At 45.4% G+C, this 263,970-nt stretch overlaps 7 protein-coding genes and 1 long non-coding RNA gene across 8 annotated transcripts; 5 read left to right on the top strand and 3 right to left on the bottom strand.

Moving 5' to 3' along the window:
• Positions 1-15,210: 15,210 nt before the first annotated feature.
• On the top strand, positions 15,211-17,410 carry CLDN5 (claudin 5). Its single transcript, XM_079957235.1, has one exon. It carries the CDS (start codon positions 15,373-15,375, stop codon positions 16,036-16,038), a length of 666 nt encoding a protein of 221 aa, XP_079813361.1. The 5' UTR covers positions 15,211-15,372; the 3' UTR covers positions 16,039-17,410.
• Positions 17,411-39,677: 22,267 nt separating this feature from the next.
• Positions 39,678-60,572, bottom strand: CDC45 (cell division cycle 45). The gene is made up of 18 exons (XM_079956810.1): positions 60,359-60,572; positions 57,981-58,040; positions 57,045-57,137; positions 56,284-56,421; positions 55,781-55,921; positions 55,390-55,445; positions 54,165-54,213; positions 52,205-52,266; positions 50,395-50,445; positions 49,449-49,568; positions 48,177-48,308; positions 46,920-47,018; positions 45,538-45,699; positions 45,179-45,317; positions 44,380-44,463; positions 42,593-42,711; positions 41,684-41,760; positions 39,678-40,051 (listed from the first exon to the last, which is right to left on the bottom strand). The coding sequence occupies exons 1-18, from the start codon at positions 60,407-60,409 to the stop codon at positions 39,987-39,989; spliced, it is 1,698 nt and encodes a 565-aa protein (XP_079812936.1). The 5' UTR covers positions 60,410-60,572; the 3' UTR covers positions 39,678-39,986.
• Positions 60,573-61,539: 967 nt separating this feature from the next.
• UFD1 (ubiquitin recognition factor in ER associated degradation 1) lies at positions 61,540-81,807 on the top strand. The gene is made up of 12 exons (XM_079957109.1): positions 61,540-61,875; positions 65,101-65,233; positions 66,607-66,639; positions 68,764-68,885; positions 69,475-69,605; positions 75,809-75,881; positions 76,415-76,483; positions 77,310-77,375; positions 77,783-77,830; positions 79,215-79,303; positions 80,722-80,803; positions 81,683-81,807. The coding sequence occupies exons 1-12, from the start codon at positions 61,873-61,875 to the stop codon at positions 81,755-81,757; spliced, it is 924 nt and encodes a 307-aa protein (XP_079813235.1). The 5' UTR covers positions 61,540-61,872; the 3' UTR covers positions 81,758-81,807.
• Positions 81,808-82,159: 352 nt separating this feature from the next.
• On the bottom strand, positions 82,160-83,876 carry LOC307205083. Its single transcript, XR_013833847.1, has 2 exons — positions 83,494-83,876; positions 82,160-83,121 (listed from the first exon to the last, which is right to left on the bottom strand). It is a non-coding gene; the product is annotated as an uncharacterized lncRNA (long non-coding RNA).
• Positions 83,877-83,986: 110 nt separating this feature from the next.
• Positions 83,987-89,373, top strand: LOC307205050 (synaptic plasticity regulator PANTS). Its single transcript, XM_079957327.1, has 3 exons — positions 83,987-84,123; positions 86,144-86,311; positions 89,128-89,373. The coding sequence occupies exons 1-3, from the start codon at positions 84,079-84,081 to the stop codon at positions 89,251-89,253; spliced, it is 339 nt and encodes a 112-aa protein (XP_079813453.1). The 5' UTR covers positions 83,987-84,078; the 3' UTR covers positions 89,254-89,373.
• Positions 89,374-91,196: 1,823 nt separating this feature from the next.
• Positions 91,197-97,951, bottom strand: MRPL40 (mitochondrial ribosomal protein L40). The gene is made up of 4 exons (XM_079957252.1): positions 97,792-97,951; positions 95,633-95,716; positions 94,515-94,670; positions 91,197-91,719 (listed from the first exon to the last, which is right to left on the bottom strand). The coding sequence occupies exons 1-4, from the start codon at positions 97,860-97,862 to the stop codon at positions 91,410-91,412; spliced, it is 621 nt and encodes a 206-aa protein (XP_079813378.1). The 5' UTR covers positions 97,863-97,951; the 3' UTR covers positions 91,197-91,409.
• A 5,148-nt stretch (positions 97,952-103,099) lies between these two features.
• Positions 103,100-172,846, top strand: HIRA (histone cell cycle regulator). Its single transcript, XM_079956521.1, has 25 exons — positions 103,100-103,323; positions 125,073-125,135; positions 129,686-129,796; positions 131,322-131,412; positions 132,174-132,268; positions 133,626-133,721; positions 134,253-134,413; positions 136,918-137,085; positions 139,699-139,812; positions 142,017-142,087; positions 145,630-145,735; positions 146,633-146,851; positions 148,491-148,576; positions 149,691-149,885; positions 152,693-152,863; positions 155,633-155,825; positions 157,138-157,239; positions 159,820-159,968; positions 160,862-161,023; positions 161,616-161,674; positions 162,064-162,169; positions 163,593-163,715; positions 164,786-164,949; positions 167,462-167,550; positions 170,731-172,846. Exons 1-25 carry the CDS (start codon positions 103,287-103,289, stop codon positions 170,845-170,847), a joined length of 3,048 nt encoding a protein of 1,015 aa, XP_079812647.1. The 5' UTR covers positions 103,100-103,286; the 3' UTR covers positions 170,848-172,846.
• Positions 172,847-176,243: 3,397 nt separating this feature from the next.
• On the top strand, positions 176,244-254,512 carry PPIL2 (peptidylprolyl isomerase like 2). The gene is made up of 20 exons (XM_079956830.1): positions 176,244-176,423; positions 178,919-178,968; positions 179,899-179,944; positions 181,098-181,160; positions 182,246-182,297; positions 197,745-197,796; positions 199,461-199,552; positions 201,785-201,874; positions 203,743-203,818; positions 204,770-204,930; positions 207,113-207,188; positions 208,557-208,666; positions 221,036-221,125; positions 222,624-222,657; positions 235,360-235,477; positions 236,386-236,442; positions 244,899-244,971; positions 245,140-245,202; positions 246,467-246,606; positions 252,374-254,512. The coding sequence occupies exons 1-20, from the start codon at positions 176,392-176,394 to the stop codon at positions 252,465-252,467; spliced, it is 1,569 nt and encodes a 522-aa protein (XP_079812956.1). The 5' UTR covers positions 176,244-176,391; the 3' UTR covers positions 252,468-254,512.
• The last annotated feature ends 9,458 nt before the right edge of the window (positions 254,513-263,970 follow it).

The raw sequence follows: 263,970 nt of genomic DNA, 5'->3' as shown, positions 1-263,970 counted from the left end.
CAAACCATATTCAGAGGCAGCCCTACCTATAATGCATTGCAGTAATCTAACCTTGAGGTTACCAGAGTGGTGTTATGTACTGAGTTGAATAGGATCCAAAATGCAGCAGTCTGATTGGCCCTAGAACAATCAGATTCAGAATGCAGCAGTCTGATTGGTCCTAGAACAATAGGATCCAGAATGCAGCAGTCTGATTGGTCCACAGGAGCCACCCAATCCAGCTCCAGGTGGAAGTGAATCCACAACCTGATTGGCCTACAGGAGAATCCCGGAATTAGCCAATCACGTGGGGCTCATTGTGTAAATAATGTATATAAAGCAGACATTCTGGGGGAACTTCCATTCCTCCTCACCACTATGAGCTGAATAAAGAGCGTGAAATCAACTCTTGACTCCGAGTATATTTCACAGAGCATAGGCAACAGTAGTTATGCTATCCCTGTCCAGATAGGGGCATAGCTAGGCAACCAGCCAAAGGTGATGGAAGGCACTCCGGGCCAATGAGACCACCTGAGCCTCGAGTGACAGCAAAGGATCCACCCCCAAGCTATGAACCTGCTCCTTCAGAGGAAGTGTAACCCCATCAAGAGCAGGCAACCTCGAAGCCATCCGATCTGGGGAACCACCCACTAACGGTGCCTCAGTCTTTTCTGGACTGAGTTTTAGTTTGTTGGCTCTCATCCAGTCCATTATTGAGGCAAGACACCGGTCCAGCACTTCCACTGCCTCACCTGCAGGTCTAAAGGAGAAGTAGAGCTGAGTGTCATCAGCATACTGCTGACAACGTTCTCCAAACCCCCAGATAACTCCACTCAGCAGTTTCATATAGATATTAAACAACATAGGGGATAGGATTGAGAATTTGTGGTATTAAAAGTCAGGAGATTTCAGCAGAAAATGATGAGATATGCACTAACTGTGAACAAAACACCGTGGCTACTCCAAACAATTTGCAGGAACAAGCAGTACTGAGAGCAGGATAATGAGCACAAATCATGGAGAGGGGTTATTTGTTCGGGGTTTTGTTGTAGTTGTTATCATGTATTTTGTGCTTTTATATTGCACTTTTATGTTGTGAGATCTGCAGATGAAGGGCAGTGTCCTTTTTCCTCCATTTTTCAAAGTTTTGTTTAATTATTATTATTATTATTCAGAGTTTCCATATATACGTACATATTCTACATATTTTCCTTCATTTATTCCCTTCCGACCTCCCACCCCACCCTGGCTTCCTATTTTTCCTTTTTATGCTGCATATCCTCAAACAAAAAATTACCACCTGTTATTATTCTATTCATTATTCCAGTTTGTAATTACTTTTGCTTATATATCGATTCCTACTTATAGACTTATTTGGTTGTTTTACCTCTTTAGGGGGTAGCATACGAATTTAATAAATATTACTGCTATACTACTCATAATGAAGCCACAATCAAAAGGCCATCTGGAGGGACCTTTAAGCATGTGATGTACTCATTTGTGCTGCGAAGACAATGAGAATGCTGGCTTACTTTATAATTGCCCTAAAGATTAAAGAACTAATGTATGTGATGCTGTGAAGACAAGGAAAATGCTGGCTTGCTTTATAGTGATCCTAAAAATTACAGACCTAGCGTGAATCTACACACAGGGGTGGGGGGGGGGAAGGAACTATAAATAAGTCAGAAATTAGGTCATTATACCAAAAGAAAAAAACCCTATGTAAAATCCCGTAGAAAAGTTTTCTGCTCTACAGCGCCATCTGGTGTTGCATGTTTATAATGCATTCAAACCGTGGTTTTTTGACTAATGTAGCTAATGGATGTGAAACACTTTGAACTCTTAAAACAGGTATGGGCGGACTGTATTATTATTATTATTATTATTATTATTATTATTATTATTAATTGAGTTTATATACCACCCTATACCCAAAGGTTTCAGGGTGGTTCACATAAAAGATCACAACATATATAATCAATATAAAAACAACAACCCAATAACACCCTCCCCCCAGAAAAGATCCACATTTTAAAAGGGTATAGGATGTAAAACAGATAAACCAAAGGCCTGGTTAAAAAGGAAGATTTTTGCCTGGCGCCTAAAGGTAGGTAATGAACTTCCCTGTGGAATACTCTCCCCAGGCATGGAGCCACTGCAGAGAAGGCCCTGTTCTCATGTTGCCACCCTCCGCACCTCTTGAGGAGAAGTCACAAAGGAGGACGGCCTCAGAAGGTGATCTCAGACTGTAACCCTCCAGGCAGCAGGAGAATCACCCCTGAATCATTGGTTCACCCTTCATGCATGTTGCTTTTCTTCAGATCCCTGTGTTCTCCTCCATCTCTTCCCTTCAGCCTTCCTGGCTGCGGTACCCTGGCACCACATTTTCCTTGCGCTGCTCTCTGAAGTTTCATTCCCAGCCAACTTGACGCGCCAAACATACATTCTGCCACTGGAAGCTTTGTTCTCCGAGCTGCGGGAACACCGGTGACATCACACACTTGTGCCTGCCGGAGACTTTCCTGCTGCTAGCCCAGAGCAGAACATCCCTCCCTAGTCCCGAAAATACTAAGCTCAGGTGGCGAGTGCCAGCTGGACCGGAGCCCAAAAGAGATGTGACGGGAAACAAAGAGGGCAGGATCAGAATGCACGGGGGAGAATCCCAGGTTGGTAGAAGTAGTTTTTAACAATCCTGCATGCGCCTCCCCCCCCCCCCCAAAAAAAAAAGAATTAGAACGGAGCGTTCTTAGTGTGACCACAGAACTTTTACTGTCATTGGAAAAGAAGAGAAGGAATGGAACAGAATGTCCTAGAGGAGGGCACGACTGGCTGACCAGCTGAAATCCTGAAGAGGTGGGTTGTAGCATTTTTTTAAGAAGTCTGGGTTTGGAAAGTGGCTGCAGACATTGAAAGCAACTTGAAATGACATTTACAATACACACACACCCCGCAAAAGAATTCCCGTGCATTGCAGTTTGCCCCATGCAAAGCTATATTTCCCAGCACCCATAGCAAACTACAGTTCCCAGTATTATTGAATACATATTGTTGTATATGTATGTTTTATACACAGCCAGCGTGGGTTTCACCATGTGTGTTGGTGAAATATATATATATAGGCCAAGATCCAAGTTTGGGGCAAGTACTCTTAGGTGAGAGAACCCCAGCAGAGATTTAAAATCACAAAATATGCAGCAAAGTAAAGCATGGAATTATAGATTCTTAGGACTTTGAAATATGCGACATATCATATTAAAGCCCATGAAGTTCTAAAGAGACTGGTGTTTTTAGTTTTGATGTGTCTCAATTCTGGGCTGAGCTTTTAAGGGTTTTGTGTAGGCCAAAATGGTCGATTTCTTGAAATTTCAAACCCTCATAACTCACAAACGGGAGGAGATAAAAAAAATAAAATTTTAGATTTAAACTTAGTTTTGATCATTCAACAAGTGTCAAATATATTAAGAAAAAAGTTGGATCACTTGATATGGAATGTCCCAGTAGTGAAATATTCTTGCAGTTTCAAGCACTTACCCAGGATTACCCTTTGGAAATGAGGCACTGCAGAGACCGTGGTGTCTTTATGATATATGGTTTATTTACACACATACCCAATCTTGGCCTACGATGGAGACTGGAGAGGTTCCCAGTGTTACAATCCAAGAGGATATTTTTGCTTTGTTCCATAGGCGCAGCAGCCTTGGCTCCAAAATAGAAACCAGCCATGCACTCTGTCTCCTTTTACAGCTTGTCACAGATTTTGCTAATTAAAGGACCACTGAATGGTTAAGTCCAGTCAAACTTGACTATGGGGTTGCGGCGCTCATCTCACTTTCAGGCCGAGGGAGCCGGTGTTTGTCCGCAGACAGCTTTCCGGGTCGTGTGGCCAGCAGGACTAAACCGCTTCTGGCGCAGCACAAGTAGTGTTTGCTAACACACCACTGCCAACTGCCATCCTAAAAACTCTCGCCTTTTGTTTCCTGCTAACTACCTCACTGGAGGAAGGAGGGACTTGCACCCCTCTCCTGCTTTGTTAATTGCCCATCTCCCTGCTCCTTTATTTGCATAACAACTCTGCCATTCATAAACCCAAATATTGATCAATTCTTTTCGTGGACCCAGGAATTTACGGTGTCTCACACCCCACCAAATCATAACAGCATTAGCCCCTTCTTTAGTGGTGTCCAAATTTTGTTCAAAGAGGGCCAGATTTGATGAAGTGAAGGGCCGTGAGGGCCGACCAAAGGCCGACCCAAGTTGTTAACCTTTTTTTTTAGGACTGATGTTGTTGAGCTATTTTTAGGATTTTACCCCAGGAAGTAAACTGCACAGAGGCCAGATTAAACCGACCGGCGGGCCGGATTAGGCCTCCCAAACAGACTTTGGACATGCCTAAGCATGTTCATTGGGACGCAGGTGGCGCTGTGGGTTAAAGCCTCAGCGCCTAGGACTTGCCGATCGAAAGGTCGGCGGTTCGAATCCCTGCGGCGGGGTGCGCTCCCGCTGCTCGGTCCCAGCGCCTGCCAACCTAGCAGTTCGAAAGCACCTCCGGGTGCAAGTAGATAAATAGGGACCGCTTACCAGCGGGAAGGTAAACGGCGTTTCCGTGTGCGGCTCTGGCTTGCCAGAGCAGCGATGTCACGCTGGCCACGTGACCCGGAAGTGTCTCCGGACAGCACTGGCCCCTGGATATCAGATCCAAACTCTTCTGCTTCTGCTTCTTCATGCTTTGGCGGGGGGGGGGGGGGCAAGCCTACATCTCTGACTAGCTGCTAGAATGTTTCCTCTGGAATTGGTTTCTGCCTGCTCAGAGCATCAGGACAGTTTCCTCTTTGTGTGGCTAATGCTCACTAGACCAGGCCATGAGACACTTTCACCACAAGCAAGTCAGGGGTTCGGATCAAAACAAGGAACCCAAAGCATTTGCAATAGAGGCAATTCAGTGACATAATCTCCAGCTGTCTTTTTTTTAAGGCAGCCACTGACGTTTTATCTACTTGTTTCATTCCATTTCTTACCCCATCCTTTACCATAGGATTCCAGAGAAAGTTACAATGAGAAGATCTGCAATTATAATGCAAATTAAACAAATACAGCCATAAAACAAAATTGTAGAAACAGGAAGAAAACCTATTCCATGCGTAAAAAAGCAATACAAAGGCTTTTAAAAACCAATCTGTTAGATAAACATACTTTAAAATAGGTCCAGTGTTTTTGGGTAAAGATCTCCACTTAAAAGTCTTGATGAAAAAGGGAGGTCTTCGCTATAAATATAAAATATAAAAAAATTATTTCCCCCCCTTTTTAAAGTTTTTATTTATACTTTTCAAGTTTATACATTTCATTAGTTTTACAAAGTCTGACTTCCTTCCCCTTCTTTGTGTGGTTCCTTAAATTTATTTTTAAATATCTTCTGCATATCCAAATTCATTTAATTTGCTCATTTAATTATCTACTTTAAATATATACTCTTATGAAACTGCATGTTCTTACAATAATCCTACTACAGTTTTCATCTGTTTGCAATTTATCTGTAAATATTCAATAAGCCATTTCCATGCTTTTATTAGGGACGCAGGTGGCGCTGTGGGTTAAAGCCTCAGCGCCTAGGACTTGCCGATCGAAAGGTCGGCGGTTCGAATCCCTGCGGCGGGGTGCGCTCCCGCTGCTCGGTCCCAGCGCCTGCCAACCTAGCAGTTCGAAAGCACCTCCGGGTGCAAGTAGATAAATAGGGACCGCTTACCAGCGGGAAGGTAAACGGCGTTTCCGTGTGCGGCTCTGGCTCTGGCCAGAGCAGCGATGTCACGCTGGCCACGTGACCCGGAAGTGTCTCCGGACAGCGCTGGCCCCTGGCCTCTTAAGTGAGATGGGCGCACAACCCCAGAGTCTGTCAAGACTGGCCCGTATGGGCAGGGGTACCTTTACCTTTACCTTTATGCTTTTATTAAAAGTTTGTTATCTTGATTTCTTATTCTTCCGGTAAGTTTCGCCATTTCTGCATATTCCATAAGTTTTTGTAATCATTCTTCCTTTGCTGCGACTTCTTCTTTCCACTTTGGGGCAAGTAACACTCTTGGCGCTGTAGTCGCACACATGAATAAGTTTCGATACAATTTAGGTAGTTGCCAAAACAACTTTGTGTCCGGATTCTCACTTTTTGAAATATGGCAAGCCTACTGAATACACACTAACCTACTTGTAGCACAAAAATGTAGCTTTTCTCCAACTGGAATCTTTCCTGCTCATCTTCAACACGCTGCTTTCAATCTAGATTGATTCTAGATCCTGCCACCCAGAAGGGTGGGTGTGGTTATTTGAGATGTATTTGAAAACCCTCAGAAGAAGTACCAACATTGAAAGATTGGCAACATAAATTTTTCGAAATGATTGAATTAGCAAAAATGACGGCAACAATTAGAATGCAATCTAATCAAAATCTCAAACAGGAATGGAAATGTGTAGAAGAATACATGACCAAAACATTTATTGATAAGTTAAGCAGATATATGACTGAATGTTTAATTATTAAGATCCAAAAATACAATCTCAATAATAAAGTTATAAAATAATAATAAGGAAGTCACGCACAGGTGGAGGGAAGACACAGGGCAAGAAATAAGAAATGGATAAATGTTGGTACATAACGAAATGTGAAAATGTGAATTTACGAATATAATGTATATTGTATCATTATGTAAAGATTTCATATATGTATTGCAACATTAATAATACCGGTAAATAAATTTAAAAAATAAGAATGAAAACCCTCCCCTGGAAGAGGTGATCCACACCTTTCCCTCCCTGCACATGGCCCAGGTCATGGGTAGGCAAACTAAGGCCCGTAGGCTGGATCAGGCCCAATTGCCTTCTGGATCCGGTCTCCAGACGGTCTGGGAATCGCTGCGTGGATCACCAGCGTGCACGTTCTTTCCCTCTCCCTCCCTCTCCCTCCCACGGCGGTGGTGGCGGAGCCTCCTCCCTCCCTCCTCCTGGCTTCTCCCCGCCCTGCCTAGAGGAGGAAGGGGTCTGTGCTTTGTTGGTGCCAGCAGCAGCAGCAGCGCCCCAGCGGCCGCCATTTTAAGCAACCTCTCTCCGGAGCCCTTCCACGTGCCACTCATTGTCCCGCTGCGGCTGCTCACAAGACACAGGTAAGCAGCCATTGGGGCTCATGGTGTTCTTGCATCATTCCCCCCCCCAATATAGTCTGACCCCCCCTCAAGGTCTGAGTGGATGGGCAGTGGACCGGCTTCCTGCTAAAAAAGTTTGCTGATCCCTGGTCCAGGTGAATGAAAAAGGGAGTGGTGATTGCAGTTGTGGGGAACACCCACCCGTAATGTCATTGGGCAGCTGTGGGTCCACAAAGACACCATTGCCAGGACTGTATTCAAAGGGATGTGCTGTGGGAGCAATGCAGAGTCGACCTGCAGCAAGCTTTGCTTTTTGGAACGAAACCAAATTCTCAGTAAGCCTTTTTCAGGGACACACACAGAAACACCAATGCATCCAATTTGTGTGTGTGTGTGTGTTATGTGTGTGTCATGCTCACACAGGCGAAGAAAAAAATATTCCTAAAAAGGAAATGAATGGTCAAAGAGGGTGCACATGTAACCACAGAGGCGTCTTTGTGGCAATCAGGAAATGACTACTGTATTGACCTCTAGCATGACATGTCAGGACTGATAGCAAGGAAGCGGAATGTGTGGAAAGAGCATCCTATGGTTGGGTCTATGTCCCCATGAGTCATGTGTGGATTTAGCCATTTTTTAAATAATAATTTTTATTAGTTTTCAATTACAATCTTGTCATCTGCAGATTTAAACATGGCAAAGAAATACAAAAAAAAAAAGAGACTTACATGTGGGCAAAATAACTTAGAAACATAGGGGTGATAATAACACTAACTTAGGAACATAGGGATTTCCCTTCTACAGAGTTTGCCCATTGGATCCACTTAGAATACAGGGACGCGGGTGGCGCTGTGGTCTAAACCACTGAGCCTTTTGGGCTTGCTGGCCGGAAGATTGGCGGTTTGAATCCCCATGACAGGGTGAGTCCCCGTTGCTCTGTCCCAGCTCCTGCCAACCTAGCAGCTTGAAAGCACACCAGTGCAAGTAGATAAATAGGTACCACTGCGACGGGAAGGTAAACGGCGTTTCCATGCATTTTGGCTTCTGTCACAGTGTCCTGTTGCACCAGAAGTGGTTTAGTCCTGCTGGCCACATGACCCGGAAAGCTGTCTGTGGACAAACACCAACTCCCTCGACCTGAAACGATATGAGCGCCGCAACCCAATAGTCGCCTTTGACTGGACTTAACCATCCAGCGGTCCTTGACCTTCTTTTTCACCACTTAGACTGGCTCAGTACATCCTACACTGACTGGCAGCAGCTCTCTAGGGCTTCAGGCAGCAGTCTCACCCATCCACACCTGGAGATACTGGGGCAGGCAAAGCAGATGCTCAACCACCTGAGCTACCAGGCTTTGCTGAGTTAATTAATACCTGTAGAGCAAGGATGGACAAGCTGGTGCTCTCGACAAGTTGCTGGAGTCATTTCCCACTTCCCACCAAAGAAACCATTGAGGTTACATGTACAGACACTTTGAGTTGTTGTTGTTGTTTAGTCGTGTCCAACTTTTCATGACCCCATGGACCAGAACATGCCAGGCACTCCTGTTTTCCACTGCCTCCCGCAATTTGGTCAGACTCATGCTGGTAGCTTCAAGAACACTGTCCAACCATCTCGTCCTCTGTCGTCCCCTTCTCCTTGTGCCCTCCATCTTTCTCAACATCAGGGTCTTTTCCAGGGAGTCTTCTCTTCTCATGAGGTAGCCAAAGTACTGGAGCCTCAGCTTCAGGATCTGTCCTTCCAGTGAGCACTTAGGGCTGATTTCCTTCAGAATGAAGAGGTTTGATCTTCTTGCAGTCCATGGGACTCTCAAGAGTCTCCTTCAGCACCATAATTCAAAAGCATCAATTCTTCGGTGATCAGCCTTCTTTATGGTCCAGCTCTCACTTCCATACATCACTACTGGGAAAACCATGGCTTTAACTATACGGACCTTTGTTGGCAAGGTGATGTCTCTGCTTTTTAAGACACTTTGAGTATTTCCTCTTTTTTTTAGGAATGGCAAATCAAGCACATTGCAAATGTTTTGCTGGGAAATTCAGGAGCATATTACTTCTGGTCAAAGTACTAATTGGGGCACTTTCCCCCATGCTTGCTTATTTATTGATTCATTGCTTTGTTTTGCTGAGATTATTATTGTTGTAAAAGTAAATCAAAACAAGAGAAAAAAGAAAAAAAAGGCTACATTAATTAAAAAATGGAAGCAGAGAAAACAGGAACCACAAAATGACCAACAAATATAATTAAGATTACAAAACAATATACAGCATATATGTTGATGGAGAAACTATTTGTTTCCCTCAAGCCAGGATAAATCAAGGTTCCTGGCTTCTATTGACATGTAAATGTGGCCAGTTCCTATTTTGCCTGAGTTTGCTGTTTTCCTCTTCCCTCCTTGTCCCTTTTGCCTTGTGTGTCATGCCTTATAGGTTGTAAGCCCAATGGCAGGGGCTGTCTTGTTTTAACATTACATTACATATAAGCCACTGTGGAATTCTTTTTGTTTGAAGAGTGGGGTACAAATGATCTAAATAAATATACATATTGTGTTGTTGTTTCAAATGAAGTTAATATGGAGGGGAGAGTTACTGTGCCGAGATCATTTTACTATCGCTCTTTTTCATACCGAGAAGGGGTGGATCGGACCGCTAAAGGATAACGCAAATCTCCTCGTCATCTTAGAAAAATGAGGTCCACGGAAATTAATTGGCTTTATTGTTCTTTTCACAGAGAGCAAACCAATGGCCACAATTGCATCGCCTCGTTTCAGGAAGCCTCTGGAAGCAACTGGACATGAACCTCTGCCTTGAGACTCACTAGAGAGTCAGATAATTAGTGCTAAGTGTATACTGTAATTCCTCCAACGCAGAGTGAAAATGCAGGTGTTTTATGGCAGACGGGGCATGTGTTTTGATGTCATAACGGGGGGGGGGAATACTTCTGATAATTAATTACGCATAGGAAAGTTGCATAGGGAAGGGTGGAACATTTGTCGTACGGCCACATGGATCAGAGGACTGGCTGAACGTCAGATGGAGACATCCTTGCGCAACTGCCAGGGCCCCAATTCCTGGGAGTGTCTGTTGCTGACAGTGCCAGATTTACATATAAGCTAAACAAGCTATAGCTTAGGGCCCCACTCTCTTAAAGGTAAAGGTTAAGGGACCCCTGACCATTAGGTCCAGTCGTGACTGACTCTGGGGTTGTGGCACTCATCTCGCTTTATTGGTCGAGGGAGCCAGTGTACAGCTTCTGGGTCGTATGGCCAGCATGACTAAGCCGCTTCTGGCGAACCAGAGCAGCGCATGGAAACACCGTTTACCTTCACGCCGGAGCGGTACCTATTTATCTACTTACACTTTGACGTGCTTTCGAACTGCTAGGTTGGCAGGAGCAGGGACCAAGCAACGTGAGCTCACCCCGTCACGGGGATTCGAACCACTGACCTTCTGATCTGCAAGTCCTAGGCTCTGTGGTTTAACCCACAGCGCCACCTGCGTCCCTTCCCCCACTCTCTTGGGGGCCCCCCAAAAAAAACTGAAGGAAAAAAACAACTAGATGTACATTTCCAAAATATAAGATAAAAAACAAATAAAATAAAACCTACATACAGCAAGTGTTTTGTGTTGTGCAGGCTCCTATGATGTAAGTAATGGGGCCCGCCTGCTAGCCTGCTCCCTAAAATATCACTGATTTGTTCATTTCTACATACAGTGGGGTACCTTGGTTCTCATATATTCAACACAAAAAACAGCGACAATTTGTCGTTGACAAAGGACAGCTGGACATATAAAGGGCCCCATTACCTTCAGTAGCTGAGGGCCTCATCGAACCTAATTCTAGCCCTGACTGCTGACCCCTGCCCTGGACTCCTCTTCCTCCTCTTCACTTTCTTTTGCCATACTCCTTGTTCAGTGTAATTATTTATTTCTTAAGAGCTGCCTCCAACTAAATTCCATTCAGAGTAAACCCCTTGAAAGAAATGTCTCTTAAGTTAGCTGTGCCCTCAGTTTCAGTGGGTCTGTTCTGAGTGGGGCTAACAATGGAGACCACCCCCAAATTTATACGCCACCCTTCTTCCCAAAGGCACCCAGGACAGCAAACACCAGGCTATAAAAACAATGCAATTAAAAATAAAATAAACATTTGACACATTTACAAACCATTAAAAACAAAAGACTTCTCTGAAGCATATACAGTGGTACCTTGGGTTGCATACGCTTCAGGTTACATACACTTCAGGGTACAGAATCCACTAACCCAGAAATAGTGCTTCAGGTTAAGAACTTTGCTTCAGGATAAGAACAGAAATTGTGCTCCTGCAGCGTGGCGGCAGCAGGAGGCCCCATTAGATAAAGTGGTGCTTCAGGTTAAGAACAGTTTCAGGTTAAGAATGGACCTCCGGAACGAATTAGGTACTTAAACCGAGGTACCACTGTACATAGCATTAAAAATAAAATAAGAGACATATTTACAAACCATTAAAAATATTTTTAAACTATCACATATGCACACACCTGATAACCTCACTATTGACAGACCCTTTTGCCAGGGTGAACAGGAATTTTAAGTTCCTCTTGAGCATTAATAATGAGGAAGAAAGACGCATCTCACCAAGGAGTACATGCCACAATGGGTTAAAATATTATTATTATTATTATTATTATTAAATGTATTTATATCCTGCCCTTTCTCCTAAGCCAGGGAGAAATACATTGGGCAATCAATATAGCTTATAACATTGACATGGCAGTGTGGGAAAGATCTTGGAAAAGAGATGTTATATTTACAGCATGCTATGCATTAAAAGGGACGCGGGTGGCGCTGTGGGTAAAACCTCAGTGCCTAGGATTTGCCAATCGTATGGTTGGCGGTTCGAATCCCCGCGGCAGGGTGAGCTCCCGTCTTTCGGTCCCAGCTCCTGCCCACCTAGCGGTTCGAAAGCACCCTTAAGTGCAAGTAGATAAATAGGTACCGCTTTATAGCGGGAAGGTAAACGGTGTTTCGGTGTGCTGCGCTGGTGCTGGATCGCCAGAGCAGCTTCGTCACGCTGGCCACGTGACCCGGAAGTGTCTCCAGACAGCGCTGGCCCCCGGCCTCTTAAGTGAGATGGGCGCACAACCCTAGAGTCGGACACGACTGGCCCGTACGGGCAGGGGTACCTTTACCTATGCATTAAAAGAAAACTGCATGAAGATGATGTATAGATGGTATTTGATGACTAGCAAGCTGGAAAAAAATGTATGTCTAAATCCAATATATGCTGGAAGTGTAAAAAGAAAGAGGGTACTTTTTTCACATGTGGTGGTCCTGTAAAGTTGCAAAAGCCTTATGGGAAATGATTTATAATGAATTGGGGGAGGGGTTAAAATAACTTTTGTTTGAAAACAGAAGCTTTCCTTTTAGGTATACTTGGAGAAGGGGTGCTGAAAGATAAGGGAAAAAACCATTTATGTATGCTACCACAACTGCCCGGATGATATATGCACAAAACTGGAAAAAGGAACCGACACCAAAATGAGGCAATTGGCAACTAAAATGGATGGAATACGCAGAGAGGTTAAGAGATACCAGAGAATACCAGAAGGTTAAAAGATCAGGATGATAAACACTTTGTAGCAGAATGGAGAAAATTTATTGAATACATATGAAAACAAACTGTTACCAATTAGAAACATTAGCAGGATTGATATAAACACAAGCAGTAACGATGCTAAGGGAATTAAAAAGGACAAATGGGTAAAAAGGATAAATTAACATATGCAGTAAGAATTTGATAGAAAAATAAGAAACCCAGAAGATGAGTGAGGGAAGCAGCAGAAAACATTATTGGATTTGTGTGTGATTTATAGTTATTGTTGAATATTGTAAAATGGAAAAATATATTTAGAAAAACCACAAAGTACGTAACTTACTTCTCAGTAGATGTGTATAGAGAATTATAATATCACCACTTGATTCTGCTTGATGAGTTGCCGTGGGATTAAATCGGTTTAGGGCTGAGTAACAAAACTTCACTTGGGCTGTATATTTTTCATCTTCCAAAGTGATACATCTCGAAAGATCTAAGAGTTTGTCCTAACAAGCAATGGGAGGGAGATGCTTACTAAATGCAATATTTGCCTTTCATGATCCCCCGCCTTCCTTGATAGTCAGTGGGGATTAGGTGTTCTTAAAACAATTTTGCCTTCTGTTCCTCTGCTGCAGTAACTCTTAAGTACCGTCTGGCAAAAGATAAAGGCTAACAGAAGAGTAACATTTGGTTGAACAACCAATAATTAGTTGTTGTTGTTGTTTAGTCGTGTCCGACTCTTCGTGACCCCCTGGACCAGAGAACGCCAGGCAGTCCTGTCTTCCACTGCCTCCCGCAGTTTGGTCAAACTCATGCTGGTAGCTTCGAGAACACTGTCCAACCATCTCGTCCTCTGTCGTCCCCTTCTCCTTGTGCCCTCCATCTTTCCCAACATCAGGGTCTTTTCCAGGGAGTCTTCTCTTCTCATGAGGTGGCCCAAAGTATTGGAGCCTCAGCTTCAGGATCTGTCCTTCCAGTGACGACTCAGGGCTGATTTCCTTAAGAAGGGATAGGTTTGATCTTCTTGCAGTCCATGGGACTCTCAAGAGTCTCCTCCAGCGCCATAATGCAAAAGCATAAATTCTTTGGCGATCAGCCTTCTTTATGGTCCAGCTCTCACTTCCATACATCACTACTGGGAAAACCATAGCTTTAACTATATGGACCTTTGTCGGCAAGGTGATGTCTCTGCTTTTTAAGATGCTGTCTAGGTTTGCCATCGCCTTTCTCCCAAGGAGCAGGAGTCTTTTAATTTCATGACTGCTGTCACCATCTGCAGTGATCATGGAGCCCAAGAAAGTAAAATCTCTCACTGCCTCCATTTCTTCCCCTTCTATTTGCCAGGAGGTGATGGGACCAGTGGCCATGATCTTCGTTTTTTTGATGTTGAGCTTCAGACCATATTTTGCACTCTCCTCTTTCACCCTCATTAAAAGGTTCCAATAATTAGTACTTATTTACTAACTAGGGATGGACAGATCTGTCAATTTCAGTTTCTATGCATTTCTCCAACCCTAAATTTTGTTCTCCACATTTCCACATCAGTTTTTGTTGTTTCATGGGTGCAGGTGGCACTGAGGTCTAAACCACAGAGCGTCTTGGGCTTGCCGATCGGAAGGTCGGCGGTTCGAATCCCAACCCTAAATTTTGTTCTACACACTTCCACATCAGTTTTTTGTTATAATGCTATTGTTTGTCATCTGCTTTGAATGGAAAGCAGTCTAGAAATACAGTGGACGCTCGGGTTGTGAACGTGATCCGTGCGGGAGGCACGTTCACAACCCGCACCGCCGTGTCTGCGCACATGTGGGTCGCGATTCAGTGCTTCTGCGCATGTGCAAAGCACAATTTTGCGCTTCTGCGCATGCACCAAAACCCAGAAGTAACCGGTTCCGGTACTTCTGGGTTCGGCACGGTGCGCAACCCGAAAACGCATAACCTGAAGCATCAGTAACTGGAAGTATGACTGTACAAAAAATTAAACCAAATGTTTAAAAGCAGTAAGTTCTTCCTCAGAGGGAAAGATTTCTCCCCACTGGTGCAAGCAGGTAATTTTGGACTCTAGTCTTCGCAAGAACAGACAAACTGCCTTATACGGAGTCAGACCACTGGTGCATTTCCAACACTGACTGGCAGAATTTCAAACGGGAGCTTCTCTATCTCCCTGTCTGGCGCACGTCTCACACGGGACGCAAGCGACCTCCCTGGCACAGACGGAGCCTCCCCCCTTCTTTTCTAAACCTTGGGAAGTACCTTTGCCCCATCGCACCCTTTCCCCACCGAAGTCACAAGGGGATGAGGAGCGGGCGGCGAGCGGCTTCCGTTCCCTCCCGCCCCGTCAAACCGTGAGTCACTCGCACGCGTCTTTGTGTTGCCCTGTTTCAACCGCTGCCTCGCAGCCCCCTCATTGGCTGCGAGGGGCCGCTGCCCTCTCCCGATTGGCTACGGCGCGCCTGGGCGGGGGAGGCCCTCCGGCGGGGGCAGCCAGGGTCCGCCTGCCCGGGCATCGCGGCCGCCTCTATAAAGAGGCACGTCGGGGCGGCTTCTCCAGGAGACTTAGGCGGCAGAGCGGGCTTGCAGGAGCACCGGGAGACACAAGGAGAAGCGAGGCTGAAAGAGGCGATCCGGAGGAGAGGAGATCCAGAGGTCAGATCCCACCCCGTCTTTGGAGAAGCGCCGTCGAGGCCAGACGCCGGGATGGCGTCCGCCGCGCTGCAGATCCTGGGCTTGTCGCTGTCGCTGCTGGGCTGGCTGGGGGCCATCGTGGTGGCCGGCTTGCCCATGTGGCAAGTGTCGGCCTTCATCGAGAACAACATCGTGGTGGCGCAGAGCACCTGGGAGGGCCTGTGGATGAACTGCGTGGTGCAGAGCACGGGGCAGATGCAGTGCAAGGTGCACGACTCCATCCTGGCGCTCAGCCCCGAGACCCAGGCCGGCCGGGCGCTGATGGTCATCGGGGCGCTGCTGGGGCTGGTGGCGCTGCTGGTGACGGTGGTGGGCGCGCAGTGCACCAACTGCGTGCGCCCCGGCAAAGCCAAGGACCTGATCGCGGCGGTGGGCGGCGGCCTCTTCGTGGCCTGCGGCCTGCTGGTGCTCATCCCGCCCTGCTGGTACGCCAACATCGTCATCGGCAACTTCTACGACCCCTCGGTGCCGTCGTCGCGCAAGCGGGAGATGGGCGCGGCGCTGTACCTGGGCTGGGCCGCCGCCGCGCTCTTGATGGTGGGCGGCTCGCTCATCTGCTGCTCCTGCGCCCGCAAGGGAGACCCCTCGGCTTTCCCCGTCAAGTACTCGGCTCCCAGGAGGCCCGCCACCAACGCCGCCACTTCCAACGGGGAGTACGACAAGAAGAACTACGTCTGAAGGCGAGCCCGGCAGGGGAACTTCGACGGCGGCCGTCGGAGCCAGCGCAGCGGGGACTTCGCGGGGAGGAGCGGCGGCGGCGTTGGCGCGTCGAGTTTCCGAGGGGCGATCGCCTTGGCAGAAGACCAGCGCGCCCTCCCTCCCCTCTCCCTTTTAAACTGCTTTTGTCTCTTCTTCCCAAGAAAACTCTCTTTTGCGAAGAAAAGGAATCGCGCCCAGGAACTCTCCGTTGCATTTAGGACTCCTCTGGGTTTTGGGGTTGTTGTTTTTTTGGATCCCCAAATTGTACCGATTTCGTGCCGTCGCTTCTGAACTGGAAGCTTCGGGTGGGAACACACACACACACACGGTCTGCTTCTTTTAAATTATATGTAAATGGGAGAATTTGCACTCTAAATCAAGCCGGGCAAAAAGAAAAAAGAAAACATGTGTTTGGTTAGCCTTGGGAAAGTCATCCTGATTGTAAATATTCCGGGTTGGGGAGGGGGGGTTGCCTCGTTTTGTACTGTTTCAAATGATCCAAAGGGATTCGCCGGGTATTAAACGCTGAGCAAGCATTGCAGGAGTAATAGATCGTTTTAGAATTGGTTTTTTTTAATGGCTCCTCGAATTTGCATCTTTGGAGTAAAACTGGAGTATGGCTGTGATCCCAAGTGGTCTCAGTTCGGCCAGATGTGAAGTCAGTGGGATTGTGCAAAGGCTGGCTTGAGGGTCAGAGCTTCCCTGCAGTGGCGTAGCGTGGGGGGTGAAGGGGGGGCCGACGGCACCGGGCGCAACATCTGGGGGGGCGCTCGCACACGCAGCTCTCTGCCCCTACCTGGTTCACTCGGGGTTAGGGGGCGCAAATTACATGCCTTGCCCCGGGTGCTGACAACCCACGCTACGCCACTGCTTCCCTGTGTTCAAAGGGCAGGGCACTCATAGGGTAAGATTTCCTCCCTACACACCTGCCTTAAAAGTGTTGGGTTTTGTTTTTTAAAAAAACTTTTCAGTGTATGTTGTTAACTATTAAGCTGTGTGATAAGGAGGAGAATTTCACACTTGGATTTATTTTTTATTAATGACCGTGTCAGTATTTTTGCCTCTAAATAAAAATCCATCCCGGTTCCAAAAGTCTGGTCAAGTAATCAGTTTTTCAAGGTTTCAATTCCCAATTTTTCTTTTTTTCGTTTACATTGCACTCTTAATTTACAGCCTTGCTTTTGCATAAGCTTCGATCATTTCGGTGGGGTTGACACAGGAGTCAAGACTGGTACTGGATTCTACCGTTTTGTAACCTAAACTTAATCTGTTGTTCTGAGCAGTGTTTTCGAATCCAAGATCGTCAACTGTTTTATATATTGTGTATATTTATATAAATATTACAACTGCATGGTGGTTTTTTGGTCATTTTAAAGGAGGGAAACCGTATCTGCTCATGTTTACCAAGTGTCCCTGAAGCCGAATTGGGTTCCTTTTGTCTTTCTTGCTGCTTCCTTTAGTTCTGTAGGAACAACCCAGATGGGGTAAAAGCACTTTCAGACTGTGGCTATTTTGGGGTGGGATCCAGTCATGCCCAGGCAGGTTCAGGTCGCGCAGTGATAATCAAATGGGAGGTCTCCTTGTGCAACAAACCTACTTCCCTAGAGGATCAGGCCAATAACCCATGTAGTCTAGTCTTCTGTCCTCACAGTGGCCAACCAGATGTCCCAACGGGAAACTTGCAAGCTAGACGAAAGTGCAAAAAGCGCAGGAAACTGACAGGAAAATGCACTGGAAACTCTGGGATGGTACTATCCCATTGACGCAAAGTCCTCTACCCTCCTTGCAAACAAATGGGGATGAATGTTCAAGTAAAAGAGGTTGCCTGTCAATGTCCTAACAGGTTTAAGACATAATTTTGAGAGTAGGCTAGCAGGAGAGAGACCAACGCTTTCCCTCTGCAACCTTTGTGTGTGTTTGTGGCTGCTGTCCGACTCTTTTGAAACTTAGCCCAGCCTTCCTCAGCCTCAAGTTGTTTTTCATTCTGGGTGCTGAGTATTTGTTTAGTTTCAAAGCCCTGCTTGGCGGTGCAAGGAGATTAGTTCAAATCCGGCAGGGGTGGGGGCGGGTGGGCTGCAAGCTCAACGCTCCGATTTTAATAGCCGCCAACCGACCTCTGTGCGTCTGATTCTTCAGGGCATGAAACTGGCATCTCTTTTGTTGTTCACATGCCTTTCTCTGTGGGCCGGGGCACAATTCCTCCAGGAAAAGGTGGGTTTTCTTTCGTATGATTCAAATGCCAGAAGGGAAACTATTGTTAAAACTCCAGGTTTGAATGCATGTTACAAGAAAACAAGTTGCGTAGAACGTAACAAATGTTTCCGCTGAGTAAAATTGCTACAGCTCTTTGCTGGAACAGCTACAAATCTATCCAAAAGAATAGATGTGGCAGCAGGTCGTGACTTCAGGACAGTATAGATGTCTTATCCCTTAATACAGTCTTTGCCAACCTGGTACAGTCACACTTTGCTTACTGAACGCCTTGGAACTCGTACGTTTCCGCTCCAGAATGATGGAAAACCAGAAGTGAGGGTTGTGGTTTTCGAACTATTTTCGGAAGCCAAACATCCAGCACAGCTTCCTTGGCTTCCGATTGGCTGTAGGACGCTCCTGCAGCCAATCAGAAGCCACGTCTTGGTTTTCAAATGGTTCTGGGAGTCAAATGGACTGCTGGAACGCATTCTGTTCGAGAACCAAGGTACGACTGTACCCTCCAGCTGTTTTGGACTACAACTCTCATCAGGCTGTGTTGGATGGGGTTGATGAACATTGTAGCCCTGCAAAAGACAGATGGAACCAAAGGTTGCCTTAGGCTGAAAAGGATGGTGCCAGAAGTAGAAAATATACAGAAAAGAGCGACCAGTATGACAAAAGCGTTGGAGCACCTGTCCGATAAAGAAAGTCAAGCATTTGGGGTTTTTCAGTTTAGGGGAGAGACCACTGGTGGGGATGATAAGATTTTAGGCATGCAGAAAAGTGGGGGAAGGACTGTAGCTCAGTGGTAGGGCATCTGCCTTGCATACAGAAGGTCCCAGGTTCAATCCCTGGCATCTCCAGGGATTGAACTCCTACAATTCTGATTCTATGAAGAGTCTGTCCGAAACCCTAGAGAGCCACTGCCAGTCAATATAGACAATACTGGGCTGGGTGGACCAATGGTCTGAGTCTGTACAAGGCAGCTGCCCGTGTTTCTAAGTGGCTAGAAATTTCGGCATCTTTCTCTCCCTTCATTGTCAAAGTCTGGGTCATCCAGTGAAATGGATAGGCAGTAAATTTGAGGCACTGGCTTCTTATGAGTTAGTAGATTTGGATCCTCCTCTATCACCTGCCACAAGCTCAGACATCACTGTCAATTTCCAAGACGGTCTTCCAGAGAGGCATCATTTTTCATGGTGTAGGGTCCATGAAAGGTTGCTCTTGTTGGTTACACACACAGGTGTTTGCTGAGATTCTGAGCCAAGTCATACCATTATTTGTCACTCTTTTTACACTACACTACACACACACATTATTGGCAACCCAGTCCAGAAAAAGAGATTGGCATGAACAGGGGCATCTTGGAAGTGGTTTGCTGAAAAGTGAGCTGTAAATTTTTGAGGTTAAAAACTAATAACCAGGACTGTATTCAACATTCTCTGTCTGTTAACAGAAGGGTAGATTTAATGCTGCTCCCTGGAGGAATCTAATGCAATAGTTGCACTCGTGGAAACTCATGCTTAGAGGATTTCACAAGTAGGGTTGCCATATAAATTCGATTTCCTGCACTGGCAGACGGTTGGGCTAAATGGCCTTTGTGATCCCTTCCAACAATTCTATACCCTTCATTGCTGGTAGGCCTGTGCAATGATTTAAAATGTCCTTTTAATGATCTCTTCCTGTTGTTTTAAAATGTTTTTATTGTCTCTGTGCACTACCCCGATGTTCTGCGAAAGAGCGGTGAAGAAACACTTTGATAAATGAATAAAACAAAATAATATTAATGCAAGCTAGAAATCCTTTGCAAAAATGTCAGTTTCCTGTTTCGAACGTCGTCACTCCATGCCTCTCCACTTCATGCCAGACGAGATAAAGACATATTCCTGTTTGGTATTTCTAAGAATATAAGAAGAGCCTTGAAAGATCAGGCCAGTGGACCATCTAGTCCAGCATTCTGTTCTCACAGTGGCCAACCAGATGCCTGTGGGGAGCTCAAAAGCAGGACCTGAGAACAAGAGGACTTTCTCCCTCCTGTGGGTTCCAACGACTGGTATTCAGAAGCATCGCTGCCTCTGAGAGCCAGTGTGGTGTAGTGGTTAAGAGCGGTAGAATCGTAATCTAGGGAAACGGGTTCGCGTCTCCACTCCTCCACATGCAGCTGCTGGGTGACCTTGGGCCAGTCACACTTCTCTGAAGTCTCTCAGCCCCGCTCACCTCACAGAGTGTTTGTTGTGGGGGAGGAAGGGAAAGGAGAATGTTTGCTGCTTTGAGACTCCTTCAGGTAGTGATAAAGCGGGATATCAAATCCAAACTACTACTACTCTTCTTCTTCTCCTCCTCCTCCTCCTCCTCCTCCTCCTCCTCCTCCTTCTTCTGACTGTGGAGGCAGAGAGCTTAGTCCTTGTGGCTAGCCACAAGTAGCCACAAATTTGTCTAGTTGTCTTTCAAAGCCATTGAATTCTCCTGAACATCCTGGAGGTCCTGGGCCACAGAGAGGTTAGGCTGGCCTCAACCAGAGCCAGGGCTTTTTCGGCTGTGGCTCCGATCTGGTGGAACGCTCTGTCACAAGAGACTAGGGCCCTGCGGGATTTGACATCTTTCCGCAGGGCCTGCAAGACAGAGCTGTTCCACCAGGCCTTTGGCCAAGGCACAACCTGACCCTCTCCTTCTGTAATCCTCATAGAACTCTAGCCCAATGGTTGCCATCAATTTGATTTGAACTGATTTTAGAATGAATTGATTTTAGAATGCTGTATTATTTTATTGTTGTTAGCAGCTCTGAGCCCGGCTTCAGCTGGGGAGGGCGGGATATAAATATATTTTTTTAAAATTTTATTATTATTATTATTATTATTATTATTATTATTATTATTAAAGTGATGGATTTTGACCAGACCCTCGAGATGAAACCCCACAGCAAATCTACTTCAAACCTGGCTGGGTCAACAAAGCGGAAATTACCCAGTCAGCAGGCAAAGAGGAAAAGGAAACGCTCAGTCACAGGATGTTTAAGGCAGCATTTCCCCTTCCTGTCCACAGATGTATTTGCCTTGCATCTGCTCTTTGGAGAATACTCCAGGCTCCTCCACCCCATTCTAAGCTAACAATTGCATTGCATGTTTTTTTTATATAGCATAACACAATCAAAGTAGCTTACAATGATACCATAAACACACACAATGCCTTGCGGCACCTTGAAGACTAAAGGCATGTGCACATTAGCAGCTCGAAGCACAATGAGGTCATTTCCCCCCAACCCACCCCGGCTGTGTTTCAACCTAGGTTTCACATTGCTGTTCACAACATTACCTGATTTGTTTTCCCGCGCAAAACCTGATTTCCTCCCCATCCTGTGCCTGCAACCTGCAAAACTCTTATGTAGGGGTCAGCAAACTTTTTCAGCAGGGGCCAGTCCACTGTCCCTCAGACCTTGTGGGGGGGCCAGACTATATTTTTTGGGGGAGGGAAGAATGAATTCCTATGCCACACAAATAACCCCAAGATGCATTTTAAATAAAAGCACACATTCTACTCATGTAAAAACGCCAGGCAGGCCCCACAAATAACCCAGAGATGCATTTTAAATAAAAGCACACATTCTACTACAGTGGTACCTCAGGTTAAGAACTTAATTCGTTCCGGAGGTCCGTTCTTAACCTGAAACTGTTCTTAACCTGAAGCACCACTTTAGCTAATGGGGCCTCCTGCTGCTGCCGTGCTTCCGGAGCACAATTTCTGTTCTCATCCTGAAGCAAAGTTCTTAACCTGAAGCACTATTTCTGGGTTAGCGGGGTCTGTAACCTGAAGTGTCTGTAACCTGAGGTACCACTGTACTCATGTAAAAAAAACGCTGATTCCCAGACCGTCCGCGTGCCGGATTTAGAAGGCGACTGGGCCAGAGGCATTGACTGGCTTCACGGTTTTCCCCACATTGTGATTTCTGCATAACACACACACACACACACACACACACGATTTGGAATATATTGCCAGGTCAAAAAGTATGAAACCGCTATCACAATATGGACTTGGAACTGGTTTTGGACAATATATCAACATATTGCCCAACTGTACTCCTAAGTTTACTTATTGTTTGTAAAAGTATTGCTATATTGCCATATCACAACATATAAAGGAAGTGTGCAACCCTAAAACGCCATTCAAAACAATAGGAGGAATTCAACACAGTGCTAAGCAGATTGCTCCGTCAGCTTGCCTGATGGACCAACCTGCCCTCTTTCCCCCCTGCAGACCCCTCTCCAAGAGCCAATGGGGTGCACAGAGGGGAAAGCCCCATTGCACCAGTTTAAGTCCTTGCACGGGCTTCTGTCGGTGGGAAATCCCAGAGGATTGCTTCCAACAAAATTCTACTCCCGAGTAGACCCACTGAAATTCCATCCAAACGTTAAAAACATCCACAATTAAAATATACAAGACAACAAGGTAGTAAAAAAGCACATCAATTTAAACATTTAAAAGAGCAATTAAAACAACTTGGTCAAGAAGTTCAAGTTCAGGAGAATGTTGGTCTAAACAGGTGTATCTACAAGAGCCAGGAGCTTCTTCTTCTTCTTTGACGATCACTTGTAGCCAGGTAAGATTGTCTTCCATAAACACGGTTTTAACAGTGAGTCCATAAGTGACTGTGGAGGCCAATTCTGGATCCACAAGTCCTTCCACAGTGGGGACATACGTTTCTGGGTGGGACTTGATCATGGTGAAGGTTTGCCAAGCGTGCCTTCCTCTTAGCACTTTTCTGCCTTTCATCCTGAGTTTGAGCACCTTCAAAGCCCATGACACCTTTGGTAAAGGCTGTTCTCCAATTGGAGCACTTGCAGGCCAGTGTTTCCCAGTTGTCAGTGTTTATACTACATTTTTAAAGATTTGCCTTGAGACAGTCTTTAAACCTCTTCTGTTGACCCACCAGCATTATGCTTTCCATTTCTAAGTTCTGAATAGAGTAGTTGCTTTGGAAGACAATAATCAGGCATCCACACAACATGACCAGTCCAATGAAGTTGATGTCGAAGAATCATTGCTTTGACACTGCTGATCTTTGCTTCTTCCAGTACACTGGCATTAGTTGCCTGTCTTCCCAAGTGATGTGTAAAAAATTTTGGAGACACCGTTGAGGGAATCTTTTGAGGAGTTGGAGATGGCGTTTATAAGTGGTCTGTGTTTCACAAGCATACAGTAAGGTTGGTAGTACAATAGCTTTGTAAACAAGCATTTTGGTTTCCCTGAGAATGTCCTGGTCCTCAAACACTCTGCACTTCAATCGGGAGAAAGCTGCACTTGCAGAGCTCAGGAGATGCTGGATTTCGACATCAGTGTTGGCCCTTGTGGAAAGATAACTGCCAGGAGTTTGCCAATTCCAATAGATTTTCTCTTATTTCAGCAGGGGAGGGCATTCCACAGCACTGGTACCACTGGTGGAAGAAGCCCATCTCTGTGTTACCACAAGATCATGGGTCCATGGCAAAACTACATAAATTGTATGTTTCTGGTCAAAAGGCCATCGAACCCCAACAAACCTTTGCATGTTCTTGATGGAAGTTTGTTCATTTAGATTCCTCTGCAGGAGGGGTCTGTCTGTCTGACCTCTTCCCCTCCTTACTACAGTCTTCAGTTACAAGGGAAGGACAATTTCAGCCAGTACGTCATGGATAAAAGTCCCCATGGCAACTGGGAAGGCTATGAAGTTGCTTGGCTACCGGAGCTTGTTATACCATTTTGCCCCTTAAACACGGAGCAAGGCTTTCTGCAATGAATCAGTCCCAACAGTTTGCATTGTCTTGTGGCATTTTAGGATCTTGTTTACAACGTACAGTTTTCCTGTCTCCCCGCTTCCCCGGATCCTTTGTGCACATTAAGCAGCTTTTGGCCTGGCGTTCTTGCAGAGGAGGAATGCAAGGTTTGAGGTGCTATGAATTCAGTCCGGTACAGGGAAAGAAGTCGCGTTCACTCAAAGACCTGTGCATCCCGTTCCGTTTTTCAAAGCTTCAAAAAGTCTGCTTTGTTTGTTGCATTTATTGTTTCCTTTTGTGAGTCAGAAGGCTTCTTCTTTTGCTGCCTCAAACAGAATCACAAAAGAAGCGAGAGGCTGTAAAACAGCGGCTTCCAAACGTTTTGAGGGAGTGCAAGTAGATAAATAGGTCCTGGTGCCTGGGTCCTGCTTCCAGTAGACATCTGGTTGGCCCCAGGGAGAAGAGGGGGCTGGATTAGATGAGCCACTGGCCTGGTCTAGGAAGACTCTTCTTAAATTCTAAAGGGTATTAGACAGAGTCAGGAAAGGTAAGGCTATCAGTGACTCCTAGACACAAGGACCATGTTTTAGCTCCACTGTTTATCTCCACTCTTCTGCTCATGTCCTCCTTGCATAAAGGTAAAGGTAAAGGACCCCTGGTTTTTAATTATGGTGCTGGAGGAGACTCTTGAGAGTCACATGGACTTCAAGAAAGTCAAACCTCTCCATTCTTAAGGAAATCAGCCCTGAGTGCTCACTGGAAGGACAGATCCTGAAGCTGAGACTCCAATACTTTGGCCACCTCATGAGAAGAGAAGACTCCCTGGAAAAGACCCTGATGTTGGGAAAGATGGAGGGCACAAGGAGAAGGGGACGACAGAGGATGAGATGGTTGGACAGTGTTCTCGAAGCTACCAGCATGAGTTTGACCAAACTGCGGGAGGCAGTGGAAGACAGGAGTGCCTGGCGTGCTCTGGTCCATAAGGTCACGAAGATTCGGACACGACTAAATGACTAAACAACAAAGGACCCCTGGACGGTTAAGTCGAGTCAAAGGTGACTATGGGGTTACAGCGCTCATCTTGCTTTCAGGCCAAGGGAGCAGGCATTTGTCCACAGACAGCTTTCTGGGTCATGTGGCCAGTAGGACTAAACCGCTTCTGGCACAACGGAACACCATGACGGAAACCAGAGCGCACAGAAACGCCGTTTACCTTCCCGCTGGAGCGGTACCTATTTATCTACTTGCACTGGCGTGCTTTCGAACTGCTAGGTTAGCAGGAGCTGGGACAGAGCAATGGGAGCTCACTCCGTTGTGGGGATTCGAACCTCCGACCTTCTGATTGGCAAGCCCAAGAGACTCAATGGTTTAGACCACAGAGCCACCCACGCTCCTCCTCCTGGTGTGCTTCTCATTGGCATCAGGTGTGCCGCTGTGAGAACAGGATCCTGGACTAGATGGGTCATTGGACTGCCCCAGCAGGGCTCTTATGAGATCACGGAATCATAGGATTGTAAAGTATTTAAGAGGTCATCTGCTCCATGCAACCACAGTACCTATCTCCTATAAATAAATTCAAATGTGTATCCCATTTAGCGTAATTCAGTGTGGCTAGAAGTTCAGACACACATGCTGCACATCCCCACTTCCTGAACCAGGGAGGGGGAAACAAATGCTGGCTGCCTTCTTGAGCTGACCTGCTGAACTTCCTGCCATGTGAACCTTATACTGTACTCTTAGGGGTGCTGACTTCACTTCCTCTTCCTTCTTTTCTATGCCTCTCTTGTGAGACATCTCTCTTTTGAATCTCTCTCCATCTGAGATGCAAGAGCAGGGAAGGATCAGTGCATCATCATCACCTTAGTTAGAACGAAGATCTTTCCTCTATCAAGTTATGTATTTCCTACAATAAATGTAGCTGTATTATTTTCCAAACTCAAGAGTCTCAGTGTGCTTCTCCAGCAGGAATTCAATTTTCCATTCAGCTCCTGTCAGCATTTTAACTCCAAACAGCAAACATGAAAACCCAAGATCTCCTTACTGGGTGTAGGGCAGCAATTTGTGGAACTACCTCTTTTTAAAGAATTGTTGGAATTGCAGCTTTTGAGAATATGGGAAGTTCTTTGAAACTTTGGGGATTCCCAAGAGTTCTTGACTGCGAAACCCCTTCCCCCTCTGATTTTCTTTAGATTTTTAGTATAAAGACATCATGTCAGGTCTCTTGACTCCTGCTGAAAATGAGTAAATGAAAGCCACTTCTCTGGAAGCCGTTTCTGTATCTGTTTCAGCAGCATCTTTCATATGGCAAAGGACTTTTCTGAAGGTCTTTTCATAGCGTTCTCCTGCTGGATATCCTGTCTGCATCACTTTTATTAGAAGTAGGATATCTGTTGCATTAGCCAGGATAACCTTTACTCTAATCTACCCATTATAGACCTTTAACGGTGACAATAGCAATCTTTCATTTCGCAGTATAAATAAACCCAGCTGCTATCTCGAAACAGAAGGCAGAAATGAACAAGCAAGACTTGTCAAAAGATTAGAGCAATTTATACTTGCCATATTTCCTGCTATTATTTCTCTGGAAGCGGCTGCCAAGATACAGCCCACTGTTAGCATGTTGCCTGTTTTGCTTACATCTTCCTTCTCTTGTCCCCCCTCCCCTTTTAAATATAACACCCAAATGCAGCTGTGGTGAGTACTCTATCCAGTTAGCACAGCAGCCCCCGTGGGAGTTAATACTTAGGGAAGAGCAGCAACCCAGAGATAAGAGCATGTGCTTTGCATGCAGCGGATTCCAGGTTCAATCTCTGGCATTTCTAGGTAGAGATGGGAGCATCCCATCTGAAGTCCTGCAGAGCCATTGCCAGTCAGTGTACTGAGCTAAATGGACCAGTGGTCTGACTTGGTGTAAGCTATATCCATGGTGGCGCTGTGGTCTAAACCACTAAGCCTCTTGGGGTTGCCGATCAGAAGGTTGGCAGTTCAAATTCCCACGACGGGGCTGTAGCGATCACACAGGGTCCCCGGACGTTTCACCGTCTATTGATCCCTGTACCACCACTTTATTTCTCGCTGCCGCCACCCAGGCCCTACCTGGTACAATAGTGAGTCCAGTCAGGGTTAAATTGGAACATAAACTTATGTTTATTTATTGCAGTTTAACAAGCGTGTGGTTTCATAAACGGCATCGGTCAATTACAATCATAGAGTGCCTATCCAGACCTATAACTTTCGCTACCTGCTCTCACTCACTAAACCACCTCTCAGATGTTTACTTGTCTTCCTAGCTCCTAACTGTTCCTGACTCAGCTTATTTCGCTACACTAACTCAACCTACCCACAGACTCTATCCCAATTCACTCCCACTCCAACCAACCACCCAACTCCCAACGAACTTCCCCCCTTCGGCCCTCCCATAGCTGGTTTTATAGTCCCTCTGACTCCACTCCCTGGGTTCTGATTGAGTAACCTGTTTAACTAGTTCACCTCCAGCACTCTCATATGTTAACGTCACAGGGGTGAGCTCCCGTTGCTCTGTCCCAGCTCCTGCCAACCTAGCAGTTCAAAAGCACGCCAGTGCAAGTAGATAAATAGGTACCGCTGCAATGGGAAGGTAAATGGTGTTTCTGTGCTCTCTGGTTTCCGTCACGGTGTCCCGTTGCACCAGAAGCGGTTTACTCCTGCTGGCCACATGACCCGGAAAGCTGTCTGTGGACAAATGCTGGCTCCCTTGGTCTGAAAGCAAGACGAGTGCCGCAACTCCATAGTCACCTTTGACTGGACTTAACTGTCCAGGGGTCCTTTACCTTTTATTTCCCCCTACCTTTTTATATATTCCTATACATAGGCACCTACTCCCTGGGTGCCCAAGCACCCACAAAATTCCCCATGAAGGGGCCGGGCACCCACAAATTTCAGTGCCAGGGCCATGCACGCTGCACGGCACCCATGGCACTCCTGTTCCAATGCCACCTCTTTTGGTAGACTGATTTTACTACCCCGGATAAAGCTAGTGATTGATTCAAATACATGAAACTATCTTGTATGCAGGCCTGGTTCTCACAGATTAAAAGTGTCTAGGATGAACTATGTTATGAACCTGGGGGTGGGGCTCACATGGCTGAATGGTCCTCCCTAGAAGAACTAAGGCTGCACACTGAAAGCTAGCAGTTCAGGAGACTAGGCTGAAAGGATCCTATAAAGTGCTTAGCAAAGTTGTCATTGGAGCATTGATTCTGATGTAACCAAAAGGGCACCATTCACACACAAGAGGTTGAGATAACCTCAGGGGTTATAGAAGTGATATAAAAATTTGCAGGGTGGAAACTTAGTTGATGCTGAGTGTCTGTTGTGGGGAGGAAGGGATGGGAGAGCAAATGAAAAAGCAATGACTGCTGGCTGGCACATTGAAAAGGAGAACTCCACAAGTACAAGTCTCACTTAAGGCTCCCAAATTTATGATCCCTGTTTAATCACCCATTCCTATTTTTGCCTTTTTGGTTCTTCTTCAACATTTTGTTAGTGTCACGCTTCAAATTTCAGTTCCTGTTCAGAGTTCTTAGAAGTTAAATCTTAGAGAGATTTACAGGAATCCAGGAATGGCCTCGTAAGGGATTTTTAAAAAAACAACCCATGATGGTGATGATTTATTTCATTTACGAATTGCTTCCCGCCAGACACCCCGAAGCAATTTACAATAACATATGTAAAAACAGTTAGAACAAAACAATTATAAGTATAAAAACAGTTTCAAGCAATAACGGCCCATACATAAAATCGATTCAAGTCCAGCAGACAGCAGCTGGGATAAAGATTTTTAGAAGGATTGCATTTGGACCATTGTTTTTTTAAGTGTAGAATGAAGGTCTGGTGGTGGAGGGAAGCAAATAAGCAGGGATGTGGCAACAGACATTTATAAAATTACGTGGTGGAAAGAAAGTGGAAAAAGTGGAAAGTGGTTTTCTCTCTCCCCCATAATACTAGATCAGGGTTTCCCAAACTTGGGTCTGCAGCAATGTTTGGACTACAATTCCCATCATCCCCGACCACTGCTAGCTAGGGATGATGGGAGTTGTAGTCCAACAACAGCTGGAGAGCCAGGTTTGGGAAACCCTGTACTAGATCATCCAATGAAACTGACCAGCAGGAGGTTCAGGACAAACAAAAGCACTTCTTCACACATCACAGTTAAACTATGGAACTCACTCCTAACAGGAGGCAGTGGTGATCCCCAGCTAGGATGGCTTGAAAAAGATTGGACACATTCATGGAGGACTAGGCTGTCAATGGCTAGTAGCCATGATGGCTGTTGCTCTGCAGCCATTATCAGAGGCAGGAATGCTTCTGAATCGTAGTTGCTGGAAACCACAGGAGTGGGGAGTGGGGGCTCTTGTGCTCAGGCCCTGCTTCCACCTGGTTAAAGGTACAGTGGTGCCTCGCAAGACGAAATTAATCCGTTCCATGAGGCTCTTCGTATAGCGGTTTTTTTGTCTTGCGAAGCAAGCCCATTGACAGCTTAGCGGATTAGCGCTATTAGCGGTTTAGCGGCTTTTAGGGATCAGCTGTTAAGCGGCTTAGCGGCTTAGGAAAAGGGGGGGAAAAGGGAAAAAACCCCGCAGGAACTCGCAAGACATTTTCGTCTTGCGAAGCAAGCCCATAGGGAAATTCGTTTTGCGAAGCGCCTCCAAAACGGAAAACCCTTTCGTCTAGCGGGTTTTCCGTCTTGCGAGGCGTTCGTCTTGCGGGGCACCACTGTAAAGAGACCCCTGACCATTAGGTCCAGTCGTGGCCGACTCTGAGGTTGCGGCGCTCATCTCGCTTTATTGGCCGAGGGAGCCGGCGTACAGCTTCCAAGTCATGTGGCCAGCATGACTAAGCCGCTTCTGGCAAACCAGAGCAGTGCACGGAAAAGCCGTTTACCTTCCCGCCGGAAGGTACTTGCACTTTGAGGTGCTTTTGAAATGCCAGGTTGGCAGGAGCAGGGACCGAGCAACGGGAGCTCGCCCTGTCGCAGGGATTCGAACCGCTGACCTTCTGATCGGCAAGCCCTAGGCTCTGTGGTTTAACCCACAGCGCCACCTGCGTCCCCCACAGCGCCACCTGCGTCCCTCCATCTGGTTAGCCACCGTGAAAATAAGAGGTTGGGCTAGATGGGCCATTGGCCTGATCTAGAAAGCTCTTATGTTCTTATCTTATGTGTGATTTTTATGGAAGCCACCATCACAAGTTGTGGGGGCAGCTACTGTGGCTTAGATAGCATTGAAAGAGAACTGGGCAAACTCCTGTAAGGAAAAGGGTGTCAGTGACTCAGATAAAGCTCCCAGACAAAGAGGCGTTGTGCTGCTAAGCTCCAGTTGCTGAGAACAAGGCCAGGGGGGCAGTTGCCTTCATGTCCCGACTGTGAGCTTCCCAGGAACATCTCATGGGCTCTTCTGCCCCACAGGAAGCTAGACTAGATGAATCACTGGGCTGATGCAGCAGGTCTCTTGGTAGGTTTCCTTGGCATCAGGAACTGGTTGTAAATGATTGTTTAAGGCACAGCAGGAGTACACAGAATCATCGTATATTTCCACTTAAAAGGAGACTTTTTAAAAAAGGTAGGGGAGCTGCATCATCCATCACGAAAAGCATCAAAGGGAATGTCCAACGGGGACCAGTGATAACACTGGTTCACATTTTGTGCATCGGTCACAACAGCAGGTGATGTGCTATTTGGAGAGAGCATCACTTAATTCTTACTTAGCAAAGGTTCCACCTTTTAATGCCAAATCCGTTCGACAGAAGCGGTTCCTTGCAAGACTGTGTATTGCGAGCAACGAAGGAGCATCTATTGTGCATTTATGTTTCACAAACATAATTATGTAGAACACCTTCCATTTTCTCTTCTTTTGCAAGACTTTTCAGGGAATCTTCTACCTCCAGTCTTCAGGGTGAAACCTATCACTTGGTCTTCTTACAATGCAGGACTGCTGCCCTTTCAGGAAATGCCTAGCTGCTTACACTGCCTGAAGAAGTAGGTGCCTTGCTAAACAAATTTAGGATGTGGGGAGGCAATGGGCCCAGAGCCATTGTTCTCTATTTCACTTCACATGCTAGGAAGAAGTCCATTGACTATATACTATACACAGATACTGAGATTCCCTCCTGATCTCAGAAAATCAAGCCAGATTTGCTTCTGTTACATCCCCCATTAGCTCTTTTTCTGTATACAGTGGTACCTCATTTTAAGAACAGCCCTGTTTATGAACTATTCGGTTTAAAAACTCCACAAAACCGGAAGTAGTGTCCCGGTTTGCAAACTTTACCTCGGTCTAATAACAGAATCTGAATGGTGGAAGGGCACCGGAGGTGGGAAGCCTCATTAGGGAAAGTGCGCCTCAGTTTAAGAACAGTTTTGGTTTAAGAATGGACTTCTGGAAAAGATTAAGTTCATAAACCAAGGTACCACTGTATTTTGATTGCTCATGTTGTTGCTTTGGGGGGCGGGCTTTCTTCACCGCTGTGTATCAGCTGGAAACTGGATTCCCACATACAGTGGTACCTCGGGTTACATACGTTTCAGGTTACAGCCTCTGCTAACCCAGAAATAGTACCACGGGTTAAGAACTTTGCTTCAGGATGAGAACAGAAATTGTGCTCTGGTGGCACGGCGGCAGCAGGAGGCCCCATTAGCTAAAGTGGTGCTTCAGGTTAAGAACAGTTTCAGGTTAAGAACGGACCTCCGGAACGAATTAAGTACTTAACTCGAGGTACCACTGTACTGTGTAGTATACTGTGGAAGCAGAGGAATAGTTTGGCACCCAGTTACCAACAATCACACAGGATGCAGAGTAGAAAGTGGAAGGCAGGCCTCATAGTGCCCCACTTCCTGCCCCACCCATGCAGACAGAGGCTCCTATGTGCAAATAATAAACAGATCTCTATTCAGGTCAGTTACAGTACAGGCTTGGCAGCAGACAGAGTTCAGTAGTCACGATTTAGGAGTTCAAGATGCTCAGAACTGGATGGAAGCAACAAAAGCGTCCTGACGGTTTCCACGCCCTGCCATGCTTTTAATGATGAGGCATGACCTGCTCTTCAGTGAGACTTTGCAGGAAGCTTGGGATTGCGAACCACACTCCTCCAGGATGGGAAAGTCGGCTGCTCCCACCTGATGGTTTCAGGGTTCCTAAGCCTTTAAAAAGGCCAGCCCTAGACTGCCATGTGCTGGTTCAAAAATTACAGCCGGTGCAGAATGCAGTGAGTCGCACTGCTGGTGGAAAGTAGGCGGTCAGGACTTATGGCGCCAGTATGAGCATAACTGTACTGGCTGTTTATACATTTCTCTGCCCAATTCAAGGTCTTGCTTTTCACTTTTAAAGGCTTCTGTCTCAGAACCACAATAGCTGACTGACCACCTTTTCCAACAATGGTGTAGTGATTATTGTTTGATTAGGACCTGGAATAGGGACATGGGTGGCGCTGTGGGTTAAACCACAGAGCCTAGGGCTTGCCGATCAGAAGGTTGGCGGTTCGAATCCCCACAACGGGGTGAGCTCCCGTTGCTCTATCCCAGCTCCTGCCAACCTAGCAGTTCGAAAGCACTTCCAAGTGCAAGTAGATAAATAGGTACCACTCTGGCGGGAAGGTAAACAGCGTTTCCGCGCACTGCTCTGGTTCGCCAGAAGCGGCTTAGTCATGCAGGCCACATGACTCGGAAGCTGTACGCCAGCTCCCTCGGCCAGTAAAGCGAGAGGAGTGTCACAACTCCAGAGTCGGCCACGACTGGACCTAATAGTCAGGGGTCCCTTTACCCTTTAGGACCTGAAATACCAGGGTTCAAATCTTCTCAGCCATGAAACTCACTGGGCAACTTTGGGTCCACCGTTGTCTCTCAGCAAAACCTGCCTCACGGGTTGTTCAGAGTATGAAGCACATACACCACGTCAATGGGACCTAAGATAGTCTGGATCCAACTCCATCGCAGAGAGGGGAGATCCAAATACCTCTGCCCATTAAAAACAAAAAGCCTCTTTCCACCATTTAACTCCGGGGAATTTACTTTCATTTAATCAGTCACTCGAGCTTGTCAGGCGAAGAGCGGAGACACCTGCCATTGAGTTGGAAGGAATTCAGGGAGACAGGCAGTGCTTGGTTTGTTTTCATTTGATTTAAAGCTAAAAAAGAAAAAAGAAAAAGTACCAGCAAAGGAACAGGAGCAATTATGCCACATAAAGGTATCTCGTCTGCTCTGGAAACCTGGGTATACTACTGCCTTTAGCAGATGATGGCTAAAGTATGTTGTTGCACAGGGCCACTGTGTTCATTCTAGCATACTCTCCAATACTCTCAGGGATATGCTTTTAACATTTATATTTTTCATTCCTGGGATCACTTTGCAAGTTGCATTCCCTCTACTATTCATACATTCGTGAAGGCTCTTTGCCTTGTGTGTGCTGCATTAATTTACTCTCCATCCATCCACTAATATAAAAGCTGGAAGAAAGTTTGTTTGCTTAAATAAATACCAGATAAATCATAACTGCTGTATCTCACCAATGGTTTGGAACAGACATCAGTTGGGTTGGGATGTGGCTCAGCATCCAGCCCCTTTGCTCCTCTTCTTGATGCAAGTGAGCAAACAAACCAGAAAGCCTTCCACTAACTTCAGCTTCCCATCTGAGCTCAGATTTTCACTTCTTGAAATATGGCAGCCCTAGGTCAACAGTCTCAGAAAAAGCCAAGACATTAAGCCAACGGCCACGGCTTCCTTCTTTCCACCCTATTTGTGGGCTGAGAAATGGAAAGGGCAGGGCGAACTGTTTTAATGAACTTCTCCACAGAGGAGAATAAATTCTCCAACAAATTCTCAGTGGCAGTAACTACCTCTTTTCCCCCTGAAGGATTTTAATTTTTTTGCTGCTGCTATAAAGGTGCCTATGTTGGCAGCCTGGGCTCCATTTCACATCCTCCGAAATGTACCGGACTAAGCATCATTGTGAGGGACGGTGGCAAGGGAAATGAAAATTGCAACAAGACTGGTGGCGCATAGTTGAGAAAATTCTGCAGAAAGTAGCCTTTTTCCAAGAATGGGTTGACAAAATTAAATATCTCAAAAGTTTCACAGAAACCTCCAATGGAAAGCTTTCTTCTTATTAAACACATCAGTCATTCACTCTAGAGTCACAGCCAAGAAAACTCCTAAAAGGCAGCAGAGGTGCAATTAAAAAGGGGTGTCTGTAGAAGCAGAGCATTTACTTAGAGAGGTTCCGGAAGGCCTGGTTAAGTTACTATCGATGTTCTTGGGAATCAGAAGCCGTGTGCTTCCCCAAAACAGCCAGGATAATTAATATTTGGTCTTTGACTCACTTCTTTCACTGTGCCAAATTACAAGTGGTAGTTATGGAACTGAAATACTTGCAATGACTGGAGCTCAGCCTGCAATCAAGGAAAGGGCTCCCCCCACTGAATTCACATTGTCCTTCTAGTACTTAACACTTATTAATGTTTCCTGTTGGCAAAATTTATATTTCTAGAATGCCAGAAGTTTTTAAGGACGCACTGTATTTTAAGGCTTCTGTCCAGAATCAGTGTTGGTCTCCAAGTGTGATTTTTTTATTTTATTTTTTGCAAGATAGAAAACTGTGGCCAATGAAGTAATTTTCCATCCAGACTTTTAATGCACAACTGTCAAAACCGGTTGGCCTAGAGGCAAGCAAAGCACAATTTTAAATGCTTCCTTACCCTATGCCCAAGGGCTAAAAAATGTGACTACTTTTGCTGGTGTAGAATCTACACTCTAGATTATGGGTCGGATCAGGCCCAATTGCCTTCTAAATCCGACCCGCGGACAGTCCGGGAATCACAGCGTGGATCGCCAGCGCAAGAGTTCTTTCCCTCTCACGGTGGAGCCTCCTCCTCCTCCCTCCTCCTGGCTTCTCCCCGCCCTGCCTAGAGGAGGAAGGGGGCTGGGCTTTGTTGCTGCCAGTCCCTCTCCGGAGCCCTTTCGCACACCGCTCATCATTGTCCCACTGCCACCACCATTTGCAAGACACAGGAGCCGCAGTTAGCTAAGCACCCCTCTCGAGCGGCCACCATCTAAAGCAGCCCCTCTCCAGAGCCCTTTTGCACGTCGCTCATCGTCCCTCCGCTGCCATTCACCCCCCCCCAAAAAAAATATAGTCTGGCTCCCCACAAGGTCTGAGGGACAGTGGACTGACCCCCTGCTGAAAAACTTTCGGGACTCCTGCTGTAGATGCTATTGGAGTCCACTGAACACTGGGGCTTCTCATGCACTTGTCACATGATAGCATGCCACAGTATGCGAATAGCATTCAGTTATGAGAACTCTCACCAATGGATGAGGTTCACCACCTCAACTACAGTTTGCACAGACTACACCTAAGGCTGTGGATCCATGCACTGGCTCCCTGCTAAGCTGTTAGGAAACTTGGGAGCCATGCTTGCATGTTCCGTACTCAAATGCTCTCTGCTTCCCAGAACAATTTCTTTAACTGTGGCTATGAATTCTGTCCGCTTAGTGCCAACCATTTTTTGTTTGTTTCTAAAGCAGGGTATTTAACCATACAGTGGTACCTCGGGTTACAGACACTTCAGGTTACAGATGCTTCAGGTTGCAGACTCCGCTAACCCAGAAGTAGTACCTCAGGTTAAGAACTTTGCTTCAGGATGAGAATAGAAATTGTGTGGCGGCAGCAGGAGGTCCCATTAGCTAAAGTGGTACCTCAGGTTAAGAACAGTTTCAGGTTAAGAACAGACCTCCAGAACGAATTAAGTTCTTAACCCGAGGTACCACTGTAGTTTGAAACAGGTTCTAGGTCCTGGGTTAAGGTTGGGGAAATTATTTATCTATATTTCTTGCTCTCCTGGCTTTCCTCAAAAGAACTAAGGATGGTACTTCTTTCCCTTGCCTAAGACCAAAAGACTGTGGCTGACCCAAAGTCACCCAGTGAATATCACAGCTGAGTGGGGATTTGAATGTGGGGCTCCCCATCGTCTGATGCTTTAGCCACAGTTCTACAACAGAATTGCTCCTGGGAGGCCGCATTCCCAAGGTGCATGTTTGCTTACACCTGAACCAGCATTATACCCGAACCAGCTCAATGTGCATCCTTCTCAGGTTATCAGGTATCCTTATCCTATTGGAAAGTCTAGAAATAACAACAATACACACGTTCAGGTGAAGGCACCTAGTTCACACCTCACACAATGCATCTCTGCCCATTCCCCATACATGAGCCACTGTTCCCATTAATGAGTCAACTGGCCAGCTCGCAACATGAAACAGAATGGAGAATTTCTTAGCTTTTTTCACCCCCCTTTAAATCTCAACATACCTAATAAGTACAGCAAATAATTAAGAATTGTCTATCACAGCAAACAAGTATTGTGTGCAGGGGGAAAATATTTGGCAGCTCCTACATAATCCTTTGGGAATGTCTCTTTTTGCATTCAGACACCGCAAAATGGAATGCAGATGCATAATAGGGCATAAGCTGATTTGTTAGTGCCTTAACTATTTTGTTTTTTAAACTTCCAGCCGAAGCCAAAAACATCAACATGAACATACAACTATAAAGAATACTATAATTTTTCCACAAAAGAAAGTTCAGTGCTCTCAAACCTGCCTCCTCTGAACGATAAAGAGTTGAGTCTGAAGAAATAAAGGTAATTCTTTTTCATATTGGATGGAAGAATGTAGGAGGAAAATGCACACTGGCACCTCAAAGCATCCATTTTCCAACATTCACTAGGAGAGCTACATCATTCTGGTAATTTCCTAGTAATGTCACTTTCCCAGAAGGAATGTTATGAAAATAATAATAATAATAATAATAATAATAATAATAATAATAATAAATTATTTATACCCCGCCCATCTGGCTGTGCTTCCCCAGTAATGTTATAAAAGGTTTATAACCTATTGCATCAAACACATGTAGTTGGGCGAGGCATGGAATAATTGCCTGAGATTCAGTCTCTCTCTCCCACTATAAGAGCTGCTGCCACCAACGGAAAGCTTTTGATCCTGTGGAGAAATCTTACTGGCGCAATCAGGAGACAATTATAATCAATTCATGCCTCCCCTCTAAAGCCCTGTGTACCCTAAAAATCTGCTGGGGCAGCTTGATATTCTATTGAATAGTATGGAAGGTGACATGGGGGAAAGGAAAAGGGGTGGAAACTCCTCCCTTCTTCTGATGGCAGAGTACCCTTTAGTAGATCTTTGCTCAGGGGATGTTCCTGTTGCCAGAGCAACATCTGGATTGCTGCTATTAAAAGTTTTCAAAATGATTGTTTCGGTGCTAGCCAGGCAAATTGTTTGCCCAGAAGTGCCTGGGTGGGCAAACATGCCTGCAGCTAAAATTGAGACCTGGAGTAGATTCTTTAAAGCCCTAAACCAAGTTAGTTTAGGGCCCCCTTCCATATACTGGGACTTGAACAAGCCTTGAGATTGCCATTAGAGGCTTTGATGTCTGACCCATCATTCGTAAAAGAGATAACTGGCGAACAACTCATCCATAGCAGCACTGAAGTTGTAGAATTCTCTCTTAAAAGAGGTTCACCAAGGTCCCTCTTTCTCTTTTTAAGAGGTTGCTGAAAACCCTTTAAGTGCATCAGGATTCTTATGATTGATTTTTACTGTTTTTATGTTGTTTCCTTTGCTTTTAATGTTGCTTGGTTTGTGTTTATTTGAAATCTCGTGGGGGGAACTATTTCTAAAAGTAGTATATAAATATATTTTCAGATGCAAAATGTGGTGTTAAAACATGGCATATATACAATAACGGTAAAATAAGCCATGGATAACTGGAAGATTAATAGAGTAATAAAATTGTGGAAGAGACCCTGAGGGTCATCTAGCCAACTCTCAGCAATGCAGGAATCTCAACTAAAGCATTAAAAAAAATGGAAGGAAGAGAACCAATCAACTGTTTTAAAAAAATGGTCATGAACTCTACTGGCGGCAGCAGCCTAAGAACCAGAAACCCCCAGAGACCAAGCCCCTTTCCACAGAGGGGCTTGCATCCTCCAAGGGACTCACATTCTACCAAGCTGGCTTTTCACATACAGACAGTGGGCTCAGTATGAGATCCTGGCAGGGGTGTTGCGTCCCATTTCGCCACTTGAGGAGAAACAGGAAGTGCCGCCCAGCTCCGCCTCTAATTTTCAGCAAGTTCTCATGAGATCTTGCAGAAATCCCCCGAGATCATCTTGCACTCTGCGAGATCTCTCGAGATTTCGGTGAGATGCTGCCGGAAAGCAGTGCCAATGGTGCAGCTGCTGCTTCTCTGCCAGGGCAGGCACCCGCGGGAATACTGCCTTGGGGGCTTTGGCCGTCTGAGGCAGCTGCTTCACCCTGTTTCATGGGCAGGCTGGCCTTGGATCCTGGAGAGGCACTGGAGCGCCAGGCTCTAAGCCAAGGGATGTGCACTAACCAGCAAGAGGGTGGAGCCTTGAGAGGGACAGCCAGGGGCTCAGCTGAGATGGTTCTTCTCAGAATAAGCTGCCTGCTCCCTGGGCTCTGTCCGGAGTCCTGAAAGATTTGCCTTCAGCTGTCATCATTGTTCAGATTTATGATCCTTACTGAACCCTACCTTTCTGTTTTCCGCATCTGCACCCTCTAGACCAGCTTTGTCCGACTCCCAAGAGACTGTGATCTTCTCCCAGTATAAAAAAACGACAGTGATCTACCCATTGTCATTGGAGGTAGGAGGAGCGTGTGTGGGGTGGGTGGATTGCCCAGTGAAGTGCCCAGAGTTGTTGAGCTTTTTTGGGAGGATTGGACAGAGTTTTTTTACTTCCCCACCCCATAACTTTTTGTACACAATAAGGATCTCATGATCTACCAGGATCAGCCAGGGATCTACCGGTAGATCATGATCTACTGGTTGGAAATCCCTGCTCTAGACCACGGGTAGGCAAACTAAGGGCTGGGGACCGGATCTGGCTCAATTGCCTTCTAAATCCAGCCTGCGGATGGTCCAGGAATCAGCGTGTTTTTACATGAGCAGAATGTGTCCTTTCATTTAAAATGTATCTCTGGGTTATTTGTGGGGCCTGCCTGGTGTCTTTACATGAGTAGAATGCATGCTTTTATTTAAAATGCATCTCTGGGTTATTTGTGGGGCATAGGAATTTGTTCATTATTTTCTCTCTCCAAAATATAGTCCGGCCCCCCACAAGGTCTGAAGGACAGTGGACCGGCCCCCTGCTGAAAAAGCTTGCTGACCCCTGCTCTAGACACACCCATAGGCTTCATCATAGAGGGGGATGGAGATAGGGAAAGAAACTGAAGACTGGATGGACAAAAACAAACAAACCAAAGCACGCAATGTTACTGTCATAGACGTAGCCAATATCCACAACTTGGAAAGTAGCAATAATTCATGTGGCCAATAAAACACAATCGAGTAGAGATATTTTTTGATTAAGAGGTATACAAACATTGTGAAATAAAAATAAATAGAAGCAAAACACACTGAAGCATTAAAAAGCACATTACAAATTCTGAATACTGGTGGACCAGTTCATGCTAAGTGAAACCCATGGCACACCGTAAGTATAAAATGAAATGGTCTGTATTCCCATTTTTTGTAATATGTAGATCAGCAAAATATTGATGTTCACGGCATCATCAGATAGCACAGAGATTTTACATCAACCAAGACATAAAATGAAAAATTTATTTGATTAAATTTTTCAAGAACAAACCTGCATTGGCTACATCTAAACACCCAATGCTTTAAAATAGGTTCACATCAAAGCTATACAAACCAAACATGGTAGATACAAGATAATTGCTATTTACAAATTCCATATACATAAGGTAAAACTCACAGATAAAACGGTATCAAGACCTTACAAAAGGAGAAAGACAAAACTTTAAAAATGGAACACATTCAGATGCATTTTAATGAGTTCTAAAATTGTTCAAGATTCAATGATTTAAAAAAATTATCCTTCAGCGCCATCTTACCACTAGGACAAAAGAGAAATAAGTGCATCCAGAAATTTGCTCCGATCTTCCATTTTCAATTCAATAACTAAAACAATAAAAGAAATGTCTGTAACGGCACAAATACTGGAGAGATAGCATATCACAGCATGATGGACCTGTTCTATATTACAGTGACAACTTGATTTAAACATTTTCTGGTGGTAATAATAATAATAATTTATTACTTATACCCCACCCATCTTGCTGGATTTCCCCAGTCACTCTACATTGCTAAGAGTCAGTTTAGAAGCCACCGCTACCAGTATTAACTGGTAACCGTTGCACATGCAGAATTCATTTTAGGACTAGTTAACCTAAGGGATGTGGGTGGCGCTGTGGGTTAAACCACAGAGCCTAGGACTTGTCGATCGGAAGGTCGGCGGTTCGAATCCCCGCGACGGGGTGAGCTCCTGTTGCTCGGTCCCAGCTCCTGCCCATCTAGCAGTTCGAAAGCACGTCAAAGTGCAAGTGGATAAATAGGTACCACTTTGGCGGGAAGGTAAATGGCATTTCCGTGCACTGCTCTGGTTCGACAGAAGTGGCTTAGTCATGCTGGCAACATCACCCAGAAGCTGTACGCCGGCTCCCTCGGCCAATAAAGCGAGATGAGCACCGCAACCCCAGAGTCAGTCACGACCGGACCAAATGGTCAGGGGTCCCTTAACCTTTACCTAACCTAAGAAAAGCCATTTTTTCCACAGTGGTCAGCCATGTCTGCGGGAAGGCCGCAAGTTGGACATGAGGACAGCAATTCTCTCTTAACAGTTGTTCTCCAGCAACTGCTCCTCAGAGCCACCCTGATGCTACTTCACAGCCATCATGATTAGTAGCTACTGAGAGCGTTATCCTCCATTAACTTGTCCGATCCCATTTTAAATATGTCCATGTTGGCGGCCATCACCACTTCTTGTGGTAGAGAATTTCACAGTTAAACTATGCCCTGTGTGACATTCTTCCTCTTCCACTAAGTTGGATGGCTCTAAAACTATGAGAGGAAGAAACTGCTTCTTTCTATCCACTTTATCTACACCATACATAATTTAATGTGCCTCTATTATCTCCCTACTCGTACTATTTTCCCTAGAGCAAAAAGCTCCCAACATTGTAATATTTCCTCATAGTTCATTCATTCATTCATTCATTCATACATACATACATGATCATCAATCAAATCACTCGGTGACTCACACTCAAAGATAAATGTTCCCATCAAAAAGCACTTTAGTTGAAAGAATATCAGGTCATTAGTCTGTGATGTGGGGTTATTTTTTTTTTCATACATGCCAGTCATCAGTTGGTCTTGTGTTCATCAACTGATGAGTGGGCACGCTTGAAACTTTAAAACTAGAAGCTGCACTACTTCAGTGCCAAGAAGTAAATACTTGGAGCTGATAAGCCTTTTCCCTCTTTGATCCATCATCCATGCAAAGCAACAGCAGCTACTTGGTTTTAGGGCACATCAGTAGGTGAAGCACATTGTTGGCTCCTGGTGCACATTCCAAGTCTCAGTGATGTTTGACTGCCACAACTCTTTTACAAGCTTACAAATACTCAGTAAAGTACTCAGACTTGCACAATTTTCTCTGAAATGTGCCTCATTAAAAAACAAAGGCATGCATGGAAAAGCCTAAAAATTGCTGATGCTCTCGCTTATATAAGATATGCAGCATTTACTTACTAGACATGTCAAAATGGTTGTGTAAAGTCCGAGAACTGGTGTTTTCTGCAGCTTTTTCAAATGCTCTTCCAAAAAAGCTAGAGAGGGAGAGAAAAACAAGCATTTTGCATTTCCCCAGAAAGGAAAAGTCAACAAGCATTTAGCCTTTCTCTAAAAAGTACCCCAAGCATCCATTAAATAAGCACACGCACCAAAAATACAACCATCTAAGGCAGGCATAGGCAAACTCCGGCCCTCCAGATGTTTGGGACTACACTTCCCATCATTCCTGACCACTGGTGCTGTTAGCTAGGGATGATGGGAATTGTAGTCCCAACCATCTGGAGGGCCAGAGTTTGCCTATGCCTGGTATTTGGTCCTAGAGTAAAGCACTGATCTTCCCCCGGTTACAGCCCCCTATACTGCTCTAGAAAGTCCTCCAACCCCCAGGAGCAGTTTTTCAGGGAATGTGGGAGGCTGTAGGGGATTGGCAAAATCCAGGTGCCCCACGTTATACAAGTGCAAAATCGTTTGATACAACAGCTTAAATTTAACAAGCTGCAAAAATGGCAACTGTGCAAACTATTCCCATACTTCCTTTCCTCCAAAGAGTTTAGGACCCCACCAACACCTCATTTCATCTTTGCAACAAAGAGTGACTGGCTCAAGACCACCCAGCGGATTTCATGGCTAAGCAAGGTTTTGAACTTGAGTCTCCTTGGTTCAAGTGCAAAATGCAAGCCACTACACCAGGCTAGTTCTCAGCATGCACCCAAACAACCATACAGAGTTGGCCTGTTTCATTGCAAATGCGTATCTGTTGTTTCTCCTCCCTCCCCACACATACTCCAGAACAATGATCAGACTTGGAACAGCCAGCTCAGTTTATGGAGCATCTTATCTAAAAGGTTCAGCAAATAAAACTCTTACTTCTTTTTGTCTGAGCTTTCCAGATGAGGTGGAATCCCCACCATGATCACTGTGCCTTGTTCAATGTCCATTGGTGCGGCCATAACCATTGGCAGCAGCTTACAGCGTTTGTTTTTTGTCTGGAAACCAGAAACCACATTGATTACATAAACTTCAAAGACAGAATCAGAAAACTTCAGCTCTGCTTTTTAAAGTACTGATGAGGAGTTAATTTGAGGGTTAAAGTTATCTAAAAAGGATTATAGATCAAACGTTTGCTAGACGTTTTGAGGTTCCTTAGGCAGCAGTAACCAGACAGACGTTGTTTCCAGCAATCACACACACAGATATTTATTTATACTTACTGCTCTGCTAGGTTTATGAGATTTTATCTTACCCATATTTAAAAGGAACTCACGTGTGCCTTACAATAAAAATACTTTAAATGCTATGCTAAGTTGCTTAAAATGCAATTTAATAAAATTTAAAAACAGAAATTGTTACAGCACTATGGTGGATGAAATGCATAATTCTTTTTTGAATGTGCTTTTCTTTGGAAAACCTGGTCCTTTTGTAGATTTGCAATGTTCTGCCTTACCAAATGAATAAAAAAAAATCATCCAACACATGATGCTCAGAAATAAAACTGTCCTGTAATATTACTCTTACAATACAATGCCTTGTTTAAGTCAGTTATTGAGTTAATTTAGAGTACACATAAGAAAGCCTGGGGAAAAACAGAAAGATTGGGGGGAATGTGGGCTCCCTGCATCGTTCCTTTCTCCCCGCCCAGGCCTTCACATCTAACTCTAGAGCCAAAGGAAGGAGCTATATTAAATTGCAGCAAATGGGGAGGGGAGAATTTAACCCTTTCACCCCTTGCCCCTAACCTAAGAAAAATTGCTTGCCCGAAAGTGCCATTTGTACTGTGAGTAAATTTCCCAGTAGCATCACTGGCGCTATTTGTTTTTTTTTTTAATCTGCACATTAAATTCAACTACAGTAAACCCACAACGTGCACACACTTAACTTGTGTGCATTCAGCTTTATGCTCTTGGAAAAACAAAAAATTAAAAAGGAAAGAAAAAGGGGGCAGACCCCCAGGAAAAATGATTTTGCCAATCCCACCCACCATTGCAACTAATGTTTTTTGACTATACAGTGGTACCTCTGGTTACATACTTAATTCATTCCGGAGGTCCGTTCTTAACCTGAAACTGTTCTTAACCTGAGGCACCACTTTAGCTAATGGGGCCTCCTGCTGCTGCCGTGCCGCCGGAGCACGATTTCTGTTCTCATCCTGAAGCAAAGTTATTAATCCGAAGTATTATTTCTGGGTTAGCGGAGTCTGTAACCTGAAGCATATGTAACCCGAGGTACCACTGTACACGGTTTTGGCTTTAGGTGTGATCCCCGAAATACAACCAGGAAATACAATACAGGCTTACTATATGCATTTCAAGCCATGTCCTTTGTAATTTGGTCCTTATGAGTACAATTCTATATCACTTCGGCACACCTCTCTTTAAGAGTGCATTTTAAAAGAAAATTGTGCTGTTCAACATCATGGAGATGATGAGTTGTATCCAGCAGGGCCACTCAACACTCCCCTCTTTTAAATGTGTTCAAGAGGTGTAAGGGAGCTCCTGAAGCAGATTATGTGGGTGTGGGGACTGCAGGACATCTCTGAAAATTGCTCCCCCGCCCCATTCTGCTGTGGGGAAAGGTCTTGTCTGAGCAATGCTGCTAGATGCAGAACATCAGCGTAACTTAAGCAAACCCAGAAGGGGAAAAAGAAAATGACTTACAGAACAAACAAATGACTTGAGTAAGTATTTACTAAGCAAGCATAACGATACTGGTCTGGAGAACAATTTCACATCTGGTGTGCCCTGGGAAGGAAAAAAGAGATATAATTACTAAACCCGCCCCCAAAGGCAGTAATTTCCATATACAGGTTATAGGGCAGATGGTCCTTTTAGATGTGTGCCAGAGCTTGTACATGTATACCAGGCCACTGGGTCTTTTTTCTCCCCAACAGATTCTCTTGCTGAGATTCAAAAGGTTCTTGTCAAGCAGTATGCAGGGCTATTATTAAGATAAATAAAAGTTCAGCTGAGCAGCTGCTTTCCTGAAGGTGATTACTGAACCTCCTGGATCACAAATCTACCACCATCAACGTATAGTATTTCTTACCTGCCCTTCACCACAAACTCCCTGGGGCAGGTTGCAACAATTTTAAAAAAATACAATACTAAAATCAGTTAAAATGAAGTGTACAGTGACTGGTATCCTTGCAAGTTTCACTCAAAGCCCTGTTTTCATGCAGAGTGAAATCTTAAGATGTTAAAGGAAAAAACACTGCACTCTTCTGGGCTCCATAATGCAGGGCCAAACATTGCAGATTTGCAATCAGATCTCTTTACATTTCTTTTAAAAGCACTTCCACCATCTAATCTAAATTTGGCTCTGAAAAGCTGTAGATACAGCATGTGTCAAGTGTGTGAAGCTAAAACCATTCAGTTTAGAACTTCAAGCTTGTTAACGTAAATGAAGTGTTTTAAAAGTACAGCACAGAACTGAGAAACAAGTCCAGGCAAATTTTACCTCCATGAGATAACAGTAAAGGAACGGTCCCTGATTGATTACAAGATTGGTGCAGATACAGCTGGCTATGGTCTGCTGAATTGCACGAAGTTGCTTTTTGGCTAGTTCCAGCCCTTGATGCAACTTGTCCAGGTTACTCCTGAAAAAAAGGAAAACAGAAAGAAGCTTACTTTACCAGAGAAGAGAAAAACCTGTACTGAAGACTTCTTAATTTATTATCAGTAACCACTTGCTTGGTGCATTCTTATTGACCTTGAATTTTTTATGTAACAGTTTAGAATGCCTTACTGCCAATCAGTTGTGGGTAAAAAAAAATTAAAAAGCAGATTTGAATGAGCTTGAAAAACTATGTGTGTTACCTGGAAAGACTATCCAAAGCTTTGATGAAATTGTCAGTTCCACTTTCGTCCTTCTCCATGTTCTCCATTAAAGAAGCAGCTGCATACACTACATCACTTGCTAAAAACTTATTTTTAAAACCAAACTGGATGCTGAAGGTTTGAACTCTTAAATTCTTCATTCTGCAGAACCAAATTAAGCCAACAGAGAGATGTTAAAAGCTTTTTTAAAATCCCTGCTGTCTTAGCACTGAACATACTATACACACACACCATGAAAGTAGCTAAAGAAATCATGAATTTAATGTTCTAAAGGCCATTTCTGGAAGACTACCTAATAACAAAACTCTGTCCACCTGAATCCCTTCCCTATGTAGCTCATAGCAATATGTAGGAGCTTGTCTTTCTCTCAGTTTTCCTTATACTTTTCCTCTTCCTCTCATTTTTCTAGGCATTACCCTGCTCCAATCCTCATTTCCTTGGCCTAGCACTTAACACTTTCTGCTTGCCTTGACCCTCTCTAGGATTAGATCAACTCAGTTCAGCTGGTGGCAGCTGAAGAACTCTGCCTGCCCTGCCATTTCTGTGATATCAGGGCAGCTAGTCCAATCAACAGTCAAACAGTTCCTTTCAGAGCATTACTATTTATAAATAGTACTTTTTCCGCTAGGCTCACACCAAAAAAATCATGTTTTTAAAAAATCATGTTACTTTAAAGGTAAAGGGACCCCTGACCATTAGGTCCAGTCGTGACCAACTCTGGAGTTGTGTGCTCATCTTGCTCTAGAGGCCGAGGGAGCCGGTGTTTGTCCACAGACAGCTTCCGGGTCATGTGGCCAGCATGACTAAGCCGCTTCTGGCGAACCAGAGCAGCACACAGAAATGCCGTTTACCTTCCCGCCGGAGTGGTACCTATTTATCTACTTGCACTTTGACGTGCTTTCGAACTGCTAGGTTGGCAGGAGCAGGGACGGAGCAACGGGAGCTCACCCCGTTGCGGGGATTCGAACCGCCAACCTTCTGATCGGCAAGTCCTAGGCTCTGTGGTTTAACCCACAACGCCACCAGCGTCCCTCATGTTACTTTAGAAATCACTAAAACAACCCTGCAAATTAGGTTTGTGTTATAATCTCCATATACCACCCTAAGACCCTGAGCTCCTTGGAAGGTGTAATAAATAAAAATATTTGTGAAATAGTAAGCAGCAAGGGCAGACCTGATAGCAGTGCTTTAGTTTAGTTTAAAAAAAATTGATGAACTGTTCAATGGTTTAGTAGAAATGTAAGGGCAAGGGTGGGTTTCTGCTTCTGCTCAGTCCAGACAGGCTACAATACCCATTTAGGCCATCACATAGAGATGAAAAGGTTTACTAAGATTTCCAAATATATAAAAAAGTGTTTTACCCAAACTTATTTGCAGATTCTTCAATCATCTCCTGTAGATTCTCTTTCAAGGAAATGTCCATAGAGTGGAATTTCTGTTTTACTTGCTTCAAAGGTAAGCTGAGGGAGGAGTGGGGGTGGGGAAGAGATCACATTTTCAGTGATGAAGCATGTCTGCCAAGTCACAATATCTTCATGTTCATTATTCAAAAACTATTAATAATAATAATAATAAATTTTTATTTATACCCCGCCCTTCCTAGTTCAGAAAACTGGGCTCAGGGTGGCTAACAACAAATTTAAAACACTTAATTGATGCAACAAAAAACAGCATAAAACGTGAATAACAATAAATTCAGAATTCAAAAATCAATTTAGGGGGGAAATCCATCCAATAAACATTAGATGACCACCAGGGCTGGTTAATGGCTGTTTTCTAGACGACTGCCTTAAACTGAATCAAGCTATAAGGCCATATAGCTCAGTAATTGTCTACACTGAATGGCAGGATTTCAGACCAGTTGTACCTGGAGATGCTAGAGTTTAAACATGGAACTTTCTGGAGACGTTCCCAGTAGTCTAGGTGAAAGCACATCAAACTTCGCCTGGCTTGGCAGCCTTGCTCATGACCTTTACTCGAGCTCCACTACCTTCAACCATACAAATGACTCTCCTAATTCTCCTTCTGCCCCTTATGCAAAGGCCTGCATGCAACATTATCCATGCAATCCTCCTCTTGCTTCCTTCAAAATCCACCTTCAAAATCCATTCCTGCAAATCCTTTGTCTCAATCCCCTAGTCCAGGACCAGTGAACTGGATCCAGCTAGTGCTCCGGATCCTGATCTCTCCAAGATCTACAGCGTACTCCTGTCAATCACCTAACATCATGATGACAGCAGATGAAGTATTTCATTCCCGGCACAACTGGAAATCAAACTGCAAGGGCAAAGGCAGAGGGCTTTGCAGACACTGCCAATCAGCAGATTGGGAATGCCTACAAACCATGTTGTGGGCAGGGAATCAGTCGGGCATAGGGATTCCCCATCACTGCCCTAGTCCTCATGCCCTACTGTGAATAAGCCTGTTAACTGAAATAAATGCAAATCCCCCCATTATCCTTTTCTCCATTTTGCTCCCCTTTCTATGTTGTATCCCCTCTGCTTTCTATTGTAACAAGGACCCATTCTCCTGAACTTTGTACAAGAGCCACACACATTGATGCTGCTATATATTATATACAAACTCCTTATTTATTTAAAACTTCCTTGTTTACTCACCCCATATCAGCAAGGAATTCCTGAAGTCTCTTCTGACCTTGCACAGACCAAAGCTTGAAGCTGGCTGAAGTGTAGCAGGTATTACAGAGGCTTTCATACAGAGACCAATGTTGATAGAGCGCAAGGCACAAGCTAAGACCATCGATAAGAATTAGGAAAAGTAATTACAGCAGGTTGGATCAAAAAAGCCTATTGCATTCTAGTTCAAAATGACTTGTCTGGATCACAATGACCTGCAGATATGGCAGGGCTGCTTCAATAAACCATAGTTTGTTGGAGCATGACCAAATGGCAACCCCAAGTCCTCCCTCTCCTGTTGAGGGACTTTCCTGGTTTCAGAGACCAGCTTCCAGAGGGGAAAGGAAAGGTAAGGGCACTTGAATTCATCGCTCACTTGTGCTCCAATAAACAGGTTGCTTTGAAATAGTGCCATTATGTCTGAACTGAACCACTCACAGACTGAGGGCCCAAACTGCAAACCAAAACCCACTTATTTATTGCAAAGTGCCCAAAGTTTTTGAGCTTTTTTGGGGAGGCTCCCCAAAGTTGCTGAGCTTTTTTTGGGGGGGAGACAACAGAAAAATCCCTGCGGGTCTTGCCATCTCCTTCACTCTTCCTCCCCACCCTGTGCGCCATGGCGCGCTCCCCAGCTGGCTCGCTCTTGGGCTACTACGATGGGGAGGACAGAGCAGCCCTTAGGCCAGGTGAGCGGCTGCCAGGAGGAGGAGGAGAGCCCCCACCCCAGCCAGCCAGCACAACAGCCGTGGCTGCCTGCCTGTTCCCTACCCACGATTCCAGCATGGTCTTCCCCATCTTCCTCCCTTCCTCTCTCCAGCAACATCACCGCAGCAAAGGGGTGAGGCTGGGTTGGGCCAGGCACACAGGGAGGCGACGGGCACAAGTGCCCTCCTAGCCCAGGCAGGTCGGGCCCGCGGGAGGCGAGGGGCCTGCGGAGGATTGGAGCTGGGGGAGCGGTGGAAGGGAATGGGTGAGGCCTGGGTTGGAGGGGGGAGCTGGGAACTACCACACAGCACCAAAAAAAAGCGCAGAAAAAAAAATCACAAGGAGGGTCAAATAACGAATGCTGTTGCACCCAATCAGAAACAGCCACTGCCATTTGAAAAACAGACCAATTGCTGGCTACCAACAAAAAAAAAACCCTATGCGTGCCATAGGTTCACCACCACTGGCATAGGCAATGCAACAACTGGTACTACAAACCACTTCACCCAAGTCTTAGAAATATTTCCGCAAAGTTATTTAGAAGGATACTCATATTCAAATGCTATTCTCATGCAGTCAATAGAAAGAGAATTTTCTTCATCCCCGTTGCGATGGTTATGCCGAGATACATGCCGCTGTAGAGACCCAATGTCTGTTACGTATTTCATTCTTTTTACAGAGAAAACAGATAAGAAATAGTTAGTTCAATCTCTTTTCCCGGCAGCTCTATTATCTGCCTTTTAAATATTAAATGTCTTTTGGAGAAAGGATGAGCAAAAAAATATATACTAATATCTACCAGTAGATCTCTTTGGGATGAGCAGATTTGCAAGGGTTTATGTTTGACAGCAGTGAAGGCATTTTCTAAGTTAGGTTGGTGAAATTAAGAAAACTATGGGAGAAGCCAGAAGTGGAACTTAGGAAGGGCTGCAAGATTAGTTCTGGTACTAAACACAAATTACTGAGCTCAGCATGTGCTTTGTTGATGCCCTACTCCTTAATGGTATGAAAGTATATGTCTGCCACCCTCACCCACTGTTTTGCAACTAGCTCTGATTGGTGTTCAGGGTTCTATAGAAAAGGAGATAAAGTTTCACCATTCCTGCTTTCAGGATATTCAATGTGGAAAGAAGTCAATTCATTAGAAACAGCTTGCCAGTAAAATGCATGCTGTAAAATTCCTTTGACATTATAAAGGAATGAAGTCTATTGTCTCTCAAATACAATGCAGCCTTAGCAAACGCTATAAATACTGTGCTTCTCAGAAAAAACAAGTTTCCCAGTTCTTTGCAGATTTGGGGATCGCCCCTAACACATGAAACAGGCATGCCGTTTTAAAAAGTAATTTCTGTCCTCACCATAATTTGTGTAAATTAAAGGATTCAATTTGTTATAACATTATTTAATTCCCTCTTTCTGTCCAGTCACAAGGACACCCAAAGCAGCCAACAATTTTAAAATACCTATTTGAATAGAATATTTACTGCTCACTTACTGAGTGATTTTGTCTTGAATCCACTGGTCTGTTAGTCCAACAATAGCCCACCTAAAAAGCAAATCAAAACAACTGAATCAAGAATTTGTAGATATTCTCTGTCTGTCCCTGCTGAGACTGAAAAGTGAACAAATATTTAAAAGGTTCCCTGAAGTCTTTAAGGTGCTATTCTATACCTTAGCCTACCTCCATCGTACAACTCCCAGTAAGCATGGCCAATAATCAGGGATGGGATTTATATTTCAAAACATCTGGGGGGCAGCACGATACAAAGCTGCTATACATACTTACCTGGGAGTAAGTACCATTGAACTTAACTGTATTTCTATGGGTCTTTGGACCTCAATAAAGGGGATGGATATATATATATATATATATATATATATATATATATATGTATCTCTCTCTCTCTCTCTATCTCGGAGCAGACATATCTAGGACTTCACTTGAAGTATTTCAGATAAGCTTTCAGGTACTCACAGGTATGCCTAAATAGCAAGTATAAAATATTTCCCCACACTTTCCAATGGAACATTTGAAGCTGCTTCATACCACCTCAGACTACTGGTATAACTACCCAGTTCTGCCTATTTCAATTGGCAGAAGCCTTTACAGACCTTTTCCAATTCTGCTCTCTGGGTTCCTTTTAACTGCAAATATCAGGAACTGAGCATGGATGATTCTGGATATATTTCTACTGGATTTGAAATTGTTTTGATGTATGAATTTTTTTATTGTTAAATCATCTTGTTTTAAAGGAAGAAATTATTAAATGGAAATAAAGAATAGAATGTATGAAAATACATATAGCTATGAATGACATTTAATGCATGTGCCTCAAGGACATTTCCTTTTATATCTGCCTTATTAATAGCATACAACCAGTGTTAGAAACTCAGATATATAAGCTAGGTGCCAAATGGCTCCTTAAACCAGGGTTACCAAAACAGAATGCCTAGTTGCCATTTGGGGGCCAGACAGCTCAAAAGTTGTATTTTCCAATATGACTTTCTGGTTCCTGAAATTCATTCTGATTGTGCAGATAAGATATCACAGACAGAATTCTACAGGATGTGTTGCTAGTGTGTGAAAACAGTCAAGATGCAAGGGCAGCCCAGGCATGCACCTCCAGATGGTGGAGACGACAGGTGCCATCCTGGCACCCGGGCATCTTCACTTGGTCGCAAGTGGTCGATAAAGGTAAAGGGACCCCTGACCATTAGGTCCAGTCGCGGATGACTTTGGGGTTGCGGCGCTCATCTCGCTTTATTGGCCAAGGGAGCTGGCCAGCATGACTAAGCCGCTTGTGGCGAACCAGAGCAGCGCACGGAAATGCCATTTACCTTCCCGCCAGAGTGGTACCTATTTATCTACTTGCACTTTGACATGCTTTTGAACTGCTAGGCTGGCAGGAGCAGCAACCGAGCAACAGGAGCTCACCCCGTTGCTGGGATTCGAACTGCCGACCTTCTGATCGGCAAGTCCTAGGCTCTGTGGTTTAACCCACAATGCCACCCACAATAGTCAGGTGCAAAATGTGCCTGGCGAATTTCAAATGCTGCATTGAATGGAGGGCCTCATTTGTAGAATTCCACCATTAAAAAACATGTTTAGTAAAGCATCAGGGATTATGATCTCACCCTAAAAAACTTGAAATAGTATTTTATATGACATCCGTAAGAGCATAATGAGAAATGCTTTCAATGGATTTTCCTCTTTGGTAGAGCAATTGGCAGGGGCATTTCTATACAGGTTGGAACACATCTAGAAGCAAGTCAGCAATACTACTATTACAAACTAAATTACGTACCACAACATATCATTTAAGTCTTTAGACATTATCCATGCCAAGTCAAACATCATCATGGCAGACTACAAGAGGGGAAAAAACAACAATTAATAGCTGAGTGTGATTGGGGAAGGACAGATTTTTCCAGACAAGCAAATGTTTTCAGCATCTAGCAGCACCAATGTTACGACTCTTATCAAAAGTAAGGGGCAGCCATGGCTTGTTACAGTCTCTTCAGAAACTGAACTAATTACAACATCTGTTATTTACTGTTGTTGTTTATTTCTGAAAGCAGCAGCAGACAAGAGCTCAGCCTCAAAGTGTACAGGAGTGACCTGAGCTTTCGGCTCCCTCCCCACACCTGCACATGCAGAATATAGCACCACCACTCAGAAGTCTGTCAGGGGCAGCTGAATATGTAACTCATATCATCACCAAGGTTTGGGGGATAACAAGACAACCAACATGCTTATGTGTAATTAACACATGAAGGGGTTAATATCATAGAGTAAGCTGTCCTGCTATGTTAGCTTCCTCTCACCTTGGGAGGAACTAGGTAATCATGCCTTTCTTTACCCCTAGTCTGCCTATGAAGCTCAACGTGTGAGGAGGTCTGAGCTGGTTGCTCCAACTCAGACTGCATGCCTCTCACTAGTCAATGCTGAGTTCCTATACCAATATTTAAGAACTTTCACCACTTTGTAACTAACTCAAGTTTTACCGCCTGTGCAATTTTCTGAAGTACAGTGGTACCTCGGGTTAAGTACTAATTCGTTCCGGAGGTCCGTACTTAACCTGAAACTGTTCTTAACCTGAAGCACCACTTTAGCTAATGGGGCCCCCCACTGCTGCTGGAGCATGATTTCTGTTCTCATTCTGAAGCAAAGTTCTTAACCTGAAGCACTATTTCTGGGTTAGCGGAGTCTGTAATGAAGCGTATGTAACCTGAAGCGTATGTAACCCGAGGTACCACTGTACAGTAATCGGTCCTTTGAAAAGTTTGTAAGTAAACCAATTTTTAACCTACCAAGTGTGCAGTTTTGGAATTCACAAGGGCATGTTTTAAAGGTCTAGCAGCCTGTATTTCCACGCTTTACTTTGCTGCATATTTTGTGATTTTAAATCTCTGCTGGGGTTCTCTCACCAAATAGTACTTGCCCCAAATTGGATCTTGGCATTCAGGAATTTGTGTGTGTATGTGTTCCCAATATAGTATTTCCCTGAAGTGAAGATGCACTCCCATTAGAAATCACTCTCTTATTGTTTGTGTATAAGTAACACTAATTGCTAGGGACGCAGGTGGCGCTGTGGGTTAAAGCCTCAGCGCCTAGGGCTTGCCGATTGAAAGGTCGGCGGTTCGAATCCCTGCGGCGGGGTGCGCTCCCGCTGCTCGGTCCCAGCGCCTGCCAACCTAGCAGTTCGAAAGCACCTCCGGGTGCAAGTAGATAAATAGGGACCGCTTACCAGCGGGAAGGTAAACGGCGTTTCCGTGTGCGGCTCTGGCTCGCCAGAGCAGCGATGTCACGCTGGCCACGTGACCCGGAAGTGTCTCCGGACAGCGCTGGCCCCTGGCCTCTTAAGTGAGATGGGCGCACAACCCCAGAGTCTGTCAAGACTGGCCCGTATGGGCAGGGGTACCTTTACCTTTACCTTTACTTAACACTAATTGCTAAACTTATTTATCCCTGAAAAGCAGCATGGTTCAAACGTTTCCCCATTCTCATAGAAAGGTTAAAAGCTACTGCAAAAATGTATACCCAAGAAGAGGGTCAGGGGCTTTTCTAAAGATGTGGCATGCCAAAAGAGCCAGAAACACAGAATTAATTTATAAATAATATACTATGGCACTACTAGCTGAGCTTCCTTTTCTCAAAGTAAAGCATCCTGAACTAACTGCTATTAATTTTGCAAAGTAATAACATCTTCACTTGAAAAAATGGTTCTCCTTCAAGGTCTACTGACATTGATATTTGATACTCACTGAAGTACCGTGATATTCATACTGCTCATAGTCAAACAGAATTTCTTGCCTGAAGAACAGAAAGAAGTCATGGGGTTTATTCAACGCAGCACTAAGTTAAAGGCACCTAGCAATAGAGTTGTGCTGAAGGACTGTCGTTGTGCAAGGGAAAACACAAGTACATAACTGAAGATTTATTTATTTCATAAAATTTATACAGCGCTTGACTGTAGAAAAAACTGCACAACAAGAATCATCTGTTGAAAAACAAGCTTCTGCTAGTATAATTGTTGCCTAGGGTTCTTTTGCTCTTTAGCTTTAAATGTTGTCCTCCACTAGCACAAGGGCTCTTCCACTAGTGGACAAAGAACGCTGTACTCCAACAATTGTTATGTACAAAAGGTTAAACTTGTAAAAAAATATTTCCACTATGTAATGTGGAAAAAGAGAGCCAACCCAATCAAAAGCACTCCATTGTGTATGCAGACCTCTTACATGCAAAGGTTGCCCTGTTTATTTTCATGCAAGGAAACACGAGATCTAGATATATTATAACTGCTGCCTCCACTGAAGCAACTGGGGAGTCTTTAGAGGCCGAAAAAAATTGTGTGCAGGAGAGATCCTGTACCCACAAGAAATACAGGGAACCTCAGTTTTCGAGGGTCTTGGAAGTCGAATGTTTCAGCTTTGAAACGCCGAAAACCCGGGAAGTAACTGCTTCGATTTTTGAACGTTTTTCGGAAGCTGAACATGCCATGGTGGCTTCTGTTTTGAGTTTCCCTATTGTATTGAGGCTTCCACTTTCAGTTTTCGAACATTTCGGAAGCTGAAGGGTCTTCTGGAACGGATTACGATCGAAAACCGAGGTTCCACTGTATTTGGATTTGGGGAGGAAACACAAAGAGGTAATCAATAAAGCCTTTCCTACTAAACGGGACCAATTTCTATCCTTGATAATATCCTTTCATCCAATTAATGCCACATCATAGAATCATAGGCTTGGGAGGAACCCCAAAGGGTCATCTAGTCCAACCCCCTGCAGTGAAGGAAACTCAACTAAAGCACCCATGACTGATAGCCAACCTTTGTCTTCAAGATATATAAGCTAAGCAATTTTTTTTAAAAAAAGGAATATAGATACACTTTCTATGATGCACTAACCACGTCAATATTTCAGAGCTTGCAATCTCAATTTTACCATTAGACAGAACAACAGAAGTATAATGTGTACAATCTGAAGACATACCTGCGTGCCTCCCACTCTCTTCTTTGCCGTCTTTTCATTGTTCTTTCCACTATTTCCTGCAGAGATGAGAATAGCAAATTACATTTCCCTTCTCTGTCCTTGTCACAACTGATTATAAAGTAATCCTGCAAGTAATGCCTGAAAGAACAGTCGCCTACTGAATTCTAACTCCCTGAACTTGTAGTTTTTATGTTTATATAGAACGAAGCTCTCAGAAAAAAAAACAATAACCCATTTGCTTGCTTAGTGCATCTTCCTTCACTTCCTTATAGCAAAGTGGCTAGTAAATTATGAACGCCTATTTACAAACTTTGCCCTGTGATAGAAACAATTATTTCCCTTTAACACATGGGTATATTTTATTTAAGCTTCCGTGATTTAAGGAACTAACCTCTTCAAATCGCCTCCGCTTTCCTGAAGGCTCTGAACCATCACTCTCATTACCAGAATCTTCCTCCTCCTCATCGTCCCTAAAGATATCATCATAGGCAGGAATTTCAAGGTCATCATCTTGCTTTACCAATAGTTTGATCTAGTAAAAGAAAATGCTTAATTAAATAAAACATTTTAATGAAATAACGATTCAAGTGAAAGATAATTAACAATCATTAAAAAGTCAATAAAACAATTACAATCTATAAAACACTATTAGCTAAACAGCAATAAAAAAATTAACTAAACTAAGCATCACAACTACAGCAAAAGTCATATTACATGATTAACAAATCAGTACAGAATTTATGATCTATAAAACAAGACAAGCTAATAGAATTTCACCCATGACAGTTTAAGGAGCCAGAGTATGTCTAGAACCAAAGGATGCACCTATAAACTCCTATCTATCACAATGTGAATGGATTCCGACCAACCATTTTCTCAAGAAGCAGAATTTACCTGTGACTCGTTGTAAACATTCACTATATTGATGGGCCTGTGTGTGTCACAGACAAAGAAAACACAGTCTTCTTCAGGTTGAAGGACATCAAGTAGATCAACATTGGCACCACAATTTATGAGAACAAAATACTGGAACTGCAAATAAGGAAGTCATATTAATATGCAAGCAAGACTGTTGTTGTTTATGAAATGCTGGCCCATATCCAAAAGATTAATGCTTCCTTTAGTCTCATATCCTCAGGGCTATTATGAAATATTAGCTCTTTACATTTCCTGAGAGAAAATATAGCTGATTCCCTGGGACTACAGAAAGCAATTAGTCTTCCTCTAAGTTGTCCACAACAGAATCTAACATGACACTGTTTAATCTAAGAACTCAGGCCACCCACAGCAATAAAAAGTAATTAACTCCCGTGCAGAATCAGTCACATGTGGAGAAGGGATATAACTCAGTGATACTGCATCTATGTTGCATACAAAAGCCCTCAGGTTCATTCCTTAGCATCTCCAAATAGGGCTAAAAAAGGAAATTCTGGAGAGCCATTGAATATTACATTATGGGGATCAATGATCTGGCTTAGCTTCATATGCTAACTCTCCATAAGAGTGGGCTAGACTACTGTAATAAGATGTAGAATTATTTGGGAGGAAGCACCAATGGAATTAATAGGATTTCTTCTTATCAAATACACATTGCGCTATAACCCGAGATACTAGAAAGGAAATTGATTTTTAAAAAATCCTAATTATGTTTTTACCTGATCTTTATGTTCAAGAAATGCAGTTTCAAGTTCTTGCCATCCAGATACTGGGACTAAAGTATACTGCACATGATCACACTGGAATAAAGCCTCAAAAGAAATGAAAGTGACATTTTAGAGGAAGAGGTAGGCAAGCCATCACCATTAGTTTAATAATGAAATTTATGGCTTTTGCTCAACAGCAGTTTGAGCAAGGCCAAACATGTATCACACTGTCATATAAAAATAAATAAGATTTACTTGAAGACAAGTACAAGAATCCAAGCAATCAAAAATTCACAGAGTTCTGTAAATAAAACATTGTTTAATCATAAATTTCTTAGTGCCTGTTTTGCACTCTAAATATGGTAAAGTGTCCCAAATAATATAAGTGTGAAAAGGATTTCACTGCTTATTAGCCTTTGGCTAATTAAAAAATCTATGGCCTTTTAAACTGGTGTGTGTGATTATTTTTGTTTGTTGCTATGGCGTGTATTTTTGTGTTTTTATATTGTGAAGCCTGTGATTCTCAGAGGAAGGGCAGTATAGAAATTTAATAATAATAATAATAATAATAATAATAAATCTACTTATATATACTCCATCTTTTTCCTTGACAGGAACTCAAGGCAGTTTAAAGATAAAACACTGCTTAATTTAGATATAGTTTTGCTTATCAGGTGACAGTATTTTAACTGCACAAAAAAAGGCTGCAGATTCCCATCTCTCCATCAACCAACAAAAACTTTCATGCTGGGTTACATCCAATGGAGTAGATCCATTGAAATAAATGGAAACGACAAAGTTGGACCCATTAATTTCACTTTGTCTACTCTCAGTAGAGATTAGCTGGATATAATATTAGAAAAGTAGAGCCCCCACATCTTTGCACACAGGTCAGTTTACACCCATTTTGACTTCTGCACATTAACAGGACATAAAAAGGAGACTTACTTGGAGTATTTTACAAGCGCATAACGCATCTACATCTGAAGCGACAAGAAGTAGCACCCGCTACCAAAAAAGAAAAGAAGAGAGAGAACATATTAATTAGTGTCTATGACAATAGCACACTACAAAATAACAATCTGTAACCACTTCATTCATCACAATTCTGGATACAGAAAGAACTTGAAAGAAACTTCACTTGAAGGTGTATAAAAAGTATCCTAGTATATGAGAAAGGACTCAGTCTAGCTGCCTCTCCAGCATGCTATATTGCTTGGTCAATGTTGCTTTTGCACACTGCAGTACAGCGGTACCTTGGGTTAAGTACTTAATTCATTCCGGAGGTCCGTTCTTAACCTGAAACTGTTCTTAACCTGAAGCACCACTTTGGCTAATGGGGCCTCCTGCTGCCGGAGCACGATTTCTGTTCTCATCCTGAAGTGAAGTTCTTAACCCGAGGTACTATTTCTGGGTTAGCGGAGTCTGTAACCTGAAGCGTATGTAACCCGAGATACCACTGTACTGAAATGCAAATGCCAACCTGGAGCATGAATTGGGCTTTCCTTTTGGGGGTGCAGTTGCTTGTCCATTTATTTTATTGTGTTATGTTTTTGTTCATGTTTGGTAACAACAGAGGAGCAGCTGTATTAGCCTGCTGTAGCAGAAACAAAGCGGAAACTTTGGGCATCTAAAAGCCAAGCAGATTTAGAAAGCCATCCCATTTGAACAGCTACTAAGGATGGACTAAGCCCAGTTGAGTTCAGTGAACCTCTGAAGTAGTAGACAATGTGCAGGTTAGCACACATGCCTAACTGGAGAAAAGCCCCACTGAACCTACTGGCTGTCCCAGTTTCTGATTAAATCCTGGAATGTCCTGTTGTTCCTTAAAGGTAAAGGTACCCCTGCCCGTACGGGCCAGTCTTGACAGACTCTGGGGTTGTGCGCCCATCTCACTTAAGAGGCCAGGGGCCAGCGCTATCCGGAGACACTTCCGGGTCACGTGGCCAGCGTGACATCGCTGCTCTGGCGAGCCAGAGCCGCACACGGAAACGCCGTTTACCTTCCCGCTGGTAAGCGGTCCCTATTTATCTACTTGCACCCAGAGGTGCTTTCGAACTGCTAGGTTGGCAGGCGCTGGGACCAAGCAGCGGGAGCGCACCCTGCCGCAGGGATTCGAACCGCCGACCTTTCGATCGGCAAGCCCTAGGCGCTGAGGCTTTAACCCACAGCGCCACCTGCGTTGTTCCTTAGGACATCCCTATTTTCAGTGGAGAAATGTTGGAGGGTATGCAGTTATGCAACCCCCGAGCCAAGGTGATAAGTAACTATACAACCTTTAGAAGACATCTGAAGGCAACCCTAATTAGGGAAGGTTTTTAAAAAACGTTTAACGGTTTTATTATGTTTTTCTATATGTTGGAAGCTGCCCAGAGTGGGTGGGGCAACCTAGGAAGATGTGTGGGGTAATAACAGCAACAACAAAATGTTATAATTATACATAGTTCCGTATAATTATACAAAGGTCTGTATAGTTAAAGCTATGGTTTTCCCAGTAGTGATGTATGGAAGTGAGAGCTGGACCATAAAGAAGGCTGATCGCCGAAGAATTGATGCTTTTGAATTGTGGTGTTGGAGGAGACTCTTGAGAGTCCCATGGACTGCGAGAAGATCAAGCCTATCCATTCTGAAGGAAATCAGCCCTGAGTGCTCACTGGAAGGACAGATCCTGAAGCTGAGGCTCCAATACTTTGGCCACCTGATGAGAAGAGAAGACTCCCTGGAAAAGACCCTGATGTTGGGAAAGATGGAGGGCACAAGGAGAATGGGAGGACAGAGGACGAGATGGTTGGACAGTGTTCTCGAAGCTACCAGCATGAGTTTGACCAAACTGGGGGAGGCAGTGGAAGACAGGAGTGCCTGGCGTGCTCTGGTCCAGGGGGTCATGAAGAGTCGGACACGACTAAACAACTAAACAGCAACATGGTCATAAGAACAAGAACGTGCTCGCTTCGGCAGCACAGATACGAAATACAGTGGTATCTCGGGTTACAAATGCTTCAGGTTACAGACGCTTCAGGTTACAGACTCTGCTAACCCAGAAATAGTACCTCGGGTTAAGAACTTTACCTCAGGATGAGAACAGAAATCGTGTGGCGGTAGCCGGAGGCCCCATTAGCTAAAGTGGTGCCTCGGGTTAAGAACAGTTTCAGGTTAAGAACGGACCTCCGGAACGAATTGAGTACTTAACCCGAGGTACCACTGTAATAATAACCACATCGACCGAGGCCACCCAACGGGCTTCGGGGCTGAGTGAGGCCTTCTCCGTCGGGGCTCTCTTGGCCCCGCCGGGACCTGCTACCACACACCGGAGGAGCCCCGCTCACCTGGTTCACGACCACCTCATAGAAATCTCTGCGAAAGTCCGTCAGGAACATGGCCGGGAAGGCCGGGCTTTCAACCCCCTGAGAGGAACCCGACGGCGGCAAAGGCGAACTGAGGCGGCGATTGGGGCTCCGCTCAAAGGAAGGCGCCAAACCCCTTCGGCTTCGCCCATTGGTCGCCGCGCTCCGAATCTCGCCCAATAGGCTCCCCGACCCGCCCACCGTTCGGCCTCTTTGGCGCTTTGATTGGACGCGTGCTCCGCCCTCCTTCGCCCGTCGCTTAAACGGGCAGTTCTGAGACGGACAGGCAGAGGCCTTTTTGCACAGTAAGATTGGGCGGCAAGGGGAAAGGAGGTGCAGTCTTGTTCAGTAAGACGCGACGTCCGGTTCCCGGGTGCATGTTGGTAGTGGCAGCCTCCATTTGCGAGAAAGAGTAGCTGAAATATTGCAGGGAATGGATGTAAAATTGCATAGGCGTGGGTTAGAGGCTGTCTTTCCTACCATGGCTTGAAATAATCATTCCTGTATTAAAAAAAAGGTTGGATCAAGGTTATCACTAATCTCTGGGGCTGCGCTTGCGGGGTGAACCCTGCTAATCTTATGTACATGCTTACGTTGGTTGCTGTGTATAAAATGTATAAAATATAGGATTACACCGACAATAAGGTTTTTCACCAGGGTGCTGCTTAAAGCTCAAAAAGGGAGGCATAGCCGCTTTCTGCCAACCTTGCCCCGCAAGAGGTCGAATCAGAACCGGAAGAGAGGATTGTGAAGAACACTTCCGTGTCGACTCTAACAACTCTTTGGTCACAGGAGAGGGCGTGTCCATCCACCATTTTGTTCGTTTTAGAAGAGGGCAAAAAAAACACACACCCCCGAAGGAGGGAGCCGAAGTTTTCCATTAAAGGGGCAAGCAACGCCGTGGTCGCCATGTTTGATTCGGGCAGTGCCTTTCCTTTTAATGTCCTCCTACACTGTGGGCTGATAAATACACCAAAAAGCACCCACAAAACCCCAAACCGATGCACAACGCTGTGATTTTAAAAAAAGAGTTGAAATTAAAAAACGAGACGTTAAAAAGAAGGAGAAACACGAGAGCCTTCCCCGCCCCCCCCTTCATTTGAACTTCACACGGAACAAAACCTTGGGCGGACCGAGCCTTCGAATGGCATTCTGGGAAATGTGGTTTTTGTTGCGGTTGTTGTTCAAGCCCGAACGAACGTGAGGGGCGCGATCCTGTTGAGGTTTTCAACCCACGGAAATGCCGGCTTACCGGGCGTCGAGTGCAAAGGCGGCTTTTGAGTAAAGGTCGCTGATTTCCAGCCCCTGGGAAAGAAGTCCCCACCCGCTACCGCCCTTCGCTCCGTTTCCCTCGGCGCCTCACGAGGCTTCCTGTCGGCCTCGAAAGAGGCAAGTTGGCCGGAGCTCCCCGGCACTTGAGGAGGCCTCTGCGGGAGGCCTGTCAATAGCGAAGGGGACGAGGAGGAGGAGGAGGAGGAGGAGGAGACGCCACCATCATGGTAGGAGGCCTTTGGGGGGTCTTTCTTTGGATGGGGGGGGGACTGATGGTGGTGCTGGGAAATGCAGAGTCATCCTGGCTGTAAGGAATTGCAAAAGGACACACACACACACACATCATCATCATGGAAAAACCATCTTCCGCAGAAACTGCTGCTTGCCTTCTATCACTGTGCCATTGAGAGTGTGCTCATTTATGGCTTATGTGTGGGGTACGGAAGCTGTACTACCCAGGACAGGATGGGGTTGTGCAGAGTTGTGAAGGCAGCAGAGAGCATTGTTGGCTGCCCACTCTCCACCTTAGAGCAGATTTATGCCACAAGGTGCCAGAGGAAGGCACTGGACATAGTAAAAGATCCATCGCATCCTGGTCACTGTCTCTTCGAGCTCCTGCCGTCGGGACGGAGATACAGGACGATGAAGACAAGAACGAGCCCTCTCAAGAACAGCTTCTTCTCCAGAGCGATCTTGGCCCTGAATGGGAAACCTGGACTTTGAAAGTCATCTAATCTCCCTTGCTGTATTATACTGTATTTTTAATTAGCGTTTTTATAGTTGTTCTGATTTTGTGTGGAGTGCCCTACCTGGGTGGATGGAGCAGCCAAGTAATTTTCATTGTCCCCGAGAGGGGGCAATGACAATAAAGATATTATTATTATTATACTATTATTATCATCATTTATTATTTGTATACCGCCTTTGCACAGTTAAAAAACAATGCTCAAGGCGGCTTACAGCAAACAAGATTTACATCATTGCAAAAGTCATAAACAATAAATAAACCACATCAAAAAAAATACACAACAAAATGGGAAGCAGTTTCCACACAAATCAAGATCTAAAGCTAAGTGTACAGCATTCATATCACACTTTAAAATGACATAGGTAAAAAATAACAGCAATTTGAACAAAATCAAAACAAAACTGAGCCCTCACACACATACACACCCCATTGTAGTTCTGTGGTACCTCGAAGAAAAGTTATTAGGATGGGGGACGGGGACGATGACTATTCGCATTTTTCCACTCAAGTAATAATATACAGCCCAGAAAACCTTGCAAATCTTTTAGCAAGGATACTAAGAATAAGATCTGTTGTTTGATTGACTTTCTGACATTGCTCAGTTGTTGTTGTTGTTGTTTGTTTATGATTAAAACAAAAATCAAAAGGAAGCCTATCGGTTCACCTGTCTTATCTGCGGATGAAGGATGATGTGTCATTCGCGTCCACGTGAGCCTCTAGAACGTATTTGGTATAGCTAAGCATTTAGCTCTGTCCTCAATATATTGTACAGTGGTGCCTCGCAAGACGAAAAGAATCCGTTCTGCAAGTCTCTTCGTCTAGCAGTTTTTTCGTCTTGCGAAGCAAGCCCATTAGCGGATTAGCGCTTTTAGCGGATTAGCGGATAAGCGGCTATGCGGCTTAGAAATAGGGGGGGAAGGGGGGGAAAGTCGGAAAAACTCGCAAGACATGTCTTGTGAAGCAAGCCCATAGGGAAATTCGTCTTGCGAAGCACCTCCAAAACGGAAAACCCTTTCATCTAGCGGGTTTCTCGTCTTGCGAGGCATTTGTCTTGCGGGGCACCACTGTATTTTACAGTGGTGCCTCGCAAGACGAAAAGAATCCGTTCTGCGAGTCTCTTCGTCTAGCGGTTTTTTCGTCTTGCGAAGCAAGCCCATTAGTGGATTAGCGCTATTAGCGGCTTAGCGGATAAGCGGCTTAGCGGCTTAGAAAAAGGGGGGGAAGGGGGGGAAAGTCGGAAAAACTCGCAAGACATTTTCGTCTTGCGAAGCAAGCCCATAGGGAAATTTGTCTTGCGAAGCACCTCCAAAACGGAAAACCCTTTCGTCTAGCGGGTTTTTCGTCTTGTGAGGCATTTGTCTTGCGGGGCACCACTGTATTTTATTGCTACGGCCAGTGGCAAATGTAAATAGGGTTTCTATGCACTTATGCCTTGCAAAGTAAAAGTAAAGCGACAACATGGGTGAAAACCACAATGAGCGAAAGCTGAAGTGCACACCTCGGCAGTATATTTAAATGGAACAAGTCATGCCCAACCCACTTAAAGGTTTAGATTTGCAGCAGCACAGTCCCCATTTTACTTTTGTGTGCGTACAGCACCGTAACAGCGCGACGGACAGTAGATTCAAACAGGCAAGATCCAGAGAAGGCTGGAAAAAACAAAAACCCTATTAAAAATTAAATGGCAAAAGAGAGTTTTGACTAAAAATTGCCCCCAGGTCAAGTAGGAATCTTAACCAGTCAGTCGTCAGACTGGTTTCCTGGGTTCAGGGTAAATTATATGCAGATTGCAGTCTTACCACGAGAGCAGCTTTTGTGGGCTGTTGTTTATGTATTTATTCACATTTATACAGCTGCCGCTTATCAGAAATTCTGTGAAATGAAATAATAAAGACAACAACTTTAAAGCATAGTGTACCATTCTTGGCCTGGGAAAGCCCAGATTCAGTCAGCCATGCTCTAAGAACCTCACTGTTGGAGACTACTGCAATGCGTTCTGTGTGGGGCTGCCCTTGAAGATGGTCTGGAGGCTGCCACAGGTACAGGATACTGCTGTCAAGTGGGACAGCGAGATAGAATTGTATGTGGTTGAGCCTTAAAGCACTGTGCTGGCTCCACGTGAGCAACAGAGCTCAATTCAAGGTCTTGGTTCTCGTGTACAAAAGGTTGGAACAACTTGAGGCCCCAGGACTGGGCATATTGCTTTGAGGCGTACTTGTCTCATCAGTGAGTATGTGCTCCATGCTCTGGAAACTTCCAGACTAAATCATTGTAATGTGCTCTATGTGGGACTGCCAGTCATGATGGAGGAGGAGGAGTTTGGATTTGATATCCCGCTTTATCACTACCCGAAGGACTCTCAAAGCGGCTAGCATTCTCCTTTCCCTTCCTCCCCCACAACAACACTCAGTGAGGTGAGTGGGGCTGAGAGACTTCAGAGAAGTGTGACTAGCCCAAGGTCACGCATGTGGAGGAGCGGAGACTCGAACCCAGTTCACCAGATTACGCGTCTACCGCTCTTAACCACTACACCACACTGGCTCTCATGATGGATGTTGTAGTCCAAGAACACCAGGAGACCTAAGGTTGAAGAACACAAAAGTTGACAGTACTAAGCTAGATAGACAAATGGTCTGATTCAGTATGGCAGCATATTATATATAACTTGCCTCTTCTAATGCATTCTCTTGCTTTTCCTCCCCAGTTTTCTTTCAATATGTTCGATCACCCAATTCCCAGAGTGTTCCAGAACCGCTTCTCGACTCAGTACCGCTGTTTCTCAGTGTCCATGCTTGCTGGGCCTAATGACAGATCAGATGTGGAAAAAGGCGGGAAGAGTATGTGCACATTTTTCTTTTTGAATATTCTCTTGAGGGCTAGATGGTTTTGTGTTTTGCAGGGGGTGGTACTTCAAAGAGCGTTAAGCAACACGTGCTGGCTAAGCTCCCCCAAATAGCATAAGAGGAGCCTACTGGATCAGGCCAATGGCCCATCTAGTCCAGCATCCTGTTCTCACAGTGGCCAATCAGATGCCTGTGGAAAGCCCACAAACAGGATCTGAGCACACCAGCAGTCTCCCTTCCTGCGGTTTCCAGAAAATGGGATTCAGGAGCATTATCTGGCTTATGGAAGTCCAAGAGCCACATTCTCTTCTGGACCACCTTCCAGGGCTCGCATGCCAGTTCTGGGTGAGGCCAGAGGCACAAGTGGATGGAACAATGAATGTAACATTTTGCCTTTGTATGGTAGGATAGTTTCTACACACATGCACGTGATGACCCTCTCTGTTATCTTTCCAGATAAGCAAGAGGTATTTTCTGTGGTGAAGGACCCATTCCATCCAGTAAGAGGGGTATGTTTATACCCCGCCCATCTGGCTGGGCCTCCCCAGCCACTCTGGGTGGCTTCCATGGAAACCAAAAATACAGTAAAATATCACACGTTAAAAACTTCCCTGAACAGGGCTGCCTTAAGATGTCTTCTGAATGTCAGGTAGTTGTTTATCGCTTTGACATCTGGTGGGAGGGCGTTCCACAGGGCGGGTGCCACTACCGAGAAGGCCCTCTGCCTGGTTCCCTGTAGCTTTGCTTCTCGCAATGAGGGAACTGTCAGAAGGCCCTCGGCACTGGACCTCAGCGTCCGGGCAGAACGATGGGGGTGGAGACGCTCCTTCAGGTATACTGGACCGAGGCCGTTTGGTAGCCTGGGGAGAGGGCTAAGGGCTCAACCTAAGGGCCAGGTTGAGAGGCCTAGCACTGAGGTGGGGAACCTGTGACTCTCTAGATGTTGATGAACTGCAATTACCAACAACCCCAGCAAGCTCAGCAAAGATGAGGGGAGATTTAGTTCATCAACGTCTGGAGGGCCACAGGTTTCCCACACCTGACCTAGAGGGTCACATTTGGGCCACAGGCCTGGGGTTCTCCATCCCTGTGGTGGCCTCGTGTTGAGTCTCCCTCCCCACTGAAATGTGTAGTATATAGGATACTTACTCTCTTGATTTTCACACCCCCTGCTCTGAATCAGGAGAAGGAAATCTAGGTGTTATGACATAGGACATTGGATAAACTTCTCTTTGTGTTAATGTCTGCAGGCAGGAATTCAATGAAGGAATATATTCTCGTATTAAAGTACACGCCTTGATTTTCCTGTGCTTGTTTTCCATTGCCATGCCATACCTAATCTTACTGTTAATTTCCTTTTTTCGCAGTAATTATGCCACCCTCTGCTTTGGATCAACTCAGTGAGTATCTTCTATTCAGCCTACTTATGAAGATGTAAAGTATATTCTCTCACTGCAAGTGTTTTCAGTGTTTTCCGACCCACCTTTAATCGAGACAGGGGTTTAGAGACCCTCATCTTAATTGTTTTAATCTTGTATTTGTATGACAGCAATGTCATCATCGCGCCCCACTTTGGTTCAGGACACAATCCAGTTGTGGGTCCTGACCTACCAGTTAAATATTAAGGTTGTAGCTGGTTAAATCAGTAAGAAGCCAATAAGCATTTTGCATTGGCAACGTATGTGAAATTGCTGCTACGGTAACGCTACAATTATTTCCTCTTGACATTCCATCCCATAGGATGTGGAAGGGCACAATGATGGTCACCTCTTGTCCCAACTTCTTCTTGCTCCAGAGTCACACAGTGCTCAGACAAAACTATTTTTCTGGGTTTTTTGCCACCACATTACACTGCTACTGAATTAATTGCACTGGCTGTCAATAAGTACTAGCCTTCATTCAAGAGGCTGCTGCTGGTGTTCAAAGCCCTATACAGCTAGGGACCAGGATGCCTAAAAGGTTGTCTCACCCCCTTATATACCCAACTGTTATAGGAATTCTAAGGTCTCACATATATATATAAATTATGTGTTCATAAATCTACAAGGCAAATATAAGTATATAAACCACATCTGAAATAGTAAAGGTAAAGGTAAAGGTACCCCTGCCCGTACGGGCCAGTCTTGACAGACTCTGGGGTTGTGCGCCCATCTCACTTAAGAGGCCAGGGGCCAGCGCTGTCCTGAGACACTTCCGGGTCACGTGGCCAGCATGACATCGCTGCTCTGGCGAGCCAGAGCCGCACACGGAAACGCCGTTTACCTTCCCGCTGGTAAGCGGTCCCTATTTATCTACTTGCACCCGGAGGTGCTTTCGAACTGCTAGGTTGGCAGGCGCTGGGACCGAGCAGCGGGAGCGCACCCCGCCGCAGGGATTCGAACCGCCGACCTTTCGATCGGCAAGTCCTAGGCGCTGGGGCTTTAACCTACAGCGCCACCTGCGTCCCATCTGAAATAGTACAGGAGAGCAATCCTAAAGCCATTTTGACTTTTCCAGTGATTGACCTCAAATATTCTCTGCAGTGAGGAAGGAAATGGAAAAAGCCTCCCCATGGTCTCTTTGCTCACAAATCAAGAGAGGATGTATTTGTGCGTGAATAGGGTGAGCCTGTGACCTGGTTTCAGGAACTAAGTATTTAACATCACAGAAGGAATGGCTAGGCTGCCCTGGTAAAGCAATCAAGTGACCAGTATCCTGCCAGACAGGATTTCTGTTGTAGACCGCCCCACTGTGATGTATTTCTGCTGTAGCCCACCTCTCTGTAGGAGAGGGCCTCCTGCAGATATCCTATTAGGAGGTCAGCTCTGTATGATTTTAGGTATTTAGGTCCCAAGCCAATTAGGGCTTTATATTTTGCTACTAACACCTTGAATTTGCAACGCTTTCAAGGCTGAAGTCACATGGTCCTATCAAGATTCCTCACTTACCATCCTAGCAGCCATATTCTGCACTAACTGAAGCTGTCTTCAAGGGCAGCCCCATGTAGAGTACATTACAGTAGTCCATGCAGAAGGAATAGGAATACTGTGTTTAGTGTTGCAGTGCCTACTCCTTGGAGCTTGGAAACCCTGAATTAGATCAATGGTATTTTCCTATATTCAATCCAGTCCTACACAAGTCAAATCAAATCAAATCCGTTTATTGTGAGGACCGTGCCTGTGCACAAAAATCAACACTAAAATCAGTAGTTAAAAATATTAAAATTCATTACATACTATGCCAACAAAACCTTCTTCCCACAAAGTAGAAAAGGAGGGAAAACGAACAGCGAGTTAAGCAGACGATGAAGGGGTCTTTACATTGTCGTTCATAAATCTTTCCCTGGCTTTCATGGCCTTCATCACAAGTATTTCATGGCCTTCATACACAAGTATTGTTGGACGCAAATCATACTGAGTTCAGTGAGGTTTACTCCCAAGTAAGCAAGTGTAGGCTCACAGTCCAAGATGCTTTATGCGAGCTTCCAAGAAAATTCTATTTGATATAATGCAGTGCTTCTCCCCCCCCACCCCCATTTTTTCTAGGCCGTCTTAATATCACCTATCCTATGTTGTTTAAACTGACAAATAAAAATTCTGACCGGATGACGCACTGTGGCGTGCTTGAGTTTGTGGCCGATGAAGGCATTTGTTACCTTCCACACTGGGTAAGTAGACACCTTGATTCTCTTCTCAATTTAAAACTTCTACAAGGGTTATTTGAAATGAGTTATCCTTTTTTAAAAAAAAAAAAATCATTTCACTATAGCACAGGCTTGTGATGATGTCTCATACAGACTCCGGATAGACTGTACATTCCCATCACGGAGCTACAATTCTCAGAGTAGTTTATACTGTTGGTCCCTCTTCCCAGGGAACTTTGGGAATTACAGTTCTGTGAGAGTGAATAAGGGTCTCCTGACAACTCTCAGCACCTTAACAAACTACAGTGGTACCTCGGGTTAAGTACTTAATTCGTTCCGGAGGTCCGTTCTTAACCTGAAACTGTTCTTAACCTGAAGCACCACTTTAGCTAATGGGGCCTCCAGCTATCGCTGCGCCGCCGGAGTACGATTTCTGTTCTCATCCTGAAGCAAAGTTCTTAACCCGAGGTACTATTTCTGGGTTAGCGGAGTCTGTAACCTGAGGCGTCTGTAACCCGAGGTGCCACTGTACAGGCCACAGGATTCTTTGCGGGAAGCTCTGAGTAGCTCCCAAGACATCATTTGAGCACCTGTCTTTGTTTCCTTTTGACAGATGATGCAGAACCTTCTCTTGGAGGAAGGGGGCCTGGTGCAGGTAGAGAGTGTCAACTTGCAGGTGGCGACGTACTCCAAATTTCAGCCACAGAGCCCTGATTTCCTTGATATCACCAACCCCAAAGCAGTGTATCCTTTTCGTTAAACCTCAGGGGAAGCCACAGAGGGTGGTTTGAGCTGTGGCCCCAGGGAAGGAAGATCATAGAATCATAGAGTTGGAAGAGACCACAAGGGCCATCGAGTCCAACCCCCTGCCAAGCAGGAAACACCATCAGAGCACTCCTGACATATGGTTGTCAAGCCTCTGCTTAAAGACCTCCAAAGAAGGAGACTCCACCACACACCTTGGCAGCAAATTCCACTGTCGAACAGCTCTTACTGTCAGGAAGTTCTTCCTAATGTTTAGGTGGAATCTTTTTTCTTGTAGTTTGGAACCATTGCTCCGTGTCTGCTTCTCTGGAGCAGCAGAAAACAACCTTTCTCCCTCCTCTATGTGACATCCTTTTATATATTTGAACATGGCTATCATATCACCCCTTAACCTCCTCTTCTCCAGGCTAAACATGCCCAGCTCCCTTAGCCGTTCTTCATAAGGCATCGTTTCCAGGCCTTTGACCATTTTGGTTGCCCTCCTCTGGACACGTTCCAGTTTGTCAGTGTCCTTCTTGAACTGTGGTGCCCAGAACTGGACACAATACTCCAGGTGAGGTCTGACCAGAGCAGAATACAGTGGCACTATTACTTCCCTTGATCTAGATGCAATACTCCTATTGATGCAGCCCAGAATTGCATCGTCTTTTTTAGCTGCCGTGTCACACTGTTGGCTCATGTCAAGTTTGTGGTCAACCAAGACTCCTAGATCCTTTTCACATGTACTGCTCTCAAGCCAGGTGTCACCCATCTTGTATTTGTGCCTCTCATTTTTTTTGCCCAAGTGCAATACTTTACATTTCTCCCTATTAAAATTCATCTTGTTTGTTTTGGCCCAGTTCTCTAATCTGTCAAGGTCGTTTTGAAGTGTGATCCTGTCCTCTGGGGTGTTAGCCACCCCTCCCAGTTTGGTGTCATCTGCAAATTTGATCAGGATGCCCTTGAGTCCATCATCCAAGTCGTTGATAAAGATGTTGAATAAGACCGGGCCCAAGACAGAACCCTGTGGCACCCCACTAGTCACTCTTCTCCAGGATGAAGAGGAACCATTGATGAGCACCCTTTGGGTTCGGTCAGTCAGCCAGTTACAAATCCACTGAGTGGTAGCATAGTCAAGACCGCATTTTACCAGCTTCTTTACAAGAATATCATGGGGCACCTTGTCAAATGCCTTGCTGAAATCAAGGTAGGCTACATCCACTGCGTTCCCTTCATCTACCAGGCTTGTAATTCTGTCAAAAAACGAGATCAGGTTAGTCTGACACGACTTATTTTTCAGAAATCCATGCTGACTATTGGTGATCACAGTATTCCTTTCTAGGTGCTCACAAACTGTTTGCTTAATGATCTGCTCCAGAATCTTCCCTGGTATTGATGTCAGACTGACTGGGCGGTAATTATTTGGGTCCTCTCTTTTCCCCTTTTTGAAAATAGGGACAACATTTGCCCTCCTCCAGTCTGCCGGGACTTCGCCTGTTCTCCAGGAATTCTCAAAGATGACTGCCAGTGGTTCTGAGATCGCATCTGCCAGTTCTTTTAATACTCTTGGATGCAGTTCATCTGGCCCTGGAGACTTGAATACATCTAAACTAGCCAAGTATTCTTGTACTATCTCCTTAGTTATTCTGGGCTGTGTTTCCTCTGCTGAATCATTTGCTCCAAATTCTTCAGGTCGGGCATTGTTTTCTTTATCGGAGAAGACTGAGGCAAAGAAGGCATTGAGGAGTTCAGCCCTTTCTGTGTCCCCTGTTTGCATTTCACCATCTTCTCCTCTGAGTGACCCCACTGTTTCTTTGTTCTTCCTTTTGCTACGAACATACCTATAAAAGCCTTTTTTGTTGCTTTTAACCTCTCTAGCAAGCCTGAGTTCATTCTGTGCTTTAGCTTTTCCGACTTTGTGTCTACACGTGCTGGCTATTTGTTTGAATTCCTCTTTGGTGGTTTCCCCCCTTTTATTTTTTGTACACATCCTTTTTTAATCTTAACTCAGTTAAAAGTTCTTTAGATAGCCACCCTGACTTCTTTAGGCACCTTCCATGTTTCCGTCTCATTGGTATTGCCTGAAGTTGTGCTTTTACTATCTCCCTCTTAACAAACTCCCAGCCATCATGAACTCCCTTTCCTTTTAGTATTACTGTCCATGGGATCTCACCCAGCACTTCCCTAAGTTTTATGAAGTCGGCTTTCTTAAAGTCAAGAAATTGAGTCCTAGTATGCTTGGCTGCTCCTTTCCACTGTATAGTAAACTTCAGAAGAGCATGATCACTCGCGCCTAATGATCCTTCCACTTCTACCCCACTAACCAGGTCATCAACATTGGTTAGGACCAGATCTAAAATGGCTGTTCCTCTTGTGGCTTCTCCCACTTTCTGGACAATGAAGTTGTCTGCAAGGCCAGTGAGGAATCTGTTTGACCTTATGCTCTTGGCTGAGTTTGACATCCAGCAAATATCCGGGTAATTGAAGTCCCCCATTACTACTATCTCCCTTCCTTTTGCATGCTTGGCCATCTGTTCCAGGAAGGCATCATCTATGTCCTCCGTTTGGCTTGGGGATCTATAGTAAACTCCCACAATGAGGTCCCTGTTGTTCATCTCTCCCTTAATTTTGACCCAAATGCTCTCACTTTGGCTTTGAGGTTCTAAATCTTGGATCTCTTCACAGGTATACACATCCCTGACATATAACGCCACTCCTCCTCCTTTCTTGTCTGGTCTGTTTCTCTGAAATAGATTGTAACCCTCCATTATTACATTCCAGTCGTGGGACTTATCCCACCAGGTTTCAGTGATGCCTATTATGTCATATTTAGTTTATGTACCAAGAGCTCAAGCTCATCTTGTTTATTACCCATGCTTTGCGCATTAGTGTACAGACATTGAAGTCCATTAATCATCCCCCCGTGTCTCTTATTTAAGGATTTTTTCCTCCCACCACTAGGTCTGCGTGCTGTTTGCTCCATTTGGTCTATGACATTTGGATGATCATGTTCATCAATTGATAGACTCCTACCTTCAGGAGCACTGTCTTCCTCCCCCACATTAGTCAGTTTAAAGCCCTCCTGATGAGGTTTCTGAGATTTTTGGCAAAAACATTCCTCCCAACCGTTGTGAGGTGCAGCCCATCGCTTGCCAGAAGTCTATCTTCAAGAAACTGCAGTCCGTGATCTAAGAATCCAAACCGTTCCTGTTTACACCATTTGCGAAGCCAGCTGTTCACTTCCACTATTTTTCTCTCTCTCCCTGGGCCACGTCGTTCAACTGGGAGGACAGATGAGATGACAATTTGTGCATTTAATTGCTTCAATTTCCTGCCCAGAGCCTCATAGTCTCTTTTGATCTTCTGGAGGCTATTGCTTGCAGTGTCATTGGTTCCCACATGAACCAAGAGGAAGGGGTATTTGTCAGTGGGTTTTATGATTCCTTGTAGTCGTTCAGTTACATCTTGGATCTTAGCCCCGGGGAGACAGCACACTTCCCGAGACATCTTGTCATGCCCACAGATCACTGCTTCTGTTCCCCTCAGTAGGGAATCCCCTATCACCACTACACGCCTCCTCTTAGGTTTGGTCGGGGTTCTTCCGTGATCTGTCCATTCCAAGGTCGCCTGCACATTCCCTGAGGACTGACTTTGCTGCTCGTCTTCATATACCTGATCGACTGTAACGAGGGAGAGATCCTCAAATGGAGTCTGCTCTTCGTCTTCCATTCTAGGGGAGAGGACCTCAAAGCGATTGTGTATTTCTAAACAATCAGAGCGAACCCTGGGCCTCCTACTTCTTTGAGTCACGTTTCTCCATATATCTGGCTCCTGTGTTGGTGAACTAGCCTCCTTCTCAGGGGAGTCCCCTGTCTCCTCCTTGGTGGAGACGGTGTGCTCTGTTGCTTCCAAGAAGAGCTCCAGCTCTCTAATTCTTTGGAGCGTAGCCACGCGTTCCTCCAGTTGCTGGACTTTGTCTTTTAAGAGGGCAATCAACATGCAATTGCTGCAGGTAAAGCTGCCTGCAACCTTTGGCAAGATGGCAAACATTGTGCAGGAACCGCAGGCGACTGCAGCTGTTCTCTCACTCTCCATCTTGAGAACGTGTCGTTGGGGCTGGCTACAGTGGTCCTCCATCATAAGAAGCGTGCAGACAGGACAAGTAACTCCCCCCAAAAAAACCCTAGGTCTCCCCCAACAAACGTTTGAGACTAGCTCCCCTAAATCTAAAGATAGATTAAATTGCGCGTGCCGCTAGGCGCGCGCCGCTGCCCTACAAGCTCTGATAAGCTCCTCCCACAGCTAATCACCTACCTCAACAGAAACCCTGCCCCCTCTGACTTTTGCACAGGGAGAACAGCTAATCAGCCACAAGAAACACACACAGGAGAAAACCCTTTTTGCTCCTTCTTCAGCCGCTGCCCTACAAGCTCTGATAAGCTCCTCCCACAGCTAATCACCTACCTCAACAGAAACCCTGCCCCCTCTGACCTTTGCACAGGGAGAACAGCTAATCAGCCACAAGAAACACACACAGGAGAAAACCCTTTTTGCTCCTTCCTCAGCCGCTGCCCTACAAGCTCTGAATTGCCTTTTTCCAACAAGGATTGCCTTTTTCCAACAAATTGCCTTTGCCTTTTTCCAACAAATTTCCAACAAATTTCCAACAAATTGCCTTTTTCCAACAAGATGAATTGCCTTTTTCCAACAAGGGAGTAAGGAACCTCAGGACCAAATGTGGTTCTCCAGGGCTGTCCATCTGGACCTTGGAGCTCTTATTGGTGTTTGGCAACTTTGACCTGTTGCAGGACCTTAGCCAGACCTTAGCAGAGCATACGCAGAGTTCTTGAAAGCAATCAGCTGCAGGCAGGATGGATGAAGCAGGAACCAGTAACTTGTTTCTTATAGCTGTGTTTCTTGTTTACAGCAGACTTCAAGTTACTATGTACAAGAAAAGAACAGATACACAGATCTTAACGAACTCTCTCTCACTCCAAACAACTCTTAGATTCCACACTGACCAACAACACATTCCAGTCATTTAGGCCATAAATCATTATGCCTGTGTGAGACTTTAGCCAGTGGTAAAGCTGTTTCCAGGCTTCTTATCTCTAGGCAGATAACTCCTCTTTACTCAGTTGTCCTTGGCTGTTGGCCAACTCTTAATTGCTTTGTGTGAAGCTGCACAGAATTGCACATAGTCAAAAAACCCAACAGCTCTGCCCAGCATGCACTTCCTCCCCAGGCCACACCCCTTCCTGTCTCTTCTTTGGCCTGGCTGACCCTGAGGGTCACGTAGTCAACCCCATGCAATGCAGGAATATGCAGGTGACCCATGTGGGGTTTGAACCCAGGCCCTTGGCATTATCAGCACCACGTGCTAACCAGTTCAGCTGGCAGAGCCTCTTGAGTGTACAGAGTTGCATTGTCTTCCCTCTGGCCTTGCCTGCCATTGGCCTGCAGCCCCAGAAGGTTACTTAGGAGGGAAGGTGGCCCCTGGGCTCCAAAAACAGGTGCTATCTGAAAATGAACAAGGGCCAGTTCAGAGACAGCTTCCTCTGATGTAGCCTCATTGACTTCAGTTTGCAGTGGATGCCAGTGACACCGATCTGTGTGTCTCCTTTTCAAAATCTGGTAACATGCCATGAGCTGGTGACTGAGGAGGGAAGAGTTTATCTTATGAGAATAAGATGTAGGAGACAGTCGACAGACCATGTTATTCTAAAGCAGTATTTCTGCACCATGGAAGTTGGGTGTCTATTTATTTTCAAGTATCTTTACCCGGCTTTGCAGTCAGAAAGGCTCCCAGGGTGGCTAACATAAGATCAATAAAGAGTAAGTCCCCCCCCCCCCCCCCGCCAATAGGCATAGCACAAAAGGAAAACAAGTGAGGAGGGAAGATGGAAAAAAACCCACACCAAGCAAACACAGGACTGGTTCATATAATGACCAGCTAGAACAGAAAGCTGCTCAGGGAGAAGAGGAGCCTGAAAGAGCCAGACCCAGTGAAGTGTTCCTGCTTCACCTCTCTTCCTCTGCTCTAGCCCAGTGGAATGGCGGCCTGCCAGGTGACAGTTGAAGGAGAGAGGGAGCCTCAAGGAGATGGGGAGGGTTAAAAGCAGCTGGTGATGTATCTGCAGTTGTGAAATGTAACCTTCTATGCTACCAGCATGGTTTGTTTTTCAATTTAACATCCTGTAAAGATTGGAAAACGCTCTGAGAAATTTTGCTTGCCTGACCACCGGAGATGTTATAGCCATCAATTACAATGAAAAGGTAATACATTGCCATTTAAAGCGGAATAAGCTATACCCGAGGAGCCCTGGAGGGAATGATTACCGTATTTTTTGCTCTATAAGACTCACTTTTCCCCTCCTAAAAAGTAAGGGGAAATGTGTGTGCGTCTTATGGAGTGAATGCAGGCTGCACAGCTATCCCAGAAGCCAGAACAGCAAGAGGGATCGCTGCTTTCGCTGCACAGCAATCCCTCTTGTTGTTCTGGCTTCTGAGATTCAGAATATTTTTTTTTTCTTGTTTTCCTCCTCCAAAAACTAGGTGCGTCTTATAGAGCAAAAAATGTGGTAGGCATCATAATCCAGAAACTTGTGCGTGCATCTATCTGTGCAGTTGCTAATGCATCCAGGGCTGTCTCCTGGGTTTTAAGTGGATTTTTAGGTGACTTCTAGGTATTAGATTGAATTTGAGAGCTGGCATGGGGCAGAGCAGTGTGCGAGTAAAAGAGTTATAAGAATGGTAAGGCAACTTGATAAGAGATTATATTGATGATGAGATCGGCTGTCTTTTTTTAGATCTATGAGCTTCGAGTGATGGAGACGAAACCCGACAAAGCTGTGTCCATCATAGAGTGTGACATGAATGTAAGTGGGAGATGGGCGTCTTCAGTCTCACTGACTGCTTAAAACAGGGGTTGGGAACCTTTTTTAATTCAAGGGCCACATTACTCCAGTGGAAAGCTGTCAGGAGCCTGTCTTCCAGTATAGCCCCCTCCCCCCCCAGCTATTTCCCACAGGTTCACATTCCCATTAAAATATATTTAGTTTTTAGTAGCTCCGTCCATGTTTCACTTTAATTTTTTTATAGGCTTTTAAAAACAGCAACCAAGTTTGTAAGCCCATTATCTCTCCTGGCTGTCCGAAAGTGAAAAAGCATCCGGTGTTTCCAGCAGAATGATTCAAAAACCGTCAATGCACACATTGGACTCCAAGTCCTGCCTTGCAGCTTTTAAAGGCCTCAAAATTCAAAATGCAATTGCAGAGGCAAAATTTAGGATGCAATTGCAAATGCAGATTGCACGGGCTGCTTTTTGCATTTTTTCCCCAAGTAACACAAACCCACCAAATTCCCCTCCTCTGTTTTGATCTTCTTGCAGAGAAAGGAGCTACAATTTTGCACATCATCAAAACCCTTCTCCCTTCCCATTGTACAACTGATGGTCTTAAGGGGGGACCCAGAGGATCCCGTGAAATCTGGCTGCAGGAATAATTGCTTTAATTCTACTTCTGGGGAAGGACTAAATCACTTTGGTAGATTAAGGGAGGAAGCCATTTCTTAGGAATGTTGTTCTTGATTCTTACCCTGATTGTGAATTTGATATTGACTCTATACCCAGCCAGATGGGCGGGGGCATAAATAATAAATAATAAATTATTATTATTATTATTATTATTATTATTATTTATACAGGTGGATTTTGATGCACCCTTGGGTTACAAAGAACCAGAAAGACAGACACACCACGAGGAGTCCACAGTAAGTGGCCTTGTATATTCTTCTCTCTTTTTACTTGCTTTTTCCTCCCCCCCCCCAAAAAAAAAACCCACTCAGAAGAAGCGGTGAATGCGACAAATAAATTGATAAAGCTGGTTGTCAAGTTGATTTACTCCTTGCTTTTCATTTTCTTGATTGTGTTGGTCGACAGAGCGGTCCTTTTGTTGGAAGATTCAGGATTTCTTAACAAAGTGCATGATTAAACTGTGGAACTCACTCCTACAAGAGACAGTGGTAGGCACCAATTTGGATAGTTTTTAGAAAAGGATTAGACCAGTTCACTGTGGATATATTCCACCTCCACGGTTTCTGAGCATCAGAATTGAGCGGAAGGAATGCTGTGGAGCCATTGTAAATCAAGTCAACTTGTTTCCCCGCTTGCTTTCCAGGATGTGGAGGCAGACCATAGCGGCTATGTGGGTGACCTGGGATTCCGTGTAAGTCTCTTTGATTAATTAAACTATATTTATTAGCTGCTTTTTAAGAAATAACAAGAACAACAGTTTTATTTATACCCCGCCCATCTGACTGGGTTTCCCCAGCTACTCTGGGCGGCTTCGAGCACGTACAAAAACATTTTAAAAAAGAACTCAAAGCTACTCACAAACACAGAGATTAAAAATAGGGATATCAAACATCCCACAAAGGGGGACTCAACACCCTCTGCATCACCCCATATGAAGGAAGCTGCTTAGATATTCCAGTGAACCCACTGAAATGTTTCACTTATGATAAGACTTGCAGCATGTTGAGAATCCAAATTCAGAATATACTGTACTTTTCCGTGTGTAACACTCCCCCATGTATATGATGCCCCCTATTTTGGGGGACTAAAAATTAAGAAAATGGGGGGAGATTGCACAGAGTTGCTGTGATGGTTTGTGTATGCTCTTCGCAATAAGCACCCTCTGCTCACTCAGAGAGGTATTTACAGTTCTTTATTTTACATATGTACAAGCAGCACAGTACAACGTATGCATCCGAATCGTCCAGTTCAGATTCGGGGAGTGGTTTTCTCCTGCTTCTCCTCCAGCAGAAGAGGCGGGGTAGCTTCATGGGACGTCTCTGATCCCTGCGCTTTAACGCTTTCCTTTCCTGTGCTGAAGGTACAGGCATAGGCTCTCTGACTGTCCCTGAGCTCCCTGTGCGGTGCTGGGGCTCTACTTCAGCATCGGAGAGCCTTGCCACCTCATGGCTCTCCCCCTCTTCCCCTTCCGTCATGTCCTGACCGTTTCCTTCTGACTGTTCCTGCTCTGACTCTTCTCCTCCCCCCGACTCAAAAGGCATTCCTTGGCAGTCCTGTGACAGTTGTTCAGCTTTGGCGGGGGGGGGGGTGTTGCCGAAAATCACTCACCCACCTAGGCAACACTAACACACCTAATGTCTGTCCCCTTGCCGGAAGAAGCAGCCTATTGCCCAACCAATTGCCACAGCAACACCCAATCAACACCACCCCAATCCTACGTCACCCCTAATCCCTACCCAAGTATAAGATGACCCCCGATTTTAAACATAATACTTCAGTAAAAAAAAAACTAGTCTTCTACACGGAAAAGTACGGTAGATATAATTCCTTTCCAAACTGTAGAACAGTTGCAGTCTAATAGGCAGCCTTTCGAAGACAATCCTTAGTAGAGTTGTTGTTGTTGTTTTTCTGCTTAGTTTCCTTGGGTGATTGCCTCTGGGGATTTCTTGGATAAATTGGATCAGGACTGTTCAGGTGGATATAGGCGTCATCCTACGCGGGCCATGACTTGAGATGCTCCATTTTACAAGGATGATGATTTCACGATGATGACTCTACCTTTCTTATCCCTGCAGGCCTTTTCAGGATCTGGGAACAGGCTGGACGGGAAAAAGAAAGGCGTCGAGCCAAATCCTTCTCCAATTAAACCAGAAGACATTAGAAGGTTGGTTTGCCTTGATGCAATTCTGTGTGTCCGCCAAGTAAAATGACTTGGGCCGTTTCCATCTCTGTCTGCAGCATTGCCATGGCTTCAGTATTTGTGGGAGTTGGATATTCTCGCTTGGAGTGTCGTAACATGGCTTGGAAAGGAAGAAAAGAAACAGCAGCTATGTCGGAAGCAGGAAATCTCAGGTCCAGGAGGCAAATGTGGCCCCCAAGCGCCTCTATCCGGCCCTTAGAACTCTTCCCCAGGCCACACCCCATTATGGGTCCCTGCTTCACCTCCTGAGCATTTTTGCCTGGTTAGAAGTGTGCATTCATCCCTTTTGCTTGTCTGTATGGAGGACAGAGAAGAGTGTGTAGAAGCAGGTCTTTAGTGGTTAGCCAAAGAATGAGCAACTAGCTCAAGGTCACCCTGTTTGAACCCAGGTCCTCTCTGATCACTGTCCAGCAGGCTAAAGAAGCTCCACGTCACAACACTTCTCACTGTGGATAATATGGTGACTTTACCTTCCCCAAACCTGGTGCCCTCCAGATATTGTGGACTAAAACTTTCATTCATCCCTCACCCTCGGCTGTGCTGGTTTGGGAGTGATGAGATGCGCAGTCCAAAACATCTGCAAGGCACCAAACAGGGAAAGGCTGGCTCATTTGTTTACAGCAGCAAGTCTCGCACAAGCTAGGATAATGCGTTTCGACAACTCCAGCTGAGATCAACCTGCGACTTAAAGAAGCCTTGTGAAGCCACGTGTTTAAAATTGCTCATCCACCAGGAACCAGTGAGGGGGATAATTACTCTTTCAGTAGAAGCCAAGCAAAAGGAGACAGCTGGATCTTGCTTCCGAAACGCACTATCTATATCTCTCTGTCTATGTATATACAGTCAAACCCTGGCTCTCAAATGGCTCCATTTTCGAACGATTCGGCTCCCGAGCACTGAAAATCTGGAAGTAAAAGCTCCAGTTTTCAAACGTTTTTCAGAAGCTGAACATCCAATGCGGCTTCCACTGAGTGTAGGAAGCTGTTGCAACCAATTGGAAGCTGTGATTCAGTTGTCAAACATTTCAGAAGCCGAATGGCTGGCCATGCCTACCTTTAGGAGACCCCATCCTCTTCCCGGCCTCCAGCTTTTCCATTCTCCTTCACCCGCCCAACCATTAGTCAACATTCTGAGCATGCTTAGTCTTCATTGAATTGTTTTTGGGTCCTCTCATCACCCCAGCTTAAAAAATATTAAACCCAAATAAAAAAAAACATGCCAAGTTTTTCCTTCTTTCTAAGCAGGAGCAAACCCTTAACTTCATGCTTTCTTCTCAATTTGATTTGGATGTTAATCTTTTTCTGTAAATTGTGAGCTGGCTCCATAAGGCAGAAGGGAAACGAATATATGAAGCACATGTACCTCATTTGTCTCTTCTGCAGAGGAATTCCCAACTATGACTTCAAAATTGGCAAGATCACATTCATCAGAAATTCTCGGCCGCTGGTCAAGAAAGTAGAAGAAGTGAGTAAAACTGTAGCTTTTTCACTTGGGGTTGTCTCCAGTGAAGGGACACGGGTGGCGCTGTAGGTTAAACCACTCTGCCGCTTGGGCTTCCCAATCAAAAGGTCGGTGATTCAAATTCCTGCAATGGGGTGAGCTCCCGTTGTTCGGTCCAGCTCCTACCAACCTAGCAGTTCGAAAGCATGCAGTGCAAGTAGATAAATAGGTACCGCTCCAGCGGGAAGGTAAACAGCATTTCTGTGCACTGCTGTGGTTTCGCCAGAAGCAGCTTAGTCATGCTGGCCACATGACCCAGAAAAACTGTCTGCAGAAGCGGACAAACGCCGGCTCCCTTGGCCTGTAAAGCAAGATGAGTGCCGCAACCCCAGAGTTGTTCGCGACTGGACTTAATTGTCAGGGGTCCCTTTACCTTTGCCTTTTCTGTCCCCAGTGAAGTATCCCGTTTGCAGAAGGCCTTCCACCTTTGTAGTGGAATGTTTTCTCTCCTGCCCTGCTCTGCCCCACTCAGCCCTGTTCATGCAGTGCTGGTTAAGACCAGCACCTAAAAACAACAACCACCCAAAGAATCTGACAAGAGAGCTCAGGAAGAGATATTGGTCAGTCACAATAAATCTGTTATTTGCACTTCACCCAAGACAGACCCTAAAACTTGTTTACCTCGTGTATTTTGGCATTTCTAAGCATTTTCAATAAATAAGTGAATAAGCAGAAGTCAGCTCAGCTGAAATCACAGGATCAATGCAAAACTGGAACTACTCATGGTGCCTGAACAGGTCACTGCCTGAAAAGCCGAGGTTTTCACTTCTTGCGTGTGTAATAATGAATAATAATGTGAGTTTATAAAGTAATGTTTCCCATTACCCACCCCTCTGTTTTCAGGATGACTCTGGAAGCCGCTTCATTGCCTTTTCTGGAGAAGGCCAGTCACTCCGCAAGAAAGGAAGAAAACCGTAACTCCCGGAACCAGGAGTTGGTCAGGAAGAATAAAATAACACTGCAGCGTTTCTGACTTATTTTAGCTTTTCTTTTGTAAAAGGACGTTGTATTGGGGGGGTGGCGGCACTCTTGTTCATAAGCAACATAAGGACATTCTAATCTGGTTCTGCACTTTCAAGTGAAGTGTGGTTCAGTGGGTTTTACTTAGTAGAAGATTGTAAGTTGCATGTTGATGAAGACAACTCTGGTAACACTGAGCAGCAGAGACACGAAAAGAATGTGGATTTCTGATGGTCCCCCTGGAAGGCTGTTTTTGATTTATGGCAGCAAAGGGTTCTTGAATAAGTTGCTTTCTTGTATGTTAACTTCCCACACTTGGAAAATAGGCATGGTTTCCTTACAGTTTAGGGCAGGGCTGTGGAAGCCTTGTGGGCAACCTTCCAGGGCCCGCATGCCAGCGTTGGGCAGGGCCAGAAGCAAAAGCAACATGTATGAATGACTGTTTTCTGTACTCTTACCTTTGAATGCCTTTGTATGCCAGAACATTCAGCCATTTGATACCTGACCTGTACTGTGAAGTGTTACAGCTCAGGTGCAGGTTTCTTAGCTAGAACTAGATGGAATAAAATTAGTAGTTTACATGCATGTGGAATGGATGGTAAAGATACAGTTTCTTAATAGTCGTCCTGGTTAAATAAGAAAAGCCCTGCTTAAACGAAAGGCCTATCTAGTCTGGCCTCCTGCCCTCACAGTGGCCAGCCAGATGCGCATGGGAAGTTTGTAAGCAGGACCTGAACGCAATGACACTCTCCGCTCCTGTGATTTCCAACAACTGATAATTCAGAAGACAGTGGAGCTAGAACCATAACCACCAGGGTTGGTAGCCATTGATCGTCTCATCCTCCATGAATGTTTCAGCATAAATAAGCCAAGCAAAGTTTCTACCTTCCGATGGCTGAAGAAATGGCCACACTGTACTGTTGTGCTTTCACATTGTGTGGTTAAATTGGGTCAGCAACCTTTTCCAGCCATCCCACCGTCCCTCAGACCATGTGGTGGGCCGGACTATATTTTGGAAAAAAAAAAAAGAATGAATTCCTATACCCCACAAATAACCTAGAGATGCATTTTAAATGTTGTTAGCCGCTCTGAGCCCGGCTTTGGCTGGGGAGGGCGGGATATAAAAATTTTTTTATTTATTATTACTATTAAATAAAAGGATATATTCTACTCATATAAAAACATGCTGATTCCCGGATCTTCCGCAGGCCGGATTGAGAAGGCGATTGGGCCACATCTGGTCCCCAGGCCTTAAAATTACCCCTGAGTTAAATTAAGTGCTTAGGCAATTACACCATTATGCCTAAGTTGCCATGTGGGGCCTTAAGGTAAAGTAAAGGTACCCCTGCCCGTACGGGCCAGTCTTGACAGACTCTAGGGTTGTCCGCCCATCTCACTTAAGAGGCCAGGGGCCAGCGCTGTCCGGAGACACTTCCGGGTCACGTGGCCAGTGTGACATCGCTGATCTGGCCAGAGCCAGAGCCAGAGCCGCACACGGAAACGCCGTTTACCTTCCCGCTGGTAAGCGGTCCCTATTTATCTACTTGCACCCAGAGGTGCTTTCGAACTGCTAGGTTGGCAGGCGCTGGGACCGAGCAGCGGGAGCGCACCCCGCCGCAGGGATTCGAACCGCCGATCCGATCGGCAAGTCCTAGGCGCTGAGGCTTTAACCCACAGCGCCACCTGTGTGGGGCCTTAGTGACACACTAAATTTGGTAGTACAGTGGGAAACCAGTGAATCCAAAAAAAGGACTCATTTAGGCTGCAATCCTGTCCTCAGCCACCTGAAAGTTCCATTCAACTCAATATTTACTTCTTAGTAGACTGTTAGGATAATATTTCATTGCGTTTTTCTAGGCAACGACCAAAAGAAGCCACTCTAACCAACTGAGCTCTCCAGACTGAGTTGGTATTGCTGAATAATAATATCGCTACTAAATAAGGAACAGGAGTCAAGCCTTTTTTTAATTAAAAAAAAAGTGGTTTTGTTCTTCTCTGTTTTGCACAGGCGACAATTATTTCAAAAGCACTGGGTGGGTAGGGAAAGTGTTTTCACCCCTTGCCCAATTATCCCCTAATCAGCCTTTCCCCGCCACTCTTAACCCCCCCAATGGCGGAGCCTCAGCCAAACTGCCGCAAACGGGAGTCGGAAGTCGTCTCTAAGCGAACCGCTGGAACTTTTACCTCTTTGACTTCGACTGCGTCTGGGCTCGCGGACGGTGGCGCGGCTGGGTCAATCCGTCACAAAGCCCCGCCTCTTTACGGAGAGGGAGGGAGGGATGGACGGAGCAGGGAGCAGCATGGCTGACAGCGATACCTGGAGGGTAAGCGGGGGGGGGGGCGGGGGGGATAATGGGCTCAGAATAGGAAAGCTGCTTTAAAAAGCCTTCGAGAGAGACAGTTGTGTGTAAGCCTTTTATAAAGGCCCCTCAAAAGGCTGGTCTGTTGTGGCAGAAGGTGTGCAGGCTGCAGAATTCCTTGTGCCTAATGCAGGTATGAGTCGAATAGGTCCCTTATAGCGCCATCCAGGTGTTTTGGGACTACAACTCCCATCATCCCTTGCTAGCTGGGAGGATGGGAGTTGTAGTTCAACAACAACAACTCGGGCTGAAAAGAGCTGGGTTAGAGCAGTGCTTCTCCAGCTGCTTTTGGACTACAATTCCGTTTATTATTATTATTATTATACCCCACCCATCTGGCTGGATTTCCCCAGCCACTCTGGACGGCTTACAACATACAGTGGTACCTCAGGTTACAGACGCTTCAGGTTACACACTCCGCTAACCCAGAAATAGTACCTCAGGTTAAGAACTTTGCTTCAGGATGAGAACAGAAATCGCATGGCGGCAGCATGGTGGCAGCGCGAGGCCCCATTAGCTAAAGTGGTACCTCAGGTTAAGAACAGTTTCAGGTTAAGTATGGACCTCCAGAACAAATTAAGCTCTTAACCCGAGTTACCACTGTATTTGAAAACAATAAAAACAGCAATCCTTAAAAACTTAAAACTTAAAAACCACCAGAAGACCCTTGGCAGAGGACCTTAGTGTCTTGGCTGAACGATGGGGGTGGAGACGCTCCTTCAGGTATACTGGGCCGAGGCCATTTTGGGCTTTAAATGTCAGCACCAACACTTTGAATTGTGCCCAGAAATGTATTGGGAGTCAATGAAGATCCTTTAGGACCGGTGTTATATGGTCTCAGCAGCCACTCCCAGTCACCAGTCTAGCTGCCGTATTCTGGATTAATTGTTGTTTCCGAGTCACCTTCAAAGGTAGCCCCACATAGAGCGCATTGCAGTAGTCCAAGCGGGAGAAAACCAGAGTATGCATCACTCTGGTGAAACAGTCTGTGCGCAGGTAGGGTCTCAGCCTGCATACCAGATGGTGCGGGTAAACAGCTGCTGTGGACACAGAATTGACCTGCGCCTCCATGAACAACTGTGAGTCCAAAATGACTCCCAGGCTGCACACCTGGGCCTTCAGGGGCACAGTTCAGGACTAGGGTTCCACCCCTTGTCCCCAAGAACAGTATTTCTGTCTTGTCAGGAATCAGCCTCGGTCTGTTAGCTGCCATCCACCCACCAACTGCCTCCAGACACTCACACAGGACCTTCACTGCCTCCACTGGTTCTGATTTGAAGGAGAAGTAGAGCTGGGTATCATCCGCATACTGATGAACACCCAGCCCAAACCCCCTGTTTATCTCTCCCAGCAGCTTCATGTAGATGTTAAAAAGCATGGGGGAGAGGACAGAACCCTGAGGCACTTAGAGCCCAGGGGTCTAAGCACTCACCACCCCCCCCAACACCACTTTCTGGACACAGCCCAGGAGGAAGGAGCGGGACCACTGTATAACAGTGCCCCCAGCTCCCAACTCCTTCAGACTATCCATAAGGATGTTGTGATCAATGGTGTCAAAAGCCACTGAGAGATCCAGCAGGACCAGGGAACAGCTTTCACCTCAGTCTCTGGCCTGCCGGAGATCATCGACCATCGTGACCAAGGCAGTTTCAGTCCCATGATGAGTCCTGAATCCCGATTGGAAGGGATCCAAATGGTCCGCATCCTCCAGGCGTGTCTGGAGTTGTTCAACAACCACGTGCTCAATCACCTTGCCCAAGAATGGAAGATTTGAGACTGGGTGATAGTTGGCCATGATGGCTAGGTCCAAAGTTGTTTTTTTAAGAAGCGGTTTAATAACTGCCTCTTTCAGCAGGTCTGGGAAGGCACCTGGAACAGAAGAGCACTTTTCACTGCAACATTTTGATGCAGTTTCTATGGTCCTCTCTGTCCTGTAGACGAGTGTTGATTCCTTGCTTATACATTTTGTGTGTATGTTTGGCAGCCCCCACGAGCCTGCAATGATTACTGGTCTGAATGGAAACATTGCAAGAGCATCCCAAATCTGTTCCATTACTACTATACCTACGGAGAGGCGCCATCCTGTAAGCAGTGGAAGAGAGATTATGAGAACTGCAAAGCATGGGAGATGACGAAAAGTTCAGAGGCTAAGGTATGCCAAGGGACAAAGAGCGGGTTTGCAGCAATGGAAAAATCCATTCATAGGAAGCTGCCTTTTACTGTGTCACCCATCAATGTACAGTGGTACCTCAGGTTACATACGCTTCAGGTTACATACGCTTCAGGTTACATACTCCGCTAACCCAGAAATAGTGCTTCAGGTTAAGAACTTTGCTTCAGGTTGAGAACAGAAATCGTGCTCTGGCGGCGCGGCAGCAGCAGGAGGCCCCATTAGCTAAAGTGGTGCTTCAGGTTAAGAACAGTTTCAGGTTAAGTACGGACCTCCGGAATGAATTAAGTACTTAACCCGAGGTACCACTGTATCTAGCTCAGACTAGTCTTCCGTAGGGTGGGCAGATTTCAGATGTGTCAGATCTATGTTGCTTTTGTTTACTGTAACCTCAGGATTGACCAACTAGAGCCAGGTGCAAATAACACACCATCAAAACTAAATAACAGAGTAGCTCAAAACAGTGGTTTGCCTGCTGCTCTCAAACAATGGTTCAACTCAATCCCACACAGAGTAAGCAAAGAGAAATTGATGAGCATAGAGTGGGCATACTTCTTAATGCCATTGGGTCTATTCTGAGTAGGACTGGCATTGGATGAAACCTATCGTGTGGTTCGTAACGATGGGGAGTACAAACTGGTTTTGCAATACAGGCAACCCCCAATTTGTGCTGGGGTTGCATTTTGGGTCATTGCATGCGGCAGTGTAGTGCAAACCCACCCCGTCCGGTTACGTCCTTTTCCGGGTCTGACCAGGCGTACGCATGCCTGGAATGCGTGCAAAATGGCCGTTGTCTGTATGTCCTAACCTAAGCACAACAGAAATGCTAAATATATTTGGTTCACTGTATCCCGTGTTATCCATCCTCAGCATAGACTCATTGAAGTTTAACAGACATAATGAACTTGGATTAATTTCTGTGGTTGTACTAAAGTGAGTAGAACAGGTGCGATGAACTGTTGGTTCCCCAATGTTGCTGAACAACTCCCATCAGCCCCAGCAAGCATGGGCAATGCCCAGGGATGATGGGAGTTGTAGTTCAACAAGATCTGGAGGGCCAAAGCTCACCCACACCTGCAGAACTAGCTGGATACAGTGGTGCCCCGCAAGACGAACGCCTTGCAAGACGGAAAACCCGCTAGACGAAAGGGTTTTCCGTTTTGGAGGCGCTTCGCAAAACAAATTTCCCTATGGGCTTGCTTCGCAAGACGAAAATGTCTTGCGAGTTCCTGCGGGTTTCCCCCCCTTTTCCTAAGCCGCTAAGCCGCTTATCAGCTGATCCGCTGATAAGCCGCTTAACAGCTGATCGCTAAAAGCCGCTAAACCGCTAATAGCGCTAATCTGCTAAGCTGTCAATGGGCTTGCTTCGCAAGACGAAAAAACCGCTATACAAAGAGCCTCACGGAACAGATTAATTTCGTCTTGCGAAGCACCACTGTACAACCTTTATTTTCAATACCAGAACTACTTTTGCACACAATCTCACGTCTTGTTGCCCCCAATTTTGCTTTATTGTAGCAGTATAATTTTTTTATCAACTATTACAGTGGTACCTCGGGTAATAATAATAATAACAATAATAATTTATTATTTATACCCCGCCCATCTGGCTGAGTTTCCCCAGCCACTCTAGGCGGCTTCCAATCAAGTGTTAAAAACAATACAGCATTAAATATTAAAAACTTCCCTAAACAGGGCTGCCTTCAGGGTTAAGTACTTAATTCGTTCCGGAGGTCTGTTCTTAACCTGAAACTGTTCTTAACCTGAAGCACCACTTTAGCTAATGGGGCCTCCTGCTGCTGCTGCTGCACCGCCGCTGTACAATTTTTGTTCTAAACCTGAAGCAAAGTTCTTAAACCGAGGTAATATTTCTGGGTTAGTGGAGTCTGTAACCTGAAGCGTATGTGACCTGAAGAGTATGTAACCCGAGGTACCACTGTATTGTTGTTTATTAGTTCCTTTATATACCACGAAATCGCCAAGGCAGCTTCTAAGCGGTTTACAAGTATAAAACCACTAACCAAAATTGTGTTTTTGTTGTTACTATGGGGAGTCGGAACCCCTTACTGATAACCTACCGATAACCTAGATATTTAACCAGTAGATTCCCCCATCCCATCGACCATAAGCCCACCCTTGATGTACATCAACACTGATTGGCAGCTGCTCCCCACCGTTTCGCACAGGTGCTTTCCCCAAACCTTTACCTGGAGGTGCTAGGGATTGAACCTGGGACATTTTGCAGACACAGCTCCATCCTTCCCTTAATACTGAGGGACATAGAAAGCTGCCTTACACTGAGTCAGACCATGGGTCCATCAGTCTACTGTCTACACTGGCAGCAGCTCCAGTATTCCAGTCTTTCTCAGTCCTATATGGAGGTTGAAGATGGGACCTTCTGCACCCAAAGCAGGTGTTCTACCAGTGAGCCATGACCTACAAGATAGCTCAGCTGGTAGAGCATGAGACTCTTGATCTCAATGTTATGGATTCAAGTCCCATTTTGGGCAAAGGTTTCCAGGGGGCTGGAGTAGATGACGCTTGTGGCCCCTTCAACTCTACGATTCTAAGATTGCAGACAAAGCTTTCTTTTACCAGCTGAGACCACTGGCCTGCCTGGGTCAGGAACGCCTACCCTGAGATGCCTATCCAGCTCTCCAGGATTTCACAGTTGTTTCAAGCCCTACCTGGAGACCCCAGTTTGCACCTGAGATCTTCTGTTCTGCATAGCATCTATGCTCATTGAGGGCATTGTATGAATAATAGTTATTATTATTGACGATTCTGTCTTTTTCCAGGACTCCCTATGCAAGAGCGAAAGAGAGCGCGTTATGGAGAAACAGAAGTATGCTCCGGTGTGGAACTTGAGGAAAGGTCCTCCCGTAAGCTGGTATCTGCCTCTGGATGAAGACAAACCCAAATGATGAGGCCCTGGAATACCAGGTGTTGGACTTCTGGGCGATGCCATCTATGGAATCCCAACACTGTGCTGTATAGAAGAGTTCTCAGCCATAAACCCATGCTCACAGCAACCATATACTTCACTATAGTGGTGCTCGATATTTTTTAAAAAGTACAATCTGTTCTGAACTATTTAGTAAACAGTGTGTTAAAGAGATAATTTCGGGGAGATAACCCTGTTACAAGTCCCCATACTTGCTAGTTAAGAGGTATATTGTCTCCGAATGTGAAAGTATAATTTAACTGTCATGGCTAACGGGCTTTATTTAATGTTGTGAGCTGTCCTCTGGCACCCTGTTTTCCCTCGCTCAACAATGTTCTAAACAGTACTGTCAGAATACCACTGACTTTCAGGACAGGGCTACAATGGACACAATCCTGTAGATTTGTACGCGACGAGTGGAGGTGGTTTAGAAGTTCTTGTGTACAGTCAAACCTCAGCTCCCAAACACCTTCGTTTTGGAACATTTGGGCTCCTGAATGCCAAAAACCCGGAAGTAACTGCTCCGGTTTTTGAACAGTTTTGGGAAGCTGAACGGCTTTTGGGGAATTCTTTTCTTTTCTCTCCATTGACTTTGCCAACTGCTCTTTGATCCTTGGTTGTCGAACGTTTCGGAAGTTGAACGGTCTTCCGGAACGGATTATGTTCGACAACCAAGGTTTGACTGTACTACAAATGCAGCACGTACGTTCTGAATATGTGATACAGCAGGGGCTGCTAACCTGGTGCTATGGGACCTGGGGAAGACCTTCATTTGGCACCCTGACATGAGCCGCAGACTCGTGAGTTTTCATTTTTTAAAAGGTCTCTAGCCTTCCCATGGGACGCGGGTGGTGCTGTGGGTTAAACCACAGAGCCTAGGACTTGCCGATCAGAAGGTTGGCAGTTCGAATCCTCACAACAAGGTGAGCTCCCATTGCTCGGTCCCTGCTCCTGCCAACCTAGCAGTTCAAAAGCATGTCAAAGTGCAAGTAGATAAATAGGTACCACCCCGGCGGGAAGGTAAACAGTGTTTCCATGCGCTGCTTTGGTTCGCCAGAAGCGGCTTAGTCATACTGGCCACATGACCCGCAAGCTGTACGCCGGCTCCCTCGGCCAATAAAGTGAGATGAGCGCCGCAACCCCAGAGTTGGCCACGACTGGACCTAATGGTCAGGGATCCCTTTACCTTTACCTAGCCTTCCCATGAAGCAAAATGTGCAGAAATCCTTCCAAGGGATTTTTTTGAAATGAGGGAGCCTGGTTGTTCCTTCCTGTCTGTGTTTTTAGACAATGAGTGGTCAGAGCTGTGATTGGTGCGTGAGTTGTTTGGACCCCAAGTGATAGGAATCCCAAGGCCCTAAGGAGCTGCTTTTTCCCTCTCGCCCTTAATGTGCTGTTGCAGCTTATTTTCTACATAACATACAAGAGGTTGGTTAAGCCTCTTCTCATAGGAAATATGATTATGGTGAAAGCTTCACCAATATATGCCGACCATGTGTTATGCCACCCTCCCGTGGCAGCTGTTTGGGGACTGGTGTCCCCAGAACACACTCAAAATTCAAAAAGGTTGGTAACCCCATGGGATGTACAATCTTCCGACCTCTCCATCTTAACAATTCCCAGAGTCCTTGTTGTGGGGTGCGGCTCTATCCACTAGGGCTCGAGAGGGGTTGCTATGAGAAGCAGGAAAGAACCCTTCCCTCCCCCTCCTAACATAGCTTTACTTAGAATGTAGACCCAATAACATATCCTAGCTGAACACATTCTGTCCAAGCTGGTGCACAGAGGAAAGGTGGCTAAGCAATCAATTTCCATCAGCCCCAAACAGCATAACAAACAGTGAGGAACGATGAGAGTCGTATTCCACACAACAGCTGGCAGACCAGTGGTTGGCTACTAATCAGGAAAAAATGGCGAAAAAAATCATCATAAAAATGTTGTTTATGTCACATATTCTTTGCACAAAGAGAGAAGGATAGTGGATGTCTAGAATGTACCCTATTCTAAAAGGGAGGCTTGCTCTTGTGTTCTGTTCATTTCTGATAATTCAGAAGTAATGAATGACCACACATTGTTCATGCTACTGTGTTTTGCATTTGCTGAATCTTCCAGTAGTTCCTTGGCAATGTTTCCGAATCACTGTGTATATACTTTGGTGACGTCGACACATTTTCCGTCGGGAGCCTCATACTTAGGCAGCGGCGGTGAGTGCATAAGCTCCTGCCTCTCAAAAGGGAACAGACCATCGTCTCGCTGAATTGCTGCCTCGTACAGTTCCTCCGATTCAAGGCGCAGTTCTTTTAACGCTGCCTCCTGGGCATCCACAAGGGATTTGATTATACCTTTCTCTGCCTCATGCTGCTTTTGCTTGTAAAATGACCACTTCTTCATAAGCAGAGCTCGCCTTTCGCTTTCCTCGGGGGAGAGCGGAGGGGTGTCTCGCACCCTAAAAGAGAAAAACAAAACACAATTTCCAATTAAACTTTTAATTGCACTAGCCATAGGCCACGGCATCATTCAGAAGGAGAACAAAAGAAAAAAGAAAAAGAAAAAACAACAATAACCATAAAAATCGTCGGGCACAGACATACAATTAAACCACGGTCACAGCTACTAAAATTATTTGTTGCATTAAATAGAATAGAATAGCAGAAGATTCTCAGGTAAGATGTCCCAAATTAAATATCAAAATCTCCTTTGCAGTTGACCGCTATTTTGTCTAGTTCCTTCCTAAAAAACAAAACACAGTTACATACTTGGGGCCAACCAGTTGGAAGATTATTTTTACAAGACCTGCACAAGTTCCTGAGCTGTTAATCCTTGTTTCAGAAGGTGAAACTACGAGAGCTAAAATTTCTTAAGCCAAACTGACATTGAATCTTTGGAAAAGAAGCAATTTTAGAAGTGTGCCTCTGTGGTTACAAGGTCCATTGTGCCGCATTGCAGCACTGGGTTCTTGACTTTATTGTGAAATATTTCTGTTACATTAAAGCTGAGCAACATCAGCGTCTAATAATTCCTTTGCCTTAACAAATACCCTTTGGCTGATCAGTGTAATTTGGGGGCATCAACTATCTTTAAGTTACTTAAACCACACAGAACTGTAATCCTGAAGCAAGGGAACCCATATCACGAACAAGGAATTTGTATGAAACAGTACTTGCTTTGCATACAAATGTTTCCCATTTCAATCCCAGACATCTCCATGTAGGGCAGGGAAAGATGCGAAGTGAGCTGTTACCAGTAAGCAGAGACAATTCTCAGCTAGATGGACCAAGGGACAGGCAGCATGCTATATTCATTGTATTTTGTCTTCACATGAAAATAGCTACTGATTGCTGAAACTTCGAGTGCTATTTAATATCCAATCCACTCCTTGAACATGTCAGTGAATCAGAAGTTGAACTTAACTCGGATACAATAGTCTCAGGCTAGCACTGGCTTCCTTTGGACAACCATATCCCATATTATGAAGTACAGTAGTACCTTGGTTTACGAACTTAATCTGTTCTGGAAGTCCGTTCTTAAACCAAAACCGTTCTTAAACCAAGGAGCGCTTTCCCTAATGAGGCCTCCCGCCGCCGGTGCCCTTCCACCATTCGGATTCCATTCTTGGACCAAGGTGATGTTCTCAAACCAAGACACTATTTCCAGTTTTGCAAAGTTTGTAAACCAAATCGTTCTTAAACCGGACTGTTCTTAAACCGAGGTACCACTGTACAAGTCTTTTACTTATGCATACAACCCCTTCTTCTCCTTCCTGGGCAACAGAGCTCAATGAAATAAAGAAATTTCCAATTACTCGTGGTTTCCTTTTTTGTCTGAACTAGGAAAATAGGTTTACCAGCTTCAGAACAAGCCACGATCTTAAACCTCCTTCAAACTGTGATTTAAAATTCTGGCTTGGTCCAAGGCTAATAACCACCTATGTCCCTGGTCTGGATGAAATGGGAATCACAGAGTTGTAGAGTTGGAAGGGACCCCAAGGGTCATCTAGTCCAACCCCCTGCAAGGCAGGAATCTCAACTACAGTGGTGCCCCGCAAGACAAATGCCTCGCAAGACAGAAAACCCGCTAGACGAAAGGGTTTTCCGTTTTGGAGGCGCTTCGCAAAACGAATTTCCTATGGGCTTGCTTCGCAAGACGAAAATGTCTTGCGAGTTCCTGCGGGGTTTTTTTCCCTCCCCCCCCTTTTTCTAAGCCGCTAAGCCGCTTATCAGCTGATCCGCTAAGCCGCTAATCAGCTGATCCGCTAAGCCGCTAATCAGCTGATTCGCTAAGCCGCTTATCAGCTGATCCGCTAAGCCGCTTATCAACTGATCCGCTAAGACGCTTATCAGCTGATCCGCTAAGCCGCTTATCAGCTGATCCGCTAAGCCGCTTATCAGCTGATCCGCTAAGCCGCTAATAGTGCTAATCCGCTAATGGGCTTGTTTCGCAAGACGAAAAAACCGCAAGACAAAGAGACTCGCGGAATGGATTCTTTTCGTCTTGCGAGGCACCACTGTAATGCATCCATGAAGGATGGCCAGCCATCCTTTCCTTAAAACCTCCAAGGAAGGAAAGTTCACCAGTTCTCATGAGAATCTGTTCCACTATAGAACAGCTCTTATCGTCAGAAAGTTCCTCCTGATGTTTAGTCAGAATCTCCTTTCTTGTCACTTGAAGTCATTGTTTTGGGTCCTACCCAGGAGAAAATAAGCTTGCTCCATCTTCTATGTGACAGCTCTTCAGATATTTAAAGACAGCTATCATATCTTCTCTCAGTCGATATTCCAGGCTAAACATATCTAATTGCCTCAACTGTTAAAGGCTTGATTTCCAGACCCTTGATAATCTTGGTTGCCGCCCCCTGCACATATTTCAGCTTGTCAATGTCCTTCTTAAATTGTGACGCCCAGAACTGGACACAGAAACAATGGTTAGTCGGATACCACTGCCTTTCACTGAGACATACCCCATAAAGGGTGTATCATGCAAACGGATGAGAGAAGGGTTTGTATACACTAGGATAATACTTCGCTTATTAAATTGAAATATGATTGCACAAATGCAGAAAAAGTATAAACTATCCCCTCTCTCAAACATGCACACAACTGAATTTTTTCACACAACTAAATCAGATTAATACTGCTACTCCAGAATCACTTCCCTTAGAACAAAATACTGAAAAATCTGCTTTGCAAACCATGCAAAATATATTGTGGCCACACTGTATGCATGGGAATGCCTGATAATTACCTTTTTTCATCTAGAAATCTGAACGGTGTTATAAAGTCTTCAATAGGAATTAGTTCTTGAGGGGCTTTTTGTAATTTTTTTATTTTCTTCCTCAACCGGTCTCTTATGGCTATATCTCTCTTTTGATCCACCTTCTTCTTCTTCCTTGGTTCTGCTCTAATGGAGACAGAGAAACACTTTAAAAAGAGTTCTTATCAGCAATTATAGACATGCAATATTATCACTCAGGCCAACTATATGCTACATTCCAATAATGCCTCTGAAGGATTACCTTGATGGTATCAAAAACAGGCTGGACAGAAAACATTTCAAACTATACGTTATATTAAAGGATTGGTGAGCTTGTATCCTTCCAGACATTGGACTACAAATCCCATCATCTCTGCCCGCTGGCCATGTTGGATGGTAGTCGGAGTCCAGCTACATCTGGAGAGGCAACAGGTTCCCCTTCTCTGTTTTATTGGATCATCCATGAAATACACAGAACTCTTCTTAAATGAACAATGCTACACATGTTTATTTGAAAATAAGTCTTGCCTTATTCAGCTGGGTTGACTCCCAGGTAAATGTGACTACAGTGGTGCCCCGCAAGACGAACGCCTTGCAAGACGGAAAACCCGCTAGACGAAAGGGTTTTCCATTTTGGAGGCGCTTCGCAAAATGAATTTCCCTATGGGCTTGCTTCGCAAGACGAAAATGTCTTGCGAGTTCCTGCGGGGTTTTTTCCCTCCCCCCCCTTTTCCTAAGCCCTAAGCCACTTATCAGCTGATCCGCTAAAAGCCGCTAATCCGCTAATAGCGCTAATCCGCTAAGCTGTCGATGGGCTTGCTTCGCAAGACGAAAAAACCGCTATACGAAGAGCCTCACGGAACGGATTAATTTCGTCTTGTGAGGCACCACTGTGAAATTTTTGCCTTAGAAACCCCCTGCAATGTAGGAATCTATTTGCCCAACATGGAGCTCAAACCCACAACCCTGAGATTGTCTGACTAGGACCAGGGAGACCTGGATTCAGTTCCCCACTCAGCTACAAAGTTCACTGGTGACCTTGGGCCAGTCACACTCACTCTCACAGGCTTGTTGTGTACCTATAAGATCGAAGCTGATTTGGGTTTTACCTCATAGGTAATGCTGCCCTCAGTCCAAGAAGTGAAGACTGCCAGTGGTTCGCTCGACCTTGGACATTCCAGATTAGCTGAGAACTAAGAAATAAGCAATATTTCATTCATTCCAATATTTATATAGCACGCAATAGCAAAGATTACAGGCATCACCCAACACCTCATTTAAATCTAGCTCAACGTCCTCTATGCCATCTTTGTGCCCCTGGCGCCCCAATCGTGGGCAACTTCCAGTGACAAACCCAACTGCAAACCCTTCTTCACTTCTGTGATGGTTATTTCTTCTACTCCTGTTTGCAAATGTTTCAAACCAACTTACTGAAGCTAAGGCATAAAGGATTGTGGATTGGGCCCATGTTTTTTTCCCATCTTTTGTGTGGCATAGCCACTGCGGGCTGGACCAAGCAGTGGTGTCTCACCATTTGCCCAGTGCACAGCAATGTCACAGGAGCAACCTGAGTATTTGAAATTGCCAATAGGTAGCAACTTGGGGCCACAAGGGTCATCAAGTCCAAGCCCCTGCAATACAGAAAATAGGGACGCAGATGGTGCTGTAGTCTAAATCACTGAGGCTCTTGGGCTTGCCGATCAGAAGGTTGGTGGTTCAAATCCCAGTGACGGGGTGAGCTCTCATTGGTCTGTTGCAGCTCCTGCCAACCTAGAAGTTCGAAAGCACACCAGTGCAAGTAGATAAATAGGTACCACTGCGGCGGGAAGGTAAACAGCGTTTCCATTCCCGTTGCGCCAAAAGCGGTTTAGTCATGCAGGGCACATGACCCAGAAAAGCTGACTACGGACAAACGCTGGCTCCCTCGGCCTGAAGCGTGATGAGCGCTGCAACCCCACAGTCGCCTTTGACCAGACCTAACCATCCAGGGGTCCTTTACCTTTACCTTAATGCAGAAATATTTAGCCTAACATGGGGCTTGAACCCTCAACCCTGAGATCAAGAGCCTCATGCTCTACTGACTGTACTATCCCAGCCTGAATGATTCAGACAAAAATCTAAATCTTTTTTTAAAAAACACCACCCTGTTTTAAAAATGCACTTCCATGCCCCAGTGCAGTCTACCCTGCTTGAATGGCAAACCGCAGGCCATGGCTACTAATTTTCTTGCAAGGTCAATTTTGGAAAGAGGACGCTGGTCTACACGGATTCTTGGCCTGATATTAGCAGGCACGCCTTTTATGTATCTGGATACACATGAGGAAACGTTTTCCTTTTGATGGGTGATGGATGGATCAGCCCTCCCACCCTGCCTCCCATCCAGTGCCGGATTTATGTATAAGCTAAACAAACTATAGCTTACAGCCCCCCTCTCTTGGGGGCCCCAAAAAAAATTAAAGGGAAAAACCTGGATGAACATTTTCAAAACATAACATAAAAAACAAATAAAATAAAACCTACATACAGCAACAGTGTTTTGTGTTATGTAGGCTTCTATGATGTAAGTCAGGCTTCCTCAAACTCGGCCCTCCAGATGTTTTTGGCCTACAACTCCCATGATCCCTAGCTAGCAGGACCAATGGTCAGGGATGATGGGAACTGTAGTCTCAAAACATTTGGAGGGCTGAGTCTGAGGAAGCCTGATGTAAGTAATGGGCCCCAATCATTTTAAGTTAGAGCTTAATAATTATTTCACTATTCATATACTTCTTCTTAATTGTATTTCACTATTAATATACTAGGGACGCGGGTGGCGCTGTGGGTTAAACCACAGAGCCTAGGACTTGCTGATCAGAAGGTCGGCGCTACGGGGTGAGCTCCTGTTGCTCGGTCCCTGCTCCTGCCAACTTAGCAGTTCAAAAGGACGTCAAAGTGCAAGTAGATAAATAGGTACCACTCTGGCGGGAAGGTAAACGGCGTTCGCCAGAAGTGGCTTAGTCATGCTGGCCACATGACCTGGAAGCTGTACGCCGGCTCCCTCGGCCAATAAAGCGAGATGAGCGCCGCAACCCCAGAATCAGTCACGACTGGACCTAATGGTCGCTTTACCTTTACCTATTAATATACTTCTTCTTAGTTGTATTTCAGTTCAACAATTACTTTGATAATATACATATTTTGTTATGTGCAAATGGCTTTAGACACCTAATAGGTCTATCAATTACCATATAGCATATATTCAACACAAAAAAACTACCCTGCCCCCTACCTAAGTAAAGAGCTTCCTGCCCCGCTGCGAAGGAGGCTCAGCGCCCCAGAAGCGACAACCTGGCCCAACATGCCTCTCCTCCGCTCTTCAGCTCAGCGAACCTTCCCAAGTGCAGCAGCGCACCAGGTCTCTCCGTTCCGGAAGGGGGACACTTCCGGCGTTGCACAACGGTCCTGCCGCCATTGAGGTCCTTCCTACTCAGGAGCCCTTGCACAAAGGTTCCGGGGGGGGGAACCGACTCGGTTGGGAGTTGTTTTCCCGTTAATAAAAGAGTTTTATCTCTACAGGTTGTCTTCCATTCTTTTATTGGCTGTCCCAGAGTTTTGGGGAATTCAGGTTACTGTATATTAATCTAGGGAACAGTAGAAACCCAATGCTCCAATTCTTTAGCTGTTGTTATTGTATATATTTATTTACTTTGAAGAATCATAACTAGGTACAGATTAATTAAAAAACGTCTTCAGCAGTACAGATATTTGCCATTTTTAAAAAGGCGGTTGCAAAGGTTGGTGAGTGCAATGGAATGGAAAAGTAACAATGGAACGGAAAAGGCTGTTTACCACTGACCCCCTGCCAAAATAATAATTTTAAAATGTTAGCAAGCGGCGCACAGGGCCTCCTCCATAATAACACTTCAGCAAAACTCAATTACAGTAGGAGACAAGATAAAATAAGACCAGGAAAACTGCTTACATGGCAAGATATAAGAGGATAAAATCATCACAAGTAAGCACAATGTACGTGTTGGGAATGCATGAGTAATACAGATGTTAAGTATTCCTGATTTTTACATAGTATGAGGAAGGATGTTGTGGATTGTCTTCCTTAGAATTAATATATTAAAAAAAAGCTCCAATTTAAAGTTAATTTGTCTGTCTTCGATGTATCATGTAAAACGCGTGATTTGGGGGTTAGTGACTAGTTTCTCTATAAATGCAATATGCCACACTTTGTGGTACCAGTTCTAAGCACAGTAACTGTCTGTTGGTGAAGTCCTATCCATATCCACACAGAAGTTAAAACCCCACTGACTTGGTGGGACTTACTCCTGTGCAGTCTAAATCAATTCCCTTTAAATACTTTTAAGAAAGGTCTGTAATCCTATTTTTAATAGGACAATTTCATGTAACGTAAACCAAAAAAAATGCAATCTACAGTTTTCAATGGGATTAGCTGCCTGGAAAGTCTATATAAGGATTGTAGTCAGTTCATTATATGTTGTAGTCGACTTAGTAAATCTGCATTCATTTGCATATGAGGGGGAACAATATTTGTTGCACATGGGAAAGTAACAGTTCTAGAGTAGAGAGGAGGAACCAACGTGACTGGATTACGACTTTCATCAGGCACAGTCAGCATGCCCAATGGTCAGGGATGATGGGAGTTTGGAGTCCAATAACAGCTGGAGGAAGTCACATAGCTGTGTTGGCCTGGAAGGGTAACATTTCTTGTTATATTCAATGCAACACTGTTGAAGTCACTTATACTGGTATTCTTGTTCCGCTCAAGAATGTCTTGTGCTGGAATAACATTGTTGCACAAGAGAACACATAAGGTCGCTGGTAACTTCGTTGCACAATAGATTTGGCAATCTCTTGCATGAGATTCCTCTGTTGCGCAACATTTTGAATCTCTTTGATAAGGAGATGGGCCAGGCTCAGACCAGTGTTTAACAATGTGTTCATAATGTATGATATCTGGAAGTATGCTGTACTGTACTGTGTATGAAAAGTGAGGCATGCTTTTTCACTGTGCACTAGTATATGAGAGATTTGTTATAGCATAGCAGGTGCTATAAATTTAGGCCAGAGATGCAAAAAATGTGAATCTAATACTGAAAGTTTGTTTATTTTATTTATGGTAGAAATGCACCAAGGCAAATAAATGTTGGATACCATAAGAGGTAATGGAAATAAAAATGCAAGTACAAAAAGAAAACCAATTTTATGTTATTATTTAAAAAAAAAACCCATACCTGAACATTTCTGAGAGTTAATGTTGTATATTGGGGTGGGGAACCTTTGCCCTGCAGGCCAATCTTGGCTGACTAGAGTGTCCAATTTGGCCTGTGATGCCATTTCTCCCAAATCGTTTCCACCTGCCAATCAACCAACATCATTTGTGTATATGACAATCTATATGAATGTTGGCATCAAGCTTTGTTATGCAAATATTAAATTTTGACAATGGTTGAATGGAAATAAAAGTTACAATGATATGTTGCAATGATGAAGTTTAAGGTGGTCAACAGAAACATATACAGAATTGGGAATCCTTTATTATATTTTTCCACACAGCAGCGTATTCTTCAGAAGGTGTTAGATACTTTATGAGATGTTGTAAAGTATATAAATAAAGTTTATGCAATTCTATGGATTATGAGTTGGGATATATGAGATTCAAAGACTTTATTAGACAGTTTTTAGGATGATTAAAATAGAATTAATGCAGAGCTACCTGAACATTCTTGGTCTCAGGTGTGGTTAAGTTTAATTGAAATTAAAACAACTTACTTCTAAGTAAACATGCACAAAATTGTACAAGTCAATAATTAGTCAATAAAGCCCTTCATAAAATCATAGAATTATAGAGGAGAAAAAAATGATAAAAGGTTTATTTATTTATTATTTGCTTCCGGTGGGGTGTATCTGTGCTGCCTCCTTTCCCTGCCCTCTCAGCCTAAAGTCTCCATCTAGACTATGGGGAATAATACCGACTGGGATTGTTGTGAGGAAGTCAACAGTATGTATACAGCAGAGATCGAGAGCCTGTGGTGTTCTTCAGTCACTCTTGGACTCCAACTTCCACCAGCCCCAGCCAGCATAATCAACAGCCAGGGATGATGGAAGCTGTAGCCCTGCAACAACTGGAGGTCCACACCTGATATATGAAGGCATTTCAACACTTGCTATATCCAGGATGTTGCTGGGCTCCCATCTCCCAATGCTGAGGTTCCTGCAGCATTTAGAGGAGCGCAGGCAGGTCTTGAAGCAACTTCATACACCTGTGGCCTTCTAGCTGTTGTTGGACTCCCAATGCACTCGGTCACAGATAGCAAGTCCAATAGTTGGAGATGATGAGAGAGCTGAGTGTGGGGTGCGTCCTCCTGTAGCAACTGGAGGACCACAGGTTTCCCAATATGGCAGGTCTTGAAGCAACTTCATGCCCCAGGAGTGAGGATTTGTGTTGGACTCCCAGCTCCCACCATCCGGATTTGTGTCGGACTCTAACTTCTATCCCCTCTGACTGTTTCCCCTGCTGGCTGGGACCTACAGGTGTTGGCAGCCCTGGCAACAATGGCAATATCCAAATGGACCATTTCAGGAACTACTGCTAGGGTGGGGTAGTTGGAGGGGTGTGTGTCATGTCATTGATTTTATTTTGCCTCTGGTCCTGAAGTCACTTCAAAGCAATCCATTCCAATCTGTTGCAGCCTGACAGGATGACCGCTCTGGAATTTGTCACACACACATACACACGTGTGAGAAAAATTGCCAATCTGTCTATGCTTGGCTACCCAGAGCTAAACCACATGACCTTTCTTTCCTCCTCCTCCTCGTTTTATTTTGACAAAGTAATTATCATAAATAAGAATAAAGATGTGCACCCCACCACCGAGACCATTCTATTGTAACTACCCAACCTCCCAAAATTTCAACCCCTTTCCGTTTTAACAGTACAAATTATACAAACACCCTCCATATCTCCTCGAAATCATTTCTCCTGCATATCTCCAGTCTTACCTCAATGGCACTTGTCAATTTATCATTAATAGTTATATCCCACACCTCTTTATGCCATTCTTCCATTTTATATTCTTCTTGCCCCTTCCACTTCCTGGCTATAATAATTCGTGCAGCTGTCAATAAATTTGTGAGCAGGTCCTTCATAGTCTGTGAACCTTCCCACCCCATGGTAAATTGATAATAATAATGCTACCTCTGGACTTTTCACACACCCTTCCAAACATGCGGAGAGGACACACGACTTGACAGAGAGAGAGAAAAAGAGAGAGAGAGAAAGGGAGAGAGAGAGAGAGAGAGAGAAATAGGAGACAGCCTTTTCCAATTGGAATAAAGGACAATCTTGTATCATACAGCACAGGAGCAGTGCCGGATTTATGTATAAGCTAAACAAGCTATAGCTTAGGGCCCCACTCTCTTGGGGACCCCCAAAAAATTTTAAGGGGAAAAAACCTCAATGTACATTTCCAAAATATAAGATAAAAAACAAATTAAACCTACATACAGCAACAGTGTTTTGTGTTGTGTAGGCGCCCGCTTGCTGGCCTGCTCCCTAAAATATCACTGGTTTGCTCATTTCTATATATAGGGTGCCTACATTCTGCATGTGCAAATAGCTTTAGATACCTATTAGGTCCGTAAATTACCATATAGCATATATTCAACACAAAAAAGAGCGACAATTTGTTGTTGGCAAAGGACAGCTGGACATATAAAGGCCCCCATTACCTTCAGTAGCTTAGGGCCTTATCAAACCTAAATCCGGCCCTGCTTCCGCCCCATGGTAAATTGATAATAATAATGCTACCTCTGGACCTTTCACACACCCTTCCAGACACGTGGAGAAGACCCACGACTTGACTGAGAAAGAGAGAGAGAGAGAGAGAGATAAATAGATAGATAGATAGATAGATAGATGATAGATAGATAGATAGATAGATAGATAGATAGATAGAATGATGATAGATAGATAGATGATAGATAGATAGATAGATAGATGATAGATAGATAGATAGATAGATGATAGATAGATAGATAGATAGATAGATAGATAGATAGATAGATAGATAGGAGACAGCATTTCCCAATTGGAGTAAGGGACAATCCTGTATCCTGCAGCACAGGAGGGACCCCTAGCTGCCCCCCAGCAGCCCACCCCCCTCTCGGGAAAGGGGAGCCCAGGGAGCTAGCTGGCTGCAGCTGCTCTCCCCCCCCTTCCTCCTCTTCCCCACGCTGCATATCGCCCCGTCCCCTCGAGCGAGCGAGCCAGCCCAGCCGCCCTTTCCCTCCCCGGCCTCCTCCCTGGGCGTCGCCTCTTGTTTCCCGCCGGGCCGCTTAGGTCGTCGCCCTCCGCTGACTTCCGGCGTTGCCGGGGAGCCGCCGGGAGCGGGGGATGCTGCCGGGCGGAGGCAGAAGGGGCGGCTGGCGGGACGGGCGGCCGGGATGGAGCTCCCGTGAGGCGGCGGCGGCGGCGGCCGGTGGTGGGAGCGGGGCGAGCGCAGGAGGAGGGTGGCAGCCCATGGCGGCGGGGCGCCGGCTGTGAGGCCAGCGGCGGCGGCGGCGGCGGCGGCGGCAGCGACTCCCCAGCCCTCGCCTGCCTTCCGCCGCCCCCAGCACCCGCAGCTCCCTCGCCAGCCTCGCGGAGCCTGCCCCGACCTGCAGCCGCCCTCAACACGGAGGCCCAGGCACCCGAGCGGCGGCAGGAGGCGGAGGAGGAGGAGGAGGAGGAGGAAGAAGAGGAGGAGGAGGAAAATGAAGCTCCTGAAGCCGACCTGGGTCAACCACAGCGGTGAGCCAGAGGGGGACGGGGGGCTTCTCGGGCAAGGTGTGCGAGAGCATGTGCAGAGAGCCGACCCACGCACCCCACCCCACGCCCAAGGCGCTGGCCAGGTGCTCTCGGATTCTGTGCATGTGCCCTGCCTCTCCGGCAGGCCCCGGAGAAGCAGGGGGAGGGCTGAGCATGTGCAGAGTTCCACACACACCTGTTCTCCTGCTAAAGGGGTAGGGCTGGCTCCAAGCATGTGCAGCTGGAGGGATCTCGGAGCATGTGCAGAGTTCCACACACACCTGTTCTCCTGCTAAAGGGGTAGGGCTGGCTCCAAGCATGTGCAGCTGGAGGGATCTCGGAGCATGTGCAGAGTTCTACCCCCACCCACCTGTTCTCCTCCTAAAGAATTAGGCTTGGCTTGGAGCATGTGCAGCTCAAGGGATCTCTGAGCATGTGCAGAGCTTCTCTCTCTCTCTCTCAAACACACACACCTGTTCTCCTTTTAAAGAATTAGGGTTGGCTTGGAGCATGTGTAGCCTTCTACGGTAGGGCTCCAGAGAAGCTGAGAGATCTCTAGGCATGTGCAGAGTTTCACACCCACCCACACCTGTTCTCCCCCTAAAGGAGTTGGGTTGGGCTCCGGAGAAGTCAAGGGATATCTGGGCATGTGTGGAGTTTCACATACAAACACACCTCTCCTCCTCCTAAAGAATTAGGCTTGACTCAGAGCATGTGCAGAATCCTCAGTTGGGCTCCGGAGCAGCCGAGAGGTCTCTGGGCATGTGTAGAGTCACTCCTTTCTTCGTTGCTGAGGAAGCCCTGATGCAGTTGACGGGTGTTCCACAGCACACACCTAGGAACCTGCTTTGCATTGAATCAGGTTGTCAATCTGTCTCCGAAGGGTCTTTGAGCATCTGCAGAGTGGTGGCCCCTTCTCTTTATTACTGAGGTATCCTTTGGGTGTACCCCACGCACTTGGTGTGAAACAGATAGGGGTTTCCAGGGTGCAGTTCAGTGAACGTGACTTTCTCTGAGTAAGATTTTTACTTACTTTATTTCCTTGCATTTACATTCCATCTTACTTCCATCATGAAACCCAGAGTGGCTTAGCTTTAGAAAAATAGTTGCCCTGCATTCCTTCTGGCTGTGCTCTGAGATCAGACCATATTTTGGGACACACAGGGCAATCTCTGAAAGTTTCTGAGCACATGCAGTGTTGGAAACTCATATATACATATAAATATAAAGGTAAAGGGACCCCTGACCATTAGGTCCAGTCGTGGCCGACTCTGGGGTTGCAGCACTCATCTCGCTTTATTGGCCGAGGGAGCGGGCGTACAGCTTCCGGTCATGGGGCCAGCATGACTAAGCCGCTTCTGGCGAACCAGAGCAGCGCACGGAAACACCGTTTACCTTCCCACCGGAGCGGTACCTATTTATCTACTTGCACTTTGACATGCTTTCGAACTGCTAGGTTGGCAGGAGGAGGGACCAAGCAACGGGAGCTCACCCCGTCGCAGGGATTCGAACTGCCAACCTTCTGTGGTTTAACCCACAGTCCTAGGCTCTGTGGTTTAACCCACAGCGCCACCCGTGTCACTGCATATACATATACATATACATATACATATATAAAATACAAAGCTGGGTGCCAAATGGCTCCCTAAACCAAGGTTACAGTTGCCAAAATGGGATGTCTAGTTGCCATTTTGGGGTAAGACGGCTCTAAAGAACTGCTGGTGCAAGTCTTTACTGCACTTGTGCAGCTTGGAAAGCAAAGCAGCCCCATAGAGCTCTTTGCATTAAGCTAAGTAAGTTTTACAAGATGTCAACTGCAAGCCCTTAATCTGACAGTTTGCAAAAGGAGCAGAGCAAGGAAAGAGCTTTTCTGTGCTACTTTAAGTAGGTGTTAATAGCATACTGCTACAGTATAATCATAACCCATGACAGCTGTGGGAAACTGGGCCTGTGAGGATGGAGAGGGGTCATCATGTTGTTTGAGCCTTGAGGCCATTTTGATCAAGTCATACCTACCTCCCATACATCTGATCAGGTGTGTTGCAGGTAAAGATGTGGCTGAGCAGAAACAGGGTTTACAGGCACTACAAAGCACTGTGCCCTTGACTTTATAAACCCTGATGATCAGTTGGCCGTTATGTATGTATGTATAGTCGTGACCGACTCCGGGGTTGCGGCGCTCATCTCGTTTTAGTGGCCGAGGGAGCCGGCGTACAGCTTCCGGGTCATGTGGCCAGCATGACAAAGCCGCTTCTGGCGAACCAGAGCAGTGCACGGAAACACCGTTTACCTTCCCGCTGGAGTGGTACCTATTTGGCATGCTTTCAAACTGCTAGGTTGGCAGGAACTGGGACCGAACAACGGGAGCTCACCCCGTCGCGGGGGTTCGAACCGCCGACCTTCTGATCAGCAAGCCCTAGGCTCTGTGGTTTAACCCACAGTGCCACCCGCGTCTCTAGCAGGGCTCTAAAGCACCCCTAAACAACAGCAAGCTATCCTAACACTAAACCACCCTAAACACCAAAAGGAAGTTGCACCAGCCTGTCTCTGCAGACCATCAGGTAAGGGGATATTTCTGAGACAAGGTAAATGATACGGTATCCAGCTGAACTTCTGCAGCATGTGGTAGGTGGGGTGGATTACTTCGCCCCTCTCTCCTCAAACACACAGACTTCCAATTTCCTGTCCTTCCAGATTAAAGCTCAGCTCTCTGATGCACTTGTCTCCCATGCTGAATAAATGGACAGAGCAATGGTGACCCACTTTAGATGTTATTTAATCCAAGAAAACACACACCCCCACTGAAAAAACCACTTATTTATACTGATGCTGTATGCAAAGAACAAAGTTTAAGGCTGCAATCCTAACCCCACTTACCTGGGAGTAAGACCTGATGAATTCAACAGAACTTACTTCTGAGTAGACATGGTCAAGACTGTGCTGTAAGCACTGCACAATGTGCATGTAGCAGCAGCTCAGAAATCTGGGTGATGCACACCTGGTAAGGGGCTTTTAAAAAGTTAAGCTCCGCATCCTCAGACTATGTGCTTTCTTGTGTTCTGTGCATTGGGTAAATAATATTTAAATTAGGCCTGGTCTGATGCAGTAAGGAGGTTTGCTATGCAACCCAATCAGCCTGTCTGGTCCAGTGGAACCATTTATTCACATCCTATAACCTAATTCTCTCTGAATGACAAAGCAACGAGCCTTGGGAACCTCTCTGGTCAATCTCCACCCCAAAAGGAACAACAGCATTTTAAAAACTGTAGATCCTTTCTTTAGCCTGATACACATTCCCACTGTCACCATACAATCAGGTGTTACATATCAGAGCAAAGGTAGAGAACTGTATGTGACCCACAGTCCAAATCATTATCTCCCTTATCACCTCCCCGCTTGCCCCAGGCCACATTTGACAGGAAGATGGGGCTGCCCCACCTGTTAATCACCAGACATCACAGTGGAAAGTGTCAAGGATCAACTGTTGGTCTCCGGTCCTGTGAACTTAGTACTGTGAACAGCATTCTGCAAGTGCCAAGGATCAGCTGATTGCTGGAGCTTGCCAAGTCAGGTCACTGTCACACAGCCATTTGGGAATATAAGCGACATATACATGCATACAGGGACGCGGGTGGCGCTGTGGGTTAAACCACTGAAGCTAGGGCTTGCCGATCAGAAGGTTGGCGGTTCGAATCCCCGCAACGGGGTGAGCTCCTGTTGCTCGGTCCCTGCTCCTGCCAACCTAGCAGTTCAAAAGCATGTCAAAGTGCATGTAGATAAATAGGTACCGCTCCTGCGGGAAGGTAAACGGTGTTTCCATGCGCTGTTCTGGTTCGCCAGAAGCGGCTTAGTCATGCTGACCACATGTACGCCGGCTCCCTCGGCCAATAAAGCGAGATGAGCGCCACAACCCCAGAGTCGGTCATGACTGGACCTAATAGTCAGGGGTCCCTTTACCTTTTTACTTAGAGCCCTGCTAGAGCAGGTTGGAAGGAATTTCCAGTGTGCATATATCCTCAATTTATTCTGGATAGGTACATAGTTCTGTCACTGCCCATTCTACTATTTAACACTGAGCAGCATTCATTGTCTTACCCTTTTCAAATCACTCTTTGTCAATAGCCTAGAATAGTTGGTCTATGAAGCAAGCTTACTTAACCGGAAGCCCCATGCTTTGTGGAAGAGGTTTCATGCTCTAACGTTGCATCTCTGTGTGATTTCATACCGTATATAGTGCTGCAGTTGAGAGCTCCTTTAGAAATTTGTTGTAAAAGCTGATCCGGTCCCACTCTGAAACACTCATACACAGCAATGAAAAGGTTGGGTCATGTGGCAAAGACCTCCCTGCAAGAATGCAGGGGTTAGCATCCCTTGGCTAGGACTTTCATGCCCTGCTGGCCTCTGGGAAGCTCACATCTATGATCTATTCAGACACTGTAGGAAGCAGAACGCCAGATTAGACCTTTAGTCTGATCCAGCAGGGCTGCCCTTTTTGAGTTAAGCCTGCTTTAGAGGTCTGTTGCTTGTGGATTTCGAAAAAAGACTCCAGCAAAGTTGCTGATATTGAAAATCACTATTAACCACGCTAAGAATTCCGACTGAAAATGCTCAGAGGCATTGGTTTATGCCATGGTCCTCTTCAGTGTCTGAGTAATATCTTGTGTTGGGCCTTCAAAAAGTGGCAAGTTTTCATGGTTCACAAAGTGCAGAAAAAAAGGTACCACTTCCGAAGAGGATAGGTGAACACAGATGTTTTAGCAAGTGAAAGGAAAATGATTAAGTTTTTAATGTATCAGATGCAGTCTGTGTTCTTAATATCGTCTATCCTTGGGGCGCAGGGAGAGGATGCCTTAAACAAAATTAGTGTGACTTTTGATGAGAATGCTTTCAAAGTGTCAAGGTATACTTATTTACTATACTTACCCGTATTTTTCGCTCTATAGGACGCACCCGACCATAAGATGCACCTGGTTTTAGAGGGGGAGAACAAGTAAAAAAATTCTCTCCCTCTCTGCACAGCGCCCCTTCAGCGAAGCGGCAGGAGAAACGGAGCCCCTTCCATTTCTCCTCCTGCTTTGCTGAAGGGGTGCTGTGCAGAGAGGGAAAGCTGTGCAGCGCCTCTCCAGCAAAGCGAAGCCAGGAGAGCAAGAGGGATCGGTGCGCACTGACCCCTCTCGCTCTCCAGGCTTCAGCGTAAGCAACGCGAAGCCTCCGGAGCGCAGCATAGCTTTCGCTGAAGCCATGGAGCCTGCATTCGCCCCATAAGACGCACACACATTCCCCCTTAATTTTTGGAGGGGAAAAAGTGCGTCTTATAGAGCGAAAAATACAGTATCTATCTTCTTTCTTCTGTCATGGAACTGGATAGGGTTTGCCAGGCATTGCCCAAACCTAGACAGTGCCCTCAGTCCAGTGTAAGAAATTAGCCAGGCTCGTTTGTTATCAGCACGGGTCCAATTGTGACCATGTGGAGATCTCTAGATGCCAGGCTGGCAACTGACATCTCCATCTGGCTGGCCCCTGTAGCAGGTAAGCAGGAAGAGCTCATTTATTGCATTTATATCCTGCCCTTTTTCTCCAAGGAGTCCATGGTTCACAGACCACCCCACCATCTCACTTAATCCCTACAGTGACCTTGTGAGGTAGGTTGAGAAGGTTTGACTTGGCCAAGGTGACCCAGTTAGCTTCATGACTGAGTGGGGATTTGAACCCTGGTCTCTCAGGTCCTACACTGGCTTCCTAGAGTACTCCTCTTTGGGTCAGCTATATAAATTAAGTAGGTAAACAAATATGGGGAAAGCCGAATGCCAGTTGTAGAAGGATCTGAAATATTTTACTTGAAGTTAGAATTGGTTTTATTCTGGATTGTTTTATTTTATATTTTAATGCGTTGTAAACCACTTTGAGGGTTTCCCCCAAATATTCTTTAAAATACAAAGTGGTATAGAAATGAAATGAAAAATCATAATAATACCTCTCATTATAATTTTTTTAAAAAAGGCGCCTAGACATTCTAATGTGGCAAGTGCAACCCAGGTTTAAGGTGCCATTTGGCGATTAACTTATATTTCTGAGTTTTTAACACTCTTTATGTTCCTCTTGTTGTGACTGTATAGGCTTGGCAGGTACAATTTGTTAGCTAGGCCAAAAGCTATACAGTGGTGCCTCGCAAGACGAAAAGAATCCGTTCCGCGATTCTCTTCGTCTAGCGGTTTTTTCATCTTGCGAAGCAAGCCCATTGACGGCTTAGCGGATTAGCGCTATTAGCGCCTTAGCGGCTTTTAGCGGCTTAGCGGATCAGCTGATAAGCGGCTTAGCGGCTTAGAAAAAGGGGGGGGGGAAGGAAAAAACCCCCGCAGGAACTCGCAAGACATTTTCGTCTTGCGAAGCAAGCCCATAGGGAAATTCGTTTTGCGAAGCGCCTCCAAAACGGAAAACCCTTTCGTCTAGCGGGTTTTCCGTCTTGCGAGGCGTTCGTCTTGCGGGGCACCACTGTACCTACTGAAATTTTGTTTTCTGCACCAGTGTCAAAGGTAGAAAGAGTTCCTTCCACCTTCTGTTGCTTCTGTGCTTTTTCTTCCTCGTTTATTTCCTCTTTTAAAAACCTAACTAAAACCTAAATATACAAGCAGAAAGAGATTGTGGTAGAACCGCTGTTGTGGCTAGGGCTGGGTTATGGTATATCAGTATAGCATCCAAAATGGGGTTGAAGTCCAAATTGTGATATTGGTTTCATAGTTTTTGACCTGGCCAATATATTGCAAATCATGGGGTGTGGGTGTGTGCTATGCAAAAATTGCAATGTGGGAAAAAGCTTGAAGCCAGCCAATGCCTTTACATAGCTCCATCCTTATTTCTGACATTGTGATATATCAGTATATTGCGATGCTTTGTTGTTGTTGTTTAGTTGTTTAGTTGTGTCCTCCGACTCTTCGTGACCCCATGGACCAGAACACGCCAGGCACTCCTGTCTTCCACTGCCTCCTGCAGTTTGGTCAAACTCATGCTGGTAGCTTCGAGAACACTATCCTTGTGCCCTCCATCTTTCCCAACATCAGGATCTTTTCCAGGGAGTCTTCTCTTCTCATGAGGTGGCCAAAGTATTGGAGTCTCAGCTTCAGGATCTGTCCTTCCAGTGAGCACTCAGGGCTGATTTCCGAAAGAATGGATAGGTTTGATCTTCTTGCAGTCCATGGGACTCTCAAGAGTCTCCTCCAGCACCATAATTCAAAAGCATCAATTCTCCGGCGATCAGCCTTCTTTATGGTCCAGTTCTCACTTCCATACATGACTACTGGGAAAACCATAGCTTTAACTATACGGACCTTTGTTGGCAAGGTGATGTCTCTGCTTTTTAACATGCTGCCTACGTTTATCATTGTTTTCTCCCAAGAAGCAGGCGTCTCTTAATTTCGTGGCTTGTATCACCATCTATTGATCATGGAGCCCAAGAAAGTAAAATCTCTCACTGCCTCCATTTCTTCCCCTTCTATTTGCCAGGATGCTTAACTGGTGATATATCACGAAGCTGAAAACCAGATATTGCCCAGCCTTAGTTGTGACCTACCTTAGATCAGATCTTGTCGTCCATGAATGCTAGTGCACACTTCCAAACGCTAATAGCAGAAGGCTTAGTTGGAGCCTGGTTATGACCCCTTCAAAGGTGGGAAACCCCGTAACTGTGAAAATAACGAGACAGAAAGCAACCTGGGCCATACCATTTTAGAATGTGTACCTTAGGGCAGTTGATATTGACTTCAGGGGGAAACGGAAGAGTAAATGCTAGTTCCTACAGCATAATGTACTGTTGTGGTTGGTGCTTGTGTGCGGCGTGCCTTTGGGCTGGAACGCTGTAGCTTGGATAGTTGCGGAAGAAAATTTTGTCCCAAACTACACAAGCATTCCAAACCAAGGCAAGCTGTCATTAGGGAAATTACTATAACTAGGCAACTTGTTCATAAGAATGCTGATTGTAGGGTATTTGGCTAGCAAAGCTGGTTGTAAAGTGATGCCCGTAGAAAATAACGGCATTGATCTGTCCCCATCCAGCCATCATAGCTCTGAACTGCTGTAGTAAGAAAGGAAAGAATCGGAAACCCTCTAAATTAAGTAGTATTAAGAGGCATATTGGGATGCGGGTGGCGCTGTGGGTTAAGCCACAGAGCTTAGGACTTGCCGATCAGAAGGTCGGTGGTTCAAATCCCCGCGATGGGGTGAGCTCCCGTTGCTCGGTGCCCTGCTCCTGCCAACCTAGCAGTTCGAAAGCACGTCAAAGTGCAATTAGATAAATAGGTACCTGTTCCGGCGGGAAGGTAAACGGCGTTTCCGTGCGCTGCTCTGGTTTGCCAGAAGCGGGTTAGTCATGCTGGCCACATGACCCAGAAGCTGTATGCCGGGTCCCTCGGCCAGTAAAGCGAGATGAGCACCGCAATCCCAGAGTCAGCCACGACTGGACCTAATGGTCAGGGGTCCCTTTACCTTTACCTTAAGAGGCATATCACACTCCTTCCTAAGTAATAAAACACTAGGTTCACTGTGGAGATACTTGCAACAGAGGGAGAAATGCTTGAAGCATGTAGATGTTCTGCGACAAGGGTCGGCAAATTTTTTTAGCGGCGGACTGGTCCACTGTCCCTCAGACCTTGTGGCAGGCTGGGGGGGGAGGGGAGCTGGAAGAAGAGGTGAGGGGGTCAAGTACCGTATTTTTCCATGTATAGACTAGGTTTTTCCCCTTTAAAATAACGTCAAAAATAGGGGGCGTCTTATACACGGGGGCATCTTATAGATGAAAAAATATGGTATTCCTTCTCCCTAGCCCCAGCTGCTGTGCTGCTGCCACTGCCACCACAACTGCCACCGCCACCGTCGCGTCTTCTCGTGGGTAGGCAGAGTGAGCTCCTCCACTCTGCTGTCTGGCCCACAGGAGCACCAGGGCTGTGGCATAGCTCAGTTGGTTAGAGTGTGATGCTGATAACACCAAGGTTGTAGGTTCAATCCCTGTGTGGGACAGCTGCATATTCCTTCATTGCAGGAATATGATTCTAGCATATTTTAACTCTGAGATCCTAGCATGTTCAGGCTTTTAAGATCTTTGGAATAAGTTTGTCCTCAGGAAAAACAGAATATACTCAAGCATATTGATTTAAATATTTTAGGGAGGAATGGGACCTCAATGGTTTATCAAGTGCAATCTCCTGCATGAAGCTAAAATCCTTCCCAAAACTATCAGTTTTGGTAGGTTTGCAAATAGTGCTATGAAAACATAGCTGTGGACGCAGGTGGCGCTGTGGGTTAAAGCCTCAGCGCCTAGGGCTTGCCGATCGAAAGGTCGGCGGTTCGAATCCCTGCGGCGGGGTGCGCTCCTGCCGCTCGGTCCCAGCGCCTGCCAACCTAGCAGTTCGAAAGCACCTCCGGGTGCAAGTAGATAAATAGGGACCGCTTACCAGCGGGAAGGTAAACGGCGTTTCTGTGTGCGGCTCTGGCTCTGGCTCTGGCTCTGGCCAGAGCAGCGATATCACGCTGGCCACGTGACCCGGAAGTGTCTCCGGACAGCGCTGGCCCCTGGCCTCTTAAGTGAGATGGGCACACAACCCCAGAGTCTGTCAAGACTGGCCCGTACGGGCAGGGGTACCTTTACCTTTTACCGTTCCTTATCTTGCTGTTTCCAGACAGCTAATCCCTGTAATCCCAGTGATTCATCCTTTGCTCATCTGTTACCAGATGCTCAGTCCTTGGTGGAAGAAGGTGTTCAGTAAAGTAGCCGAAGCTTCATTCAGACCTCCGATGGCTGGCAGTGGGCAGTAATATCACCAATCCAAAAGATTTCAGAAAACGTTATCATTCAAAATGCACATTTGGATAAACTTTTACTTAGCTTTGAGTCTTTATTCTTTTCTCCCACCCCCCCATAAAATAACAACCCGGAAGGTTTTGAAGGGTTTTTACGATGTCTGCTTCAGTACAGTGGTACCTTGGTTCTCAGACTTAATCCGTTCTGGAAGTCCATTCCAAAACCAAAGCGTTCTAAAACCAAGGTGTGCTTTGCCATAGAAAGTAATGCAAAATGGATTAATCCGTTCCAGACTTTTAAAAACAACCCAAAAACAGCAATTTAACATGAATTTTATTATCTAACGAGACCATTGATCCATAAAATGAAAGCAATAAATTATGTACTGCAGTCACACAATCAATCAGTAGCTGAACTGGGTCCACACAGTCACAAAAACAAAAACAAAGAGCCGCAAAAACAAAAACAGACCTCAAAATAAATAGCAAAAACAGACAGACCTTGGCGTAAAACTCAAAACAGAAGTGTGGCACTCAAAACGGAAGTGTGACAATCAAATCAGAAGCGTAACACTCCAAACGGAGCACGTTCGACTTCCGAAAAAAGTTCGCAAGCCAGAACACTTACTTCCGGGTTTGCAGTGTTTGAGTTCCAAGTTGTTTGAGTACCAAGGCGTTTGAGAACCAAGGTACCACTGTATAAGGTCAACCTGTGTGCCAGACTGTCACCTAACAGCAGCTATTCTAGTAGCAAGCTGCAGAGCAAAGGGGGAGAAGGGAAGCAGGACTCTTCCATCAGTTTTGCTGAAATACCAGCTTCCCAGACTGAGCTGCCTGAACATTTTCCTTTTTTTAAAAATAAATTTTTATTAAACTCTTTTTCGTAAGCACGAAAAAAAAAGACACAAGAAAAAAGCAAAAAAGAACAAACAAAGAGTAACATAAAACAAGAGTACAAAGAATAACATAAAACAAAAGTACAAACCCATCCACACTTATACACCCACCCATCACCCATCACATAACAGTGCTTGACTTCCCTTCAAAACGGCTTGAGTTGCATTCCCACGTTAACTTCCTGCGGGGTATTTTTGTCACCTTTGTTTACACCTCTCAAACTTTATATATCACCTACTGTAATTTTAATGTTTCCTAAATTTGTTTCCATGTATGTAAGGAATTTGCTCCAATCATTAATAAATTTTACATTTTTCTGATGCCTGATCTTCTGTGTCATCCTTGCTAGCTCTATATACTCAAGTAACTTAGATTGCCAGTCTCTGATGGTTGGGATATTGGGGGTTTTCCAGCTTTGCGCTAACAATATCCTGGCAGCTACCGTTGCGTATTGGAACATGGTTTGATCCTCTTGTTTAATCTCTTTCCTGACCATTCCTAAAAGGTAGGCTTCCGGTTTTTTAGGGAAGGTGTATCTCAAAATTTTTTTTAGTTCGTCATAAATAAGTCCCCAAAACCTTTTTACTTTTTCACAGGCCCACCACATATGATGGAAGTCTCCTTCCTTCACCTTGCATTTCCAGCAAGTTTTGTCCCCCGTCTTGTACATTTTTCCTAGTTTCACAGGGGTAAGATACCACCTGTACATCATTTTTTGTAAGTTTTCTCATAGGTCGACACATGCCGTGAATTTCATGTCCTTATTCCAGAGTTTCGCCCATCTATCATAGTCTAGGTTATAACCAAGATCTATGGCCCATTTAGTCATAACCTCCTTTACCTCCTCGTCCTTCGTGTCCCAATCTAATAGTTGGTTATACGTTTTAGATAGGAGTTTGGAGTTTCCTTCTATTATTTCCACCTGGAATTTAGACTTCTTCTCACTCATTCCTATTTTTTTATGCTCGTTCCATAAGGAGTTAATTTGGTAAAATTGCAACCAGGTTGTTAATTTATCCTTCAGTTCTTCATAAGGTCTAAGCTTCCACCCTTTGTCTGATTTTACCAATAGATCCTCATAGGTCCATCTTTGACCTTCCATATTAGATTTTTTAATTGTCAAAATGTCAACTGGTGATAACCACCATGGGGTATCTTTTTCTAAAAGTTTCTTATTTCTATTCCATACCTCCAGTAGCGCACCTCTGATTATGTGGTTGGAGAATCCTTTGTGTGCCCTCTCCTTATCTTGCCATAGATACGCATGCCAGCCAAATCTGGCGTCAAACCCCTCCAAGTCCAGCAAATCTACATTTTTCAAAACAATCCAGTCCTTGATCCAGCACAGACACGCGGCCTCATAGTATAGTTTCAGGTTAGGAACGGCAAACCCTCCCCTGTCACTGCGGTCTGTGAGTAGTTTAAATTTAATTCTTGCTCTCTTGCCCTGCCAAATAAATCTGGACAGGGTTCTCTGCCAATCTTTGAATGATGTCGTACCCCTGATTACCGGAATGTTCTGAAATAGGAACAGCAACCTTGGGAGAATACTCATTTTAACTGCGGCCATTCTGCCCAACCAAGAAAGTCTTAACCTACTCCAGGTGTCCAGGTCTTTTTTTATCTCTTTCCAGGTCCTTGTATAGTTATCTTCTACTAGATTTATATTTTTCGCGGATATCCAAATGCCCAGATATTTTACCTTTTTCACCACCTTAATTCCCGTTTTCAACTCTAGCTGGTTTCTCAGCTCTTCAGTTAAATTCTTTGTCAGCATTTTAGTTTTAACTTTGTTTAGTCTAAAGCCGGACAGATTTCCGAACTCCTCAAGCAACTCTATAACTTTACCGATGCCCACTACTGGGTCTCCTAGCGATATCACCAAATCGTCGGCATAAGCTTTTAGTTTATACTCTTTGGCTCCTAATCTGATTCCCTTTATTTCGGAGGTTTCCCTAATCTTGTTTGTAATCACTTCTAGTACCATAATAAATAGAAGGGGGGATATAGGGCAACCCTGTCTTGTGCCCTTCGCGATCTCAAAAGAGTTGGTTAAATTATTATTAATAATCGAGACAAAGAACTTTTGAATCAGCGGATAAATGTGGGAAACTTCTGTCATGGCAACTGAAAAAAAGGCAGAAAATGAACACTGTGACAAGTCTAGAAATGGATGGGAAAATTATCCAAAAACCCAATGAGATAAACAATTGTTTTCAAAGTTTTTTTAAGAAATTGTATGCACAAGGGCCAATCAACGAACAAGAAATAGAAGAATTCATCAGAAAATACGGTCTACCAAAAATTCCAGAACAAAGTAAAAGGATCTTAAATGAGGAAATAACAGAACAAGAAATAGAGGGTGCCATCCAAGACATGAAATTGGGAAAATCACCAGGACCAGACGGCCTGACGGCCAAATACTACAAAATGCTGAAAGAATGGCTGATACAACCATTGAAGGAAGTTTGCAATGAAATTTTGAAGGGGAAAAAGGCACCTGAATCGTGGAAAGAGGCTTTCATCTCACTTATACCGAAAACAGAGACTGAGAAGAACCAGGTCAAAAACTACCGCCCTATATCTTTACTCAATGTGGATTACAAAATTTTTGCAGACATTTTGGCAAAAAGATTGAAAAGAGTGTTGATAGAAGAGATTCATAAGGACCAAACAGGCTTTCTCCCAGGTAGACATATGTCAGACAATGTGAGGAACATTATAGATATTTTGGAGTTGCTAGATGTTGACATTAACAGGAAAGCAGTTCTGATTTTTGTGAACGCGGAGAAAGCCTTTGACAATATCTGTTGGACTTTTATGAAAAAGAATCTCCAAGGGATGGGGGTAGGCCAAGGTTTTGAAAACGGTATAGGTGCAATATATTTCCAACAAAAGGCCAAGTTAATTGTAAACAATGTGGTAACAGAAGAAATACCCATAGAAAAAGGTACACGGCAGGGATGCCCAATATCCCCTTTGCTTTTTATATCAGTCCTGGAGGTTTTGTTAAACATGATTAGAAAGGACCAGTTGGTTAAAGGAGTTCAGGTCGGAGTTAGACATTACAAATTAAGAGCATTTGAAGACGACCTAGTATTGACCTTGCAACAGCCAGACACTAGTACTAAAAGAGTATTAGAACTAATTGAAATATTTGGTCGAGTAGCAGGTTTTAAATTGAATAAACAAAAAACGAAAGTGTTGGAAAAAAATTTAACAATGGAAGAAAGAGAGAGTTTTCAGAATGAAACAGGCTTGGAAATAACAAAAAGGGTAAAATACCTGGGGGTAAACTTAACATCCAAGAATGTGAACTTATTTAAGGATAACTATGAAAAATGTTGGTCAGAAGTTAAAAAGGATCTGGAAATATGGTCAAGGTTGAAACTTTCCTTGTTAGGCCGAATTGCTACTATTAAGATGAATGTATTGCCTAGAATGCTGTTTTTATTCCAGACGTTGCAGATTGTGGACAAGATGGACTGTTTCAAGAAGTGGCAGAAAGACATATCAAAGTTTGTCTGGCAGGGCAAAAAGCCCAGAATTAAATTTAAGATTTTAACTGATGCAAAGGATAGAGGGGGGTTTGCCCTGCCGGACTTAAGACTTTATTATGAATCAGCAGCTTTCTGCTGGTTGAAACACTGGCTACTCCTTGAGAACACTGACATTTTGGATCTGGAAGGGTATGACAATAGTTTTGGTTGGCATGCATACTTATGGTATGACAAGGTAAAGGTGTATAAAAGCTTTAAAAACCATATTGTAAGGAAAGCATTGTATAACGTTTGGATTAGATACAAAGATTTGTTGGAAAGTAAAACCCCTAGGTGGGTGTCACCAATGGAAGCTAGGGAAGTAAAAAAGCTTAATATGGATTCTAAATGGCCAAAATATCATGAGATTTTAGAATACGATGACGAAAGGGTGAAACTTCAGAGTTATGAGAAACAAAAGCCTAAGGTTCGAGATTGGTTGCATTACCACCAGATAAATGAGACGTTTAAACAGGACAGGAAAATAGGATTTCAGAAAGAGAAGTCAAAACTAGAAACAGAATTGTTGGAACCCAATACTAAGAACTTATCAAAAATGTATAACTTGCTGTTAAAATGGAATACACAGGATGAAACGGTGAAATCAGCTATGATTAAATGGGCACAAGATATCGGTCATGATATTATGTTTGCTGACTGGGAACAGTTATGGACCACCGGTATTAAATTTACTGCATGTAATGCTTTAAAAGAAAATATTATGAAAATGATCTACCGGTGGTACATGACCCCAGTCAAGCTTGCAAAAATTTATCATTTGCCTAATAATAAGTGTTGGAAATGTAATGAGACTGAAGGCACTTTCTACCACCTTTGGTGGACCTGCCCAAAGGTTAAAGCTTTCTGGGAAATGATCTATAATGAAATTAAGAAGGTCCTTAAGTGGACTTTTCCTAAGAAACCAGAGGCTTTCCTCTTGGGCATGGTGGGCCAAGTGGTGTCAAGGAAGGATAGGATTTTCTTTATGTATGCCACTACAGCAGCAAGAATTCTACTGGCAAAGTATTGGAAGACGCAAGAACTACCTACTCTGGAAGAATGGCAAACAAAGGTGATTGACTTTATGGGACTGGCCGAGATGACGGGCAGAATCCGGGACCAGGGGAAAGAGACAGTGGAAGAGGACTGGAAGAAATTCAAAATATATCTTAAAAATAATTGTAAAATTGAGGAATGTTAAGATGTCAGGGGGGAAGAAGTAAAGAATTGTAGCAGTAAACAAAAAAACTTAAGAAATTTTTATGAAAGGGAATTAAGACAATGGACCTAAGGGTTGCTAAAGAATTATTAAACAAGGATGCAGGGATGGGGAGGTATGGGGAAGTCAAAGAAAGAAGGGTATGAACTGATGAGCTTGAAGCTATACTGTTCTATACTGTTTTTATTATTTGTTTGGAAAATTAATAAAAATTATTATAAAAAAATAAAAATAAATTATTATTAATAATCAATTTGGCCTTTTTTTCTGAGTACATCGCTCTTATACCTTCCAAGAAGGGCCCCTCTATACCTATCCTCTCCATGCCTTTTAGTAGAAACCTCCATGATACGTTGTCGAATGCCTTTTCAGCATCGATGAAAATTAAAGCTGCGGGAATATCAATCTTAAGTTCCAAATACTCAATAATATTTATTATATGTCTTACGTTGTCCTTTAAGTACCTATTAGGTAGAAATCCTGCTTGATCTTTGTGGGTAGCTTTCGATAAATATTTTTTGAGCCTATTTGCCATTATTTCTGCAAAGATTTTATAATCATTATTGAGTAGTGATATCGGTCTGTAATTTCTTATGTCCATCTTGTCAAGTTCTGATTTAGGGATTAACGTGATGTGCGTCTCTTTCCAAGAATCGGGCACCGAACCTCCTTGCAAAATATTGTTCATTACATTACAAAGGACCGGGACCAGATATTCTTCTAAGACTTTGTAATACTTTTGGGATAACCCGTCAGGACCTGGTGCTTTCCCTGGTTTCATCCTCTTAATTACTTCCTTGATCTCATCAGCCGTTATTGGTTTGTTTAGGTAGGTTTTCTCCTCATCCGTCAGCTGTTCTCCTCTATTCCTTTCCAGATACTTATCTATTTCTTCCGTGTCTTCATCTTCCTTTTTATACAAATTTTTGTAAAATTGAAGGAACTTTTCCTCTATTTTACCGGGGTCCTCAAATATTTGTTCTTCTAATTTAATTTTGTTAATCACATTCTGTTTTTTCCTTTTTCTAAGTTGCCACGCCAATAGCCGTCCCGTTTTGTTCGCAGATTCAAAGTATTTTTGCTTCATTGATCTAATTCTCCATTCTACCTCTTGACTTATTAGTATCGAGTATTGCGTCTGCAACGTTTTAGAGATTTGTTTAGTCCCTTCGTCTCTGGGGTTTACTATTAATTTTTTCTCACATTCTCCTAATTGTTTAACTATTTCCTCCTTCTTTGATTCTCTTAATTTCTTTCTATAGCTATTTTGCTGAATAAAAAATCCTCTTAGGACCGCCTTACTGGCGTCCCAAACTATATCAATTTTTGTTTCTTTATTCAAGTTCATATCAAAGTATTCTTTAAGAGTAATCTTAGCCTTTTCACTTATCTCCTCATTTTCGAGTAAGTATTCATTCAATCTCCATCTATATGGGCCTGCTGATTTACATTTTATTTCCAACACTATTGGGTTGTGGTCAGAAAGGGTTCTGGGTTGTATTTCACATTTCATTGTTCTTATCGATAACTCGCTTGAAACCCATATCTGATCAATTCTGCCCCAACTCTGGTGTGGTTCTGAGAAATATGTGAATTGTTTCGTTATTGGGTTTTTATGCCTCCAGATGTCGATTAAATCCAGATTTTCTTGGAGATTATTAAATGATTTTGGGAGTTTCCCTTGGTTCGATTTCCTCTTTTTTCCATTTCTCTCTAATTCTGGTGATGGTACTCCGTTCAGGTCTCCAAGCAGAATTAATTTTCCATTCTAGCTGGTCAATATAAAAAACTGAAGCTTCAGAAACAGGTGCCTCCACACACTGCCTACTGCTCAATCCCCATCTTTCTCTTTTCAAAATTTTGTGCCAGGTCTAAAAGATTGTAAGCCTGAGAGCAGGGACTCTCTTGGTTTTCTTTATTGTTCTGTAAGCCTCCCTGACAAACTCTTTGACACTAAAAAGCAAAGTAAAAATGCTTAAACAGACAGTGTAGAAAATGGTTGAATTTTGTTCTGTTTGAATTTATTGATCCCTTTTATAAACTGGTGTGTTGCCACCCCCCACCAAAATAAATGTTTTGTGCTTCGATAACGGGTGGACATTTATTGTAAGGTGTTTTCGGCACAGCTCAGTATGGAAAAGAGGCATGCAAATTAGCTAAATCAGTCAATAAAAGCATCTTCCTGTTAGCTGAAAAATGTGTGCCATCATTCCTGCAATGGAGACGCTTGGATGCAGGATACAGTGGTACCTCGGGTTACATACGCTCGCCAGAGTGGTGCATGCTCTGGTTATCTCCCGCTTGGACTACTGCAATGCACTCTACGTGGGGCTACCTTTGAAGGTGACTCGGAAACTACAACTAATCCAGAATGCGGCAGCTAGACTGGTGACTGGGAGCGGCCGCCGAGACCATATAACACCGGTCTTGAAAGACCTACATTGGCTCCCAGTACGTTTCCGAGCACAATTCAAAGTGTTGGTGCTGACCTTTAAAGCCCTAAACGGCCTCGGTCCAGTATACCTGAAGGAGCGTTTCCACCCCCATCATTCTGCCCGGACGCTGAGGTCTAGCGCCGAGGGCCTTCTGGCGGTTCCCTCACTGCGAGAAGTAAAGCTACAGGGAACCAGGCAGAGGGCCTTCTCGGTAGTGGCGCCCGCCCTGTGGAACGCCCTTCCAGCAGATGTCAAAGCGATTAACAACTACCTGACATTCAGAAGACATCTTAAGGCAGCCCTGTTCAGGGAAGTTTTTAACGTGTGATATTTTATTGTATTTTTGCTTTTTATGGAAGCCGCCCAGAGTGGCTGGGGAGGCCCAGCCAGATGGGCGGGGTATAAATAATAAATTATTATTATTATTATTATTATTATTATTAGGTTACAGACTCTACTAACCCAGAAATAGTACCTCAGGTTAAGAACTTTGCTTCAGGATGAGAACAGAAATCGTGCTCTGACAGCGCAGCGGCGCTTCAGGTTAAGAACAGTTTCAGGTTAAGAACGGACCTCCGGAACGAATTAAGTACTTAACCCGAGGTACCACTGTATATGGCTAGCCACAGAAAGCCCTATGCTTAGCCTCCAGCACTTTGTTGGATGAGTGAAAAGTCAGCAGAAACCAACAAGAAGTGCCTTCTCTGTCAAGAAGTATTGAAGAAATATTTTACTTTTGCTTTTCTGTTTTCCTTTCAAAGAAAGTTGACATCTTACTAAAGATGTGATTACTTAAAATATTTTGGGAGTATTGGACCTGCTGGATTTGCTTACAGTGGTACCTCAGGTTACAGACGCTTCAGGTTACAGATGCTTCAGGTTACAGACTCTGCTAACCCAGAAACAGTACCTCGGGTTAAGAACTTTACCTCAGGATGAGAACAGAAATCTTGCTCCAGCGGCGGCAGCGGGAGGCCACATTAGCTAAAGTGGTGCTTCAGGTTAAGAACAGTATCAGGTTAAGAACGGACCTCTGGAACGAATTAAGTTCATAACCAGAGGTACCACTGTACTGTAACACTTGAGCTCTGAAAATTTATTTTATCATGTTTGAAGAAGTGTTATATTATTTGTTGATTTGCTATTTGCCGAATTGTTGTTTTTCCTCCTTAACTGGTCAGTCACATTTCAACCTAAGCCCCGAGTTTCCTTTTTCTCCTCATGCCTGTGCCAAATAGGGCAGTCATCAATCCCTGTAAGACAGGAGCAAATACCATTTTTGGCGTGTTTCAACAGGATATAAAAATAGGCCAACTGTCGGGGGAAGAAGAGGGACCAAAGAATAACGCAGCCGCTGCAAATCCAAATAAGTTGTGGTGTTGGTGCTGGGAAGTGAAGCAGCCACCTTGACAGATGCCTAAGCCTTTAGCTTTTAAAAGTTCCCAGATGGGGCAGGTCCAGAGTGGGAAAGGGCAGAGGATGCTGATGATGCTGATGATGATTTAGTTGATGAACCACTTCCTATCAAGCACCTCGAAGCAATTTCACAATACAGTGGTACCTCGGGTTACATACGCTTCAGGTTACAGACTCCGCTAATCCAGAAATAGTGCTTCAGGTTAAGAACTTTGCTTCAGGATGAGAACAGAAATCGTGCTCTGGCGGCCCAGCAGCAGCAGGAGGCCCCATTAGCTAAAGTGGTGCTTCAGGTTAAGAACAGTTTCAGGTTAAGTACGGACCTCCGGAACGAATTAAGTACTTAACCCGAGGTACCACTGTACAATAAAGAAATAAAGAACATTACATACATGTTTGTGTCCAGTTTCGCTCTCTAACAATCCATAATCTACAAGTCAGTAACAGAACATGGTTTTAAGTCAGACTAGCAGTTGTGGCTTGTTGGGGAGAAACAAGCCACAATCTCGGATTCAGTCATAACGCCAGGTCCCCTGTCCCTGGTCTTTTTCTTGTGCAAGGAGGGAGTAAGGTAAAGGGATCCCTGACCGTTAGGTCCAGTCGTGGCCGACTATGGGGTTGCAGCGCTCATCTCGCTTTATTGGCCAGTGGAGCCGGCGTACAGCTTCCAGATCATGTGGCCAGCATGACTAAGCCGCTTCTGGCGAACCAGAGCAGCGCACAGAAATGCCGTTTACCTTCCCACTGGAGTGGTACCTATTTATCTACTTGCATTTTGAGGTGCTTTCAAACTGCTAGGTTGGCAGGAGCAGGGACCGAGCAACGGGAGCTCATCCCGTCGCAGGGATTTGAACCGCCGGCCTTCTGATTGGCAAGTCCTAGGCTCTGTGGTTTAACCCACAGCGCCACCCGCGTCCCAAGGAGGGAGTAACGCAAGAGAAATGAGGATGCATGTCTTAGCACAGTTTATTGAGCAAAGTTTCTTGGCTTAACTCAGAAATTCACGGAGGTAAAGGCTGTCAGCAGCTACTAGACACAGTGGCTTTGCTCTGCCTCTATGCTTGGATTCGGATTGCGCCAATTGTTGGAAACTGCAGGAGGGGAGAGTGTTGTTTCACTAAAGACTTGCTTTTTGGCTTTCTTCATTCATCTGGTTGGCCACTGTGAGAACAGGATGCTGGGTTCCAGAAGACTTTCCTAAAGCCATAGACTGTTCTAAAGTCACAGGAAGCTGCTTTAGAATGCTTTGGACCATGGGCCCATTTAGCTCAGCATTGTCAGCATTGACTGACAGTAACTCTCCAAGGTTTCAGACAGAGAATTTTTCCTAGCCCTGCTTGGAGATGCCTGGGATTGAACCTGAGACCTTTGGCATTCAGAGCAGATGTTTTGCCACTGAGCTATGGTTTTTCTGCAAAAGTGTTAGTGCAAATCTGGCCTCTGTCTCCAGCTATAAAGCAGCCTTTCTATGAGTGGAACATGCCTTCCCCATTCGTAGGGCACTGCTGCATCCAGCCCGATGTTCTGTTTCGGCAAAATGCAAATGCAGAGAGCTGCTATTGTACTGGAATAACAATTATACTGCACTCTGGGTAACTATCTTGCTGTGTTTCTTCTTTCTCTTCCCCCACCTTCCTGCCACACACACACAACTCTGATTCCCCTTTGTTTTTGGATTCTAAGCCCCTTGGGCTATGATCAAACTTGTTTATTATACACAAGTGCCATGTGTATAATATGGCGCCAATTAAATAAATTGCATTCACATAACTGAAACAAATATCATTCATGTAACTTAATGCTTGGTACAGAGGATCTGTTGGAGGTACTCAGTACCATAAGGTGTGATCTCTTACTTGACTTTGTATCCCACTGGGTTCATAAGATGGAGAAACTGTGATAAGATCTTCAGATGAGCCGCCTTTTGAACAACTGTACTGTCAATTGGTGCAATGTGCTAGGTATGTTTAAAGGAGAGGGATTTGCCTATAGTGCCACCCAGCTTAAGGAGGTTCAACACATGCCAACTTCAGGCTTTCTTCTTTGCCTTTTTTGATCCAACATTTTAAAACTAACTTTACGGTCTCTTCCAGCTTTTCAGTTTCCTAAATCATTGGATGTTCTCAGTGGTTGTATTGTACACTGTCCCGGAATCTGTTGGAAGTGGTATAGACATCTTAAAAGCATGATTTCCTGTTGCTTTTCTAAAAATAAAAGAGTAACACCTGCCATCAGTCATGTGCTGAAATGATGCCTGCTTTCAGAACAAATTTCAAAAGTCACACTCAGTGCCAGATCGCTGTTTGGCTTGGACTGTGCCGCAGCATAGCAGAACATCAGCTGGTGGTTTGGATGGCAGGGAGACATTTGGTATCGAATTCACTTTGTGTACAACCTGGTACATTGTGGGAAGAGGCTCCCAAGTCATGTGATTTTGTTCCTCTTACTGTTTTTCAGGGAAGCCGATATTTTCAGTTGACATTCATCCAGATGGGACCAAGTTTGCAACTGGAGGGCAAGGTATGTTCACAGATTATATCCTCTAGAGAAAACTCTGTTTCCAAGTTGATTACTGGTTACCTTGAAAATGAATCATGGATCATTTTCTTTTTCAATGCAGTACCAGACAGTTACATGTGGGGCTGATTGCATGATAACCATTGCAAACCATACATCTTTTTTTATTTTGATGCAGAGGTGGAAAGTAAAACTGCATAAGCCATTTCTCGTAAAACTGATCTACCCTCCTTTCATGCGCGCAGAAGTAACGAACCACAGTTTGTGGCTTAACGTTACGTCTGAACCAGTAATCTGCTTCATTTAGACCATGATTGTTAAGACAAGGTGTGTTCTTGGCTTTTGTTGGCATGAAACAACCCATGATCCTCAGCTTGGATGTAAAAGTGTGCTGTGGTTCATGGTTTGCTGCTCTCGCTTGTGCAATAGGAGAAGCAAAACGCGAGAGATCTTTGCATTTGGGCTAAACTATGGTTTAGCATGAGGTCCAAACCATAAATGAGACTTGCTGTAAATCTTTCAACACTCATATTTTCTGTAAAGGTAAATGTAAAGGGACCCCTGACCATTAGGTCCAGTCGTGACCGACTCTGGGGTTGCGGCGCTCATCTCACTTTATTGGCCGAGGGAGCCGGCGTACAGCTTCCGGGTCATGTGGCCAGCATGACTAAGCTGCTTCTGGCGAACCAGAGCAGCGCACGGAAACGCCATTTACCTTTCCGCCGGAGCTTGCACTTTGACGTGCTTTCAAACTGCTAGGTTGGCAGGAGCAGGGACCGAGCAACGAGAGCTCACCCCGTTTCGAACCGCCGACCTTCTGATCGGCAAGTCCTAGGCTCTGTGGTTTAACCCACAGCGCCACCCATGTCCCTCATATTTTCTGTGGGATGTCCAATATAACATATTAGGACATTTCTTCCTTAAATTACCGTACAGTCAGGCTTCCCTTATTCTGTTGAATAGCGTTGCTGTTGAGATATGACAGGCGGTCACAGTCTGTACTTTCCAGGAACAATGGAAAACGTTTTTGTTCCAACAGGCTTTCCCAGCTGCATAAACGTGTCCTTGCCATGAGTGTGTCTATTTGGCATTGTTTTAGTTTTGTTTAATTGTATCAGTTGTGTTTTTGTGTGTGGTGACTGCCTTGAGATTATTGTGTGAAAGGTGATGAATAAGTGAATGACAATGATAATTCATTGCTGTTTGACACCAGTTCAGAGCTAGTTCAGATCTTTGGCTCCTGTTGATACTGTCTTTCACATGGGGAGGAGGGGATGGAGTGCACAAATTATAATGTGATGGGTGTTTCCCCCTGTTCTATGATTCTTTGCCTCCCCACTTAAAAGAGATGAAATAGTCACAGATAACATGCAAATGGCCATTTCACTTATCCAATATAAATTGAAGGGGATGGCAGCATTTCAATGGGGACAAAACCTGATACCTTCCCTGCCACACTAGAGATCCCATTAGGTTTTTACATGCATCACACGGAATGTGGGTACACTGCATACATGTGTTTGTTTGAAAGCGGTGCTTACTTGTTAATTTGAACAGCTCAGCTAGCATGTAATACCTACAGACTGTGCACTTTCCGGTGGTTACATGTGAATAAATGTTCAGTCCAACTGTTGCGTATAAAGATTGTGTGCTTGTTGAAAATGTGTTTGTGTGTGTCTGTGGGCTGTGTAAATCCTCTAAGAAAAGGAAACAGACAATGGAATGTTATTAAAGCACACATTTTAAAATCATGACAAGCAACGCCTGCTTGTTATACAACTGTTATCGCTCAGGTTCTTCTCTCCCAACCATTTCTTTTCCTTCTTAAGTTTTCAAATTAAAAAGTAATAATTTATTATTAGTATCATTGCTGATGCTATTTTAACTGTCCTTTTCTACTGCTTGGAGTGACATGGTTTTAAAACTATAGAAATAATTAAAAATCTCTAACCTCACCATAGAAAAGAACAGAAAGAAGAACTGGCAGCAATGTAACTGCTAGATCATCATCACAATACAGCTTTGCCTCATACAGATAGACCTTCTCCACACACAAGTTTCCCCTGCCACAATGAAGGGCATTTTGTTAGCTTACATTCATCTTGACATTGCTCAGCGTAGTTTAAAATGTGTAATTTAATAACAGTCTATAACTGGTTTCCTTTCTTTACTTTATTTACATTGGCCGGCTCAACCCCATTTCTGTTAATCAAATCAACGATGCAAGCAAAACTTGTTGCTGTTTCTGAAGAGTGACATTTGATAATGACTAAATCGTCTTGGCCATTTTCCTTTCTTAGGTTATAAGTTTGAACAATCATTCTAGCTATTTGTCTCCATATGATCCTGCTTTTTAAACCCTGTCGATTTTAGCAAATCTGGTGCATCTGTATGCTGTGGGCTGGACTGCAACTTTTGCTTTTTCGTAGACAGTTTAGTGTCCCAGTGCCAAGGAAAATTAGCTGAATATATTTTGAATGGGAATGCATGGGATAGCTCAGTTGGTAGAGCATGAGACTCTTAATCTCAGGGTTGTGGGTTTGAGCCCCATATTGGGCAAAAGATTCCTGCTTTTCAGGAGGGTTGGAATAGATGAGCCTCGGGGTCCCTTCCAACTCTACAATTCTATGATTCAGCAGTTCTGAATTCTGTGGTTCTATGAAACACCGCTTGGGTGCCAAAGAGCTGTAGGCTTTATGGCGGAAATGACTGGCAGAATCCGAGACCAAGGTGAAGAGTTGGTGGAAGAAGATTGGAAAAAATTCAAAGTTTATTTACAGAAACATTGTAAAATTAAGGAATGTTAGAAGGTTGTTGGAATGAAGTAATGTGGTTTTTGCAGAAATAATATAAAGGATTAGGTTAAAATTGATTTATTAATTGGTGAAAGACGAGAATTACAATATATTAAGATAAATTATTAGGATAAAAACAAAGCTGGAAAGGATTTGCTGAAACACCTAATTGAACTAGAATACAAAAAAGGGATGTGTGAGGAGGTCAAGGAAATAAGCAAAGGAAAGAAAGCTATGTAAAGGTCTGATTTGTTCTTTTTTAATTGTTTGTGTGTATTTTTTATGTCTTTGTTATTTTTCTTTTTTATTGTTCTTCTCTGTAACTTTCAAAATCTGAATAAATATTATATATATATATATATATATATATATATATATATATATATATATATAAAGAGTTGCAGGCTGTAATCCAGGGGTGCCCAGACTTTTTTCAAAGAGACCCAGATTTGATGAACATGCGTGATGGCCGACCAAAGTTTTTTTACCATTTCCCATCAAAGTTGTTGAGCTTTTTTAAGGATTCAATCCCAAAGTAGTTCAGATCTTTTTAGGATTTTACCCCTATTAAATCAACCGGCAGGCCAGATTAGGACTTTGCACATGCCTGCTGTAATCCTATATAGTTTTACTTGGAAATAGGTCCCATTGGAATCAATGGTGCTTCCAGCCAGTGGCCTTCAACCAGTCAAGACTTGAGACCCACCTCTGACTTCCAAGCTGCAACATAGGACCCATCTGATTTATAGCTGGTAGCGTTATAGTAATGCATATTATTAAATCCTAAAATGGCAATTCACAGAGCAGTATACATAAGTGTTACTTCTGCATCACTACTGAATGAAAACGAATCCTGCAGTGTGGCAAGAGAAAGGCATGAGCATGCAGTAGCTCAGAAATATGCATTTTATTTTATTTCTTAAATGGCTCCTGCCTTCCTCCTTCTACATTGCAGCTCTCGTGGAAATTGATAAAATGAGCATTTTGTCCGGTGAATGCGTCCTGGTACAGATAAGCATGTAGTCCTCCTTTGGTCTGCTCAGCCGAAGCTGGAATCCAACATGGCGGCAACAGCTTTGCTGCGGACCACCTGGTGTGGCCTTGCGACCCATCTCTGGGTCCCAACCCAGGCTGAAGACCTATGTCCTGAGCAGATTTGTTGTGTGCTCTATCTAAAGCAGCAAGTGCAAGTACCGTATTTTTCGCTCTATAACACGCACCCGACCATAACACGCACGTAGTTTTTAGAGGAGGAAAATCCGTAGGCATGCCACCCATAGGCATTCCCTCCATAACACGCACAGACATTTTCCCTTACTTTCTAGGAGGAAAAAAGTCAGAATACAGAAAGTTTTTATTTTCTTTTATGGAATCAATTAATAAAAAGAATGATGGGGAAAAAAAGTGAGTGTTATGGTGCAAAAAATACGGTATTTACTCTTGTGCAATGGAATTTACCTCCCACCCTCTTGTTACCCCTCCCCCCCAAAAAAAATCAGTTCTGGGTTTCCCCCCTCCTCCCAACCCTCTGGAGCAGATTGGAGAGGAGGGTGCAGAGTGGGCTTGGGGGAGTTCTGCTGTGCAAATATAAATGGAACTCTCTAGTTGGAATCCACCCACCCCACAGTGTTGCACTGTCAGTCTTTCTCTGTTTGATCATCATCATCATCATGGCTGCAAGCAGGTAACGAAAGTACTCTCTGTGGAAACACCAGCGCTTTTTTGTAAAATGGTATGTTGATTTCTCTTTCTCCTTAGGACAGGATTCTGGGAAGGTTGTGATATGGAACATGGCTCCCGTCCTCAAAGAGGAAGACGAAAAGAACGAGAATGTACCCAAGATGCTCTGTCAGATGGACAATCATTTAGGTATTGTAGAACAGGGGAGGGCGGACTTCAGGTGTGTGGGATCCAGGAGAGTTCCAACATCCACCAGGGTGGTTAGGTGCAACAGGCATACTGTAAGGATTAAAAGATAATGAGACCTGGAATTTGTTTGGCTGATTTTTAGAACAGTACCAGAAATGGACAGAGCTCACAATCCTTCAGCAGAGAAACCCACTTCTGGTTTACCCATCGCCCCCTAGCTCTCGTAATTTCAGACGTATAATTTAAGGGGGCCAGGGCCGGAATTTTGTTCTTTAATAATTGATAGTCAGAAATCCTTGACCATTTACTGAAAATTGCCCATAGATATAACACCACATCTCTTATCTACCTTCTATTTGTCCCTCCTGGAGAATTACATTTCCATTTCGGTGCTGGTTGGTCAGTAAAGTGCAAGGAATGGCATGGAGTAGTGTTCTTCAACGTTGGGTCCCCATCATCTTTCAACGCCCATCAACTTTCACAATTGGCTAAGCTGGCCAGGGATGATGGGAGTTGTAGTCCAACAACACAAGGGACACTACACGGTTCTGGTGTAGAGAACCATGGGCCTTAATTGCATATCAGAGGAGTGTAGACTTTGAAAACTGCTTTGAATGTTACACTAAGCCATGGTTTGGTGTTAAGGAATGACCCATCTTCTTGCATGCTCCTCCCCCCCCTTGTTCCACTTTTTAGAAATATCTTTCTGATGTCCAGAAATGAGTGGGTTGTACTAGAATACCAGATGGTACCCATTCTCAATTGCACCATTTTTTAAAGGATCTTAGTTATGCCACTGAAATATTTTAAAGGAGAACAGAAGGCTGTAAAGACTTAGGTACTCATACACACCACCTCCTCCAATATGACCCTGCCCAAGTTGTGAGATCAACATCTATGGCCTTGCCCTTTATCCACCACCAGAACATGTATGTGGGTACAAAAGTAGTAGAGGGGACCTGAAGCACTGAGCATATTGAATCTTGTCATTGGCAGTTAATTCCTGCTTATCAAATGCTATTGAGTGCATTGATATTTGTTCGCCTCTGATGTCGCTGAGTTTTTGTTTCATTTTATTTTGCTTTCCTGGGTTACTGTTCTACAGACGTGACATTATGCCGCTTTGCTCGGCTTGTAAGCTGTTTTGATCATTGAAAAAATTCCAAACAATAAGTACATTTCAAATACTTGTTTTATTGGTAACGCAACATCTCTGAAGGAAAGCATTGTTTGAAATGTAGGCAATCGCATTTCCTTCCCTCTTCATTCATGGTTAGCTCCCCCTCCACTTGTACTGTTTGATGGGTGCAGCTCCCACCGGTGGGACAGAAACACAATCTGTTTCTGCAGCTGAGATCCAGTGCATGAACACTGCAGAAAGATAAAGATGCCATTACGATTATCAGAAGCATACAGAGAGAATTGCGAAGGGTGTGAACCCATAAAAAATACTGTGAACTATTCTGACATGCCTCGATATAAAAATCCACCTTCTTTCCGTTTGTGTGTGTTTCTTCCATGTTAGCATGTGTGAACTGTGTACGATGGTCAAACAATGGCATGTATCTGGCTTCCGGGGGAGACGACAAGCTGATCATGATTTGGAAGAGAGCTGCGTAAGTGTGCTGCCCGCCCCCCGCCCCAAATTTACATCTTTCCTTGTTCTCTGAACATTTGTTGAGTTATTCCTTGTTTCTTATCTCCAGAGTTGTGTAAACACTTTCTAGAATACACAAAGCTAATTTTTTGTCCAGGCTTTCCCTGACCCACGAGGTTGCACCCTGACTTATGTCTCTTAATCCCCTGAATTCCAGTTTTACTTGCTTTTACAGTCGTACCTCTGAAGTTGAATGCCTTGCGAGTTGAATGTTTTGGCTCCCGAACGCCACAAACCCGGAAGTGAGTGTTCCGGTTTGCGAACATTCTTTTGGAACCCAAATGTCCAACGCAGGTTCCGTGGCTTCCGATTGGCTGCAGAAGCTTCCTGCAGGCAATCGGAAGCCGCGCCTTGGTTTCTGAACATTTTGGAAGTTGAACGGACTTCCGGAACAGATTCCGTTTGACTTCTGAGGTATGACTGTATATGTTTTTATAATGGTTTTGTTTGTTTTAGGTTTGTATTTTTGTTCCAATGAATGTTTTTTTTCTATCGTACAGAGTCTACACTGCTTAGAGATTTTTTTTAAAAAAATGTGGTTAGGTTTTTGAATAAAATGAAGAAATTAAATAAATAAAGGTTCCCTATTAAAAGTCTCCTCTAAATGTGGGGTGGGGTGAGGTTTTTGTCTGCTAAAGTTCACTTCAACTGTTGTGGTGGTTCACAAAGGAAACCTGCCGTGTGGTTGCTTTTGGTAACTCTTGTTCCCGTCTTCCATAGGTACATTGGGCCGAGCACAGTGTTTGGTTCCAGTAGTAAACTTGCTAACGTAGAACAATGGAGGTGTCTCTCAATCCTTCGAAGCCATTCGGGGGGTAAGTGTGTCTGAAACACTGGAAGATGCTCACAGTGCATTACTTGATCTCTCAACCCATCCCAAAGTTCAATCCCCGTTATCTGGTCTGCTTTAGATAGATGCTATTTGGCACCCAGTAGAATGGTCAGCAGGGACGCGGGTGGCGCTGTGGGTTAAACCACAGAGCCTAGGACTTGCCGATAAGAAGGTCGGCGGTTCGAATCCCCGCAATGGGGTGAGCTCCCGTTGCTCGGTCCCTGCTCCTGCCAACCTAGCAGTTTGAAAGCATGTCAAAGTGCAAGTAGATAAATAGGTACTGCTCCAGCGGGAAGGTAAACGGCGTTTCCGTGCGCTGCTCTGGTTCGCCAGAAGCGGCTTAGTCATACTGGCCACATGACCCAGAAGCTGTACGCCGGCTCCCTCGGCCAATAAAGCGAGATGAGCGCCGCAACCCCAGAGTCGGCCACGACTGGACCTAATGGTCAGGGGTCCCTTTACCTTTACCTAGAATGGTCAGCGTTGCTTTCCATTGCACTGCTCTGTGCAGTTATTTAAAGGTAAAGGTAAAGGTACCCCTGCCCGTACGGGCCAGTCTTGACAGACTCTGGGGTTGTGCGCCCATCTCACTTAAGAGGCCAGGGGCCAGCGCTGTCCGGAGACACTTCCGGGTCACGTGGCCAGCGTGACATCGCTGCTCTGGCCAGAGCCAGAGCCAGAGCCAGAGCCGCACACGGAAACGCCGTTTACCTTCCCGCTGGTAAGCGGTCCCTATTTATCTACTTGAACCCGGAGGTGCTTTCGAACTGCTAGGTTGGCAGGCGCTGGGACCGAGCAGCGGGAGCGCACCCCGCCGCAGGGATTCGAACCGCCGACCTTTTGATCGGCAAGCCCTAGGCGCTGAGGCTTTAACCCACAGCGCCACCTGCGTCCCCGTGCAGTTATTTACATCCTCACTTAACAGGTGGCCGGCTAGATAAAAGGCAGCAAATAGCAAGAGTCATACCCTAATGAGCTCATCACATAGTCATTACTGCACTTTCCCGTGTATAACACCCCCCCTATTTTGGGGTACTCCCAATTTCAGAAGATGTTGAGCTTTTTGGGGGGGAGGATTGGAGTTGTTGAGCTTTTTTTGGAGAGGATTGCCCAGAGTTGTTCAGCTTTCTTGGGGGGGGGGGGCGATGCAGTAAATCACTAACCCGACAGTTAAAATTGCTCGCATCGCTCGTGTCTGCAACAAGCAGAAGGCTGTGAATTTCAGTTCTCTGAACTCAAAGGGAGCTGTTAAGTGGATGGGTGGCTAGTTTTCTGTTTCCCCTGAGAAATGATTCACATAAGGTGTGTGTTTGTTTGTTTGTTTTTTGTATCCCCTACAGATGTCATGGATGTGGCATGGTCTCCTCATGATGCTTGGCTGGCCTCTTGTAGTGTGGATAACACTGTTGTCATCTGGAATGCTGTCAAATTCCCAGGTATAACGCAGAGTTCTGACTATCAAGAGGTAATGATTTTATTTCGCGGGGGCCGCCGCTCAATATGGCAAACCTTTTTGAACAAAACAAACCAGAAGCTGTGCTTTGGTTTTTGAACGTTTTGGAAGTTGAACAGACTTCCGGAATGGATTCCATTCAACTTCCAAGTTACAAATGCATGTTAGAGTGCGATTTTCCACTGGTGGCAGATGACAAAAACTGTGACACCATGAGACCGGTGTAAAACCAAATAAAATAAAGGTTTTATTTCAAAACAACAAACAGCAAAGCTTGTGGGTGTTTTTCCTGCAGATTCTTTCATATCTCGTAGTTGCATTTCTATGCAAGCATCCTTTAAAAACAACAATAACTACTATGAATTCAGCATGATTGAATACCAGCTTGTACCAAGACGTTGTCAGGCTTCAGTAGCATTTTAAAGCTCTCTCAGCTTTATCCACTTAAATCATTCTCGAAAAAGTCAGCATGTCTTAATTAAAAAAAATCTTTTTATCTCTTTGCTGCATGCAGAAATTCTCGCCACTCTGAAGGGACATTCTGGCTTAGTTAAGGGGCTCACCTGGGACCCAGTTGGGAAATACATTGCGTCGCAAGCAGATGACCGAAGCTTGAAGGTGTGGCGTACCATGGACTGGCAGCTAGAAACCAGCATCACCAAACCGTTTGATGAGGTGTGTGTTGTGTTAGCCATTTCAACAACTCATCCCATGAACAAACATAACTGCAGATGTGGGGTAGCCTTTTTAGCACAGGGGCTGCATTCCTTTCCAGGTGGAGGGGCACAGGCCACTGATGGGCAGGGCTGGAGGAAGAAGTGGGAGGAGCAATAAATGTAATTTTAAACCTTTGTACAAGAGATGTCTTTCAAGACCTCCACAAGGGACTACCATATTTTTCGCTCTATAAGACGCACCAGACCACAAGACGCACCTAGTTTTTGGAGGAGGAAAACAAGAAAAAAAATATTCTGAATCTCAGAAGCCAGAACAGCAAGAAGGGATCACTGCGAAGTGAAAGCAGCAGTCCCTCTTGCTGTTCTGGCTTCTGGGATAGCTGCGCAGCCTGCATTCGCTCCATAAGATGTACACACATTTCCCCTTACTTTTTAGGAGGGAAAAAGTGAGTCTTATAGAGCAAAAAGTACGGTATTTACCAGTCCCTTATGCATATTCAACCCCTAGCTTCAGATCAAGATGTCAGGAAACGATGCCTGGAAACGATGCCTTATGAGGAACGGCTAAGGGAGCTGGGCATGTTTAGCCTGGAGAAGAGGAGGTTAAGGGGTGATATGATAGCCATGTTCAAATATATAAAAGGATGTCACATAGAGGAGGGAGAAAGGTTGTTTTCTGCTGCTCCAGAGAAGCGGACACGGAGCAATGGTTCCAAACTACAGGAAAGAAGATTCCACCTAAACATTAGGAAGAACTTCCTGACAGTAAGAGCTGTTCGACAGTGGAATTTGCTGCCAAGGAGTGTGGTGGAGTCTCCTTCTTTGGAGGTCTTTAAGCAGCGGCTTAACAACCATATGTCAGGAGTGCTCTGATGGTGTTTCCTGCTCGGCAGGGGGTTGGACTCGATGGCCCTTGTGGTCTCTATGATTCTATGATTCTAGGGCTCTCAGGTTTGCAGTTCTAGCTCTCAGGACAAATGCAAACCGTTGTTTGGCGGTCCACATCCTGCAATCCAGGGGGAGGAGGAAATTACAATCTGCAAAGAGAAGTAGGCAAGTGTGAGTCCAAGGCACCTGCCATCCAAGACAGGACTTTGTGCCAAACATCCAGGGCCCCACTCAGCCAATTAAGTAGAACGGCCCCCAAACACAGCAGAGTAATTGAAGTAATACACATTGGCCCCTAAAGATGTACATCTGTTAATCTCATATAGTCAAACCTCGGTTGTCGAACGTAGTCCGTTCCGGAAGACAGTTTGACTTCCGAAACGTTCGACAACCAAGGCACGGCTTCCGATTTGGTTGCAAATGCTTCTTGCACTCAAGCGGAAGCCATGTTGGACATTCAGGTTCCAAAAAACGTTCGAAAACCGGAGCATTTACTTCTGTGTTTTTGGCGTTCGGGAGCTGAAACACTATAAAATGGAGCCGTTTGAGAACCGAGGTTTGACTAAAAGCACCTAACTAAACTCCTGCTTCCTGACCTGTTCTTGATCTGAGCTGAGCCGTAGCAGCTGGCCGATTTTGCCTTCTTCAGTCAGGTGCCTTTCATGCTATCATTTCCAAACTGAGCACCTTGTGCCATTTTGGTCCATATAAATTTGGGTGCAAGTGGCTGTTCTCTCTCCCACATATAGCTTAGGAATTCAGTGCCTGTTCTCCCCAGTTGCTTCATTCTGAAACTGGGGGTTCACGTAGTATAGGCTTAAGACAGTTGCAAATCGTAACCTCTGAAAACATAAGAACATATAAGAACGGCTAAGGGAGCTGGGCATGTTTAGCCTGGAGAAGAGGAGGTTAAGGAGTGATATGATAGCCATGTTCAAATATATAAAAGGATGTCACATAGAGGAGGGAGAAAGGTTGTTTTCTGCTCCTCCAGAGAAGCGGACACGGAGCAATGGCTCCAAACTACAAGAAAGAAGATTCCCCCTAAACATTAGGAAGAACTTCCTGACAGTAAGAGCTGTTCGACAGTGGAATTTGCTGCCAAGGAGTGTGGTGGAGTCTCCTTCTTTGGAGGTCTTTAAGCAGAGGCTTGACAACCATATGTCAGGAGTGCTCTGATGGTGTTTCCTGCTTGGCAGGGGGTTGGACTCGATAGCCCTTGTGGTCTCTTCCAACTCTATGATTCTATGATATAGGGAGCCTCCTAGAAAATGCCAACGGCCCATCTAGTCCAGCACCCTGTTCTCACAGTGGCCAAGCAAATGCTTGCTAGCAGGACCTGAATCCAACAGCAACAACTGGTATTCAGAGGCGGACCGCCTCCAACAGTGAAGGTAGAATGCTTCATCCCCAGCTAGTAGCCATTGGCAGCCTTATCCTCCTGGAAGCCAAAGTGGTTGGGTGACATGGGCACCTGTGAGTGCCACCCCAGATGATGCCAGTGACAGATAATACATGTTGAATCTGGTAACAGATTATGGTGTCATTTATCATCCATGAACATTTGGCAAACGTGACGCTCAGTCCCTTCTGCGGCCTGATTTTACTTTTCAGTGTGGAGGAACGACCCATGTTTTACGTCTCAGCTGGTCGCCTGACGGGCACTATCTCGTCTCTGCTCATGCCATGAATAATTCTGGTCCCACGGCACAGATCATTGAGCGAGACGGGTGGAAGACCAACATGGATTTTGTTGGCCATCGCAAAGCAGTGACAGTGGTGGTAGGTTCATTTATTTAAAAGTGTTTATGAACTGATATATATATATATATATATATATATACACACACACACACACACACACACACACACTCGTACATATATATACAGTGGTACCTCGGGATGCGAACGGGATCCGTTCCGGGGCCCCGTTCACATCCCGAAGCGAATGTAACCCGTGTTCGCGCATCTACGCGTGCGCGAGTCACGTTTCGGCGCTTCCGCACATGCGCATGACATCATTTTGAGTGTCTGCGCATGTGTGCGCGGCGAAACCTGGAAGTAACGCGCTCCGTTACTTCCGGGTCACTGTGGAGCACAACCCGAAAATATTCATCCCAAAGCGCATTTATCCCGAGGTATGACTGTACATACTCATATACATACGTGCGCGCGCACACACACACGTACACACACAGAGTGGTACCTTGGTTCTCAAACTTAATCCGTTCAAGTCCGTTCCAAAACCAAAGTGTTCCTTTTTTTATATATAATTTTTATTAATTTTCCACTTTTAAGACAAAGCAACATACATCGACAAACAAAAACAAACACACAGATATGATTTCATAACCTCATTTTCATAAGCCTTCTTTCTCAGACTTCCCCATACCTCCCCCTTTTTGCATCCTTATTTTACAGTTTTTCAGCAACCCTTTACTCCAATTAATTAAAACTTATTATCTTATTATCTTTCTCGATTTCATCTTATTTCAACAAACAATTTCCGCTGCAATTCTGTATCTTCCTTTCCCTTGACATTTTAGCACTCATCAATATTGTAACAGTTCTTAAGATAAGCTTTGAACTTCTTCCAGTCTTCCTCCACCGTCTCCCTCCCCTGGTCACAGATTCTGCCAGTCATCTCCGCCAGTCCCATAAAGTCAATCACTTTCGTCTGCCATTCTTCCAGTGTGGGAAGTTCTTGTGTCTTCCAATACTTTGCTAGAAGGATCCTTGCTGCTGTAGTGGCGTACATAAAAAAAGTCCTATCCTTCCTTGACACCAATTGGCCGACCATGCCCAAGAGAAATGCCTCTGGTTTCTTGTGAAAGGTACATTTAAGTACCTTCTTAATTTCATTATAGATCATTTCCCAAAAGGCTTTAATCTTTGGGCAGGTCCACCAAAGGTGAAAGAAGGTACCTTCAGTCTCATTACATTTCCAGCATTTATTATTGGGCAGATGATAAATCTTCGCAAGCTTGACTGGGGTCATGTACCACCTATAAATCATTTTCATAATATTTTCTCTTAAGGCATTGCATGCCGTGAATTTAATACCGGTGGTCCATAACTGTTCCCAGTCAGCAAACATAATGTCATGACCAATATCCTGTGCCCATTTAATCATGTTCCAAAGTGTTCCAAAACCAAGGTGCACTTTCCCATAGAAAGTAATGCAATATGGATTAAGCCATTCCAGCCTTTTAAAAACAACCCCTAAAACAACAATTTAACATTTTACTATCTAATGAGACCATTGATCCATAAAACGAAAGCAATAAACAATGTACTGCAGTCACACAATAAATCAGCAAGCTGAACTGGGTTCCACACAGTGGAACAAAAAGAGCCACAAAAACAAACCCCCAAAATAAATAGCAAAAATAGGTGGACCCCAGTGTAACACTTAAAACGGAAGTGTGGCTCTCAGATTGGAAGCGTAACACTCAAAATGGAGCACATTCAGCTTCTGAAAAAAGTTCGCAAACCAGAACACTTACTTCCGAGTTTGCTGTGTTTAAGTTCCAAGTTGTTTGAGTACCAAGACTTTTGAGAACCAAGGTACCACTGTATTGAAAAACTAAGCAATGTACTGCATCAAAAACAAACAATGTTATTAAACTAAAAATAAAACATAAAAGCATATAGAAATAAATAAAAACAGGAATGCAGGACATTCAAACAAATGAAGATAGGGCTTGATCTTACCAGTCAGGCAAAAAGCTACACCTTAACAAGATACCTGAAGCAGGTGATAAGCTGCTACCTTGTGCGTATGGCAGGGGAAGGTTGTCCTATAGTGCAGGAGCAATAGCAGAACATGGCCATTTTCAGGTCAGTGCCCTGTTAGTTCTTTAAGGTGTGGCACCACCCCTAGAATTTCCCCAAATGGTCTAAATTACTCCCTGTCCTGATCGTAGACAGAAGTGAAGCAGAACCAAAGAGACAATTGTTCTTATTTTAGGTAATTATTAAGCCAGGTCTTGCATGGGGTGGCTGGGGGGGGGAGGATAATAGTAGCGTAGGCTTCAGGAACAAAAAGTGACAAATGTGCTTATTTTAGCTATTTATTAAGGTCTTGAAGGAGAGGAAGAGGATAGTTGAGGAGGCTACAGGAGCCAAAAGAGCTTTTTTTCTTTTTCTTTTTCTTGCAATAATTGTATTTCATTGCAGCCATCCCAAAAATACACAGAATAGGCATGTTAGGAGAGATTGTTAGGAGAGATGTTAGGAGAGATTGATATAATTCTTTGTTTGGGTCATGCCTGACACAAGTTTTAGCGAGGCCCAAAAATACCTGCTCGGTCCTCCTTTGCACCTTAGCTCGGCTTCTTAAAGCAAATTAATTTTTAAGAGGACCCTCTGGTCGTTTCCCCTTCCCTTCTCTAGAAATTCAATCCAAAAATCTTCAAAAAGAAGCAGAAGAATGGGAGCTCAACCAAATCTAGCCACCCTTATTGCTGCTGTGCTGTCGGCAGCAAAGACCGGTCTCTTTCTGTCTGGGTAAGTAAGTCTTCTGTTCTAGCTGACATGGCCCAGCTCAGGCTGAGGTAGACATGTGTATCTTGATCAGTGGCCCCACTCTGGTTCTGCCTTTTAGGACAGGTGTATGAACTTAATTGAATCGTGCATAGGAGCAGCTGGTTGTAAGCCGGCTGTGCAGAGTGCTGATTGGCTAGTCTTTGCGACCATCATGAAGCCACCTTTCTCCCGCCTTCCTGTCAGGCTGCGGAGAGTGCTGACTGGCTGGCCCTTGTAGAAATCACAATACTGCCACCAACCCCCCTGTTGTGGCTGTTTAAAGAAAGCTTAAATGATACTGAATTAGCTGGTTGATAAGCTCTAAATTATTTATGGTAAAGTCTAAATTATGGTTACCAGATGTTTTTTCAATGAATCCGGGGACTCTTTTTTTTTTTTTTGAAGCTGAGTAGGAACAGGGAGTCAGTAGTGGGGATGGTGAGGCAGAAGACCCTGGGCCCAAGCACACATGCATATTGTATAAAGGTGCAAAGCCCTTCTTTCGCTCCCTGTGAAACATAAATGCACAGTTTTTTTAAAAACTGGGTAACGGCTACCCACCCACAACTCCTAAGCCTCCCCTGATCAGTCAAAACAAAGGGGGAAGGGGCAGGAGATCTGTACCACCGGACGTCCCTAGTTCCCTTTCGGCGGCGGCGATAGTCAGCAGCCCAGAGCCAGCCTGGTAGTGCAGTTGGCTCTGGCTGGCTTCAGGAGCTGCTCGCTGCTGTGGCACCTGCCATATTTCCTCTTCGGAAGTCCTCATATGATGTGTTGCGCACAAGACACATCATATGGGGACTTCCGGAGAGGAAAAATGGTGGGTGCCGCAAGCAGCTCCTGAAGCCAGCCAGAGCCAACTGCGCTACCAGGCTGGCTCTCGGCTGCTGAGGCTGCCACTGCCACGTTTCCCGGGGACAGATTTGCAAATCTGGGGACATTCCGGGGACGGAATTTGTCCGGGGACAGATTTGCAAATCCAGGGACTGTCCCCGGAAACCGGGGACGTCTGGTAACCCTAGTCTAAATAATTTTTTAATTGGATGAATATGCTAAGTTCCTGAAAGAGAACATGGGCAGTGGCAGGGAACAAATTTCTGTTAGTGGTAGAAGGGATGTAGTTCCGTTATAGAGCTTCTGCCTTGCAAGCAGAAGATCTCAGGTTCGATCCCCAGCATTGCCAGGCAGGGCTAGGAGAGACCCTTGCTTGGAAACCCTGTAGAGCCACTGCCGGTCAGTGTGGACGATACTGAGGTAGACTGGCCAGTGGTCCGACTCAGTATCAGGGCCGTCTTAGGCATATCCGGCGCTGTGGTGCAAAGATTCCTCTGGCGCTCCACCCCGTTTCCCAGAGTTGTTGACCTTTTCCCAAGCCTCTGCGTGGATCGCTCTCCTCCCGCCGGGGCTTGGGAAGGAAGCTGCACGCCCGCCAGCCATATAGTTGACGGGGCGCAGCTGGCAAGCGTATAGGAGGGAAAGGGGAGGCCGCCGGCAAAGCCACGCAGCTCCCCCACTCGCTGAGGCGCCAGTAAACCCAATGGGAAAGATGGTTCTGCTCGGTATAGGGCAGTTTCTTGTGTTCCTATATATTTAGCAGTAAAAAAGCGAAGCTTAGGGGTCGGGGAGAGTCACAACAGTAAAACCCGTGCTTGTTCCTAGGAGTTATGTCTTTCTCTGCTAGTGTGTGGTGCATTATGGCCCAGTTGCTGTTTTACTGGGAACGTCACTTTCCCTCCCTCTCTCCCTCTAGGTCAGGGCGGCCGCAAGAGTACTTCAACACGAAACCCGTGGGCCGCAAACTGCCTTGTCACGCAGGGAGTGGGGGAAGCAAGGCCTCTAGGCTTTGGGAAGAAGGAAGGATGACTTTAGGACCCTCTCAGAGCCCTCACACCTCCTTCCCAACGCCCAGCACCTCGCTTACCCGCCTTTGGGAAGACAGCTTGAAGGCTGGGGAGGGGGGACGTGTGGTGTCAGATGTTATTGAGGGCCACCAAAAAAGGCCTTGAGGGCCTCATGTGGCCCATAGGTTGTGCGTTGGACCACCTTACTCTAGGTTTTCCATTGTTGGGTATTCAGCTTGCATGAATTAATATGTTTCATGATCTTCCACATGTTGATGGATCTTGGAGAATGGGATGTGAGACTTGTGTATGACAATAACCACCATGCAACTTTCTGTTGTTTAGCTGACGTGTCTGAAAAGGCCTTTGGTTGTCATACATGAGCTGTTTGACAAGTCAATCATGGACATCTCCTGGTAAGATATTATTCATTAACTACGTTTTAAATCCCCCCTTTCCTCACAAGAGCAAGGTAGTGGCTAGTGTTCTCATCACTTCCATTCTATCCTTGCAACAGCCCTGTGCGGTAGGTCAGGCTGAAAGAGAGTTGCCCAAGTTCAACGCATGAGCTTCATGACTTGAGTGGCGATTTGGACTTGTGTCTCTGTGGTGTTAGTCCAGTCATCTAACCACTGCACCACACTGGCTCTCAAAATATGGCTTTGATTGCAACAAAAGATATTTCCTTTGCTGTTCACTGGGAAATAGTGATCTCCTGTTGTCAGCACGCCCAGTCATTCTGCAGTTTCATTAAACTGTATCCTTGTAGTCAGCCATCAGTTCCCATTTAATTCTGTAATGTCTGGCTTCCCAAGTTTTCAGCTATTTTTTTTAACAAAATATAAACATTGTGGTTTACAACATATCCTTGATTTTGTCTTTTGCTTGTGGCTAAGGCACCAGGTAGGGATGCGGGTGGTGCTGTGGCTTAAAACACAGAGCCTAGGACTTGCCAATCAGAAGGTCGGCGGTTCGAATCCCCGCAACGGGGTGAGCTCCTGTTGCTCGGTCCCTGCTCCTGCTAACCTAGCAGTTCGAAAGCACGTCAAAGTGCAAGTAGATAAATAGGTACCGCTCCGGCGGGAAGGTAAACGGCGTTTCCGTGTGCTGCTCTGGTTCGCCAGAAGCGGCTTAGTCATGCTGGCCACATGACCCGGAAGCTGTACGCCGGCTCCCTCGGCCAGTAAAGCAAGATGAGCGCCGCAACCCCAGAGTCGGCCACGACTGGACCTAATTGTTAGGGGTCCCTTTACCTTTACTTTAAGGCACCATGGTGAGTGCCTTAGAAACAATAAGAAGTCTTATAGACTGCAGCGCAGTGCAAAAACAAATGGAATAAATTTCTGGGGCTTTGTTCAGGTTGGAAAGGCAGGTGCTGGACTCCAAGTCATAGTTGACAGCGCTCAGTTCAACTATGGAGCTCCCTCGCCCAGGAGGCTATGTTTATGTTCTTATGCCACATTGCAATGATACCTCCCTGCCACTTGAAGGTGCCGCAGTGCTGCTTCAGTTTCAGTAAAAAGCCTGTTCCCTCGCTCCTCTTTCTGGTTGCTCCCTCTGCAATGATTGAAATGATTAGGTGGGTAAGAGAGGCAAAGCTGATGATCTGGGCCTTAATTGAGCTCAGCATGATAATAAAAGGTGTGCCGAAGCAGGAAGTGGGTGGTTAGAAAAAGTGTTCCCCCCCCTTTGTTTAAAAGATTTTTAGGCTGCAGATTTCAGCACTGCTTTCGGGGCAGAGTGTACAACCAGAGTAGTAATGCCCAGTGGCCTTTTTCTGGAAAAAAGGTGGAGGATCTTACCATGAAGTTAGTTAGTTAGTTAGTTAGTTAGTTAGTTAGTTAGTTAGTTTAGTTTATTGCAGGCCCAGTCGCAGCGCCACCCCCCGCCCCAGGGCAGTGGCTAAATTTAAGATGCAATTAATAAACTCAAGCAGACAATGATCTGGATTGGCCACAACTTTATTGATATAGGTGCATTTTTGGCTCAGGCATTGGGTGTATATCCATTCCAGGACAAAACAAAAAGGAAGAAAAAGTTTATTATTTAATTTTAAAAAGTTTAAGGAACTCAGTTCCACCGAGTTCCTGCTAAAAAACCCCACACACCCCGGTAATACCAATAGTATAACGTAAGACCGCAAATTTAGTCCCATTAGAAGGAGAGAACAACACTGTAAAATGCCCAAGAAGGTTTCGGCAAAGTAAAATGAAACTATCCATAAAACTGATAACGGCAATCAAATGAAGTCTGGCGGATGTCAGGGTAGGTTGCCATGCCTGGCTTGTTTAGTGAGCGCCCAAGTAAGTAAAGCACGTTAACATCTCCGAGGAAATCTGAGGGTTTGAATTTACATTTTTTTTCCAGTTTGCATTTATTAAAAAGGAAAGGGGGGGGAGGTTTGTTTTAAAGCAGGCTGTTTTCATTGTGAGCATCCTACTTATTCCCAAGGAGTTTATTTTATTTATTTATAAGAAATATTTACCGTACTTGCTGCTGATTCATAAAGAAAATACTGAAACAGTTTCACGACAGCTGTACATAATACCATACAATAAAAACCATGTGAGAAAGGTGAAATTGGATAACTGTTGTGGAAAGATGTGCTCTGAGTTGCCGGCATAAGCCTGACTGAATAGAAAGGTTTGCAGCAGGTATTTAAAAGCTGATGCAGAAAGCACCTGCTGAGCTCCAGGGAAGGCTGGTACTGTCTGTAACACACCCAACACATTTTGCATTTGCACACCACAAGCTATCTTTCCGGAAGCTTATCTGTGGTTCTTTTCTGGCGAGTTTCCCTATAAGCTGCTGAAGAACCTCCAGAGTCTCTGGAATATGTTTCAAAAACTGTTGGCCTGAACCTTTTTGTATCCTGGCAAAAAAGAAGACATAATATAGAAATTTGTTGTGGGAAGGAAGTATTTGAGATAGCTCAGTCTTTTCCTATTGATCTTATGAATTCTGTAATGACCATTATTTACTCATGTATGAAATACTATGGTATTGATCATAACAGCAGCATAGTCACTCGCCAGTTGTTCCCGCTTTCGCTTGAAATGGTGTTGTGAGTGTTTGGCTGATTTGTCGGTCCTTTAGCACGTTGTTATGGTATAAAGCAACATGGACGGCCAGCTTCCATTTTTGAATAGCTGCACAGGGAATGGTGACAGCACAACATAGGGTCAGTAGGGCATGATTTGCCTGCTGTCCCATATACATAAAGCCATTCCTCTGACCATAGTTCCATGTCAATAGACTCCTTTCTTAAGGAGTGTAGCTTGTGCATTCTCTGAAGCTGAACTGTGTAAAACCAAGGCCATCTGAAAAGCACATGCAAAAAAAAAGGCCAGAACTTAGAGTTTCTCATCCTGTTCCCTGCTGCGGTATTTGAATACCCATTTATCTTTTGCAAGGCTTTCTTCAGTGGTAGGGAGTTAGGTCTGGGTATTCCTGTTGCCTCGATGGCATGAGAGCTTTTGCAGTGTCACTCTTCCCCGCTCCACCAGGGTCATGTTAGAAGTTCCAGAGCTGCCGTGTGGAGTTTCACTCTGCTAGTGGTCAACTTTGGCTCATGCTGGCATGAAGAGGGGCTGCAGGGAGGACATCTCCCACTATGCTTGCGTCTCCCCATGTTAATCCTGGCGTTGCAGGAAGGAGCAACTTCTACAGCAGCTCCCAGGATATGATGAGTACTTGGGCTCAGAAAGCATATTGCACGCTGCTTGGGTTTTTCTAAGTTGCGACGAAGTTTCTCAGGAATATCTTTCAGGATACCTGATAATTTTGCAGGCTAGTTGATGTGAGAACTTGTCTCTGTGTGTGTGTGTCTGTGTGTGTGTGTTTTCCTGGGTTTGCCTGCAGGCTAACTACATCCCACCAAACCGCTGCTCTTCCAGTTACATGAGCTGTTCTCTCCAGTCTAAGGTACTAATCAAAATCCTAATCTTTATCTTCCCAGGACCTTAAATGGGCTTGGCATCTTGGTGTGTTCCATGGATGGATCAGTAGCGTTTTTGGATTTTTCCCAAGACGAGCTTGGCGACCCTCTGAGCGAGGAAGAGAAGGTACCCTGTGCTATTTTGGACAGGCTTGCTAATTAAGGCTGCAGCCCTAACTTCACTTACCTGGGAGTAATCCCGATTGGATTCAACAGGACTTAATTCTGAGTAGACATGGTTAGAACTGTGCTGATCAGTCACATCTTAAGGATGGGAGAACCTTTTGTTGCCAGGGTGGGGGTCATGTTGCCAGTTCTAACACATCCTTTGGATCACAGCTGGGAAAATGTGCCAGGTGCACTATAAACAGGTTGTGTGCATGTATTCCTGCACTCAACAGACGCCTGTTGTTTTTTGTGTACATCCCTATGCTTTTCAAGTCTTCTTTCCTTTTTCTGCCATCATTGAAAGGGGATGTCCATTAGCTCAGCGCAGCATTCCCCAACCTGGTAGCTGGCAGATGCTTTGGACTCCCCCCATCACCCCCCACCCAGTATGGCCACTGGGCAGGGGTAATGGGTTTTGCTGTCCAAAATATCTGCAAGGCACTAGGCTAGAGAAGGCTAGCTTAGTAGGGTTGTACATGCTTTGCATGCTCAGTCTACAGAATCATTGGTGTTTGAAATGTCCTCCATCGCTTCATTCAGAAATTCTCATTTATCTCTTGCTTTTCCTTAGTCTACTGTCTTTTCTGCTCTTCTGGTCCCTCCTGTCTGCATACTCTAAACCTCTTTCTCAGAGTCCGTCTCCTGCCTTTATTTTTGCATAGCACCTGAATCATTTCTAAATAATGGTGAAAGCCGGCAGACAAATGCAGCCAGAAATAAATGAGTCAGTACAGCTGAAGGTTTCTGCATTATTTGGATATTCAGTCCGTTGCCCGAGTCCTTTGTCATTTTTGATCAAGATTCGTGCACACAGTTTAAGCGGCTGCTTTTGTGTTCTCACCTTTGTGCCCCTTAGAGCAACATCCACCAGACCACTTATGGCAAGAGCTTGGCTATAATGACCGAGGCACACCTGTCTACTGCTATAATTGAGAATCCAGAGATGCTGAAGTACCAGCAAAGGCAGCAGCAGGTGGAAAAGAAGAACGAAGCAGCGAGAGATGCAGCTGGCTCAGCAGCAGCACCTAAAGTAGCAAGCATGGTGAATGGGGAGAGCTTGGAAGACATTAGGAAGGTAGGTGACTCTGATGGTGGTTCTTTTCCTTCATGTCACCTTTGCAAAAGGGGAAAGTTTGGCATCTGGCTCCTCCTTGACGCAGCACAGAAGGGTTGTTGGTGTGGTTCCCATGTCTCATTTACACAGACCTCCAGCCACTCATGCTTAGTCCTGGAGAGGCTGTGACATGGACAACTGGAGCCTTGGTGAGGCATTGAGTGATTCAGTCATTTCTTAGATCCATTTCAATCTGGGTTTAGGCCGGGTTTTGGCTCAGAAACTGCTTTGGTGGCCCTGTATGATGACCTCTGTCGGGACAGAGGCAGGGGAAATGTGTTCCTCTTCATTCTCCTTACCTCTCAGTGGCTTTTGATATCATTGACCGTGGTATCCTACTGGAGCTGCTGTTCGAGTTAAAGGTGTGTGGTTCCTCAGGGTTCAGTTTTATCCCCAAAGTTCGAGGTTTTAAACCTTTTTGAATCCATGGCTCCCTTGACCAGCTACAGTGGTACCTCAGGTTAAGAACTTAATTCATTCCGGAGGTCCGTTCTTAACATGAAACGGTTCTTAACCTGAGGTACTACTGGGGCCTCGTGCTGCCGCCGCACAATTTCTGTTCTCATCCTGAAGCAAAGTTCTTAACCTGAGGTACTATTTCTGGGTTAGCAGAGTCTGTAACCTGAAGCGTCTGTAACCCGAGGTACCACTGTACATTCTTTCTGCATCACCACTGTGGGGCTCAGGAGTCCAGTAATGTCACCCTTTGCCTGCAGAGCTGGCAGCCTCTCACCCTTTTTTGAAAACCCTGGTGGAGTATTCTCTCAGCCTCCTGTCCTCTCCCCTCTGGGCAGCCCCTGCCACTGCCTCTGGTCTCTGAGCTGCCCCCCCCCCCCGCAAGAGGTGCCTCCTCACACTGCCCCACAGGCACCTGGGACTTGTCTGTCCATTCCCAACAGCAAGAGCTGCCGGACTTGCTGGCTGGGCACCCTCACCTGCTTGCTTGCTTGCTTAGTCCAAGGCCGCCTTGGTTCCTAGCAACCAGCACCCCCTGGCTAGCCCCAGAGACACCATTCGTCTACAGAGTTTGCAGCCAAGGCTGCTGCAACCAACAGCTGTGCAAGCCTTTTGAGAGGCAGAGACACAAGAGGGCATCAGAGGGAGGGAAGGAAAGAGGGACAGAGGCCAGTGTTGCCCATAGCACCCCTGACCATCATTCAAGGGACCCCAGGGTGCCGCAGCACTCGGGTTGAAAACCACCTATGATATTTAACATCTACATGAAACTGCGGAGTGGGCTTATCCAGAGTTTTGGACTTGGGCTCTAGGAGATTCAGCAGGCGTAATCAGTGCTAACTTTCAGACAGCTCCTCAAGCCTTTTTTCATCACAATAGGCCTATTTACCTGCTCAAATTTTCTTATGATGAGCCAGCTATCGTTATTATTTTGTATTCTCTTTATGGCACCTTACATTTTATTATAACTGTTTTATTGTAAAGGTCCTATGCGGCCTTGTTGTTTTATATGAGTGGGAGGGGTAGGAGTATTTTAACAAACTGAATAAACAAAATGTCCAGTTTATAGGCTTTTGATGCTTTGCAATAGGCCTTTATAGCAATTACAAGCAAAAGTTCCAACAGCCATCTTTCCCCCCAACAGAATCTTTTAAAGAAACAAGTTGAGACTCGGACAGCAGATGGACGGAGAAGAATCACACCTCTCTGCATAGCTCAGCTGGATACTGGGTATGTATGTCTGTATGTGTGTGTGTATATATATATTCCTCTCACTCTATAGGCCGAGGGAGCCGGCGTTTGTCTGCAGACAGCTTCCAAGTCATGTGACCAAGTCATGTGCACGGAAACGCTGGAGCGGAAACGCCGTTTACCTTCCCGCCGGAGTGGTACCTATTTATCTACTTGCACTTTGACGTGCTTTCAAACTGCTAGGTGGGCAGGAGCAGGGGCCGATCAACGGGAGCTCACCCCGTCACAGGGATTCGAACCGCCAACCTTCTGATTGGCAAGCCCTAGGCTCAGTGGTTTAGACCACAGTGCCACCCGTCTCTCTCTCTCTCTCTCTATCTATCTATCTATCTATCTATCTTATCTATCTATGAAATATAAAATGACAGGCTTTATATTTTCTTCCGTTGAGATTTTCTTAAATCATTTGTACACTTAAAAAGAAACCCTCATGTCTTCCTGTTGTGAAAATACTTCTATACTACTCTGCAACTTGTCTTTTGATGTATGTACTTTTTCTAAGTTATTGATGCTTCTTAAAGATTCAGGGTGAGAGTCAGCTAATGACTTATGTAAGCGGAAGCCCTGTGCAAGTTCTTCAGATAACCTAGACCTAAGCAGTTTAGGTTCTTTCAGGGTCTGCAGGCTGGTTGCCATTGCTCACACCCTGGTAACTGCCAAACCCATTGACTACTGTGGTGTACTGTACCTGGGACTACCCTTGGGAAGACTTCCCAGGAATTTCAAGTTCCCTGCATGAACTGGTAGCCTCCGACTGTTTCTGACACCACAAGGGTGGGGGACAGTTGCTACAATGGTGAAAATGGCAATGCCAAATCGAACGCAGCCATTTCTGATTGTGTGACTCAGATATGCTGAGAATCCCAGAAGGAGGTTGATGTACTCACCTCTGACTCTGCATGCAGCATAAATCTTTGTGCTGATTGAACGTGTCTCTTAGTGCTACTTTAGATACAATCTCTTCCTCCTTTTTATTATATAATTCAATGCATACGTCTGTATTTAAAATGTATACACCTTCGATTATGTGGCACGTATATAATCCAGCTAATCTCTTGACTGTTGTCTGTTTGTTTCCCCCCCCGAAAAACAGAGATTTTTCTACAGCTTTTTTCAATAGTATTCCTATATCTGGATCCTTAGCAGGCTCAATGATGTCAGCTTCTCAAACCAATCAGCTGATGTCATTAGATTACAATGCAACCAATATCCTCTGCACATCTAAGCCTGCCTTAGAGCCGGTGGCAGTGAGTGTTAAACCAACCGAAGACGCAGGCAACAAAGATGGGTCAGTACTGGGCAACGGAGATCTCATCTTCTAACTTTTTGTGACTTGGGGGCTCTGTCCATGCACTGCATGTCGGTCGCTCTGCGACTCTTGTTAGCTATGATTTTGTGTTTCTGAATGAGCCCATCACGGCAATAACTTTCATATTGCCTCTCACTGATCCTCAGTGATTTGGAAATGTGTTTGGGAAAAAACATTCTGTGTAGTTCTAACAACGCAACAGAACGGGGGGGAAAATCTCTCTTGGGACTATGTTAAATGGTCTTGGGACTATGTTAACAGGGAAATAGTTAGACACCACTTAACCACCGCCGTATTTTTCGCTCTATAAGACGCACCCGACCATAAGACACACCTAGTTCTAGAGGAGGAGAACAAGAAAAAAAATGTTCTCTCCCTCTCTGCTCAGCGCCTCTCCAGCAAAGCGGGAGGAGAAACGGAAGGGGCTCTGTTTCTCCTCCCGCTTTGCTGAAGGGGCGCTGCGCAGAGGCTCTCCAGCGAAGCGAAGCCAGGAGAGCAAGAGAGATCGATCCCTTTTGCTCTCCTGGCTTCAGCAAAAGCCATTGGTAGCTTTAGCCTGCGTGGAATTTGTCTATAACCATCTTTTAAGGCCGTCTAAATTGATAACCATCACTACTTCTTGTTGGAGTGATCTCCGTAATTCTACTGTGCGCTACGTGAAAAAGTACAGTCGTACCTTGGTTCTTGAACCGAATGCGTTCTGGGAGTCCGTTTGACTCCTGGAACCGTTCAAAAACCAATGTGCGGCTTTCGATTGGCTACAGGAGCCTCCTGAGCAGAGCGGGAGTGCTCCCACTGTGCTCAGGAGGCTTCGTGTTGCTTTTGCTGAAGCCAGGAGAGCAAGAGAGATCGATCCCTTTTGCTCTCCTGGCTTCAGCAAAAGCCATTGGTAGCTTTAGCCTGCGTGGAATTTGTCTATAACCATCTTTTAAGGCCATCTAAATTGATAACCATCACTACTTCTTGTTGGAGTGATCTCCGTAATTCTACTGTGCGCTACGTGAAAAAGTACAGTCGTACCTTGGTTCTTGAACCGAATGCGTTCTGGGAGTCCGTTTGACTCCTGGAACCGTTCAAAAACCAATGTGCGGCTTTCGATTGGCTACAGGAGCCTCCTGAGCAGAGCGGGAGCGCTCCCACTGTGCTCAGGAGGCTTCGTGTTGCTTTTGCTGAAGCCAGGAGAGCAAGAGAGATCGATCCCTTTTGCTCTCCTGGCTTCAGCAAAAGCAACGCGAAGCCTCCTGAGCACAGTGGGAGTGCTCCCGCTCTGCTCAGGAGGCTTCGGGAGGCTGTCCCTGAAGCCAGGAGAGCAAAAGGGATCAGTGCACACCAATCCCTCTTGCTCTCCTGGCTTCAGCAAAAGCTGCGCAGCCTGCATTCGCTCCATAAGACGCACACACATTTCCCTTTACTTTTTAGGAGGGGGAAAGTGCATCTTATAGAGCAAAAAATACTGTAATCATAAACTGAGGCTGTGTACGAACAGTGCATTTAAAACACACAACAGCAACACTCCCAAGAATTCTGGGAACAGTAGTTTGTTAAGGGTAACTCTGAAAGGTAAACTACAATCCCCAGGATTCTATTGGATAAGCCACGTGCTTTGAATGTATGGTGTGCGTGCGCGCAGTCTTAACTTTGTGGGATTCTCAAAAGCACACACAGACCCATTAAGGGTTGCACACCTGCTTGCATCACTTGCCAACTTGATAATATTTTAAGTTTGTCACAAAAATAGTCTAGGAACATAGAAAGTCGCCTTATATGGAGTCAGACCATTGGTCTATGTGGCAATATCCCACACTCTAACACAATATCGGTTGGTATTACTTATCAGTTGTTTAAATACATAAGCTGGAGTTAGATACAGTAAACTCTTTCCAGTGCAGTCGGGAATTCATGGTGATATAATCACCTGCCACTTCATCAGAAGTGAGACGTGCAGAAAACACCAGCCAGATTTCCTACAACTGCTAGTATGCAAAATGCTAGATGCAGAGGTGTCAAAGTAACTTCATCACAAGCCTGGCAATTCTGGAACTATACCTGATGATCTGTTGGAAGTTGATAGTCTTTACTTCCCCTTTGTTATTTTAACTCATGTGCAACTACTCATTCCGCATGCACATTTTATAGTTTCCTTTTTCATCTTTTAATTTTCGCCCGTTGTTATAAGTGTTCTCCCTGTTTTATATACAGGGGTACCTTGGTTCTCGAACGGCTTAGTAGTCGAACAAATTGGCACCTGAGCGTCGCAAACCCGGAAGTAAGTGTTTCGGTTTGCGAACGTTTTTCAGAAGCCGAACATCCGACGTGGCTTCCGCTTGAGAGCAGGAAGCTCCTGCAGCCAATCGGAAGCCACGCCTTGGTTTTTGAATGGTTTCGGGAGTCAATCGGACTCCCGGAACGGATTAAGTTTGAGGACCAAGGTAGCACTGTAATTTCATAAAATGAAATTTATAAATAACCTTCCCAAAGAAGTACCTGGAAGACATGGGGAGGGACAAGGCAAGTCACTGGCTTCCAGTGGCTTCATTCTAGTTCTCTTCACTCAGCTGGAGGCCCCTCCAATTACCCAGAGGGGCAGAAGGGGCCACGTTACCCAAGATGTACCACGTTAGGATGAAAAACAGCTTCCATCCTGGGGACTGATGTGAAACAATGGGGATTGATGTCGCCATTTTCCACTGCTTGTGATCTTTCATTTTGGTGTTTTGTTGGCCTGTAGAACACTCCCCCCCCCAATATATATTGCCCCAACTCAGTTTTTTCCCCCTTTTTTACAGTGTAAATGCTACCTCTGCTTCAGCTGCTCCACCTGCATCTTCGCCCTCTGTGCTGCCAGCCTCTTCCAAGATAGAGCCAATGAAAGCATTTGATTCGAGATTCACGGAGCGATCCAAAGCCACCTCAGGGACTTCTGCCATAACACACACAAATCAGATTGCCATAGACAGGTGAGGAATGAGCTGTGCCCAGGTGAGAGTGAAGGAGGAAATTCCACTTCCTCCAAAGTTGCAATATCTTAAGACTCCGTTTTCTTGTTGTGTAGCCTGGTACATGCAAATGAACATTCGCTAACCCTTCCCAGCAGAAAAAAAAATGTATATGGGCAATAACCATGGAAACCTACACTGTGGCACGTTATAGGAATGCAATAAATCAGCTAGGGAGAACGTTATAATTAAGCTTAGTCTACTGAGCAAGGAAGAAACAACTAATGAATAAGACAATTAATCAAAAGTTAATGAATGAAGACACTGAAGAATGCGTGTTTATTCAGAAGTTAATAAAGAAGGACATTGAAGAATGTATTCAATCACATATTATTAAAAATGGAAAGTTAGAGAAGGGTATTCAGAGGAGCTAGAAGATTCCTGAAATATGTACACAGAAATATATAAGAATGCTTTGTAATCATACCACATTGCAGTCTTTCTCTGTTTTTCAGGAGACTGTCCCTGTGTGCATTTGTAGCCATTAAGGCCTAGTTTTCACCTAAAGACCATATAAAATAATAATAATAATAATAATAATAATAATAATAATAATAATATATTTATATCCTGCCCTCCCCAGCCGAAACCGGGCTCAGAGCAGCTAACAACAGTAAAATGATACAACATTCTAAAATCATTTCATTATAAAATCAGTTCAAATCAGATTAATGGCAACCATTGGGCTAGAGTTCTGTGAGGATTGCCAAAGGAGGGGGTCAGGCTGTGCCCTGACCAAAGGCCTGGTGGAACAGCTCTGTCTTGCAGGCCCTGCGGAAAGATGTCAAGTCCCGCAGGGCCCTAGTCTCTTGTGACAGAGCGTTCCACCAGATCGGAGACAGAGCTGAAAAAGCCCTGGCTCTGGTTGAGGTGAGCCTAACCTCCCTGTGGCCTGGGACCTCCAAGATGTTTTTGTTTGAAGACCGTAAGGTCCTCCGTGGGACATACCAGGAGAGGCGGTCCCGTAGGTACGAGGGTCCTAGGCCGTATAGGGCTTTAAAAGTTAAAACCAGCACCTTAAACCTGATCCTGTACTCCACCGGGAGCCAGTGCAGCTGGTATAGCACCAGGTGAATGTGATCCCACAGCGAGGACCCCGTAAGGAGTTTCGCCGCGGCATTCTGCACCCGCTGGAGTTTCTGGGTCAGTCTCAAGGGCAGCCCCACATAGAGCGAGTTACAATAATCCAGTCTGGAGATGACTGTCACATGGATCACAGTGGCTAGGTCAGGGCAAAGCAGTGCTTTGTCCCATATTCAGACCACAGGACCACAGCTGGGACAGAGAAGCTGTGGCTGCCCATATGTGGTTGGACACCAGATTAAACTTGAATCAGCAACGCCAAAGGTTCCCAGGTTGCTCGTTCCTGATCTGAAGCATCTGTTGCATCTGAGCTGTAACTGGCCATTTAGGTTTCAGCCAATTTGTGTCCTGAATGGGATGGCCGTTCCCACCATGTTTAGAGTAGTGCATTTTGTCGGGACGCGGGTGGCACTGTGGGTTAAACCACAGAGCCTAGGACTTGCCGATCAGAAGGTCGGCAGTTCGAATCCCCGCGACGGGGTGAGCTCCCGTTGCTCGGTCCCTGCTCCTGCCAACCTAGCAGTTCGAAAGCACATCAAAGTGCAAGTAGATAAATAGGTACCACTCCGGCGGGAAGGTAAACGGCGTTTCCGTGCACTGCTCTGGTTCGCCAGAAGCGGCTTAGTCATGCTGGCCACATGACCTGGAAGCTGTACGCCGGCTCCCTCAGCCAATAAAGCGAGATGAGCGCCGCAACCCCAGAGTTGGCCACGACTGGACCTAAAGGTCAGGTGTACCTTTACCTTTACCTTTGTGTTGTCCTTACTGCTGCTGCTAACGCTACATCCAAAGTGCTTGTTGCTGAACCTGGCCATTAGCCCACCACGTCAACATCCTGTTCTCAAAGTAGCCAACCCAGTGTGTATGGGAAGCCCAAAAGCAGGAGCTGAGTGCGACGGCGGTCTCACCACTTGTGATTTCCAACGACTGGCGTTCAGAGGCTTACTGCCCCCAACAGTGGAGGGAGAAGAACATAGTCCTCATGGCCAGTAGCCATTGGTAGCTTTAGCCTGCGTGGAATTTGTCGATAACCATCTTTTAAGGCCGTCTAAATTGATAACCATCACTAATTCTTGTTGGAGTGATCTCCGTAATTCTACTGTGCGCTATGTGAAAAAGTACAGCCGTACCTTGGTTCTTGAACAGAATGCGTTCTGAGAGTCCGTTTGACCCCCGGAACCATTCGAAAACCAATGTGTGGCTTTCGATTGGCTACAGGAGCTTCCTGCAGGCAATCGGAAGCTGCACCGGACGTTCGGCTTCTGAAAACTGTTCAAAAACCAGAACACTCACTTCCGGGTTTCGATCGTTCAGGAGCCTATTTGTTCGGGAGCCAAGGCATTTGAGATCCAAGGTACGAATGTACTTTGTCTGCCCTGAATTGTCCAGGGTTCCACTTCATTGGATGGCCCTGAGTTCTAGCGTTGTGAGAGAAGGGGGAAAACCTTTCTCTATCCACTGTCCCAACACCATGCACAATTTTATATACCTCTGTCATGTCTTCTCTGCCATTTCTCTAAATTAAACGTCTCCAAATGTTGTTTGAAAACGTGTGGATTTTTAATCATTAGGCCTCTCCCACCCCCACGAACCAGCCCAGAAACTGCTTTTGAAACTTTGTCGAGTAACCCTGTGTTTCTCTTGCAGATTGAAGGAGCAGAACTCAGTTAGGGAAAGCAAACCTAAGGATATCTTGGAGAGTAGCAGCGACAGTGAGGAAAAGATCCCAGCCAAGCCTATGATTCTGTCCAAGCGTAAACTGGACCTTGAAGTAGAAAAGAAGAAGAAAGGCAGGCCTCGAAAGGACTCAAGACTGATGCCCGTCACGCTAACAGTTCAGGTAACTGGGGTGCCTGTCATCTTCTCTTGTTCATTTGCTTATGAAAAAAATATTTATCTGTACTCGATTTGCATCCTGTCTTTTGACTGGCAACCTTGAAGTGGCACATCCTTTACCAAATACACAAAGAGCTCATAGCCCACCTACTCTCAGCAGCCAGAAACATCATAGCCAGACACTGGAGAGACCTGTCAGGAGTAAGCATAGACGAGGGGTCAGCAGATTTTTTTCAGCAGGGGGCCGGTCCACTGTCCCTCAGACCTCGTGGAGGGCCGGATTATATTTTGAAAAAAAATATGAACGAATTCCTATGCCCCACAAATAACCCAGAGATGCATTTTAAATAAAAGGACACATTCTACTCATGTAAAAACACGTTGATTCCTGGACCGTCCGTGGGCCAGATTTAGAAGGCAGTTGGGCCGGATCCAGCCCCCAGGCCTTAGTTTGCCTACCCATGGCATGGACCAATGGTATCAGATAGTATGGGAAACAACCTTATTAGAAAAACTAACCAACAAACTGAAACTGACACAGGGACAAATAGAAGAAGATGCCTTCATCCCGGTATGGTTACTTTTTATCACATACACAGCCCAACAAGACAATGACAAGAATCTGCCAACAGCATTCGAATCAATCTGGCTAACCTGATCCAAACACGCACACACGGAAACAAATTTCACCACAGCCAGTCAAAGACAACCAGCCACACCCTAGGCCACCCCCAACCTCTCTCACCCCTAAAGGAATACAAGCGAATAGTAAAGAGAACTCACACAAGTGATGCTGACACAAAACCCTACACATACACTAAGTAGAATAGAAGCATTGCCAGTCCACCCCACTCACCATTCCCCCCTCTACCTCTTTCCCCCCTTTCTTCCTAATGTAACACTAATGTCTCAACAAATGAAACTGATCTGTAGAAAATGTAACCTGAAAAAAAGAGACATTGCACATACATTTGTAAATCAAGAAATCTTTGATATATATTTTTTTAAAAAATAAAAAATATGCAGATATGTAAAGAACCGTGAAAAAAAACAAAAAAAAACTCTTGGTGGAGCAAGAGCAGGTGGTACAAATGTCCCCTTCCCACTGAGAGCTTCGTGGAAAAGAATCTCCAGGAAGGAGAAAAGCAGGTGAAGATTACAGCGGGCACCTGCTCCTGCTCCTTCTCTGTTTCCTGGATTCCTTTCCATAGACCGCTTGGTGGGAAGGCAACGGCTCCAGCTGGTGTTTGAAATTAAATTGACACAGGCGTTTTTACACCAATCAGCCTAGTTGAGTTCTCCTTCTTGCCTTTCAGTCTCCAGCAATCCTGGCTTCTGAGAAGGATGGTGCTTGCCACAGTGCACCGCTAGCACTTAAACTGCCAACCCCAGTCCCTCAGAAATCGTTTGCGTTGCAAGTAAGTGTTGGATAGAAAAACCCAAAAACTACACTGACCCATCTGCAGTTAACAGCAGGTTAGTTCCAAAAGAAGCGCTAGGATCGGCGTGGACAGCCAGCTGCCGAAAGGAGCTGCAGCGAAGTCTTCACAGTTGCCCAAGGCAGAGGTTCCCAGCAAAGTATTTGGGGTATCAAAGGGGTTTGGGAAAAGATGACATTTTGGTCTTCCTGCCAACAAGCCGGACCCATAGAACCATATTTGATCCGGACGTTCCCAGAGATAAGAAAAATGTATTCCTTTACGCAACAGCGGCGGCCAGAATACTGATCGCAAAGAACTGGAAGAGGAAGAAAATACCATCATTATTAGAATGGCAAAGTAAACTCTAATTTTGTGGAAATGGCAAAAATGACGGCAACAATTAGAGGCCATTCAAATCAGAGAATAATTAAAGAGTGGGAGGGAGAGAAGGAATATATGAAAAAATATGGTTCCGGAACTGGAATATTAATAGATAACGTGTAAGACGTGCAGGGGTAAGCAAGGAAATAATAAAAAATCAGCTGAACAATAATTAAATTATAACAACACAACAAGACGGAAGAAGTAAAAATAAAATAAGATCACACATGGGTGAAGGGGAACGGGGGGTATAGGGGAATTTGAAATATTACTTATAATATAAAAGCTTTAATATAAAAATTCTAACTGTGTTGTATTTGTATACAGCAAAAAGTAATTAGGTATATTTTAATTTAATTAATTATGTAATAGGTTTATGAATATGGATGTTGAATTTGATGTTTGTAATTTTTCTTTTTTCTTTTTTGGAAATAAAATTTAAATTTAAAAAGGGGGGTGGGGGAAGAACCATATTTGATCCAGCCAGCTTCCTCGTTTCAGCTCGTGCCTATTAAAAAGGATGAAGCTGAATCCCATATGCTTTATTTATTGCATTCATAACCCACCCTTTTTCTCCAAGTTGCTCAAGGTGGCATACAGGGTTCTCCCTCTCCTCATTTAATCGCCACAAACAACCTTGTGAGAGAGGTTCAGTTGAGAGGCAGCGACTGGCCCGAGGTCACCCAGTGACCTTCATCGCCCAGTGGGGATTTGAGCACTGGTCTCCCAGGTTCATCCAACACTCTAACCACCCCACCCCACTGTCTCTCTGTTTACTTGCCAGCTTGGTTCAGAACAACAGATTGGGCGAGAAAACAAAGGGAAAAGCCAGATAATAGGAGGTTGCTAACTTTGGGTTAAAGTATCAGGTTATATTTGGGACGCGGGTGGTGCTGTGGGTTAAACCACAGAGCCTAGGGCTTGCCGATCAGAAGGTCGGCGGTTTGATTCGCCGTGACGGGATGAGCTCCCGTTGTTCAGTCCCTGCTCCTGCCAACCTAGCAGTTCGAAAGCACGCCAGTGCAAGTAGATAATTAGGTACAGCTCTGGCGGGAAGGTGTTTCCGTGCGCTGCTCTGGTTCGCCAGAAGCGGCTTAGTCATGCTGACCACATGACCTGGAAGCTGTACGCTGGCTCCCTCGGCCAGTAAAGCAAGATGAGCGCCACAACCCCAGAGTCAGTCACGACTGGACCTAATGGTCAGGGGTCCCTTTACTTTTACTATCAGGTTAAATTATAAATGGTGGCATTTCACTTCCTTTGTAATGAGCCCTTGTTGCTAAGTATTGGTGTAGCGTGGAAGTTCAGATGTGCTATTTTGCTGTAAAGGTAAAGGTACCCCTGCCCATACGGGCCAGTCTTGACAGACTCTGGGGTTGTGCGCCCATCTCACTTAAGAGGCCAGGGGCCAGCGCTGTCCGGAGACACTTCCGGGTCACGTGGCCAGCGTGACATCGCTGCTCTGGCCAGAGCCAGAGCCAGAGCCAGAGCCAGAGCCGCACACGGAAACGCCGTTTACCTTCCCGCTGGTAAGCGGTCCCTATTTATCTACTTGCACCCGGAGGTGCTTTCGAACTGCTAGGTTGGCAGGCGCTGGGACCGAGCAGCGGGAGCGCACCCCGCCGCAGGGATTCGAACCGCCGACCTTTTGATCGGCAAGCCCTAGGCGCTGAGGCTTTAACCCACAGCGCCACCTGCGTAGCATGCCCTAAATGACTTATGGGGGGGGTGTACTGTACAATTGACCTTTGGCAGAATAATAAAGACTTGGACTACATTGACAGAGTAGAGCAAATTCACTGTACTTAATGCTGTTCCTTACCTTTCCTCTCAAGTCTGCAGTTGTAAACTGCAGAGAGCTGTTCTTTAGGAGCAGTATGTAAATTTAACAAGCTAATAAAATATGAGAAGGACCTGGTAATAGTGGTGATTCTGAATAATGCCGCTGGCAGGCACTTTTAATAACGTTTCAGTTACTACTACATAATACAGTAGCTGTGAACGGGCAGGTATTTCAGATGAGCCACCGTGTTTGAGCAATGTGTGTTTTTAAATAAAGAATCTACCATTTTCAATGTTGGATAACGGCACCTTCAAATTTCCAGGGTGTGTGGGGTTTTTTTAATTGTTTGAATTGGGATATATATTTGCCTTTCTCTTGCTCAGCTTTCATTTTAAGAGAACCAACTTTTGCAGGTCAGCTCAGATCCCTCCATGTACATTGAAGTGGAGAATGAAATCACCACAGTGGGAGGTTCAAAACTCAGCAGGTTAAAGTGCAACCGGGAAGGAAAGGAATGGGAAACAGTGCTCACCAGCCGAATTCTCTCAGCAGCAGGAAGCTGGTGAGTGTGTGTGTGTTTGTGTGTGTGTGCATGTGCAAACACAGCCACAATCAAGCCAGGTTGAAGGCATCAACTTGGTATTTTGTTGTTGTTTAGTCGTTTAGTCGTGTCCGACTCTTCGTGACCCCATGGACCAGAGCACGCCAGGCACTCCTGTTTTCCACTGCCTCCCGCAGCTTGGTCAGACTCATGCTGGTAACCTCGAAAACACTATCCAACCATCTCGTCCTCTGTCGCCCCCTTCTCCTTGTGCCCTCCATCTTTCCCAACATCAGGGTCTTTTCCAGGGAGTCTTCTCTTCTCATGAGGTGGCCAAAGTACTGGAGCCTCAGCTTCACAATCTGTCCTTCCAGTGAGCACTCAGGGCTGATTTCCTTCAGAATGGAGAGGTTTGATCTTCTTGCAGTCCATGGGACTCTCAAGAGTCTCCTCCAGCACCATAATTCAAAAGCATCAACACCTTCTCAGTGCTCAGCGACCTCCTGTTCCCGTGCCAAGGGCAGCTCTCTGACTAGGATAAAAACAAAATTAAAAATACATTCTACGTGTTCCACCAGCTGATGGAATGCCTCATATTGATAACAGAAGGGCAGGATAGGAATGTGTTTCAGAAATATATTTTAGGTTTTCGGGTGGAAGCTGTCCCGTTCTCCCAAGCTTTCTCTGGGATGCAATTACAGAGATGTTTGTAGCTTTCCCCTCTTGTTTACCATGGAGGTTGGGTTGTGCTTTTTCAAAATGTGTTTTTATTTCTCGCTTTCTTGTTGTGTTTTCGTTTTGTGCGCAAGCCACTTTGGAGACTCTTCATGCAAAGCTTGACGCGTCGGTCTTATTAAATAACTGGAAGTTCTGAGTTGATTTCTCTCTCCCCCCGTCCCCTGGTTCTTTTTCAGCAAAGTAGTGAGTGTTGCTTGTGAGAAGCGGACCCTGTCTGTGTTTTCGGCTTGCGGCCGCCGCCTTCTCCCTCCCATCGTATTGCATTCGCCAATCTCCACTTTGCACTGCACGGGCTTCTACATCATGGCTCTCACCACGGCTGCAACCCTCTCCGTCTGGTAAGCACTAAGCTGTCGTCATTTCAATGGCCCTCAGGAAGGTTACAGTCAACAGGTGCAGAGGGAGGAATCCAGCGAGTGCAATGGCAGTTGTTCAATCAGTTGATTCATTTCAGCTTACCAAATGAAGCAATCTCTCTCCTTCCCTCTTGCACTGTTCTTGGGATTCTCCCACCCCCCACAAGAGCCAATTTTGGGGGCAAGGGAGACGGCGGGGGGACCTCATTGTGCCAGCACAACTCCTTGCCTGAGCTTCCTCTGGCAGAGGCAGAACATAGTCATTGTAGCTGGTAGCCATGGGTAGCCTTATCCTCTAGTCTTTCAGTACAGCTTCTCAAAAGCGGGACCTGGTTCAGTTCAGGCTTTCCCATGTGAGCCGGTGCCAATGAAGCGATAGTCCCCTGAATCTTACCAAGAATTATATTGGTGTGACGCTTAGCATCCTATGAGACTGGTGCCAAAGTTCCAGCGGCAATTCCTTGGTTTTCAGTTTTAATATTTTACCGTGCCGTATTTCAGTTTCTCCCTTTGCAGAAATGCCTCTTCTGTGTTTTGCTGAACTGAAATGCCATTCCCTTTCTGTACTTTCCAGGAATGCTCAAAAACAGGCAGTAGTGGTGAAAGATGAGTCCCTGCAAACAATTTTAGCAGGTAATGAAATTATTTCTAGTTAGGGGCGCTTTGTAGTGCTATGCATTAAACCAGGCATGGGCAAACTCGCCCCTCCAGATGTTTTGGGACTACAACTCCCATCATCCCTGACCACTGGTCCTGTTAGCTAGGGATGATGGGAGTTGTAGTCCCAAAACATCTGGCCGGCCGAGATTGCCTATGCCTGCATTAAACGTCCTGTGTGGTCAAAACACATCACCCTAACACTTCACGGCCACTTCTCCCCCTCCTCCTTCTCCTTTTCACCCCCCTCCACATTTATTTTCTTCAGACATGATGGATTCTAGCCAACTAAGTTCTACTTAGACTTGTAACCCTGCTATGATTTTGCTCCAAGGAAGTCTCATTATCTGATTTGATTTTTATAGGAAGCGAAACAACTGTGTCTCAGATCTTGTTGACACAGCATGGCATCCCTTTAATGAACATGTCTGATGGAAAAGCCTATTGCTTTAACCCTTCTCTGTCTTCTTGGTAAGCACCTAAAGGAGGGTGGGGAATGGGTTTGTCGAGTGCGTTCCTTTGTCCGAGCAGGGAAGCTCTAAACGTGAAAGCCAGCCTTTGCTTATTTGTTTATTTAGAGCATTTGGACCTTGCTCTTCAGCCAGTGGAGGCTCCTGGAACGTCTTGCATATGATCAATTAAAACAAGATAGTTCCTGTCTGCAAGCTTACAGTCTTAAAAGAGAGAGAGAGGACACAAAAGGGGAAATGGGCAGGGAGGGACGTTGGGGGAATCAAACTCAGGGACCTGTCCTTAAACAGCTGTTCTTACAATGATCTGCTGGCACAGTTTGGGGGCAAGAGGTGCCTGATGGAGCCGGGTTTTTATCAAAGTCCATGGAATGAACCCTACTTCTCATCTCTTCCTCTGAGGCAATCTGCTGGAGTGGCAGACTGCCCCTGTCCCAGGTGACAGGTGAGGTAGAAGAGGCCTGATGGGGACAGCCTGATTTGTGACCCTCTGCTTTACCCAAAACATGTTTGCAAGCCACATTTTTCTGCCTAAGCAAACAGCTTTGAGTACTTTGGGTTGAGACCCTAGGTAAAGGTAAAGGGACCCCTGACCATTAGGTCCAGTCGTGGTCGACTCTGGGGTTGCAGCACTCATCTCGCTTTATTGGCCGAGGGAGCCGGCGTACAGCTTCCGGGACATGTGTCCAGCATGACTAAGCCGCTTCTGGGGAACCAGAGCAGAGCACGGAAACGCCGTTTACCTTCCCGTCAGAGCGGTACCTATTTATCTACTTGCACGTCAACATGCTTTTGAACTGCTAGGTTGGCAGGAGCAGGGACCGAGCAACGGGAGCTCACCCCGTCGTGGGGATTCGAACTGCCGACCTTCTGATCGGCAAGTCCTAGGCTCTGTGGTTTAACCCACAGCACCACCCGCATCAGTTGAGACCCTAAAAAGGTAAAGGTAAAGGTACCCCTGCCCGTACAGGCCAGTCTCGACAGACTCTGGGGTTGTGCGCCCATCTCACTTAAGAGGCCAGGGGCCAGCGCTGTCCGGAGACACTTCCGGGTCACGTGGCCAGCGTGACATCGCTGCTCTGGCGAGCCAGAGCCGCACACGGAAACGCCGTTTACCTTCCCGCTGGTAAGCGGTCCCCATTTATCTACTTGCACCCGGAGGTGCTTTCGAACTGCTAGGTTGGCAGGCGCTGGGACCGAGCAGCGGGAGCGCACCCCGCCGCAGGGATTTGAACCGCCGACCTTTCGATCGGCAAGTCCTAGGCGCTGAGGCTTTAACCCACAGCGCCACCTGCGTCCCGAGTTGAGACCCTACTTGTAAATAAATATTAAAACTTAGTAAATATCCCCCCTCTAATTTCAGTTTAATCCCCACCCCACCCCCTCCTTTTTAATCACCTACAAATCTTTTTTTGTCTTTACAGGAACCTTGTTTCTGACAAGCAGGAGACTCTGGCGCAATGTGCGGACTTCAGGAACAGTTTGCCATCGCAGGAGGCTATGCTGTGTTCAGGACCGTTAGCTATAATACAAGGGAGAACGTCTAAGTATGGACTTACTAAGCCTCGTCTTTTTGTTGTTGTTGATGCCTCCCCAGTAGTTTCCCTGGCGTTATCCCTGGCAAGTAGCCGAATTTTGCATAGCTGGGGGCTAGTTTATTCCTCAAGGTTCGCACTCCTTTCTCACTTGGTGCAAAACCTAATTATGAGAATCTAGAGCCACAAAAGCATAGAGCCACTGCCCTACTGGATTGGATTAAAGGTCTTTTTAGTCCCGCATTCTGTTCCCATCTGGAGGGCCAGGGACTAAAGACCAAGTGTGTGCAACTGAAGCAATTGAATAAAGGTAAAGGACCCCTGACCATTAGGTCCAGTCGTGACCGACTCTGGGGTTGCGGCGCTCATCTCGCTTTATTGGTCGAGGGAGCCAGCGTACAGCTTCTAGGTCATGTGGCTAGCATGACTAAGCTGCTTCTGGCGAACCAGAGAGCGCATGGAAATGCCGTTTACCTTCCCGCAGGAGCGGTACCTATTTATCTACTTGCACTGGTGTGCTATCAAACTGCTAGGTGGGCAGGAGCTGGGACTGAACAACGGGCTCTCACCCCGTCGCGGGGATTCGAACCACCAGCCTTCTGATCAGCAAGCCCTAGGCTCTGTCGTTTAACCCACAGCGCCACCCGCGAGCCTTAAGTAATTGAATAGTCACCCCCTGTTTACCCTGGTGCCCTTTCTTTTTCCTTCCTCTGTTGTCTCGCTCCTGTCTCCCTTTACGCTGTGAGCCGTTTTGGGTAAGGACTCGCCCCCTTGCTCTTTGTGAAGCACCATCTACTGGGATGATCCAGTATTAATGGCAGTAATTCAGAAGCATCTGCTATTGTTGGCTTGCCATTACAAGCACAAATAGCTTCTGGCTTGTGCAATCCTTCGTCCCCCTCCATTCCTGATTTGTGAGCAGAAGCTTCTGATCTCTTGGCGAAGCTGTGTGGAGGTGGAGCAGGGAAGAGAGAGTGTGAGCTCAAGGTTGCTGTTGAGTACAACATAGATATGGACACTTACAGTTGAAGCAGTTGCTTCTTCGCTTCTGAAAACATTCCTGTCTCTGCTCTTCATTGCAGCTCCGGGAGGCAAGCGGCAAGATTGTTCTCCATGCCTCATTTGGTGCAGCAGGAAACAACTCTGGCGTATCTGGAGAGTCAGGTAGCTGCAGCGCTGACTTTACAGTCAAGTCACGAATACCGCCACTGGCTCCTTATCTATGCACGGTATCTAGTTAATGAAGGTGAGGCTCAGAGTGTGTATGTATGTGCTTCTTTGAGCAAATTTAACGAAGGAAGGAAGGAAAGAAAGAGAGAGAAAACATTAGCACACTTTAATGAACATTAATATATCCATCTCGCTTTAGACATATATAAGTTTATAGATATTTATTTATTAGATTTCATATACCACCGTTCATCAGAAGATACCAGGGCGGTTCACAAGATAAAAATACAAGATAAAAAAAGCACAAATAAATGGTTAAAACAGAAGCAATATCCCGCTTCCCCCCGCTCCAACAAACACATTTAAAAAGCTGTAGAATATGAATTGTCCAAAAGCCTGGTTGAAAAGGAACATTTTCACCTGGCGCCTAAAAATATATATGCCATCCCGATTTCCTGGCAGTTATCCAATCAAAATTGACACCTGTAAGAAGTGCATTAAAAATAGCAAGGGCTGTCAGCTCCTTAGACCACCACAGAATAAGTGGTGGGTGTTTGCCCTTCCGGGCTTGCAAAAGTCACTTGGGGGCCACAAGGGTTTGCAGAATCCACTTTTGTTGTCCTGCCATTAGGGTTGGGTTGTTTACACTGCAGTAGTGAGTACAGCAGCACTGGGAGATACCTTTCCCTCCCCCCACGAAGTTTCTCTCAATGCTGCTTATGCATCTCTCGTTTGAGAGTTTTTGTCCCCAATTCACCTTTGTTGCCTTAACCCCCTGGTCAGCACCATGGTCAGCAACTGGTCCCTCTCCTTGAGCGGTGAGTTGCTGCAAACTGACCCTCAAGGAACTCCTGCCCCTACAGACTCTCCCAGATATTACAATGAGCCGAGGGGGCTCTCCACTGCCCTCAGAATTTTGGGTGGAATAGAGGTGGCCAGGAGAGCCGCTAACTTGCCAGATTCCCTCTCCAAGAGGTGCATCAGGAACCATCATTGCAGTGGTACCTCTGGATACAAACTTAATTCGTTCCGGGGGTCTGTTCTTATCCCGAAACATTCGTATCTAGGGGTGCGCTGTTCTGCGCAGGCACGGGCAACGGTAGCCCGCTTCCGCACAGGCGCTGGCAGCGGAAACCTTTCCTTTACAGTCATACCTCGGGTTACAGATGCTTCAGGTTGTGTTTTTTCGGGCTGCAGACCGCCGAAATCCGGAAGTACCGGAACGGGTTACTTCTGGGTTTTGGCGGTTGCGCATGCGCAGAAGCGCTAAATTGCACTTTGTGCATGCGCAGAAGTGCCGAATCGCAACCCATGTGTGCACAGACACGCCGTTGCGGACGATGCGGGTTGCGAACATGCATCCCACACGGATCACATTTGCAGCCCGAGCATCTACTGTACTTCCCGGTTTGCTGTGTGCGTATGCCAAAGCATTCGCAAAGGGGGCAGTTCATATCCAGAGGTACCACTGTATGTAGTTTCTGTTCTATGTTGAAGATGAACCTCTTTACCCTTGTCTTTGACACCGAACATGCATATTTTAAGGACCCACCTTACACCCATGACTCTCAAATTGTCTTAGACTGTTTTACATACTGTGTTTTTAAATTGCTGCACCTTATCCTGGTCCTTATGGTGCAGAGCAGGCAATAAATCAAATCTAATAATAGTAAATAAGCTTGGATTCAACTGAAGCAATTCAGCTGCCTCTGAGTTTTTTTTCTGACATTCACTTGGCTAGCTCAATCACAAAGTCAGTCCTTCGAAGAATGGAATAATATGCAGTGTCACTATCCATTTCTGGTTCTTCAGTGTGATGCAGACAACAGACAGAACCTTAACTGTCATGAACATGGATGGTCAACTTTAAAAAAACAAAACCTAGTTCATAACAAATTCTTAGCTCTGTCTTCTTGTTTCTGTCCTATTTCTTACTCAAGCAATTTATGGTACAGTGGTGCCTCGCAAGACGAAAAGAATCCGTTCCGCGAGTCTCTTCGTCTTGCGGTTTTTTCGTCTTGCGAAGCAAGCCCATTAGCGGCTTAGCGGATTAGTGCTATTAGCGGTTTAGCGGCTTAGCGGATCAGCTGATTAGCGGCTTAGCGGATCAGCTGATTAGCGGCTTAGCGGATCAGCTGATTAGCGGCTTAGCGGATCAGCTGATTAGCGGCTTAGCAGATCAGCTGATTAGCGGCTTAGCGGATCAGCTGATTAGCGGCTTAGCGGATCAGCTGATAAGCGGCTTAGCGGATCAGCTGATAAGCAGCTTAGCGGCTTAGCGGGTCAGCTGATAAGCGGCTTAGCGGCTTAGAAAAAGGGGGGGAAAGGAAAAAAACCCCGCAGGAACTCGCAAGACATTCTCGTCTTGCGAAGCAAGCCCATAGGAAATTCGTTTTGCGAAGCACCTCCAAAATGGAAAACCCTTTCATCTAGCGAGTTTTCCGTCTTGCGAGGCATTCGTCTTGCGGGGCACCACTGTACTCCTGGGATCTTGTAAGGGCTGCCCTCACTACATTCTGCTATATGATTTATGCAAAGGATTTATTGTGATGCCTCTGAACATGATTTCACCTTCTGTCCTTTATCAGGGTTTGAATATCGATTGCGGGAATTATGCAAGGATTTATTGGGTCCAGTCCACAGCTCAGCTGGAAGTCAGTGGGAAGCAACTGTTGTGGTAAGGTGGCTTCCTTTCGGAATAGATTACACAAATTCCTTGCCTCTCTCTCTTCCTTTGTGAAGCGGCAAAGTTACCAAGGAGAAGGTCCAAAGTATATACAGTCCTGGTATTCTGACAATCCAGCCACTCATCAAACAAGCAATCATTTATCATACAGTCACAGGACCCCCCCCCCCCAAAAAAAAAAAAAAAACAGAGCAGAGAAAGAACAAAATCACACTTGTTTAATATACAATACAATGCACATGGTGAAAAATATACATATGGGTTACAAACTACAACTAAATGAGAGCATCATATTCCGATAGCAGCCAAGAAAAGTTTCAGGTACCATTCTGGTATTCTTCCTGGGTGTTCCTGAAAAGAGGTGGCAAAGTAGCCTATTACATTCCACTCCATGAACGTCACTTTCAAAGAAAACAGGACCCAACTTTTCAACTACTTCACCTTCAATGGGACACATACAGCCCTTAACTGGGACACCTTGATGATGCCCTTCCAATATTGCTGAAGGGAGACAGTTATATCTGCCTTTAAAATAGATGGCAATACTTGGGGATAGTCAAATTACCTAGCAGTAGAATAAAAACCCATTATCTCCATTCAGGCCACAAGCGACAAAATCGAACTTCTTGAACTCAAAATTGAACTCAGTAGTTTTACCTAGGCGTTCCTTTGCTCACAAACTGCCACGTTAAGGACAGCAACATCGTGTCCTGGGAGGCTGAAATTTTCTGCTACTCTCTTGTGAATACTGTCCTTCCTGATGTCAGATCTGTGCCCTTTCTCTTGCCACTGAGAATTGTATTGGTTGAGAGCTACAAATTAATGTTGCTTTTGTAAATATATATATATTTACATATATATATATATATATATATATATATATATACACACACACACACAAATATATATATTTACAAATATATATATATACATTTACAAATATATATACATATATATTTACAAAACAAGGAAAAGCATAAGTATTAATAGTCAGTACTGTCATCCCTTTAGTTGAGGAGAGGCTTTTAATGTGTTTTAATGTGTTGGAAGCTGTCTAAAGTGGATAGGGCAACCCAGTCAGATGGGGGCCCATAAATAATAATTAGTGATTACAGTCAAACCTCAGTTGTCGAACGTAATCCGTTCCGGAAGCCCGTTCAGCTTCTGAAATGTTCAACAACCAATGCTCAGCTTCCAGTTGGTTGCAGGAGCTTCCTGCACCCAAGCAGAAGCCGCGTCAGACGTTCAGTTTCCAAAAAAACATTTGAAAACCAGAGCATTTAGCTGTGGGTTTTGGGACTTTGGGAGCCAAAACATTCCAAAACGGAGGCGTTTGGGAGCTGAGGTTCGACTGTATATTATTATTTTCTAGGGTTTTTTCCCTATGGAGAAAGAGAAGGAAACCCAACTACCCAGGGCATGGTTCACTTGTCTTTGAGGGCTAATCGTCCCTTATTTCCAACCAGTTAATTCACAGCTTTCCAGTCTGTGTGACGCGCCATGTTAGTGTGTCGGCGGCAGTGTGTAGGTGTGTCACGCAAACATTTCCTGCGCTCCTCCTGGGGCTGGAAAGGGGTTAGTTTAACGTCCTGTTTGCTAGAATTACTGTGTTGCGAAACGATGCACGTCTAAAAAGCTTGTCGCCAACGTGAAGAGTTAGGAAAGCTCTGAGTTAATTTGATGGCGAAGCCGGGAAGCGGAAGCCACCTGCCTCTCCAGTGCAGGACCCAATTTGTTTTATGTCGGGAGGCAACAAGAAGCATGTTGCTGGCTTCTCCCAGGGATGAGCAGTTGGGTCCTGTTTCCCCACCCACCTACCTGTGTGATTATCCTTGGGCATGTATGTGAGCCAGTGCCTGCTTGAGAACATTATGCATCCATTTATTCTCTGTGAGTGATATGAAGCACTTTCCAGCACAACTGTGACCCTCTAGTTCTTCATGCAAGATGTCCTCCATGCAGCCACATACTTTGGGACAGTTGACGTAGAAAGAGAAAGCCCCCAATCTGCACAAACACATCATAATAGGGACATGGGTGGCGCTGTGGTCTAAGCCAATGAGCCTAGGGCTTGCCGATCGGAAGGTCGGCAGTTCAAATCCCTGCGACGGGGTGAGCTCCCGTTTCTCAGTCCCAGCTCCTGCCAACCTAGCAGTTTGAAAGCATGTCAGTGCAAATAGTTAAATAGGTACCGCTCCGGCGGAAAGGTAAACGGCGTTTCCGTGCGCTGCTCTGGTTTTGCCAGAAGCTGCTCAGTCATGCTGGCCACATGACCCGGAAAAACTGTCTGTGGACAAACGCCGGCTCCCTCGGTCTGTAAAGTGAGATGAGCGCCGCAACCACAGAGTCGTTCGTGACTGGACCTAACTGTTAGGGGTCCTTTACCTTTACCTTTTATCATAGCTGTACAGGTGATTCCCCACTTACAGGGGGGGAGAGCACCCTCCAAACACCCTTGAAATGCCCTCTCTGCCACTGTCTCTCCAATCCAGGTTTAAAAAACCCATACACTGTACCAAAAATGTCCACAACTGGAATTGAAGCTCTGGGGCCTGCAGAAGGCTGGAGGGCACACACAGTTGTTGTTGCTGCTGCTGCTGCGCTACCACACACATTAGATGTTAGGTGGGGAGGCTGATCAGCCTAAACAAAGCCCCACTGAGCGTCCCGTCTCTTCTCTGTGCTTACTGATGTCCTCTTCGGGCTTCAGGGAACATATCCTCGCAAGCCACAAGGACTCCAGCTCTCCTCTTCCATTTCCTGGTATGAATCAAATTACCTTATTTTTTGCTCTATAAGACTCACTTTTTTCCTCCTAAAAAGTAAGGGGAAATGTGTGTGTGTCTTATGGAGCGAATGCAGGCTGCGCAGCTATCCCAGAAGCCAGAACAGCAAGAGGGGTTGCTGCTTTCGCTGCGCAGCGATCCCTCTTGCTGTTCTGGCTTCTGGGATTCAGAATATTTTTTTCTTGTTTTCCTCCTCCAAAAACTAGGTGCGTCTTATGGTCTGGTGTGTCTTATAGAGCGAAAAATACGGTGATTGTTTCCCAGTGTGCATACATGGTTGTGCATAAGTCAGCCACCAGTGGGGAGTCTCCTGTAATCCCACAATCAAACTCTGGTATTCGCTGTGTGATGAACATTAATGGATTTATTTTCCTTTCCTGTGCAGGGCTTACGCAAGCGAGAGCTCCTCAAGGAACTGCTTCCCGTCATCGGTCAGAACCTTCGTTTGCAACGGCTTTTCACTGAATACCAAGAGCAGCTAGATATCTTGAGGGACAAGTAGCGCCTCTGCAGATGTTTCTCTGGCCTAAGGAAAAAAGAAACAAATTGCAGAAAAGCATTAATAACAGGTGGAAACGGAAGGGGCCATAGTCAGAACGGAATACTCCTGGGAGAGATGTGAAGAAGAACCAGGCCCGAGGTGTTTTAATGAGCAAAATACTGATGATTTTTTGAAAGGAGGTGACAAGAGGAATGTGTGGGGGAAATGGGGATGAACAGAGCATGCTTTTGCACCCCCCCCCATGTGGAATTTGAGCATCGCTACCGTGGCCTGTGGCCGCCATGGAAAAGTTCTGGAGAATGTCCTTCAGGGGTCCTTTTGATTCTAGATCTCATAGGGACAAATATCAAAGAGACTACCTGGGGAACCAGTTGGGTTTTGGATATCCCGTGAAAAGCACATTACAAGAAGATAAACTGAACATCTTATTAACCCTCATTCTAGGGTTCTTTGCTAAGGATTTATTGAGGCTCTGTCCTATATTTGGGTTATATAAGAAGAAGCCCCATAAAAGAAAAAGAAAAATTCATAAAATACTTAAGGAATTATGCAGCCAACAGACTCTCTTAACTGTGAATAACAATAAAAATTAAAAAAAAAAAATATTACAGGCTGTTCTATCACATGGACTATTTTTGTACTAGAATTTGCTAACTTGTAATATGAAATTTTATTTGGCCGATAACCAGAATTCCCCGCCCCCTTTACCCCAAATCACCCTGGTTGTAATGAAACGTAACCCATTAATTATGACAGCTATATTGCTGAATAACTGTACCAAAATTAATGTCATCTGGTTTTTAATTTTTAACTATTTGTAAAAGGCATTTGTTGGGGGAGGTGGGATGGGGAGGTAGCTGAAAAGGGAGGGGCTGGGCTTTTGGGGGAGGGGTTTTGTAAGTACAAATAATAAATGAGCATTGCATTGATCTAAGAACAAAGTGGAAGTTCTTGTGCTGCTTGTAGTAGCATTAAACTGTACGGGCCACAGCCTGTTTAAAACAAAAACTGAATGCAGCCTTTGTTTTCAGTCGGTAGTCATTTGTACAGTCATACCTGGGGTTACGCTTCAGGTAGCGGGTTTTCGGGTTGCGCACCGCGCCGAACCCAGAAATACTGGAACAGGTTACTTCCGGGTTTTGGCGCTTGTGCATGTGCAGAAGCGCTAACTCGTGCTTTGTGCATGTGCAGAAGCTCCGAATTGCAACCCGCGTGTGCGCAGACACGGTGCTGTGGGTTCTGAACGGTGCGGGTTGCGAACGTGCCTCCCATACAGATCACATTCACAACCAGAGTGTCCACTGTATGTATTTCATCTGTGGGTCATCACTGAAGCATCTTTACAAACCAAGCCTGAAAGGGAGGGAGGAAGCCATATCGCACAAACACACAAGTATTGGGATTACATAAATAAATTGGTCATAAATAATTTTAGAAGAGGCATTTATGGTAGGCAATAGCTGTATTTGTTTAGCTGTAAGCTGTAATAAAACAGAGCAATAATAATAATAATAAATTAAAATGTTGAGCCAAAAATACACTCTTAATTTCCCGGTCATCAGTGTAGGTAAACACAAGCAAAGTAACTGCATTTTTTTTTGCTGTTTGATAATGAAAACAAACTCTCTACGTGTGACTAGGTTCTTGCAACTAAACTCCTAACAAATATTTTTGACAGGGATCTTTATATAAAGAACAATATCCTTTGTGGTGGTTTTACACATTGCACAAAAATACAGTTCCAAGGGTTTTCTTTTTTATAATGGCCATCCAAAAAAGCAGAGAACATGACATTATATCTTTGTTCTATAAAAGCGATTCTGTGAGTAGCTACAGTTATTAGATCCAAATAGTTAGCTTGCCGATGATCTAGCTGAAAGCATGGAATGAATAAAGAGCATATCAGCCGGTCTTGCCCATACACAAGAAGGATTGGTTGTGGATTAGACATAGACTGGCTCTCAGTCAGCTGGCTCTCAAGACCTGTGGCAAGTGTATACAGAGCGACTATTTACTTTTGGAAGTTAAGGGGCAAACCATAAACTACAGAAACCAAACACCAGGGTGGCAGGGTTAACATTCAGGTACAGATATTTAACCACCGAAGTTTGGCATTCATGATATTTTGTTAGGTGGTCTCCGCTACAAGTGGCACAGCATATTCTGGGCTGCTTCATGAAGAAAGGCAGGATAAAAATTGAATTGAGCCTAGGGCCCCATTCCTTCATAGGAAGAGCTGTCTCATAGCATGTCAGACTATTGGCCCATCTAGCTCAATACTGTCTACCAGTGTTCCTCAAAAGTGGGTCCCTAGCTGTTGTTGAACTACAACTCCCACCATCCCTAGTTAGCAGGACCAGCGGTCAGGGATAATGGGACTTGTAGTCCAACAACTGATGGGGAGCCACGTTTGAGAAACACTGGTACACTGACTGGCAGTGACTCTCCGTGGTTTCAGACATGAGTGTTTCCCATCCTATCTGGAGATGGAACCCAAGACCTCTATGCAAAGCAAGATGATCTACCAATTGAAACATTGGCCTTCCCAAATGGCCATCAAATAACCCATGTCATGTATAAACTCGAACCCAGTTAAATAAAGCAGTTATAAAACTCAGAATGGCTCTCCATTTTTACACCTGTGTTTTAACAAAAAGACATACTGTATTTATGTTGCCTTTGATTTTATAGCTTGTTTTATGTTTATATTGATTTTTTAAAAAAATAATTGTAAGCTATCCAGGTATCCCTCAAGGGTAATCTAACATGTGGGTGGAGTTAGAGGCAAAAGTGGACACAATGAATACTCCCTCCCTGCTCATTCCAACATGTTTTGCTCTTATTGGCATGAGGGTGCCATATTTGACAGAGCCTTGCAGCCACAGAAAGTTTAGGCTCAATATGATTCAGTGCCTTCTCATACCCTTCTGGGTTCGTGGGTGCATCTTTGTAGTAGTCCATCATGTTTTGGAGGGAGGGTGTACATCCCCAGCTCCTTTTTCATTCAATAACTATTTTGACTATTATTGGCATAGGTTCACATACATGAGAGAGATTTGTGATGAAGGAAAGCATTAGGCTGGATGTACGCGGGTGGCGCTGTGGGTTAAACCGCAGAGCCTAGGACTTGCTGATCAGAAGGTCGGCGGTTTGAATCCCCACGACGGGGTGAGCTCCCGTTGCTCGGTCCCAGCTCCTGCCAACCTAGCAGTTCAAAAGCACATCAAAGTGCAAGTAGATAAATAGGTACCGCTCCGGCGGGAAGGTAAACGGCGTTTCCATGCACTGCTCTGATTCGCCAGAAGCGGCTTAGTCGTACTGGCCACATGACCTGGAAGCTGTACGCCGGCTCCCTCAGCAAATAAAGCAAGATGAGCGCTGCAACCCCAGAGTCGGTCACGACTGGACCTAATGGTCAGGGGTCTCTTTACCTTTACATTTAGTTCAGCATCATATGCCTTAGAGAGTGATCTAATATTTCTACTAGTATTTAGTAAACAAAGCTGAAATGTTGAAACTGCCACACTTGCCAGATATTTATTTCCACCACCATCCATTAATTGATACTAATCAACTTACAAAATGGGGGGGGGGGGATTCACCCATCAATGAATTCCTGCCCTTAGATACTAACCCTCTGTAGCCACTAGAGCGTGATCATTCCTGATTGGGCTATTGGCAGTGGCGGGTTGGGTTTATTTCTTTAATACTTCTGCAAATCTTTTTCTTTTAATGTAATATTTTAAATATGATTTATTAAGGTGATTTCAGTTAAAATAAATAAAGTGAGACAGAAAAAAGAAGGAAAAGTGTGAGAGAGGAAAACCAACAACAAAGACATGTATAAAAGCGAAAATATGCAAAAAAAAAAAGCAATATATGATATTCCAATACATTCTTGTATAAACTGGTATAGTGTTATTGCCCTAGTGCTTATATAAATGCTAATAGCCTACTACATTTTGTATAAACTTATACTTCTGCAAATCTTGTGGTTCCTCCAAGCCTGTTGGCATATATGTCTCTCTTGATAACGGCTGTATAAGGATATTGTACTCAAGAGAACAGATTTTGGGAGCCCTTGCAATATATTAATTCCCAACTGTGGCCTGTGGACCACCAGGGGCTTCATTCAGGTGGTGTGCCACATGTCTGCATTAAATACACAGTTTGGTTTTTAATTGTATTTTTAGAGCTTCATTTATTTATTGCAACTCTGTGGAGTGCAAACAGCAAATATGATAAAAGCAGCAACACAAATACGATCGAAAACTATGCAGCATGTTGCCACTGCCACAAGAGGCAGAAAAACCATGAAAGTGTTCCTACCCCCAAACCACCAACTGGTGCACCGAAGGAGAAAAAATTGTGAGAAAACCACTCACTTTCATACAGGGCTATTATTGCTGAGTATTCATTGTGCAGAATAGTGACAGCTACTCAGTCTCCCAGGAGCCAAAAGAGACACCTCTGCTTATTTTATATGCCCAGGAAATGTGATTCCCAAACTTTTTTTTTGTTTATTTATTTATTTATCCGGGGCCAGATTTAGGTTTGATGAGGCCTTAAGCTACTGAAGGTAATGGGGCCCTTTATCCGTCCAGCTGTCCTTTGGCAATAACAAATTGTCGTTTTTTGTGTTGAATATCTGCTATATGGTAATTTATGGACCTAATAGGTACCTAAAGCCATTTGCACCTAACAAAATATGTATTTTATCAAAGTAATTGTTGAACTGAAATACAATTAAGAAGAAGTATATTAATAGTGAAATACAATTAAGAAATATATTAATAGTGAAATAATTATTAAGGTTTTTTTCCCTTTAAATTTTGGGGGCCCCCCCCCCAAGAGAGTGGGGCCCTAAACTATAGGTTGTTTAGCTTATACGTAAATCCGGCACTTTATCTATTTTTTTAAAGTTGAGAGAAGAGGGAGCGCGGAAGAAATTTAAAGACTATTTACAGAAACACTGTAAAATTATTGAATGTTAAAATGACGTTGGAATGAAACGAAGCGGTTTTAGTAATAAGGCTAAACAGGAACATGTAAAAATCGATCAAGAAATAAGATAAAACAAAGAGGGTAAGGATTTGCTGAATTAACTATCTGAACTGGAATACAAAAAAGGGAGGTGTGAGGAAGTCATGAAAATAAGTAAATAAACTCTAAGATATAGAAAGAGGGATTTATTTTTAATTGTTTTTATTTTTTGTATAATTTGTATTTTTTTCTTTTTTTTCTTTTCATCAATTTTGTAACCTTTTTTATTGAAATTTTAATAAATATTTAAAAAAAAAAAAAAGAAGAGGGAGCGCGGAGAAGCGCGGAACTCTTAAAGTGCCGGCTCTGTGCTTCCGGTTAGGGGGACCCCTATTAACGGCGCACTCCGCTCCACCGGAAGTAGCGGCGTCTTCCGCTTTTCTCTTCAGGAGACTGTTTCTCTCCCCTCCGTTTGGATTACCGGCTGGGCTCCGTCTGGCGTTGCTTTTTCTTCCTCCCTCCCCGAGGCCACCGTGGAGGTGACCACGCTCAGCACCCAGGATGGGGAAAAGGCAGCACCAGAAGGACAAGATGTGAGTAGAAGTCTCCGGCTCTCCCTTCCCACACCCGAAGCGAAAGGGCCCTCCTGGTTTGGTTGGGGTCAGGCTGGGGGGCGGGGGGCCGCTGAGCCACTGCTGTCAGGCTGTTGCCACATCGGGGGTGGGGGGGCTGTTGGGGTGCCTCGGTAGAAAAGGCGGCATATAAATGCAGGGGCGGGAGACAACAACAGTAAAAAAACAACCCCGTTTAATAATCTCTGCATGCTGTTGTGTCACTTTAGTTTTTTAGGTTTTGTATTCAGTTCATGGGTGTAGCCAAGGGGGGGGGGCGTTGCAGGCCTAAATCAATGCAAATCAATACAAATCTGAGGTTCTGCTCCCCTCCTAACAAACATCCTGCCTGTGCCCATGATTCAGTTAATACATTTTATACATATATATATATATACCGCTTCTGGAGCAACGGGACACCGCAATGGAAACCAGAGCACACGGAAACACCGTTTATATATGTGTGTGTGTATCTCTCTATAGAGATACACACACATACATATACATATATATCCACATACATATATATAAACAGTGTTTCTGTGTGCTCTGGAAAAACGGAAACACCGTGTATATATGTATATGTATATGTATATGTATATATGTATATGTGTATATATGTATATGTATGTATATGTATATGTATATGTAAGGGACGCAGGTGGCGCTGTGGGTTAAAGCCTCAGCGCCTAGGGCTTGCCGATCGAAAGGTCGGCGGTTCGAATCCCTGCGGCGGGGTGCGCTCCCGCTGCTCGGTCCCAGCGCCTGCCAACCTAGCAGTTCGAAAGCACCTCCGGGTGCAAGTAGATAAATAGGGACCGCTTACCAGCGGGAAGGTAAACGGCGTTTCCGTGTGCGGCTCTGGCTCTGGCTCTGGCTCTGGCCAGAGCAGCGATGTCACGCTGGCCACGTGACCCGGAAGTGTCTCCGGACAGCGCTGGCTCCTGGCCTCTTAAGTGAGATGGGCGCACAACCCCAGAGTCTGTCAAGACTGGCCCGTACGGGCAGGGGTACCTTTACCTTTACCTTTATGTATATGTATATGTATGTATATGTATATGTGTGTGTGTATATATATATATGTATATGTGTATATATATATATACACACACACACACACAGTGTTTCCGTGTGCTCTGGTTTCCATCGCGATGTCCCGTTGTTCCAGAAGCGGTTTAGTCCTGCTGGCCGCATGACCCAGAAAGCTGTCTGTGGAAAAACGCCGGCACCCTCAGCCTGAAAGCGAGATGAGTGCCGCAACCCCATAGTCATTTTGACTGGATTTAACTGTCCAGTCGTCCTTTACCTTTACCTTATATAGATATACACACACATATAAATATATCTATCTATCTGTATCTAAAAATCCACCAGGTTTTGCTGGACCGCTGTTTTTGTTTTGTTTTTTAATAATAACGTTTTAAAATCAGTTTTCCAGTTTTACACCTTCTTTCTTCTCCTCTGGTGATCACTTGTAGCCGAATAAGATTGTCTTCCATGAACATGGTCTTAACAGTGAGTCCATAAGTGACACTGGAGGCCAATTCTGGATCCACACGTCCTACCACAGTGGGGACATGTTTTCGGGCGGGAGTTTATCATGGTGAGGGTTTGCCAAGCGTGTCTTCCTCTTAGCACGTTTCTCCCTTTTGGCCTGAGTTCGAGCGTCTTCAAGCCCATGACGTCTTTGGTAAAGGAGCGCTCGCAATAGCGCAGCACACCAACTGCATCGTTCACGAGGCTTAGATCATAGTTCTGTATCTTAGTCCAAAAGGCTGTGAGGTTTAGGTGGGCTGCATATGTTGCCTTCTCGCCACATGCGTTCGAAGAATAGTGCAGCTGGTTTTCAACTGGTTGCGTTTGTTTTAAATCCAGCTACGTCACTGGACGCGTATTGGCTGTTGGTTGTTTTAAAAGATATATAAAATTGTACTGGGACAGGTATAGGATTGCTTAGGCAACTCAAAGCTCTGCCCTAAAAAGTGACCTCAATAAATAAGGCTTGACATTTGTAAAACAGGTTCTTGGGTTTTTTTACTGGTCAGGTTTTTTTACTGGTCAGAGAGCTTCATGCACACACAACAACAACCCTATAAGGAAAGCTAATATTATTATCTTGTAGATGGTGATGGGGAACCAAGAAAAGAGAGAGCCATTTGCCTTCAAGTCTCCTGGTGAATTTATGGGCAAGGTGATATTTGAACCAGGATCTGGGTCCTGACTGGGATTGCTTCTTCATAAGTGCCTTTAGGATTGTAGCCTAAATCTTTCGGCTATTCACAAGCTTCCTTCTCCTTTCCCCTTATTAGATGGCTTTTCCATTCAGCTGTGTTGCAAAAGGCATTTCAAATTTGGATGTCACACCCATTTTTATCTGTATCAGCACAGAAGGATCTTTAACTGCAGCAGCAGTTCCAAGCTCTGGAAACAAAACTTGGGGTAATAACTGTTGTCCCCCTGTCTTTTTCTCTCTCTAGGTACATAACTTGTGCAGAATACACACATTTTTATGGAGGAAAGAAAGCAGGTATGTGGCTTGGATTTATAGCACTTTTAAGAACATGGGAAGAGCCCACTGGATCAGGCCAATGGCCCATCTAGCTCAGCATCCTGGTGGCCGACCAGACACCTGTGGGAAACGCACAAGCAGGATTCAAGCATATAAGCTTCAAAATCCCTTGTGGTTTCCAGCAACTAGTATTTAGAGCAGGCATAGGCAAACTCCGGCCCTCCAGATGTTTGGGAATACAACTCCCATCATCCCTGACCACTGGTCGTGTTAGCTAGGGATGATGGGAATTGCAGTCCCAAACATCTGGAGTTTGCCTATGCCTGATTTAGAAGCAACTGTGGAGGCAGAGCATAGGTATTATGGCTAGCAGCCATTGATAATCTTCTCCCACATGAATTTATCCAATCCTCTTTTAAAGGCATTCAAGTTGGTGGCTACTACTGCCTCCTGTGGGAGCGAGTTCAATAGTTTTAACAGTGTGTTGTGTGGAGAAGTATTTTCTTGTCTCTGTCCTGGGCATTCCAACATTCAACTTCATTGGATGCCTGTGAATTCTAGTGCTATGAGAGAGGAGGAAAAACTTTTCTGCGTCCAGTTTCTCCACGTTGTGGACTCCATGCAGGAACTATCATGTTGCCTCTTATTCACAGTATTCCGACATACAGTTATTTCCCATTGTTTTCATTGGGATCAGAAATGTGCATAAAGGGGTTTTGACATTATCCAATGACATCCAATGACGTCTGCTGCATTCCCACTCGTGTGAATTATATTTAGGGTAATGTGGTGTATCAATCAGAAATCCACAGTTCATTAATACATTGTAAAAGGAATGTTAGAAACTGAGACAGAAGCTCTAGCATTATAATCAGGAAAACAATCTGTTTATCCCAGGTTGAACATGATGTGTGTGTGAAATGTTTTTATTTTGTTTTAATTGAACAGAAATTCCACAGTCCAACTTCAGACGTCTACCTTTTGATCACTGCAGGTGAGCACTGAAGAAATATTAAATTCTGATTTAATTCCTTTATAATTCTTATGGGGAAATAGGAAGCTCCCTTACTTAGAGTCAGACCATTTGATCCCTGAAGCTCAGAACTGTATACTGTACACTGGCAGCTGCTCCCCAGTTTTCCAGACAGAAATCTCTTCCAGCCTGGGATACCAGGGATTGAACCTGGAACCTTCATCATTTAGAATCACTCATTTAGAACTCATCATTTAGAATCACTCTCCTTTTTGAATCGCTCTCCTTTCTTAGTTGAGGTGTCCAGAACTGTACACAGTATTAATATGTTCATTCATAATAGCCCCATTTGCACCTTAATCACCTGTGGCTGCCTAGCGAGATCCACCTGGTGCCGTCTTTAGCATTCTTTTGGCACTGGGATAGCACATGAATTGGTAGAGCATGAGGCTCTTAATCTAAGGGTCGTGGGTTTGAGTCCTACATTGGGCAAATATTCCTGCATGGCAGGGGGTTGGACTAGATGACCCTCTTGGTCCCTCCCAGCTCTACAGTTCTATGACTCTAATTGCCTTTTGAGGAAGCTTATAAGCACTCGTCAGAACATGCCCATGTCTTCATCTGAGACTTTTCTCCAGGTTACCCAACTTTATTTTTATTTGTTTATATTATTATTATTGCGTTTATATTCCATCTTTCTTTCAGTGTGGCCCAAATCCTCCCTCTTCCCTTTTCCCTTTCACAACAACCCTGTGAGGTAGGATAGGTGGAGATACAGAGGTTGGCCCAGAGTCACCAGTGAGCCCGAGTGAGGATTTGAACCCCATTTTCCCAGGTCCAAGCCTGATGCTCTAACCACTATACTGCACTGGCTTTCCCAGAGTTTTAAGTGAGGATCTACTATGAACAGGGCTATTTTTTGGGTGGTGGAGCTCTAATTGCAGAATATCCGATCCAGAAATATTTCTTTGTGGTCATTGCTTAGGTCAGGAATGGGGCATGTTGTTGAACTCCATGTTGTTGGGAATTGTCGTTCAACAGAACATGCATGGCCCACGGAGTCCCCATCCCAGGATTTAGGTAAAACTGCATTGCTGGCTTATCATTGTTCTCTTCTGCTGATACTTAATTCACATTTACTTAATCGTCACACTTCTTTTTTTCTCCCCCCTAGCTTATCTTTGCAGCCATTTGAATATCCTGTATGCACACTGGAAGGCACCATCTTTGACTTGCTGTAAGTTGCTACTTTTTCAGTGGTCTCCCTCTCCTCCCCCCCATTAGTATAGCTCTTCTCTCCTTGAAGGAAAATTGAGCAAATCTGCTATCTAGGATGCACAGTTCTTATCGTCACAAGTTGCTAATAGGTGGGGAGAATAATCTAGGTCCTGAAAGACGTACATTGGCTCCCAGTACGTTTCCGAGCACAATTCAAAGTGTTGGTGGTGACCTTTAAAGCCCTAAACGGCCTCGGTCCAGTATACCTGAAGGAGCGTCTCCACCCCCAACGTTCAGCCCAGACACTGAGGTCCAGCGCCGAGGGCCTTTTGGCAGTTCCCTCACTGCGAGGTTACAGGGAACCAGACAGAGGGCATTCTCGATAGTGGCACCTATGGAATGCCCTCCCATCGGATGGCAAGGAAATAAACAACTACAGTGGTACCTCGGGTTACAGACGCTTCAGGTTACAGACTCTGCTAACCCAGAAATAGTACCTCAGGTTAAGAACTTTGCTTCAGGGTGAGAACAGAAATTGTGCTCCGGTGGCGCAGCAGCAGCAGGAGGCCCCATTAGCTAAAGTGGTGCTTCAGGTTAAGAACAATGTCAGGTTAAGAACAGACCTCTGGAACGAATTAAGTACTTAACCCGAGGTACCACTGTATCTGACTTTTAGAAGACATCTGAAGGCAGCCCTGTTTAGGGAAGTTTTTGATGTTTGATGTTTTAACGCTAATAATAATAATAATAATAATAATTCTTCTATCGGGAACTTCCCAGAGTGGCTGGGGAAACCCAGCCAGATGGTTGGGGTATAAATAATAATAATAATAATAATAATAATAATAATAATAATAATAATTATTATTATTATTATTATTATTATTATATTTTATTATTTTATTTTTATTATATTTTATTATTTTATTATTTTATTATATTTTTAAAGTGAGCTCATATCCAAGGTGCTATTTAAGTTGGTGGCTTCTCAGCTCACTTTCCTAAGCCCCTAGGCTACACCAGAACACATGTGACTTTTTGGGAGGAACCAGGCATTTCTGATTTTGTATCTGAACCGCTGCATCTTTTTTGTTCTTGTTTTAGGAATATCGTTCCCTGGATAAAGAAGTATGGGACGAATCCAAGCACAGGAGAGGTAGGTTTTCTTGGATGGGGGGGTGGGGGCTGTCTTCCTCTAGAAGCTGATGGCAGCCCAACTCCCATGAGCCCCAGCCAACGTAGCAAGCAGCTGGGAAGAAGGGGATTGTAGTCCATCAGCAGGACTGCTGCCGAGCCTCCGTCCAGCTTTCACATTTACTCTTCATTTGGTGTACCCTGCTTTTTCTAAAATTAATTTTTTGTTTGCCCATTTAGCGAGGAAAGGAAATAGAATAAATAAAATTAATGAAGAAATAAAAGAGAGAGAAAAGCAAATTATAATACACAGATAACACTAGTAATAACAGTAGACCACAATCTGCTCACTTTGAGGATACAGGGACCATCAGTACACAAGTAAATTAAAAAATTAATGTAGGCCCTGCAGATGTTCAAATAGGTATCCACATGTAAATTATGCATATATGAAATTCATTTAAACGTTGCCAGGGCTGTGACGTCCTTAGACCAGAGGCTTTCAACCTTTTTGAGTACATGGCTCCCTTAACAAACTACATTCTTTCTGTGGCACCCCTGTGCGGCTCAGGAGCGCAGTTATGCCACCCTTTGCCTGTAGAGCTGGCAGCCCCTCACCCTTTTTTCAACACCCTCCCTTGCGGAGTGTTCCCCTCAGTCTCCTCTCTCCGCCCCTCTGCTTGGGAGTCTTCTGGGCAGCCACTGCTGCCGCCCCTGGTCTCTGAGCTGCCCCCACCCTGCCCTAAAGAGGTGCCTCTCAGAGGGACCATTTGCCCATGGAGGTTATAGCCAGGGCTGCTGCAATAAACAGCTGTGCAAGCCATTGGGAGGCAGAGACAGAGGGCTTCGGAGGGAGGGAGGGGAAGGAAGGAAGGAAGGAAGGAAGGAAGGAAGGAAGGAAGGAAGGGGGACAGAGGCCAGTGTTGCCCATGGCATCCCTGACCGTCATTCAAGGCACCCCAGGGTGCCATGGCACACTGGTTGAAAACCACTGCTGTAGACCATTGTGTAATATACAATGGGCATTTATCCTTCCAGGCTTCAAGTATAAATCTCTTTGCCACCATAAGGACTCTCAAAATCCACTTTTGTTGACCACCCATTAATCCAGGGGTCAGCAAACTTTTTGAGCAGGGGGCAGGTCCACTGTTCCTCAGACCTTGTGGGGGGCCGGACTATATTTTTTTGGGGGTGGGAATGAGTGAATTCCTATGCCCCACAAATAACCCAGAGATGCATTTTAAATAAAAAGCACACATTCTACTCATGTAAAAACATGCTGATTCCTGGACCGTCCACGGGCCAAATTTAGAAGGCGATTGGGCCAGATCCGGCCCCTGGGCCTTAGTTTGCCTACCCATGCATTAATCCCTAGATTCAGCCCGCTCTGCATTTAATCTTGATTCTGATTTGAAAGTTATGTGCGCATGTGCTATCCTGACTTGTGAGAGCATGCACCATGCTTCTTGGTCGTGGCCTGCATGCCAGTTTGAAATTGGCCACGTGGTCCTCCTAGATTTAAAGAAAAGCACAAAGAGATGCAAAGCATCTGCTTTGCGTGCAGAAACCCCAGGTTCGTTCCCCGGCATCTCTAGGTAGGGCTGGGAAAGTCTCCTTTCCAAAGCCCCAGTAAGCTTCTGCCAGTCAGCTAAGGTTTTGTATATGGGAAAGACTATTTGACTGATATGCACCTTAATTCATTCCTTGAGTTTCTCTAGAAGGTATCCTTGCTATGTGTGCCCTGTGCAGTGCGGAATTTACATACAGTGGTGCCCCACAAGACGAATGCCTCGCAAGACGAAAAACTCGCTAGACGAAAGAGTTTTCCGTTTTTTGAGGTGCTTCGCAAGACGAATTTCCCTATGGGCTTGCTTTGCAAGACGAAAACGTCTTGCAAGTTCTTGTGAGTTTGTTTCCTTTTTCTTAAAGCTGCTAAGCCGTTAATAGCCGCTAAGCCGTTAATAGCCGCTAATAGCCGTGCTTCACAAGACGAAAAAACCGCAAGACGAAGAGACTTGCGGAACGGATTAATTTCGTCTTGCGAGGCACCACTGTATAAATTAAACAAGCTATAGCTTAGTGCCCCACACTCTTGGGGCACTCTTCAGTAGCTTAGGGCCGCATCAAACCTAAATCCGGCCCTGCCTTTTCGTTTATTGATGAAGTCATTCCAAAGGTCTTGCCTTCAATTTCTTTGTTAACTTGAGCCTCGTTTTAAATTTAACTTATTTCACATATTTATATTCCTGTGTGGATTGTTGCTTTCTTGGTTGCTTGCTGCCTGAATTAACCCTTCTGGAAAACTTTTTGCGCTCCTGGGATTAAAGCGGTTATCTCTTGCCTAAATTGAGGCTAGTAGTGCCGACAGCATCTGAACAGAACGAACTTTTATTTGCTGTGGGTTGCAATTATTCCGTGCTTCACAGTCAAAGCCAAGCTCAACCTTTTGCGCCTGTTTTCAGGACAGTCCAGAAATACGTGACATTTATTATGAGGGTGTCTTGTTGGAATCTGCAGAGATTTCTTTTAAGCACTAGATGGCAGCTGTGATATGAGTGTGAAAGGTTTGGCTCCCCAAAATCTTTTTGTACCAGGGTTTTCGTCTCTTGTAGAGATGTGCACATGGCGCTCTTCTCTGTAACTTATAACCGCCTCCCAAGGTGTGCTTCTGGAATTATTTGGGCCAAGAAGCGATCTGTGAGCAGGAGTGTGATCCTGTGCATGCTTAGAATCATTGGGTTGTACCCAACGAAGTTCTACACAAGACTAGACTCATTGAAATTAATGAACCTAAGTTAGCCGTCCCCGTTCACTTCAGCAGGTCTACTCTGGAGTAGCAATGCGACGACATGATAGACGTGTATGAAATTTTGCACAGGGTGGAGAAAGTGGAAAAGAGAAAAGCCCCCCCCCCCCAATAACGCTATATCTTGTGAGCATCTGATGAAGCTAAACATTAAGAGGATTCAGGGTAGACAAAAGAAAGAAAGTGCTTCTTCGCACAGTGTGGAGTTAAACTGTGACACTCGCTCCCATAGAAGGCAGTGATGGCCACTGACTTGTAAGGCTTTAAAAGAGGACCGGACAAATTCATGGAGGAGAAAGGCTGTCAGCTGCTATGAATCACGATGGCTGTGTTTTACCTCCACTGCCAGGGGCAGTAATGCTTCTGAATCCCAGTTGCAAGAAACCACAGGAGGGGACTCCTTGTCAGGCATAAAGTTCCTCACCGCAGAATTTAAGGCTGCCTGTTGTTCTTCTGCAGCTGTGGGACCTAATATGACCTGTGGCCAGAACTTCCTCATAAAGAAACACAAGGGTTTTTTATGTATTTGGTTTTGTTTTCTGTGAGACGTAGTTCCCACTGGGGTGGTAAACCTGTATCTTCAGCCTGTAATAATAATAATAATAATAATAATAATAATAATAATAATAATTATTATTATTATTATTATTATTATTATTATTATTATTCTTACCCCGCCCATCTGGCTCAGTTTCCCCAGCTACTCTGGGCAACTTCCAACAGAATATTAAAATACAATACAGTGGTACCTTGGGTTACATACACTTCAGGTTACAGACTCCGCTAACCCAGCAATAGTGCTTCAGGTTAAGAACTTTGCTTCAGGATGAGAACAGAAATTGTGCTCTGGCAGTGCGGCAACAGCAGGAGGCCCCATTAGCTAAAGTGGTGCTTCAGGTTAAGAACAGTTTCAGGTTAAGTACGGACCTCTGAAACGAATTAAGTACTTAACCTGAGGTACCACTGTAGTCTATTAAACATTAAAAGCTTCCCTAAAGAGGGCTGCCTTCAGATGTCTTCTAAAAGTTTGGTGGTTATTTTTCTCTTTGACATCTAGTGGGAGGGCGTTCCACAGGGCTGGTGCCACTACCGAGAAGGCCTTCTGCCTGGTTCCCTGTAACTTGGCTTCTCGCAGCGAGGGAACCGCCAGAAGGCCCTCGGTGCTGGACCTCAGTGTCCAGGCAGAACGAAGGGAGTGGAGACGCTCCTTCAGGTTTACTGGACCGAGGCTGTTTAGGTCTTTAAAGGTCAGCGGCACCACTTTCAATTGTGCTCGGAAACGTAGTGGGAGGTGCAAGTTGGCCGTGGCTGAATGCTCCTCCATACAAACCCCACCCCCAATGGAGAAAATAGTACATTGGTGACAAGAAGTATTCAAATTGCTGAGCCTTACTCCTGATGTGCCAGCTTTGTCCGCACAGGTTTCTTTTGTTCTTTTGGTATGGAAAATGTTCTGTCAGAGTGAGCCCCCAAGTACAGTCTGAAGTGATACATCCTAGGTGCAAGGTTTAGCACCTTAGTGCAATCTGAGGTGAAGGGTGCAAGGTGGCGCTGCAACAACAATATGCCATGTTTAGTTTAAATTGAGAATTATTTCCAGCTCCGTGGCAGCAGATGAATCAGTTGCCGTGTTTTCACAGTCCTAACTCAGCTCAATAAGTCTAGGTAATAATGAGCCTCTTCTCCAAGCACATAGCCCCTTTGTGGCACTAACAGTTGAGGAATCCCTCTAATTAACCACTGTTTCATGATTATGAACTGCAACACTGTCCATGATCAAACAGGATAAGTGTTACTTTAGCAGGGGGCTTCTTAGTAAACTTTATATGCTCTGCAGACAGCCGGTGATAGGTTCTGAATGCCTGTTGTCTGCCTTGTTTTTCTCCTCCAAGGGAAGCTGCGGGGGCCTTAATAGCTGATGGGTATTCTGGAAGGAGCAGGCAAAAATCTGCGCCTTTTCTATGATGTGTTAATCCAGCATCCACCAACCTGGTACCCTCTTGGACTACAACTCCCATCAGCCCCAGCAAGCTGAAGTTGTACTCTGAAACATCTGGACGGGGCCAGGTTGGCAAATGCAGTGTTAATAATAATAATATGCTTAGAACTCTTCCTGAAATGTAGCCTGGGATGACTAAACCTTCCCCAAGTGCATTAGAGAGTTATTTTCATGCCTTCCTTCCCACTCACTCCCATACTTGTTTTTCTGTTATGCTTTTCCCATTGTCATCTCCTGCAGATGGGAGTGTGCGGTGCTGCCGCTGTCCATTTAGGGGAGAAACAATATTAATTGACCTTTGCAACATCCTCCCCGGCTTCCACAGAGTTGTTCCAAGGGATCATGTCATATCCCTTACCTGGATTGTTGGGCTTTGATACCGGCACTATGGTTACAGTTCAAGAGAAATTAACACTGTGGTGTGTCTTGTGATTTCTCTATTTTTCTTGCCCAGCTGCAGAACATGCACAGCTCAGTAGATCTGGCTGACTTGGACTTTTGACTTGGCCCTTTTAGCTACTGTTTTTAGATAACTTGCAGGTGGGCTTGCTTTGGCTTAAGTCGCTGGTGCCAGTTGGGAATGGATCTGTGGATTTCATTAAAGCAGGCATAGCTAACATTGTGTCCAGCGGATGTTGTTGGACTCCAACTCCTATCATCTCTGACCATTGGACGCTCTAATGCAGGCATAGGCAAACTTGGCCCTCCAGATGTTTTGGGATTACAATTCCCATCACCCCTGACCACTAGGGATGATGGGAGTTGTAGTCCCAAAACACCTGGAGGGCCAAGATTGCCTATGCCTGCTCTAATGGGACTGATGGGAGTTGTGATGCAGCACAGCTTGCCTTTAAAAGGTAAAGGTAAAGGTACCCCTGCCCGTACGGGCCAGTCTTGACAGACTCTGGGGTTGTGCGCCCATCTCACTTAAGAGGCCAGGGGCCAGCGCTGTCCGGAGACACTTCCGGGTCACGTGGCCAGCGTGACATCGCTGCTCTGGCGAGCCAGAGCCGCACACGGAAACGCCGTTTACCTTCCCGCTGGTAAGCGGTCCCTATTTATCTACTTGCACCTGGAGGTGCTTTCGAACTGCTAGGTTGGCAGGCGCTGGGACCGAGCAGTGGGAGCGCACCCCGCCGCAGGGATTCGAACCGCCGACCTTTTGATCGGCAAGCCCTAGGCGCTGAGGCTTTAACCCACAGCGCCACCTGCGTCCCACAGCTTGCCTTTAGGGGCCCTGTAAATCTTCTGTTTCTCCTACAATTTGCACACTGCTGTGAGCCAACTCCACTCCAACTGGGTTTGGAATGGGTATTTCCTCGTATGGCTTTAATTTGTTGTTTTTGTTGTTGGTGGCGGCCACATCCATCTGTCCCGAGAGACAAAGAAGTGCGCCTCCATGGGTGAAGTCAAACCACTGTGCTAGCAGCACTGAAGTGACGTCTTTGGATCGCAAGGCTGGGCAGTGTGTCTGGAGGTCCTGGGATGCCCAGACAACAATGCTCCCTTCTTGGTCTCGCTGATGTGGACCGAAGAAAAGCAGAGCAATACATTTGGCACCAGATTGGCTGCAGGAGTTGACAGAAGGAGGCGCACGAGACACCATCCAACCGCCTTAGGGACTCTACTCCAGATTAGTGTAAGGGTTTGCTCCTTAGCCTTTTCTTCTCTCGGAAGATATCCCGCAAGTCAGTGAAGGATTGCTCGTCTATTAACTCTTCGTTCTAGTTATTGGGGAATGGCGATCTTTAAAAAATCTGTTTTGTTTTCCACGCCACCCAGAGAACTGCTGTTGTGACGTGTTGTATCTTGAGGTGAATGCTATTCCACAGAACAGGGGTAGCCACACTAAAAGCCCTGCTCTAAGTTGCTGCAGAGTGGGCTTCTGAGATTTAGAAATTTCCAGCAGATCATAGGGCTCTATTAAGGGATAAGGTCGTCTCTCAAGTAACCTGGTCCTGAACTGTACAGGGCTTTGTATTTTGGTACCAACCCATTGAACTTGGCGTGGTAGCTGATTGTCATTTAGAACTTGCACCTTGAGCTATATTGGCATCTAGTGCTGATGAATACAGACAGGTGCATATTTTTGGTGATGTATACTTTATTTTTTATCCTGCCCCTCTTCCAAGGCGCATAGGCCGGAACACTTCCTCTTCCCCTTTTTATCCTCACAACAAACAACTGTGTAAGGTAGTTTTGGCTGTAAAGTAGACATCAGCCCAAGAACATCATGGCTGACTGGGAATTTGAACTTGGGTCTCCCTGAATCTAGTCTACCACTCCAACCACAATGGTGCACTGGCTTAAACATGAGAATAGGTGGGTGATACGTTGGTTGGGGAACGGCTATTACAGTGGTACCTCAGGTTACATACGCTTCAGGTTACAGACTCTGCTAACCCAGAAATAGTACCTCAGGTTGAGAACTTAGCTTCAGAATGAGAACAGAAATCGCGCGGCAGTGGCATAGTGGCAGCAGGAAGCCCCCTTAGCTAAAGTGGTGCTTCAGGTTAAGAACAGTTTCAGGTTAAGGACGGACCTCCGGAACGAATTAAGTACTTAACCTGAGGTACCACTGTAGTTCAGTAGTAAGAGAATCTGTATGCAGAAGGTTCCAGGTTCCATCCCTGGCATGTCTGCCAATCAGTGTAGCAATGCTTAAGCAGTTGGACTAATGGTATGACTCTGTACAAGGCTCAGTTGATAAGAGAATGGTGCTGATAATGCCAAGGTTGCAGGTTCGATCCCTGTTTGGGATAGCTGCATATTCCTGCATTGCAGAGGGTCGGACTAGATGATCCTCGGGGTCTCTTCCAACTCAACAATTCTATTATTCTAACTTCCCATGTTTTTGTGCCTTGAGGGAAGGGCTGCAGCTCAGTGGTAGAGCATCTGCTTTGCACACAGAAGGTCCCAGGTTCAATGCATGGCAGTGGAATCTCCAGGGCAAGAACTGCCAGCTGAAATCCAGGGAGCTGCTGCAAGTAAGTGCAGACAATACTGAGCTAGGTGGCTCAGTGGTCTGACTTGATATCAGGCAACTTCCTATGTTGGTTTGTTATTATGCAGTTCTGTGGGTTAAACCACAGAGCCTAGGACTTGCCGAACAGAAGGTCGGCAGTTCCAATTCCCCCAACTGGGTGAGCTCCCGCTGCTCGGTCCCTGCTCCTGCCAACCTAGCAGTTCAAAAGCACATCAAAGTGCAAGTAGATAAATAGGTACTGCTCTGGCGGGAGGGTAAACGGCATTTCCGTGCACTGCTCTGGTTTGCCAGAAGCGGCTTAGTCATGCTGGCCAAATGACCCGGAAGTTGTATGGCGGCTTCCTCGGCCAATAAAGCGAGATGAGCGCTGCAACCCCAGAATCAACCACGACTGGATCTAATGGTCAGGGGTCCCTTTACTTTTTACATGAAAGGCAGGAGATGAGACTTCTGTGCCGGCTGCAGCTTCCAAGCTGCCTTCAAGAGGTACCCCCCACCCTCCTTTAGCGGTTATGCATGGGCTGCCCCCTTATCTGTGTGGGGTGCCCGGTGGGAGGAAGAGACCTCCTTTTCTCTCAGTGCCTGGTGCAGCCTTTTGATGTCGTTGGCTACAGATCCTTTTAATGCAGCATGGCACCCTACGTGCGTGACAAATGGCCGTGTGAGAATTTGTCGGCTGGCTCATCCATCACACGCTTGTCTGTGGCAGAAGGGCAATCAATTTCAGCCGTTCGGCTTGTTTCATCTTTGGTCTGCCCTGGTGCCCCACTAACCTACACAGTCAAAGAGCTCCTGCTTTTGTGTGATGGCGGCAGCCGGGAGGGGTGGGAGAGGCTGCCCTCCTCAGTCCTGGGAGGGGTGAGCCATGTCAGCTGGCAGACGGGAAGAGAGAGAAAGCTCAGTGCGGAGGCTTGCTCCTAATTGCCGGAAAGGAGGCTGCCTTGCCAAAAGTCTCTTGGCTGGTGTTTTTTTTTTGGGGGGGGATAAAAGGCAGCACCCGTACCCCAAGCATCAGCCGTATGACGTGCCGTGATGTTGATTTCTGTTTTATCTAAATAAATGGTGCGGTAAACCCATTCAAAATTAACTTTTAAAAAGAAAAAACGCATGTCCAACTGGGTCTGTGCACATTAATTTAAATTCTGCGTCATGATAACCCGGATTCTGCAACATGAAGCGGTGCTGCCAGCTTCATGCATGATTGGCTTGCCTTCCATTTCCTGGAAAAAGACGGAAATGATCACTGGACAGCATTGTTTCACTAATATTCTCACGCACTTCCTGGACCGTCAGGCTTTGTAAACCTTTGCATTTATTTGGCTGGCTTCCACGGGCCGCAATGCCCCTGTAGTTTTACTGGCAGCTGTATTATCCATGCTGCTTACAACAAATTACGCTGCATTTTTAAATTTTTTTTACAGATGGCTCCGAGTCACAGGATCGTGTGGGAGTAGCATGAGTCCCGCGCTGTTGCAAGGAAGTTCTTGTCTGAATCATCGCTGTTTACTGCAAGAATCTCTTTGCAATCTTTTCATTACTTTTATGAGCTTGGAACAATCTGTTGATTATATCCTGGCTCCCAGAGCTTTAGAATAATTTGGGTTCAACATGACCTAGTTGCTTTCTGTTCCTCTTCCCCTGTTGGAGACAGAAAGCAGGAACACTGAGCAAGCTCCTCCTCCTTCAGCCTTCCCTCTGACTATATTCAAGTTAATCCCCTCAAGATCTTCAGGCAGGACTTCATTCTGGTTTGAATATCGTTTGTACTTTACAGTATTCCATGCCTTTTGATCAAAAAATTCCAATAACAAACAAAAAACACACCTTCCCAGCAATCCTTATTCCTTATGGCAAAGCCTAGGGTGTCCTTCAGTACAACTCTTGATTCTAGAGTTCACTGGTGTTAATGCCAGAGACCACCATGAATCTTCTTCGCTTGCCTCTAGGCTGACTTCTCTCACCTAGAGCCCCTTTGACCCAAGGAAGAGTCTCAATATTTTATTCTCCCTACCAAGGTTGCAGTGGTGAGACTCTGACCTCTGTCACATTAGGAACGTAGGAACCAGTCTCAGATTACTGGTCCATCCACCTTACTATTGTCTACACTGGCTGGCAGCAGCCCTCCTGGATTTCAAACGGGGTTTCTCTCCCAGCCCTACCTGGAGATGCCAGGGATTGAATCTGGGACCTTCTGCATGCAAAGCAGATGCTCTCCTACTGAGCTAGGACCTTTCTCATTGAATGCCACCATCGCAAATTAATGGGACCTAATTTACTGGCAGAGACAATAGTGTACAGTATTGGGGGGCGGGGGGAGGAACCCAGAGAAATCCAAGAGACAACCTCTCTAGGCCATGCTGAAAGAAGGATTGTATGAGCTAGCTCATCGCCAGCTGATAGAATACAGCTCTTCAAATGCCAAAGCTTGAATCTGAGTGCTCTGTTAATAGCTACATTTCAAAAGAACTATTCCTATGTTCAATGTAATTATCACCTAGCTTTGATAATGCACTGCCTTTAAAATCCCTGGCCATCTACCTGCCACCTCTGTTAGGGAGTGATACTAGTAGACCTTCACCCTGAGAACCCATCCCTAAATAATTATCTAATAATAAATAAATAAAATATTATTTACATCCGGCTCATCTGGCTGGGTTGCCCCAGCCACTCTGGGTGGCTTCCAACACATATAAAAACATAATAAAACATTAAACATTAGAAACTTCCCTATGCAGGGCTGCCTTCAGGTGTCTCCTTAAAGTTGCATAACTATTTTTCTCCTTGACATCTGATGGGAGGGCGTTCCACAAGGAGGGTGCCAGTTCTGAGAAGGCCCTCTGTCTGGTTCCCTGTAGCTTCACTTCTCGCAGTGAAGGAACCACCAGAAGACTCTCGGAGCCTTCTGTGGGACCTCGTACTTTGGAGTGGTAGATCACATTTAAAGCACTTTTATACCACTTTTAACTGTCAAGCTTTCACCCCAAAGAATACTGGGATCTGTAGTTTATTATGGGTGATGGGAATGATCAATCTGTGAGGGGGTCTTCTAACAGCTCTCAGCACCCTGCAGGTCTTGGGATTGTTTTTGGGGAAAGCCTTTGGGGCAGTGGTAGATTTTAGGTAGGCAGATTTTTGATGCCGAGCCTTTGACACGTGTTTTGCAGTGTTCTAGCAAAGATGTCCAGTATGCCTGTCTGTGTTTCATCAAAGTAAAACGGGTGTCCTTGCAGCACCCTGTTTTCAACCCATACCTGGGAAGTTGCCTTGCATAGAATCAGACCAATGGTCCACCTAGCTTACGATTTATGTCAGGGATGAGAAACATATGGCCCTTCAGTTGTTGGACTCCAGCTGCTATGAGCCAGCATGGCCAATAGTCAAGATTGATGGGAGCTGCGGTCCAGCAACATCTGGAGGAAGACTGGCTCCCAACACCTGGATTACATGAAGATCCCATCCATCAGTTACTGAATCTCATTTGCCAGACCAAGAGAGAAATCACAGTCCGTGGGTTTTCTCCCACTTACCGTAGTTCTACTGAACGTAGACGCTTTGAGATGACTTAGTTATATCCATTAGTTTCAATGGAGTAAGATAGGCATTGGATCCAGCGCTTATGTTTTTCTAAGCCCCCAAAATGATATCGGTGGTTATTTTAGTGGTCAAATTAATAAGACTAATTGCAGTAATAACTAGCGCACTCTATAACCTTCCAGCGGAAATCCTTTTTGGAGTTGTCACTTTCAATCAGCTTGGCTGGCTCTCATACGAATGCCTTTGCTGCGAGGGTTGCCCTGCTCTGCTTTTCGTGCAAAGTCCTTTTAATTTGGGCCGCAGCAAGCTGGAAATGCAAGTTTCACTCTGGGGGTTCTTTCATTTATCTTCGGCTAGCGATTAAGACTCTGCTTTGGTTTTATTGGCAATCTGAAACCCCCCAAAAAAGAAACAAAAAAGGAAGGAAAAGTGTTTGATGACGGTGGAGGAGTTACGATAGTCTCCCCTGAAAGAAATGAAGAAGTAAAATAAAAAACTGTTTTCTAAGATTGTTATGTGAAGTAGTGATGGGCAACCAAATGTTGCCTGTCTTGGAATGTGTCCTTGACCTAAGATAATGATTCTTGCTTGCCTGGATGGAAAAGTGTATGCATGTGTGTGTAGCATCCTCTGGATGAATGAATTTTGGAACGCAGCCTACCGTGCAAAGGTGAGAGTTACATCTTTTGCCTCTGGCCTCACCCATCAATGGAATGCGGCCCCCAGATGATCCCTCAAGCGACAGAACGTGGCGCTCTGGCCGAAACACATTCCCCATCCGTTACATCAGATGTTAATGGAATTAAAAGAGAAAGAAGGTTAAAATAGTGTTATTGTACTGTCAAATATTGGAACTGGGTGTGTTCCATCTTGTATGGACCACTTACATTCAGTTTTTACTGATATGCTAGCCTTAATCATTTAGAGTGCAAAGGGGAAGGTTGGAGATGCATCCTTCCCAATGGTTTGGTGCTTTTGTCTTGGTCTGGTGTGTTTATATCCATTGAAGAAGTGTCCTCATTGCGCAGTCTAAAAATAAAGACCATGAAATCAAGATCATTTTAACTGGGAACCAACTGAACTGTTAAAGGAAGGAAGGAGGTTCCATAGCAGAGGTGCCACCACTGAAAAGGCTCTTTGTAGTAGCCCTGTACCTGTCCTCCAGAAATTGGGAAGTACCTAGAAAGGTCCTCTACTATTGCACTTAATAACAGAGTTGATATAGGACCAAGCTAGATGTGAATGTCCTACATTCCATTTAGCATAGGAACATATGGAACTGTCTTCTACCAAGTCAGGCCATTGGTCCAACAGATACACTGTTGCCCACATTGCCTGAGACCAAGCCTCCAAGGTTTCGGGCAGGGAGTCTTTTGCAGCCCTATCTGGAAATGTCAGTGGTTGAACTTGGAACCATCTGCTGACAAAGCAGCTGTTCTTCCACTGAGCCATGACCCTCCCCAAACAGAAGAACGCTGCTTTTTACCAGTGTTCAAAATTAGCCAGGCGCTGAGCACATTTTGCGACTGGCAGCCGGCCTTTTGTGAATGGATGGAGCCACACTTGGCACCTAGCCACCTGCCTGGCTGCAGTCAGCTGGTCTGCCAGGCACAGTGGCAGCAAAAGATGCACCCTTTTTTTTTTACTGCCACACTGCTGGGTGAATCAAGTGTTTGGCGGGGTGGAGCAGTAGCAAAAGACACATCTTTTGCTGCCACAGTACCCTCAGACACCCTAATTGTCCCAGCAGCATTTAAAAAAATAATTGCTGCTGGGCTGCCTGGTCTGGTAGCGAGGCAGCAAAAAGAAGAAGGAGGTGCCTAGACATTTTGTTTTGGCACCCACAACCTATTTCCCAGGAGCCACATGGCTCTTAGTATTCATATCCCAGTTTCTAACACTGCTTTTTACTGAGTCAGCCTATTAAGTGATAATACATACATACATTTTGTTGTTGTTTAGTCGTTTAGTCGTGTCCGACTCTTCGTGACCCCCTGGACCAGAGCACGCCAGGCACTCATGTCTTCCACTGCCTCCCGCAGTTTGGTCAAACTCATGCTGGTAGCTTCGAGAACACTGTCCAACCATCTCGTCCTCTATTGTCCCCTTCTCCTTGTGCCTTCCATCTTTCCCAACATCAGAGTCTTTTCCAGGGAGTCTTCTCTTCTCATGAGGTGGCCAAAGTATTGGAGCCTCAGCTTCAGGATCTGTCCTTCCAGTGAGCATTCAGGGCTGATTTCCTTCAGAATGGAGAGGTTTGATCTTCTTGCAGTCCATGGGACTCTCAAGAGTCTCCTCCAGCACCATAATTCAAAAGCATCAATTCTTCGGTGATCAGCCTTCTTTATGGTCCAGCTCTCACTTCCATACATCACTACTGGGAAAACCATAGCTTTAACTATACGGACCTTGCATACATACATAACATCATTTTATTTCCCTCCCCCTCTCCTTTTATGAAGATTACCCACTCTGAGACCCCACAGCTAATTCTCCCCTAGCCTCCTCGCTGGGCCAAGTAGGACTAATTCAGCCAGCCAAACCTGGTGGCTATCTAATGCTTATTCGATGGATTTCCCCCAAATTGATTTTTGAACTTTGAATTTTATTGTTATTCATGCTTTTATACTGTATTTTATGCTTCTTCTATGTTCTTTACAATTAAGTGTTTTAAATTTGTTGCTAGCTGCTCTGAGCCCGGTTTTCTGAACCGGGAAGGGCGGGGTATAAATAAAAAAATATTTATATTTATTTATGCTGTCTTTCCATAGCTAAAACCATGCTCAAGGTGCCTTACAGCAGGAAACAAATTACATAGTTAAGAAATATAACCATAGTAGTCAAGAACAATAAATAAAACACGCAAAAAAAGTACACAACCAAATCAAACAATTTCCACATAAATCATAGCAAGATTTAAAAATAAGGATACAAAAAATTATAGCGACAGCAACAGTCCTTCCCTAAACAGTACCCTAACCCAAGACCAGCACACATTCCTCACCCTGACCATGCAAGATTGTTTTCTTTTAAAAAGCTTTTTCTTTGAAGAAAGTGCAGTCCCTTTTATTCTTCTTCTTTATGCTTTATTAAATTTCTATACTAATCCTCTGTCTGAGGACCTCATGGCGGTTTGCAACATAAAAACTCAAAAATACATATCAAAATAAAAAACAATAACAGTAACACGCACCCAACACGACTTTGTTTGGGTTTACTCTTTTAAGAGGGGGACAATTGGGTTTTGTTCATAAAGCAAATATCTCCCGTAATGTTAACCTAATAGGTGTTGAGGACCTCATTTTCATTGGTTTTCTGGTGTGATTTGCCTCTCTGTCAGTGCAGTTTTGCGCCCCACGCTACCCCCCAATTCAGTGTTAGAAACTCAGATATATAAACTGGGTGTCAAATGGCATCTTAATTCTAGGCTGTGATTGCTGCGGTGCAATGTCTGTTCACCAGGGTGATCCTCAGGGTCCTTTCCAATACTACAATTCTACGATTCTGTGATCTCAACTCCCATCGCTTGATTGTACTTTACTCTTACAACAGTTCACTCGTCTCGGTATGCAAGAAAGAGAAACACAGTAGAAATGGAAATGATATTAACTATGGACTAAAGCAGAGGTTTTTAAACTGTGGCTACCAACCTGATGCCCAGAAATCTCCACGTGGTTGCAGTTGGACCCAACGCCAGTAGCAAAATGTACCTGGCATGTTTCGAATTTCGAACACTTGCCCCCATTGCTATTTTCATTTGTGGCGGGGGGTGCTGTTGGTGCCAACTGCAACTTTAATCTTGAACCCAAGTAAAAGGTGCATCACAGCTATGCTGGGTGCAGAAAATGAAAAAAATTCCCTTACAGAGGCCTGATGTGGATTTGGAGAGGGCTGTTAGCGGTTTACTTTAAAGAAACTAATTAATAAATAAATAAGTCATGTAATTGTGTGGATGGTGTCATGTCCAGGATGCCCAATTCAGCAGCACATCTTGGGCGTATGGTTTTCTCTCTGTATCTGTGTGGTGGCGAGAGCATCTGCGCTGCGCTCTGAGTCACTTAATGCCATGGTTACTTTCTTCGTTTTTCTTTGGGGTCAGTGCCAGGGACGATGATTAACCGCTATGTTTGTTTACCCCCTGCAGAAGCTGGAGGCCAAATCTCTCATCAAACTGAACTTTGCTAAAAACAGCAATGGTGAGTCGGCACTCTTGAGTCTTTTGAAAGCTTCCCCCCTCCCCCTTCTATTTAAAGGAGCTGGAAATGTGAAAAGATGCCGCACAGAATGCAGAGTGACACAGACCATTGCCCAGATGGGTTATGCAATCTGAAGTTCTCTCTCTCTCTCTCTCTCTCTCTTTCTTTCTTTCTATCTTGCATAGGCCCCATTTGCTTATGCACTTTAAACAATCATGACTTCCCGCAAAGAATCCTGGGAGGTGTAGTTTGTCCAATGTGCTGAGAGTTGTTAGGAGACCCTCCTATTCCCCCCACAGAAGAGCTGCAGTTCCCAGAATTCCCTGGGGATAGGGATTGATTGTTAGACCATTCCAAGAACTGCAAAAGAACTTGGATTGATATGTGAATGTATTTCTGCTTTGTAGTGCACACGTACCATTAGGTTGCAGCTGTTGCACTTGAAAAGGCCATAATTTTTTGGAATGCTGTGTGATGAGCCAGTGCAGTGTAGTGGTTAAAGTAGGACCAGAGAGACCTGAGTTCAGATCTCCACTTACCCATAGAAGCCAGTAACTCTCAGCTTCACAGGGTTGTTCTGAGGAAGAAAGGAAAGGAGGAGCAACCGTTGAATTTGTTAGCCATCAGCCACTTCTGCTGGAAGGTGTTCTTATATATCTATATGTATCTATATCTATATATCTGTCAGGCTTCGGGGAATCTGATCCCTCTCACGGAGGCAGCCAAGAAGCAGATAAACAAGAAGAGTTCTTACCAAGTACTTTATTCAGTGGGACGCGGGTGGCGCTGTGGGTTAAACCACTGAAGCTAGGGCTTGCCAATCAGAAGGTCGGCGGTTCGGATCCCTGCAACGGGGTGAGCTCCCGTTGCTCGGTCCCTGCTCTTGCCAACCTAGTAGTTCAAAAGCACGTCAAAGTGCAAGTAGATAAATAGGTACCGCTCTGGTACCGTGCGCTGCTCTGGTTCGCCAGAAGCAGCTTAGTCATGCTGGCCACTTGACCCGGAAGCTGTACACTGGCTCCCTCAGCCTGTAAAACGAGTTGAGCGCCGCAACCCCAGAGTCGGTCATGACTGGACCTAATGGCCAGGGGTCCCTTTACCTTTACCTTTACCTTTACTTTATTCAGTATTCACACAGAGAGACAAAGAAATGCAGTATCTCTTAGATAATGACATAGCTCTGAGTAAAGTCCCACCCCCATTTGTCTCTCCTATTCTACCTCATCCCTGTGTGGCTGATCTGAGCTTTCTGCCTCTGAGCTTTCTGTTCTACTACTCTCAGTGCCTGCCTGTTCCTGGGAGAGGGGGGATCAGGAATGCTTTCCAAAGACACTGAATCTGTCAGCTGTCTCTCCCCTGGAGCTGCTTCTTCCTGCTGTTCCTCTCCCAATATTTCCCAGCTTCTCCCCTCTGCAGCCTCTGAACTATGGCCTTCTGCAAACCACTGTTGTAAATTTATCCTTCTGTTCTCAGGAAGGTGCAAGAGGGACAGTCCTCACCATTCCTCCTCAATCCAGCCCCTGACAATATCTGTATCTAGCTACAAACACACATATATAATTCTGTATATTCTTCAGAAAGTTGCTTGTAGCATCTGCTGCACATTGCACAATGCATGTAATAATTGCCGCTCGTTTCTGAACCCTCTTCCTTCTCCAAATCAGGTAAATACCACTGCCCGGTTCTCTTCACTGTGTTCACCAATAATTCTCACATAGTGGCTATCAAGACAACTGGAAACGTGTTTGCTTATGAGGTGAGTTCTCTACTGAACCAGGTTATGAAGTTACCCTGTTAGAAAATATCGGTGTCTGGATCCTTGGTTTGTTTCTTATAAAATATTGCAAGGCTGTATACAACCTTCTCTCCGCCCCACTCCCCCCACTCTGTGGAGCCTGCTGAAGCAGGTTGCATCTCACATGCTTTTACACAGAGCCAGCTGTAGGGCAGGTATGAGGAACCTTGGGCCCTCTAGCTGTTGCTGAGCTACAACTCCCATCAGCCCCAGCAAGCTTGGCCAAAGGCTAGGGATGATGGGAGTTGTAGTTCAGCAGCATCTGGAGGGCCAAAGGTTCTTCACACCTGCTCTACAGCTGGCTCCACATAAAAGGGGTATTCCCAACAGCAGACCGTTCTGCTGCCCCAGAAGCATCTCATGGGGGGAGGACCCCAAAAAGGCCCTGGGATATGAGTCTAGGGGCTACAGAGGGGTGGGGAAGTTGGGCAGTACCAGCTTGCTGAACTACACTGGGAGGCAGACAAAGGGTGGCTTAAAAACAAACAAGCCACTTTTGAATGATAAATGTTAATTGAATATTACCCTTAAATCCTTTCTGCTTGGTTATAATTTTTGAATCGTGCTTTGGTTCTGCCGTGCTTGCATATGTACCTGTTCCTTATTCAAAACCACGATAAGCTATAAATGACAAGCGCTTGTACTTCTGCTTGCAGCTGCCCTTTTTCCTGTCGGGAGCTTTTGGGTGCTGAGATTTCTGCTCCTTTGACGCGAATTCTTGCTACGCAGTCACCTCCTGACCCCTTTTGTTTAAATGCTCTGTGATGATTCTGAAAACGGAACAGTGCACATTCCAGAGCACAATGGAGGCAAAGAATGCCCAGGCTTAAAAAATACCCAGCAGCATCACCTAGCAATATTCCAGCCACGACTCGGAATGGTGTGTTGCTCCTTCGTCATGCTGATCCTTGATGTCAGAGCACCTCTCCTTGATATCACCCAATCATTAATGCACTTTGCTGTCCAAAGCATTTCTCAATCCTGATTCATGCTGTCAAGAAAACCTCGCCCAAAATCCAAGTCATTGGTACTCGGTGGTTCAGATGGTGCCAACACCCAGGGTGTAAAACCATCCCTATTAGGTGGGGCAGTTGTCCACCCAGCTTGAGCCAGGAGATCTCAAGCTATGCTCTGGGTGTTCTCAAGATCCCAAAGAGAAAATCTAAAGTAGCATGCTGTCCATCGTGCTGAGTGCTTCTTGGGTGCCTCTTTGCATCATGCAGCTCATTGCGTGGAAGTTGGGGCAGAACTGGTGTCACATGCAATGACCGAGGCAGGGAAAACTTTTGTGGTGATGCTCCCCATCAATGTGTTGGCCCTTCCCTTTGTGTGGCTAACATGCGACTTGGAATTGTACAGTGTACAGTGGAACCTCGGTTGTCGAACGCCTTCGTAGTCAAACGTTTCGGCTTTCGAACACCGAAAACCCAGAAGGACCTGCTCCAGTTTCCGAACGATTTTCGGAACCAAACATGTTACGTAGCTTCCATTTTGAGTTTCCCTATTGTATTGAGGTTTCCGTATTGAGTTTTCAGGTTTTGAACGTTTCGGAAGTCGAATGGTCTTCCGGAACAGATTACGTTCGGAAACCGAGGTTCCACTGTAATCCGCTTAAGTTTCATGAGTTTTTGAGTCCTACGAAAATATTGTTAAAACCTGGCAGTTGGGTCTGCGCCTACAGTATTCTTAATGCTTGTGGTTACAGTATTCTTAATGCATGGATTAGCTGAACTCTAAAACATAGCACTTTAGAAGTTAGTGTTTTCATTTCCCCCCAGCACCCAAAAGAACCAGAAGAAACACTTGTCTTCTCCTTGGTTGGAGGCAGTAGTGCTCCTGAATCCCAGTTGATAGAAAACAGAGGATGGGAGAGTTCTTCTGTGCTCCAGTTCTGCTTGTTGGCTTCCCAGAGGCATCTGCTTGGCTACTGTGAGAACAGGATGCTGGACTTTGTGGGCCACTGGCCTGATCCAGCAGAACTGCTCTTATAGCTAGGCTACAGCTCCTACAATCCCTGTCCATTGAATGGCCTTGCTGGCAGAAGCTGATGGGAGTTAAGAGTCCAACAATATCCACAGGCCCACAGGTTCCCTGCTGTTGCCTTATAGGATTGTAAAAGGTAAAATATTGCATTGAGCTTTTGGGACATCTTTTCTGACTTCATATGTCTTTTTCTCTGTCTCACTTTTTAAGGCAGTTGAACAGCTGAACATAAAAACGAAAACCTACAAAGATCTCTTAAGTGACGAGCCCTTTACTAGGCAAGATATTATCACGCTACAGGTAAGATACTGTTATCACTGTTTTAATTAATTAAGGATGTTTAATTAAGGGATGTAGGGGGTATTAGGGGAGGGGGATATCATCATCCTTTGGGGTAGTTTGCCCGCCTTTGGTCGCCACCCTGCACTCAGCTCTCACCTGTGGCTCCAAGAAGTTGTCACCTGCTACACCCAAGAAATGATTTTGACTGGCCAGTTAAACCAGGTGAGGGTAGTCGATGGGTCTCAAACCCTCAGTGAGACTTCCCCTGTATGGGAAGGCAGGCTCTGACAGATTGAGCAGACAGCACCAATAGTGGGTCCAGCCGTCCAGAAGGCAGTTTCTGCATGTGCGGTAGAGTGAAATGAGGACCAGATGGGGCTCCTAAACCTGTGAAAGTACCCCATCTAGGAAAAGGAAAGCTCTGATCCTACACCTCCGCTGTCTTGCTGGATATCTTCGGGAGAAGAAAAGGCTAAGGAGTAAACCCTACGCAAATCCAGAGTGGGGGCCCTAAGATGTTGGGATGGCACCTTGTATTCCTCCATCTGGCAACACCTGCAGCCAAGCATATTGCTCTGCTTTCCTTTGGTCCAGTTCAGCAAGGCTGAGAGTGCGGGGGTCTTGTCCTCTGGACAGCCCGACCCCCATACACACTGCCCAGACTTGCACCCTGCAGAGGTCACTTTGGTGCTGCCAGCACAGCTGTTTGACATCACCCCCGAGGCATAATCCCATTATCTTTCGAGACAGATGGATGCCAACCTGCTAAGGTTGGCCTAATGGATTTGTTATTATGTATTTTAATTATGTACTGGTGTTAATAGTTCTAAACTGCTTGGAAGCAGATTTGGCGAAAAAGTCGTATATAAATTAATTGATCAACAACAATTAGCTAACTAACTGCCTAGGCAAGCTAGACGCAAAATCTGAGTTTGAGGCACATTTCGTCAAGGCAAAAGCACTCAAAGAGGGTGTGAAGCAAGGCCTGTGAAGAGTGTGGCTGCGGAGGGGTTGTGGCCTGGGGAGAGTTTCAGGGGCCACATAAAGAGTCATGGGGGGCCACATATGGGCCCTGGGGCTGAGGTCCACCATTCCTGATCTTCTGCATCTCTTATCAAAAACTGTGGAAGTAATAAAACATGATTTGGAAAAGAGCAAGCTGCAGAATAATCTTTTGCATGCAGCTTCTATGCCCGTCTGTGTTCTGTGCAATGAAAATCCATTTTCTTCAGCTGCCGCCCAGCTCTTAAAGGAGAAAACAAAGGGAAATAATTTACAAGCATGCAGAAAGGGGAAAGAAAGGAAGCCAGTGGGCTGCCGGTTGGGTGCCGGCCTGCACTGCTTGACTTCGAAAATGTCTTTTGGTTTTACTGCCAGCCGTAAAACTAAAGATTTATTCACCAGTGAAAGCAAACAATTTCAGGGATGAATGAAAGACATAATTATGTTATTTAATGAGAGGCAGAGCAGTTGGCGCTCTCTGGTGAGTTAGTGGTGATGGAATATTGGATGGTTTCTTATCTAAAGTCACAATGCTGCATTCATCTTGACTTTCCCCATTTGCATTCATATCGGCAGACAGTTCTCCCAGCATTGCTTTGGGACTTGAGGCCACACTCTGTCCTCCTTACTATCCTGTTAAGATATATGCCTCTAGAAAATCATCAAATCATTTTGGAACCTCCCCCTCTTGGCTTCAAGTTTCATCGCACTCAAATAGAGCACCCTAGCATGAAGAGTTTCATTTAAAGCTGTTGCTAGAGAAAATGCAACACCCTCCCCCCACAATGGCATAAATATCGTTGGATTATCAGCTTCCTGGCTTGACGTTTCAAGATGGCTTGGCCTTCACATATTTTTGCATTGTGTTTCCTTTTTGTTTTTAGGATCCAACCAATTTGGACAAATTTAACGTCTCCGGCTTTTTCCATGTGAAGAACAACTTGAAAGTGACCGATCCAGGTAAGAACAGTTGTCAGGAGGCCTGGAGGCCACGAAAGAAGCAAAGCAGAACAGCCGGTGGAAAGCAGACTGAGCCATTGTCACATCAAAATGCGGTGGGACAGCCCAATGGGGTCACTTGTCCTGAAAGTGCAGTGCTGGCAGCCAGTGAGCTAACAGACCCAGTTCCAGCTGTTAGTACAGTGGTACCTTGGTTCTTGAACTTAATCCATTCTGGGAGTCTGTTTGACTCTCAAAACTGATCGAATACCAAGGCACAGCTTCCGATTGGCTGCAGGAGCTTCCAGCAGTCAATCGGAAGCTGCATCGGACGTTTGGCTTCTGCAAAACGGAGCACTTACTTCCGGGTTTGCGGCATTTGGGAGCTGATTTGTTTGGGAACCAAGCCATTCGAGTACCGAGGTACCACTGTACTGGTGTACAAAGCCACAAGAATCTTCACACCCAAGTGTCTAAAAAAACCCACTCCACTTTCCCCAAGATCAACCCCCTCGGGCCCAACAATCAGCAGGGCCTGTTGATGGCGCCTCCCGGTTGCAGGGAGAGGTAACTCATGACAGGGCTTCCTTGGTAACGTTGAATTATTATTTAAATTTCTTACCCATCCTTCACCATCAGATTCCAGAGAAGGTCACAACAATTTGAAATTCAGTTTTGAAAATAGTTGAAACCAATCGCTGTCAGAGGAGTAGGGTGAATCCTCAAAACACATACCTCAGGTGTCTAAGGCCAGGGTAACGGAATGGCATCTCTAGTGAGCTGGGCTTTCTTGCTTCCTTATTAATTTTTGGGAGCTATTTAATGAGGCGGACAGAGCCACCTCACCAGGGAGGCCATTCCGTTACCCTGGCCTTAAGGCACCTGCTGTGGGTGCCAGAGATTGTCAGATTCGAAACACCAGCAAAAACGTGAATGCCAAGAAGCCGTTTTCCTGTTGATGTTGTTTTGCAGATGATGAAAAAGCAAGGTCAGACCCGTCCTACTACCTGAAAAATGCAAATGTCGAGACCCGGGAGACGCTGTCGGAACTTTACAAAGAATTCAAAGGGGATGAAGTTTTGGCGGCAACAATGAGGGGTCCAGAGAAGAAGAAAGTCGATAAGCTGAATGCGGTGAGTTGCGTTTGCTGATTTGTAAAGGGCCACTTCTGAATGACTAGCGGGAAGGCATTGGTATAAAAGAGAGAGGCTGGATGCATCAGCATCTGGGAAGCAGCCTGGCTAATCAGCTGCCGATTCACTTCTCCCCAATAGCCGTTGATTGGCTGGGACCTTGGCCTCTGTGTTGGTAGTTGTGCCATCAAACTGTACATTATGCAAGACACCAGGCTCTTGTCAGAAGCTGTGGCTTTCCCCTCCCTTCCCTGCGTCCTCCAGCCCTGCTTCTTGAGGCGTCTGAGAGTTGTTAGGAGGCCCCCGTTCCCCTCATGGAACTACAGTTCCCAGAGTTCCCTGGGAAGAGTGATTGTTAAACTACTCTAGCAACTGTAGTTATAGGTGGGGAATAGGAGCCTTGACAAACTACAGTTCCCAAGATTCTTTGCTATGACTGCTCAGAGTTTTATGATGCAGTGCAGATGTGGCCTTATTGCTCTGATGGGTATGCTTTAAGGCAAAAGTGAGGAGCCTGTGGCACATCATCACTACCATTGGCCGTGCTCTCTAGGGCTGATGGGAGTTGAGATCCAACAGCATCTTGTGGGCCCAGACTTCCCATCCCTGTTTTAAGTAAATGAGCACTGACCCAACCTTCATTCCTAACACTTGGCAACTACTTAAAACCCATAAATTAAGGCATCTATCCTGAGGTTTCATAACCTTTCTCCTAGTGATGTGAGGTGAGAATATTCTCTGCTAGAAAATTCTTCAGAGAATATTCTCCACAAACTGTAAATTCTCCGTCGTCTACACAGGTGCTTTAAATGTACACACCTCATTAATTGAGCATATTCCTTCAGAGTATTCTCCAAAAGATTATTCTCGAGAATTTAACATAGGCATAGGCAAACTCCGGCCCTCCAAATGTTTGGGACTATAATTCCCATCATCCCTGACCACTGGTCCTGTTAGCTAGGGATGATGGGAATTGTAGTCCCAAACATCTGGAGGGCTGGAGTTTGCCTATGCCTGATTTAACATCACTATTCCTCCCATGCACAAGAGTGATCCAAAGGACTGCTTTAGACAGTCATGAGAATTGCCTGTAAAAATAATTAGAATTTCAGCTCAGTTACACAACTGCAACTCAAAAGACATCTGGAGGAGCCAACGGTTCCTGGTTTATGGTGGGAAGTGTTGTGGTGCAGGATTGCCATATGTCACTGCTTCACAGTGATGGGGTCCTGGTTTTTCTGCCGGACTGGAATGCAGATTCTGTGGCTTGATGGTGCATCCAAGTGTTGCTGATTATATTATTGTGGCTTGAAAAGAAATAGTGCCTGTCAGCAGTACATCTTGTGTAGGATCACACACATTGGGTTGTGTCCAATGGGATGTCACCTTCCTCTCCTCTCCCCTGCACCCCCCAAAAAAGTCTGCTCTGGACGGTCTCCCAACCCTCTGGAGCAGATTTTGAGGGTATGCAGGAAAGAAAGGGGGGGGGGAGAGTTTTGTTGCACAACCCGAAGTGTGTTGCATGAGCAACGCTGTATATAATAACCCAAAGATGCAAGTACAGGCAGCGGCTGTTTTAAGCCTGTCCGATATGTGTGCGTCTGCGCAGACAAGCATCACGCCAAACCTGGAAGTGACCTGAAAACATCACAAAAAGGGGCCCCGCTGATGTGCACGGGGGTGTAACCCCTGTGCAAATCGGTCGCTTCCTGTAGTAGATTTGCACAAACCATCTGACACTGCAACATCCCCAACTTAGCAGAAATGGGTTTGGAGGGGCAGAGTGTGGATTTTAAATGATGAAATGATGCCTTTCCCCAATAGCGAAATTAATTCTCCAAAATAAATAGCAAAAACAGACAGACCACAGTGTAACACTCAAAACGGAAGCGTGGCACTCAAATTGGAAGTGTAGCACTCAAAACGGAGCATGTTTGGCTTCTGAAAAAGGTTCACAAACCAGAACACTTGCTTCCGGGTTTGCAGTGTTTGGGTTCCAAGGCATTTGAGAACCAAGGTACCACTGTATATGCTAAACGTTTGCCATTTTTAAATTATTATTCTGTGTGGGCAGGTGGGAAGATTTTGTATCACCGCACATGTGATGGTTAGCTGTCTTTGTTTTGAAAAGGAAGGCCAGACAGAAGCATCTTGAATTACGTAATTTTGTTTGTTTCAACAGGCTCACTATTCCACGGGCAGAGTAAGTGCCTCATTCACGTCCACCGCCATGGCACCTGAAACGATGCACGAAGCAGGTAGCATCATGCAGGGGTGTGGGGCTTGTCCTTTTCTCTCTCTCACCCCTTTCCCATTGTGGCAAGGTAGCGGGGGGTCGGGGCGGGGCGGGGAGGCATCTGTCTATACAACCCGCACCTTTTGTAAAAAAAAACCCTACAAGCAGCTGCAAATGAAGGCGTGACGTTACTGCCAAAGCAAATCACATGCTTTGCATGTAGAAAATCCCAGGCTCGGTTTCCACTTTAAAAATAATACCACCAGGCAGAAGGTACTTTGTAGGGCTGCTCCTTCCTCTTCTAAAAGTTCCTCAGATGACTTAGAAACCGAAACTTATGAGGAAAGGTCGAAGGAGCTGGGTATGTTTAGCTTGGAAAAGAGGAAGAGGAAGAAGAAGAAGAGGAAGAGGAAGAGGAGTTTGGATTTGATATCCCGCTTTATCACTACCCTAAGGTGTCTCAAAGCGGCTAACAATCTCCTTTTCCTTCCTCCCCCACAACAAACACTCTGTGAGGTGAGTGGGGCCGAGAGACTTCAGAGAAGTGTGACTGGCCCAAGGTCACCCAGCAGCTGCATGTGGAGGAGCGGGGAAGCGAACCCAGTTCACCAGATTACGAGTCCACCGCTCTTAATCACTACACCACACTGGCTCAGGATACTGAGAGGGAGATATGATAGCTATCTTCAAATATCTCAAGGGCTGTCACGTGGAAGAGAGAACAAGCTTGTTTTCACCTGCTCTGGAGGGTAGGACTTGAACCAATGGCTTCAAGTTCCTAGGAAGGAGATTCTGACTAGACTTCAGGAAGAACTTTCTGACAGTAAGAGCTGTTTGACAGTGGAATGGTCCCCCTTGGGAGGCTGTGGACTCTTCTTCCTTGGAGGTTTTTAAGCAGAAGTTGGATAGCCATGTGTCACAGATGCTTTAGTCGAGATTCCTGCATTGCAGGGGTTGGGATGGATGACCCTTGGGGTCCCTTCCAGCTCCACAAATCTATGATTCTATGACCTACACTTTTTTTTTTAATGTATTACTGCCTGGGGGAAAAGTTTCACAGGTCATTGGGGAGATGATAAAAGGACGAGTTGTTCTGAAAACACTGTTAAGCCTGCCGTTTAATATGCATGGCAAGCTGCGGCTTAATTCCCTTAATTTTAGCGGGCGACAATGACGTTTCGTGTGGAAGGTTATCTGACCCTTCTGAGCTCAGGTCACATTGCTTGGCCTCCAGAAGCACAGGGGAGCAGGACTAATTTCAAGTGACCTTTGAAAGGTGGAGGGTGAAGATTTTCCCTGTAGCAGGTTGTCTTACTCATTGTTATCGTCACCGATGACTGAGACACATTTAACAAGTGCTAATAATTTCACCCTCTGCTTTGTCGAGCAGCTGCCATTGATGACGACATGGTTCGATACCAGTACTTGAAGAAGAAGAAGGGCTACGTGCGACTTCACACCAACAAAGGGGATCTCAACCTGGAATTGCACTGCGACATGGTACGTGGATGTTCGATTATGCCATCACAAATGCTGTTATTACACTGTCACAGACTGGTAAAAATGACTAATAATAAAATGGGCTGTGCTGTCAGGCCTGGTCATTGTCCTCTTCAGATCACCACACAAACGCTTCCTGTTCTTTTATAAAACTTTTTATTGCGTATTAACAAAACAATCTTATAAACGGTTCTTAAATATTATTCCTCAGAGTCACTTATTTCAGATACCTTCTGAGCTCTGCTTCTCTGTGACCAGCCACCCTCAAAATGGCGAAGGCGCCTTTCCCTTCGTTTTCCGCTCTTTTTTCTAACCTCCTGGCTAGAGCTGACCTATATCTCCCCTCCTCCGAATCTGAGCTAGAACTTAACCCTTGCCTTTCCTGGGAACAGCCGGTCCCTCCCTGTTGTTCCTCCTGTTCTCTTCCAATAAATTCACTGCTCCCCTCTCCCCCTTGGGAAATGCTTTCTCCCTCTGAGAAACTGGAAACTTCTAACTCTTCCCTGACATGTGCCATTGCTTTTCATTGCTGCGTTATCAAGGTTTTGCATTTGTGAATGAACAGAGAAGGATGTCAGACTTACAGCAGTGTTTGCCAAACTTGGATCACCCATCTGTGGTTTGTTTTGTTTTTTGGACTACAACTCCCATCATCCATAGCTAGCAAGACCCATAGTCAGGTATGATGGGAATTGTAGCCTGTAAGCCACTGGAGACCCAAGTTTGGGAAACACTGATCTACAGCATAAGTGGGGAACTTTCGGCCTGTGAGACAAATTTAACCATTGAGGACATTACTCCCAAACCTCACCCACCTGCCCTACGTCATATGTGGTGTCATAAGAACATGAGAAAAGCCTGCTGGATCAGGCCAGAGGCTCATCCAGTGTTGGGCGGGTAGAGAGACATGCCTGCCAGTGCACAATTGAGATCCTTAAAGTGCACTCCCAATTGTGAATTGGCAAGGGAAAGCAGGCTGAGACTCTGCTGCCCATCAGCTGGTGGGCATTAGAGACAAAGCCTCAGCCGTTTTAAGACATTGCTCCAGGATCTTCCAGAACTTCAGAGCACTCAGTCACCTGGCATCATTCCAACACTACCCACTTATTAAATTTGGCCCATGAGGCAGATCTGACCTGCTGAGGCGAAAAGGTTCCCCTCTCTGATCTATAGGGTTTGCTATCCAAATTACCGTATGCTAATGGCAATTCATGCTAATAGGTAACTTTTTTGGGCTACATGGTGGGATTTTATTATATAGGCTACCAGTGCAGGCCTTCTTTGACAGCTTCCTGAAGTTTGCTTGGAAATTTGGAATGATTATGTACCATTGGAGATATAATTGTGTATACAGTATTTGTATATTTATTTGTTTGTTTGTTTGTTTGTTTATACATACATACATACATACATACATACATACATACAGTGTGTGTATATCCATGTGTGTGTGTCTCACATACACACACACACAGAGAGAGAGAGAGAGAGAGAGAGAGGTTTTCTTGCAGGGGTATTAATTTCTGCTTTGGTCTTTTTTAGTTTATGCATAAAAATCAAATACAAATTAAATATGAATCATCTGGATGTGCTCTAGAACATTTTTTTACCATCTACTGGCTGCCTTACCTGCAGTGACAACCCAGGGAGACTTTAAAAGGGGAATGGAAGTGGGCCTAATGGGGGAATCTGCCTGCCATTATTTACACTGAAAAAACTCAGTATAATTTAAGTAGTCCAAAAAACAAAAGAAATATTTAAAAGGCCGATGGAATTATAATACAGTGGTGCCTCACAAGACGAAATTAATCCGTTCCGTGAGGCTCTTCATATAGCGGTTTTTTCGTCTTGCGAAGCAAGCCCATTGACAGGTTAGCGGATTAGTGCTATTAGCGGTTTAGCGGCTTTTAGCGATCAGCTGTTAAGCGGCTTATCAGCGGATCAGCTGATAAGCGGCTTAGCGGCTTAGGAAAAGGGGGAAAAAAGGGGGAAAACCCCACAGGAACTCGCAAGACATTTTCGTCTTGCGAAGCAAGCCCATAGGGAAATTCGTTTTGCGAAGCGCCTCCAAAACGGAAAACCCTTTCGTCTAGCGGGTTTTCCGTCTTGTGAGTCGTTCGTCTTGCGGGGCACCACTGTACAGTAGAACCACTGTAAAATAGCAGTGGGGAGGGTGGTAATATTCCATGAGTTTCTAGAAGGGCCTCCCCAGGGAGAAATGGGTGGGAGCAGCAATGAGGTTTTGGGACAGTTTTTTCTCCAGCCACCCATCTATGCGCTTTTCTCCCAGATGGATGCAAGCGGCAGGTGGCCTGTGTGGTATCGACTCAGCACGTGATGAGTCGTCAGCTATGTGGCAGGGTGATGCAAACATTTTGGAACCACATTGTGCTGGGGTGGTTCTCAGGAGCCTTCATCAAGTGTTTTTAACGCTGACCAGTTTTTCTCTTTATTCGCTGAGTCACATTGAAAGCAGAGGATGAAAGCCAAAGGATACTAGGGTATTAGTTATTTGGAACAGCACCAGAATGAACAGTCTATGTTTTGAGTAAGGCACCATCTGCACTATGCATTTAAAGCAGCATCGTGCTGCTTTGAAAAGACATGGCTTCCAACTCAAATAGTGTCGTTCATTAAGGGTCCTGAGAGTTGTCGGGAGGCCGCCATTCCCCTCTCACATCTACAGTTCCCAGAGTTCCCCTGAGAAGAGGGGCTGGCTCTTAAACCACTCTGGGAAGTGTAACTATGTGAGCTGGCAGCAGGAGGAGCCTCCTCATGACTCTCAGCACCCGTAACAAACTATGTTTCACAGGATTCTTTGGCGGAAGCCATGAACGTTTAAAGTGGTTTGATACTGCTTTAAATGTGTAGTGCGGATGGGGCCTCATTTATTTAGCTGGGCTTCACATGCAGATACAGTTGTACCTTGGTTGACGAACACCTTGCGACTCAGACGTTTTGGCTCCCGAACGCCGTAAACCCGGAAGTGAGTGTTCTGGTTTTCGAATGTTCTTTGGAACCTAAACCTCTGATGCGGCTTCCGATTGGCCGCAGGAGTTTCCTGCAGCCAATCGGAAGCCGCACCTTGGTTTCCGAACGTTTTGGAAGTCGAACGGACTTCCGGAATGGATTCCGTTTGACTTCCAAGGTACTGTACAGTCGTACAGTCATCTGTCATCTTACACAGGGGGTTGGCTTCGAGGGTTGCTGTTAAATTGTGCGAGTCAAATGCACATAAGTTGAGGGGTTGCTGTACTGGTTCTCTGGCCGCTTCTGTTCTTGGCAGGACAGGTGGTGGTCTAAATTTCCTGGGAAGCAAGTCCATCCCCTTGCTGTCACTGTACAGAGAGTCCTCCAGGATGGCATTCTTGAGAGCTTTTATTGGCCTTGTTATCGCGCCTTTATAGTGTTGAAATCTGGCCAGATTTTAAGCAGCCTTTTGCCTACGCAGAAGAGCCTGGCCTGTACTTGTGAAGTATTCATGAGCCAAGAAGTGTTAGGTGTTGCTGAAGGATGTCTTTTGGGGGGCAATGGAGCATCTCAAGGGGAGGAGAAACTAGGGCAGTTGAGGGCAGCAGACACGGCTCGTGGGTGTGAAAAAAATGTTCTGTTTTATAGTGAGCACTCAAAGGAGGGGTGGCAAATCTCAGACCTGAAGGTCAAATGTGGCCCTCCAAGTCTCCCTGTGTGGCCCTCAGGGCTTTCCCCAGGCCGCACACTCCCTTCTGGCCCCACTTCGTGCCCTCCTGGAGTATATTTTCTTGGCTGGAATGGGTCCTTCAACTCTGACCATGCCCCTTGTTTGCCTAGTTGGAGGATCAAGAGGGGTGTGTGAGCAGTGTTCAAAATTAGTCAGGTGCCAGGCACATTATGCACCTGGCTTTTGACCACTTGCAACCATCTGGAGATTGTTGGATCTGGACTGTTTTTACACGCTAATGCCACATCCTGTAGAATTCTATCAGCTGTATTTTACCTGCCTTGCCCCCAAAATAGCAACTGGATATTACCGTTTTGGTGACTGTAAAGGTAAAGGTAGAGGGACCCCTGACCATTAGGTCCAGTCGTGACGGACTCTGGGGTTGCTGCGCTCATCTCGCTTCCGGGTCATGTGGCCAGCATGACTAAGCTGCTTCTGGCGAACCAGAGCAGCACACGGAAACGCCGTTTACCTTCCTGCCGAAGCGGTACCTATTTATCTACTTGCACTTTGACATGCTTTCGAACTGCTAGGTTGGCAGGAGCAGGGACCGAGCAACAGCAACTCACCCCATCGTGGGGATTCGAACCGCCAACCTTCTGATCAGCAAGTCCTAGGCTCTGTAGTTTAACCCACAGCACCACCCGCGTCCTTTTGGTGACTGTAGCCTTGGTTTAAGGAGCAATTTGTCACCAAGCTTACATTTCTTGAGTGTCTAACACTGTGAGAGTATTGTATGTAGAAACTCAAGTCAAAATTTGCATCCATGGCTCTGCCCTCTTTTGTTTCTGGCCCCGCCCATACTGGCGTGTTCCTGCTGTCTCAGAAGGTTACACCCAGAAGGGAATGTGGCGCTCAGGATGGGGGAGGTTTCTGACCCCTACTTGTAAAGCAAGTGTGACCCCTAAATGTCAGGGAAGCAGAGCCTGTGGCCCTCCAGGCATTGCCCTCCACTGGCCATGCTGACTGGGACTGATGGGGCCTGGAGTCCAACAGCATCCTAAGAATTCAGGTTGGGGTTGATGGTAACTTTTATAAGCTCATTAAGGGGTCAATGAACTCAGAGGTTTGGGAAACCCTGACTGGGCAGAATACGAGCCACGTCAGCCAAGTGTCAGTTCCAATTCCGCTTGTAACCAACAGAAGAAGAGCAGTGACTGGGTAGTGCCGAAAGGCGCCCCCCCCCCCCAGTCCTGAAGCAAACCCCCCCCATCTTTGACGTCCAAAGGTTTTGCAGTATCTCGCAGTATCTGACAGCTGGCTGGGCAGAATTGATTGAAAATATCCCCTTGGAGCAAGTGAGGGGGTGGGGAGAGGGGCCCCCAGGCGCACAGCGATAACAAAGCTCTTGGTCTAATGACTGAACTGCTGGCACATTCTGCCTTTGAAAGCCCCGGCAACCGATAAAAAAGCAGCAGGGCTGCAGAGAGGCAGGCACGTCAGTAGTCGGCTTGCGAAAATGCTAAAATCAGTAGACTTGGCATGTCTGCGAATACATGGATTTTGTCTGGCTCGAGCCGCTGCCTCCTGGCTGCAAGCGAGGCTCGCCTGTTTAATTTACTTGCGCATGCTTTTCCGTTAAGATTGGTTCCCAAAGCAGCTTAAAGCAATTTGAAATCCAAGAGATGTAAAAATCCATCGGAGTGTTGATGAGGGTGGCGATGTGATAACCCAGGTGTGAGCATAGCACTCTCTTTTGACCCCTGAGAGTTGATGAAGCACTCCTGGCCTGCACATGCGCAGTAGAACGATAGTAGTAGACCAAGGTGGCAAGAATTGACTGTACCACTTCAACCAGCAATTGGGGGGTCTTTTTTTTTTAATGCTCCCATTTACTTTTTTTAAAAAGAAACATTTGGACAAACAAAAAACCAGCACACCAGGGAGATGTTTTGCTCTAGTCTTCTTTCTTGCGCTGAGTTTTTAAAATTAAAGCAACAAACATAGGGGAACACTGAAGATTATAACACACACAGTAGAGTAGACCTAGATGGAACCTAAACTCCATGTTCCAGACCCTTCCTCTGTAGCGTGGCAAGCCTGCCATGTGGAAGTCCCTGCCAGTAGAGGTTTAACAGGAATTATCCCTGCCTGTTTTTGGACCCCTTCTGAAAACTGTGTATTCAAACAGGCCTTTGAAATGAGGGTTTCATTATTGCCAACCAATCTTTATTGATTGATGCTTTTGTTGATTTTATTGCAGTGTTGCTGTTTATCATGTTGTATGCCACACAGCTGTATTTTTATGAGGCTACAGGTTATAATTAGTTTATTAGTTGGTTGGTTATTAGTTGGTTAGTTGGTAGGACTGACAGGTGGACTGATGATCATGGCTTAATATCGGCATCTGTTGGTATTAGAAGCTAAGATACTACTTTATTAATAAATAATAAAATGTGGAATAATAAAAATAATAAAATGTGGAAAATTGGATTTGATTTGATATGTTAATTAGATGTTCTTATTGGAAAATTAATAAACGCTTTAAATAATAATAATAATAATAATAAAATGTGGAAAATAAATGCCATTGATATAAGAACGGGATATCCCTGTTTGGCGCATCAGTAAGGAACATGTGATTGTCTTGATTCAGACCTAAGGATTCAGATGTCATTGCTTGAGCATGACTGTATAAGTGAGAAATAGCTAGGATATCAGGAGTTAGAGGTTTAGAAAGATGGTATACAAGAACATAAGAAAAGCTGTGCAGCAGGCTCAAGCCAAAGGCCCATCTAGTCCAGTGTTCTGTTCTCACAGTGGCCAACCTGATGCCTACAGGAAGCCGGTAGACAGGTCTTGAGTGCAGCAGCGCTCTCCTCACCTGTGATTTCCAGCGAGTGGCATTCAGTGGAGGTAGGACATAGAGACCATCGCTAGGAGCCACTGGGTGGGGTTGCACTGAAAGGAGCAGGTTCACAGCTTAGGGGTGCTCCTGAATTCAACCAGTTATGACCCCTCTTGGACAGAGATGATTTGACCACAGTACTCCATGCTCTGGTAATTCCCAGACTGGATTATTGCAATGCACTTTTTTTATGGGGTGCCCTTGAAGGTGACTTCAAAAACTTCATTTGGTTCAAAAGGCAGCAACCAGATTACTGACTGGGGTTCCGTTTAGATCTCAGGCAACCCCGTTTTAAAACAGCTCTCAGTTCATTTTTGGGCCTCATTCAAGGTGCTTGTGATAGCACCTTTAAATGACTCAGGACCGCCCCCCCAACTGCCTCCTTCCTTTTGGACCCTCTCAGTGGGGTCCAATTATATAGTGACAGCTGGGCTGTTGTTGTTGTTACTTTGTAAGAAAGTAAAGGAAATATTCAGAGCATAAGATTGTTACGTAATTGAGGAATGAAGGTGTCACTTCTGTACCTGCTGGAAGAATGAAATTGGCTTCTCTTTCCAACAGGGAAAAGAAACCTGGGCTGGTTTCTAACAGCGCTTCGTTCTGATAAGGTTGCTAAGAAACCACTTGCTTGCCGGAGCATTGTCTGCCTTGCGCGATGCACGCAGTGGCCATGGGAACGCACTGATAGCTTTTTACAGGAGGAAGGGGGGAAATTGCAGGGAAGTGGTTGTCCTCATTTACCAAGCTGCAGCCCACAAAATAGTTCCAAAGTAAAGAAGCAATTTGTCTCTTATCAACCTCTGGTAGGTTTTGTTATTGGTTTCTAGAATGCTGAAGTGGGACTTTGTATTCTCCCAGGCACTTCGGCTTCCAGCTAATTTCATTCCTCCCCTCCTTGCCTTTTAAGAGAGTCATTGCAAAATGTGTTTATTGCCCCAACTGTGTTGCTCCTTTTTTAAAAGAAAAAATCACAGGCTGTGCACCAGCTATTGCTAAAAGCAGCTTATTTTCTTTTTGATTCAGAGACAAAAATGAACATACTTGCTTTATCTGCCCTTTCAACTATGCCATCATTCACCACTTAAAAACAGAGTCATCCAATTAGACAGTTAGTGGCCATCACTACATCTTGTGGTAGAGAATTATGTAGTTGTGCGCTGGTACTTGAATCTTGTTGTTGTTGTTTAGTCATTTAGCCGTGTCCGATTCTTCATGACCCCCTGGACCAGAGCACGCCAGGCACTCCTGTCTTCCACTGCTTCCCGCAGTTTGGTCAAACTCATGCTGGTAGCTTCAAGAACACTATCCAAGCATCTCGTCCTCTGTCGTCTCCTTCTCCTTGTGCCCTCAATCTTTCCCAACATCAGGGTCTTTTCCAGGGAGTCTTCTCTTCTCATGAGGTGGCCAAAGTATTGGAGCCTCAGCTTCAGGATCTGTCCTTCCAGTGAGCACTCAGGGCTGGTTTCCTTCAGAATGGATAGGTTTAATCTTCTTGCAGTCCATGGGACTCTCAAGAGTCTCCTCCAGCACCATAATTCAAAAGCATCAATTCTTCGGCGATCAGCCTTCTTTATGGTCCAGCTCTCACTTCCATACATCACTACTGGGAAAACCATAGCTTTAACTATACGGACCTTTGTTGACAAGGTGATGTCTCTGCTTTTTAAGATGCTGTCTAGGTTTGTCATTGCTTTTCTCCCAAACTTGAATCTACCGCCATGCAAATATTTGAAAGATTGCCCCTTTCCTACAGGCCTATTGAATTTAGCAAGATCAGATGTACTATGCCTCTGAATTCTATTACTGTGGAAGATCAGGAAGTAGGGTGCTATTGCACTCAACATCCTGCTTAGGGGATTCCCAGAGGCGTCTAGTAGAGACTACTTTGAGAACAGATTACTGTACTAGATGGGCCTTTGATTTGACCCAGCAGGACTTGTCTTCGGTTCTTAAAGTTCCAGGAGGGGAAACATCAGGTGCAGTTCATGAGTTCAACTGAATTTCAGTTTGCCTAGGTTTAGTACAACTTCGTCCGAAAAGAAATTGCTGTTGAAATGGTAAAATAGAAAGCTGGCAGGAGGGAATAAAGAACAGGGACATGTTAGCGCTTGTTGTTGTTGTTTACTCGTTTAGTTGTGTCCGACTCCTTGTGACCCCCTGGACCAGAGCACGCCAGGCACTTATGTCTTCCACCGCCTCCCGCAGTTTGGTCAGACTCATGTTTGTAGCTTCGAAGACACTATCCAACCATCTCGTCCTCTGTCGTCCCCTTCTCCTTGTGCCCTCCATCTTTCCCAATATCAGGGTCTTTTCCAGGGAGTCTTCTCTTCTCATGAGGTGGCCAAAGTATTGGAGCCTCAGCTTCAGGATCTGTCCTTCCAGTGAGCACTCAGGGTTGATTTCCTTCAGAATGGATAGGTTTGATCTTCTTGCAGTCCATGGGACTCTCAAGAGTCTCCTCCAGCACCATAATTCAAAAGCATCAATTCTTCGGCGATCAGCCTTCTTTATGGTCCAGCTCTCACTTCCATACATCACTACTGGGAAAACCATAGCTTTTACTATACGGACCTTTGTTGGCAAGGTGATGTCTCTACTTTTTAAGATGCTGTTTAGGTTGGTCACTGCTTTCCTCCCAAGAAGCAGGCGTCTCTTAATTTCGTGGCTGCTGTCACCATCTGCAGTGATCATGGAGCCCAAGAAAGTAAAATCTCTCATTGCCTCCATTTCTTCCCCTTCTATTTGCCAGGAGGTGATGGGACCAGTGGCCATGATCTTCGTTTTTTTTGATGTTGAGCTTCAGACCATATTTTGCGCTCTCCTCTTTCACCCTCAATAAAAGGTTCTTTAATTCCTCCTCACTTTCTGCCATCAAGGTTGTGTCATCTGCATATCTGAGAAAAAAATTCCTTCCAGTAGCACCTTAAAGACCAACTAAGTTAGTTCTAGGTATGAGCTTTCGTGTGCATGCACACTTCTTCAGAGACTTATCTGAAGAAGTGTGCATGCACACGAAAGCTCATACCTAGAACTAACTTAGTTGGTCTTTAAGGTGCTACTGGAAGGAATTTTTTTCTTTTATTTTGTTTTGACTATGGGAGACCAACACGGCTACCTATCTGTAACTGCATATCTGAGGTTGTTGATATTTCTTCCAGCAATCTTAATTCCGGCTAGGGATTCATCCAGCCCAGCCTTTCGCATGATGAATTCTGCATATAAGTTAAATAACCAGGGAGACAATATACAGCCTTGTCGTACTCCTTTCCCAGTTTTGAACCAATCAGTTGTTCCATATCCAGTTCTAACTGTAGCTTCTTCTCCCACATAGAGATTTCTCAGGAGACAGATGAGGTGATCAGGCACTCCCATTTCTTTAAGAACTTGCCATAGTTTGCCGTGGTCGACACAGTCAAAGGCTTTTGCATAGTCAATGAAGCAGAAGTAGATGTCTTTCTGGAACTCTCTAGCTTTCTCCATAATCCAGCACATGTTTGCAATTTGGTCTCTGGTTCCTCTGCCTCTTCTAAATCCAGCTTGCACTTCTGGGAGTTCTCGGTCCACATACTGCTTGAGCCTTCCTTGTAGAATTTTAAGCATAACCTTGCTAGCGTGTGAAATGAGTGCAATTGTGCGGTAGTTGGAGCATTCTTTAGCACTGCCCTTCTTTGGGATTGGGATGTAGACTGATCTTCTCCAATCTTCTGGCCACTGCTGAGTTTTCCAAACTTGCTGGCATATTGAGTGTAGCACCTTAACAGCATCATCTTTTAAAATTTTAAATAGTTCAGCTCGAATACCATCACTTCCACTGGCCTTGTTATTTGCAGTGCTTTCTAAGGCCCATTTGACTTCACTCTCCAGGATGTCTGGCTCAAGATCAGCAACCCCACTACCTGGGGTGTATGAGACATCCATATCTTTCTGGTATAATTCCTCTGTGTATTCTTGCCACCTCTTCTTGATGTCTTCTGCTTCTGTTAGGTCCTTTCCATTTTTGTCCTTTATTATGGCAATCTTTGAACGAAATGTTCCTTTCATATTTCCAATTTTCTTGAACAGATCTCTGGTTCTTCCCATTCTGTTGTTTTCCTCTATTTCTTTGCATTGCTCGTTTAAGAAGGCCTTCTTATCTCTCCTTGCTATTTTTTGGAAATCTGCATTCAATTTCCTGTATCTTTCTCTATCTCCCTCGCATTTTGCTTGCCTTCTCTCCCCCACTATTTGTAAGGCCTCATTGGGCAGCCACTTTTTTTATTGCATTTCCTTTTCATTGGGATGGTTTTCGTTGCTGCCTCCTGTATAATGTTGCGAGCCTCCATCCATAGTTCTTCAGGCACTCTGTCTATCAAATCTAAATCCTTAAACCTGTTCCTCACTTCCACCGTGTATTCATAAGGGATTTGATTTAGATTGTATCTTACCGGCCCAGTGGTTTTTCCTACTTTCTTCAGTTTAAGCTTGAATTTTGCTATAAGAAGCTGATGATCTGAGCCACAGTCAGCTCCAGGTCTTGTTTTTGCTGACTGTATTGAGCTTCTCCATCTTTGGCTGCAGAGAATATAATCAATCTGATTTCAATGCTGCCCATCTGGTGATATCCACGTGTAGAGTCGTCTCTTGTGTTGTTGGAAAAGCGTGTTTGTGATGACCAGCTTGCTCTCTTGACAGAACTCTATTAGCCTTTGCCCTGCTTCATTTTGCTCTCCAAGGCCAAACTTGCCAGTTGTTCCTTTTATCTCTTGATTCCCTACTTTAGCATTCCAATCCCCTATAATGAGAAGAACATCCTTCTTTGGTGTCACTTCTATAAGGTGTTGTAAGTCTTCATAGAATTGGTCAATTTCAGTTTCTTCAGCAGCAGTAGTTGGTGCATAAACTTGGATTACTGTGATGTTAAAAGGTCTGCCTTGGATTCGTATCGAGATCATTCTATCATTTTTGAGATTGCATCCCAGTACTGCTTTCGCCACTCTTTTGTTGGCTATGAGGGCCACTCCATTTCTTTTGCGGGTTTCTTGCCCACAGTAGTAGATATGATGGTCATCCGAACTGAATTTGCCCATTCCCGTCCATTTTAGTTCACTGATGTCCAGGATGTCAATATTTATTCTTGCCATCTCATTTTTGACCACATCCAACTTGCCCAGGTTCATGGGTCTTACATTCCAGGTTCCTATGCAATATTTTTCTTTACAGCATTGGACTTTCCTATCGCTTCCAGGCATATCCGCAACTGAACGTCCTTTCGGCTTTAGCCCAGCCACTTCATCAGCTCTGGATCTACTTGTATTTGTCCTCCGCTCTTCCCCAGTAGCATGTTGGACGCCTTCTGACCTGAGGGGCTCATCTTCCAGGGTCATAACTTTTATATGCCTGTTGCCTTTGTCCATGGAGTTTTCTTGGCAGGGATACTTGCCGGTTCCTCCTCCAGGTGGATCACGTTTGGTCAAAACTCTCCACTATGACCTGTTCATCTTGGGTGCCCTGCTCGGCATAGTTCATAGCTTCTCTGAGTTCTTCAAGCCCCTTCGCCATGGCAAGGCAGTGATCCATGAAGGGGTGATCCATGTTAGTGCTAGTTTGATGGGAAATAGTCTACAATATTGTTGGGGGTGGGAAAGGAATACGTTGAGACCTGCGTAGAAATATTGTTTCGCTTGGTAAATTAGACCTGAACAATTCCAGCCAGGTAATGCGTCATTGTGTGTGTGATACAATGGGCGTTAAAAAGAAGAATGGAAACACATAATCATTGTTTTGACTGTGTGAAAGACATTCTTTAATTACAATTGCCTAATGCTTTTTTATTATTTTCCAGACTCCTAAAACCTGTGAAAACTTCATTAAACTGTGCAAGAAAAATTACTACGATGGGACTATTTTTCACAGATCAATTCGTAATTTTGTGGTGAGTATTGGGAGTGAGGGAGAAAGCTTTTTTATCTCCAGTGTTTTATGACCAGAGCAAAGAACTATAGTTATGTCAAGAGGTATTAATTTTCACTCTTTGTGGGGTTTTTGTGTGTGTTTTATGTTTTTTTCAAATCTCCTTCTGGACTAGAATTTGTCACAGACAAAAAAATAAGGCTGACGTTAATAGAAAGAGAATATTCCTTGAGAACAAGATCGCTTTTCTGGAGTAAGAGCAACATCTGATTGCCTAGCAACCTGCGTTGAATAAGTCAGGCTGTCATCAGCCGTTTCCAAGCACTCAGAAAGGAAGAATGTTGTCATCGCTCAGTTTTCAATTAGACTCCATGGCTTGTGACATTTGAAACTTGGGTTCACTGGGCGATATGAAAGGCCAGACTCTGAATTGCATTACTCTAAGGGGCTTGGTGCTTAGAGTGCCAGACCAGGACCCCAAAGACCAGGTTTCAAATCTCCACTCGCTGGGTTCACCTCGGGCCAGTCTCTGTCTCTCAGCCTAACCTACCTCACAGGGTTTCTGCGAGGATGAAATGGGGAAGGGGAGAGCAATGTCGGCCACCTTGAGCCCCTTGGAGGAATGGAGGGATATAGATGTAGCAATAATCAACTTTTAGCACAGGAAATTGCCACTGCATATTCATCAGTTCCACACAACCCACACATTGTCCGTCAGTTCTGTTGTGGGGATAACTAGAGCGAAGACAAGAGAGGAAGCAAGGGTCCCATTCCCTTGATAGAATAATAATAATAATAATAATAATAATAATAATAATAATAATAATAAATTAATTATTTATACCCTGCCCATGTGGCTGGGCTCCCCCAGCCACTATGGGTGGCTCCAAACAGAACACAGTCAAACCTTGGTTTTCAATCGTCTCCGTTGCTGAACATTTTGGCTCCCAAATGTCAAAAACCCGGAAGTAAGTGTTCCGGTTTTCGAACATTTTTTGGAAGCCGGACATCTGACGCGGCAGACAAGCAGCTTCCGATTGGCTCTTCCTATTTGCAAGAGCCAATCAGAAGCCGCACCTTGGTAATCAGACGTTTCGGAGGTCGAACATCCTTCCGGAACAGATTACGTTCAACTTCTGAGGTACCACTGTATTAAAAACACGATAAAACATCAGACATTAAAAACTCCCCTAAACAGGACTGCCTTCAGATGTCTTCTAAAAGTCAGCTGCATTAGAACATAAGAAGAACCTGCTGGATCAGACCAGTGGCCCACCTAACTCAGGATCCTGTTCTCATGGTGAGCAACCAATGACAGAGTTGAATACAGGGTACCCCCAAACTGCACACTTGATCCTTCCAAGGGAGTACCACCCTATCCACAACAAGTAATCTAGCTCCTTGACTCGGGGTTTGCCCATCAGCAGAGCCTCTGCTTTTTTAGCACCCAGTTATTCCATCTGCATCCTTTCTCCTCACCTCTTCCCACCCTAAACCTTCTATATCTTTTGATTCCACAGATCCAGGGAGGGGATCCAACGGGAACAGGAACAGGTAAGCAAACTGGGTCGATTCCTTACCTGCAGTTGGGTGACTCATGATTTGCAACAAATCCCAACTTTTAAAGCTGGAAACCCCTTCAGCCAGTGGTTGCAACAGGCTGGCTGCTTATCCCTTCTGTTTATAGTCAACACTTCAGGGTGCAGCAACCTTAATTCAGGCTCGGCGTACTGTTTATATTTTTATGCCCGCCATTTATGAAAGGGGAGGGGATAGACTATTTTAGGTAAAGCAAATTGGCAGGATAAGTGTGCTTGGTGAATTTTTCGGTTATTGGAACGGAAGCATTAAGCTGAACGGGACTAATTGGAATTCCTTGATGGCCCTTTGCTTTATTGACAACCCAAGTGGTTACGTTATAGAATGTTAAAGCTTGTTTCCTCTAGGATTTTAGGAAATGGAAATGTGATTTGTTTTCAGGTTAATTGTAATGATTCACATGCCTTGAATTAATTGTTGAACGAAATACCGAGATACATCATTGGTCTTTCTAGCTCAGCACCTCCAACACTGACTGGCAGCAGCTCTCTGAGCCACAGACCTCACCCAAACTGCAGTTCTTAAATTGTTTGCTGTGCATTAGCTGCATTGCCTTCCCCCAAACCCACTCCAGAGTAGGTCATTTTGAGAACCGCAGAATGGGGGTGGGGGGGGGCAGAGAGAGATGCCCTGGCTTCATGCAAGGCCTTCGTTATGTTCAGAATGAAAGAGATGTTTGTGGAATTGCTCCTGGCTCCAGAATGGCTGGTTCCATCCAAGTTCAATCTTGCTATTAGTCCCTCGATCGCTTCGTGAAGTTAAGAACAAAAGTTTTCTTGTTCCTCATATACCTCCCCCCCCCCCACCTTCCTGCCCATTCCCCAGATCTGCCCTTGCTTGCTTTGCTGCTGTGGACACCTTGAAAGGCGGTCAAGAGCAGCATAGACTAAAAGCAGATGCCCTGTGAATGAAGTGGGGAACTGTTCTCAAGGGCACTCTCCTGAACCCAGCTGGCCCATCCTATCTCTTGGTATCAGTGACTCAGGTGGCATCTGAGCAAGAGCCATCAAATATCTGTCTCGTTAGACTTGCTAGATGCTTTGCATGCTTTCAGGTCGCCCACAGTGCTTTAGCAGATCAGAGAACTATAGGGTTGGAAGGGACCCCCAAGGGATCTAAAAGGTAAAGGTAAAGGTACCCCTGCCTGTATGGGCCAGTCTTGACAGACTCTAGGGTTGTGCGCCCATCTCACTCAAGAGGCCGGGGGCCAGCGCTGTCCGGAGACACTTCCGGGTCACGTGGCCAGCGTGACATCGCTGCTCTGGCGAGCCAGAGCCGCACACGGAAACGCCGTTTACCTTCCCGCTGGTAAGCGGTCCCTATTTATCTACTTGCACCCGGGGGTGTTTCGAACTGCTAGGTTGGCAGGCGCTGGGACCGAACGACGGGAGCGCATCCCGCTGCGGGGATTCGAACCGCCGACCTTTCGATCGGCAAGCCCTAGGCGCTGAGGCTTTTACCCACAGCGCCACCCGCGTCCCTTGTCCCAAGCGATCTAGTCCAACCCAAACATTTGTAGGGCAGGTAATAAAGCAAGCTGTCTGATTAGTTCACTGGCTTGGGGGTCCTGTGGGTGAAATTCAGCCTCCCCACTCACCTCTTTGGACCAGGTGCTTTCTGACATGTCTTTTAAAGCCCATTGTGTGGTCAAGCACTCAGTCCTTTTCCCCCCAAAGGGTCTGCGGTCAAGTCAGAGTCTGCTGGCTGAAGTGTCTCCTAGGGATTCAGATGCAGGCTCTGGTGCCAACAGATCCATGCAGGAAGGAGCGGGCAGTAGATCAGTCTCCAGTCTGAGGCTACTTTTAGAGTAAAAGGTAAAGGGACCCCTGACCATTAGGTCCAGTCGTGGCCGACTCTGGGGTTGCGGCGCTCATCTCACTTTATTGGCAGAGGGAGCCGGCGTACAGCTTCCGGGTTATGTGGCCAGCATGACTAAGCCGCTTCTGGCGAACCAGAGCAGCGCACGGAAACGTCGTTTACCTTCCCGCCAGAGCGGTATCTATTTATCTACCTGCACTTTGATGTGCTTTCGAACTGCTAGGTTGGCAGGAGCTGGGACTGAACAATGGGAGCTCACCCCGTCGTGGGGATTCGAACCGCCGACCTTCTGATCGGCAAGCCCTATGCTCTGTGGTTTAACCCACAGCGCCATCTGCCTCACTTACTTTTGCATATGAGGCTGGATAGCTCAGTCAGTAGAGCATGAGACTCTTAATTCCAGGCTCATGGGTTCAAGCCCCATGGTGGATGAAAGTTTCCTGCATTGCAGGGGTTGGACTGGATGACCCTTGTGGCCCCTTCCAGCTCTACAAACCTGTGATTCTATGATTCCTGGGCCTCATTCACACTGCACACACAAAGCACTGCAGCACCACTTTAAACAGTTGTGGCTTCGTAGTTCTCTGTGAAAAGGGGTTGAATTTTAAACCACAATGGGAATTGTACCTCTAGTACAGCAGCCTTAACCAATTATACCCCCCAGAATTTTCTGGGGGAAGCCATGACTTTTTGAAGTGGTGTCATAGTGCTTTAAATGTTTGGCCCCTGGTTTGGGGCCATGACACAAGTACCACCTGAGGGGGAAACTGTAAATCGTCGTAGTAGGAATTGCGGGGGACTGAACTGCAAGTGCCAATAAAACGTCCAGAAGGGGACTTTACTTGATTCATTCTTCTTCTTTTGTTTAAAAAGAAGATGATAAGTTATCTTCACACTGAGGGCAACGTTTCCATCTTGCTTCCATCTCCGCTCGCTTCCCTTGAATTCGACTTGAGTACGCCTGCTGGCTCAGCAGGCCTCAGAGTTCCCTCCCTCGGAGCTCGTAGCAACTTTTGCAAAGCCGCCGCTTAAGCGATTCTGGAAAGGAGCTCTTCCCAGCAGCCACCATCATTCAGAGTGAATTAGGGGGAGTCACTCTTATTGCATGCTTCAGAGCCGTGTGGCTAAATCACAGACACAAAGAGAGCAAACTCTCTCTCGACGGGTGCAGGGAAGGCTGCTGTGCGCTGCCACGGATCATGTACCTGGGATTGCGCACAGATTACCAGCCTCCCTACCACCCCCACCCCCGCCTGCTACAATATCCCTGAGGGATTGGATTTCAGTTATTGCAGTTATCAGATGGCAGAAGCAGAGACCGAGAGACTTGTGGAAAGTGTGGGAAATTAGACTGTAGTTCCCATTTGCAGAGTATGAGGAAGACAGCCCTGGGTCGTTTGACCCTTTCATTCTCCGCCCCCCCCCTTTAAAAACTATGCAACACACTCTCTTTTAAAGTTTAAAGAACTTATAACTTTAATTGAGTATGCTTTCAGTTGCAGATTAAATATATACAGTGGAACCTTGTGTTACGTACCGTCCTCCTTTCGAATGCTTCGGGTTACGAGCTCTGCTAACCTGGAAGTAGGTCCCCTTGTTGCGAACTTTGCCCCGGGATGCAAGCTGAAGTCGTGAGGTAGCAGCGGGAGGCGCCATTAGCGAAAGTGCGCTTCATGTTACGATCGGTTTCAGGTTACAAACAGACCTCCGGAAACAGATTAAGTTTGTAATTTAACAGATTAAGTTCGTAACCAGATTAAGTTCGTAACTCTGGATGTGAATGGGATCCGTTCCAGAGCCTCGTTCTCATCCTGAAGCGAATGTAAGACACAACTGTGCGTCTGCACGTTCACAGGTCGCATTTCGCAGCTTCCACGCATGCGCATGACGTCATTTTGAGCGTCTGCGCATGCGCGAGCAGCAAAACCCGGACGTAATGCGCTCTGTTACTTCCGGGTCACCACAGAGTGCAACCTGAAAATATTTAAGCTGAAGCGTATTCTTCCCGAGGTATGACTGTATAAGGAGTAAATCTCTACACAAATCCAGACTGGAGTCCCCAAATTTGTTGGATGGCATCATGTCTGCATCCTTCCGGCAACTCCTGCAGCCAAGCTGGTGCCAGATGTATTGCTCTGCTTTCCTTTGGGCCACATCAGCGAGACTGAGAGTGGGCTCTTGTTGCCTGGGCAGCCCAAGACCTCCAGACACACTGCCCAGGCTTGTGTCCCAGGGAAATCACTTAGCAGTTTGACTTCACACCCCACCCCAGACACACGACATTGTCTCTCGGGACAGATGGAGGCCAACAATACGATTGGGGAGGGTGTGTTAAAGCAGATGTTACGGATTCTAAGCCTTTGGAGTGCAGTACATGGAATATTTAAAATTAACAACCAAGAGTATTAAAGAACTGGAGTGGTTACATTGCCAATTGCGGAATAAGTGGCATTCTGGCTCAATATACTGTTTTTGGTTCTCTTAACGGTATGTAGCTATTTAAGATTCCATTTACTCTATGCAGCTGTTTAAGAGGGAAGCTTCAGATGCGTGCTTAGAAGAAGCAATCAGAATGTTACCTTCCTCTTAATCTAATTCAGTATTTCAGTCCTGAGGCAAGCCTGATTTACATTGCAGCCAGACTAGAAATATTCCTTTATCTTAACAAGTCATGTGGCATTTGAAATTCCTTGTGGTAATCGGTCTTAAGGATTTGCTGTAATGTGCGCTGTGCTCCCTGTTTCACAGAGAGAGAGAGGGAAAGAGATAAAAGCTCAGAGACTTCCATTTCCAGAAACTAGGGAGAATTTGCCCCGAGGCTCCCTCTGCATTGTATTAAATGGGTTTAACTGCCATGCCAATCCACAAGCAAGGCTGGGAAGTGCCACTGTGTGGCGACCAGGTGATCTCAGGTGTCGGCTTAGGCATCGCACTGAAGCAAAGGATGTGCGCCATTGAGAAAGTGGACACAAGCTTGTATGAATTTGTGTTTTTTTAATAATAGTGATGATGATGCATTTGCTAATTTGTAAGTATAGATTAAAATTCAGAAAATGTGTCTAGAATTTAAATTCCACAAAACACAAGCCCATAGACTCCCCATCCAAATACCTTCCAAATAAATTATTTGCTACCCAAATCAACGCAGGAAACTACCTTGTACTGAGTCAAACCATCAATTCATCTAGTTCCATATTGTAGGCCATGGGTAGGCAAACTAAGGCCCGGGGGCCGGATCTGGCCCAGTCGCCTTCTGAATTCGGCCCACGGTCGGTCCGAGAATCAGCGTGTTTTTGCATGAGTAGAATGTGTCCTTTTATTTAAAATGCATCTCTGGGTTATTTGTGGGGCATAGGAATTCGTTCTCTCCCCCCAAAATATATATATATATATATATATATATATATATATATAGTCTGGCCCCTCACAAGGTCTGAGGGACAGTGGACCACCACCCTGCTGAAATAGTTTGCTTACCTCTGTTCTAGGCACTGGCTGACTGTGGTTCGCCAGGTTATTGGGAAGTGGACATTCCTACTTAGAGATGCTCTACCTCTGAGTTATGGCTCTTCTCCAAGGCAGTTGCTATTGACACACATCACCCTTCAAATCAACTCCCAACTCACTTCATTATCCCCATTAGCCATCACCACCTCTCATATTTTTAATTCTTAATTAACTGGGTACACAAAAGCAATGGGTTGGGTATTCTACCATGGGCTGAGGAAGCCAGCAGCTGGTTTTGTCTCCTTCCTTATTCTGCAGGCCACTTTCCAAGGGAGAACATGAAACCCTTGCTGTTTGTGATTATTGTTGCTGTTGTTGTCCAAATAAAGGTGGCTGTGGTGGCCTAAAGTGGATTTTTGATCCCCCCCAATCCCCTGTAGACCAACACAACAACTATTGTACCTTGGATTTTTAGTTTTTACTAGTACCCCATCTTTCACCAGCTAAGAACAGTCTCAAAATGGCAGTACAGTGGATCAGAAGTACACGCTGCACCCCAATCACCATATTCCTAGGTGACCTGTGTATACAGGAACAAATCCGCACCTGAGCTTGCAGTTCTTGCACCAAACACTAAAAATGCACCAAGAGATCGTCAAAAACATTCAGTGAGTAGTCCCATTTTACAGGTGAGGTGCACTGAAGTGGAGATAGAATAAATTAACTCAAGGCTAGTTTAGTGGCAGCATTCATAAGTTTGAAACCTTTCATTAACATCTGGGGGATGTCTAAGCCCCCTTGGGATTCCCATTTGGGGGACCTCTTCCTTTCTGCAAAGAAAAAGCATGCAGCTGTAACCAGTGGCAGAGCTTCATGCTCCAGCACTGGGGGGGGGGGCAGAGAGCAGGCGGGAGTGGGGCTGGCATGGGTCCTGGGGGCATAGCACACCACCTGTGGGGGTGTGGCACCCAGCGCAGGGTGGCAGCCGCGATGGCACCCCACCGGGTTCGCGCTGCCGGGGGCGGTGCGCTCCCCCCCCCACTCCTCTTCCTCCGCCAGTGGCTGGAACACTTGGGAGGCCAATTTGGAGGAGAAAAACAGATAACAGGTTAAGCACCTCATCTTTTGCTGTCTGGGGGGTTGTTACAAACACCTACAGTGTAGGTTAACCCCAGTGTCACAAGGGAGAACGAAAGCAAGCTGTCAGTTGGTTGAACAAGAAGCCCTCCCACTTCATTCGCCCAATCCCCATCCTTCACATCCGCCTCCCCTTCCACCCAACTAAGTAAAGTGGCAATTCATTTTGAAATTGCCATGCATGATGCGTTTCCCACCTACACCTTTTGTTTGGAATATTGCAGGTTTTGTTATTTTAACAGACCCCCTCGTTTAAAACGGCACCTGTATGTGGCAAGCATCAAGCTCGCAAGGGAAAGCACATCTTTTCCGTGGCAACAGAGCTGAGTTGCTATGGTTTTGAGAAGCAGTCAGGAGAATGCAAGGCCGCTTCAATATCTCTGGGGAGGAAGCATTGCAAACGTCTGTCTCTTCCCCCCCCCCACCCCAATCCATCCACCCTGCGCACACACAAACACATAATTTATTTTTGTGTTCCTCGCCCGCTCCTTCTATTTAAAAGTCACTATTTTAGGATACCTAAAAAATTGGTATCTCATCTCTTATGTGACCAGCCAGTCACTGTGCTCTGTAAGAGAGGGCCATTTCTAGCCCAGAATAGCCAGGCTACTGCCCTCCAGGCACTGGAGGTCTTCTGCCAGTTAGATTGCTGCAGTGTGCTTTATGTGGGGCTGCCCTTGAGGTTGGCTTGGTGGGGCAGACTATGGCTACAGTGCTAGACTGCTGCCGGAAGAATTGCCCTGGCCGTCAGCTCGCTAACTGGAAAAGTTGAAGGGGTTGGTCCTGTTGCATAACGCCACCTATCCTTGTGAGCGGGATACCGGAAAAGATACCTCACCCCTTATACCAGTGGTTCTCAATCTGTGGGTCCCCAGATGTTGAACTACTTGGGGTGATGATAGTTGTAGTTCAACAACATCTGGGGACCCACAGGTTGAGAAATGCTGCCTTTTACAGTGGAACCTCGACTTATGTATGGCTCTACTTACATACGATTCCAGTTACAACCTTTGGTAGGTGCTTCGACTTATGAGCTTTCCTCTAGATATGAACAGAGGCCTTGCCAGCAGCTGCAGAGCAGTGCTGAGGCCTCTGCTGCCAGGGAAAGGGCCCCCATCCCACCCCTAAGCTGTGGAAGAGGTGCCACCTGCAAGAGGAACAGGAGGCCACACTGCAGCCCCAAACCCCGCCGAGGAACTAACCTGAGGAAGTCCAGAGAAGAACCTGGCCTGGCAAGAAAAAAAGTGACCCTGGCCAAAGTCAATCAGTTCTTTCCTGACCCTTGCCCCACCTCCAGCTTGTAGCCAGGAAAGCCCACCCACCCTCAGTGCACATAAGGGGGGGGGATTTTATTTTTTTCATCTACAATACTGTCTTATTTATTTTCTAGTACAGTACATTGATTATTGCCTTCATTTTATGAATCTATGGGCTCATTAGACAGTAAAATCCATGTTAAATTGCTGTTTTACGGGGTGTTTTTCATTGTCTAGAACGGATCAATTCACTTTTCCATTACTTTCTATGGAAAAGTGCGCCTATACTTATGTACGTTTCTAGTCATGACCAGCCCTCCGGAACGGATTATGGTTGTAGGTAGAGGCTCCATTGTATACCCATGCCTTCTACAAGATCGTCCCTACCCCAAATGCGCCCATTTGACAGCTTTGATCGGCAGAGCTGGCACTACTCCCAAGTGCCATGGCTAAACACCCGTCCTGCATTTGTAAGAACTTGGATCGTTTAGTGTGGCAACGCTGCCTGTGGAGATCATGCAGGCGCCTTTACTTTACTCTTTCCAGCGCCTGCTAAAAACCTCCTTGTTTAAACAAACCTATGCTTAGAAAACGGGGAAAAATTTGAATCTGTTTTAGCATTTTGACTTCCGTATGTTTTAAAGTTGTTGTTGTTTAGTCATTTAGTCGTGTCCGACTCTTCATGACCCCATGGACCAGATCACGCCAGGCACTCCTGTCTTCCACTGCCTACTGCAATTTTGTCAAACTCATGCTGGTAGCTTTGAGAACACTGTCCAACCATCATGTCCTCTGTCGTCCCCTTCTCCTTGTGCCCTCCATCTTTCCCAACATCAAGGTCTTTTCCAGGGAGTCTTCTCTTCTCATGAGGTGGCCAAGGTATTGGAGCCTCAGCTTCAGGATCTGTCCTTCCAGTGAGCACTCAGGGCTGATTTCCTTAAGAATGGATCGGTTTGATCTTCTCGCAGTCCATGGGACTCTCAAGAGTCTCCTCCAGCACCATAATTCAAAAGCATCAATTCTTCGGCGATCAGCCTTCTTTATGGTCCAGCTCTCACTTCCATACATCACTACTTGGAAAACCGTAGCTTTAACTATTCTATATGTTTTAAAGTAGAGTTGTGATTTTCTTCTTGCTCTTTACCAGCTTCGTAAACCGCTTTGAGGTTTTCTGCAATCAAGCGGAGTATAAATTTTGTTAAATGGATAAATGCCGTCTTACCAGTAGGTCTGTTCCATACAATCTAGGAGTCCAAGTGTGACACCTGCCCTGTGGAGCACCGTCTCTATTGTCTTTTGGCACTTAACTGAAGACTTTCTTTTCTCAGCAACCCTTTTAAGTGGAGATCTTTATCTTAACCTAAATCTGTATTGGATTTGTATGCGTGATTTGTAAGTCTGTATGAAGTTGATAACCTTGGGTGTGTGGGGAGCAGAGCGAGCGGTGGCTGGTATCTTTTGGCACTGCTGGGGGGGGGAGATAGGGAACCCAACAGTAGATGAGAGTCAGAGCCGACGATAGGCAAGGCCTGCTAACTCTAGTTTTGTCTCCATTCTCCTCCTCCTCCCCTGTTAAGTCCTGCAAAAGCTGCACTGTTTTCCGGCGGCATGCAACAGTACGCAGTACCACCACCTTTTCGAAGGGGAGGAGGAGGGAGGGTTCTCGGACCCCGTCAGAGCATCGTGCCTCCTTCCCCGAGCCCAGGAAGCATTTGCCCAGCTTAGGGCTGCTCTGACAGGATTCTGGAGCCCTGCTGCCTCCTTCCCAAAGCTGAGCAAGGGGGGGGGGCTCCTCACCTGGGCAGCAGTGCCCTGGTAGGTGGGCGAGGGAGCATCAGGCAGCTGGCCCGCCCTCACCGCCCAGCCTTGCCATCAGGCCACGCCCCTCTCCATGCACTGGCCACGCCCCCTGCTTGCTGGTGAGTACCAGCACTATTTTCCCTGGAAAGAAAGTACAGTGGTACCTCGGGATACATACGCTTCAGGTTACAGACTCCGCTAACCCAGAAATATTACCTCGGGTTAAGAACTTTGCTTCAGGATGAGAAAAGAAATCGTGCTCTGGTGGCGTGGCGGGAGCAGGAGGCCCCATTAGCTAAAGTGGTGCTTCAGGTTAAGAACACTTTCAGGTTAAGAACAGACCTCCAGAATGAATTAAGTACTTAACCTGAGGTACCACTGTACTGTGCAAAAGCAATACGGAGGCTAAAGAGGAAGCAGGCAGCCTCTGCCGTCCCCTAAGTGAAAGAAGGATTGGAAGGGATCAAGACAAAGGTGAAAGGGGCTGAGCCCCGTTTCCCTAATGGAGCATACTCCATTGCCTGTAGCTTCGGGTCTGCCTCTCCTTATCCCTTCCCTTGGATTCTTCTCCCCTGCTCACTTTGCAGCCTACGTGTTCCGAAAGCCTCCCGAGTACAGCAGAGGTTTTTGGAAGTGGCTGTTCCGCCAGTGATGTGATTCCTCCAGAGGATCATTAAGGTTGTTCTGCAAGCCAAGCCACCTTCTTCTCTGCTTGTTGCAGATGCGTTTTCTGGTGTTTTGTTTCTGGTAATGATGCAAAGTGTGGGGAGGGGGGAGAGAAATTGACTGTATAACTCTGGGAGTGACTCATCTCAGAATGTTCTCTCCTGATTAGGAATAGTCCTGGAGGAAAATGAAAATGTCACATCTGTCATAAATAACATGAAAGTGAGGAGCCCAAAGCAGATGAGCTGCATGCACTCAACCTGAGGTTCCCTTTTGTCTCTGCTCAAGGTGGGGACCAGCTCCTTAGAGGGCTCAAATGCTGCAGCATTGCAAGTCCCACAGGAATCTGAGGGAGGTTGGAGATTTTGGGGGCAGCTACATATGCCACATGAGGGTTCTGTGAGATGGATAATGGCCACCTTTTGAGCAGAAGTTTCAGTGATCCCAGTGGAATCCAACAAGGCAGATAGCAAGCTCATTTTCCCAGGGGCCTGTCTGTTGTTTTAGGACTAGCTACCCTGTAGCTCTCTGGATGTTGTGGGACTGCAGCTCCTATGATCCCAGACTACTGGTTTTGCAGAGCTGCTGAGATTTGGTCCAGCAATGTAATGCGGAGGGTGGCACTCTAGCCCATTCTACTTTATGTAGCCCAAACAGCCACCATCCACAAACAAGAGAGAGGCATTTGCAGGCATGGGGAAGGTTTGCAGAAGTTCTCATTTATAATCGGGGGGGGGGGGGGGGGGCAGGGACACAAACTGCATTTGCAAGCATGGGGAAGGTTTGCAGAAGTTCTCATTTATAATCGGGGAGGGGGCAGGGGACACAAACTGCTCATTGACTGCTGAACATCCTCACTGGCCGTGGAATGCCAACACTTAATTTGAACTGGTGGGAGGAGGAATGGAGTGTCCTGGAAGAAGGCATGGCTGGATGGGATGTTGAGCCCAAAGCACTCAGTACTGCAGCACTACTAGATCACCACTCCCTCTTGTATGCATTAAAAATGAGCTTACCCTCCAAGAAACCTATCCCACGGGTGGTGTGTCCTGCTTTGCCGCATCCAAAACAGACTGAATCTTGCCCAAAATTGCCGGCATTTCTCTTGCCACTGGAAGAGGTGGGGGACGGACGGACACCTGTGGGTTTGCCACCTATGAGACTTCTTTTGCCTGAAGCAGCAGCCTCACCTTGCCTAATGACTGGGCTGGCTCTGGCCGATCCTTATGTTATCAGAATGGCACCGATGTCTGGGATGGACAGGAGTCCAAAGTAGTCGGGGAACGTGCAGGCAGGGGAGAGGATGTGCGGGCAGGCGAGCATGAGGACAATCATGGGGAAGGGGCCCACAATTTGTGCGGTTCTGTGCCACCCATGAGGCAAGTGCTGTGGGAGTGGTGGAAGTGGGGACCCAAGGGGAAGAGACCAGGCAGCCTGAGACAGGCAGGACAGAAAGGAGGTGGGAGAAGAGTTGCAGGGAATCTCAGAGGCGGAAGAGGCTGCCGTGGTCTCCGGGAGAGCCATGCCTTTGGAATGTCTCCTGTCCTCCCCTCCGCAGTCTCTACACACAAGGCAGGGCTTGAAGCGATGGGACTAGCTGGAATCACTGAGAGTTTGCGCAGACCGCCTCAGACAAGGGGGTTTTGGTAAGCTGAAAGGGGCCTAGTTACGCTGTTGCTTCAACTGTCTGGACTGAAGACCAGAGAGAAGACTGGTCCGAGACCAGAGAGAAGAGACGGTGGAAGAAGATTGGAAGAAGTTTAAAGAATATTTGAAAAAATATGTTAATATTTAAATCTTAGAATAGCTTTGGAAGTGGATATACTTTTAGAAGTAGAAGATAGTGTATTTTAAAATAGTATTATTTGTAAGTGATAAAATGTGAAGATTTTTAATGGTAAAAGTAAGCGTGATTTTAAAAAATGGTTTAAAATTATGATATATGTAAACTGCTAAAGATGAGGTAAAATGAAAATCAGATGGGAGGACTTGGGGAAGCCCACCTAACAATGTTTAGAAAAAATAAGGATAAGACAAGAATTTGTATTGTTTGTTTTTCTGTTTGTGTTGTTTAGTTGTATTATAAAATGAATAAAAAAATGGGGGGCGGGGAATCAACTGTCTGGATTGGAGCGTGGGACTGCAGAAGTAGATCACCTAGGCAGCTGGTGCTTTGCCAATAAAGAAATGCACTTCCGAAAAGCTTTTCCTGGCTGGGCTGGGTGTGCTGGGGACAGTTGCCCGTCTTACAAAACAGTCCCTCATAACAGCTGCAGAGGTTGCTTGTAACAAAGCAATAGCAAAAGCCCAGGCAGAAAAAAACATAAGTCTCTAACCTGGTGTCAGCAAAGTTGCCAGGCAGGTTTTTCTGGGGGAGAGTCAGTGCTGAGCTAAATGGACCAGCGGCTTGTCTCTGTATGGTGCTGCCTTTCCTTGTGGCATTTTGACCTATCTTGTGTCTGTGTGTTTGGGACTGGCGTGACCAGGTGTGGACTTACAGTAATAATAATAATAATAATAATGTTTATTTCAGGGGGAGAGTCATATTGGGGGAAGCCATTCAAAGATGAGTTCAAGCCCAACCTGTCCCACACAGGACGTGGCGTCCTCAGCATGGCTAATACCGGACCCAACAATAACAAGTCCCAGTTGTGAGTAGTCGCTTGGCTCTTCTCTATCTCAAACCCATTTAAGGAGCATGCGGAATTCTGTGAAAAGCTTGGGGCTGGGTCTAACAGTTTCACCCTTCACAGCCTCTCTTAGCTGTTTTTAAGGCTTACGCGATCCTGTTACTGCCTTTAATCCTCTTGTTTGCCCTTTGCGCTATTCTAATTTTTCTGCAAGCAACCCGAAAGGCTGTTAATGGAAACGTAGAATCCTTGTGAGGAATCTGTCGTTTTACCATGGGTTGGGACTACAACTCCCATTATCCACGACCCATTAACCACACTGCCTAGGGCTGATGGGAGTTGTAGTCTAACACCACCAGGATGGGGAAGCCCTCCCCTAATTTTTTGCCTTCTGGCTTCTGTCTTTGAAATTCTCCAGGTTGTGTGTGTGTGTGTGTGTGTGTGTGTATATATAAGTGAATTTTATTATTACGGTCATAGGCCAGTTCCGGCTCACTTACAATATCAGGAAAATCATAAAACAAAACAGGAATACATTGAATTGAAATTGGGTATAACAGAGACAATACAGATATAGCGGCAGTTAAAATATATATATTAAATCTTGCTCACTTAAATATAACCTAAAATTGTCATTTAAAACCTTAATCATTTTGGTAGTACAGCTTGTTCCCTAAGTTTTATGGCAGTCACACAGAATTTGGCCACCCTTAGTGTGATCTCTAGATCCTTGTCCTCTACCAGGAGTTTTAGACATTGTAGTTCGGACCCATTTGGAGATTTTTGTATAACAGGAGTCATAAATACTGAGCATATATCCCCGTAGAAACGGCAGCGTAACCAGACATGAGAGTATATATATATGAAATATTAATGTGTTCTATTGCAGGTTTGTAAGGTCTGTTCTGTCTGTTTTTCCCTCTCTCCAGCTTCATCACATTCCGATCCTGTGCATACCTGGACAGGAAACACACAGTGTTTGGAAGGTAAAAGAAACAAGTTTATTGCAACATACACCATGTTTTCCTATGTACTTGGGCAGCAGAGGAATAGCTGGTGTAGTTAGAGTGGTTAGGACTGGGGAGACCTGCGTTTGATCTCCAGCTATGCCACAATAGCTCCACTGGAGAGCCTTGGGCTCGTTCCTTGCCTTTCAGTCTAGCCTGCCTTGCAAGAGGGTTGTGAGCATAAAAGGGCATCAACCCACATATGCTCCTTAGATCAGGTCTTGCCATACTTTTGCATTCATTGACCCCCTGAGGAGCTTACAAAGTCATCTTTGAGCCCAGCCCAAATTCTGAAGAACATAACAAATGTTCTTTGAAACAAACAACAAAAATAAATAAATAAAATTAATAATGATAGTGATGATTAATTTTGTTCATTGCTTTTTTTGCCATGGCAACTCAAAGTGACTTGCAATATTTTAAACCAAAAACCAGACACATATATGCATTAAAACTAGCACAAAAAAGCAAATAGCAGCTGTACACCCTTTTTTTTAAAGCAGTGAAGCAGCATTTTCTGAGACTACTGCTGTATCCCACACTGATTAAATGCAGAGGTTTCCCATCAGCAAGGAAGGGGCACTCTGTATATGCCCATGCTCTTTATTTCTGCGGCTTGTAGTTCCTAATTCGTTTTTTTCACGCTGTACCTTGTAAACCGGTTTTCCAGCTCCAGGCCCTTTCTGACCCCATTTCGACCCCTAGGTCTTCATTCAGCCCCTGCGCACAGGGGCAGGGTGGGGTGGGGTGTCAGTACTCTTAGGAAAATGGTGCTATTCAGATGCAGTGGGAATGAACAGATATATGGGCCCCGGCATCCCACCCAGCTGGGTTCAAGTGAAAATCTTGAGAAATGGTTTCCATTCTGATGGTTGCTGGCCACAAGCAGTATCTCCTCTTTGTGCATCCATTGATTTTTCCACTTCCATATTAAAGTGCTTTTATTTGGCACACTGAATGGACCTCTGCATTTTGATAAGCCTGGCATAATATTTCAGATGGCGAGGTAGCACTACCGTTGGCTTGAATAAAACGGGCCAGTGAATCAGCAGGTGCTGGCTTCAGATTTTGGGGAAAGGGAGACTTGAGCAAGAGTCCTTGTGATTTTTATTTACCGTATTTTTTGCTCTATAAGACTCACTTTTTCCCTCCTAAAAAGTAAGGGGAAATGTGTGTGCGTCCTATGGAGCGAATGCAGGCTGCGCAGCTATCCCAGAAGCCAGAACAGCAAGAGGGATTGCTGCTTTCACTTCACAGTGATCCCTCTTGCTGTTCTGGCTTCTGAGATTCAGAATATTTTTTTTCTTGTTTTCCTCCTCCAAAAACTAGGTGCGTCTTGTTGTCTGGTGCGTCTTATAGAGCGAAAAATACGGTATATGCCACGTTTTCTGAAAACGCATCCCTCGCTCAAAGCGATTCCCATGGAAAACAAAACAGAGCACCAGTCTAAATGATGTCGCGTTTATTTATTTATTGCATTTATACCCCATTTTTTCAACAAAGAGCTCAAGGTGACGTGCAAGCTTCTCTTCCTCTCCATTTTGACGTCAAACCAACCCTGCAAGGGGAGGTTAGGCTGAGAGACAGTGACTGGCCCCAAGTCACCCCGTGAGCTTCAGGGAATTTGAACCCTGGTCTCCCAGGTCCTTGTCCATAATAAAAAATATCACTGGAGCATCGCTGGGGCTTCCGTTGGCCCTTGGCTCGGAAGCTGCAGCCAAACCAGAATGCAGCATTTAGCTGATTGGCTGGTTCTCCCCTGTCAACACTGTCAGTTTCCATTTCTTAGTGCAGAAAGTATTGATCTGATGTGTAGAGATCTTTCCTATTCTAATTCATTCAAGAGGGTTCTGGAAGCTTCTCTGTGTGAAAGAAACAAGCAGAAACTTCATGATGTTTGGGTTATTCCTTCAGAGAAGCTGAGTACAGCTGGCTTAAACTGGTTCCATTATCTCTTCTGTCAAGGTCACACTGACTATAATAAAAAGGCCAGAAGGAGCCTGGTTTTCACTTTCCTCTTTCTATCTCTTTTCTGTCTGGTGTGGTGTTCTGTACACAGTATGCTATAGTGTTAAGGTTTAGACTTGTTATAAGTTATTGTAAGTTTAAGTTAAGTTCTGCTGCAACTGGATTTCTTACGTACAGTGCCAATCCTGAATGTATTGGATTTGTGACCATTATGCTCATTTGCCTTCAGTAGCAGTAAAGCTCTGCTGGATTAAATACAATTGCCTCTGGTCTATTTTTTGGGAATCATGCAATGTGTTTTAAGTTTTTACTCTGCTTACTATACATTGGAGTCTGCTCTGGATCACTATTGCACAGAATTCAGTGACAGACACCAGATAGCACCCCTGCTTAGGGAGCTGCCCTGGCTGCCAATATACTACCAGGAGGTTCAAGGTTTTGCTTTCGGCATTTAAAGCCCTGAAAAGCTCAGGGCCACAGTATGTAAGGGGCCACCTTGCTCCATGTGTCCCTTCATGGGAAACTGTGCAGAAGGGAAGTTACTGAGAGTACCCTAGATCCCAGAGGTTCTCTTAGCCTGTACTAGAAATCAGGCTTTTAGTGTTGTAGCTCCAGCTCTTTGGAATTTGTGACCAGCCAGAATCAGACCAGCACCTTATGTCATGATGTTTAGGCATCCGCTGAAGACGTTTCTGTTCTAAAAAGGCTTTCCCTGAGGTATAGCCTTGTCTTTGATGGAATATCTGCTAACATTGCACTAGCGTTTTCACAATTAGCAGAGATTGTTTTATCAGTTTTAGAGTCCTCCCGAATTATTTTATTGTTGTCAGAACTTGTGTTTTTTATCTTGTACGCTGCTTTGATAGCTTTGTGCTAGGAAGTGATTGATACGTTTGTTAAATAAGGAAATAGAAATAGAATAACGTATGAAAATAAGTTAACACTGAGCAGCTCATCTGTTTATCAAAGTGCACTGGTAGGTTCAGTACAAATATCCAAAACTTCATATCCAAAACTATCCCCAGATCTGATGACATTAGTACCTGTCAGTTCCACCTGGAAATCTTTTATGCCCCAACACAAAAGTTGAGAAATTCCCCTCCAAAATCTTATGGAAGCAGGTCCTTTATGAAGGCTCTCAGGGCTGGAGGGGTGGGGCAAGACTCCAGTTCCCATCGCCCTTGACCTCTCTGGCCATGTTGGCAGGGGCTGATGGGAACTGGAGTCCAACAACATCTGGGGGCCACAACATTGGCTACCCCTGATCTGTGGTGGTTTCAATGAAAATATGACCCGGAACGTGAATATAAGAGAAAGAAACTGTCCCGTGCAGGAAGGAAAAGAGGTTGGGGCATGGTAGTCTGGGTGGTCCTGCCATTTGTTCGATAATGTTACCTTGGCAGTAATGAATGGTGTTTGAACGTTTACAAGCAACAGTATGCTGTCACTAAAATAAAAAATTTTAAAAATAGCCCTCCTGTACCATAGTACTTATGAGTCACAGTCACAAATTCAGGGGGTGGGAGATAAGTAGGTTAAGGAAGTATGTGTGATGTTCACATCTTTACCTTTTTGTGGGTTGTCTCTTTTTTTTACCTGTACAGTGGTACCTCAGGTTACAGATGCTTCAGGTTACAAATGCTTCAGGTCACAGACTCCGCTAACCTGGAAGTAGTACCTCGGGTTAAGAACTTTGCTTCAGGATGAGAACAGAAATTGCATGGCGGTGGTGCGGCGGCAGCGGGAGGCCCCATTAGCTAAAGTGGTGTCTCAGGTTAAGAACAGTTTCGGGTTAGGAACAGACCTCCGGAACAAATTAAGTTTTTAACCTGAGGTACCACTGTACAAGGGACGCGGGTGGCGCTGTGGTTTAAACCACAGAGCCTAGGACTTGCCGATCAGAAGGTTGGCGGTTCGAATCCCCGCAACGGGGTGAGCTCCCGTTGCTTGGTCCCTGCTCCTGCCCACCTAGCAGTTCAAAAGCACGCCAAGTGCAAGTAGATGAATAGGTACCGCTCCGGTGGAATTGTAAACGGTGTTTCCGTGCTCTGTTCTGGTTCGCCAGAAGCGGCTTAGTCATGCTGGCCACATGACCCGGAAGCTGTATGCCTGCTCCCTCGGCCAATAAAGTGAGATGAGCGCCGCAACCCCAGAGTCAGCCACGACTGAACCTAATGGTCAGGGGTCCCTTTACCTTTACCTTTGCCACTGTACAAGAGTAAATCTTGATTAAGGCATGCTCTTACATCATGAGCTGCTCTTGTAATGACCCTCCTGTAGGTCCATACTCACCTCCTTGTGGGTCAGAATTACAACCTTCCACAGAGAATGAAGCTCGGGGCAAGCAGTTCTTTGCTTTACCAGCAGGAGCTGGCTGTGCAAAGTGCTGATTATCACTGGCCCTTGTGATAATCATGAAGCCCCCTTTGCCCCCAGCCAGCCGTGCAGGTTGCCTCTTGTGTCAACCATAAAGCCGCTTCCTCCCCTTGGAACAGTATTTCAGCTTTTTATTTTTAAGAATTAGATTGGCTTTGCATGTCACCAGTTGGGTTTCTCTTAAGCTGGAAGCCAGCCCAAAATGTATGTGGGAGAAGAGAAGGGGTGTGTGTCAGTGGTCGATTTAGAGACTGGAAAACATGGGAAGTCAGCTATGTCCTGCTGGTCCACATTGTAGAGATCACACAATATTTATTTTACACCCCCCCCCCAATGGTCCTGCTATCTAACAACAAGAGGGAACATACCTCACTACCAGGAAAAATATATATAGTGGTGCCTCGCAAGACGAAATTAATCCGTTCCGCGAGTCTCTTCGTCTAGCGGTTTTTTCGTCTTGCGAAGCAAGCCCATTGACGGCTTAGCGGATTAGCGCTATTAGCGGCTTTTAGCGGCTTTTAGCGGCTTTTAGCGGCTTATCGGCTTAGCTGATCAGCTGATAAGCGGCTTAGCGGCTTAGAAAAAGGGGGGGAAGGGAAAAAAACCCGCAGGAACTCACAAGACATTTTCGTCTTGCAAAGCAAGCCCTTAGGGAAATTCGTTTTGCGAAGCGCCTCCAAAACGGACAACCCTTTCGTCTAGCGGGTTTTCCGTCTTGCGAGGCGTTCGTCTTGCGGGGCACCACTGTAACGTGGCCACATCACACTCACTTTCAAATCACAAAAATCACTTATGAGGTACCTGCACTTTTTGCCCCATAACTTACTTCCTAGAAGGACTAGAGACTTCTTGTTGTTGTTTTTTTATGAAAGCTTGGAGTGTGCCATTCCTGCCTAGGGCCACAAGTGAGAGGCTTTACATGTGTCATGGTGCCCATGGGCACCAGGTTGGCAACCCCTGGGGAAGACTGTACTGAAATAGATGGACCAGTGTGTTTTAATGCAGTATGGGGCAGCTTCCATAGTTCCCACAATGCTTTGTTGCATTTATATGCTGCCTGTTCATCCAAGGAGCTTAAAGTGCCCTACGTGGTTCCCCTCCTCCTTTGAGCCCCACAACAACCTGTGAGGTAGGTCAGGTTGAGAGACCATGCCTGGTCCAAGTTCGCCCAGTGATCTTCATGGGCATGTAAACCAGGGATGGGTCAATGGTGGCCCTGCAGACCTGATGATGATGATGATGATTGATTGATTGATTGATTATTTATTATTTATACCCTGCCCATCAGGCTGGGCTTCCCCAGCCACTGGGCGGCTTCCAAAAAAATATTAAAATACTGTAATACATCAAACATTAAAAGCTTCCCTAAACAGGGCTGCCTTCAGATGTCTTCTAAAAGTCTGGTAGTTGTTGTTCTCTTTGACATCTGGTGGGAGGGCGTTCCACAGGGAGGGCGCCACTACCAAGAAGGCCCTCTGCCTGGTTCCCTGTAACTTGGCTTCTCGCAGTGAGGGAACTGCCAGAAGGCCCTCGGTGCTGGACCTCAGTGGTCGGGTAGAATGATGGGGGTGGAGACGCTCCTTCAGATATACTGGACCGAGGCCGTTTTGGGCTTTAAAGATCAGCACCAACACTTTGAATTGTGCTCGGAAACGTACTGGGAGCCAATGTAGGTCTTTCAAGACCGGTGTTATATGGTCTCCCAGTCACCAGTCTGGCTGCCGCATTCTGGATTAGTTGTAGTTTCCGGGTCACCTTCAAAGGTACAACTCCCATCATCCTGGGCCACTAGCCATGCTGGTTGAGGCTGATGGGTCATTGCATAACGAATGCAGTGCATTATGTATTTTATTTTATTTTTTATAAATGTTTATTAAAAATTTTTGAATACAAATGCAAAAATAATCAACAATATAGCATATATCATGACATATTTTCAAAACCTCTTTGGACTCCCTCACATCTCCCGCTCCCACTTACATCTTCTTAAATTTTAACCAGCAAATTATCAACTTATTTATATTCCTAGGTCCCATTCTTTTAAACATAGTCTAATCGTTCTCCAAATGGTTTATATTTTCCTCGATCTACTTATCATCCTAATTCCATCTAATTTAGTGGTGGTCAATTATTTATGATCTAGCATCCTTCTTAACATTCAACCAAATTACAATGCTTTTTAAAATAAATCTTAAATTTCTTCCAGTCTTCTTCAACCTTCTCTTCTCCCAGGTCTCGGATTCTGCCAGTCATCTCGGCTAATTCCATATAGTCGCAGTGCATTATGTATTTTGCTGCACGCACTGGAAATCTGCAAACGAATCTTTTGAGTTCTAGGCAGCCCTAATATCAACCTTCAGAATTTGGCTCCTCCAGCTATAAAGGGTGCCATACTTCCGATCAACATCTTAAAATACTTTCCCCCCCGGTAAACACAGATTTGCCAAGCGGACATGTAGATTTTTCTTGCTCAGGCAAGTCCCCTTCCCCCCTTCCTTCTGCTCTGTGTTTTCATTTCTCTCCCTAAAGCATTCCAGAGACTTTATTTATTTTATTTTGCATTGTCTCCTGAGCAGGAAACTGTGTTTTGCCTTGGGCCCCAGCCAGCACAATATGGCAAGCTGCTTAATTGATATAATTTAGGAGCAAGAGAGAAAAACACACAAGTGGAAGGAAAAATGTCTCAGGCACAGATGTCAGCAGAGCAGACGAAGGTCTCTCCCTGAATGTAGGGATAAGCGTAGAGACTTTGGGGCCTTGACAAGGCCTGGCCTTAGTGGTGCATTTCCTTTTGGCAGCTGTACAAATAACAGCATTCAGAATTGGTAATTAGTAATAATATGAATCATTGTTATTAATAATATTATTGATACCATTGAATATGAATACCATGTGGTGGAGTGGTTTGAGTGTCATACCAGGTCCTGGGAGACCAGGCCTCTAGTCCACACTCAACCATGTGTTTCTGAAGAGTGGGGTTTGAGGGAGGGGTTGCTTGATTTGGGTCCTAAAAAGGGTTTCCCCCCTCCCCCTTTTTTGGAGGCGGCCAGCATGTGATATTCTGGATTTTTTGGATTATTAAAGCCCAGTTAAAATAAAGATCCCCAATAAGAAAGCTTGAGTTTATTTGTGAGAGAAGGCTTCAGGACTTAAATTGGGGGCAATTAAAAATGTAGAGCACATCTGTTGGATGAGCTTTGTGTCTTCAGCGTCGTGTAAAGGCTTCTTCTGTTGCTGTCAGCTTGAAGCGTCGTCATAAAAAGGAGCTGCTGCTGTGAACTTTCTAAAGCACATAGAAACCATTTGTGAAACAGCTTGGTGGAAACACCCCTAAGTCTTCTCCCTTTCCTGGTCAAGAAGAGATTAGGACCCTATCCACTGAACTTTGTGTTTTCATCCTGACTAGCAGAGGACTGAACCATGTATCATTCAAACAGAAACTTGAGCAGGATTATTTCCATCTGCTGGATGGCCAAAGTTTGCGGTAGTTGCTGCTCCCTGGGGGTATTTTTTACAAATTTTATTTAGAGAGGCTTTGTGTCGCTTTTCCAGTGTTCAAATCCGCTTCCAGATAGCGACTAAAATACATGCAACATAATGAAAATCTAAAATAATGGAAAAGCGAAAGTAGTTGTGTCGGCCTACAACAAAAAATCACAATGTCCGCGTTAAGGTGATAGCTTTTTTTTAAAAAAAAAATTTAAATTATTTTTATTAAGTACAAATTAGAAAACATACATATTTACAACAAAAGGAAATACAAAGAAAAAGAAAAATACATATAATCAAGGAAAAAAATTAGAGAATACTTTGCCTCTTTTCATATTTACAGTTATTTATACCTCTGTAAAATGCTATTCACAATAAAGGAGTGAAATGAAAGATAAGATTTCAGAAAAAAGAAAAAAAGAACAAAGAAAAATAAAGAAGTAAAAGAAAAGGATCATAGCTGAAAATTTTTTAAATTAAATGATAGCTTTATGAAAGTGACCGAAATGTTGCAAATGCTTTTGGAACGATGCGTTCCTCCCCCCTCTTTCTCCCCACTTTGTTTTATCCCTCCACTCAGATTGTCTCTTGTTCTTTTACAGAGTGGTCGGTGGCTTTGAGACACTGACAGCAATGGAGAACGTGGAGAGTGATCCCAAGACAGACCGCCCCAAGGTAGCGTCACCTGCAGCAACAGGTTACTCGCCTGAACTTTGCGACTTCATTGTCCTCCGGCACTCCTGCGCTTGAGCACACTTTAAGCCCAAAGTTCAGGAGCGGTGGCACTGATCCGTGGAGTGCGCCATATACTTAACCCACCCTCTCGTCTCCTTTTGTCCCCAGGAAGAAATAAAAATCATGTCGACGACTGTTTTCGTTGATCCATACGAAGAAGCAGATGCTCAGGTGATGATGGAAACTTGGGACATAAGCAGGCTAGCACAGAGAGCTACTCAAGCAGGAAATTAATTTACCGTATTTTTCGCTCTATAACACGCATCCGACCATAACACGCACATAGTTTTTAGAGGAGGAAAACAAGAAAAAAAAATCTAAACGAAACAGTGGATGTATGATTTTTGTGGTTCATGCTGGAGCCACAGACATGTGATCTGACGGTGAGTTTGGGGTAGCCCAATGCAAAAATCCTGCGCATCCATGTGGATCCATACTTTCTAACCACGTTTTTGCACCACTGTGGCCCTAGGAAACAGTGGGTGCGTGGTGTTTTTTTTTTGTGCAAGCTGTAGCCATGGACATGCTATGTGATCTGATGGTGAATTTGGGGTGACCCAGTGCAAAAATCCTGAGGATCCATGTGGATCCGTGCTTTGTAACCAGGCTCTCTGTCCCTCTCTTCTCCCCACTCAGTGGCTCTTCTCCCGCTTTGCTGTTTCAAAGCGAGCAAAGCGAGCCACGGAGGAGGGAAGGAAGGGGAACCATGGATCCTCTGCTCACGACTGCAGCAGATCCCCCCGCCATCCGTAGGCATTCGCTCCATAACACGCACAGACATTTCCCCTTACTTTCTAGGAGGAAAAAGGTGAGTGTTATGGAGCAAAAAATACGGTAATACCTCCCTAGGCAGCCCTTAGTTCTGTGTGCGTGTGTTTGGTTGTGTCTGCGCTTTTGAATTTGAAGAAAACCTGACTTAATCGGATTTTATTTATTTACAACACTTGGGCGTGACATGCCCTTTAGGCAAGATTGTTTTACAGTTTACTTGCTTCTTTCTGATTACCTTTCTCTCTGACCTGCCTCCCCCCCCCCATGAGCTCAAGGTGGCGTACATAGTTCTGCCCCCTTTGTTCCATTTTATCCTCATAAAAAGTGCAGGCGATCCCATCTTTTGACTATTTTAGTTGTTGATTTTCTGCATTTATATCCCACCTTCTTCTGCGAGGAGCTGAAGGCGTGGTTCTCCCACTCCTCATTTAATTCCCCCACAGCAAACCCTGTGAAGGGGGTCAAGATGAGAGGCAGTGACTGGCCAAAGGCCACTCAACTTCATAGCCGAGTGGAAGGATTTGAACCCTGCTGTCCCAGGTCCTAGTCCAGCACGCTCACTGCTTCGCCACACTGGCTCTCGATATCTAGATAGATGACCCTCTGGTCTGTTTGATATCATGCCTTTTGCGACCTTACCTGCTCTTGTGTCTTTTCTTCAAAGGTTGCCAAAGAGAGAGAGAAGGCCCAGCAAGAGGAGGAGGCAGCCAAGGAGAAGACCAAAGTCGTCGTCCCAAAGAAGGAGCAGCACATTCCGAAGACGTACCGGGAGGGTGTCGGGAAGTACATCAACATAGCTGCAGCGTGAGTTGTGCGACTGAACTTGAGAAGTGAAACTGCTCCGCATCTTTGTTACGTAGGCAAGATCAGACTGTTTGCCTTTTAGCCCCCAGTATTGTCAACTCAGGGACGCGGGTGGCTCTGTGGGTTAAACCACAGAGCCTAGGACTTGCCAATCAGAAGGTCGGCGGTTCGGATCCCCGCAATGGGGTGAGCTCCCGTTGCTCGGTCCCTGCTCCTGCCAACCTAGCAGTTTGAACGCACCTCAAAGTGCAAGTAGATAAATACGCTGCTCTGGTTCTCCAGAAGCGGCTTAGTCATGCTGGCCACATGACCCGGAAGCTGTACGCCGGCTCCCTCGGCCAATAAAGCGAGATGAGCGCCGCAACCCCAAAGTCGGTCAAGACTGGACCTAATGGTCAGGGGTCCCTTTACCTTTACCTTATTGTATACTGGCAGCACACTCTCCAGGATATCAGGGAGGGTGTCATGTGCAACCTTCAAAAGCTGAAGGTGTTGGAGATGGGAGTGTTTTCAGGAGGCGGCGAGTGGGGACAAGAGTAATTATTATTATTATTATTATTATTATTATTATTAGATTTATATCAGTAGTGTTTGAGTAAAGCAGTGAAAGTGAGTAGCTGTCAGGCTTCAGGGACTCGGCTCCCACACCCCCACACCCCCGGCAGTAGATAAGCAGAACAAAGCGATAGGAGTCTCTTACCAGTTAGAAAGTTTAACGGGCACAGCGAGAGAACAAAGAATCCATTCATAGGATGAAGGTGATCTCAATTAAGGGTGCCACCCACTTCCCCCCTAGTCACCCCCGTCACTTCTGCGTCTTGCAACCTGATCCCAAAAGCACTGTGCTTTTTCTGAGCTGCCTCCTTATCTGCTCTCCTTGACCTTGGGCTGAGCGGATGGACGCTTTCCAGCAAAAGTGAATCTGCTAACTCTCTCTTTCAGTTCTTCTCCTAGCTCAGGGGTCAGCAGCCCTTTTTAGCCATGGGCTGGTCCACCATCCCTCAGACCTTGTGAGGGGCCGGACTGTATTTTTTTTGGGGGGGGGGGGAGAATGAATTCCTATGCCCCACAAATAACCCAGAGATGCATTTTAAATAAAAGGACACATTCTACTCATGTAAAAACACGCTGATTCCCGGACCGTCTGCAGACCGGATTGAAAAGGCGATTGGGCCACATCCGGTCCACAGGCCTTAGGTTGCCTACCCATGTCCTAGCTGTTCACCACCCAGTTCTTCGGTCTTCTGAACTATGTCCCCCTGCAAACCACTGTTCCAAATCTATACTGTTCCTCTGCTCCTGGGAAGATTTAGGATCCTGATCAGGAGCAGGGGGAGGCTCCCATCGTTCCTCCTCATTGCCGCTCTCCTCAGCACAGTCCCTGACTCAGAAGGTTATTTTCTCTCAAGCGCACAAAATATGAACACTGCCTGTCTCGTATCGCAAGCTTTACTCCTACTGCTGCTGCTGCTGCTGCTGCTACTACTACTACTAATAATAATAAATTTTATTTGTACCCTGCCCTCCCCAGCCAAGGCCAGGCTCAGGGCGGCTAACAAGCAATAATAAAAACAAGTTGAATGAATACAACTTAAAAACAAGATTAAAATACAACATTAAAACATTAAAATGCAGCCTCATCACAGGAGGAGAAAGGAAAAAGAAAGGGGGGGAGGGAATCAAATCAACTCCAAGCCAAAGGCTGGGCAGAACAACTCTGTCTTACAGGCCCTGCGGAAAGAAATCAGATCCTGCAGGGCCCTGGTCTCATGAGACAGAGCGTTCCACCAGGCCGGAGCCAGTGTTGAAAAGGCCCTGGCTCTGGTTGAGGCTAATCTAACTTCCTTAGGGCCCGGGACCTCTAGGGTGTTGCTATTTATGGACTTTAAGGTCCTCCGTGGGGCATACCGGGAGAGGCGGTCCTGAAGGTACGAGGGTCCTAGGCCGTGAAGGGCTTTAAAGGTTAAAACCAGCACCTTAAACCTGATTCTATACTCTACCGGGAGCCAGTGCAGCTGGTATAGCACCGGGTGAATGTGATCCTGTAGCGAAGACCCCGTAAGGAGTCTCGCCATGGCATTCTGCAACCGCTGGAGTTTCTGGGTCAGTCTCAAGGGCAGCCCCATGTAGAGCGAGTTACAATAATCCAGTCTGGAGGTGACCGTCGTGTGGATCACAGTGGCTAGGTCGGGGCAAAGCACGTGCTTTGTCCCATATTCAGACCACAGGATCTCTAGCTGGGACAGAGAAGCTGTGGCTGCCCATATGTGGTTGGACACCAGATTAAACTTGCATCAGCAAGGCCAAAGGTTCCCTGGTTGCTCGTTCCTGATCTGAAGTATCTGTTGTATCTGAGATGTAACTGGCCATTTAGGTTTCAGCCAATTTGTGTCCTGAATGGGATGGCCGTTCCCACCATGTTTAGAGTAGTGCATTTTGTCCTTGCTGCTGCTGCTAACGCTACATCCAAAGTGTTTGCTGCTGGACCAGGCCATTGGCCCACCTAGTCAACATCCTGTTCTCACAGTGGCCAACCCAGTGTGTATGGGAAGCCCAAAAGCAGGAGCTGAGTGCAACAGCGGTCTCACCACTTGAAACATACTTTTAAAAGAAAGCAAGTTGGGAATCTAGGACTTATGGTTCCTCCATCGCTGTAGATGCCCATCTATGGATGGAAGGAGGCGAATGGCAGCTGAGTGAAGCTGAAGGGGTGGGCCTCCCTGTCTCCCCTTTCCCTCATGATAGTGTTGGCTCAAGGGTTCATCCCAGTAAATCACTACAAAGTATTAAAATGCCTGGAACGCTTGGGGAGGTTTGCAGAGGAGAGCCCATTTTCACCAAAGTTCCTCCTGCCTCTTTCTCCTTCCCTTAAAAAATGAAAAGCGAGCGAATGAGAGAGGGGAAAAACTTGAGCGAGTGAACGAGAGTGAATTGATGGCAGTTACCCTGGTGTGATCCACTTTAGATTAGACTAGGGCCCACCAGTTGAAGACAAACAGCCTGAGGCGAAGGTGTGATGTTTCGTTGACCGATGTTGCTTCTTGCCTGTGATACGAAGCCATGCCAGGAGCCCATTGAGTATAAAATTGCTTTTTCTCCTCCAGTCTTGGTTTGCCATGAAGATGCGGAGGGGAAATAATTGATGCCTGTTCGCAGGGAGTCTGGCTCCTCTGGCGTGCTTCTCTTTCACTCCTCTCTTCCAGTCTTAAGTTCCGTTTTTTAAAAGGGGAGAGTGTAGCTTGATGGGAGGATCATTCGGAGTCCATGGCCTGCCCCCCCTTTGGGCACATAGTCATTAGACGACTGTGAGTGTGAGCAGGAGATTGTGGCAGCCTCAGGAGGAGTCAGGAATAGCAGGGGTGGGTGGTGGTGGGAGCTGAAGGGTTTAGCAGCTGCCTTTCCTAGGGAAGCCAGCGTTGCACACAGATCAAGAGTTCCCAAGCACTGAAAAGATGATGATACCCCATTTGTAATTCAAAATGAACCCAATGAGAAACGGAAAGACAACTTTTTGCTTTTTTGAAACGACACGAGATTTGACGCGTGTGCCAAAATGCATATGCATTCGTGTTATACGCAACCCATGGTGGGATCTGATTTCAAGGTGCTGGTTTTAACCTTTAAAGCCCTTTACAGCCTAGGACCCTCGTACCTACGGGACCACCTCTCCTGTTATGCCCCACAGAGGACCTTACAGTCTTCAAAAAAAAAAAAAAACATCTTTGAGATCCCAGGCCACAGGGAAGTTAGGCTGGCCTCAACCAGAGCCAGGGCTTTTTCAGCCGTGGCCCCGATCTGGTGGAATGCTCTGTCACAAGAGACTAGGGCCCTGCAGGACTTGACATCTTTCCACAGGGCCAGCAAGACAGAGCTGTTCTACCAGGCCTTTGCCCAAGGCACAGCCTGACCCCCTCCTTTGGCAATCCTCACAGAACTCTAGCCCAATGGTTGCCATCAATTTGATTCAGAATTGACTTTAGAATGAACTGATTTTAGAATGTATTTTAATTAATTGATTGTGATTTTATGTAAACTGTGTTACTTTTACTGTTGTTAGCCACTCTGAGCCTGGCTTCGGCTGGGGAGGGCGGGATATAAATAAAATTTTATTATTTTATTATTTATTATTATTATTCATAGAATAGTTTGTAGAGTTGGAAGGGTCCCTGAGGGTCATCTAGTCCAACCCCTGGAATGCAGGGATATTTTGCCCAGTGTGGTGGGGCTCGAACCCATGACCCCGAGATTAAGAGTCTTGTGCTGTACCAATTTCATCGCGGTCTTTAAATCTGCATTAGGAGCATGGCCCCCTGGTTTCCTTTTCGGTTTGGTTTCGGTGGGGATACATAATGATAAAAAAAGAACAGGGGAAAATGGGAAAAGATGGCGCAATGGAGTATAAGGAAGTCTAAAAAAGTTCTGGTTTTCACCATGATATCCACATTGGTGCTTTTTAAAATATATATATATACTAAATCCTTTCAAAAACTTCTCAATTTGTGTGTGTGTTCCTGCTTCGCTGGTGCCCGAAGCATCTACTTAGTCTGCCCATTGGGTAACCTAGCACTGCTTGCTCCCTGAGCAAAGGCACTAAGAGCAGGACGGAGTGTGAGACGAGAGCAGCCTCAGCTTTGCAATACATTGGGGCTTCCAAGGCCAGCTGGTGTTCTTTGGTGGGGGGTCTTGGCCAGTTCAAGGCCAACACCCACCTAGACTTGTTAGCCACACTGAGGTCCAGCTCCGAGGGCCTCCTGGTGGTTCCCTCACTGCAAGAATTAAAGTTACAGAGAACCAGGCAGAGGGCCTTTGCAGGAGTCACGTCCCTGTGGAATACCCTCCCGTCAGATGTCAAGGAGATAAATGACTGTACAACTTGTTGAAGGCATCCCTGTATCAGGAAGTTTTTAATATTGGATGCTTTTATATTTGTTGGAAGCCTCCCAGAGTAGCTGGAGCAGCCCAGTCAGATTTTTATTGTTACTATTAGTTAAAAAGCAGGATATAAATCTACGAAATACATAATTTTTAAAAAGCAAACAGTACCTCAGGTTCTTCATTTTTTTGAGCAAGAGAAGATCTCAGTACTCTGCTGTTGAGCAGATGGCAATGGGGACTGAGACTCAGGGTTAGAGCCTAAGCTTTCCGTTTTGAAGGCGGCAGGTTCAATCCCCAGCATCTCGCTAAAAAATGAATCTCAGGTGTGGACTTTTTGTGGGAGACTCCAGAGACCGTGCTGCTGATGGAGTAGACCAGCATTTGCCAACTTGGTGCCCTCCAGATGTTTTAGGCTTCAACTCCCATTAGGCACACAGCACAACTGCTGTGGCTGATGGGAGTTGTAGTTCAAAACGTCTGGAGGACTCGCAAGTGTTCAGATGCTCCACTGGACAGTACGAGACTGGGTGAACAAGTCGTCTTACTATACAGAAGCTTTATGTGTTCATGGGAAAGCCACACCCACCCCGTGGTTTCATTGGGGAGGCCCAGATTCACACACCCTATTCAGTAACAGAACAGTACCGAGTGACCAGCCACCCTTTTTCAGCCTAACCTGCTTCACAAGATGGTTGTGAGGATCAAGAGGAGGGAGGAGTGTTGCTCTTTGGATTGATGGGTGGGGCATAATATGTAAATAAAAAGGGCTGCCCTCCATCCTTGTTGCATGCACTGAGAAGGAAGTCCGGTTGAACTCATTGGGGTTCATTTCCCCAGGTGGGTGGGGTTAGGCTCACAGCCTGAGCCCTGACCAGTGTGGTTTCCATTACAGGAAGCGAGTGGCTGAAGATGATGGTCCATCCACCAGCACAGCTGCAAAGAAAGAGAAGAAGAGCACAGGCTTTGGGGACTTCAGCTCCTGGTAGGGACCAAAAACCCGACTGTAACCAAGCCTGGACTCTGGACAGAGAAAGCCCAAGTTGTACATCTCCCCTGCAGCAGGCAAAGAAACCCAAACCCAACCAGTTCAAAACAATTTCCTAACATGGTTTAAGTCAGATTTCTTTGCCCTTTCTCTTTCTCTCTCGAGCCCTTCTCAGGAAGAACCGTTTTGCTTTTTCAGCGAGCTGGGGTGCTCCCTAATTCAAGGAGGATTCTTAATGCTTTGTTGCTCAGTAGATTTATCAGCAGAACACGAGAGGATGCTAAAAACAGATGAATGAGTGAGGTTCTATTCCCGGCTTAAATGGGTAATTGCCAGATTTCAGAGGAGGCGGCGAGAGCATTAGCGCTGTACCCTTGTTGCAGGAGACACATAACCCTTTACGCCTTCCCAATTTTAATTTGTAAACACCGCCTGAGCAGCCTCCCTCCATTCCACACCTCCTACTGCACTGTATGAGAGCAACCTTACTGCTGCTTAGAAGCATCTACCCCTTCTCTCTCTGTGGGCTCTGGGATCATAACAGAGCTGCAGCTGTCCAGTGTCTTCTCTATTAGGAATACAGCTCCGAGCTCCCAGGTTTGATGGAGGGATCTGCATCAGTTCGGTTCAGAACTTCTGCTTGCGGGCACAAATCGAAGCTCGACTGTCCCCCCTCATTTTTGATGTGCAGCATGAAGAGGTTGCAGCCCAGTTAGGACACAGTTAGACAAATGGCCTCTCACTTTAAGAAGCACAGGGACCAGAATGGAGGGTTTGCTGACTCCTTTGCCCACACTTTTTATCATTTGCAAATTCCCTCCAAATGCTTTTGACCCTTTGGGGTGACGCTTAGGAGGAGAATCAACTAGAAGATGCCATTTGGAGAGGAATCGGTCAGCAAGGAGCAGTTTGAGCCTTCTCTCTGCTTGAAGCTAGCCCCTCCTAAACCTACTATCCTCATTAACAAAAATGGCCGCCCAGCAGTCACCGAGTGCATTTCTGTGCAATGCGCATTCTGCCCTTTCTGCTAAATATGGGCAGAGTTAAGGTGTGCCTGGAGCCCCACATTGCTTAGAAGCATTGGCTAAGTGAATGCCAAATGCCAGTTTATAGTCCAATGGAGACAAGTTTGCTTATGTATATATGTATTTCTATTTTCATATAATTCAAAAATTATATTTATAGGTAAAGAAAAGAAGCATCCCCACCACCACCGGCACAGATATGTGCAACTTTTCTAGCTGTCTGGATTGCAGGAAATCAATCGAAAGGGCTCGCTGTTAGCAGGAAGTTGTAATAAAAGAAAGACGCTAGCTAGACAGTCATTGATTACATTTGCTTTTACTCATTGGCCTTGTTCACATGTAACAGTAAACCGTAGTCAGTAATAAACCATGGCTTACTCTGAACAAGCAGTGTGCTGCTTAGTCGCTTCCTCTCTGTTCTGCCTTGTCCCCTCTGGGAGAAACAAACGATGAGTGCTGATTCTAACATAATACTGAATCAAGCTTTGTGGTTCGTTACTCCCCCAGACTGGCCGGGTGGAGCAAAAGGAGTGAACTGGTTTTTGGGCACCAGAAGTTGCTAATGATGGGTTACTGTTATGTTCTACCTGGTCCAAAAGCAGTGAAACCACCTCTTGGCGAAGGTTGCCCAAATAATGTGGCCAGTCCTACTCCTTCACTTCCGATGTACAGACCACACCCTCCCTGGGAGCCAGCCTAGAATATTTAAATGATCTTTGCAGACTGAGCAACAGGGATTGCTGCTAAAAGACTGGCTCCGAATTCCATCCACCCACAGACCATCCTAATAGCAGCACCCTGGCCAGACACATTGGAGTATTTACTTCAGCTGCTTGGACTGTTCAACTGACATCCCTTGGCAAGAAGTAAGGATCTCTTGCTTGAGAAAATAATTTTTTATATCACAGTACCACCTTGTTTATGAAGAAAGAAAACATCAAGTCCCCTTGACACAAAATTGTAGCAGGACAATTTCTGTGATACAGTGTTTTTTCCATTAAAGATTTAAATTTTCATTTGCTTCCTGCTTTCCCGTTCAGTTTTTCCAGGACCCTGCCAAAACTCTTTTGTTTGGCTTGCCAGGAAATGAGTCACCTATATTTTCTAAGATTCTTCCTGGAGCCTTGATTTCTTTTGAGGAAATGATTTGCAGCTCTATAAGGAATTCAGCCTTGTTTGAAAAGAGGAACATGGAGCCTTCAGTTTATTTGCTGTGTGTGTGTTTAAAGCAGAGACAAGAAGTGTCAACAGCTGGCCTTCTGGGCGGCTGGTGTGAGGAGCCTAGTGCCAGAAAAGTCCACTGCCTTTGGTCCAAGCTTGTTGCTACTGCTGTTTTATTAAAAGCTATCTTCTTCTTTAGTGATCACTCGTAGCTGAGTAAGATTGTCTTCCACGAACACAGTTTTAACAGTGAGGCTGTGAGGGACTGTGGAGGCCAATTCGGAATCCACACGTCCTTCAACAGTGGAGACATAGGTTTCTGGGCAGGAGTTGATCACGGTGAGGGTTTGCCAAGCGTGCCTTCCTCTTAGCACGTTTCTCCCTTTCGTCCTGAGTTCAAGCGTCTTCAAAGCCCATGACACCTTTGGTAAAGGCTGTTCTCCAATTGGAGCGCTCGCAGGCCAGTGTTTCCCAGTTGTCTGTGTCTATACTAGATTTTTGAAGATTTGCCTTGAGAGAGTCTTTAAACCTCTTTTGTTGACCACCAGCATTACACTTTCCATGTGTAAGTTCGGAATACAGTCATACCTCATGTTGCATCTGCTTCAGGTTACGTGTTTTCGTGTTGCGTCTCGCAGCAACCCGGAAGTACCCGAACGGGTTACTTCCGGGTTTCGCCTCTTGTGCAGAAGCGGTAAATCACGCCACGCGCATGCGCAGATGCGGCACTTCGGCTTGCGTCAGTTATGTGTTACGGATGCGCCTCCGGAACAGATCCCGTCCGTAACACGAGGTTCCACTGTAGAGTAGTTGCTTTGGAATACAATAATCAGGCATCTAACACATCATGACCAGTCCAACGAAGTTGATGTCGAAGAATCATTGCTTCGACACTGGCATTAGTTCACCTGTCTTCCCAAGTGACGTGTAAAATTTTTCAGAGATACTGTTGATGGAATCTTTTCAAATATATGCAATTTCACCTAAACATGTGGTGCCTTGGAACGTAACCCCTGCTTAAATTGGGAATTGCCTGTACTTCATCCGAACTGTGTGCAAGGGATGCCGCACTTGGAAAAGGGAAAAGATTGTTTAAAATGAATTCTGATTAAATGCCTGGAAATAACAACAGAGTGGGATCCTGCTTGACTTCAGCCGGTGGGGAGTTCCATAAAATGGAGCCTACATTTCTAAAAGTATGGCTCCTGGTACATATGAGTCATTCATCGGAGCTTTGAGGAACCACCAACAGTGACTCTCCTGTAGACCTCAGGGATATAAGAGGTTAGAGGTATCCTGGACCCAAGATGCCTAGTTACTCACCTGTCCTCTGAGCAGCAATCCAGACTGATCCCAACCCCAAAGAGAAGGAATCGCTGCTTGGTCATCTGTCATCACTCTAGAGGTGTGTGTCGTTGTTTGTGAAAGTTACTGCTTTGGAGAGCCTCACGTCAAATACCTCCCAAAAGCTGTAACCAGCACACTTTTTCCCTATTCTCCTCACAGAAGGTGGCTTCCTGGGGGCAGGGGGTAGAATATATCAGGGTTGAACAGAAGATGCAGTAATTAGACTATATAAGCCAAACCGGTGCTTTAAAAACGGACAGAACTATTACAAAGGAAAAAGCAGGTTTTAGCAGGAGCAAAGGTCTGATGAGCGAAAGGAAATCAAAACTGTCTACATCAAAAGTGCTTCTGAGACAAGAGGCTTGCTGCCTGGAACTGAATACAGAATCACCCAGATGTATGAAGCAGAAGACGAGAGAGAGAGTGTGTTTATAAAGAAAAGCAATTAATTCTGTTTGCTGCAGATTGGTTTTCAATTTGTGGCTGGACATGCAAGAGGAAATAGTTATCTTGAAGAAGACAGGCAGTGCCTCTTCCCTGTGACTTTAGAACCTCTCGCTCAAAATCATTGATCAGCTAAACAAAAGAGGATTGGGAAGGGATGAAAGCTGGCAGAAACCATTTCTTGCCCTGATTGGTGACACTTTCAGGCACTGTGTAACTGAGGACTTGTTCATGAGTCACTTGCTAACGTGACAACACAGTGACGCCACAACATATGACTGTCTTCCATTTGAAAGCCATAAATTCTACTTCAGATGGCCTCATATTCCAGGGCTTAACTGCAACCTGAGCTTAGCTCAGGGTTTCCCAAATTTGGGTCTCCAGCTGATTTTGGACTACAACTCCCATCATCCATAGGTAACGGGACCAGTGGTCAAGGATGATGGGAATTGTAGTCCAACAACAGCTGGCGACCCAAGTTTGGGAAACGCTGGCATAGCAGGTGCTTATTACTACCGCTGTGCCAGGGAAAAGTTTGCCTGCTTAACTTGTGCATCAGAAGTTCCTGTTTAAAAGTACTTCAACCAAACATGGCTGGAGGGTGGGGCTGGGGCTCCAGTGAGATACAGTCGCTGGCACTGTAGTCTCCAAAATTGGCTCTGTATTTTCAGGCAACAACATTCAAGTGAGCAGTGGAGTAACGCTATAGGGGATCATTATTCAGGAGGTCATGTCTATCTTATGCCCTGTTCACAGATCACAGGAGAACACTGTTCCCTTTGTTTATATAAGCACCATCAATATGCATGGTGCCTTTACATGCTTGCGTCATTGCTTGTTGGGCCCTCCTCCTCAATCTGTGGAAAGAAAAGTAGCTGAAGTTAGCCCTGCCACTGGGCCAACTATCACTCTGCGTTGTACCCAGTGCAGTACTATGTTAAAGTCGCCTGTTGGTATAGTTGCTCTGAGGGAATGTTGTTATGCATGGGAAAAAGCAGGTACATCATCAAAATAGTGTGCAACAGATTGCACAAGAATTAGCTGTTGCGAACTTTGGTAGTGGAAAACTGAGTTGGATTCCTTTAGTGGGCCACCTTTATCCTTGTCTTCCCCTGACACTAGGACTTTTGCGCTAGCAGACAGAACATTGGTTAAGGCTCTTGACACCTTAAGCTGCTCCATGCCATTTGTCAGAAGAGAACAAAATATGTATAGGAAGGAATTTGGGTACCACCACTGAAAAGGCTTGGAAAAGATCTTAATTATCTGTTCACCATAGTCATTTATGTCTGATAGTTTTGGGGGGCTCAAGGTGACCAACCATAGTTTCATAAAAGCTGTATTCTTCCCCTAGGTAAAGGTAAAGGTACCCCTGCCCGTACGGGCCAGTCGTGTCCGACTCTAGGCTTGTGCGCTCATCTCACTTAAGACGCCGGGAGCCAGCGCTGTCCGCAGACACTTCCAGGTCACGTGGCCAACGTGACGAAGCTGCTCTGCCGAGCCAGCACCAGCGCAGCACACGGAAACGGCGTTTACCTTCCCGCTATAAAGCGGTACCTTTACCTCTACTTGCACTTAGGGGTGCTTTCGAACTGCTAGGTGGGCAGGAGCTGGGACCGAAAGACGGGAGCTCACCCCGCTGCGGGGATTCGAACCGCCGACCATACGATCGGCAAGTCCTAAGCACTGAGGTTTTACCCACAGCGCCACCCGCGTCCCCTAGAAGACTCCTAATAGTGGCTGCTATCCTCCTCCTCATCATTATTAGAAAATTTGTATACTGCCTTATACCCGTAGATCTTAAGGCGGTTCACAACATAAAACTCTGAATAATAAGTTTATTGTAGCATAGGTTTCTGTAGACTAGAATCAGATGCATGGAGTGTCATCCTCAGTTTGCAGGCTATGTATATACAGTACATGGTTCTGCAAGTAGGTGATTGCAAACTCTGAGATCAGAGGGAAATGAAGTACAGATAGTAATGTTATTGGGTTATGGAAGTAGGGCAAAGTAAAAAGAAAGAAAGAAAGAAAAGACAAATATTCCTGTTTCCCTTACAGAATTATATACCCAACTATGGCACTCTTGAAACTTTGCTGTGCTTTCCCTCCCCCCTCCCCCCATTGATCAAATCATAGATGTCATGGGGAAACCAATTACTTAAATATCCCTATAACAGAGGAAGCTGCCTTGCACTGAGTCAGAGCATTGGCCTTTCTAACAGTAAAGTTGCACCTTGGTTTTCTAAGAACAGCTTAGTTCTTGAATGTTCTGGCTCCTGAACACCGCAAACCCGGAAGTGAGTGTTCTGGTTTGTGAACTATTTTTGGAAGCTGAACGTCTGACGGTGCTTCCAATTGGCTTCAGGAGCTTCCTGCAGCCAATAGGAAGCCACACTTTGGTTTCTGAATGTTTTGGAAGTTGAACGGACTTCCGGAACAAATTCCGTTCAACTTGATTGTATTATCTGCACTGTCTGGCAGCAGCTTTCCAGGTTCTCAGGCAGGGGTCTCTTCTTGCCCTGCCTAGAAATGCTGGGGATTGAACCAGGGACCCTCTGCATGAGGGCAGATGCTCTACCACTGAGCTATGAAACTTTCTAACCTATCCCTCAACACACACTCACTGACAGTAGAGTGGAAAGTACTCATGTCTGGTTTATCAAACTGAATCTGGATGATGAAGATGCCAATGGTTTGTTTTCAGTTGTGCTGTGGGGATGGGGGGAAGGGACGAAGAACTGATAATGAACGGGGTCCTCAAAGATAGGCGCAATAGATGACCACATTTTAAAATTACCGTATTTTTCGCTCCATAAGACGCACTTTTTCCCTCCTAAAAAGTAAGGGGAAATGTGTGTGCGTCCTATGGGGCGAATGCAGGGGGGAGGCAGGCAGGAAAAGCCCCCAAGAGCCGCACACAAGTTCCGTGCGGCTCTTGCGGGCTTTTCCCCAGGAGGGAGAAGGGACTGACGCGGCCAGTCAGTCCCTTCTCCCTCCTCGTAGAAAAGCCCGCAGGAGCCACGCACTCCTTAAAGGGTGCGCAGCTCCTGTGGGCTTTTGCGGGAGATGGGAGAATCGCCATAGCCACGCGCAGCCTCTCCCGGCTGGAGGGGCTGCGCGCGGCTAAAGGGGAAGCCAAGACAGCGAACGGGATGGATCCCGCTCGCTGTCTTGGCTTCTTTGCTCTTTGGGGCTGGGTGGGGGATTTCCCCCCCCCTTGATTCCCCCCCCCCTTGATTTCCCCCTTTAGGTGCGCCTTATGGAGCGAAAAATACGGTGTGTATTTACTTAGATGCACTTCTGCTCCCCTCTTCAACCAGGACTGTTCCTGCCTGACTACCTAAAGACTCTCCCACAACCCACCCTGGTCCCACACAAGACCATTCAAAATCTATGGTCCTAAATTAATCGAACTGCGCCACTGCTTACTTTGCTTGTTCCTCACAACTGGCTCCTTGCAGGACTAAGGGCTGTGTTGCAACCCCCTGTGTCTTCCTGAAGCTGTAAAGGAAGCCTTTGAGGAGATTGGGACAAGTGATTACAGAAAAAGGAGCAAATGCATTGGTGTGTGATTTTGGCCTGTTTGGCTTCACTTGATGGTCAAGGGCCATCCTCTGCCATGTGCAAGGAACAAAAGCTTTTATCCGCTAAGGCCTCACTTGGTTTCTGCCCAGGCTGTTTGCTTATAGCCTCTGGTTCATCAGGTCATAATAAGCCACTGTTGCAGTCCAGTGTATATGTCTTGCTCACTGTTTCAGCCTAGCATGTGGCATGAATCAATCCAATCTCTGTCATCTTCCACCAAGCTGAAAAACTGCTGCCTTTGAGGATGATCTCACTCCTCTGGGAACAAGCGCCAAAGGAAGTATTGTTTTGCTGCGCTCCCCCCCCCCCAATATTCCCCCTCCCCAAAGATGTGAATGATAACAACTCTGCTGGAAATAGAAAACAAAGAGGGAGAGAGACTGATGGGAAGATCAGGGTGATTTCGCTGAGACATTCTGACCCAGTGTATATGCCATTCAAACATAAAAGCCTAAATTGGCTGAAACATAAGATGTGGTTTTAAAATGATATGCGCGCTCTCTCTCATTCTCCAGTTAAATAACAAGAAAGACGGCAAAAAAACAATTTTATGTCATGCATCTACTGAGATGGGTTTGCTGGCCAAGGCCTTTGCAACCATGCTTCCTGAGCCTAGAACTGGACACCCAATTCAATCATCTCTTCGATAAATACAAATAGAGCTTTGATAACAGCAAATTTGTTTGTACATGAGCGTTTGCACACAGGGGCGGTGCTGTCTCTTCATTTATTTTACAGAATTTTGTAGGGTGCTCAATTGTCGAAAAGGGACGCGGGTGGCGCTGTGGGTTAAACGACAGAGCCTAGGACTTGCCGATCAGAAGGTCGGCGGTTCGAATCCCCATGACGGGGTGAGCTCCTGTTGCTCGGTCCCTGCTCCTGCCAACCTAGCAGTTCGAAAGCACGTCAAAGTGCAAGTAGATAAATAGGTACCGCTCCGGCGGGAAGGTAAATGGTGTTTCCGTGCGCTGCTCTGGTTCGCCAGAAGCGGCTTAGTCATGCTGGCCACATGACCCGGAAGCTGTACCCCGGCCTCCTCGGCCAATGAAGCGAGATGAGCGCCGCAACCCAGAGTCGGCCACGACTGGACCTAAAGGTCAGGGGTCCCTTTACTTTTTACAATTGTCGAAACCTCAAAGGGGTTTGCATAAAAATCCATTTTGAATTATTGATAAAAGACTGAAGTGCAAAGCAAGCTGGCCGCTATCTTGACAATGGGATGGATGCAGCAGATGGGACTCCAGGGGAATTTTTCCCCAAGGGGCAAGAGATGCCTCCTGAAAACCGATAGCATCCATTGAGATTACAGAAGAGAAAGCAAACAAGCAGAGAGGTGCCTTGGATTTCACAAGAGCCTAAGCTGTTTTCACACCAACAAGCGCACCTCCCACACCACAAATTGTTATGGAGGCCAAGGTTCCATATAGGGCAATCCGTGCTGCTTCTGTCTACAGCCAGCTGTCTGGGTGGCCACCTACGTACATTCCAACCACAGGGATACAGAACTAAGATAAGAGCCACTCGGCTGAATCAGACCCAAGGGGCCTCCTAATCTAGCTTCCTGCTTCCCACAGGGGCCAGTCGGATGGCTTTGGTGAGCGCATCAGCAGGGCAGCCAAGAGGACAGCTCTTTCCATCTCTTGCCACCCCCCTCCAGCCATTGGCATTCAGGAGCATGAGACTGTTGAATCTGGAAGTGCCATGGGGCATACCTGACTAATCGCCAGCAGCTCTTTCTCCATTAATTTATTGGCTCCTCTTTCAAAATAAGGGTGGGTTGGTGGCGGGGGGGAACCTCTGGCCCTCCAGATGTTGGTGACTTACAACTCCTATTAGCTTCAGCAAACATGGCCAATGACCAGGGGGGTGATGGAAGCGGTTGTCCAGAAGGCCCAATTTCTCCATCCGCTGCATGTTTTATAAACTTCCTATTGCGGCTATCTTTCTTTCTAAGCAAATAAAGCCCCAAATATTGTTGCCTTTTCTGATAGGGCAGGCACTCTGATTCCTTGATCGTTTCTGCTCCTTTTCCAGTGAAACAGATTTATTTTATTTTTAAATGGTGCAACCCAGAGCCGTTTATAATATTCTAAGTATAGCCGCATCGTCGATTTGTATAAGGGTGTTATAAACATATCAGCGGCTTTATTTTAAAATCTCTTCCCTAATGCTTTTAGCTATTTTTGTGAGAGCTCAGTTCCGGCAAATTTTAATCAGGCCAAAGACCTCCTTGTCCCAAAAGGCAATAGTTTATGTGATCAAGAGCCAACCAAGTCACAGCAAGAGATACTTAACATGAATGGGTTACTCAAGAGGGTCACAGCAGTTTAAATCCTAAAAATGTAGGAAGAGCCCTATAGGATCAGAGCAATGTTGAAGAGCTCTTTTGGAATCTAGTGCGGCATCTGGCTTCCACAGTAGCCGACTGGTGCCTCTGGGAAGCCCTCGAGTAGACACTGGCGCAGTCCTCCAGGTGTTGCTGCCAACAATTCATGAACTCCCATCATACTAGAACTCATGGAGGTTCAATGAAGCTGGTTGTTTGAAGGTTCAGGATAAAATAAAGTACACAGCACATAAACTAAGGAACTCTTCTCTTTTTTTCTTTTCTTTTTTAATGATATTTATTAAAATTTCAAGAATTACAAAAAGAAAAAATGAACATACCACGTTAAACAAAAACCAAGCAACACACCACAATATATATTTTTTAAAAACCATTAAACAATAAAACCCATTAAACAAGAACAAAATTAGAAAAAAAAGCATCAAATCTCCTTTCTGTTCTTTCATTAGCTAATTTCCTTGACCTCCTCACACCTCCCTTTTTTGTGTTCTAGGTCGATTGTCTATTTCAGCAAATCCTTTCCCTCTTTTAAAATGTTTGTCCTGTAAATTGTCTTAATATAATGTAATTTTACTTTTCCTCCTTTCACCAATTAAGTGTTATTCCCAAATCCTTTATATCCTTCCTGCTAAAATCATATAATATTATTCCAACATCCTTCTAACAAATATTAATTTTACAATGTTTCTGTAAATAGTCTTTAAATTTCCTCCAGTCTTCCTCCACCGACTCTTCTCCCTGGTCTCGGATTCTGGCAGTCATTTCCGCCAATTCCATATTGTCCATCACCTTCATCTGCCATTCTTCCCGGGTGGGTAGATCTTGTGTCTTCCAATACTTTGCAATGAGTATTCTTGCTGCTGTTGTGGCATACATAAAGAAAGTTCTGTCCTTCTTTGGCACCAATTGGCCGACCATGCCCAGGAGAAAGGCCTCTGGTTTCTTCAGAAAGGTATATTTAAATACCTTTTTCATTTCATTATAGATCATCTCCCAGAGGGTCTTAATCCTTGGGCACGTCCACCAAAGGTGAAAGACTGTACCTTCAGTCTCTTTGCATTTCCAACATTTATTATCAGGCAGATGATAGATTTTTGCAAGCTTGATTGGTGTCATGTACCACCTGTATATCATTTTCATTATATTCTCTCTTAAGGCATTACATGCCGTGAACTTCATACCTGTGGTCCATAACTGTTCCCAGTCAGCCATCATAATATTATGTCCAACGTCTTGTGCCCATTTAATCATAACAGATTTCACCGTTTCATCCTGAGTATTCCATTTCAACAGCAAGTTATACATTCTTGACAAGTTCTTAATTTTAGGATCTAGCAATTCTGTTTCCAATTTTGATTTTTCCACCTGGAAGCCATTTTTTTGGTCCAAATTATATGCCTCCATTATCTGGTAATAATGAAGCCAATCTCGCACTCTATTTTTTAGTTTTTCAAAACTCTGCAATTTTAGTCTGTCTCCCTCTTGTTCCAAAATTTCCCAATATTTTGGCCATTTGGCCTCCATATTGAGCTTTTTCTGAGCCTTCGCTTCCATTGGTGACAGCCACCTTGGAGTCTTATTTTCAAGCAAGT

Source organism: Podarcis cretensis, assembly GCF_951804945.1.
Source record: "Podarcis cretensis genome assembly, chromosome: 16".
NCBI classification, from domain to species: Eukaryota; Metazoa; Chordata; class Lepidosauria; order Squamata; family Lacertidae; genus Podarcis; species Podarcis cretensis.
Note: the sequence above shows the minus strand (reverse complement) of the source record. Positions and strands in the feature narration are given on the sequence as shown.

Bases quoted from the DNA above. Each gene is read 5' to 3' on its own strand.
- HIRA (XM_079956521.1), top strand. From the start codon at position 103,287: ATGAAGCTCCTGAAGCCGACCTGGGTCAACCACAGCG. The intron at 155,826-157,137 runs GTAACTGGGGTG...CTTGCCTTTCAG, and splicing joins CCGTCACGCTAACAGTTCAG to TCTCCAGCAATCCTGGCTTC. The intron at 159,969-160,861 runs GTGAGTGTGTGT...GTTCTTTTTCAG, and splicing joins CTCTCAGCAGCAGGAAGCTG to CAAAGTAGTGAGTGTTGCTT.
- CDC45 (XM_079956810.1), bottom strand. From the start codon at position 60,409: ATGTTCCTGACGGACTTTCGCAGAGATTTCTATGAGGTGGTCGTGAAC. The intron at 58,041-60,358 runs GTGAGCGGGGCT...CTTTTTTGGTAG, and splicing joins ATGAGGTGGTCGTGAACCAG to CGGGTGCTACTTCTTGTCGC. The intron at 55,922-56,283 runs GTAAATTCTGCT...TTCTTTTACTAG, and splicing joins ATGTTTACAACGAGTCACAG to ATCAAACTATTGGTAAAGCA.
- LOC307205050 (XM_079957327.1), top strand. From the start codon at position 84,079: ATGGACGGAGCAGGGAGCAGCATGGCTGACAGCGATACCTGGAGG. The intron at 84,124-86,143 runs GTAAGCGGGGGG...TATGTTTGGCAG, and splicing joins CTGACAGCGATACCTGGAGG to CCCCCACGAGCCTGCAATGA. The intron at 86,312-89,127 runs GTATGCCAAGGG...GTCTTTTTCCAG, and splicing joins CGAAAAGTTCAGAGGCTAAG to GACTCCCTATGCAAGAGCGA.
- CLDN5 (XM_079957235.1), top strand. From the start codon at position 15,373: ATGGCGTCCGCCGCGCTGCAGATCCTGGGCTTGTCGCTGTCGCTGCTG.
- MRPL40 (XM_079957252.1), bottom strand. From the start codon at position 97,862: ATGTTGGGCCAGGTTGTCGCTTCTGGGGCGCTGAGCCTCCTTCGCAGC. The intron at 95,717-97,791 runs GTAGGGGGCAGG...CTTATTTCTTAG, and splicing joins GCAGGAAGCTCTTTACTTAG to TTCTCAGCTAATCTGGAATG. The intron at 91,720-94,514 runs GTAATTATCAGG...TTTCTCTTTTAG, and splicing joins AGATTTCTAGATGAAAAAAG to GGTGCGAGACACCCCTCCGC.
- PPIL2 (XM_079956830.1), top strand. From the start codon at position 176,392: ATGGGGAAAAGGCAGCACCAGAAGGACAAGAT. The intron at 204,931-207,112 runs GTGAGTTGCGTT...TTGTTTCAACAG, and splicing joins AAGTCGATAAGCTGAATGCG to GCTCACTATTCCACGGGCAG. The intron at 207,189-208,556 runs GTAGCATCATGC...TTTGTCGAGCAG, and splicing joins TGAAACGATGCACGAAGCAG to CTGCCATTGATGACGACATG.
- UFD1 (XM_079957109.1), top strand. The intron at 65,234-66,606 runs GTATGTGCACAT...CTTTTTTCGCAG, and splicing joins TGTGGAAAAAGGCGGGAAGA to TAATTATGCCACCCTCTGCT. The intron at 77,831-79,214 runs GTAAGTCTCTTT...TTATCCCTGCAG, and splicing joins TGGGTGACCTGGGATTCCGT to GCCTTTTCAGGATCTGGGAA.